The sequence below is a fragment of the Moschus berezovskii genome, chromosome X (genome assembly GCF_049115385.1).
Source record: "Moschus berezovskii isolate FMDL1 chromosome X, NW_MosBer_1.0, whole genome shotgun sequence".
NCBI lineage: Eukaryota > Metazoa > Chordata > Mammalia > Artiodactyla > Moschidae > Moschus > Moschus berezovskii.
The window spans coordinates 67,249,737-67,521,217 of NC_142488.1; the positions used below are offsets into that span (position 1 = coordinate 67,249,737).

Consider the following 271,481-nt stretch of genomic DNA (forward strand, 5'->3'; position numbering starts at 1 on the left):
CAACATATAATGTTGTATAGCGACTATATTTCAATGAAGAAAAAAAATGAGAGTCTCTTGTAGACAGCCTATATTTGGATAGTGGGTTTTGTTGTTGTTAAATTTATTTATTTTTGGCTGCGCTGGGTCTTTGTTGCTGCCCATGGGCTTTCTCTAGTTGTGGTGAGTAAGAACTACTCTCTAGTTGCAGTGCACAGGCTTCTCACTGAAATAGCTTCTCGTTGCAGAGAGAGGGTTTTAAGGAACGTGGACTTCATTACCTGCAGCATATGGGCTCTAGAACACGGACTGAGTAGTTGTGGCACACAGGTTTAGTTGCCCCACAGAACACACACACAATCTTTCCAGACCAGGAATTGAACCCTAACCCTAACCTGAATTACTAGGCAGATTCATAACTACTAGATAGCCAGGGAAGTCCTACATTTAAGTAACTAGTGATAAGGAAAAACTAACTTCTGCTATTTTGCTATTTGTTTTCTATATGTCATGTATACACTTTTCTTCAGTTCCTCCATTACTTCTTAGTTTTGTATTTAATGATTTTTTTTTGGAGTACATCATTTTAAATCCTTTGTCATTTCCTTTATACTTCTACATTATTTTCATAGTGGTTGTCCTGGGAACTACAATATCTCTGAAATTTATACAATCTAGTGTGAATGAACGCCAGCTTAACTTCAACATATGTAAAACTGATCACATCAGTTCAGTTCAGTTCAGTCGCTCAGTCGTGTCCGACTCTCTGCGACCCCATGAATCACAGCACGCCAGGCCTCCCTGTCCATCACCAACTCCCGGAGTACACTCAAACTCATGTCCACAGAGTCGGTGATGCCATCCAGCCATCTCATTCTCCGTCGTCCCCTTCTCCTCCCGCCCCCAACGTTTCCCAGCATCAGAGTCTTTTCCAGTGAGTCAACTCGTCGCATGAGGTGGCCAAAGTATTGCAGTTTCAGCTTCAGCATCAGTCCCTCCAATGAACATCCAGGATTGATCTCCTTTAGAATGGACTGGTTGGATCTCCTTGCAGTACAAGGGACTCTCAAGAGTCTTCTCCAACACCACAGTTCAAAAGCATCGATTCTTCGGCGATCAGCCTTCTTCACAGTCCAACTCTCACAACCATACATGACCACGGGAAAAACCATTGCCTTGACTAGACGGACCTTGGTTGGCAAAGTAATGTCTCTGCTTTTTAATATACTATCAAGGTTGGTCATAACTTTCCTTCCAAGGAGCAAGCGTCTTTTAATTTCATGGCTGCAATCAGCATCTGCAGTGATTTTGGAGCCCAAAAAAACAAAGTCTGACACTGTTTCCACTGTTTTTCCATCTATTTCCCATGAAGTGATGGGACCAGATGCCATGATCTTTGTTTTCTGAATGTTGAGCTTCAAACCAACCTTTTCACTCTCCTCTTTCACTTTCATCAAGAGGCTTTTGAGTTCCTCTTCACTTTCTGCCATAAGGGTAGTGTCATCTGCATATCTGAGGTTATTGATATTTCTCCCAGCAATCTTGATTCCAGCTTGTGCTTCTTCCAGCCCAGCGTTCCTCATGATGTACTCTGCATATAAGTTAAATAAGCAAGGTGACAATATACAACCTTGACGTACACCTTTCCTATTTGGAACCAGTCTGTTGTTCCATGTCCAGTTCTAACTGTTGCTTCCTGACCTGCATACAGGTTTCTCAAGAGGCAGGTCAGGTGGTCTGGGATTCCCATCTCTTTCAGAATGTTCCACAGTTTATTGTGATCCACACAGTCAAAGGCTTTGGCATAGTCAATGAAGCAGAAATAGATGTTTTTCTGAAACTCTCTTGCTTTCTCCATGATCCAGCGGATGTTGGCAATTTGATCTCTGGTGCCTCTGCCTTTTCTAAAACCTGCTTGAACATCTGGGAGTTCACGGTTTACATATTGCTGAAGCCTGGCTTGGAGAATTTTGAGCATGACTTTGCTAGCGTGTGAGATGAGGGCAATTGTCCGGTAGTTTGAGCATTCTTTGGCATTGCCTTTCTTTGGGATTGGAATGAAGACTGACCTCTTCCAGTCCTGTGGCCACTGCTGAGTTTTCCAAATCTGCTGGCATATTGAGTGTAGCACTTTCACAGCATCATCTTTCAAGACTTGTAATAGCTCAACTGGAATTCCATCACCTCCACTAGCTTTGTTAGTAGTGATGCTTTCTAAGGCCCACTTGACTTCACATTCCAAGATGTCTGGCTCTAGGTCAGTGATCACGTTATCGTGACTATCTTGGTTGGGAAGATCTTTTTTGTACAGTTCTTCTGTGTATTCTTGCCACCTCTTCTTAATATCTTCTGCTTCTGTTAGGTCCATACCATTTCTGTCCTTTATCGAGCCCATCTTTGCATGAAATGTTCCCTTGGAATCTCTAATTTTCTTGAAGAGGTCTCTTGTTTTTCCTATTCTGTTGTTTTCCTCTATTTCTTTGCATTGATCACTGAGGAAGTCTTTCTTATCTCTCCTTGCTATTCTTTGGAACTCTGCATTCAGATGCTTATATCTTTCCTTTTCTCCTTTGCTTTTCGCTTCTCTTCTTTTCACAGCTATTTGTAAGGCCTCCTCAGACAGCCATTTTGCTCTTTTGCATTTCTTTTCCATGGGGATGGTCTTGTTCCCTGTCTCCTGTACAATGTCACGAACCTCCATCCAGAGTTCATCAGGCACTCTATCTATCAGATCTAGTCCCTTAAATCTATTTCTCACTTCCACTGTATAATCATAAGGGATTTGATTGAGGTCATATCTGAATGGTCTAGTGGTTTTCCCTACTTTCTTCAATTTAAGTCTGAACTTCGCAATAAGGAGTTCATGATCTGAGCCACAGTCAGCTCCTGGTCTTGTTTTTGCTAACTGTATACAGCTTCTCCATCTTTGGCTACAAAGAATATAATCAATCTGATTTCGGTGTTGACCATCTGGTGATGTCCATGTGTAGAGTCTTCTCTTGTGTTGTTGGAAGAGGGTGTTTGCTATGACCAGTGAATTCTCTTGACAAAACTCTATTAGCCTTTGCCCTGCTTCATTCCGTGCTCCAAGGCCAAATTTGCCAGTTACTCCAGGTGTTTCTTGACTTCCTACTTTTGCATTCCAGTCCCCTAGAATGAAAAGGACATCTTTTTTGGGTGTTAGTTCTAAAAGGTCTTGTAGGTCTTCATAGAACCGATTAACTTCAGCTTCTTCAGCATTACTGGTTGGGGCATAGGCCCGGATTACTGTAATATTGAATGGTTTGCCTTGGAAATGAACAGAAATCATCCTGTCATTTTTAAGATTGCATCCAAGTACTGCATTTCGGACTCTTTTGTTCACCATGATGGCTACTCCATTTCTTCTAAGGGATTCCTGCCCACAGTAGTAGATATAATGGTCATCTGAGTTAAATTCTCCCATTCCAGTCCATTTTAGTTCGCTGATTCCTAGAATGTCGACGTTCACTCTTGCCATCTCCTGTTTGACCACTTCCAATTTGCCTTGATTCATGGACCTAACATTCCAGGTTCCTATGCAATATTGCTCTTTACAGCACCGGACCTTGCTTCTATCACTGGTCACATCCACAACTGGGTATTGGTTTTGCTTTTGCTCCATCCCTTTATTCCTTCTATAGTTATTTCTCCACTGAGCTCCAGTAGCATACTGGGCACCTACCGACCTGGGGAATTCCTCATTCAGTATCCTATCATTTTGCCCTTTGATACTGTTCATGGGGTTCTCAAGGCAAGTATACTGAAGTGGTTTGCCATTCCCTTCTCCAGTGGACCACATTCGGCTGTGGTCCATGTGATCAGATCGGCTAGTTTCCTGTGATTATGATTTCAGTTTGTCTGCCCTCTGGTGCCCCCTAGCAATACCTACCGTCTTATTTGGGTTTCTCTTACCTTGGTCGTGGAAAATCTCTTCACAGCCGCCCCAGCAAAGTGCAGCTGCTGTACCTTACCTTGACAGTTCCATTTTTCCCCTTTTATGTTGTTACCATGAAACTTACATCTCTAAACTTTGTTCATTAACTAATTTGTAATTTTTGTTTTAAGCACATTCTTTTAAATCATATAAGAAAATACTTATTAACCAAGAATGGAAGCTGGTTTTAGAAAAGGCAGAGGAAACAGAGATCAAATTGCCAACATACACTGCAGCATCGAAAAAGCAAGAGAGTTCCAGAAAAAACATCTATTTCTGCTTTATTGACTATGAGAAAGCCTTTGACTGTGTGGATCACAATAAACTGTGGAAAATTCTAAAAGGGATGGGAATACCAGACCACCTGACCTGCCTCTTGAGAAACCTATAGGCAGGTCAGGAAGCAACAGTTAGAACTGGACATGGAACAACAGACTGGTTACAAATAGGAAAAGGAGTACGTCAAGGCTGTATTTTGTCACCCTGCTTATTTAACTTATATGCAGAGTACATCATGAGGAACGCTGGGCTGGAAGAAGCACAAGCTGGAATCAAGATTGCTGGGAGAAATATCAATAACCTCAGATATGCAGATGACAACACCCTTATGGAAGAAAGTGAAGAGGAACTAAAAAGCCTCTTGATGAAACTGAAAGAGGAGAGTAAAAAAGTTGGCTTGAAGCTCAACATTCAGAAAACAAAGATCATGGCATCTGGTCCCATCATTTCATGGGAAATAGATAGACAAACAGTGGAAAAAGTGTCAGACTTTTATTTTTTGTGGGCTCCAAAATCACTGCAGATGGTGATTGCAGCCATGAAATTTAAAAACACTTACTCCTTGGAAGGAAAGTTATGACCAACCTAGATAGCATATTAAAAAGCAGAGATACTTCTTTGCCAACAAAGGTCCGTCTAGTCAAGGCTGTGGAATTTCCAGTGGTCATGTATGGATGTGACAGTTGGACTGTGAAGAAAGCTGAGGGCTGAAGAATTGATGCTTTTGAACTGTGGTGTTGGAGAAGACTCTTGAGAGTCCCTTGGACTGCAAGGAGATCCAACCAGTCCATCCTAAAGGAGATCAGTCCTGGGTTTTCATTGGAAGGACTGATGCTAAAGCTGAAGCTCCAACATTTTGGCCACCTCATGCAAAGAGTTGATTCATTGGAAAAGACTCTGATTCTGGGAGGGATTGGGGGCAGGAGGAGAAGGGGACCACAGAGCGTGAGATGGCTGGATGGCATCACTGACTCGATGGACATGAGTTTGAGTGAATGCCGGGAGTTGGTGATGGACAGGGAGGCCTGGCTTGCTGCGATTCATGGGGTCGCAAAGAGTCGGACACGACTGAGCGACTGAACTGAACTGAAGAATGCAATAATATTGGTTTTTATAATTACCTGTGTATCAGTGTCCTTTATTTCTTCAAACAGCTTTGAGTTACTGTCTAGTATACTTTAATTTCAGCCTGAAGGCTTTAACAAGTCTTGTTGGACAAATCTACTGGAAATCAACTTTCTCAGCTTTTCTTTATCTGCCAGTGTCTTTATTTTTCCTTCATTTAATTATTTATTCAGGGCTGCACCTTGTGGCATGTGGGATCTTAGTTCTCAGAGCAGAGATCAAACCTATGCACTCTGCAGTGGAAGTATTCAGTCATAAACACTTGGACCACCAGGGAAGTTCTTTCTTTCATTTTTAAAAGATTGTGAAGGGGGGACTTCCCTAGGGGTACAGTGACTAAGAATCTACCTTGCAATACAGAGGAGGTAGATGTGATCCCTGGTTGGGGAACTAAGATCCCACATGTTGGGAAGCAATTAAGACTGTGTGCTGTAACTACTGAAGCCCATGCAAGGCAACTAGAAAGTCCTTGTGTTGCAGTGAAAGAGCCACATGATGCAGGGATCTCTCCTACCACCACTGTGATCCGATGCTGCCAAATCAGTCAATCAGTCAATAAATAACTATTTTTAAAAATAGTATTATGCAAAATATAGAATATCTTTTCTTTCAGCACTTTAAATATGTCATCTCACTGCTTTCTGACTTCCTTGGTTTCTGACGAGAAATTGACTGTTATTCTTTGTTTCTTTAAACTTTTTATTTTCTATAGTTATAGCTGATTAACCATGTTCTCATAGTTTTAGGTGAACAGAGAAGGGATTTGGCCTTATATATACAGGTAATCCATTTCCCCACAAACTTCCCTGTCATCCAGGCTGCCACATAACATTGAGCAGAGTCCCATGGGCTATAAAGTAGGTCCTTGTTGGTTCAGTTCAGTTCAGTTCAGTTCAGTCGCTCAGTTGTGTCCAACTCATTGCGACCCCATGAATCGCAACTTGCCAGGCCTCCCTATCCATCACCAACTCCCGGAATTCACTCAAACCCACCTCCATCGAGTCGGTGATGCCATCAGCCATCTCATTGTCTGTCATTGCCTTCTCTTCCTGCCCCCAATCCTTCCCAGCATCAGAGTCTTTTCCAGTGAGTCAACTCGTTGCATAAGGTGGCCAAAGTATTGGAGTTTCAGCTTTAGCATCAATCCTTTCAATAAACACCCAGGACTGATCTCCTTTAGGATGGACTGGTTGGATCTCCTTGCAGTCCAAGGGACTCTCAAGAGTCTTCTCCAACACCACAGTTCAAAAGCATCAATTCTTCAGCGATCAGCTTTCTTCACAGTCCAACTCTCACATCCATACATGACCACAGGAAAAACCATAGCCTTGACTAGACGGACCTTGGTTGGCAAAGTAATGTCTCTGCCTTTTAATATGCTATCTAGGTTGGTCAAAACTTTCCTTCCAAGGAGTAAGCGTCTTTTAATTTCATGGCTGCAATCAGCATCCGCAGTGATTTTGGAGCCCCAAAAAATAAAGTCTGACACTATTTCCCCTGTTTCCCCATCTATTTCCCATGAAGTGATGGGACCAGATGCCATGATCTTTGTTTTCTGAATGTTGAGCTTCAAGCCAACTTTTTCACTCTTCTCTTTCACTTTCATCAAGAGGCTTTTGAGTTCCTCTTCACTTTCTGCCATAAGGGTGGTGTCATCTGCATATCTGAGGTTATTGATATTTCTCCCAGCAATCTTGATTCCAGCTTGTGCTTCTTCCAGCCCAGCGTACCTCATGATGTACTCTGCATAGAAGTTAATAAGCAGGGTGACAATATACAGCCTTGATGTACTCCTTTTCCTATTTGGAACCAGTCTGTTGTTCCATGTCCAGTTCTAACTGTTGCTTCCTGACCTGCATACAGGTTTCTCAGGAGGCATGTCAGGTGGTCTGGGATTCCCATCTCTTTCGGAATTTTCCACAGTTTGTTGTGATCCACACAGTCAAAGGCTTTGGCATAATCAATAAAGCAGAAATAGATGTTTTTCTGGAACTCTCTTGCTTTTTCCATGATCCAGCAGATGTTGGCAATTTGATCTCTGGTTCCCCTGCTTGAAAAAACAGCTTGAACATCCGGAAGCTCACGGTTCACGTATTGCTGAAGCCTGGCTTGGAGAATTTTGAGTATGACTTTAGTAGCGTGTGAGATGAGTGCAATTGTGCGGTAGTTTGAGCATTCTTTGGCATTGCCTTTCTTTGGGATTGGAATGAAGACTGACCTTTTCCAGTCCTGTGGCCACTGCTGAGATTTCCAAATTTGCTGGCATATTGAGTGCAGCACTTTCACAGCATCATCTTTCAGGATTTCAAATAGATCAACTGGAATTCCATCACCTCCACTAGCTTTGTTCCTATTGATGCTTCCTAAGGCCCACTTGACTTCACATTCCAAGATGTCTGGCTCTAGGTGAGTGATCACACCATCATGATTATCTTGGTCGTGAAGATCTTTTTCGTACAGTTCTTCTGTGTATTCTTGCCATCTCTTCTTAATATCTTCTGCTTCTGTTAGGTCCCTACCATTTCTGTCCTTTATCGAGCCCATCTTTGCATGAAATATTCCCTTGGTATCTCTGATTTTCTTGAAGAGATCTCTTGTCTTTCCTATTCTGTTGTTTTCCTCTATTTCTTTGCATTGATCATTGAGGAAGGCTTTCTTATCTCTCCTTGCTCTTCTTTGGAACTCTGCATTCAGATGCTTATATCTTTCCTTTTCTCCTTTGCTTTTCGCTTCTCTTCTATCCATTTTAAATATAGCAGTGTGTACATGTCCATCCCAAACTCCCTAACTATCCCTTCCCCTCATATGTCCCACTGGTTACCATAAGTTCTTTCTCTAAATCTGTGAGTCTCTTTCTGTTTTGTAAGTTCATTTGTATCATTTCTTTCTAGTTCCACATATAAGGGATGTCATATGATATTTCTCCTTCTCTGACTTACTTCAGTCAGTATGACAATCCCTAGGTAGGTCCATCTATGTTGCTCCAAGTGGCATTATATCCTTCTTTCTAATGGCTGAGTAATATTCCATTGGGCTTCTCTGGTGGTCCAGTATAAGGAATCTGCCTGCCAATGCAGGAGACATGGGTTCAATCCCTCGGTCAGGAAGATCCCCTGAAGGAGGAAATGGCAACCCACTCCCTATTCTTGCCTGGGAAATCCCAGGGACAGAGGAGCCTGATGTGCTACAAGAGTCAGACATGACTTAGCAACTAAAACAACAATATTCCATTGTATATATGTACACTTTCTTTAGCATCCCTCTGTCGATGGTCATTTAAGTTGCTTCTGTGTCTTGGCTATTGTAAACAGTGCTGCAGTGAACATTGGGGTGCATATATCCTTTAGGATCATGTTTTTCTCTGGATATACGCCCAGGAGTGGGATTGCAGGGCCATGTGGTAGATCTTAGTTTTTTAAGGAACCTGCATACTGTTCTCCATAGTGGCTGTACCAATTTACAATCCCACCGACAGTATAGAAAAGTTCTCTTCTATCTACGTCCTCTCCAGCATTTATTGTGATTTTTTTGCTGATAGCCATTCTCACTGGTGTGAGGCGATATCTCATTGTAGTTTTGACTTGCATTTCTCTAATAATTAGCGATGCTGAACATCAATTCATGTGAGAAATTGGCTATTAATCTTGAGGATCTAAGTGAAAAATCACTTCTCCCTTGGTACTTTCAAGCTTCTCTTTCTTGGTATGAATCTGTTTATTTTACTTAGTTCGATGAACTTCTTAGATGTGTGAATTCATGTCTTCCATCAAATTTTGGAAGGTTTTGGCCATCATTTCATTTTTTTTGTTCTGCCTTTTCTCTGTCTCCTGCTGGGACTCTCAATTATTTGTATATTGGTGTATTTGATGTTGTCCCTCATGTCTCTTAGGTTCTGTCCATTTTCTTCATTCTTGTTTTTTTATTGTTTCTCTGACAGGATAATTGTAATTGACTCATATTCATGTTCACTATTTATTTCTTCTGTCAGCATAAATGTGTTTTTGAAACCCTCCAGTAAATTTTCATTAATGTATCTTTCAGACCAAGAATTTCTATTTTTTATATCTTTTTTCCTCAAGAGTAATGTGTTCTACTTTTTCCAGCTTTATTGATATAATTGACAGATAATGTTGTATAAGTTTAAGGTGTACAACATGATTATTAGATACACACAGATATGTTATGAAATACAATAAGGTTAACACATCCTTTACCTCACATAATTACCATTTTGCTGTTCTTGTTTTTTTTCTTTTTATAAATTTTTCAAATATTTATTTGGCTTCAACAGGTCTTGGTTGTGGCATGCAAACTCTTAGTTGTGGTATGTGGGATCTAGTTCCCTGATTAGGGATTGAACTCAGGCCCCCTGCATTGAGAGTGTGGTCTTAGCCACTGTACCACCAGGGAAGTCCTGCTATTTCTATTTCTTTGATATTCTGATTCATGAAACATTGTTTACCTTGTTTCATTTTTTGGACATGATTTGCTTTAGCTTTCTGAACTTATTTCAGGTAGCTGATTTAAAATACTTTTTTTTTTTTTTACAGACCCGCACCTCCCCCGTGCTCAGAAGCAGCCCCCGGGTCTCTGCCAACAAGGCCCACGAGGGTTTCCATCTCCTATCTGCAGCTGCACGACACCACCTCCTTCCCTCGGAAGGTCCTTCTCCAAAAGAGCTAAAATACTTTTCTTGTATGTCCATTGATTGTCTGGTTTTCTTGAGGTATAGTTTTTATTAATTTCCTTTTTTTAAACCTGTGAATAGGCCATACTTTCTTATTCCTTCATGTATCTCATAATTTTTTTGTTGTTGAAAATTGGACATTTTGAGTATTATAATGTGATAACTCTTGAAATCAGATTCTTCTTTTCCATTTGTTTCTGCACATTGCAAGTTACAGGTTTTGCTTAGTGAACTTCCTAAACTATTTTTGTAAAGACTGTATTCTTCATCATATGTGGACATTGAAATCTCTTTCACTAGCTTAGCAGTCATCTAATGATATGAGGGTGATTTCCTTAAACACGTGGAGGCAAAACAAAAAAATGTCTTTCAGTCTTTGTAGATTGGCTCTGTTTTGGTACAGTCCTGTAACACAGCGAGTCTGCTTACAACTCTGCCTTAGCTTTCACTTCCTGCTAGAACTGAGCATAAATTAGACGTGAAAGCTTATAGAACTATCAAGTCTATTCTGGGCATGCATCCTATTATGGGGATACAAAGCTTTTGTTTCCCAAAGTTAAGTCTCTCCTCAGCTTTTGCTCCCAGACTTTTGACACATCTATTATGCACCAAAACAGCAATGTTTTGCCCTGAGCAGCAGCGGCTTGTTCATTTGTCTTAAAATATTTTTGAGGAACATGCTGTGTGAACAGCTCCTTTCCTGCCCTGAATGACTTCTGAGTCAGACAAAACTAAGGCAAGCCTCTGTGTCATTTGTTAGGGAATCCACAGACAGGTCAAAACAAACACAATTTCTTGGAAACAAGGTCTGCTGTGCTCTCTTTGGGAGAGACATGCTAAGTCAGGCATGACTTAGTGACTGAACAACAAAATGATACTATACTGATAATAATAATTTGGCATTTTGGTACTTAAACCTCTCCTTTCCTCTTCCTCCTAAACTCAAAGAAGTGACTAAACCCTTCTCTGTATCCATGATACAACACAGATTTCCCCCACTGGGATTAATTTGTTTATATGTTTGTTTCCACCACAAGACTGCAAACAACTTGAGAGTAAAGGATTTTTCTTCTTTATTCAATCAGTGAAAATTTATCACATGTGTACTATGCATATATTTTAGAAAAGGAACATACAAAGATGAGTAAGACAACAACTCTGTTCCCAAGGAACTTACAGTTTATGGGAGGGACAGGGAAATTACAAGATAGGATAACAGAGATGCACCGAAGAAGAAAGGAGCAGTATAAAACTCAAACTGGGAGGTCAGGAAAGCTTCCTGGAAATTGTAATTTTTGAGCTGTGTTTGGAAATAGAGAAAACATTGCATTTATTCAGAGCCACAGCCAGGCATGATATTAATAAATTGAAAGGTTCAGATCAAACGCATCATTTCTGAGTCTGGATATTTTGGTGGAGCCAACATATCCTAATGAGGTTTTTTTTTTTCCCAGCTGAAAGTCATTGTTTAAAGAGCACTCACTGAAATATACTAAGCACTGATTCTTCAGGCAGAGTTTACCTGTATGTCCTTAAAAATGTCACCCAAAGAGCCTAAAGACCGTATTTCAACATTTCCACCATCAGTCACACTCTATTCAGCTGTATACAATTTTCAGGACAATGATCAAATAAAAATTGATGTCAGTAAGGATATGTCAATATGATGTTGGCACCAAGGCATTAGCAATTTTTTCATTTTGAGTTGTAGTAAAATATACATAAAATATACTTTCTTTACCACTTTTAAATGCACAGTTCAGTACTGTTAAGTTCATTCACACTGTTGTATGACCAACCTTCAGAATTCTTTTCATCTTGCATAACTGAAACTCTTAATTATAAACAACTCCCATTCTCCCTTCCCAAAGTCCCTAAAATCTAGATATCAGGAAGCAATCAAGATAGACTCACTATGATTTCCATTTCGCCAGGGAGTAATCTGCATCCTGAAGTGAAATTTAATCCACAGGGAATTTGCAACAAAATAGGAAATCTGTAGGCATTTCCTTGGAATAACCTTCAGTAAATCATTTCACCTCTCTAGGGCAGGTATTCTTTAGCAGTCAAAAGGAAGGTAGTGATTGAATGGTATCTAAGGTCCCCTTGGTTTTGATAATCTATAATAACTAGCATACTATTACATTTCTTCATCTTTCTTCCTCAAAATTTAATAGAACCCACTTAAATCAAGATTTGATATTGCCATAATCGTGTCAAGTGTATTCTTTCTAAAATATTTTAATGTATATTATTAAACAGTTTTCAGGTATAATGGCCTCCACAAGCATTTCACAGCGTCTTCAGAAATCTGACTACAAAACATCCTACATTTCAATTGATTTAATTCAACACCAACCCTGAATATCACAAATGATATACATTCAGATTTAAATGCATCTTTAATATTTTGCATCATGGAACAGCAGTGCTAGAAGTAACACTTGAGGTGATTTAATACAATGCACTCACATCAGAATAAAGAAATAGGTCCAGAGTTTCACTGCCTTGCCTGTGCTCAGAGAGCTAGACCGACACAAAGTAAGGAGTAAAAGTTGTTTAAAAGCCAGATTACTTTACTTCTGATCCAGTGATTCTCCTCCATGTTTGCAAATGTATGCTGCCCAGTCTTATATAACCTAATCATCTGTCTAGGTAACTTTCAAATTAATTAGTATCAAAAGGGAATTCAGTTCAGTCACTCAGTCATGTCCGACTCTGTGACCCCATGATGCAGCATGCCAGGCCTCCCTGTCCACCCAAACCCATGTCCATTGCATCAGTGATGCCATCCAACCATCAGTTCCCTTCTTCTACAGCCCTCAATCTTTCCCAGGATCAGGGTCTTTTCAAATGAGTCAGTTCCCCGCATCAGGTGGCCAAAGTATTGCAGTTTCAGCTTCAACATCAGTCCCTCCAATGAAGACCCAGGACTGATCTCCTTTAGGATGGACTGGTTGGATCTCCTTGCAGTCCAAGGGACTCTCAAGAGTCTTCTCCAACACCATAGTTCAAAGCATCAGTTCTTCGGCACTCAGCTTTCTTTAAAGTACAACTCTCAAATTCATACATGACTACTGGAAAAACCATAGCCTTGAATAGACGGACCTCTGTTGGCAAAGTAATGTCTCTGCATTTTAATATTCTGTCTCAGTTGGTCATAACTTTCCTTCCAAGGAGCAAACGTCTTTTAATTTCATGGCTGCAATCACCATCCGCAGTTATTTTGGAGCCCAGAAAAATAAAGTCAGCCACTGTTTCCCCATCTATTTTCCATGAAGTGATGGGACCAGATGCCATGATCTTAGTTTTCTGAATGTTGAACTTTAAGCCAACATTTTCACTCTTCTCTTTCACTTTCATCAAGAGGCTCTTTAATTCTTCTTTGATTTCTGCCATAAGGGTGGTGTCATCTGCATATCTGAGGTTATTGATATTTCTCCCAGCAATCTTGATTCCAGCTTGTGCTTCTTCCAGCCCAGCGTTTCTCATGATATACTCTGCATATAAGTTAAATAAGCAGGGTGACAATATACAGCCTTGACGTACTCCTTTTCCTATTTGGAACAAGTCTGTTGTTCCATATCCAGTTCTAACTGTTGCTTCCTGACCTGCATACAGGTTTCTCAAGAGGCAGGTCAGGTAGTCTGGTATTCCCACCTCTTTTCAGAATTTTTCACACTTTATTGTGATCCACACAGTCAAAGGCTTTGGCATAATCAATAAAGCAGAAATATATGTTTTTCTGCAACTCTCTTGCTTTCTCCATGATCCAGCGGATGTTGGCAGTTTGATCCCTGGTTCCTCTGCCTTTTCTAAAACCTGCTTGAACATCTGGAAGTTCACAGTTCACATATTGCTGAAGCCTGGCTTGGAGAATTTTGAGCATGTCTTTACTAGCGTGTGAGATGAGTGCAATTGTGCGGTAGTTTGAGCATTCTTTGGCATTGCCTTTCTTTGGGATTGGAATGAAAACTGACCTTTTCTAGTCCTGTAGCCACTGCTGAGTTTTACAAATGTGCTGGCATATTGAGTGAAGCACTTTCACAGCATCATCTTTTAGGATTTCAAATAGCTCAACTGGAATTCCATCAACTCCACTAGCTTTGTTCCTAGTGATGCTTCCTAAGGCCCACCTGACTTCACATTCCAGTATGTCCGTCTCTAGGTGAGTGTGAATGATCACACCTTCGTGATTATCTGGGTTGTGATGATCTTTTTTGTACTGTTCTTCTGTGTATTCTTGCCACCTCTTCTTAATATCTTCTGCTTCTGTTAGGTCCATACCATTTCTGTCCTTTATTGAGCCCATCTTTGCATGAAATGTTCCCTTGGTATCTCTAATTTTCTTGAAGAGATCTCTAGTCTTTCCCATTCTGTTACCTAGTCACAATATTCACTGACTAGGACAAAATGTAATGAACCATTGAAAACAGTCATTCATTTACATATCTTGATTGTTCTGACTAATCTAGAGGTTGACAGCATTAATAAAGTATAATGAATAGAATCCTGGAAGAACGTATTTAAATTGTGAAATGCCTAAGTAAATTGGCCTACCAAATTTACTGCCATTAAGACAATAGTAAATTTAATTATAATTTCAAAATGGAATATCCTAATATTATACTTCTAGTTTAGTGTTTTCAATTCACCCTTTAGAAGTTAACCAAAAACTCAGAATTTAGATTGTAAAAGTTTATTGATATGATCAAAAAGCAAACAGCCAGACATTTGGTTATCTTTGCCACTACAATGTATAATTTTGAATAGTATTTTAAAATGCATAACATAATATTTAATTCAATACTAGAAAAGTAAAAAGAATCTACTTAAGGCACTTCAGATGAAAGCTACTTTCAACATTTCCACAAAAGTAACACTATTCTAAGTATAGTAAATCTGCTCTCTACAGATTTTAGCCAGAACACAACTTCTCTCCTAAAGAAGAAGAATGTGCTCTTAAGAGAGACACAAAAAATAGAAAGAACTGTCATTCTTCAATGCTCATTGCAAATTATCTGGAGCTATAGATTACATGGCAATAATATTCCCCTGGTTAGTCTGTACAAATCAGGGCATATTCATACAAGTCTCATAAGAATCACAGCATAAATTTTTTTGGCCTGAGACAAGTACAAAAACAGCAGATAAGGAATCCAGAATCACACAATTTACAGTGGAGTAATAAACATGGGCTCCACTAGAGAGTAAATATCACCTTACCCATCAAATCTACTTTAAAAAATACAAACCAAAAGCCCCACATAGAACATTTCTTCTTAGGCAACTATATTCATCTCTTTCTTCAAACATCTGTTATGTAAGATTTCTAGACTATGAGGGAGAGTTATTAGATGGTAAATAGTAGCAGGCAGTCACAATATTATCTTAATGTAATACTTCTAAGATTTCTTAAATTTTTTTCACAATCGGAATTTGCATATTTATATAATAGTGTCATTTCTGGATACTCTTTACAGCCATGGAGGAGATTATAGCTATATCTACTGATAACCATCAACTTTCATTCTTCAAAGAAATTTGGTTAGCACATATGGTTATTTTCAATGACAGAAAAAAGATCAAATTCAAACAGAACTTCTTCAAATGATTACTTTGTTTCTCCACATCAAGTGAGAAGACAAAGGTTAAAATAATAGCAAGAAAACAGAACAGTTTACAAGAAAAATTTACTTTCTATTCATAAGCAACAACTTAATGTTTCATGATTTTATTTTCCCAATCTAGGGGAGTCCTTTTCCTAAATACAAGGGTTAATAAAATATGTTGTCACTGTAATACAGAAATTGATTTAACCAGATAAATCCATTTTTTTCTCTTAGGTACAAATGAAATAAGAGATCATCTCTGAGTTGCAGAAACATTTTAGTCCACTCTAAATTTATACTGATTTTAGTACTAAGCTACATTTTTATTAGAGAGGGGCCCATCTTAAATAAATTAGGGAAACAGAGAAACAGAATGAGCCTGAAATCTTTCCAAATACAGGCAGCTAACACCACACTCATGAATAAATCATAATCCTGTATTTAGGAATACTTCTTAATATCTACAGCTACCAAGAAACATAGTCTGCACAGTATTTCAGGAGGGAAGATGGAGGAGGACTGGCTAGTGATCTTTTTCTAAAGTCTAGATGTGTACACTGAAGAATGGTGTTCCATTTTCCGAAGACACATAGCATATATGATTTCTCTGCTCAAAAGGAAAGATGTGTGAAGTATACACATCCATGCAATGATGGAAAAGCTAAGAATGGATTCCTGACGCTGTTATCAGTAACAGGCATATGCAAGAACACCTAGTCACAAGTCCCCACTACCTTTGGATAAGATAAAAAATCACATGGCCAAAAGTTAAGCAACACAGTTTTAAACCTTGTTCTAATTAAAATGTAGTAGTTTTAAATTTTTTATAAAATTACACTAAATTAAATGTTCCAGAAAGTTTACTGGGAAGGGAAGGTTAAGAGAAGAATCATATCCAAATACTTCATGAAAATTGCTTGTTAAGGCACTATACATCTTTGGTTAAATGATTAACTATTTTAATCACGTGGAAAAAAAGAGGTAATCCAAATATATAAACTGCATTCTTCTTTTCACACACATCTTTTTCATTTTTCAATTTCCATTATTCCAGTGTCTACATATTTCTGGAATCCTTTTTAACTCATCAGAAAGCTGAAACAAAAATATATACCAGTCTATTAATATCTGAAAGAAAAGTAGTCTTTACCTCTAATAAATATCTTGATTTTACCATATCAAAGAACATCTGGGTACATGTATAATAAACTTTGAGTACCAATAACATAAAGTAAGAGACACTGAGATGCTGAGGTAGTCTTAGCAGAAAAGGAAGTAGAAATAACCTCAAATTAAAATATCTCCTGAAGAGATACCAATAATTAAATGAATCAACCATGGTGATCAAATAAGTAATAGAAGTACCAGTAAGATTACCCTTGCATCCCAGTTAGTATTCTATAGGAGATAAATTATTTTAAAATACATATAGACAGAAGAATAAAAGTATAGAGCTGGAGGATTATTAGTCAAGGATCAAAGTTCTAGTAGGTTTTAATCTTTAGAATTAAACAAGTTTGCAAGAAATGCAAAGGCAGATTAAGTTTTTCACTGATTAAAATACATTTAGAAATGTTACAATATAATGAACCGGCCAGGGAGTTATTCAAAATTATCTACTAAAAGCTTCTGTTGAAAATACTAAGAATGAATTTGTGTCTCAAAAATATCACTTGATATACTTTACGTTTAGTGTTCATGGTCCGTTATAAAACAGGGCAATGTATTAAAACAAGAATTGTAGTAAATGCACTCAGATTATAAAACTAACTCATTATATTGCCTGTTGTGTACATTTCTTTTGGCTATTAACAGAAAAAAATCAAGAACTTATAACTAGGAGAATAATTTCTTCTCTGAGCTTTAGAGATCGCTATGAATATTTCAAGTCAATTAGACCTTCTTAAACACTCTTTCTTATTCTACAGTCTACATATTGGATTCTATTCAAATATTCTGTTTATACTACCTAAACAGCCTGAAAAGTAGAGTGAGAAGTTTTGGAAAAAACATTAAAAAATAATTTGTCCTCAAAAAGATGTCAAGTATGCAAACAAAGAACTGTACGAGCGTATAAAATGTTCTAATCATTATGTGTTTGATAATTTCTAGGTTAAATTAAGTGATGTCAGGATAGTCCTGAATGATTTTCCTGAGAAATCACATAGTTTTATTCACTATATCATAATTATTATAATTTCTATATGAAACATAACTCAATTAAAGCCTATCTCTACGTCAGAAGCTAGAGTAATCTGGAGGTAAAGTAAAAAAAAATTATAAAGCACATCAATTCTAATCACTGAAAGCATAGGCAATCACTATACAAATGAAAAATAATACCTATATGGATATCCGTGATACTTAGATCTGAAAATAGAGAGCATCCAACTGAAGAATAATACAACAAGTCCAATACCAGCCACACACATTACTGCAGAAAAATAAAAGGAGAGTAAAATGAGCATGTTAAACATAGTAAAGAGTAAGAACATAAATTTTTAGGCTACACTTCTAAGAGTAAAATGCAAGGGCTATATCTACTGGTAAATCTAAACTACAACAAATTTCATTCCCATTCTTATATCTTCAGGAGTCTGCCTTCACTTTTAATTTGCTCTATTACACTATAATGGAACAGACTCTTGGAGGGCACAAACAAAACCTTGTGCACACCAGGAGCCAGAAGAAGGAAGCAGTGTCCCCATAAGAGACTGAATCAGACTTGCCGAGTGTCCAGGAGTCTCCACTGGAGGCACAGTTGACAGTTTGGCCTCAAACAACAGTAAGGAAACACAGCCCCACCCATCAACAGAAAACTTGATTAAAGATTTATTGGCCCCACCCATCAGAACAAGACCCAGTTTCCCCCACAGTCAGTCTCTCCCATCAGGAAGCTTCCGTAAGTCTCTTATCCTTATTCATCAGAGGACAGACACAATGAAAACCACAATCACAGAAAACTAACCAAACTGATCATATGGACCACAGCCTTGTCTAACTCAATGAAACTATGAGCCATGCCGAGTAGGGCCAACCAAGACAGACGGGTCAAGGTGAAGAGTTCTGACAAAATGTGGTCCACTGGAGAATGAAATGACAAACCACTTTAGTATTCTTGCCTTGAGAACCCCATAGACAGTATGAAAAGACAAAAAGATTATGACACTGAAAGATGAACTCCCCAGGTCGGTAGGTGCCCAATATGTTACTGGAGAAGAATGGAGAAATAATGCAAGAAACAATGAAGAGACGGAGCCAAAGCAAACACAACTCCAGTTGTGGATGTGACTGGTGATGGAAGTAAAGTCTGATACTGTAAAGAACAATATTGCATAGAAACCTGGAATGTTAGGTCCATGAATCAAGGCAAATTGGAAGTGGTCAAACAGGCGATGGCAAGAGTGATCATCGACATTTTAGGAGTAAGTGAACTAAAATGGACCGGAACGGGCAAATTTAATTCGAATGACCATTATATCTACTACTGTGGGCAAGAATCCCTTATTAGAAATGGAGTAGCCCTCATAGTCAACAAAAAAGTCCAAAAAGGAGTACTTGGGTGCAATCTCAAAAATGAAAGAATGATCTCTGTTCATTTCCAAGGCAAACCATTCAGTATCACAGTAATCCAAGTCTATGCCCCAACCACTAATGCTGAAGAAGCTGAAGTTGAACAGTTCTATGAGGACCTACAAGATCTTCTAGAACTAATACCAAAAAAGATGTCTTTTTCATCATAGGGGACTGGAATGCAAAAGTAGGAAGTCAAGAGATACCTGGAGTAACAGGAAAGTTTGGCCTTGGAGTACAAAATGAAGCATGGTAAAGGCTAAAAGAGTTCTGCCAAGAGAACGCACTGGTCATAGCAAACACCCTCTTTCAACAACACAAGAGAAGACTCTACACATGGACATCACCAGATTGTCAATACCAAAATCAGATTGACTGTATTATTTGCAGCCAAAGATGAAGAAGCCCTTTACAGACAGCAAAAAGAAGACTGGGAGCTGACTGTGGCTCAGATCATGAAATCCTTATTGCCAAATTCAGACTTAAATTGAAGAAAGTGGGGAAAACCACGAGACCATCCAGGTATGACGTAAGTCAAATCCCTTACGATTTATACAGTGGAAGTAAGAAATAGATTCAAGGGATAAGATCTGATAGAGTATGTGAAGAACTATGGACAGAGGTTCGTGACATTGTATAGGAGGCAGTGATCAAGACCATCCCCAAGAAAAACAAATGTAAAAAGGCAAAATGGTTGTCTGAGGAGGCCTTACAAATAGCTGGGAAAATAAGAGAAGCTAAAGGAAAAGGAGAAAAGGAAATATATACCCATCTGAATGCAGAGTTCCAAATAGCAAAGAGAGATTAAGAAAGCCTTCCTCAGTGATCAGTGCAAAGAAATAGAGGAAAACAACAGAATGGGAAAGACTAGAGATCTCTTGAAGAAAATTAGAGATACCAAGGGAACATTTCATGTAAAGATGGGCACAATAATGGACAGAAACTTTATGGACCTAACAGAAGCAGAAGATAATAAGAGGTGGCAAGAATACACAGAAGAACATCTGGTTCCATCACTTCATGGCAAATAGATGGGGAAACAATGGAAATAGTGACAGGCTTTATTTTCTCAGGCTCCAAAATCACTGCAGATGGTGACTTCAGCCATGAAATTAAAAGACAGTTGCTCCATGGAAGAAAAGCTATGACCAACCTAGACAGCATATTAAAACAGAGACATTACTTTGCCGACAAAGGTCCATCTAGTCAAAGCTATGATTTTCCTACTAGTCATGTATGGATGTGAGAGTTGGACTATAAAGAAAGCTGAGGGCCAAAGAATTGATGTTTTGAACTGTGGTGTTGGAGAACTCTTGAGAGTCCTTTGGACTGCAAGGAGATCCAACTAGTCAATCCTAAAGGAAATCAGTCATGAATGTTCATTGGAAGGACTGAGGCTGAAGCTGAAGCTCCAATACTTTGGGCACGTGATGTGAAGAAATGACTCATTGGAAAAGACCCGGATGCTGGGGAAGATAGATGGCAGGAAGAGAAGGGGATGACAGAAGATGAGATGACTGGATGGCATCACAGACTTGATGGACATGAATTTGAGTAAGTTCTGGGAGATGGTGATGGACAGGGAAGGCTGGTATGCTGCAGTCCAGGGAGTCACAGAGGGTCGGACATGACTGAGCAACTGCACTGAACTTAACACCATAATAGAATAGTTCTATTTACATACCTGTGTAATTTAATTGTGTGAAATGATGAATTCCATTAAAAACCACCACAGAATTTAGTGTTAGAAACACTGTTTTACAACTGACAAGAAAATAACTCACTCTTTTAAAACAATTTGTTTTTTAATCAAAGGATAATTGCTTTAATATAACTCACTTTTTAAACTTCTTTTAAGTCCTTATTGTGTATGGCCTTATTGTATTATTGATACATATTGACTTAAAGACATCTGGTAATGTCATTCTGACAGCCTGAATTGAAAGTACTTTATTTGCGAACACTGCTTGTATGAGGAAATCCTTCAACACAGATTCCTTATTTGAATTATGAGGGGAAAAATAACCCTGATTCCTAGCCTAAATTCATAGCTCTCTCCATTAATTCCACATGCTCTGGTTCAGCATAGCAGTTACCAACCTTAACCCTAGACGATGACCCTACAATGCTCAAGTATGATTCCCATAACATGAGGATTTTTAAATCCCTGGACTAAGACTGGCTAAGAAGCAGAGAGGTAGGTGTGGAAAAGCATGGAAGCTCCAGGCAAACATATTTATTGGACAATACTAAAGACAATTTTTAATTTTGTTATACTTAGAGAATAATTCATTTCCCTTTACAATTCTAATACAATATGATTAGGGGTCAAAATTGTAAATCTTAAACAATTTTTTAATGAGTATTAACACATGCTCTTTGTACAAGTCTTTTTTTTTCGTCCTAATCAAATGCACATATACATGTATATATAGCTTCACCCCAAATATATATTTGTATTCTAATTTTTTCACATATCTAAAAGTGCTTAGGAAAGTTCTTGGATAATAATAATAAGTGCTAAAGAAATATTTATTATTAATATTTGTGATCATTTCATTAGGTTAGAATCTTAGATCAAATTGTGACTAACTTAATATATGTCACCAAAATGTTTTACAACTTAAATTCATCCCAGCATTGCAGTAGTACCCAGATGGCCTTTTCCCAAAAATGAATACTGAAATAGCCATTTTTTCAAAAGTCAGGAATTAAAGTATATATATTGACTGGACGAAAAATTGCTACATTAGCTCTATTTTTCTAATATGTAGAAATTCATTTCAATGCAACAAAAAAAATTATCTTCCAAACTTAAAATCCAATATCATCTTTTTTCTAGAAGGAAAAAGTAGATAGATTTATTAACCTAGGTTAATTTTGATGACATTTAACTCTTTAACCATAAAATAAAAACTCAAACTGGTTTCATGTTAAGTAAATTACATTGTTAGCATTTCTTTGTAACAAATATCAACATGTGAATATTCTAATACATAAAAAGTCCACGCAAACCAATAGGAAAAGGAGTAACATTCTAATACATAAATGGCAAAAGACAAAAAGGTATTTTAGACAAACGAAAACAAAACAGCTAATAAACATCTAAGAAAATATTCAACTACAGTAAAAAACAAAGAAGTACAGAATAATATAACATTTCCCCTTTATCTGATTAGCAAATACACACTTACATACATATTTTTAATAAAGTTCTCTAATGTTGATAAAAAGTTACAGTGAAAACAAGCATTCTGAAATGCCACTGGTAGGAATCTAAACTATTAAACATTCGGGTAAAGAATTTGACATCATCAGCTTAAAACATCAAGATAACTGAAAATACTCATACACAGGACCATACAGTTATACTACTTTAAGGAATTAATATGAAAAGAGGATAAAGTTTAATATAAACCATAATAGTCACTAAATAATTATTCATTATAATGAAAGGAAAAACTAAATGTTTAACAAAATCAGAATGGTTAAGTAAATAGCATAAACAATAAATTAAAAATTATGTGTGGGAAAATATTAGTGAAATATTTTAACTCCAATTAAAAAGGGGGGTATAAGATTCAAAACAGTATACATACAGTTGAAAAGATGTTTTTAGAAATGGAAGAAACTTGTATTACAATGTTAAAATTATTAGCTTTTCAATGGTGGAATAATGGTTAACTCTCCCTCCAAATGTTTCATTCTCTTATTTCCCCCAACACTTTCTAAATTGAGCACATATTAGTTTTATAATAGTAAATTAAAATAATATAACTAAGAGGAGAAGTGATTAAGAGGACATTCCTTTTTTCTGTATAAAGGCAGAACTGCTACATCTTGGCATATGATATGACTTACTCTTTCGCTTTCCAATATCCATGTCAGATGTAGCAGCTTCACATAAAAGCACCATCCCTAAGGTAACCCCACCATCTTAGAAAAATTGTTTAAGGAGAAATTCACAGACAGAAATGACACAAACTTTAATATTCCTAGAATAATATAGAATGAAAAATTTATAAGCCTTCAATTCAATTACAAAAATTATAACTAATTTAAAAAAATTGTATTTGGGTAGAACTGATTTACAATGTTGTGTTAGTTTCAGGTGTGCAGCAAAGTGAATCTGTTATACATATATCCACTCTTTTTAAGATTCTTTTTTCCCATATAGGCCACTACAGGGCATTGAGTAGAGCTCTCTGTGCTATACAGTGAAAGCGAAAGTCCCTCAGTCACGTCTGCCTCTTTGTGACCCCATGGACTGTATAGTCCATGGAATTCTCCAGGCCAGAATACTGGATTGGGTAGCCTTTCCCTTCTTCAGGGGATCTTCCCAACCCAGAGATCAAACCTAGGTTTCCTTTTATTGCAGGCAGATTCTTTACCAGCTGAGCCACCAGGGATGCCCATACAGTGCTACACAGTAGGTCCCTATTATCTATTCTATATATAGTAGTATGTATATGGGAGAAGGCAATGGCAAGCCACTCCAGTACTCTTGCCTAGAAAATCCCATAGATGGAGGAGCCTGGTAGGCTGCAGTCCGTGGGGTCGCTAGGGGTCGGACACGACTGAGCAACTTTACTTTCACTTTTCACTTTCACACACTGGAGAAGGAAATGGCAACCCACTCCAGTGTTCTTGCCTGGAGAATCCCAGGGACGGGGGAGCCTGGTGGGCTTCTGTCTATGGGGTCACACAGAGTCGGACACGACTGAAGTGACTTAGCAGCAGCAGCAGTATGTATATGTCAATCCCAATCTTCCAATTTATCCTCCCCATAACCAAATAATCGTGTGCCTATATAGTATGACAATTATTTACTATGAAGATATAATAAAAAAATTAAGGTTAGAAAATTACTTCATTTGTAAAAATAAAAACTGATATTTTAAACAAATATCCCACTATAACTTATAGATAAAACATGAGTTTTCCTCTAAAATTGTACTTTGAAATATACTTCTGAAACATTCTTCCAACTATTGAGTCAATTTTGTATACATTAAAATAAATTAAGTAGCCATTTTTAATATTTAAACTACTAGCCAAAAAAGAACACATTTGAAATGTACACCATTTACAGAGAACAGCAACTAAAAAAGACGCTTACTCCTTTGAAGGAAAGTTTTGACCAACCTAGATAGCATATTAAAAGGCAGAGACATTACTTTGTCAACCAAGGTCCGTCTAGTCAAGGCTATGGTTTTTCCAGTGGTCATGTATGGATGTGAGAGTTGGACTGTGAAGAAAGATGAGTGCCAAAGAATTGATGCTTTTGAACTGTGGTGCTGGAGAAGACTCTTGAGAGTCCCCTGGACTGCAAGGAGATTCAACCAGTCCATTCTAAAGGAGATCAGTCCTGGGTGTTCATTGGAAGGACTGATGCTAAAGCTGAAACTCCAATACTTTGGCCACCTCATGCGAAGAGTTGACTCATTGGAAAAGACCCTGATGCTGGGAGGGATTGGGGGCAGGAGAAGGGGATGACAGAGGATGAGATTGCTGGATGGCATCACTGACTCGATGGACATGAGTTTGGGTAAACTCCAGAAGCTGGTGATGGACAGGGAGGCCTGGCGTGCCGCGATTCATGGGGTCGCAAAGAGTCGGACACGACTGAGCGACTGAACTGATGCATACCTATATGCAGGTATGCATAAAGATGGGCTTCCCTGGTAGCTCAGCTGGTTAAGAATCTGCCTGCAATGCAGTAGACCCCAGGTTGATTCCTGGGTTGGGAAGATGGCCTGGAGAAGGGATAGGCTATCCACTGCAGTATTCTTGGGCTTCCCTGGCAGCTCAGCTGGTAAAGAATCTGCCTGCAATGTGGGATACCTGGGTTCAATCCCTGGGTTGGGAAGATCCCCTGGAGGAGGGCATGACAAACCCCTCCAGTATTCTTGCCTGGAGAATCCCCATGGACAGAGGAGCCTGGTGGGGATCACAAAGAGTTGGACACAACTGAGCAACTAATACATGCACATGCATGAAGACTGATCATTTCTAAAGGCTCTGGCTATAGATACTCTGATTAACAGTCAAGACTTGTTTTTGGACTGGTTTGCTTCTGTATCATGGTCTAGAGCTTTCCATCTTACACTATACCATCAAGGTCTTTGTGTGCTGTTGTTCTTAGCTATCAGGAGCTGTGATGCACTTCCATATATATTGCTTTATTTCATTTATAGACTCTTTAAACTTTTACTAACACTGTCTGTTATAGCAGGCACTATTAGTTGGAGTTACAAAGTTAGAGGAAATATAGACCATTCCTTGAACAAGTTTACACCCTAGTAGGGGATACAAACAATAAATAATAAATAATTACATAATCATCTTACTCTGAGAGAACTGAATAGAAAATAGAGGAGGTGTTATTACATAACAAACAGGAACTAGGCTATTAAACAAGCTAGTAGATTTTTGGTTCAAGGTGGCAGAGTAGGAAGGAGAATGTAGAGCTCACCTCTCCCCAACACACATGTCAAAAATACATCTATACTGGAATAATTCTCATGGAAAACTAACTGGATACTGGTAGAAGAAATCCTATACAACCAAAACTGCAAGAAAGATCTCCATGTAACCAGCAGAGTGTCAGCTTAGGACGTACCCACCTCAGAGGGATCTGTAAGGAAGAGAAGGTCCACACAGGCAGATCCTCACTCTGAGGAGCGATCACATGGAGCCACAATCGGAGTATCCCAGTCCTTGCTTTCTGGGAAATCCACTGGGACAGACAAAAGGGCGAGAGGAGTCTAGACTCTACTTGCAAGGAGCACACACATGATGGCAGAGTGGACAGAGCCTCACACTGCTGGCTGTCACCTCACCACGACTCCAAACTGAAGGGGTGGAGGAGAACCTGGCTGTGCTCACTCCACACCACAGCCTGGCATGAGACCTGGGCAAAGACTCGATGTAACTATACAGAGACAAATCAGGTTGCCTGGGGTGGTACTACAAGAACAGGCAGCAGCTAAGTGCTGAAATCCCAGGCAGAGAGACTCAGGGACAGGACTCATGTAGGACAGACTGGAGGGCCTGGTGTGTGGTCTGGGTGTACACAGTGGTTCTATCCCAGCTGCACTCAGCCTCCACCCACTCCACACCCCAGCTTAGCCCTTGATCTGAGACAGACAGGTCCTGGGAGAAGACTGCCACAGAGGTAGCCCAGATTTCTTGTGGCAGTGCAGCCATCTCAATTCCTGCAGCCACAATGTCCCAGTCCCCAGCCTATTCCTCAACACAGCCTTGCACTAGATCTGGGACAAATACAACAAAGGGACGCAACCTTGTGCTGCTTCTGAGTGGAACCATAGACACTTCCACAGATAGCATATAAGTCCTCTGTGACTGCACAGGCCTCACCTGCTTCAGCAATCACCTCTTTTGGGGCAGGGCATGCATTCAAGGGCAATAGAGCCTGACTGAACCTGACCTTCAGGGCTTCTACTCCAACAACTGAGGAGCAGACCCTATCCCTGACAGGACAGGGACAACCACAGAGCAGAGAGTCTAGCACAGGCTCCAAATACTCCAATACCAATCACATCCCCTATCAAGGGGACAATGGCCAGCACACCCTGAGGGAAGACATGGCTGGCGTCCATACCAAAACTACCTTGCAGTAGAAACACTGGACATACACAGTGTATACAGGGATGCGCTCACTTAAAAACACCCCTTTAAAATCACAGTAGATAATTTTTTCTCCTAGAGATAGAGAAAGGTAAGTAAAATGAATAGGCTGGGACTTCCCTGGCAGTCCAGTGGTTAAGACTTCAAATGTCTACTGCAGGGGGCACGGGTTTGATCTCTAGCCAGGGAACTAAGATCCTGCATGAAGCAAGTGCGGCAAAAAAAAAAAACAAAAAACAGAAGGCAGAGGAACTACTTCCAGTTAAAGAAAACAGAAATCCCCTAAAAGAAAAAATAATGAAATAGAACTCACCAGTCTACTCGACCCCGAGTTCAAAAAGGTGGTAATAAAAAGAACTGATTTAAGAAAGATGATGGATAGAAATGCAGATCATTATAACAAGGAACTAGATAAAGAGAGGATTCTAAAGGCATCAAGAGGGAAAAAGAGAGTCAGTTACAAAAGAATGCCAATAAGGCTATCAGCTGATTTCTTTGTAGAAACACTGCTAGAAGGGAGTGGGATGATACATTCAAAGTCCTGTGATGGAGAAACCTGAAACCTAGGGTACGATACTCAGCAAGATTATCATTTAGAATAGAAGGAGAGAGAAACAATTTTTCAGATAAGTGAAAACTAAAAGAATTCAGCAATACTAAATCTACCCTAAAAGAAATATTGACATGTCTTCTCTAAATAGAAAAGAAGCAAGAATATATGGGAAAGGGAAAAAAATCACATTAGGAAAGGCAAATATATAGAAGGATTTAAGATCACTTAAATAAACCAGTATATAGATTTAAAAAACAATTTAAAAATTGTAAAAGTGATTATAACTACAATAAACAGTAAAAGGATAAGCATGAAGATGTAAAATAGGACATCAAAATCACAAAATGTGGGGGAGGGGAGTATATGCATATATATGAATACATATATATATATTTATGTATGTATTCATATAAATATATATATATACATAAAAAGGGCTTCCCTGGTGGTTCAGATAGTAAAGACTCTGCCTGCAATGCAGGAGATCCAGGTTCAACCTCTCGATCAAGAAGATCCTCTGGAGAAGGGAATGGCTATCCAATCCAGTATTCCTGCCTGGAGAATCCCATGGACAGAGGAGCCTGGTGTGCTATAGTCTGTGAGGTTGCAAAAAGAGTCACAAACGACTGAGCAACTAAGCATGAGCATGGTACATAATATCTATATAAATCCATGTATGAAACAGAAACAGGCTCATAGGCATAGAAAACAAACTTGATTATGAAAGGGGAAAGGGAGGGAAGGACAAATTAGGGGTACAGGATTAACAAACTAATATATATAAAATAGATAAGCAACAAGGATTTACTATATAACACAGAGAATTATATTCAATATCCTGTAATAACCTATAATGGAATATAACCTAAAAAAACCTGAATCACTATCTGTATACCTGAAACCAACACATTATTGTAAATCAATGATACGTCAATAAAAAATAAAAATAAAAGAGCCAGTAAAATAAAGTATATCATAGATGATAAAGACAACAACTCTATCTTTCCTTAGGTAAGAAATTCCATGGTTCCTCTGATTTATAGTCTACCATGTAGCAATGATTCAATAAACTCGGCTTTATCAGACTGCAGGTTTGTCCCAAGAGTTCTTCAGTTGATTGGGCTAGGGCAAGTGACACAGTAATATAATTCTAAAGATATTATGATTTGCATTAATAAGACAGCAGCCTCAACCAAATGCTACAGAGAAAATACTGGAATGTGAGAAAATAGACAAATTAAAATGTGGCACCAAGAACTTATTATAAAGAGGATACTGAACAGAAGAACAATGTGTGTTTCAGCTACAAATTGAGCTTGGCTGCTTCCATGGATATAATTCTGGGGGAAAAAAAGAAAAAATTTAACCATTAAATAAATGTTAAAATTTGGTAATGTAATCTTAAAATTGGCTATTTTTAAACACTATGAAATTATTAATTCATCTGATGCATGTAAACATTGGATCTGTAGAATTCACCAGTAAAAAGTTTTACTAAAATAAAATCTATCTCTGTGTTGTTTATTATTTATTCATACTTATGTTTATCTGTACTTATTCACTACACTTATACTATGTTTTCAACAAATGAGAAAAATAGTATTTTAGTGTACAAGACCACGAGGTAAAATAATATAAACTCCATGAAAACACTGACTACGTTTTTCTTACCACTGTATCTAATAATACCTAGCACAGTGCCTAGAAACAGTAAATGGTCAAGTACTTGATCAATTATTCTATTTAGTTGAAGACTGACTTTCATTCTTAGCCAGCTTACTCAAAAGAACTCACCAAAAGGGATTAAAAAGAAATTTCCCCCTTTTAAGAGTATGGCATAGTCTTTTTAGCAATTGAAGCTCATTAATACAGAGCGATTGAAAAGTCAAAACTAAATTGAGTTCCTTCATATACTAGCACTGATCTAACAGGATATTAAATCATTAAGGTTAACTTTAGTATATAATGTAAAGAAATCCTGGACTTCCCTTACCACATGTCCCGTGTGGGGATTCTTATGAGCATACGGTGGTCCTCTTATATGGTTCCACATTTGACCAGATGTCATAGCAAGCACAAAACACTAGGAAACAAAAAGTAATGAAATACTCATATAATATGGTATGGTCCCACTTTAATTAGATTAACAAGTATATGAAAAGTATATCCTTTCAAGTAATACATGAAAAAAAATTTTCCATAAATGACAGAAAAGCTTATATTTCATCATAAGGATCATAAGAATCAATATTTGAAAGGAAAGCACTGTTTTAAAATTATAAATAAACTGATACAAGTTTAAAATTGAATACTGAAAAGCCTTTTAGAAGAATGGTTTTAAAAAATGGAGATTTTCATAGGGGTGACAGTCTTTCAGGTTGAATAAAAACTAGGTACAAGGAGTTCCTTCAAGCTCTTGCCATCCTAACGAGAAAATGGAGGAAACAAACAGATTTTAAGGTATAAAATAAAAATATCAATATATAAAATCTTTTCCCACAGGTAAGAAATAAACAAAATGTCACCTAACAAGGTAATATTAGGAGTTTTATCTAAACATTTTTTCTTCCAACATTCACTCACCAGAGCCGCAAAAGCCCATCCAGTTTTATTAAAGAGAAATTCCATATTGCTCCTTCGAAGATACACAAGTCCACCAATAACAGCCAAAAGCAATCCCAACATAAGGGGACCAGCATAATTTGGGGGTCTAATTACTCTAATCTAATGGAAAGGAGAGAAAAACATTTTAAAGTATGAAATGTATTCATTAAGTATATAGATCAAAATAATTTGAAATGAAAACAATCAAAATTAGTGTGGCTACTTTCATCAAAAAAATCACACTTTTTCTTTTCATCCTAATTAAAATAGCCCACAACGTATCCTAAAATGGTATGGATGCAATATTCTTTTTAACTACAACATAACATCTTTTAGGGACTTCCCAGGTGGCACCAGTGGTAAAGAATCCACCTGCCAAGGCAGGAGATGCAGGAGACAAGGGTTTGATCCCTGGGTTGTAAAGATCCCCTGGAGGAGGAAATGGCAACCCACTCCAGTATTCCTGCCTGGAGAATCCCATGGGCAGGGGAGCCTGGTGGGCTACAGTCCATGGTGTTGCAAAGAGTTGGACATGACTGAAGCGACTGAGCACACATATACATCTTTTAGATTAAGTATTTGCCAAGTACTACTAGATACTCCATGGATTTAATGAGGACGAAAGAGTGGTTTCCATGCTGAATTGACTAAGCAATAGAGGATGTTTTAATGTCACTCTTTCATCAGGATGATTCTGTTAAATGCTACTTATAAAGAGACTGACAAACTATCACCATCTCAGTGATATGAGGACGAGACCAATTAGGACCTCCCAGAAGAATAAGTGGATAATGACAACATAACTTTCTACAAAGCAAGGACACTTACATTGACATCAGTTCTGTCAGCAATCCAGCGGGCAATCTGCTCAGCTGAAAATCCACGCACCTGCAACTCATATGTATCACCCCGTTTGGGCTTCCCTTTTGCAGGAAAGTTGATGAAAGTTGGAGCTGAATTCATGTTTAGCTGAATAAAAAGTAGTCCATGAGAATACAAATTACCAAAAAAATCATCTTAACAGCAAATATCTTGAAATTTAGGAATTTTACAAAGACAAATAAGCCCAGGTTTAGGTGGGTTAAGTGATTCATCTAAGGAAAGAGGTAAGTGATCCAAGAGTCAAACCCAAGGCTGCTTGTGACCTTAACTAGTACACTTTACTGAAAAATATAAATTCCTAGCTAATAAACCTACATTTTACTCCTTTAAAATGGAAAATTTCCCATACCACAATTACTTTAATCTGTTCAGAAATTATGCAAAAAAAGAATACATTTATGAGAACTAAAATTGTCTCATGTATCTTAGGTAAGAGGAGAAAGCAATGGCACCCCACTCCAGTACTCTTGCCCAGAAAATCCCATGGACGAAGAAACCTGGTAGGCTGCAGTTCATGGGGTCGCAAAGAGTCGGACACGACTGAATGACTTCACTTTCACTTTTCACTTTCATGCACTGGAGAAGGAAAGGGCAACCCACTCCAGTGTTCTTGCCTGGAGAATCCCAGAGACAGGGGAGCCTGGTGGGCTGCCGTCTATGGGGTCGCACAGAGTCGGACACGACTGAAGCGACTTAGCAGCAGCAGCTTAGGTAAGCTTCAAATAGAGCACCTTCTCAACGTGGAGGAAACAAGATTGGGGTAAGAGAATGCTCTATTGTAGGGAAAACCAATACAAAATGGTAACCAATCGGCAGAAATAGTCAATTCTAAAAGGTTCATAAGTATTTAGTGATAAGCATAACATTTCTCTGTCATGAGACCATGGTATTCTTAAGATAACACTGGAATTGCTAAGGTAAAGAATCTATGACCTACTCATTTGCACTGTATCTTTCCTGATGTGATAATACTTGTAGAAAATAGAAAATGTTAAGTCCAGGGAAAAGATGTTCACCAACAGATGCAAGCATTCAGGTACCCTCAGCAGGTAACCCTTTAACAGAGATTGGCTTCTATAAAATAACTATAACTTAAAGACATCAGCCAATAAAATAACCCACTCCCTTGCTTTGATTCTATACTTAAGAGTAACCCTTCTAAAAGTAGTTTTTTTAGACTTTCCTATAAGGGGAGAGGGTATACTGATTAGGTATATGATTAGTTTGGCCTTCTTGGCAGTAAAAGACGCTGAATTAGTGAATTTAAAAATTAGCTCTTTGGTTACCAATGTCCATGGATTTTTATGGTTTGGCGAGTGTACACAAAGTCTGCAGAGCTAGATAAATTCTGGCTACGCTGTTAAAAATTCAGTTTGAGTCCACAAAACTAAGAACCAGACCTGAATAGTGTTCATGCCACCAAAGTGCTTCCCAAATTTTACACCAAACTCTTCAATAGTTGTCTATTTATACCGTAGTCCCCACTTGTCCACAGTTTCACTTTCTAAAGTTTAAGTTACCTGTGGTCAACTGTAGTCTGAAAATACTAAATGGAGAATTCCAGAAATAAACAATTCAAAAATTTTAAATTGCAGCCGTTCTGAGAAGTGTGATGAAATCTCTCACCATCTTACCCAGGATGTGAATGATCCCTTTGTCCAGCATATCCCACCCATTAGTCACTTAGTAGCTGTCTTGGTTTTCAGATCAACTATTGTGATATCACAATGCTTGCATTCAAGTAACCCTTATTTTACTTAATAATAACCCAAAACACAAGAGTAGTGATGTTGGCAATTCACATATGCCAAAGAGAAGCCATAAAGTACTTCCTTTAAGTGGAAAGGTGAAAGCTCTCAATAAGGACAGGAAAAAATCACTTGCTGAGGTCGCTATCTTTGTGAAATTGTAAAGGAAAAGAAATCCGTGCTAACTTTGCTGTTCCACTGCAAAAATTACGGTAAGTGATAAGTGCTTAATCAAGATAGAAAAGATAAATTTGTATAATAAGATATTATGAGAGAGACCACACTCACATAACTTTCATTACAGTGAATCTGTTAGTCGCTCAGTCATCCAGACTATTTACGACTCCATGGACTGTAGACCATCAGGCTCCTCTGTCCTTGGGATTTCCCAGGCAAGAATACTGGAGTAGGTTGTCATTACCTTCTCCAGGGGATTTTCCCAACCAAGGGATCAAACCTGGGTCTCTTGCATTGCAGGCACCTTCTTTACCATCTGAGCCTATATTGTTTTAATTCTTGTTATTATTATTGCTACTCTTACTGTGCTTAATTTATAAGTTAAACTTTATCATAGGTAGGTATGTACATATGTATGTACAGGAAAAAATATAGTTACATATAGGGTTCAGTAATATTTGCAGTTTCAGAATCTTAGACTATATCCCCTGTGGATAAGCAGGGACTACTATACCAACCTTTGGATTTAAAATATCCATATATACATATGTATCTAAAAGACCTATGTAATATATGAAATCCATTTCCTATATGAAATTAAAAACAAACAATTATAGGGTTATATGGAACAACTCCAGTCCATTCTGCCAGCCACTATTACCATTTATAGACCTTTCTGAATTTATTCACATACATGTGTATATACCAACAGAAAACATAATATTGTTTTGTGTCTGCCTTATTTAACAAAAATGCTATCACATTAACTGAAATATTCCGCATTTCATTTTGCTTTTTTTATTCCACTGTGTTTGAGACATCTATCCATAACAGTATATATATATATATCTCCACCTCATGCGGCGAGTTGACTCACTGGAAAAGACTCTGATGCTGGGAAAGGTTGGGGGCGGGAGGAGAAGGGGACGACCGAGAATGAGATGGCTGGATGGCATCACTGACTCTGTGGACATGAGTTTGAGTGAACTCCGGGAGTTGGTGATGGACAGGGAGGCCTGGCGTGCTGTGATTCATGGGGTCGTGGAGAGTCGGACACGACTGAGCGACTGAACTGAAATGAACTGAACTGAACACACACACTAGGGAAGCCCCATATAATCTGGGTGGCTCAGGTGGTAAAGGATCCACCTGCAATGCGGGAGACCTGGGTTCAATCCCTGGGTTTGGAAGATCCCCTGGAGGAGGGCATGGCAACCCACTCCAATATTCTTGCCTGGAAAATCCCCATGGACAGAGGAGCCTGGAGGGCTACAGTCCATGGGGTCACAAAGAGTTGGACATGACTGTGTGAGTAAGCACAGCACATATATATATATATATATATATATATATATATATCAGTTCAGTCGCTTAGTCGTGTCCGACTCTTTGCGACCCCATGAACCACAGCAGGCCAGGCCTCCCTGTCCATCACCAACTCCCGGAGTTCACTCAAACTCATGTCCATCGAGTCGGTGATGCCATCCAGCCATCTCATTCTCTGTCGTCCCTGTCTCCTCCCACCCCCAATCCCTCCTAGCATCAGACTCTTTTAAATTGAGTCAACTCGTCGCATGAGGTGGCCAAAGTACTGGAGTTTCAGCTTTAGCATCAGTCCTTCCAATGAACACCCAGGACTGATCTCCTTTAGAAGGGACTGGTTGGATCTCCTTGCAGTCCAAGGGACTCTCAAGAGTCTTCTCCAGCACCACAGTTCAAAAGCATCAAATCTTCGGCGCTCAGCTTTCTTCACAGTCCAACTCTCACATCCATACATGACCACGGGAAAAACCATAGCCTTGACTAGACGGACCTTGGTTGGCAAAGTAATGTCTCTGCTTTTTAATATGCTAACTAGGCTGGTCATAACTTTCCTTCCAAGGAGTAAGCGTCTTTTAATTTCATGGTTGCAATCAGCATCCGCAGTGATTTTGAAGCCCAAAAAAATAAAGTCTGACACTGTTTCCACTGTTTTTCCATCTATTTCCCATGAAGTGATGGGACCAGATGCCATGATCTTTGTTTTCTGAATGTTGAGCTTCAAGCCAACCTTTTCACTCTCCTCTTTCACTTTCATCAAGAGGCCTTTGAGTTCCTCTTCACTTTTTGCCATAAGGGTGGTGTCATCTGCATATCTGAGGTTATTGATATTTCTCCCAGCAATCTTGATTCCAGCTTGTGCTTCTTCCAGCCCAGCGTTCCTCATGATGTACTCTGCATATAAGTTAAATAATCAGGGTGACAATATACAGCCTTGACGTACTCCTTTTCCTATTTGGAACCAGTCTGTTGTTCCATGTCCAGTTCTAACTGTTGCTTCCTGACCTGCATACAGGTTTCACAAGAGTCAGGTCAGGTGGTCTGGTATTCCCATCTCTTTCAGAATGTTCCACAGTTTATTGTGATCCAAGCCTATAATTTCCAGATACCTTAAATAGCCAAATTTGAGCCACGTCTTTCCAGGTGCCATTCTTCATAAATCTATTTAGAATCAAGCTTAAAAATCATCACCAGCAAATCACTTTCATAGCCTATATGGCAACTGAACTTTCTTCTATTTAATTTTTCAGCACTGCTTTATTATAAGACATAGGTTGCAAAAATAATAAGCTATTTGTATTGTAAGCTGAAAAGAATGAGAATCATAGAGTAGATTTGCAGCAATCTCTTCTGAGGATAGCAAGAAAAATAGACACTTCAACTGTGCCTTTAGATTCACAGTCAGGTTGATGGAAACAGATAGCCCCAGGTTATTCACCTTAAAACCTAAATAAAGAAACAAGCAATCGGCCAACCAGAGGTATAGAATTGGTACAGAATTTGAAGACTCAAGAGACAGTTTTCTATAACAGGTTAACCTGGGGTATCCTCTAATGCACATTAATGAAGTCTCCTTTATATACAGTTGGGAAGGTCCCCTGGAGGAGGAAATGGCAACCCACTCCAGTATTTTTGCCTAGAGAATCCCATGGACAGAGGAGCCTGGCGGATTCCAGTCCATGGGGTCGCAAAAAGTTGGACACGACTGAGCGACTAATACTAATACACAGTCAAAGGCTTTGGCATAGTCAATAAAGCAGAAATAGATGTTTTTCTGGAACTCTCTTGCTTTCTCCATGATCCAGCGGATGTTGGCAATTTGATCTCTGGTGCCTCTGCCTTTTCTAAAACCTGCTTGAACATCTGGAAGTTCACGATTCACATATTGCTGAAGCCTAGCTTGGAGAATTTTGAGCATGACTTTACTAGCGTGTGAGATGAGTGCAATTGTGCGGTAGTGTGAGCATTCTTTGGCATTCCCTTTCTTTGGGATTGGAATGAAGACTGACCTTTTCCAGTCCTGTGGCCACTGCTGAGTTTTCCAAATTTGCTGGCATATTGAGTGCAGCACTTTCACAGCATCATCTTTCAGGATTTGAAATAGCTCAATTGGAATTCCATCACCTCCACTAGCTTTGTTCGTAGTGATGCTCTCTAAGGCCCACTTGACTTCACATTCCAAGATGTCTGGTTCCAGGTGAGTGATCACGCCATCGTGATTATCTTCGTCATGAAGATCTTTTTTGTACAGTTCTTCTGTGTATTCTTGCCATCGCTTCTTAATATCTTCTGCTTCTGTTAGGTCCATACCATTTCTGTCCTTTATCGAGTCCATCTTTGCATGAAATGTTCCCTTGATATCTCTAATTTTCTTGAAGAGATCTCTTGTTTTTCCTATTCTGCTGTTTTCCTCTATTTCTTTGCACTGATCGCTTAGGAAGGCTTTCTTATCTCTCCTTGCTATTCTTTGGAACTCTGCATTCAGATGCTTATATCTTTCCTTTCCTCCTTTGCTTTTCGCTTCTCTTCTTTTCACAGCTATTTGTAAGGCCTCCTCAGACAGCCATTTTGCTTTTCTGCATTTCTTTTCCATGGGGATGGTCTTTGTCCCTGTCTCCTGTACAATGTCACAAACCTCCATCCAGAGTTCATCAGGCACTCTATCAGATCTAGACCCTTAAATCTATTTCTTACTTCCACTGTATAATCATAAGGGATTTTATTTAGATCATATCTGAATGGTCTAATGGCTTTCTCGCGTCTGCGCTGCCGGAGCCGGCGTCTCATATATATCTATATATATGTTGAGGTTGGTATACATACACATATATATACATATATTTGTATGCTCTCATAGTTTATCAAGTAATTATGCTATTGTTGGCAATTTAGTTTTTTCATTTTTTCCCCAATTAAAAAGGATGTTTTAAGAAATAGTCATGTACATATTTTCCTATATATATGTGAGAATATTTCTCTAGAAATGGAATAATTAGTTCAGAGAGCAGAAACATTTTAAATGAAGATGCATAAAGCCAACACGCCTTCAAAAGTGGCTGTACCAATTTACACTCGTACCCAGCAACACAGGAAGATATGTTTCCTCACATTCTTGCCAAAAGTTGATCTAATGGGTAAATATCGTAATAATGTATATAATATATAGAATTTAACTTATATAATACATATAATTATATAACAACATTTATATAATACATAATTTATATAATAACACCATTATTATAATTTGTATTTCCATGATTACTAGTTAACATCTTTATACCAAATCAGCTCTTTAAAAGTAGCTTGCAGTCTATAGACATAATTAACGGTGAAAAAGCAATGGGAAAAAAATAATATATCTGATAAGGGGCTAATATTGAGACAACATAAAGAACTCCTACAACTAAAAAACACACTTATTAAAAATTGTGCACAGGAAAACAAAAGTTGGGCAAAGGGACTTCCCTGGTGGCACAGTAGATAAGAATTTGCCTTGTAATGCAGGGAACACAGGTTTGATCCCTGATAGGGGAAGTTCCACATGCCACGGAGCAACTAAGCCCACGAGCCAAAACTATTGAGCCAGTGCTCTAGAACCTGGGAGCCACAACTACTGAGCCCATGTGCTACAACTACTAAATCCCGTACGCCTAGAGCTTGTGCTCTGCAATGAGAAGCACCACAATGAGAAATCCACTGCTGCTGCTGCTGCTGCTAAGTCACTTCAGTCGTGTCCGACTCTGTGTGACCCCGCAGACGGAAGCCCACCAGGCTCCCCCATCCCTGGGATTCTCCAGGCAAGAACACTGGAGTGGGTTGCCTTTTCCTTCTCCAATGTGTGAAAGTAAAAAGTGAAAGTGAAGTCGCTCAGTTGTGTCCGACCCTTAGTGACCCCATGGACTGCAGCCTACCAGGCTCCTCCGTCCATGGGATTTTCTAGGCAAGAGTACTGGAGTGGCGTGCCATTGCCTTCTCCGGAGAAATCCACACACCACAACAAAGAGTAGCCCCCATTCACCGCAACTAGATAAAGCCCACACAAAGCAATGAAGACCCATCATAACTAAAAATATAGAAATAATTTTTTTTTAATTGGGCAAAGGATATGGATAGACATTTCTCAAAAAAGATATACAAATTGCCAACAAGCACATGAAAAGATGTTCTACATCTAATCACTAAAGAATTACAAATCAAAACCACAGTGAGACACCATCTCACACTCATTAGGATAACTACTATCAAAAAATAAGAAATAACGCAAAATGGTGCAGCTGCTGTGGAAAACAATATGAATGTTGCTACAAAAACGAAAAATAGACTACCATATGATCTAGGAATTCCACTTGTGGATTTAAATCTAAAAGAACTAAAAGCAGGGTCTTGAAGAGATATTTGCATACCTATGTTGATACCAGCATTATTCACAATAGCCAAAAGGTGGAAGCAACCCAAGTGTCCATCAACAGATGAATGAATAAATAAAATGTGGTATATGCATACAATGCAACATTATTCAGCCTTTCAAAGCAAGGGGAAAAAAATTTTAATATTTATTTATTTATTTAGCTGCTCTTGGTTTTACTTGTGGCATGTGAGACCTACTTCACCAACCAGGGATCAAACTCAGTCTCCCTGCATTGGGGGCGTGGAGTCTTAGCCACTGGGGAAGCCCCTGGGACACACCAGGGAAGTCCCAAAAGCAAGAAAATTTGGATGTATCCAACAACATGGATCAACTTTGAGGACAGTACACTAAGTGAAATAAGGCAGTCACAAAAAGACAAATATGTATGATTCCACTTATATGAGGTACTGACAGTCAAATTCACTGAGATAGAAAGCAGAATGATAGTTGCCAACAACTGGGGGAAGAGGGAATAAAGAGTTATTTGATGTGTAAAGAGTTTCAGTTTCATTGTACAAGGTGAAAAGAGTTCTGGAGATTGGTTATACAGAAATGTGAATGTACTAAACACTACAGAACTATATTCAAGAATGGTTAAGATAGTACATTTCAGCACTAGTGGTAAAGAATCTGCCTGCCAATACCAGAGATATAAGAGATGCAGGTTTAATCTCTGGGTTAGGAAGATTCCCTGGAGGAGAGCATAGCAACCCACTCCAGTATTCTTGCCTGGTGAATCCCGTGGACAGAGGAGCCTGATGGCTATAGTCCATAGGATCGCAAAGAGCCAGACATGACTAAAGCAACTTAGCATGCACACACACATATTTTCTCACAATTAAAATTTGTTTTTAAATCTTATAGGCTTTGACAATCCTTAGATGTTAAAGAGCCAAAATAAGATGTACGGTTTTTGGTAGGTTATCACTTTTTATCCATGCATGGCTTTTGTATGCTGTGGCATATTAACAGTATTCTTTGGAGAAAGATTTGAATTTATTCCACAGATGGACACACTACCATCTTTATACCACTAACTCTAAATATAGCTCTAAAATCGACATTGATATTAAAAGGTATTTGATGTAGAAGAAAACTTTATGTGTATCTTAGTAAAATAAATGAAATTACAATTTTTGATTCCAAAACAATCCTTGCTTGAATAGTAGAGAATAAGAAAGCAATTTCTTAAACTCTAAAAACTGTTTCCTTTGGTCTAAAAAAGCCCAAATGCACTAATCTTTTAGGTTGCAGCATGTTTTATGAATACACTGATTTTGATTTGTGGTGCTGTGTGAGACTAGAATATGACCAGCACAGTAACATACCATAAAATGGAACATTAAGCCATTCATTTGACATTTACTTGAACATCTATTATGCACTTAGCACTAATAGCTACAAGATACTGGCTTTGTCCATAAGTAAGTATATTCTAAGAAGGGCTGTCAAGCAACCCTAGGGCTAAAGGATAAAGTAAACAGCAAACAAAAACAGATCAATAACAGAAGAGAGATGGAAATCCTAAAAAGAACCAAAAAGAAGCACCAGAGATGAAAACCACTGTAACAGAAATGAAGAATGCTTTTGATGGACTCAGTATACAGGACATGGCTGAGGAATCTCTGAGCTAGAGGATCTATCAATAGAATCCTTGAAAACTGAAAGGTAAAGAGAACAAAGACAAAAACAAAACAAAACAGAATATCCAGGGACTGTGGGTATACAAAAGGTGTAACATATACATAATGGGAATACCAGAAGAAAGAGAAAGGAACAGAAGAAACATTAATGACTGAGAAATTTCCCAAAGTAACGTCAGACTCTAAATCACAGATTCAGGAAGCTCTCAGAATAAGAAGTAGATAAATGCCAATAACATTATACCCATGCATATAATTTAACTCAAAGAAATCAAAGATAAAGAAAAACTCTTAAAGAAGTCAGAAGAATAAAATGCTTTACCCATAAAGTAAGAGAGATAAGAATTACATCCAACTTCTTTTCAGAAACCACGCAAACAGGAAGAAAGTGGAGTGAAATATTTAAAGTGTTGAGAGAAAAAAATACCACCAACTTAAAGAATTATGTACCCTGTGAAATTATTCTTCAAAAGTGAAAGAGAGGGACTTGCCTGGTGGGCCAGTGATTAAGAATCCACCTTCCAATGCATGGGATCCAGGTTCAATCCCTAGTCGGGAAACTAAGATCCCACATGCTGTGGGGCAACTAAACCTGTGTGCAGCAACTACTGAACCTGCATACTCTAAAGCCCATGTGCCACAACTAGAGAAGTCCTCGCACACTTCGACTAGAGAAAGCCCACACACCCCAACAAAGAGCCTGTGTGCTGCAATGAAGACATAGCACAGTTAAAAATTTTTAAAATAAACTTCCTCCAAAAAAAAGTGAAGGAGAAATAAAGACTTTCAGAAAAACAAAGCTTGAGGGAAAATCGCTTGCAAGAAATGTTAAAAGAAGTTCTTTAGAGAGAAGGGAAATAAGGTAGGTTGGAAACTTGAATCTACATAAAGAAAGAGAGGGACTGAAGAGGGAATAAGTGAAGGTAAAATAAAAACTTGTTTCTCTTATTCTTAATTAACTAACACATAACAGTTTGTTCAAAATTATAGCAGCAATGTATTCAATTGTATGTGTGTATGTACCTATATACACTTTCCCTTTTCACTTTCATGCATTGGAGAAGGAAATGGCAACCCACTCCAGTGTTCTTGCCTGGAGAATCCCAGGGATGGGGGAGCCCGGTGGGCTCCCATCTCTGGGGTCGCACAGAGTCGGACACGACTAAAGCGACTTAGCAGTAGCAGCAGCATGTACCTATATATAAGTGAAATGAATCACAGAAATGAGCAAACTCCAGGAGACAGTGAAGACAGGGAAGCCTGGTGTGCTGCAGTTCATGGGGTCGCAAAGAGTGAGACATGACTTAGCAACTGAACAACAATCAAAACAGTGTGGTATCCAAAGGAACAGAATAAAAAGCCCAGAAACAACTGATTGTCAACAAAAGAGAAAAAGCAATTACGTGGAGAAAGTATAGTTTTAACAAATGGTGTTAAAATAACTAGATATCCATGAGAAAAAAAAAAAAAAACAGACCAAAAAAACCCACAAAAGCTAGACACAGACCTTATCCTGTTCACAAAAAATAACTCAAAATGCAACTTCCCTGGAAGTCCAGTGGTTAGAACTCTGCGCTTCCAATGCAGGAGACATGGGTTGAATCCCTGGTTGGGGAATAAGATCCCGCTTGCTGCAAGGCATGGTCAAAAATAGAAGAAAGAAAATAACTCAAAATGGATCAAAAGCCTTAGTAAAAGACAAAATATAAAGCTCCTAAGAGATAACCTCAGATATGCAGATGACACCATCCTTATGGCAGAAAGTGAAGAGGAACTAAAGAGCCTCTTGATGAAAGTGAAAGAGGAGAGTGAAAAGGTTGGCTTGAAGCTCAACATTCAGAAAACGAAGATCATGGCATCTGGTCCCATCACTGCATGGGAAATAGATGGGGAAACAGTGGAAACAGTGTCAGATTTTATTTTGGGGGGGCTCCAAAATCACTGCAGATGCTGATTGCAGCCAGGAAATTAAAAGACGTTTACTCCATGGAAGGAAAGTTATGACCAACCTAGATAGTATATTAAAGAGCAGAGACATTACTTTGCCAACAAAGGTCCATCTAGTCAAGGCTATGGTTTTTCCAGTAGTCACGTATGGATGTGAGAGTTGGACTGTGAAGAAAGCTGATCGCCGAAGAATCGATGCTTTTGAACTGTGGTGCTGGAGAAGACTCTTGAGAGTCCCTTGGACTGCAAGGAGATCCAACCAGTCCATTCTAAAGGAGATCAATCCTGGGTGTTCATTAGAAGGACTGATGCTAAAGCTGAAACTCCAATAATTTGGCCACCTCACGCGACGAGTTGACTCACTGGAAAAGACTCTGATGCTGGGAAGGGTTGGGGGCGGGAGGAGACCGGGACGACAGAGAATGAGATGGCTGAATGGCATCACTGACTCGATGGACATGAGTTTGAGTGAACTCTGGGAGTTGGTGATGGACAGGGAGGCCTGGCGTGCTGTGATTCATGGGGTCGCAAAGAGTTGGACACGACTGAACGACTGAACTGAACTGAAGAGATAACATAGTAGAAAATCTAGATGACGTCAGATATAGTGATGATTTTTTAGATAGAACATCAAAGACACAATGTATGATAGAAATAACTGATAAGTTGTACTTCATTAAATTTACAAGTTTTGCTGTGCAAAAGCCAAAAAGTAAGAGAGTGAGATGACAAGACACAGACTTAAAACTCAACAAGGAAATCAAACAATCCAATTTTAAAAATGGGGGACCTCCCTGGTGGTCAAGTGGTAAAGAATCTGCCTGCCAAAGCAGGGGACAGAGGTTCGATGCGTGGTCCAAGAAGATTCCACATGTCATGGAAGAACAAACCCTGTGCACCACAACTACTGAGCCTGCATTCTGGAGCCCTCCAACCACAACTACTGAAGCCTGAGTGCCTCAGATTCCATGCTTTGCAAAAACAGGAGCCACTGCAATGAGAAGCCTGTACACCACAACTAGAGAATAGCCCCCACTCACTGCAACTGGAGAAAGTCCATGTTTAGCAATGAAAACCCAACACAGCCAAAAATAAATAAATAAATAATAGGCCTAAGACCTTAACAGACATTTCAGCAAAGAAGATACACAGATGGCAAATGAGCAGTTGAAAAGATACTCCACACTATGTCATCAAAGAAATGCAGATTACAACAATGAGATACAGATACACAACTGTTGTTGTTTTAGTTGCTAAGTCGTGTCTGACTTTGCGATCCCATGGACTGCAGCCTGTCTGGCTCCTCTGTCCCTGGGATTTCCCAGGCAAGAATACTAGAATGGGTTGCCATTCCCTTCTTCAGGGGATCTTCCTGACCCAAGAATCAAACCCACGTTTCCTGCATTGGCAGGTTAACTCTTTACCACTGAGCTACCTGGGAATTAGAATGGTCAAAATGCAGAACACTGATAACACCAAGTGCTAAGGAGGAAGTGGAGCAACAGGAACTTTCGTTCACAGCTCTTGGGAATGCAAAATGGTACAGCGAATTCTTACAAAACTTAACATACTATGTGTGTGCTGTGCTTAGTTGCTCAGTCATGTCCAACTCTTGCGACCCCACAGATTGTATGTAACCAGATTCTCGAGGCAAGAATAGTGGAGTGGGTTGCTGTTTCCTTCTCCAGGTGATCTTCCCAACCCAGGAATCGAACTCAGGTCTCCTGTATTGCAGGCAGATTCTTTACTGACTGAGCTACAAGGGAAGCCCTTAACATACTACATGATCCAGCAATTGTGCTCTTGGTATTTATGCAAAGGAGTTAAAACTTGTATCTGCATAAAAACCTGCATACAGGTGTTTATAATAGTTTTATTCATAACTGCTAAAACTTGGAAGCAAACAAGATTTCTTCAGCACATGAATGAATAATCAAAATCTGGTATATCCAGACAATGGGATATTATTCAGCTCTTAAAAGAAATGAGCTATCAAGCCATGAAAAGACATGGAGGAACTTTACATTCATATTACAAAGTGAAAGAAGTCAATCTGAAAAGTCTACATACTGTATGATTCCAAGTATATGATATTCTGGAAAAGGCAAAACTGTGGAGACAGCTAAAAGATCAGTGATTACCAAGGGTTAGTGTGGAGGGAGGAATTAGTAGAGTACAGAGAATTTTAGGGCAATGAAAATACTGTTTATGAATACATATTGATGGATACATCTCACTATACATTTGTTCAAATCAGCAGAATGTACAAGACCAAGAGTGAACTACAATATAAACTATGCATATTGGGTGATTATGATGTATTAATGGAGATTCACCAACTGTAACAAACATACCACTCTGGTGGGGGATGTTGATAATGGAGAGGCTATTCATGTGCAGGTGCATAAGACATAACAGGAAACCTTGGTATCTACCTTTCAATTTTGCTGTGAACCATAAGCTCCTCAAAGAACAGTTTTAATTAAAAAAACAACAGGTAAGAGAGGTCATGATTGATAGAGCCAGTAGGTGTGGGATATAGGGCACAGGAAAAAGTTAAGTGTTGAACAAGAAGGAGCTTTTCCACTAAGACAAGCAGCAAGAGGTTAAAGACAGGTACCTAGCTCTTACCAAGAACTACAGTATTACACAATAGTGGGATTCTTGTTCTGAATTAAAAAGTTACTTGATAAATTGTTCACTTAAAAACAAAGTGGTACTATTTTATATTTTACCACAAAATATATATATAAAAGTTTACACGATTTCTACCTAATTTCCATATTCTAATAAGTTAGTATTGACCACCATATTTCATGTTTAGCTTAAGTTCAGCTTTTATTTCACTAACCATTCTAGATCTTACATAAGACAAGTCCTATTTAACTTCTTGCAGCCATTGAAAAAGAGGTATTCCACATTATATATAGTTTACCTATTTCTATTTAACAGAATAACCAAATAGCTTACCATCTGAAATACATCTGAACCTTCATCAAAATCCACCATCGCAAAAAATATCCTGTTGGTAAATGCACTGGAATATCGCCAGGAGTTTGCAAGGATCTGGAATTCTTCATCAGCTTGCCTGGATGCAATTGGATTTGTAAAGATAACATATAAAACATTTTTAAAAGCAATCTAGTGCAAGTCAGGCTCTGTTAATAGGGTTAGGACAAACCTTGGAAAACACTGCCACTGTTTTAGCATAAGAGAAATCTCTTATCAACAGTTGGGGATTTCAACAAGAAGTAGTGATTATCTGACTCTGCTTCAAACTTTCTGCCTGTTTCTTATCAAAAAGCTCCTTCTAAAGTCACTGGAAAAAAATCTAGCTACAACTTTTAATAGGCTAAATTACTTCTGAGAGTTCAAAGACAAAGAATTGAGATTAGTTGAAAGCTCAAGCCATATTTTACTTTTCCCTGATTTCCCATATGCTTTTAGTTCTAAGATCTGACATTTTTTCATCTGTGATTATCTTTTTTTGGTTTATCTTAAATTTGAATTTAATAGTATCATATATTTTCACTTCATAAATATGGTAACATTGCTGCTGCTGCTGCTGCTGCTAAGTCACTTCAGTCGTGTCCGACTCTGTGTGACCCCAGAGACGGAAGCCCATCAGGCTCCCCCATCCCTGGGATTCTCCAGGCAAGAACACTGGAGTGGGTTGCCATTTCCTTCTCCAATGTGTGAAAGTGAAAAGTGAAAGTGAAGTCGCTCAGTCATGTCTGACTCATAGCGACCCCATGGACTGCAGCCTACCAGGCTCCTCCGTCCATGGGATTTTCTAGGCAAGAGTACTGGAGTGGCTTGCCATTGCCTTCTCCGATGGTAACACTAACAACTGACAATGACAGTTACAAGTTAACTGAAATATTAAGGAGTGTAAATAGGAATCATAATATTAGATTAAGTGAAGAGATGAGTAACAGTATAAGAAAAAATATTTTCACTGAATTCTAATAGACAAGAAAATAGTTTTCCCCCTCAAAATGGAATTTACATGATTGCAAAGTAAACTTTAAAGTTTATTCCACAGTTTCCAATTGTTTGTTGTTTTAGTCGCTAAGTCATGTCCGACTCTGCGACTCCATGGACTGTAGCCTGCCAGGCTCCTCTGTCCATGAGATTTCCCAGGCAAGATACCAGAGCACATAGCCATTTCCTTCTCCAGGGTGTGATTATCTTTTAATTCTATCCCTCCACATTTATTTTCATTGCTGTCACCTAAAATTAGATATTTAATATCTGACAGTTGAATATTAAAATTCTTAACTCTACTTTCTCCTCCTCCAATCCTTGAACATTGCAATATACATCAATCTTTCTAAATAACTACTTTCTTAATACTCTTCCTCTTTTCAGAAACCATTGTTGCTTTTTTATTACCTTCAGAACACAATCTCCAAGCTCTTTCACTGGTTATTCAAGGTTCTTTATCATCTATTTCCAAATAATGCATCTAGTTTTTACGCAACCTTCAGTCAGTTCAGTCGCTCAGTCATGTCCAACTCTTTGCGACCCCATGGACTGCAGCACGCTAGGCCTCCCTGACCATCACCAACTCCTGGAGTTTACTCAAACTCACGTCCATTGAGTCAGTGATGCCATACAACCATCTCACCCTCTGTCGTCTCCTTCTCCTCCTGCCCCCAATCCCTCCCAGCATCAGGGTCTTTTCAAATGAGCCAGTTCTTTGCATCAGGTGGCCAAAGTATTGGAGTTTCAGCTTCAGCATCAGTCCTTCCAGTGAATATTCAGGACTGATTTCCTTTAGGATGGACTGGTTGGATCTCCTAGCAGTCCAAGAGACTCTCAAGAGTCTTCTCCAATAGCACAGTTCAAAAGCATCAATTCTTCAGTGTTCAGCTTTCTTTATGGTCCAACTCTCACATCCATACATGACCACTGGAAAAACCATAGCCTTGACTAGAGGGACCTTTGTTGACAAAGTAATGTCTCTGCCTTCTAATATGCTGTCTAAATTGGTATTACTCAATCTCAAACAGGATCTCTTAATTCCAGCACTTTACTCTTATCTCTGTACCTTTCTACACATCATTGCTTCTAAACAGAATATCCTACCGCCATGTAAATCTGATCCATCTTTCTAGCCCTAGTACAAGTCCTACATCTCTATTAGACCAAACCTAACCATTCCTGTTATATGTCCTTCCTGAAATTTTATAGCATTTATTATGTACACAATTCATTTAGTACTTAATCATAAACTGTCTCATACTGACAGCTAAATTTTCACATGTGGAACTCATTTCCGTAGCCAGATGATAAGAGTGAACAGCACTCTGGGACCAAGCACTCTTAACTTCTCATCTTAAGAGCACCAACTACATAGTACTAATTACTGTTGCTTAATAATAATTATTTGAATGAGTTTAGGAAAATGTGAGCTAATTTAAAATTTGGTCTTGTAAAAAGATACTATTAAAAACATTAAGAATTCCATTAATTTGCATTTAATGCATAATTATGAAAGACTTTGTTTTCTGACACTTTCGTATACTCATGATTGCCAGTGAGTAAACTGATTGAATTATAAGTAATTGCAGAGTTTAAGTTTATTCATAGCTAACACTTACTATTCTTTTTCCTTCTTCTACCTACTTTTAATTTATATTCAGCATAATCCCATCCCCGAAAAAGAAGAACAGAACTCTGGGACCAAATACCTGGCCTATCTCCTACCTCTGGGGAGGAAATCTTTAAGAAGAGTTATAAAGGCCTGGAGAAGCATAACACACTATTCTGAAAGAAGGCTGTCTATTCCTTCACATGTGCTCAGGCTATCAGAATTTGGAAAACCTCCCAAAATTTTACTAGTTTTTCACAGGGTAGCTGTATCATTTCATTTAAAGTGATTTCCCATACCACACACGATCTAAAAATATAAGTAAACAAATAACAAAAAGCAAAAGCTATTTTATATTTTAGTATCCACTATTTTTAATTATCTATAATGTTTTTGTTTAAAGAAATATCTTTTTTCCTAAAAGCATTCAGAAATAGTAAAATCAAATCAACTAAGCATTGTTTGATGAAAGTTTAAGTGAGATTAGTCTCCATTTCTAAGGTTTAAAATTACTACGAAATAATCTAGAAAAAAGAAATACATCATGAATCTTTGTTTTCTAAAAAAGTTCTTCTGTAATTCCAAATTTTGGATGTAGTCACCATTATTGCATTAATAAATATCTCTAGCTTTCGGTATACCATTTAAAACACTGGAAACTGTTTCTTCCAAAAACAAAAGATTTGTTTTACCTAACTTCTGGGACTATGGTCATAAAACAAGAGCATACAAGTACTACATCAATGCTACTAACATGCATTTATATAATTTGATATCAATTTATGATTTTTAGATTTTCTGTTATTTCTATGATGGTTACCATGATACTTTATCCTTGCTTTTGGTCCCTCCCCAACTAATATGAACAAAGACTAGGGACTTCCCTGGTGGTCCAGTGCTTGAGAATCTCCCTTCCAATGCAGGGGATGCAGGTTCGATCCTTGGTCAAGGAACTAAGATGCTACATGCTTCAGGGCTACCAAGCCTGCACACCACAAATAGAGAAAAGCTGGTGTGCTGCAATGAAGACCCAGTGCAGCCAAAATAAATAAACAAAACCTTAAAAAAAGACTATAAAAGAGTAGTACTATTATATGTTAGTGAGAAGGGGATGGCAACCCACTCCAGTATTCTTGCCTCGAGAATACCCATGGACAGGGGACCTTGGTGGGCTGCAATTCATGGGGTCACAAAGAGTTGGACATGACTTAGCAACTAAGCACAGCACATTATGTGTTACTACAGACACGCTAAGTAAGGTATACACAGTAATTGTTTATGTACCCACTGAACTAATCTCACTCTTCTGGGATTGAAAAATGGTTAAAATCTTTCGAGTTATTTAATTTTTAAAAGGTAGTAGTTGAAAGTTCATACTTGCACACGACACATTGTCTATGAAGTTGGAGAGCAGTGAACATGACAATAACGGAGTAGTTTCTCGGTGGGGCTTTTACAAGGCGACGGAACTTGTCTCCATTCATTCTTATTACAGGCCTTTTATTGGTCCATTCCATTAGTTGACTAACCTTTTCAGACAACACCATCTAAAAAAAAAGATAAAAAGAGCATGCCATTAATACTCTCAACTTGGAATTTAAAGTTTCTTTTAACTAGGCAACTGAAAACCAAGACTAATAAGCAGAGATACATAAAAAATATAAGAGAACTTAAAATTAAATTTGGTACTTGGGCCTGATGATGACAATTATTCTTAAAATTATATTATTTCATGATGAGATTAAACATTTTAATGTACATGACTTATTATTTCCTAATAAATAAGATAAAATTATAAAAATTTTCTTTGGCCAATGATTCCAAAGAAAGTGGGAAGAGCTACTCTATCTAATTTTAAGGCTTATTATACAGCTTTAGTAAGCAAGTCAGGGTGATACTGATAAAAGGATAGATACATAGATCAATGGAAAATGGAACAGAAATAAGACCTTGAAATAGACCTACACAATTATAGCCAAAGGTGCAAAATCAACTCAGCCTTTTCAATAAATGGTACTGAAACAACTGGATATCTATAGTCAAAAGTAAGAACCTCAAACTGAACTTCACACCTTATACAAAAATTAATTTAAAAATGGATCACAAAGTTAAATGTAAAAATGAAAATTATTAAAAAATTAGGAAAAAAAAAGGAGAAAATATTCAGGATCAATGGGTAGGCAAAGAGCTCTTACACTGACAACAAAAGGATGATTCAAAAAAGAAAGAAAAAAGATAAACTGGACCTCACCAAAATTAAAAACTTTTGCTCTGTGAAAGACCCTGTAAGGGGGATATGAAGACAAGCTACTGAGTGGGAGAAAATATTTTGAAACTACACACCTAAAACAGATTAATAGTTTGAATATATTTTAAAACCATCAAAATTCAGAAAAACAAACAAAATAGGCAAGACATCAAGAGACTTCATCAAAGATAATCTACAGATGACAAATAAACACACAAAAAGATGTTCAACATCAGTCATTACTGAAATGCAAATTAAGGGCACAATGAGCCATCAATACACATCTGTTACTAAAATAAAATATAGTCACAATACCAAATGCTGGCAAGGATGTAGAGAAACTGGGTTTCTCCTACATTGGTGGTAGGAATATACCACGGTACAGTCTTTCAAAAAGAGTTTGGCAGTTTCTTTAAAAAATTAAACAAGTGACCTGTGAAAGTGAAGGCCACTCAGTCGTGTCCAACTCTTTGGGACCCCATAGACTATACAATCCATGGATTTCTCCAGGCCAGAATACTGGAGTGGGTAGCCATTTCGTTTTCCAAGGGATCATCCCAACCCAGGGATCAAACCCAGGTCTCCTGCATTGCAGATGGATTCTTTATCAACTGAGCCACAAGGGAAGCCCAAGAATACTGGAGTGGGTAGCCTATGCCTTCTCCAGAGGATATTCCCAACCCAGGTATCGAACCAGGGTCTCCTGCACTGCAGGCGGATTCTTTATCAACTGAGCTATCAGGGAACTAACCATATAATCCAGCAACTACATTCCCAAACATACACCTCAGAGAAATGAAAATGCACGTCTATACAAAGAAAGAGCTAAATTTTGTTTGTTTATTTTTATAAGCCAGTTATCATGAGGCAGTGGAAAAGAAGCATGGTGAGTCGATGAGAATTTCAGTTTGAAATAAATGAAATCATATTCATTTATCATTCCTCTCACCTCTACCTTTATGTTCAAACTTTGCAAAAGTAGTAACAAGGAAAAAGATAAAAAAGAAGTGCAGAAGACAAGAATCTCAGTGTAGGGTTAATGCTAATTCATGGTTTTGTTCTTCTTTACAAGACAGGGGTATGTTTGTTAATGGTTGGTAAATCGTGGAGTGGTTCACTATTCAGAAGCATCTGACCAATTACATTTCCCATTATTTACAGTGAACTTTGGCCAGGGCACTGACATTCAAACTGTAAAAACAATTCCTTCCCATTAAACTCAATCATCAAGGAACAGATGTTAGGATGTGCCTTTTCACTTTCAAAGTAGATCAAGAATCTAATAGAGAAACAGCACTCTTTGAAAGACAGATGTCACTGTATGCACGCTAAGTCGCTTCAGCATATTAAAAAGCAGAGACAATATTTTGCCGACAGAGGTCCATCTAGTCAAAGCTATGGTTTTTTGAGTTGTCATGTACGGATGTGAGAGTCAGACCATAAAGAAAGCTGAACGCCAAAGAATTGATGCTTTTGAACTGTGGTGTTGGAGAAGACTCTTGAGAGTCCCTTGTGCTGCAAGGAGATCAAACCAGTTCATCCTAAAGGAGATCAGTCCTGGGTATTCATTGGAAGGCCTGATGTTGAAGCTGAAGCTCCAATACTTTGGTCACCTGATGTGAAGAACTGACTCATCAGAAAAGACCCTGATGCTGGGAAAGATTGAAGGCAGGAGGAGAAGGGGACGACAGAGAATGAGATGGTTGGATGGCATCACTGACTTGATGGACATGAGTCTGAGTAAGCTCCGGGAGTTGGTGATGGACAGGGAAGCCTGGTGTGCTGCAGTCCATGGGGTCACAAAGAATCAGACACGACTGTGCAACTGAACTGACTGACCTTTAAAGCATGTCTGAATTCAACCAATACTGAAAAAAATATTTATTTCCTGAGTACACTTTTATGAACAATAAAGATAGCATAGAAGATAGTTTTATAGCTGGGACTTCCCTGAAGGTCCAGTGGTAAAAAATTTGCCTGCCAATGCAGGGGACACAAGTTCGATTTGACCCCTGATCCAGGAAGATTCCATATGCCATGGGGCAAACCCATGCACCACAACTAGTGAAAACTGTGCACCCTAGAGTTCATGCTCCACAAGAGAAGTCACTTCAATGAGAAGCCTGTATACCACAATGAGAGAGTAGTCCCCACTTGTCACAACTAGAAAAGACCCAGTACAATAAAAAATAAATAAATAAATTTTAATGAAAATAGTTTTGTAGCAGATAAAAGATAATTTCAGTAGGAGTCTCAAAATGAATATGTCACATGTGGATAAATGAATATAGTCTTTAACAAGCCCACAGAGAAATATATACACTCTCAAAAGACTGGTATAACAAATAATTAACAAGACTTGTGGAACAATGAATGATACTAAGGAAACAGGCTGTGAGGGAGGGATAAATTAGGAATTTGAGATTAACATACACACAGGATAAAACAGATAACCAACAAGAACCTACTCTGTAGCACAGGAACTATCCTCAATATTTTATAATAACCTATAAGGGAAAATAATCTGAAAAAGAATACTATATATATAAAACTGAATCACTGTGCTGTACACCTAAAACTAACACAACATTGTAAATCGACTATACTTCAATTTTTTTAAAAAAAGGAAACAGGTTGGTAGTAAAGACAGTGGAAGAGAGTGAAACTGAAGGCAGACAGGATAAGGAACAAGTGGTGGAGTCTAGTTCAATAATAGAATTAGTTATGAAAAAGTGTCAAGAACAGGATATTTTATTTAAAATAAAGCTGCATAGATTAAACTCAGTTTTTCAAAACAAATGAATTGTTATTTGATACAGAATTAATGATTCTCTTAGCTGAGAGAACAATATTAGTTCACAGTTTAAAAATACACATTCACTATTCTAAAGCAGTCATCAATTTCTTTATATTTCAAATTAAATTTGACAGTAACCAGCAAATTGAAACATAACTTGGCTATTTTATTAACTTTAACTACAGATTCTATTTGGAGCTATCTTAGAAAAGAAAAAGTAAAGCAACAGCAGATATAGTTTCATATAGTCTATCTCTATTCAGTCATATACATACATGATCATTCCAATAAAACAAATAAATGTGCTCTGAATTAGCGATAAACAGGTGGAGTCTTCTTAAACAAAGTCTCAAATAGGTCTGTGTAAAATTTTGTGATATTCCTCTTTCAGTTTATTAACAGACTGGAGAGACCAGATATCTGGCTATACAATCCCTAAATAACTTACCAAGTAGAAGAGATTAGTTCAAAGGAATTACAAACACTTTAAAACTCTAAAGAACTACACAAGAAAGATCTTAATGACCCAGATAACCACGATGGTGTGGTCACTCACCTGAGATGGACAACCTGGAGTGTGAAGTCAAGTGGGCCTTAGAAAGCATTAGTACAAACAAAGCTAGTGGAGGTGATGGAACTCCAGCTAAGCTGTTTCAAATCCTAAAAAATGATCCTGTGAAAGTGCTGCACTCAATATGTCAGCAAATTTGGGAAACTCAGCAGTGGCCACAGGACTAGAAAAGGTCAGTTTTCATTCTAATCCCAAAGAAGGATAATGCCAAAGGATGTTCCAACTAGCATACATTTGCACTCATTTCACATGCTAGCAAGGTAATACTCAAAATCATTCAAGCTAGGCTTCAACAGCAAGTGAACCGAGAACTTCCAGATGTATAAGCTAGGCTTAAAAAAGAGGAACCAGAGATCAAATTGCCAACATTCGTTGGATCATAGGGAAAGCAAAGGAATTCCAGAAAAACATTTAGTTCTGCTTCACTGACTACACTAAAGCCTTTGACTGTATGGATCATATAATAACAAATTACGGAAAATTCTTCAAGAGATAGGAATACCAGACCACCTTACATGTCTCCTGAGAAACCTGTATGCCGGTCAAGAAGCAACAGTTAGAACCAGACATGGAAAAACTGACTATTTTAAAATTGAAAAAGGAGTTTGTCAAGGCTGTATATTGTCACTCTGCTTATTTAACTTATATGCTACATCATGACAAATGCTGGACTAGATTAATCACAAACTGTAATCAAGACTGCCAGGAGAAATATCAGCAACCTCAGATATGCAGATGATTCCACCCTAATGGCAGAAAACAAAGAGGAACTAAAGAGCCTCTTGATGAGGGTAAAAGAAGAGTGAAAAAGCTGGCTTGAACTCAACATTCAAAAAATTAAGATCATGGCATCTGGTCCCATCACTTCATGGCAAATAGAAGGGGAAAAGTGGAGGCAGTGACATTTTATTTTCTTCCGCTCTCAAATCACTGCAGATGGTGACTGCCACCATGAAATTAAAAGATGCCTGCTCCTTAGAAAGAAGGTTACAAGAAACCTAGATAGTATTAAGAAGCAGAGACATCACTTTGCCAACAAAGGTCCGTCTGGTGAAAGCTATGTTTTTTCCCAGTAGTCGCGTATGGTTGTGAAAGTTGGTCCATAAAGAATGCTGAGTGCCAAAGAATTGATGCTTTTGAACTGTGTTGCTGGAGAAGACTCTGCAGAGTCCCTTGGACTGCAAGGATATCCAACCAGTTAGTCCTAAAAGAAATCAGTCCTGAATATTCATTGGAAAGATGGATGCTGAAGCTGAAGCTCCAATACTTTGGCTACCTGATGCAAAGAACTGGCTCACTGGAAGAGACCCTGATGCTGGGAAAGATTGAAAATAAAAGGAAAAGAGGGCAACAGAGGATAAGATGGTTAGATAGGATCACCAACTCAATGGACATGAATTTGAGCAAACTCCAGGAGATAGTGGAGGACAGAGGAGCCTGGCATGCTGCAGTCCATGGGTTCCCAAAGAGTCAGACATAACTCATCGACTGAACAACAACAACAAAATGGGATTATCACCTCAAAACACTGCTTAATACAGAGGCAATTAATTACTTTCTGAGTTCATTTTTGAAAAATGAACTGAAGGCAGATCACAACAAAATATGAACAGTTTTAAACTTTTACCAAAAAAGTACATAAACATAGTTTGGAGCATGATAATTAAAAGTTATAATCCTTATTCACAATGATCTAACCTTTAAAATTTTAATATGTCTTAACTCCCTGGTGGCTCAGAGGTTAAAGCGTCTGCCTCCAATGGGGGAGACCCGGGTTCGATCCCTGGGTCGGGAAGATCCCCTGGAGAAGGAAAAGGTAACCCACTCCAGTATTCTTGCCTGGAGAATCCCATGGACGGAGAAGCCTGGTAGGCTACAGTCCACGGGGTCGCATAGAGTCGGACACGACTGAGCGACAGAACGGAACGGAAAGGTAAGCCTATCTTGAATTGGTTTCATTGAGAAAATAGAAGCTACTATTTGGAATGCCTTCCATGTATGTGTCAGGCAGCAACTTCTCTCCTTACAGAATGAATATTCAATTCAATGGGAGGCTTCCCTGGTGGCTCAGACAAGTAAAGAATCCCCCTGCAATGCAGGAGACCCAGATTCCATGCCTGGGTTGGGAAGATCCCCTGGAGAAGGGAATGGCTACCCACCACTCCAGTATTCTTGCCTGGAGAATTCCATGGACAGAGGAGCCTGGTGGGGTCCACGGGGTCACAAATCCTTACAACAACACAATGAGGTTAAATGTTCTATTTTTATTTCATTTAAATGTTCAGTAAACAGGATCAGAGAGGTTAAGTAACTTGGACAAAGTGTCACAGTGAGACACAAAGCAAGGATTCAAACAGATCATTCTAAATCAAGCAATAGCAGCATTACTAACATGTTGGACCAGGTAATTCTTTGTTGTGGGGAGCTGTCTGCCACAATGCTTATTAAGCACCATCCCTGACCTCTACTTGTTGGATGTCTGTACCATCACCAGCTGCCACCAACCAAAAATGTCTCCAGACATTGTCAGGTAATCCTTGGGAAGTAAAGTTCTACACTCCCTCACTGAGAAACATTGTTTTAAACTGAAAAGGATTTTAACAGCTCAACTCAAACTTTTATAATTTTATTATGCATTCAAAAATATTTTTATTACTGATCAGAACGCAATGTAAAAGAAAGATTTTGTAATAAAAGTAAGTAAAAACTTCCTGAAGCAAGCCTTTAGCACGATAGTATTATTAACTTCCTAGGCCTGTGTTTCTCAAAGTGTGGCTAATGTAAAGGAGCCTATTAAAAGTGCAGACTTTAGGTTTCATCCTCCAGTAAATCTGATTCAGTAGATCTACATAAGCCCCACTCAAAGGATGCTGATTAGCAGGTTAGCTGATATAAAAGACCTAGCAGCATACCTGAGTAAGACATATTGTCTGTTCAATAACGTGCTGGGTTTCCTGTCTGGATTGGAGAGCCAAAAACACATGTTTTTCCATGAACCCAATAGGAATTGGTCATCTAGGTTGGTCATAACCAACCTAGATAGTATAATAAAAAGCAGAGACATTACTTTGCCACAAAACCAAGGTCCGTCTAGTCAAGGCTATAGTTTTTCCAGTGGTCATGTATGGATGTGAGAGCTGGACTGTGAAGAAAGCTGAGCGCCAAAGAATTGATGCTTTTGAACTGTGGTGTTGGAGAAGACTCTTGAGAGTCCCTTGGACTGCAAGGAGATCCAACCAGTCCATTCTAAAGGAGATCAATCCTGGGTGTTCATTGGAAGGACTGATGCTAAAGCTGAAACTCCAATATTTTGGCCACCTCATGTGACGAGTTGACTCACTGGAAAAGAGTCTGATGCTAGGAAGGATTGGGGGTGGGAGGAGACGGGGACAACAGAGAATGAGATGGCTGGATGGCATCACCGACTCTGTGGACATGAGTTTTAGTGAACTCCGGGAGTTGGTGATGGACAGGGAGGCCTGGCGTGCTGTGATTCATGGGGTCGCGGAGAGTCGGACAGACTGAGCAAATGAACTGAACTGAACTGAATAGGAATTGAGTGTTATAAATCCATTCACCTAGTTCTAAGAAACTGCTTGGTGAGCAGGCCCCTGAATTTTATAGGGTTTATCAGTTACAGATCCTGGCTTCCTCTATGGTAAGATAGCACCACCATCAGTCATTGAGACTGAGGCTTTTATTTGACAACAAGGAATCATCCATATAGTGAATGCTTTAAACATGGAAGGGGAGAAGAACTTATGCTAAATCCTGACTCACCAACTAGTAGCAAATGGCAGAAGAGCTTCGCTACTCCCAGGGGAGACTATAAACATATATAGAGGCCTTGCTACCTGAATGTGAACGGACCTTGATCCTCACATGTCAGGAAGGTGGCACAAGAAGGTGTAAGTGATGTCTAAGACCGTATACCACCTGTCATCAGACTGTGTAATGGATTTAGTTGCAGTCACAATGTCTGGGAGCAACTATTGCAATCAGCTGGTAATAAGCTGCTATAAGACTTCAGTTCCTATTAGTCTTTTTTTAAACTGGCATTAAGGGCTGAGATACTACATCACTTACCATCTTTGATGCCTTTAAGTCTTTAATCAAGGCTGTGATTTCCCATTTTCTTTTTGGGGGAGGGGCGGTTCTTTAGCTTCTGGTGGATTCCAAGAATATGGAGTTTTAACATGAACCCAAAGTGATTCTGTAGGAGTTGAAGTTTCAGTACTGCTGTTCTACATTTTAATTCTTATGAGCAAGTCATCAAGACAGTATGGTACTAGCACAAAGACAGAAATATAGATCAATGGAACAAAATAGAAAGCCCAGAGATAAATCCACGCACCTATGGACACCTTATCTTTGACAAAGGAGGCAAGAATATACAATAGAGAGAAGACAATCTCTTTAAAAAGTGGTGCTGGGAAAACTGGTCAACCACTTGTAAAAGAATAACTAGAACACTTTCTAACCATACACAAAAATAAACTCAAAATGGATTACAGATCTAAATGTAAGACCAGAAACTATAAAACTCCTAGAGGAGAACATAGGCAAAACACTCTCCAACATAAATCACAGCAGGATCCTCCATGACCCACCTCCCAGAATATTGGAAATAGAAGCAAAAATAAACAAATGTGACCTACTGAAAATATTTTGCACAAGAAAGGAAACTATAAGCAAGGTGAAAAGACAGCCTTCAGAATGGGAGAAAATAATAGCAAATGTAGCAACTGACAAAGAATTAATCTCAAATCAGTTGAATCAGTTCTAATGAGGTGGATGAAACTGGAGCCTATTATACAGAGTGAAGTAAGCCAGAAAGAAAAACACCAATACAGTATAGTAACACATATATATGGAATTTAGAAAGATGCAAATGATAACCCTGTATACGAGACAGCAAAAGAGACACAGATGTATAGAACAGTCTTTGGGACTCTTTGGGAGAAGGTGAGGGTAGGATGATTTTGGAGAATGGCATTGAAACACGTATGTTGTCATATGTGAAACGAATCACTAGTTCAGGGTCGATACAAAAAAAAAAAAAAAGAATTAATCTCAAAAATATACAAGCAACTCCTGTAGCTCAATTCCAGAAAAATAAATGACACAATCAAAAAATGGGCCAAAGAACGAAACAGACATTTCTCCAAAGAAGACATACAGATGGCTAACAAACACATGAAAAGATGCTCAACATCACTCATTATCAGAGAAATGCAAATCAAAACCACAACGAGGTACCATCTCACGCTGGTCAGAGTGGCTGCTATCCAAAAGTCTACAAGCAATAAATGCTGGAGAGGGTGTGGAGAAAAGGGAAACCTCTTACACTGTTGGTGGGAATGCAAACTAGTACAGCCACTATGGAGAACAGTGTGGAGATTCCTCAAAAAACTGGAAACAGAACTGCCATACGACCCAGCAATCCCAATCTTGGGCATACACACCAAGGAAACCAGAATTGAAAGAGACACATGTACCCCAATGTTCATCGCAGCACTGTTTGTAATAGCCAGGACATGGAAGCAACCTAGATGTCCATCTGCAGACGAATGGATAAGAAAGCCTTGGTACATATACACAATGGAGTATTACTCAGCCATTAAAAAGAATACATTTGAATCAGTTCTAATGAGGTGGATGAAGCTGGAGCTTATATTACAGGGTGAAGTAAGCCAGAAACAAAAACACCAATACAGTATACTAATGCATACTTATGGAATTTAGAAAGATGGTAATGATAACCCTGTATGCGAGACAGCAAAAGAGACAGAGATGTATAGAACAGTGTTTTGGACTCTGTGGGAGAGGGTGAGGGTGGGATGATTTGGGAGAATGGCATTGAAACATGTATATTATCGTATGTGAAATGAATCATCAGTCCAGGTTCGATGCATGAGACAGGGTGCACAGGGCTGTTGTACTGGGATGACCCAGAGGGATGGGACGGGGAGGGAGGTGGGAGGGAGGTTCAGGATGGGGAACACATGTACACCCGTGGTGGATTCGTGTCAATGTATGGCAAAACCACTACAAAATTGTAATTAGCCTCCAATTAAAATAAATAAATTTAAATTAAAAAATTCTTATGAACAAGGATCCGATGTTATATAATTTACATGCAATTTTATACAGATTAAATAAACATTAAGCAATTTAAGTTATAAACAACAGGATAAAATACACCATTCCTAAAAATAAACCTCCACATGATGTTTCTGAAATGGTTGAAGAATGTGATATATTCAAGATAACTCAAATATAACACATATGATGCCTTAATAATTCCTAGACACTTCTTTTACTACTCCTCTCATCTTTTCTGATTTTATGAAAGAATTTCTCTTTTCCTAATATTTGAGTTAACAACAGACTTGTTCCAAACAGGAAAAGGAGTACGTCAAGGTTGTATATTGTCATCCTGCTTATTTAACTTACATGCAGAGTACATCATAAGGAACGCTGGGCTGGAAGAAGCATAATCTGGAATCAAGATTGCTGGGAGAAATATCAATTACCTCAGATACGCAGAGGACACCACCCTTATGGCAGAAAGTGAAGAGGAACTAAAAAGTCTCTTGATGAAAGTGAAAGAGGAGAGTGAAAAAGTTGGCTTAAAGCTCAACATTCAGAAAACTAAGATCATGGCATCTGGTCCCATCACTGCATGGGAAATAGATGGGGAAACAGTGGAAACAGTGTCAGACTTTATTTTTTTGGGCTCCAAAATCACTGCAGATGGTGATTGCAGCCATAAAATTAAAAGACGCTTATTCCTTGGAAGGAAAGTTATGACCAACCCAGATAGTATATTAAAAAGCAGAGACATTACTTTGCCAACGAAGGTCCGTCTAGTCAAGGCTATGGTTTTTCCAGTGGTCATGTATGGATGTGAGAGTTGGACTGTGAAGAAAGCTGAGCGCCGAAGAATTGATGCTTTTGAACTGTGGTGTTGGAGAAGACTCTTGAGAGTCCCTTGGACTGCAAGGAGATTCAACCAGTCCATTCTAAAGGAGAGCAGTCCTGGGTGTTCATTGGAAGGACTGATGCTAAAGCTGAAACTCCAATACTTTGGCCACCTCATGCGAAGAGTTGACTCGTTGGAAAAGACCCTGATGCTGGGAGGGATTGGTGGCAGGAGGAGAAGGGGATGACAGAGGATGAGATGGCTGGATGGCATCACCGACTTGATGGACATGAGTTTGAGTAAACTCCAGGAGTTGGTGATGGACAGGGAGGCCTGGCGTGCTGTGATTCATGGGGTAGCAAACAGTTGGACACGACTTAGCAACTGAACTGAACTGAACTGAATCATTCTCTAGATATTCCTTTATCTTTCAAAGTCATAATAATCAAAAGTTAAGGGTTAAGGGGATTTCCTGGTGGCTCAGTGGTAAAGAATCCACCCTGTCAGTGCAGGAGGCATGGGTTTAATCTCTGGTCTGGGAAGATCCCACATCCCAGGGAGCACCTAAGCCTGTGCACCACAGTTATTGAGCTTGTGCTCTAGAGTCCAGGAGCTGTAACTACTGAGTCCACTTGCCACAACTACTGAAGCCTGTGCACCCTAGAGCCTGTGCTCTGTAATGAGAAGCCACCACCATGACAAGCCCTCATACCACAACTAGAAAGTAGCCCCCACTGTCCACAACTTTAGAAAAAGTCCAAGCAGCAACGAAGACTCAGTACAGAAAAAAAAAAAATATATATATATATATACACACACATATATATATTTAAAACATAAACAGTTAAAATGTCACCTGTGCTCTTTAGGTCCTTCTAGTTACTATTTACAACTTTAAAGTTATTAGTAAGAAACACAATTTCCAAGGATGATAGTACATGAACGTAAGAGATTTATCAACCGAACTCAGCAACTCAAAGTAGTAATTGATTTGGAATGAACTCTATTTCAAATACTTTTTCCACTAATTGTTTTAAAAAAACATTTGAGAAAATATATCCATCCAGTTTTAAAATTTGCACTGGATATATTTATTAAAAACAAAAGTTTACTATGAAAAAACATTAGATTTATTTCTCCCCTTCTTGGAGTACATTACTTTCAAGTACTCAAATAAAACAAAAAGAAGAGTGATAATATTCACGATCTAAATATAATACCAACAAAATTAAGTAAGCGTAAAGTCTTTCTCTCCTCTTGAAATGTGTAAATTAGAATGGCCACAAAATAATCCCACTAACAGGAAGTCAATTAATATCTCTAATTCTGTTAGTAATAATCAAGTATGATGAAACTTTTAGGAGTATAAGAAATTACAGTAACAACAGTTTAATTTTATTCTACTTCCTTGCATAATATCTCAATTAGCTCTAGCAAAGTAGATTAAGCTTTAACAATTACAAATTCTCCTATCACTGAATATCACTTATCAAAGATAGCATATAAGAATTCACTATCATTTAAATTTTGATCCTGCCATTAAGATTACTTTTAAATTTCAGAATAAAGCTAAGCATCACCGGTCTGAATTCCTCTAAAATGCACCTCCTTTTCCCTCAAAACTTACTTCATTGTATCTGTGTTCTAGAACATCATGGTTTATTCATAAAAATTCTTGATTTTTAGCTTTCCTAATAATCCACTAGTCTACAAATATTAGTCTAAAAAATTCCTGGTTAAGGAATAAATTTCCAATTCTATCCTTAACTTAAGAGTGAGACTGAATAGATCTGGAAACATAATTGGCAGATAAACACTGAAGGAGAAAGACAGTAAACAGAAGAGAGTATTTGTAATCCTTAAATGCTATCTGCGCCATTCTCGGTATACACATTTCCTGGATAGGGCTAAAATATTCCACTATCCCTTCTTCTTGATGTTTTATTTTTGGACAATGTCTCAATTTTCTTGTTTTGCAATGCTATTGAGCCTTTGGTTCTTGGTAATAAGGTATTTTCTAAGTAATTGCTGGGGTTTTGTGCATGTGACACTTTTATGTATCAGTTCTCAAAGCAATGTAAGAGAATATAGAAGTTTTTTCAGTATTGCCTGCCTTGTCAAAATATGCAGATAATTTTATTTTCTGAATAATCTTCATAAAATCTTAACACAAAAAGATCAATTGAAAAATGTTTTATATTGGGATTTCCCTGGTGGTCCAGTGATTAAGAATACACCTTGCAATGCAGGGGACAAGGGTTCGATCCCTGGTTGGGGAACTAAGATCCTACATGCTGTGGAGCAACTGGCCCCATGCACCACAACTACTGAGCCAGCTCCCACAACTAGAGAGTCCATTTGCCTCAATGAAAGATCCCACATAACGCAATGGAGATCCCACAGGCCACAACTAAGACCCAACACAGCCAAATAATTTTTTAAAAAATGTATACTGCAGAGGAACACAATTTTATTTTATTTTCTAACATTCATGTGTCTTCTACATGCCAGATATTATATTAGGCACTTTACAAGCCCCATCTCCTTTAATTTTCACAATATGAAAAGAAATAGGCATTTTCCCATTCTACTGATAAGGAAAATGAGACTCAGAGTAACTGGCTAAAGATCACTTGGATTGCATTAACATACATGCTGTTTAAAATTTTACACAATATTTTGAAAACTGAGAAAACAGAGGGAAAACTATCTGCCATCCTAGCATTATTAAGACCATTTTTTAATGTTTTGGTATGCTTTGTGCATTCACTCTTTTCCAGGGAATTCCCTGGCAGCCCGTAGGTTTGGATTCAATGCTTTCACTCATGGGCCCCAGGTTCGATCTCTGGTCAGGGAATTAAGATCCCACATGACTTGCAGCCAGTACAGGGAGGAGCCTGAATTGAGATGAGTCTGTGAAGAAACAGATTATATAAGTTCTCTTGTACTTTGCAAAATACCTTTTTTTAACCGTTTGGTTTTCAGTTTTTCTCCTTAGCATCTCTGGCAACACTACGAAGGATGAGTTCAAGGATGATCAGTTAGACAGATATGGCAATAAATTTGCAAGAGCACTAACAGTCTTGAACAGTGGGCACGGTGAGAGGGGAGTTAGAATCTGATTCCTTAAAAAATTTTATTGAGATAAAATTCACATAGCATAAAATCTACCATGTTAACAATTTTAAAGTGCACAATTCATTGCTAATCCCTTTTAAAAGTACTTTATCCCCTGCTAGGTTCTTCTGCTTCTAGTTTAGTGAGAGGTTAAATGAATAAATAATTTAATTAGTAGAAATACTGGTTATTAAAAATCTACACTTTTTTACTTAAAAAGGGTAAGTGGTGGTTGTAGAAATTTAGACAATACCAACATACAAGGTAAAAAGTTAAAGTCTTCCGCTAATGAACAATCCCAACTATCCAGAGATAGCCACTCTTCTATATTGTTACAAAGGTTTCTTTCTACGTATACCTAACTTGTAGGGTTTTTTTAAACATAAAAGGTCTCCAGAATATAAAACTATGTATCGCTCTACATCTTGTTTTCCACGTAAAAACTGACTTGGAATCTTCCTCAAAAAGCCCATCAATTTCTAGTTCCAGTATAGGAGCTTGCTCATTTTGTACACTTTGTATACTGTATATTTTTAACTTCACTTTTTGCCAAGCTAATAAGTAACTCGTTTTAATATGCTACTTTTTTTAATGGAATAGGGCAAATATTCATCAACAGAGAAGGCAGGTTCTTTTAAAATTCAGCTCAAGTTGACAAGCATCTGAGCCGATTAAATAGCATTTTTAAAGTGCATGTGAGATGAGGGGTCCAATACCTGGGTTGGGAAGATCCCCTGGAGGAGGGCATGGCAACCCACCCCAGTATTCCTGCCTGGAGAATTCCACGGACAGACGAGCCTGGTGGGCTACAGTCCCTGGGGTCACAAAGAGTCGAGCACGACTAAGGCGACTTAGGAGGCACGCACACACAGGTATTGTGTACAAAAGGAAGCACAAAATATACAGGAAATAGCTTAAGACTAACCAAAGATCTTAGTCTTTGTTCTTCAACGGTTACCCGTGTAAGCTTAGGCCTTAGGTTTCCTCATCTATAAAATTAGAGCGCATAAACAACTGCCAGTAATTTGTAAGGCTCTTAAGAACAAACGGCTCTAAGTCACAAATGTTTCAAAACAATAATGTTAAAAATCCTCACCTTGTATTGCTTAACAGTGAGTAAACATTGCTTAACACTGTATCTCCTCCACTTGTCAAAGCCAGTAAATTGCACAAGGAGGGACCTTAGTTTTGTTCACTTATGTATACTAAGTTCCCAGAACAATGGCTGGTGCGCTTGATATATGGTAAATGGTTGAAAATGGCTTAAGAACTTCACTCCAGTAAATAAAGAAAGCTAAGCGCGGAAGAACTGATGCTTTTGGACTATGGTTTTGGAGAAGACTCTTGAGAGTCCCTTGGACTGCAAGGAGATCCAACCAGTCCTTCCTAAAGGAAATCAGTCCTGAATATTGGAAGGACTGACGCTAAAGCTGAAACGCCAATATTTTGGCCACCTGATGCGAAGAACTGACTCAATGGAAAAGAGCCTGATGCTGGAAAAGATTGAAGGCAGGAGGAGAAGGGGACGACAAAGGATGAGATGGTTGGATGGCATCACCAAATCTATGAACATGAGTCTGAGTAAGCTCCGGGAGTTGGTGATGGACAGGGAAGCCTGGCGTGCTGCAGTCTATGGGGGTCACAAAGAGTTGGACAGGACTGAGCGACTGAACTGAAATTGCTTTCAATCAATTTTTTGGACAATGAAATAAATGTGGCATAGCTCCGCTCTTCTGTTTAATCCTCTCATTCCTGAAGTGAAAATGCTACATAATATATAGTTCTTAAATGTCTAAAAGGAAGTTAGAGCTATTGACAGCAGAGCCAGATATTCTATCCCTTGAACCTAAAGTCGAACTTCCCTCCACCACCTGATGGGGCCCATATTCAAAGAAGTGTCAAAACTCGTAGCTCAGTTTATCCACAGGCCTACAGAAGCCAGGCTGTCACCTACTCTGCCACACTCTTAGACTCGACAATCCCAGAAGACAAAGTGTTACGGTTTCTTCTTTTGCGAACCCCACAATTCTAAAAACGGCAGAACTGAAGCCACCAAAGACACAGAACTGGCGAGGAAAGGGATCGGGAAGACCAAAACAGATTCTCTCAAGCCCCTCTCGTTCAGAAAAGCCCGTGCTGCTGGAAACAGCGTCCTCACCTCCTTCTTTCTCTGGGCAGAGGCTGAGGGAACCCCGAAAACGAGCAGCAGTGCCACCGCCATGACTGCAGAGACATACCAACGCCACCAACGCGCTGCCATGTTCGCCTTCTCTCCCGCCTAGTAGGGAAACTTCCCTAGGGTTGGGTCTGAGGGTTGGTTGGGCGTGAGAACAGGCAAACCAGCCCCCTGTCCCCTTCTCATTGGCCCAGCTCAGCCCTGTCGGTAGTCCCCTCACAAAACGTCACGACGCTGTACTGCCAAACGCCCGCTAAAAGACGGCTCACTTCCAATTGGTCTCCGTTAGCCAATACAAACACGATAATCTGGAGGTTTTGCATTGGTCCGCTGAGGATGATGGACCACCCCTTTCATTAAACGTAAAGGTGGCGGGTGTAGGCTCTTTAAATGCGCCTGCGCAGTTGTGAAGCATTGCGGCTTTTAGGTGTTGGAGATACCCTGAGGTTACTAAACCGGAGAAGGCAATGGCAAGCCACTCCAGTACTATTGCCTAGAAAATCCCATGGATGGAGGAGCCTGGTAGGCTGCAGTCCGTGGGGTCGCTAAGGGTCGGACACGACTGAGCGACTTCACTTTCACTTTTCACTTTCACACATTGGAGAAGGAAATGGCAACCCACTCCAGTGTTCTTGCCTGGAGAAATCCGGGGACGGGGGAGCCTGGTGGGCTTCCGTCTATGGGGTCACACAAAGTCGGACACGACTGAAGTGACTTAGCAGCAGCAGTAGCAGCAGAGGTTACTAAAACAGGATATTTTCTCCTCAGGTTCTTTCAGAAGCCTTTGAAATCGACCGGACTTCACTGGTGGTCCAGTGGTTAAGAATCCGCCTGCCAATGCAGGGGACATGGTTTCATCTTCCCCCGTCTGGGAATATTCCACACGCTGCAAGGGCAACTAAGCCGCAGGCCACAACTACTGAGTCAGCGGGCCCTAGAGTCCGTGCTCCAGAACAAGAGAGGCCACCATAATGAGAAACCGAGCATCGCAATTAGAGAGTAGCCCCTGCTCCCTTCAACCAGAGAAAGCGTCCGACACCCCCGCCCCTTCCACCACCACCACCACACCTCCCCGCCCAGGAAGGAAGACACAAAGACTCAGCCTAGCCAAAAATAAATAAAAAACTAAATTAATTAAAAAAAAAGAAACCCACCTCTTTCGTGTACTATTCTAGATAAATTTTGCCCAGCCATATAATTGATAAGACCTATCATAAGCCCGTCATTTGGCCTCCAAAGTGTTTCAAATCCTAAAAAGGTAAAAAAGCAAGAAAGGAAAAACAATATTGCTGAAGGAGATTTTTTTTAAGACGGTGCCACGTGTGCTGATCAGAGCAGATGTCAAAAGTTATTTTCTAAAGTGCTTATTCACCGCAATCTTTTGGATGTATGAGGTGGGCATCAACAAGGACTTATATTTTGATTATAGACAGCAAATGCTTTTTTTTAACTTGTCATTAGTTTGAGGGGTGGATGCCACACTAAGGTTGTAAGAAAGCACTTAGGTCTTTTTTTTAAGTTTTTGTTTCATAATCGGCTGTCTTAAATATCCAAATCCCTTTTCTAAAAAATAACAAAAATCCTTCAAAGAAGAACTTTCCATTTATTTGTCCCAGTTCTGTTTATCATAGTGAGTTATAAAACTGGGATGTTTTTATTGAAGAAGAATAATATATTCAAGAGGAAAAGCACCAACAAAATCAATCGCTTGTAATTTGGATTTATTTTCGTGCTTTGGAATATCATATGACCATTCTTTTAGGCCGTGGTGGGACACACACACACAGAGGAAAATAATTTCATCAAGCTGGAGAGACAAAGAGATGGGCATGAAAGGGAAAAGAGCTCATTCTGAAGAGATTTGATTTGATATAGAGAGGTGAAAAAAAACGTTAGGAGACACTCATAATATGAAAAATACAAAAAAACACTTGGACATGCCATATCATTCCATTTATGTGACATTCTAGAAAGTGAACAGATCAGTAGCTATCAGGGACTGGAGGTGGGGAGAGGGATTGACTACAAAAGGGCCACACAAGGAGATTTTTTTTATGAGGGTGCAACCTTTCTCTCCTTAATTGTTGGAGTGGTTATACACTGTTTGCATTTGTCAAAACTCAGAATATTACAGTAAAAAAAGTGAAATTTACTGCATGTGAATTTAACAAAAATTAAGGTTTTTAAGTACACAGAGAAATCTCAACTATCATTTTGGCAAAAATTCAATACGTGCTGTCATTGAGTCTATCAGAAACAGGAACCCTCAAACACTGCTGGTAGTTACGCAAAATGGAGGATAACTTAACCATATCCAATACATTTATCCTTCGATTCAGCAATCCCACTTTTGGGGATCTACTCCAATAATAAGATATATGTACACAAAATTATTCATTTCAGCACTACTTGAAATATTCTCAAAACCATTAAATGTTCAAATGTAGGAGAATGACTATAGAACATAAATACCTTGGAATTTTTCACAACTGTAAGGAAAAGAAATGAGGAAGAGCTGTGTAAATGATATGGATTTTCAAGATCTATTGTTAAAGGCAAAAAGTCCAATGCAAAAGTATGTACATATTATGCTACATTTGTAAGAAATAGAAGAGGAAATAAGAAAATATATACATGTTTAACCATTTTCGCAAAAAGAAACACAGAAAGCTTAAATCAGAAACTAATGAAATTGGTTTCCTACAGGAGTTGGAGGAAATGAGTGGAACAGTTAAGGAAGGGAATGACACTTCTCTAAGTATACCAGTTTGTATAGTTTTGACTTTTGGAATAATGTTAATGTTTTTAAAATAAAATATAAGAGCAAATCAAGATGAAAAATGTTCTGGAGACGAATGGTAGTGATAGTTGTACAACAATCTGAATGTACTTAATACCACTGAATTGTATCCTTTAAAAAGATTAAAAGGGTAAATTTTATGTCATGAATATTTTACCACAATTAAAAATTAGTTAAGCATCTAACAATCACATCAGTAAGAATGGGTTAAAAAAACTGAATACAAAATAGAAAAAAGGGAGCACAACTCTATTTCAAAAGAAAAACAACTGCACTAACAAAAATAGAACTAATCTGAATAATTTATGAACACACTATTTTGATTATATACTATTAGTCTAAAGAAAAAAATAACTACAAGCAAATCTTAAACTCTACTAAATAGATTTGTTTTTCGTAGTGATATAACAATTCTGGAAATATATTTTGTATAATGTAATATGTAAAAACATTGAAGTTGAGAGCTAGGATTCTCACTGTGTAAGAAGGGAGATACAAATATGAAATTAGGGAAAGTGAAAAAGAGCTTCTGGGGGTTGGACTGGAATTAGCAGTATTTGCATAAATTTATCATTCATAACGTATATTTCTAGCTCTACTCACTGAAAAGACTAGAAGCAATGACACTCCAATACAGGGACGACAGAGAATGAGATGGTTGGATGGCATCACCGACTCAATGGACACGAGTTTAAGAAAGCTCCGGGAGTTGGTGATGGACAGGGAGGCCTGGCGTGCTGCAGTCCATGGGGTCGCAAGGAGTCGGACACGACTGAGCAACTGAACTGAAAAGTAAGAAAAAAATTAATACCATGAAAGACAAAGAAAGGTGGAGGAACTCTTCAGTTTTATAGGAGAGTAAAGGTGGCAACCACCTGCCATGCAGGAGACATAAGAGACACGGTTTTGATAATATTTTATTATGAAAATGTCCAAACATACAGAAATATTGAAATAATTGTATTCTGACCACACACAACCAAGATTCTACGATCAACCATTTGTTAAATTTGCTTTATCATAGATCTTTCTACGTATTAAGAATTCCTTTTACTGTTTTTGCGTTCCTCATAATTTGAAATCATTTCAGAATTAAACGTATCAGTAGGTAGTAATAGGGAACAAAAAAAGAAATAAAGGAAGTTTGGAGGGAGCAGAAAGTACTGGCTAGTGTGGAGCGAGATACAAGCTCAAGCCTCTGAACGCTGTTTTGAAGTTGATGCTTTTGATGACTGCTGCTGCTGCTGCTAAGTCGCTTCAGTCGTGTCTGACTCTGTGCGACCCCACAGACGGCAGCCACCAGGCTCTGACGTCCCTGGGATTTTCCAGGCAAGAACACTGGAGTGGGTTGCCATTTCCTTCTCCGATGCATGAAAGTGAAAAGTGAAAGTGAAGTCGCTCAGTCCTATCCGTCTCTTAGTGACTCCATCGACTGTAGCCTACCAGGCTCCTCCGTCCATGGGATTTTCCAGGCAAGAGTACTGGAGTGGGGTGCCTTTGCCTTCTCCGGCTTTCGATGACTAGTCTAAGATTAATGTCTCAGTTCTCCTCTGCTGCTGCTGCTGCTGCTAAGTCGCTTCAGTCGTGTCCGACTCTGTGCGACCCCATAGACGGCAGCCGACCAGGCTCCGCCGTCCCTGGGATTCTCCAGGCAAGAACACTGGAGTGGGTTGCCATTTCCTTCTCCACAGTTCTCCTCTAAAGAGCCCTAAACCTGGCTTCAAGGCAAGCGATTTTCTCATTGTTCAGTAAATACCCTGATAAGTCATTTATAAAGCGTGAAACTACATTTCCCAAAAGGCGTGTATCTTTCCATGCTGTAAAAAGGATAAATTCTATAGGTTTTTACAGGTCTCGCGAGAGATTTCGTCAAATCTCTTTTAAAGAGCGCAGTAGAGAGCCATTTTGTTTTTCAGGAGTCTGCAAGGGTACTATACGCCGAGTCGCTAGAGGCCAGCAGCTGTAGTCGCAGCCATTTTGTGTTCACCTCAGGATGTTTCCCTTGGCCAAAAACGCACTAAGTCGTCTGAGAGGTGAGCAAAAATTGTGAACAGATTATTTCCAACCAGCTTTTATCCTTTTGTGCTCGTGGTCTCTCGTGCCCTTTCCTTCCATCTGCAGCCTCACCCTAAGTAATTGGGAAGATGTCCTTAGCATTAGCCTAATTTTGTTTGGTTTCCCAGCTCTCTTTCTGTTACTGGAGTCATAACCCTGCTCTGTTTCATTATTCGGTAGCCTGTGATTTCAAGGGGGACACTTAGTGAACACTTCTTGTTCCTTAAGTAATTTCGTAAATTTTAGCTTTGGGGATACAATGTACCCGCGAAAGAGCTTCTTATCCAGTTCCTGGTTTCATTGCAGTGCTGCTACCTGTTAAATGGTAGCACTTTAGCATTTATGTTCTTTGTGGATTATTAACTGAATAATTGTGGTTGTTTTTATTCTTACTTAAAAGTTAGATAAGTACAGGGAAAATTTTAAACCAGATGTATTGAGAATGCTCTAGATTGGAGAAGTAGAAGTCATTTCCATACTTCATTTGCACTGAAGGTGACCTTGAGTAACTTGAACAGTTTTACAATGAAAAGTGACCTTAAGCAATTACCATTGAGTTCTTTAGCTACCTTTTTATTTTCAGCTTAAAGTCATTAGAAGTATTACTAGATTGTGTACGGAACACTGAAGCACCTTTGACAATAACGAAAAAATAGTTGCCTGACTGGTTTTTCATATTCCAAAAGCCACGTCTATTATCCCTTTCACTTTCTGCGAATAATTTAACGTCTCTGAACTTCATTTTCCTCTTTTGTAAAATAGGGGCTTAGTAAATATTCCTACCTCATGGAGTTGTTGAGGTTTATATAAAATTATCAATAGGTGGTAACTGAACCGTTTTTTGTCACAGAGAAGAGGTCTAAAGAAATCCACTTGTGTGACATGAGTGTTGAAGTCATGAGGTGTTGCAGAACTGTTTAATCTTATTTTCTTTGCCTTTTGAGAAGGTAGGGCCTTGGACCTCAGGGAAAGGGGTTTGGGAGTTGTTACTTTCAATGCAGAATTCACATGCTCACTTTTAACTGCTCTAGAACAGAATGAAATGTTGTAGATTTGCCCATTCAAAATGTAACCAAAAGTGACAAAACCCTGTAAGGCACCTAAGAAAACCATTAAATGGTCAAATAACTCTCGAAAGAACCCATTGTATCACATAGAAGCCATTATATTCGTAAGTGCTAATGAATGGGCAACATTGCTATTCTTTAATACGATTTTCATTACATACTCAAATACCTTTTGAGGCTCTGAAACAATAAGGATCTGCTACTTAGATTGGAAAGGAAGAAAAAAAGCAGCTGGAAATAAGCATTTTCTAGTATTCGTTCTTTTCCAAGTCCCCCAAGTGCCTCCAGAGGAAGTTTGGAAACTCTTTCTACTAAAATAACAGTAATGGCAAAGTTTTAGTGTTTTCATTCTGCTCAGAAACTTATCTCCACCAAAAAAGTGGCTTCATTTTCTGTTACTAATGTATAGGGACTTCCCGGGTGGTGCTAGTGATTAAGAACTCACCTGCCAATGCAGGAGACATAAGAAGCCTGCAGGTTCCATCCTTGGGTCAGGAAGATCCCTGGGAGGAAGGCATGGCAATCCACTCCAGTGTTCTTGCCTGGAGAATCCCATGGACAGAGGAGCCTGGTGGGCCACAGTCCATAGGGTCACAGAGTCAGACACAATTGAAGCGATTTAGCAGCAGCAGCAGCAGCACACATGCACTAATCTATACTACTTATCCTTCAAACGTGATTGGTTTTATAGTACACTGGGTTTTCTGTTTCTGCTTTCTTCAGATTTCCTTTTCCCATATCTACGTAACCAAATCCTACCTGCTATTCAAAGTGCTTAGCTAACATTTTACTTCCTTGTATTATAATGGCTTGTGTCTGTGTATATAATAGCCTTATCTAGACTGGAAGTTACCTGAGAACAGTGCCTATGTATTATACTTTTCAAGTTGTTGAGCACTGCTGAGTAAACTTTTGTGAAAATCAAAATCATAAATGCTCAGATTAATGAAGTAGGAGCCAAGTTCAAGGATTATACAAATACCAATGTATCATGGATGTTACTGACATCACTTGTTCTTTGTTTTACCCACTCAACATTGTATTGGGGAAAATTTCAGACATATTGAAAGTTGGAATAATTGTCTAATGAACACGCACATACCCAGCATGTAAATTCTACAACGAACATTTTGCACTGTTATATCACATATTATCCATTTGTCGATTCATCTTATTTGTGAAGCATTTCAAAGTATGCAACTTGGCTTTTAGCTACAATGTTTTAACATTTTATTATACTGCATAATGCTATAGAGTAACTTCCTTGGCAATAAGTGGTAATATCAATTACAAATGTTCTCTTTTCCTGATAATTGGTAGATATGCTCCTGTATTCTTTTTTTTTTCAAGTTCAAAGCATTCAGGAAGCAGTGACAAGGCAGATCCACCAGAAGCGTGCACCTGATTTCCATGACAAATATGGTAATGCCGTATTAGCTAGTGGAGCCACTTTCTGTGTTGCTGTATGGGTATATGTAAGTACTATTGACTGATAATCTCTGTTTTAGATTTTTCTTATTGCCATTTAGTTTATGTATTCAAAATGTTTTCACACAGTAGTGTACATTTCTAGTTAGGAGGGGCTTTAGAGATTTTCTAACGTAATTACCCACTCATTGCAGGAATTTTTCCTCAGCATTGAGTATTAGTTCATCATCTGTTCTTAACATTTCCAATAACAAGTTACTTATGGATCAAAAGGCAGTCTTTTCCATATTGTGTAGCTGTTGAAAAGATCTTCTATTGAGTTAAAATCTGCCTTCTCCATATTTACCCATCATTCCATTGCAACACAAATTCTGATCATATTTCCATGTATCAGCCGTTAGATAGTAGAAAATTTTTATATTTTCTGGATCTTCTCTTTCATATTAAACATTGTTAGTTCTATCAGTCATTTTGTTATATGGTTTCCGGAGTTTTCACCATCTTGGGTCACCTTTCTTTGCTTAGTCGGTCTTCTGCATTCTACCCTTGTAACTGAGTACGGTGTTTTTGATGGATAAGATATAAAATGACTTGCTTTTAATATTTTAGTTTTTTACATCTAACATTTACCAGTCTTATTTACCTACTGTACTTGCTGATTCAAATAGGAGTCTTAAAGTTATAATAAAGATATAAATTGATTTTAAAAGATATCCCTTGCCTTAATAATTAAAGACACTTTATTAATAGGCCTTTTTCATTCTTGTTTTGATCTTCCTGAAATCAGGTATGTTATTAAAATAAGTGTGTACTTAATTAGAAGAATAAACAGATGTTGAACAAATGTGTTATTGGGGTCAATTTTGGAGGTGAAGTGCTCCTTGATGAAGGGATATTACAAATGTCCTCCTTGGCAGTACTTAGGTAGTTGTGGTTGAGTGAAACAATATTTTGAGGAGGTAGTATAGAAATGTGAAATATCAATATGAATTAATTAAAAAATTTTTTAAATGTACTTGCTCAGTCATGCTAGCTACATCTTAGTTGCTCACTAGCCATATGTGGCTACTGGCTACTGTATTGGACAGTGCAGATACAGAACATTTCTGTCATCTCTGGAAGTTCTATTGAACAGCACTACCCTAGAGAATTAGAATAGCAATTAGGTTTGGCCTACATGGAGGACACTGTGTGTTTTTAACCTGTAGAGCAGAATACCTTTGCCACTTTAGGAAATAATCTCCAAGGGAACATGGACTCTGTTTTCAACATAAGTGATAACTGATGGCATTTTAATTCTTACAGACGGCAACGCAAATTGGAATAGAATGGAACCCATCGCCTGTTGGCAGAGTCACCCCAAAGGAATGGAGAGAACAGTAATCATCCCAGCTGGTTTAATACTGAATTGTTTCAAAATCAACTCATAATTAATGCCAAGTAAAAGTACTATGTACCCATTAAAATATTGCATGTTTGAAGAAATAAAGTATACTTGAAACCTTCATTGTAGGTTTGTTTGTTTCTTTTGTAAATGAAACCAAGCTTGATTGCTTTTATTTATTTAACCTTTGTATTAATATTAAGGTCAAAACACTGTACAATTTTTTTTAATGCCCTATACTGCCCTCTTTGTGCTGACATGAGCCTGAGCTGTAGGCCAGGCTGATGCACCTCTGTGTGCAGGTGAGTGAGGGGCCAGGGCAGTGGGGTTTGTACAACTTCTTGAATAGCTTTTCTGTCTTAGGCAGTTTGAAAGGAAAGTTTGGCTATCACCTGGAAGTCAACTTTATGGTAGGCTGAAATTACAGTTCATGAATAACTTATCACAGATTTACTTTAGGTCATTTACTTTAGGTCATTTTGGTGTCCATATCTTGGTTATATCTACTTTTCAGTCTCGTTTATGTTTATATTTGGAATTGCCATTAAGTCCTTTTAACTCCTGCCAAGATAACATAAGGTGTCACCAGATCCATGAGAAAACTGGTCCTATCAAGTGAACTCCTAAGATGTCTGAAGACTAGCTAGCTCCTTGGCTCCCTTTGTACAATTATCTTAATAACCTTTTCAGCATATTTATTTGAGATGTTTATGATATTATTGAAGGATCTGTGAGATGTGGTTTTACTTTCACTTATCTATTAGTGACCTCTGCTGTTGGCTTTCTGTAACTATACCAACTTCTGGATTTGTGGAGTGTCCTGAATTCATTATAACATTGGATTTTATGTGTAAGATAGTAACTGAATAAAGTGCAATATCTTAAACCATGTGCTGCTTTACTCCTTGTTCAAAGGCTGTGAAGTAAGCCTCTTGTGGTTTGTTATAGTGCTCAAGTAAGCAGAGAATGAAATTTGAGTTGAGTGACCTATCTGTATTGCTTAATTGTTTAGTTGCCAAGTTGCATCCAGCTCTTTCGCAACCCCATGGACTGTACCCCACCAGGCTCTGTCCATGGGATTTCCCAGGCAAGAATACTGAAATGGGTTGTTTCCTTTTCCAGGGGACCTCCTCAACCCAGGGACTGAACCTGCATCTCCTGAGTTGGCAGTAGATTCTTTACCACTGAGCCACCAGGGAAGCCCATTGGCTAAATTAAAAGATTTCTAAAATTCACTTATAATGTAGGTTATCAGGTAAGTGACCTTTAGGAATCTCCAGAATTTCCTGATGTAGATAAGGATTTATATTTAAGCAAACATTTGAAGAATGTTACTCGATATATGAAATACTAAAAGAATTGCTCTTATGGCAACATGTCCTGTTTTCTCATTAAATGTACCAAAACCAGTAATTTTTAAGTCTTAAGTAGGAAAAATTATTTGAATGTCATTTCTTTTTTTTTTTCTAAAAAAGAATTTTATTAAAAAAGCACAAATGCAAAGAAATGAACAGAGGAAAATCCATGCGTCGAACCTGGACTGGTCACTTATGATAATATACATGCTACAATTCCATTCTCTCCAATCATTCCACCTTCACCCTCTCCCACAGAGTCCTAAAGACTGTTCTAAATGCCTATGTCTCTTTTGCAGTCTCTTATACAGGGTTCAGGTTACCATTTTTCTAAATTCCATATATATGCGTTAATATACGGTATTGATGTTCTTCTTTCTGGCTTACTTCACTCTGTATAATTGGCTCCAATTTCATCCACCTCATTAAAACTGATTCAAATGCATTCTTTTTGATGGCTGAGAAATACTCCATTGTGTATATGTACCAAAACTTTCTTATCCATTCATCTGCAGATGGATTGAATGTCATTTCAATAAAAGGTTCCAAGATTAGAAACTACATAGTGCCACTGTTTGATTAAATTTGAACATCTCATATTTAGAATGTTAAAAGTATTCAAATGCATGTAACCAACATGATTAAGCAAAATAAACATGTCTCAGGAAGTTTTAACCTTTGTTCCTCAGTTGGCACAGAATTTCTAATGTAATTTTCAGTACAATTAGTACCACTTCTGTCAGATAAGTGATAATTGTCACTTATTCTAATAGGCAAAAAGAAATAGTATGACTTGTAGCAGCATGTGTTGCCTTATGTGATAAAGTCTGGTGGTGGTAGTCGACATCTTTGAAAATACTTTTTAAAACTTAATCGTTAATCTTGGCCTGATGAGTAGTTATAAAACTACTATGGCCACTACCAGAAATGAAGCTGTAGTTTAAATTGTTTTGTGCTATCATAATATTCTGACCTTGCTTCTTAATGTATTCAAAGATTTATCCTCTCACAGATGCACTCATTCTGTGTGAAGGTTATCCAGTTAGTTCCCCTGTAAAATATGTTTGAAGAATTTAGATAAATTAGGGTGAAGGTCATAAATGCCATTCTTAGACTCAAACTGTTTTAGCACACATTCTATTTTAATTAAGCTTACTTAGATCTAGGTACTGTGGTAGTTGTAGAGACACATGTTGAGTTCTCACCCTCGTGACTTAACATTACTGGTGATATAAATAACCACTTCATAAGCATTTGGGGGACACCTAATACCTACTCAATGCCAGGAAAACTGATGTACTTAAAGACATTCCCTTCTATTTGAAAGCTCAGTTTAATAGAGTAATTTTGAAGGTGTTGGTATGCTCACACATTGATAAGGGATATTAGGATTCATTTAGAGGTATGAAGTGTTTTATTTATTTTTAAATTTTTATTTAATAAATGGTACAAAGCACAATGCCAAAAACATTAACAGTTAAAATGTCACCAAATGAAAAAATATAAAGTGAGGGAAAGGCCCAGTGAATATAGAGGATATTTGAGTTCATAACAATAAACCTTACATAAAAAGTAGAGAGCTAATAGATTGATACTCTGATAAAGCTTTCTGGTTTCTGCCTTTCAGTAAGTTTCTTTGAAAGCTTAACACTGTTAATGTTGAGTTACAAACCAACTTGGAAGCCCACTTAAAAGCCATCTTAATTTTGTGTAATATGAGTCAGGATTTTAAATTTGGGCCTGAATTTGTATCTTAATAGTTAAGGCTATGCACACTGATTGACAACTACAATTGACTACCCAGAGAGGTAGAGTCCTGAAGTGAATTTTTATGTGGATGGGTGTAGAGGGTCAAGGGCTTCCTCGGTGGTCAACAAAAAAGAATCCACCTGCAATGCAGGAGACAACAGGAGATGCAGGTTTGATCCCTGGGTCAGGAACACCCCCTGGAGGAGGAAATGATAACCCACTCCAATATTCTTACTTGGAAAATCCCATGGACGGTGGAGCCTGGTGGGCTGCAGTGCATGGGGTTGCAAAGTGGAATGTGACTGAGCATGCGTGCAGAGGGACAAAAAGTAATCCTTTTTGAAATAGTTAATTGTAGGCCTAAGATTTAAATCTATCGGCAGTTTTTTAAAATATTTATTTTTAACTGAAGGATAATTGATTTCTGCCATACATCAACATGAATCAGTCATAGGTATACATATATCACCTCCCTCTTGAACCTCCCTCCCACCTCCCACACCATCCCATTTCTCTAGGTTGTCACATAGCACCAGTTTGAGCCCCCGGAGGCATAGAGCAAATTCCCACTGGCTGGCTATTTTACATATGGTAGCGAATATGTTTCCATGCTACTCTGTCCATTTGTCCCAACCTCTCCTCCTCCCATCTTGTCGAGAACAGAACATAAGTCTGTTCTCTATGTCTGTGTCTCCATTGCTGCCCTGCAAATAGGTTCATCAGTACCATCTTTCTAGATGCCATATATATGTATTAGTATCTGATATTTGTTTTTCTGACTGACTTCACTCTGTATAATAGGCTCTAGGACCAGAGATCAAATTGCCAACATCTGCTGGATCATCGAAAAAGCAAGAGAGTTCCAGAACAAGTATTTCTGCTTTATTGGCTATGCCAAAGACTTTGACTGTGTGGATCACAATAAACTGGAAAATTCTAAAAGATATGAGAATACCAGACCACCTGACCTGCCTCTTGAGAAACCTATATGCAGGTCAGGAAGCAACAGTTAGAACTGGACATGGAACAACAGACTGGTTCCAAATAGGAAAAGGAGTACATCAAGGCTGTATATTGTCACCCTGCTTATTTATATGCAGAGTACATCATGAGAAACACTGGGCTGGAAGAAGCACAAGCTGCAATCAAGATTGCCAGGAGAAATATCAATAACCTCAGATATGCAGATGACACCACCCTTATGGCAGAAGGTGAAGAGGAACTCAAAAGCCTCTTGATGAAAGTGAAAGAGGAGAGTGAAAAAGTTGGCTTAAAGCTCAACATTCAGAAAACTAAGATCATGGTCCCATCACTTCATGGGAAATAGATGGGGAAACAGTGTCAGACTTTATTTTTTTGGGCTCCAAAATCACTGCATATGGTGATTGCAGACATGAAATTAAAAGACATTTACTCCTTTGAAGGAAAGTTATGATCAAACTAGATGGCATATTAAAAAGCAGAGACATTACTTTGCCAACACAGGTCCGTCTAGTCAAGGCTATGGTTTTTCCAGTGGTCATGTATGGATGTGAGAGTTGGACTGTGAAGAAAGCCGAGCGCCAAAGAATTGGTGCTTTTGAACTGTGGTGTTGGAGAAGACTCTTGAGAGTCCCTTGAACTGCAAGGAGATCCAACCAGTCCATGCTAAAGGAGAGCAGTCCTTGGTGTTCATTGGAAGGACTGATGCTAAAGCTGAAACTGCAATACTTTGGCCACCTCATGTGAAGAGTTGACTCATTGGAAAAGACCCTGATCCTGGGTGGGATTGGTGGCAGGAGGAGAAGGGGACGACAGAGGATGAGATTGCTCGATCGCATCACCGACTCGATGGACATGAGTTTGGATGAACTCTGGGAATTGGTGATGAACAGAGAGGCCTGGCGTGCTGCAGTTCATGGGGTCACAAAGAGTCGGACACAACTGAACTGACTGAACTGAACTGAGGTTCATCCACCTCATTAGAACTGACTGAAGTGTGTTCCTTTTTATGGCTGAGTAATACTCCATTATACGTATATATACCACAGCTTCTTTATCTGTTCATCTGTCTATGGACATCTGGATTACATCCATGTCTTAGCCATTGTAAATAATTCTGTAGTGAACATTGGGCTACATGTGCCTTTTTCAATTGTGGTTTCCTCAGTATATGCTCTATTAAAGTATTGCCTGTCAAGGCTTAATAGGGATTTGAAACGGGATGAAAATTATAAACATGTAAATACAGATACTGTTTGCCACTTTTACAATTTTACAATAATATTTCCATTTTGTGTACTTAGTTCTGCAACACTGTTTAACTTGATACTGTTTATAGTAACTGGGTTAAGTGGTTCAAGATGAAAATATAAATAATCCTGTAATTATTTTCCCCCACCATCTTATGACTGATGTTTAATGAGAGAAAGTATGAAAAGACCACATGTTGCTTCAAAATTAGCAACATAGAGCCTCTCCCTGTTACTTTTAATATTTACAGTTTAAAAAATTCTAGAATTTGGCTGCTTTTTAAAATAACAGATTCTGAAATGCTTTCTGTTCCACTTATTTATTGTACTGTATTGCTACATTTTAGGCGTCTCAATTCTTTCTAAACTCAGGGTGATAGATACTCTAATGTTCTTTGCATCTTTGGAGTTCTGTAGATTTTTAAGACCTTGGACAAATGAATGAATACATGGGGAAGTGGTTGAGGGCTTAGAACAGTGATATGAAGGTAGTGAGATCTCTGTCCCAACTCCAAATAACGCACATATAAAAATTATGAAACTAAAAGCATGAATTAAAAATTTTTGAGCTTTTTGGGGGGATATCTTTCCGTTTATTTGTATTTCAAATTTCTTTCATCAGTATCTTGAAGTTTTCAGTGTACAAGGTCTTTCAACTCCTTACTTAAGTTTACTTAACTGTTTTATATTTTCATGCTATTTTAAATGGGATTTTTAATTCCTTCTTTAGATAGTTTGTTGTTCTTTTCTGATTTTTATTATTAGAGTTTATTTGCCTTCTTTGAACTTCATATAAATGGAATCACAGTACATGTTCTCTTTTGTTGCTGGCTTCCCTCATGCAATACAATATTTTTGATATTCATACATGCTATTGCATGTGTCTTAAAATTTTCCATTTATTGTCTGAATACACCATCATTTATTTATCCATTTTCCTTTTATAGACGTTTGGGCTTTTTCCAGTTGCTGACTATTATAAATAAAGTCACCAAACATTTTTTGTACAACATTTTGTACATTTTTCTGTGGATGTATATTTTTATTAATATTTGATAAATACTTAAGAATGGGATTGCTGAGTGATATGGTAGGGTATGTTTAATTATATGAAAAATTGCCAAATAGTTTTTTTTCAAGTCATTTGTACCATTTTTCACACAGTTGGCTGTGTTTTTTGTTTTTAAATTTTATTTATTTATTTTTTATTTTTGGCTATGCTGGGTCTTCGTTGCTGCTCTGGCTTTTCTGTAGTGGTGCTCAGGTTTTTCATTGTGGTGGTTTTTCTTGATGCGGAGCTCGGGCTCTCAGGTGCACAGGCTTCAGTAGTAGCAACGCTTGGGCTCAGTAGTTGTGGTTCCTAGGCTCTAGAACACAGGCTCAAAGGTTGTGGCACACAGGCTTAGTTTCTCTGCAGCATGTGGATCTTCCCAGACTAGGGATCAAACTTGTGTCCCCTGCATTGGCAGGCATATTCTTTTCCACTGAGCCACCAGGGAAGCCCCCAGTTGGCTGTGTTTTGTTATTTAATTAAATATACATATCAATTTGAGATGAACTGACATCTTAGCAATATTAGCAATATTGAGTCTTCCAGTCAATGAACATCATATCTGTCTCCATTCTCTTTTTTTTTTCCTTCTCTCATAAACATTTTGTTGTTAATCAACAAATGAGATGATTCATTGTTAAAATATAGAAATGAAACTGATTTTTATAAGTTGATTTTGTAACTTGCAACTGTACTGAATTAGGGTGACAAAAATACACAATGGGGAATGGATAGTCTCTTGAACAAATGAGACTAGATAGCCACATACTAAAGAATGAACTTGGGCCTTTATCTTAACAGCATACGGGGCTTCCCATGTGGCACAGTGGTAAAGAATCGCCTGCTGGTGCAGGAGTCGTGGGTTCGATCCCTTGATCAGGAAGATCCTCTGGAGTAGGAAATGGCAACTCACTACAATATTCTTGCCTGGAAAATCCCATAGACAGAGGAGTCTGGTGGCCTACAGTCCACAGGGTCTCAAAGAGTCGAATATGACTAAGCGATTGAGAATGCACAGCACACACAAAAATCAACTCAAAATGAATTAAAGACTTAAATGTAATTAACACTTGTAGAAGAAAATATAGGGGAAAAACTGCATGACATTGGTCTTGACAATAATTTTATGGATATGACACCAAAAGTGTAAGTAACAAAAGCAAAAATGAACAGGTTGGACTATATCAAACTAAAAGGTTTCTGCATATCAAAGGAAACAACAGAGTGAAAAGGCAATCTAAGGATTGGGAGAAAATATTTTCAAGCTATATATCTCATAAGGGGTTATGCTCCAAAATTTATAATGAATTCCCACAACTCCATATTTGGGGGGGGTGGAAGCAATATTTCTCAAAGATACACAAATGGCAAACAAATATATGAAAATATATTCAACATCAGGTAAATGCAAATCAAAACCACAATATCACATCAAACATGTTAGAATGGCTATGAACAGCAACAACAACAAAACCCCAAAAGACAGCATGTGTTTGCAAGGATGTGGAGAAAGTGGAACACTTGTATATTGTTGGTGCAACTGCTAAGGAAAACAGTAGGGAAGTTCTTCCAAAAATTAAAAGTAGAACTACCATATGATCCCCTGATTCCACTTCTGATTACTTTTCCAAAAGAATTGAAGAAATATTAGCACTCCCATGATCACTGCAGCACTATTTGAAACAGCCAGGATGTGGAAAGCACTTAAATGCCCATCAACAGATGAATGACTAAAGAAAATGTACATATATATATACATACACAATGGAATAGTATTCAGACTTAAAAAAGAAGGAAATTCTGCAATATGTGGCAACATAGATGAACTTTTAGAACATTAAGTGAAATAAACCAGTCACAGAAGGACATATACTACTACATGGTTCCACTTGGCTGAGAAACCTGAAATATTCACAAGCAGAGAACAGAATGGTTGTTACCTGGGGCATAGGGTAAGGGAACTGAGGCGTTGCTAATTAATGGGTACAAGGTTTCAGCTATGCAGGACGAATAAATTCCAGACAACTGCTATACAATCTGCCAGGGAATAAAACAGCTTTTCCTTGAATGCTAGCAATCATGTAAGTTCACTGCTGTGTGCTGTGCTCAGTCGCTCGGTCGTGTCCAACTCTTTTGCGACCCCACGGATAGCATCCCTCCAGGCTCCTCTGTCCACAGGAATTCTCGAGGCAAGACTACTGGAGTGGGTTGCTATTCCCTCCTCCAGGATATTTTCCCAACCCAGGGATCAAATCCAGGTCTTCCGCATTGCAGGCGGATTCTTAACCGTCATAACCACCAGGGAAGCCCAAGAATACTGAAGGGATAGTAGCCTATCCCTTCTCCAGGGGATCTTCCCGACCCAGGAATCAAACCATGGTCTCCTGTGTTGCAGGAACGTTCTTTACCAGCGGAGATACCAGGGAAGACCACTAGTAAGTTCACTAGTTTCCTCAAAAGAAAATAGTGTGTTCTGGTTCTGTTTCTGCTCCAATGTTTGGGTTTTCTCCGGCCCGCCCAAGACAAACGGATTCCTCGGGAAAGCGAAACCCAAGGCTCTGCCGCCCAGCCTGACTGACTGCATTGGCAAGGTGAAAAGCAGGGCAGAATTCATTTACAACGTTTCTCAGCTGGGTGCTGAGCTGGAACAGATCCCTCCTTGTTCCCCGCATTTGTTTTGCAAGAAAGCTTTAGCTTCCTGGGCCTTACAAGTTCACATTCATGTGGTATTCTCACTCAGAGTCTAACGTCACTCTTTCAAGCCTCAGCCATAGATTTTTTTAACCTTTTGAGGCACATCTGTTCACCTTTTTATTGGAGAAACACGGAAGTGAAGCAAAGCGAATTCCACTTTGCGCAAAAAACGTGATTTCCCAAGGCCTAACCAGAGCGCGTACAGAGATTATTTCTCAATCGAGGGATAAATTCATAGTTCTGACATTCACATCCGGGATTACACTACACAATCTGACAGGAGCACGTTAATTTCATGCTGTGAGAGGCTGAACTATCCAGAAGAAGATTTATAAGGAGGTCTAAAGTATTTCTTGGCTTCAGATTAGGAAACTACGGATTTCGGTGGCGGGAGAGCGTTGTTTTGTCCTTGGCGAAACGGGAAGAGGCCTCGCAGAACCAAAATGGAAAACTTCCAACCCAGGCTGAGTGTCAGCGCGGGAGCAGCAGGGGGCGGGAGACGCTTGACTCTCCGCTGCGCTTTTCTCCTTTCACGTGACGCGTCCCTCCGCCTCGCTGGCTGCTTCCGGTCGGGGCATCACCCGGAAGTCGAGGGCAGGGAGGGTTGGGTCAAAGCGGCGGCCTGGCGGCGTGGGGTGGAGCGAGAGAAGCACCAGTGGGAGGAGTTGGCGCTGCCGCCGCAACCGCGGTGGGCTCCGCCGCCGTCGCCATCGCCGCCGGGGCTACTGTGACTTTTGCCGGAGTGTGAGATCGGAGTCCACGCGTGTGGATTTGTTGCCGCCACCGGCTGTGTAGCTCCGGAGGTTTAACCATAGGACAGAAAAAAATACAGGTAAGTTCTATATCAGTCCCTTTCTACTGAAGGGGTAGTCTGTACTGTCTGTCTGTACTACTGAGTGGGACAAGAATATCATTTTAATAGGAGGGTGTTGCCAAGCTCTCTCTGCTTCACAAGTCAGGTATTTGCTACAGTCTTGTTTTACCTCCCCTAGCAGAGGATTGGACACGACTGAAGCGACTTAGCAGCAGCAGCCGCAGAGGATAGAGGGGAGATTAGGTCCTGACCCCCTGTCGCTTTCTTGTCCCCTCCTGAGGAAGTGTCCTGGTCGTCCATAGCCCATGTTATCTAATTAATTGATGGTACAAGGTCTGTGCCCTGTATTGGAAGTGACATGGACTGATCATCGTTAATGAAATAATGTAAAGAAATTATATATCTTGCTTCTTGTCTCGTTCTGGGAGTATGCACTAAACTGCGAGAACACTTTTGTTTCCATTTCATTTTGTTCATTCTGCCCCCTTCCTAGTAAAGCTACTCACCATCCTTGTTGTACTCTGTGGCATCTTTGTCTTTGACACTTTTTGTTGTGTATGTTGAGGTTTATCCTAAGCACTGGCAACTCTTCTATCGTTTCGCCTTTTTTTTTTTTTCAGCATCTGATATTTGTTTTAATTACAGTCTCTTCATCTACAGTAGTATTACTTTGTATTGAGAATATGTGCAGAGCATTGAATTAGGTAGTATTGAGGTGTGGTAGGGGTATACACAAGAAACAGGACAAAGTCCCTGGCCTTAAGAGAGTTTACATTCAATTTGAGTTCAAAAAGAGCAAGCAAAAATAACCCCAACATACCACAAGCTTTACTTCTGTGAGAGATCTAAGGCAACATATTCTTTCTTATAAATTCCTAAGTATAACTGCTTTTATCTACATATTTAAAAATGCATGGCAAACTTTCATCTAGACTTTTGACATCCCAGTGAGTGAAAATAATTTTCTCTTGCCAGTTGGGAAAGTAAATTGTGAGGAGAGATTTGTCTGTCATTATACAGGCATTGGCATAAATGAGAAAGATATTTGGGGGGTTTGTCTCAAAAGTCCTTCTGCTGCTGCTGCTGCTGCTGCTGCTGCTGCTAAGTCACTTCAGTCGTGTCCGACTCTGTGTGACCCCATAGACGGCAGCCCACCAGGCTCCCCCGTCCCTGGGATTCTCCAGGCAAGAACACTGGAGTGGGTTGCCATTTCCTTCTCCACAAAAGTCCTTCTACTCATCTTTATTTAAGGGAAGTTCACCTTTTAAAGGTTTTACAGTTTTGCTTTTAAACAAATCTTTCTTAGGATATAAATCACAATGAGGGTGCAGGGTGGGAGAAACAGGTGATAGTTGGCCTATTTCAGTTCAGTCTGTTATCCCAGCAACCATGTGTTTCATTTATAGATCTCAGTCTTCAGGTGGCTTTCATATCACTTGTTTACTTAATTGCTGAGATAGTATGGCAGAAATAGTGTCACAGTACTTTTCAAATGTGTTCATTAATGTGAAAGGGTAAGGTGTTTCTGGTTTCACAAATATGTTCCAGCACTATTAGAAAATTGATTTCATCATCTTTGTGGGCTCAAATGTGTTGATATTGGTAGATTACATCAGTTTTCACAGATACTTCTGTCTTTGAAGGAAATTAATATAAAGTAAGCCAATTAGCTGTGCTTTGTCCTATGTTGCCCATCTATATTTAGAATTATACAGCTATGACTGAAGGATTAAATTTTTTAATCTATTTTTGCTTTATAGTTCTCTAGTGTAGACATTCCGTTTTCTAGACCTATAATCAGGAGATTTTTCCAGACCTGTAATCAGGAGAGCATTTTAACAATTTACTAATTGGAATAAATGGATTATTTCACATCTTACGGAAATTATTTACCTTAGTTAATTTTGTTGCTAAACAGTTAAAGTGTTTTGTTTGATATTGTAATTGCTCCTGATCTGCTTGTGGATTTGATGTCACAGCCAAAACAGATAGGGAGGGAATAATACTGGAATTACTTCTTTACCCTGATCCCACCTGAGTTTGCAGAACACTGTATATTTCTTGGAAATGTGGAGAAAATTGTTTCCCAACTCCTGAATGTTTACTTGAAGCATGCTACCTGCCACTCAAGAGAAAAGGGCATTAAGAGGGCTTCTGTTAAGACCTAAAACACTATCAACAAAGGTAGAAGAATAGAAAAAGAATTTCACAGTGGAGAGCCTGCTAAACAAAATTGTCAGGTGTATTTAGGATAAATTTGTAGCTGATCTCTAGGGTCATTAGGATACTAAGAGTTGATATTGAGCTAACCAAAGCTTAGAGAGCTTAGTTGTTAAAGAGTTCAACATGTAATTTCCTTTGTTGATCCTTTCACTTGATATGGTAGGGAAAAAAGGTGTCTGACTTTTTTGATAATGATAAAATTATTTGGTCTAAGAATTCTAATTGAACTACTAATCATTAATATAATAGTATTAAAATAGAAAGTATATTGTGTTGATTATTGGTAAGTATATTAATAATATTAAAACAGTAATATTAATATTAAATTGTTTATATACAGCTAATTTCATTTTGACCAATAAATTCTTTCTCTTATTTTACTATAACATTTTACTGTTAGTTCTTAATATCAATTTTTAGTCCAGATTTATAGCCATAGTATCTTGGTAATAATTGCTTATCATAACTGTAAGTACCATTTTTTTACATATTAGCAATCAAATTGGTGTCATATGTCATTAAGTATTGTCCATCTAAAGCAAGGTATTTTATCTTGCTCATCTGTTTCTAATTAGGTAATAATAGGATTTATTTTAGTCATAAAAACCTTTGTAACCTTCAGATTGTTTTAAAGCCTTAAATTCATTATATGATGATAGATAAAGGAATAAATTAATATTTGACCTTGAGTGTCATAGTATGATTAAGATTGCCTAATGAGGATGTGAAGAAAAGGAAACCCTCATACACTGTTGGTGGGAATACAAATTTGTACAGCCGCTGTGAGAACAGTATAGCAGTTTCTCAAAAAACTAAAAATAGAACTACTATATGACCTGGCAGTTTTACTCCTGGGTATATACCTGAAAAAACCAAAATGACTGATTTGAAAAGATATGTGTACCACAATGTTTATAATAGCATTGTTTGCAATTGCTGAGATACTGAAGCAGCCTAAGCATCCATCAACAGATAAATGGATAAAGCAACTGCATACACACACACACACACACACACACACATATATATATGGTGGAATATTACCCAACCATAAAAAATGATGAAATCCTGCCATTTGCAACAACATAGATGGACTTGGAGGGTATTATGCTAAGTGAAATAAGTCAGACAGAGAAAGACAAATACTGTATGGTATCACTTATATGTGGAAACTGAAAAATACAGCAAACTAGTGGATATAACAAAAAAGAAACAGACTCATAGATAATAGAGAACAAACTAGTGGTTACCAGTGAGAAGAGGGAAGAAGGGAGGGGCAAGGTACCAGTATGACATTAAGAGTACAAACAATTGCGTATGAGATAAAGAAGCTATAAAGGATATATTGTACAATTCAGGAAATACAGCCAATATTTCATAAAAACCATAAAGAAATATAACCTTTAAAATTTGTGAATCACTATATTATAATACCTGAAACCTACATAATACTGTAAATCAACTATATCTCAGTAAAAAAAAAAAAAAGATTGCCTTAGAGTTTGTCCACTTTGTTTATTATAAAACTAACCTGCGAATTCCTGTTTCTTAACTTCAGAGCAAATGATAAGTCATGGGATTTTGAATCTTACTTTTTCTTTCTGTTGTGCATAAGTGATCCCTTCATGGATCACCACCTTGTGGTGGCGAAGGGGCTTGTGTAACTCATTGAAGCTATGAGTCATGCCCCGCAGGGCCACCTATGATAGATGGGTTATAGCGAAGAGTTCTGATAAAATGGGGTCTACTAGAGAAGGAAATGGCAACCCACTCCAGTATTCTTGCTGCGAGAACCCCATAAACAGTATGAAAAGGCAAAAAGATATGATAACACCAGAAGCTAAGCTCCCGAGGTTGGAAGATGTCCAATATGCTACAGGAAGAGCAGAGGGCAATTACTAATAGCTTCAGAAAGAATGAAGTGGCTGGGCCAAAACGGAAATCACACTCAGTTGTGGATATGTCTTGTGATGAAAGTAAACCTGATGCTATAAAGAAACAATATTGCATAGAAACCTGGAAGATTAGGTCCATGAATCAAGGTCAATTGGACATCTTCAAGCAGGAGATGCCAAGAGTGAACATCGACATCTTAGGAATCCGTGAACTAAAATGAACGAGGATGGGTGAATTTAATTCAGATGACCATTGTATCTACTACTATGTATGGACAACAAACCCTTAGAAGAAATTCAGTACCCTCATAGTCAGTGGAACAGTCTGAAATGCAGTACTTAAATGCAATCTCCAAAACAACAATATGATCTCGGTTTGTTTCCAAGGCAAACCATCATCACAGTAATCCAAGTCTATGTCCCAACCTCTAATGCCAAAGAAGCTGAAGTTGACTGGTTCTGTGAAAACCTACAAGACCGTCTATAACTAACACCCAGAAAAGATCCTTTTCATCACAGGGGACTGGAATGCAAAAGTAGGAAGTCAAGAGGTACCTGGAATAACAGGCAAGTTTGGCCTTGGAGTACAAAGTGAAGCAGGGCAAAGATTAGCAGAGTTTTGTCAAGAGAACACACTGGTCATAGCAAACACTCTTTTCCAGCAACACAAGAGACGATTCTACACACAGACATCACCAAATGGTCAATACTGAAATGAGATTGATTATATTCTTTATAGCTGAAGATGGAGAAATTCTATACAGTCAGCAAAAACAAGACATGGAGCTAACTGTGGGTCAGATCATAAGCTTCTTATTGTAGAGTTCAGGCTTAAATTGAAGAAAGTAGGGAAAACCACTTAACCATTCAGGTATGACCTAAATCAAACCCTTATGCTTATACAGTAGAGGTGACAAATAGATTCAAGGGATTAGATCTGGTAGACAAAATTCCTGAAGAACTATGGATGGAAGTTTGTAACACTATACAGTATCAGTGTTCAAAACCATCCCCAAGAAAAAGAAATGCAAGAAGGCAAAGTGGTTGTCTGAGGAGGCTTTACAAATAGCTGAGGAAAGAAGAGAAGCAAAAACCAAGGGAGATATGGAAAGATATACGCAGTTAAATGCAGAGTTCCAGAGAAAAGCAAGGAGGGATAAGAAACCCTTCTTAAATGAACACTGCAGAGAAATAGAGGAAATTAATAGAATCGGAAAGACTAAAGATCCCCTTTAGAAAATTGGAGATATCAGGGGACATTTCATGCAAGAATGGGCATGATAAAGATCAGAAATGGTTAAGGACCTAACAGAAGCATAAGAGATTAAGAAGAGGTGGCAAGAATACTCAGAAGAACTATACAGAAAAGATCTTGTTGACCAGGTTAACCACGATGGTCTGGTCACTTGCTTAGAGCCAGACATACTGGAGTGTGAATTCAGGTGGACCATAGGAAAAATTACTACAAACAAAGCTGGCAGAGGTGGTAGAATTCTAGCTGAGCTATTTAAAATCCTCAAAGATGATGCTGTTAAAGTGCTGCACTCAGTATGTCAGCAAATTTGGGAAACTCAGCAGTGGCCACAGGACTGGAAAAGGTCAGTTTTCATCCTAGTCCCAAAGACGGGCAATGCCAAAGAATACATCATACAGTTGGGCCCATTTCATATGCTAGCAAGGTTATGCTCAAAATCGTTCAAGCTAGGCTTCAACAGTAGGTGAACTGAGAACTTCCAGGGGTACAAGCTGGATTCAGAAAAGGTAGAGGAACCAGAGATCAAATTCCCAACATTCGTTGAATCATAGGGAAAGTAAGAGAATTCCAGAAAAACATCTAGTTCTGCTTCACTGACAATGCTAAAGCCTTTGACTGTGTGGGTCACAACAAACTGTGGAGAATTCTTAAAGAGAAGGAAATAGCAGACCCCCTTACCTGTCTCCTGAGAAACCTGTGTGCGAGTTGAGAAGCAGCCACTAGAACCAGACATGGAACAACTGACTGGTTCAGAATTGGGAAAGGAGTATGACAAGGGTGTATATTGTTACCCTGCTTATTTAACTTATATGCAGAGTACATCATGCAAAATGCCAGACTGGATGAATCACAAGCTGGAATCAATAGTGCCAGGAAAAATATCAACAAGCTCAGATATGCAGATGATACCACTCTAATAGCAGAAAGTGAAGAGGAACTAAGGAGTCTCTTGATGAGGGTAAAAGAGAAGAGTGAAAAAGCTTGCTTAAGACTCAACGTTAAAAAACCTTAGATTGTGGCACCTGGTCCCATGACATCATGGCAAGTTAAGGGGGATAAGTGGAAGCAGTGACAGATTTTATTTTCTTGGGCTCCAATTTCACTGCAGACAGTGACTGCAGCCATGAAATTAAAAGACATGTTCCTTGGAAGGAAAGCTACAACAAACCTAGACAGTGTATTAAAAAACAGAGGTGTCACTTTGCCGACAAATGTCCCTATAGTCAAAGCTATGGTTTTTCCAGTAGTCATGTAAGGATGTGAGAGTTGGACCATAAAGAAGGCTGAGTGCCAAAGAGCTGATCTTTCAAATTATGGTGCTGGAGAATACTCTTGAGAATCCCTTGGACTGCAAGGAGATCAAACTGGTCAATCCTCAAGGAAATCAACCCTGAATATTCATTGGAAGGACCAAAGTTGAAGCTCCATTACTTTGGCTACCTGATGCAAAGAGCCGACTCACTGGAAAAGACCCTGATGCTAGGAAAGATTGAAGGCAAAGGGGGAAGAGGGTGGCAGAGGATGAGATGATTAGATGGCATTACCGACTCAATGGACATGAATTTGAACAAACTCCAGGAGATAGTGAAGGATAGGGAATCCTGGCCTGCTGCAGTCCATGGGATTGCAGAGAGTCGGACGAGCTCAGAATGAACAACAATAACAAAGTGAAGGAGCCCAGAAGTGTTCTTCTGTTATGGAAAAAAAAAATTATCTTTTACTTTGTCTACTGTTTTCAATTTGGTAAAACTTGACACATTCTTAGGGCCAAATTTTATTCCTAGACCTAGCAAGTGGCTAAAATGAGGTTTAAAGGCAGTCAGTTGGCTTTAGAAACTATGTTCTTATCAAATAAAGGAACTGTAGTTTTAAAAAATGCATAGATATTTGATGTGACTTCTCTGGTGGTCCAGTGGCTACGACTCTGCACTCCCAGTGCAGGGGTCCCAGGTTCAATCCCTGTTTAGGGAACTAGGTCCCATGTGCTGCAACTGTTCGCATGCTATAACTCGTGCACGCCACAACAGAGACCTGGTGCAGCCAAATAAATAAATATTTATTTATTTAAAAAAGTTTTTATGGTCCTAGCATTCTTTTTTTAAATTTATTTTTAACTGGAGGATAATTGCTTTACAATGTTGTTTCTGTTTTTGCCATACATCTACATGAATCAGCCATAGGTATACATATGTCCCCTTCCTCTTGAACCTCCTTCCTACCGCTGTTTTTTAAATTTATTATTATTATTATATTTTTTTTACTGCACTGGATCTTCATTGTGTCACATGGGCTCTTCGTTGCGACATGCGAACTTTCTCAAGTTGGAGTGCCTGAGGGTTTCTCTCCAGTTGCAGCACAAGGGCTTCTTGTTGCAGGCATGGGTTCACTAGTTGTGACACCGGTACTTAGTTGCCCTGTGGCATGTAGGATCTCAGTTCCCCACTGGGGATGAAACCCAAGTTGCCTGCATTGGAAGGCAGATTCTTAACTACTGGACCACCAGGGAAATTTTAAAAAGAATACATAATATTTGAGCAAAATTAGGTCTGTTGTAATTAAGTTCCTTGTTTGTCCTGAAGAGGGAAACACTCATTTATCTTATTTGAAAGTATGAACGAGCAAACTGATTTGATGATTATAAATTATTGTTAGCTCAAAATTTCATTAGTACTTTCAAATGAAATTCCAAAAGTAAAGACTCATAGTTTTGTTTTTGGCTAATTATACATTTTAAAAAGATATTCTAGATAACCTAATACTTAAAATGGTGTTAGTCTTATTTGATTTGTATTCTCAGAGTCTCCCAGGAAAAGGAATGGTTTATGTGTTTTTTTTTTTATCTTTACAGTCAGCACATCTTTGAACTTGGCAAGACTTTGACATTTACTACATGCTTAGAATGTAAACTGTACTAAGAGAACATATAATAAAAGTTAATAAGCAAGCATAAATTGAGACATTGCTAGTTACATTTTTATGGATTATTGGATATTATTCTGTTGATAACTTCAAGGCTTTTAAACTTTTAACCATTGTACTGTAATCTGCTTTTTTGAGGGAGGCAGTATAATATAGAGTTAAGAGTGGGACTTCAGGACCAGACTGCCTTGGTTGGAACTTCAGCTCCTCTGTTTACTGCTTATATGACCTTGGACTGGTCTCTTACCTTTTGTGCCTCAGTTTCTTCAAATTTCTAAAATATCAACAATAATGGTAGGATTGTCAATGAATTAATACATGTAACACCCTAAGAGCAGTGCCTGGCAGGTAGTAAATACACAATGAAGTTTAGTTACTGTCTTTCAGTTCAGTACAGTCGCTCAGTTGTGTCCCGACTCTGTGACCCCATGGACTGCAGCACACCAGGCCTCCCTGTCCATCACCAATTCCTGGAGTTCATCCAAACTTACGTCCATTGAGTCGGTGATGCCATCCAACCATCTCATCCTCTGTCATTCCCTTCTTTTCCCGCCTTCAATCTTTCCCAGCATCAGGGTCTTTTCCAGTGAACCAGTTCTTTGCATCAGGTGGCCAAACATTGGAGTTTCAGCTTCAGCATCAGTCCTTCCAATGAATATTCAGGACTGATTTCTTTTAGGATAGACTGGTTTGATCTCCTTGCAGTGCAAGGGGCTCTTAAGAGTCTTCTCCAACACCACAGTTCAAAAGCATTGATTCTTCGGCACTCAGCTTTCTTTATAGTCCAATGCTCACATCCATACATGACTACTGAAAAAACCATAGCCTTGACTAGATGGACATTTGTTGGCAAAGTAATGTCTCTGCTTTTTTTTTTGAAAGTCCTTTTTGAAGACTTTTTTCCCCTTATATAAGAAAGCACAGAATTCAGACCTGGTTAGGGGCAGTAAACAATACAGGCCAGAATTTTATAATTTGTTATTTCATTTTTAGGGGGTGGTAGGAAATTTTTCCTGAATATAATCCTGATGAAGCCTTCTCTGAGTCATTTTGAGGACAAGTTTAGTGGCCCTTTTGGGTCTTGTATTTGAACTCAAAGCTAGGATATTCTAGTTTTGTCATTGTATTTGGGGCATTACTGAGAAAGAACCTCCTTTCTCAGTAGGTTTTTACTGAGAAAAATGTTTGTAGCTGTACTCAAGAGACTCCCAAGGACATTTCTGTCTTAGAAATTATCTTTTTATTTTTGGTAATTGTTAGTATACTTGTCTGTGTCTCTCCAGAAATGATAAGGTCCTTGATGTTGGAAATGTTTTTATTTGTAACACCCAGATAAGTGTAGGCACATGTTCCTCACTTAGAACATTTGTTAAGAGCATACATGACTGGATTAATGAAATAGCAAGTGCAAACATCAAATATATTGAGTACACATGATCCAAGCAGTAGACTGAATTTATATTTCTTTGCTTTGGTTATTTATTACACACACACTATTATGTTGTATATACTTCAGTATGTGTTGAAAAGGCTTTCCAGGTGGCACAGTGGTAAAGAATCTGCTTGCCAATGCAAGAGACATAAGAGAGGTGGATTTGATCCCTGGGTTGGGAAGATTCCCTGGAGGAGGGGATGGCAACCCACTCCAATATTCTTGCCTACAGAACCGCATGTTCAGCGGAGCCCGGCAGGTTACAGTCCATAGGGTCAGGAAGAGTCCGACACGACTGAAGTGACTTATCAGGCTCCCAGGCATGTATTGAAAAAGTCTCTTCTTTAGAGTTCAAGATAGCTCTTTGTTCAGTCATTTCATTCCTCTGTGCAGTTGCTTCCACCCATAAAACATTCGCAAATATTTTTACAAGGCAAATTGAACAGTGTCTGTAGAGTATTATTTCTGAATATATATATATTCATCAGAAATAATATATATGCTTTATATGTATTATTTACCTGCTGCTGCTCCTAAGTCTCTTCAGTCGTGTCCGACCCTGTGCAATCCCATAGACGGCAGCCCACCAGGCTCCCCCGTCCCTGGGATTCTCCAGAGAAGAACACTGGAGTGGGTTGCCATTTCTTTCTCCATGTCTCTGCTTTTTAATATGCTGTCTAGGTTGGTCATAACTTTTCTTTCAAGGAGCAAGCGTCTTTTAATTTCATGGCTGCAGTCACCACCTGCAGTGATTTTGGAGCCCCCAAAAATAAAGTCTGACACTGTTTCCACTGTTTCTCCATCTATTTGCTGTGAAGTGATGGGATCGGATGCCATGATCTTTGTTTTCTGAATGTTGAGCTTTAAGCAACTTTTTCACTCTCCTCTTTCACCTTCATCAAGAGGCTCTTTAGTTCTTCTTCGCTTTCTGCCATAAGGGTAGTGTCATCTGCATATCTGAGGTTATTGATATTTCTCCCAGCAATCTTGATTCTAGCTTGTGCTTCGTCCAGCCCAGCATTTCTCATGATGTACTCTGCATATAAGTTAAATAAGCAAGGTGACAATATACAGCCTTGACGTATAAATCCTAGAGATAAATCCATGCACCTGTGGACACCTTATCTTTGACAAAGGAGGCAAGAATGTACAATGGAGAAAAGACAATATCTTTATTGTTCTCCATAGTGGCTGTACTAGTTTGCATTCCCACCAACAGTGTAAGAGGGTTCCTTTTTCTCCACACCCTCTCCAGCATTTATTGCTTGTAGACTTTTTGATAGCAGCCATTCTGACCGGCTTGAAATGGTACCTCATTGTGTTTTTGATTTGCATTTCTCTGCTAATGAGTGATGTTGAGCATCTTTTCATGTGATTGTTAGCCATCTGTATGTCTTCTTTGGAGAAATATTTGTTTCGTTCTTTGGCCCATTTTTTGACTGGGTTGCATATTTTTCTGGAATTGAGCTGCAGGAGTTGCTTTTATATTTTTGAGATTAATTCTTTGTCAGTTGCTTCATTTGCTATTATATTCTCCCATTCTGAAGGCTGTCTTTTCACCTTGCTTATAGTTTCCTTCGTTGTGCAAAAGCTTTTAAGTTTAATTAGGTCCCATTTGTTTATTTTTGCTTTTATTTCCGTTACTCTGGGAGGTGGGTCATAGAGGATCCTGCTATGATTGATGTCAGAGAGTGTTTTGCCTATGTTTTCCTCTAGGAGTTTTATGGTTTCTGGTATTACATTTAGATCTTTTTTGAGTTTATTTTTGTGTATGGTGTTAGAAAGTGTTCTAGTTTCATTCTTTTACAAGTGGTTAACCAGTTTGCCCAGCACCATTTGTTAAAGAGATTGTCTTTTCTCCATTTTATATTCTTGCCTCCTTTGTCAAAGATAAGGTGTCCATAAGTGCGTGGATTTATCTCTGGGCTTTCTATTTTGTTCCATTGATCTATGTTTCTGTCTTTGTGCCAGTACAATACTGTCTTGATGATTGTTGCTTTGTAGTATAGCCTGAAGTCAGGCAGGTTGATTCCTCCAGTTCCATTCTTCTTTTTCAAGATTGCTTTGGCTATTCGAGGTTTTTTTGTATTTCCATACAAATTGTGAAATTATTTGTGCTAGTTCTCTGAAAAATACCATTGGTAGCTTGATAGGGATTGCATTGAATCTATAGATTGCTTTGGGTAGTATACTCAGTTTCACTATATTGATTCTTCCGATCCCTGAACATGGTATATTTCTCCATCTATTTGTGTCATCTTTGATTTCTTTCTTCAGTGTTTTATGTTTTCTATATATAGGTCTTTTGTTTCTTTAGGTAGATTTATGCCTAAGTATTTTATTCTTTTCGTTGCAATGGTGAATGGAATTTTTTCCTTAATTTCTCCATTTTCTCATTGTTAGTGTATAGGAGGAATGCAAGGGGTTTCTCTGTGTTAATTTTATATCCTGCAAATTTACTGTATTCATTGGTTAGCTCTAGTAACTTTCTGGTGGAGTCTCTAGGGTTTTCTATGTAGAGGATCATGTATCTGCAAACAGAGTTTTACTTCTTCTTTTCCAATTTGGATTCCTTTTATTTCTTTTTCTTCTTTGATTGCTGTGGCTAAAACTTCCAAAACTATGTTGAATGGTAGTGGTGAGAGTGGACATCCTTGTCTTTTTCCTGACTGTAGGGGACATGCTTTCAATTTTTCACCACTGAGGATAATGTTTGCTGTGGGTTTATCATATATGGCTTTTATTATGGTATATGAGTTTTTGACAATGGTTTTCATGAAAGAGGTGGTATTTTGGTTCATTTGCTCCCTCAGTTGTTTTGAATAGCTATCATGTACAGGGTGCTAGGATATGATAGTGAACTCAACAGATATGATCCCATTTTTGTGGAGTTTACAGATGAGTGAAATGATAGGATTTAAATATGTAGATATGTAGAAGGTGAGGGGACAATCTAAACAAGAGTCATAGAAATGGCAAGCATTGAGATTTTATTTCTGGGAGGAGTATTGAATGTAATAGATGTGGGCTGTCTTTTGTAACTCTCTGAACAGCTATTTAAGTCTATGGGAAGTGGGGTGGAAACAGTCTTGTGGGACTGAGGCCTTAACCTGTGCGATATGTCTCCATCTCCTGGATAGTGTTAGAATTTAGTTAAATTATAGGCCACCTAGCTGGTGTTGCAGAGAATTGCTTTGTGGGGAAAAATCTCCACGTGTCTGGTGTCAGAAGTGTTGAGAGTGTGGTATTTGTTTATTTATGTGGCTGCACCGGGTCTTAGTTGTGGCCTGTAGGATCTTTTAGTTGCAGCATGTGGGATCTAGTTTCCTGACCAGTGATCAAACTCAGGCCCTCTGCATTGGGAGCACGAAGTCTCAGCCACTGGACCACCAGGGAAGTCCCCACATTCAATTTTCTTCTACATTCCTATCAAAAAGAATCTTTTGCATTATTGTCAGTTTTCTGTTGCTTTTTTGTGGATAAGAATGCATTAATGTCAGTATTCTACAACCTGTGGAGTATATTCTAGAAGACTTTATCAATGAAATTGATTGATATGAATGGCTCATTTCAGTGATAAAAAAATAAAGTATCAATGATACCACATTTAGAAGACAACATTTTTTGTGGCTCTGGAAACATTGATTTGATTCATGTTATGAAAATAATACACCACTATTTATAATATTCTACTTATTCCCAAAGGGGTAGCTAATAGTATGGAAACTGGGACCCGTTGTACATTTTTTACTGGTTTGTGTGTTTTGAAAGATCTTTTGTCTACTTGTTTCTTAATCAAAAGCCTGCTTCTGGAGTTTTTGGTAAATGCTACTTAATTCTCAGTGCTTATTTTCTTTGCTGACTTATTTGTGGGAGTTTTTTCATGTGTTAGATGCTGGACTTTTGGGAGACATCAGGCGGATTTATCAAGCCCCAATCTTAGCAGCTACTGGGTTAAGTTTAAAAGCCAGTATAGTTTAGAAGGGCTTCCCTGGTGGCTCAGGTGGTAAAGACTGCCTGCAGGGCAGGAGACCCAGGTTTGTTCTTCCCTGGATTGGGAAGGTCCCCTGGAGAAGGGAATGGCAACCCACTCCAGTGTTCTTGCCTGGTGAATTTCATGGGGTAGCAGAGTCAGACACAACTGACTGACACACACACACACACACACACACACACACACATAGTTTTTTAAAAAAGATGCATAATTCAACTGTTGCTAAAACCCAGAGAAAGTTTGTCACTTGGTTCTACAAAGGTTTGGGAAACCCTCACATTATAGCAGTAGCTGTTGGGAGAGTCTGCGTTGGGGATCAGATCCTTTTTCATGGCTGACACTGAGATACATGAAGAAAGCACATACCCTCCCTTTAATCAGCTAGCATGCAGGAACAATCCTGTAAATTTCAAAATATTTATAAATATTTATAGGTTCAAGCAGTTGGGAGATCCTAAAACTCTTCCTCCTTTTCAGCTGTTATTTTATAACATTCTGATCACTTGGTTATAGGTCAGGAGGAGGCAAAGATGGAATAAATAGGAGACCTAAGGAATTACTGAGAGAGAAAAATGATAGTATAGTTTATTATAAAGTATTGCCTAAAGCTTTTATTTCACATACTTTTGCCAGGGTGTTAAGAGGATCCATATTGAATCAGACACTCCCTGGTGGTCTAGTGATTAGGATTTGGTGCTGTCACTGCCGTGACCTGGGTTCAATTCCCTTTCTGTCCTGCATTCATAGCTATACCTTTTTTAAAAAAAGGTGTTGTCAGAATTAGTTTTTAGCTGGAAGATGTTAATAAGTTAAATCTATGTCTTATGTATATGTGTATATATATATACATGTATATATATGTGTCTGTGTGTGTTTGTGCACATGAACCCTTCATCAGAAGTAGCAAAAAAGGGTAGATAAGGCAAGAGAAGAGGTGCTTTAATAATTTATTTCAAAGACCTAACAGAACATACTAAGCCATAATTTAAAATTTAGGTTTCTTAAAACAATTATTAATCTTTTTATTTTTGACTCTGCTGGGTTTTCATTACTGCATGCATACTTTCTCTAGTTGTGGCAAATGGGCGCTACTGTTTGCTGTTTACAGGCTTCTCATTGCAGTGGCTTCTCTTGTTGCAGAGCATGGGCCTACAGATTTTTAAGAATTAAGAAGGTAAACCCCCTTTAATTATTTTTATTTGTTTATTTAAAATTTTGGCTTCACTGGGTTTTCATTGCTGTAAGTGGACTTTATCCAGTTGCAGTGCTCAGTCTTCTCATTGTGGTGGCTTCTCTTGTTGCAGAGCATGGGCCTTAGAGTGCTCAGGCATCAGTAGTTACAGCACATGGGCTCATCAGTTGTGGCACACAGGTTTAGTTGCCCTGCAGCTTGTGGAATGTTCCCGGAACAGGAATCAAACACGTCGCCTGCATTGGCAGGCAGACTCCCAGCCATTGGACCATCAGGCAAGTTCCTAAACCCACTTTAAATTAGTTAACTAACTGAATGGAAGCATCTACTTTGTGAAAACTGCTTGTTTAAAATGGGGAAAAAGGCTCCTTTGTAATAAAGCACATTTTTTGCTCTATTAGAGCAGCTTTTATTTTATTTTACTTTTTGAACATAAAGCACTCAATTTATTGTTATTTACCATTTAAAAAAATTTTATGTTGGAATAGAGTTGATTAGCAGTGTTGTGTTAATTTCAGGTGTACAGCAAAGGGATTCAGTTATACATATATATGTATCTATTCTTTTTCAAATACTTTTTCCATTTAGGTTATTACAGAGTATTGAGCAGAGTTCCCAGTGCTATATAGTAGGTAGGTAGGTCCTTGTTAGTTATCTTATTTATTTTTTAAATTAACTAATTAAATTTTTTGGCCACACCACATGGCATGTAGGATCTTAGTTCCCTGACCAAGGATTGATCCCACATTTCCTACATTTGAAGTACAATCTTAACTGCTGGCCTACCAATGATGTCTTTGGTTATCCATTTTGAATATAGCAGTGTGTACATGTCAATCCCAAACTCCTAAGCTACTACCTCCCCCCGCCCCCTGCCAGCTTCTACCAATAACCATAAGTGCCTTCTCTAAGTCTGTGAGTCTTGAACTTCTCTGGTGGTATAGTGGTTAAGATTCCACACTTCTAGTGCAGGGGAATGCATTTGATTACTGGTTGGGGAAGTTCTGCATGCCATGCAGTGTGGCCAAAAAAACTCTGTGAGTCTGCTTCTGTTTTGTAAGTAAGCTTGTTTGTATCATGTTTTTTTTTTTTGTAATTTCTTATACAAAAGTTTATTCTTTTTTAAAAATACTTATTTATTTGGCTGCATCAGGTCTTAGTTGTGGCATGTGGGATCTAGTTCCCTGACCAGGGATTGAACCTGGGCTCCCTGCAGTGGGAGCCTGGACTTTTAGCCATTAGACCACAAGGGAAATCCCAAAAGTTTATTCTTAAATGTACAGTGGATTCCAAGACAACACTACATTCTAGCTATAGGTGGCAACAGATGTTATGACAGGGGATTCAGATATTTAAATAGGAATAAAACGAAAGATCATCATCATTGCCTCAGGCACAAGGAACAGCTTACTTGCTGCCAGATTTCTTAATTGTACTTGTGGCCAGGGGACTTTTCCCCACAGCCTTGGCTTTTAGCCTCGAGTTTCTCCTGCTCCTCCTTCTGTTTCTGCTTGAATACCTTATCTTCCTCGTCCATCTCCTTGGCTTGATTCTTGGGCTGATTCAGGGGCTTCTTGCCACCTTTGCTGCTGCCCAATATGGCACCTGCCAGCCCTTCCCCAGACTCTGTCACTGGAAACAAACTTGTTTGTGTCATTTTTTAAAACATTGTGCATGTAACTGATACCATATGCTATTTGTCTTTCTCTGTCCAACTTACTTCACTTAGTGTGATAATCTCCAGGTTTATCCATGTTGTTGCACATGGCATTATTTCGTTGTCATTAATGGCTGAGTAGATGGTGATTGCAGCCATGAAATTAAAGGACGCTTACTCCTTGGAAGGAAAGTTATGACCAACCTAGATGGCATATAAAAAAGCAGAGACATTACTTTGACAAAAAAGGTCCATCTAGTCAAGGCTATGGTTTTTCCAGTGGTCATGTATGGATGTGAGAGTTGGACTGTGAAGAAAGCTGGTCGCCGAAGAATTGATGCTTTTGAACTGTGGTGTTGGAGAAGACTCTTGAGAGTCCCTTGGACTGCAAGGAGATCCAACCAGTCCATCCTAAAGGAGACCAGTCCTGGGTGTTCATTGGTAGGACTGATGCTAAAGCCGAAACTCCAATACTTTGGCCACCTCATGTGAAGAGTTGACTCGTTGGAAAAGACCCTGATGCTGGGAGGGATTGGGGGCAGGAGGAGAAGGGGACAACAGAGGATGAGATGGCTGGATGGCATCACCAACTTGATGGACATGAGTTTGAGTTTGGGGTTGCAAAGAGTCGGACACGACTGAGCGACAGAACTGAACTGAAGACTTTCATATATCTAAAAACAAAAGCTGAATAGAGACTTTTTCTTCATGGATTTGGAAACCGTATAAGGGAACGGTCTGGAGTGAGAGCGCTGGGGTCAGATTGTTCTCTCATCTTCATTCCTTGATTTACTGACTCAAACTTGAATAGGCAACTTTTCCTTCCAGGCCTCAGCTCTGTTAATTGTGAAATAAACATAGTATAGTATCTTCCTTGTAAGTATGAGGACTAAATGAGGCAACCTTTCTATAAAGTGCTGGGCAATGTCCCTTTTGGCTGGCTACCTCTCATCCTGGAAATGGACCTTCATTCATCATCCATGTAAAGTGAAGCTTTGGTTCCATTACTTTGGTTTCACCACTGCCATACAGTGTCCATGAGCTGTAGAACAGACGCTTTCCTGACATACTGTTGCTTGATGGCAGTTTTTTCTTTTTATTATGGTAAAATTATAAAACAAATCTTAACCTTTTTGTTTCTTTTTGGCCACTGGGCATGTGAGACATTAGTTCCCTGACCAGGGATTGAAACTGCACCCCCTGCAGTGGAAGCTTGGAGTCTTAACTGCTGGACCACTGGGGAAGTCCCAATTTAACCATTTTTAAGTGTATAGTTTGTTGACATTAAATATATTCACATTGTTATGCCACCATCACCACCATCCATCTCCAGAGCTTTTTTTATCTTCCCAAACTGAAACTCTGTACCCATTTAAACAAAATTGATGGCAGTTTTTATTTGTTCTCAACTTTATGACTGAGGCTGGTAGTTAGGAGAAATATTACTCATATAAAGAAAGACATAAAGAGATGTGATTAAAAATCTATATTATCCCCAAAGCATAATCCATAAGTGAAAAAATGGATATATGGACTTTATTAAAATAAAAAAAACTGTGAAAGAAAATGAAAACTCAAGTCACAAACTGGGATAAAACTTCCTGCTGAATGGCAGCAAAAAATCCCAAATACTCACAAATCTTAATATCTAGACTACATCTTTTCTAGTAGTTGAAGTGGCAATTTAGGTTTCAATTGTTAAAAAGTTAAAAATCCTCTATTCTACTGATATTCCTTTTATGTATGAATTTCTCAAAGAGATAAAAACAAGATATGTAATGCCTGACAACAATCATGGATCTGATTTTATGAAAACAGTTAAAACTCTGCCATTCCTGGATGAAGCTAGAGCCTATTATACAGAATGATATAAGTCAGAAAGAGAAAGACAAAAATCACATATTAACACATATATATGAAATAGATGGTACTCATGAACCTACTTGGTGGACAGCAATGGAGATGTAGACATAGAGAACAGACTTATGGACGTGGTGCGGGGGGTGGGGGAGAGAATGGAGAGAGTAGCATGGAAACATATACACTACCATATGAAAAACAGATACCCTGTGGGAATTTGCTTCATGACTCAGGGAACTCAAAACAGGACTCTAATAAACTAGAAGGGTGGGATGGGGTGGGAGATAGGAGGGAGGTTCTAGAGGAAGGGGACATATGTATGCCTATGGGTGATTCATGTTTTGATGTATGGCAGAAACCAACACAATATTGTAAAGCAATAATTCTTCAATTAAACATAAATAAATTGAAAACTCTAAAAAAAAACTGGGATAAAATATTTGCAAATCACATTTCTGACAGAAAGTTATATCCAGAATAAAATTTAAAAACTCTTAAGTCAACAGTGGGGGGGGCGAGGGAGGGAGGCTCAAGAGGGAGGGGATATATGTGTACTCATGGTTGATTCACGGTTTTTTTACGGCAGAAACTAACACAGCATTTTAAAGCAATTATTCTCCAATTGAAAATAAATGTTAAAAAAACAAGGTGAAATGAGTTATAAAGAAAACAATAATGAGAAATAATCCAGTGGGCAAAAGATCTGAATAAACACCTCACCTAGAAGATATACAAATAACAAATAAAAGATATGCAAATTAAAATCATTAGAGAAATGCAAATGAAAACCACAGTGTTGTGAAGTGCGCTCGTCGCCCCACGGATCTGTCCCTTGCTTCAACAGTGCTTGGACAGAACAGACCCGGGGATGCCCCTTGCTCCAGCCTCCGACCACCCTCCAACCTTTTTTCCAGTCGCAACCTCCGGAATCAGCCACTCAGCTGTCCACGATCACCGGGACCAGCCACCATTTTTTTACTCCTTATTACCGACCAATCATGAGCTCCCAGATTCTTAGAATTATTCTACCAAAGTGGAGGCTGCCGTCAACCGCCTGGTTAACATGCAACTGCTGGCCTCCTACACCTACCTCTCTCTGGGCTTCTATTCAACCGCGACGATGTGGCCCTGGAGGGTGTGGGTCACTTTTTTCGCAAATTGACCAAGGAGAAGCGTGAGGGTGCGGAGCTTCTCTTGAAATTGCAAAACCAGCGTGGTGGCCGCACCCTCTTCCTGGACGTGCAGAAGCCATCTCAAGATGAGTGGGGTAAAACCCAGGACGCTATGGAAGCCCTCCTTCTCGTAGAGAAGAACCTGAATCAAGCCCTGTTGGATCTGCATGGCCTGGCTTCTGCCCACGGAGACCCCCACATCTGTGACTTCCTGGAGAACCACTTCCTAGATGAGGAAGTGAAACTCATCAAGAAGATGGGTGACCACCTGACCAACCTCCACAGGCTGGCTGGTCCCCAGGCTGGGTTGGGCGAGTATCTCTTCGAAAGGCTCACCCTCAAGTACGACTAGGAGCTTCTGGAGACCAGTGGCCTTTGAAGAACCCACCTAACATCAGGGCTCCCTGAAGCCCTTCTCTGCAGCCACTAGGCAGCTTTTTAACACCCTGGAGCCCTCTCTCAAGCCTTGGACCAAATGGAAACAATAAAGCTTTTTGCAGCACAAAAAAATAAATAAAACCACAGTGCTGATTGTAATAAATAATACCAGTCTGATTCAGGATGTTCATAGTGGGGGAGGTTGCATGTGGGGGTGTAAGGAGTAAATAGGAAATCTGTGTACTTTTTGTTCAGTTTTTCTCTGATCTAAAAATGCTTTGAGAAAGTTTAAAAAAAAAAAAAAAAATCACAATGAGATACCGTATTGCACCTAATAGAATGTCAAAACAAAACCAACAATACCAAAGGTTAGCAAGTCAGAGCAACGGGAACTTTCATACATTGCTAGTGGGAATGAAAAAATGGTATAGCCACTTTGGAAGACAATTTGTTAGTTTCCTATGAAATTAAACATATTTTTATCATGTGACTCAGCAGTCTTATTTCTAGCTATCTGTCCAAGATAACTGAAAACTTATGTTCATACAAAAACCTGACGTGAATATTTATAGCAGCATTATTCAGCATTAGTCACCCCAGATTGGAAAAGACTCAGTTATTTCAACTGGTGGATAAACAGATTGTTATATATCCACACTGTGGAATACTACTCTATGATAAAAAAGGAACTACCTATTGATTCATGCGATAACACAGGTGAATCTTAAAATGCATTTAGCTAAGTGAAAGAAACTAGATTTAAAAGGCTACATAATGTATTATTCCATTTATACAATAATCTGAAAAAGCAAAACTATAGGAAGGGAAAGAGATTAGTGGGTGCCAGGGTTTGGGGATATAGGGAAGTGTTTATAAAGAAGCAGCATGAGAGAAGTTTGGAAGTAATGGAATGGTTCTCTCTCCCTCCCACCCCTCCCACATACCCTTCTTGCCAGTTCTCACCAAATCAATAGACATGCTGTTGGTTAGTGTTAATATTTGTTCTGAAGAAATAAAGGGAACTATTTATTCCCTTAAGATGTATGTCAAGTTGGTAGCATATATACTACAATTCAATTAATGAAAGTAAATGTAACTTTATTAACTCTCAAGTCATGTAGAAAGTCATAGAAATGTCCTTTTCAATTAAAAATGGGAAATCATATATTAACAAAACAAAACCAAAAAACCTTTTCACTTCACTGGTATTTACTGATGATGCCATAAAAAGTTTTACCACTGCTCAGTCATTCAGTAGACCATTTGTGTAAGTTAATGATAAATTTTGTGAGCATGGTACATCTATTTGAGCTTCTTGGACTCTTACAGAAAAGCATTTATCTTGTGCTCTAGGCAGCCCAAAATGGAAGGTGCTAACAAGAGATAAGAACTTTTCTTTCACAAGTATCCTGAAATTTTAAATATTATAGAGAGCAAGATTTTAACATACATTTTCAAAAGGTATATTTAATTTTAGTGCTTCTTTTTCTAATAAAATCTTCTCATAAACATCAGGAATCATATGACCCTTGTGAAACAGCTTGCTAGAGCTAGACATAGCCCAGTATTCTAACAGGATTGGATCAATCAAAATGGAATTTGAACTTCTCTGAGGAATATATATGGGCAGCGGACTGAATTGTCTAATTCCTAGGATTTATGGGTTTGACCAGTGCTTCTCCTATGGCTTAATGGATAAAGAATCTGCCTGCAATGCAGGAGGCAGAGGAGACGCAGATTCATTCCCTGGGTCAGGAAGATCCCCTGGAGGAGGAAATGGCAACCCACTCCAGTATTCTTGCCTAGAAAGTTCCATGGACAGAGGAACCTGGTGGTCTACAGTCCATGAGGTCTCAAAGAGTCGGACACGACTGAGCACATAGCACAGGCAGGCATGGGGTTGACCTCACATGGGTTGTTAGTCACTCTTTCAGTAAACAATATATTAACTGTAGAAAGCTTCATAAAGCACAGCAAAAAATCATAACAGTACTATCAGTATTACTACTCTCCAAGATAACTTTATATAGTCTTCCAAACTTTTTCCTGTGCAAATATACACTTTGGTCTGTCTGTGTCTCCTTTGAAAACAAAGACTTATTATTCAGTATACTATTGACTGTTTCTCTATGTCAGAATATTTAAACTTCATCAGTTCAGTTCAGTTCAGTTCAGTCGCTCAGTCGTGTCCGACTCTCCGCGACCCCATGAATCACAGCACGCCAGGCCTCCCTGTCCATCACCAACTCCCGGAGTACACTCAAACTCATGTCCACAGAGTCGGTGATGCCATCCAGCCATCTCATTCTCCGTCGTCCCCTTCTCCTCCCGCCCCCAACCTTTCCCAGCATCACAGTCTTTTCCAGTGAGTCAACTCGTCTCATGAGGTGGCCAAAGTATTGGTAAACTTCATAGCTGTACAATATTCCACTAAATACATGGATCATCATTTATTTTACTAATCCTCATTTTTTTGAGTCTTTTAACTTGTATCCAGTTTTTTTTTGTGAAGAGTATTCTTATGTTTATACAGTATCTTTGATTGTCTTTCCATTTATTTCCTTACAACTACCACTCTGACATGGCAGTACTGCTTTCAGGAATATACTGTAAGGAAATAAATGGAAAACTTCTTTTTCATAACAAAAATAATGTATATGTTCATAATAATAAAAAATCACAAGGTGCAAAAATTAAAATGCTCTGAATTCCCAGCCCCTCCTCAGAGAAAGTGTTAGCACTTTCTTGTGTATTCTAAAACACTTCAGTGCATTTTCAAGCCTTTGTAATACCTATTTCTGTTTTTTCCTCTCTATACACATAGGATTATACTATACATATACTATTTTGCACTTTGCAGGTTTCATTTAGCATATCTTGTTCATCTTGTGTGAAGAAATATAGACCTACCTCATTTTATAGAATGATTGTATGATGTTTCATCATGTGGATGTGCTGTATTTTATTTAATTAGTTCCTTTTTGGTTAACATTTAAGTTGTTTTCAGTTCTGTTCTATAATAAGCAGTGCTTAAATGAATATCCTTGTATATATATCTTTATGAGCCTATCTTCTAGATTAAATTCCTAGAGCCTACCTTCTAGATAAAATTCCTAGAAGTGAAATTGCTGGATCAAAGGGCATGTGCATTCTAAATTTTGGTAAATAGTGCCAAATTGCCCTCCAGAAAAGTAGTACACATTTATACTGCCACTATCAGCATATAAAAGTGGTGAGTACTTTGAAAGACTTTTGATACATACTGCCAAGTTGTCCTCCAGAAAAATATAATTTCATGCTTTCACTAGCAGTGTAGGAGTGTATCTGTCTAACCATACTGGAGTGGGCAGCCTATCCCTTCTCCAGCGGATCTTCCCCATCCAGGAGTTGAACCAGGGTCTCCTGTATTGCAGGTGGATTCTTTACCAGCTGAGCTATCAGGGAAGTCCTGGTACTTCTAACAGTATCTGCCTAAGTGTGGTTAGACAGTACTATCAGTATTACTATTCTCCAAGATAACTTTATATAGTCTTCCAAACTTTTTCTTGTGCAAACATACACTTTGGTCTGTCTGTGTCTCCTTTGAAAACAAAGACTTATTATTCAGTATACTATTGACTGTCTTTGTATGTCAGAATATTTAAACTTCCTAGCTGTACAGTATTCCACTAAATACATGGAATTGAGCCTGTGCCCTCTGCAGTGGAAGTGTGGAGTCTTAATCGCTGGACTGCCCAGGAAGTCCTGATATAGAATTTAGTTTAGTTTAAGTATATTATATAGAGAATTAACTTTTTTTTTTCAAAGTGAGTAAGTGATTGTCCCAAGGTCATTTGTTAAGTGAACCACTGTTTCTTCACCTACTTGAAATGCTGTCACTATTTTATATATAGTGATATAAAGTTGTATATATATAGACACCCTCCTTATCACTCTTTCAAAATTTGTGTGTCCTCAAATATTGATTCTTTCATTTGAACCTTAGGATTGTTGTGTCAGGTTCTCCCCACCTAAAAATTCCACTGACTGTCTTAAATTTATAAACCAATTTGCATAGAATTAACCTCTTTTAACAATATCTTCCTACACATTTCTTATTAAGTTTATTACTGAGTATTTTTTCTTCAGGGAAATGTAGAGTGCTGTATGAATGGATCTTTTACCATTCTACTTTCTAGTTGATTATTCTGCTACCCACTCCAATATTCTTGGGCTTCCCTTGTGGCTCAGCTGGTAAAGAATCCTCCTGCTATGTGGGAAACCTGGGTTTGATCCCTGGCTTTGGAAGATCCCCTGGAGAAGGGAAAGGCTACCCACTCCAGTATTCTGGCCTAGAGAATTCCATGGACTGTATAGTCCAAGGGGTCGCAAAGAGTCAGACATGACTGAGTGACTTGCACTTTCATTGTCAGTGTATAAGCAATTGATTTTTATATATTTGTCAATCCTACTATACTCACTAATACCTCTCTATAGTAACTAAACCTCAATAAACTCTGTAGTTAAGAGTTGCTGCTGCTGCTGCTAAGTCACTTCAGTCGTGTCCGACTCTGTGCGACCCCAGAGATGGCAGCCCACCAGGCTCCCCCATTCCTGGGATTCTCCAGGCAAGAACACTGGAGTGTGTTGCCATTTCCTTCTCCAATGCATGAAAGTGAAAAGTGAAAGTGAAGTCGCTCAGTCATGTCTGACTCTTAGCGACCCCATGGACTGCAGCCTACCAGGCTCCTCTGTCCATGGGATTTTCCAGGCAAGAGTACTGGAGTGGGGAGCCATTGCCTTCTCCAAGTTAAGAGTTACATTTCAGGAAATCAAGTGTATCATCTAATACACATAAATTTTCTATAAAATGTATACATTTTTATGAACATATCTGCTTATTTTACTTGCTTTTTTTTATTAGATCCAAATAACAACTTTATGATACAGGTTAAGTAGCCATCATTCCCATGTTATTTAGGACTATGTTTGTCAATGAGTTACTGTGTTAGAATCTTCAGAGGTGTCTGTTAAAAAGTGCAGATTGTTTGACATCATTTCTCTCCCAATGAATAAGATCTTTGGGTAGAGAGCTTCAAAATGCAGAATTTAAAAATTCTCCCCTAGATAATTAAGTACCTTGAAGTCTGGGAACCTTTGGAGCAGAGACTGAGACTGTGAGAGTAATTAAATAACTTCCCCAAATTCTCATAGATAATTTATTCTTGACCCCATGTTGCCTGACTCCACCTTTAGTGCTCACCACATGTCTGTCTGCTCTGCATGATTCCTAAAATAATAATAAAGTGTTTATTTGTATCCTTAGAATATAATTCAGGAATAAGTTATTTTCACTTGTTTACAATTGCGTTAAAAGTTCTGTTGACTGGACATGAGAACTAACATCACATACTATATAATTTAAATACAAAATATCTTTATGTTCAGTTCAGTTCAGCCACTCAGCCGTGTCCGACTCTTTGCGACCCCATGAATCACAGCATGCCAGGCTTGCCTGTCCATCACCAACTCCCGGAGTTCACTCAAACTCATGTCCATCGAGTTGGTGATGCCATCCAGCCATCTCATCCTCTGTTGTCCCCTTCTCCTCCTGCCCCGAATCCCTCCCAGCATCAGGGTCTTTTCCAATGAGTCAACTCGTCGCATGAGGTGGCCAAAGTATTGGAGTTTCAGCTTTAGCATTAGTCCTACCAATGAACACCTAGGACTGGTCTCCTTTAGGATGGACTGGTTGGATCTCCTTGCAATACAAGGGTCTCTCAAGAGTCTTCTCCAGCACCACAGTTCAAAAGCATCAATTCTTTAGCGCTCAGTTTTCTTCACAGTCCAACTCTCACATCCATACATGACCACGGGAAAAACCATAGCCTTGACTAGATGGACATTTGTTGGCAAAGTAATGTCTCTGCTTTTTAATATGCCATCTAGGTTGGTCATAACTTTCCTTCCACGGAGTAAGTGTCTTTTAATTTCCTGGCTGCAATCAGCATCCGCAGTGATTTTGGAGCCCCAAAAATAAAGTCAGACACTGTTTCCACTGTTTTCCCATCTATTTCCCATGAAGTGATGGGACCAGATGCCATGATCTTTGTTTTCTGAATGTTGAGCTTCAAGCCAACCTTTTCACTCTCCTTCACTTTCATCAAGAGGCTTTTTAGTTCCTCTTCACTTTCTGCCATAAGGGTGGTGTCATCTGCATATCTGAGGTTATTGATATTTCTCCCAGCAATCTTGATTCCAGCTTGTGCTTCTTCCAGCCCAGCGTTCCTCATGAGGTACTCTGCATATAAGTTAAATAAGCAGGGTGACAATATACAACCTTGACGTACTCCTTTTCATATTTGGAACCAGCTCAATATACTGAAAGCAAAGGAATACAGTAATTTATTCTCATGACTTTTATGGTATCTAATATATATATCTTTATATTGGATACCATAAAAGTCATGAGAATAAATTACTGTATTCCTTTGCTTTTAGTATATTGAGCAAAGAATTTTTTTCTCTGGGAAGAATGTCAACCTATAAGTCTCAGAATAGAAATGATATGACAGGGTGGAGATACAGGTCTTTCATCGTTTTGAGTAGAGAGAATGTTCAGTAAAGTGTTTCATCAATTTTATTGATACCATTTTTAGGCAGGTTGAAATGACTAATGTTTTAATTATCAAGACAGTATAACCTCTAAAATTATTTTGCCCAGGGCAGATATATTGGTGTTATTTGTTGTTGTTGAGCCTAAAAAAAGAAAGATTCTCTCAAAATCAAACCACCATATTAATCTCCTAATGTCAACATTTTCATTTAACATGCAGCCCTCTGTAACTGCTTATTCATAGAGTTTTATAAGTACAGCAAGTCCCCTATATATGAATGAGTTCCATTCTGAGAGTGTGTTCATAAGTCCAATTAAAAAATTAAGTCCGATGAAGTTAGCCTAGGTACCCAACTAATGCACTTGGCTATGTAGTACTATACTATAGGTTTATAGTACTTTTCACAGAAATAATACATAAATACAATAATAAGGAAAACATTTTAAATCTTAGAGTAAGTACCTTGAAAAATAACAATAGTACAGTACAACAGGGCTTTCCAGGTTGAGCCAGTGGTAAAGAACCCGTCTCCCAGTGCAGGAGACATAAGAGACGTGGGTTTGATCCCTGGGTTGGGAAGACCCCCTGGAGGAGGGCATGGCAGTCCACTCCAGTGTTCTTGACTGGAGAATCCCATGGACAGAGGAGCCTGGCGGGCTGCAGTCCTTGGGGTCTCACAGAGTGAGACACGACTGAAGGGACTTAGCACGCATGCACAGTACAACACCTGGCATACAGGTGCTGGCATCTAGTGAACAAGTAAGAAGAGTTACTTCCTGGAGGAAGGAGAGGAGGTGGGAGATGGTAGAGCTGAAAGATTGTCAACAATAGAAGATGGAGTGCAAGCTGCAATTTCACTCATGCCTAATGCAGATGGCACAGTTTCTGGTTCCTTGCTGGATTCAATTCTATCTACCCTCTTGAAAAAGCGATCCAGTAATAGCTGGGTAGTAACTCTTTTTATATTGTCATAGATGACATGGTTGCACTGGATTTGCATTCTGAATGACTGCTGCAACCTTTGGGTCCTGTGCCTCAGAAACTGTGCCTCCTCAAATAAAGAAAATCTTGCCATTTCCCGCATTGTGAATCTGTTTGTTTCTTTAGTTACTTCTTCCTGTTGTCTCTCTTCATCCTTTCTCTCAGCCTCTGGTTTCATCACATCTTCCATTAGTAAGCTTCTCATGTTGCATGACAAGGAGTTCAGTGAAGTCATCCTTTTGCTGCTCTAGCTCATGCTTTTACACAAAAGGACAACCACTTGCAGAGGATGCATGCATGTGACAATGTATGCCATACATGTAAACTAATGTGTTCGGACTTGTGAATGCAGATTCATATCTTTGAAAGTTTGCAACTTGAAGGTTAGTATGTAGGGGACCTAACTAATTTATATGTGTCTCATTTCTAATTTGATAGACTGTTGATATTACTAGGATTGAAGAAAACAATTCATTTTGCTTATGGAAAATTTGCAAATTCCTTTGTCCAAAATCCATCCCTAAAGTCAGATTATTAGGACATGCTGTGTGTTTTCCATGCTTTTCCAAAGATTCTCAACCAGTTTGGTAACTAGTTTGTTTTTCTTTTTCTGAAAGTATGTAAAATTTCCTGATCACAGTTGGGTTTTTATAGTCTTTTAAAACTAATTGTAGTGAGATTTGTTGTTGCTGCTTACACTCTCTGTGACTGAAGAAACCTATTTCTCAGTTTTCCTTTTTTGCTTCTCTTTTTAATTTTAGGTTAAAGCATTATATTCTGTTCATTATTTTCAGGCCCAGCACTAAAAGAATTCCTTTTCCCACACTTCTCTATCAACCATCTTTTACTAATCTTTCCCTCACTTCCTTTATTTTATACAGTCTCCTTTTTCTTTGTCACCCTTAACGTTTTTTTTTGTTTTCAGAAACAGGAACTGTATGTGACCTGCTTCCTCTTGTGTTTGGAAAACACTATCTGCAGATGTCTAAAGCTCTAGAAAAAAATAGATATATCCAGTTCAAGCAAAGAAAGTATGTTTAGCCAATTTTAGCTTTTTCTTTATTATTTTTTCTGAATACTAAAGTAATACATGCTTATTTAATGAAATTATAAGTATATAAAGTAAAAAAAAAAACAAACAGAAAGTCATCGCCACAAAGGGTAATCACTTTTAATGGTTTGTCTCTTTCTAGACCTTTTTCTATTTATGGATATGGTTCCATGTCAGTATATGTAGATTTAGCTTATTCTCTTTAACTGCTATGTAGTCTTCTATAGTATGAATGCATCATAATCTATTTCTTTATTGATGTTTAGGAAATCTCCAAGTTTTAACTATTTTAAGTGTGCTTACCCTATAGCTTTGAACATCTGTGTACATATTTTTGTAGATTATAGTCTTTTAAGTAAAATTGCTTGGCGAAGGGTCATATACATGTGATAATCTTGATAGGCATTGCAAAACTGCCCTCCAAAAATAGCTATAGTGATTTATACATTTTTTTTTCTGATTATGCTGTGCAGCATATGGGATCTTGGTTCCCTGATCAGGGTTGGAACCTGAGCCCCCTGCAGTGGAAGCATGGAGTTTTATTCATTGGACCACTAGGAAAGTCCCATAGTGTTTTATACTTGATTGACAGGATGGTAAAATATTTTTCTCACCCTTGATCATATTGAATAAATACATTGGTCTTTTAAGTTTTTGCCACCATGATGAACAAAATATACGATGTTACTGTTTCAGTTAATATCTAATTTGTATTTCCCAAATTTTATTTTTAGCTAGTTTAAACATCTTTTCATTGAATAACATTAATAAGTTAATAAGTAGTTTAATAACTACCCCATTTAATAATGTTATTCATTTAATAACATCCCCACGGACTACACAGTCCATGGAATTCTCCAGGCCAGAATACTAGAGTGGGTAGCCTTTCCATTCTCCAGGGGATCTTCCCAAGCCAGGGATCGAACCCAGGTCTCCCACATAGCAGGCAGATTCTTTACTAGCTGAGCCAGAAGGGAAGCCCTTAATAATAACATTATATGTTAAATAAAAAGGATTGTGAGCATACACTATAATCACTCAGTAAGAAAAAATGTAGGTGTTAGAAGAAATCATGCAATCTGTATCCTCTAGTTTCTTGCATATGGTGGAGTAATGAATGCATGAATTTTGTATGAATTGGTCATCTTTTCAGGTGTATATATAGAAATTCCAACTGGTAGATTTCAGAATGTGTTGGGCTGATAGCTTGTCTCTTTCCTAGGCTGCCCTCTCACCTGTTATCTCCTTAAATAGGCCACTGCTCAAGTCTGTCAGTGAGGGAGACTTAGCTTTGTGGACAGTTATGTCATTCCTGACAGTGGGCTAATTTTTTTTTTAACTTTATAGATCTTTTTTAACCTGATGACTGATTAGTTCACTTCTATTTAACATCAACCTGCTATGAGACCTCTTTATTTACTTTATGCTTATAGGCCAAAGTCCCTGTAGGCATATGCACTAAATTGACCAGAATTACACAATAAAATCACAGAGCCAAAAGGCAGTAGAAGTGTAATTTGCCAAATAATCTCTGTAGGTTGACACTGAAATGATAAATTGTGAGTCACTGGGATTTGTGGTCTTCATTGAAACTTCAAAAATTGGACAGATCCTTCTCTCTTCAGTGATTATATATATAACTGTATATATGAAGTCAAAGTCAAGTCGCTCAGTTGTGTTCAACTCTTTGCAACTCCATGGATTGTAGCCCACCAGGCTCTTCTGTCCATGGAGTTCTCCAGGCAAGAATACTGGAGTGGGTTGCCATTTCCTTCTCCATATATAACTGTATATATATATATATACAGTATAATATATATAATAACACTGCCTTCACCTGAGAGATTTTATTTGCTGACCTTTGTTAAGACTTCTGTGATTCTATATTGTTATATTTCTAAGGCATATATATATATTTAAAAAGAACAGATACAGATTTTTTTAAAGATTCACTTATTGATTTTTGGCTGTGCTAGGTCTTTGTTGCTGCTTTGTTGCTGTGCTAGGTCTTTGTGGCTGTGGGGGCTTTCCCTAATTGTGGTGAGTGGGCGTCTGGTTGCAGTGGCTTCTCTTTGTGGAGCACAGGCTCCAGTGTGCATGGGCTTTAGTAGTTGTGGCATGTGGGCTCAGTAATGTGGGACATGGGCATATGGGATCTTCTTGGACCAGGGATCGAACCCATGTCCCTGCATTGGCAGGTGGATTCTTAACTACTGTACCACCAAGGAAGCCCAGAACAGATATAGATTTAATTCTGATTTTTCCTGTCCATCAAGAGGTGTGATTTAAAATAAATTTATAGATATAATAAGGTGGACTGAAGTTAGCAGTCTTTTTGCTTAAAGGTGTATTGAGGTATAATACACGTACAGCATTGTATAAGTTTAAGGAGGACAGCATAAGGACTTGACTTACATATATTGCAAAATAATTATCACAATAAGTTTAATAACATCCATCACCTCATATAGATACTAGAAAAAAGAAAAAAATATTTTTTTCCTTTTGATGAGAGCTTTCAGGATTTACTCTCTTAGCAACTTTCAAATATATCATACAGCAGCGTTAACTATAATCATCATTTGTACACTACATCCCTAGTACTTATTTATCTTATAAGTGTAAATTTGTACCTTTTGACCACCTTCATTCAATTTTCTTACCCTTTACTCCCTGCCTCTGGTAACCACAGCTCTGGTCTTTTTGTAAGTTTTTTTTTTTTTTTTAAGATTCCACATACAGTATTTATCTTTCTCTCTCTGACTAATTTCACTTAGTATAATGCAACCAAGTTCTATTCATGTTGTCCCAAATGACAGGATTTCCTTCTTTTTAATGGTGGAATAGTATTCCATGATATGTATGTGTGTGTGTGTATATATATATCTCACATTTTATTTATCCATTTATCTATTGATAGACACTTAGGTTGTTTCTGTAACTTGGCTATTATAAATAATGCTGCAGTGAACATGGAAGTCCAGATCTCTCTTTGACACAGTGATTTCATTTCCTGTGGATATATACCCAGAGTAGAATTGCTAGATCATATGGTAATTCTATTTTTAATTTTTTGAGAAACTTCCTATTATTTTCCAAAGTGGCTTTACCACTTTACATCTTGTCAGCAATGCATAAGGGTTCCCTCTTTTCTATGTCCTTGCCAAGATTTATTATCTCTTGTTTTTTTGATGATGAGTTATACTCTTGTAACCTCAAGATATGTTGATGAATAGTTCCAACCTCTAAGGTCATCCCATATGTTCATATATGTTAAAACTTTTTCCTATTAGATTTTGCATTTCAATCATGAACATATTTGTCAAAAAAGATGAGGTAATCAAACTTATACTTGTATGTATTAATAGGAAAATAGTTCTGATTTATAAATCCCTGAAGACACAGGTTATTTCTTCCCATATCCTCTAATTCCTTTGTAGAGTAAAAATTCAGTAAATGCTGAGTGAATCAGATTTATTATAAAAGCATAAATATTAGTTATTAAAATTTTTCAGCATGTATCAAGAACTTTCAAAGTGCTTGTTTTTCATTTAGAATATCCTCCCACCCCCACGCAAACACAGAAAAATGGTCAAATAATCAGTACACAAGTGAAGAAAAGTGGGTGATTAAGAAATGTATAAAAAGATAACCAACCTCATTAATAATCTAAGAAACATGTAAAGAATGAAATATTTTTACCTGTTATATTGCTAAACATTAAAAAGAATACTAGGGTATACAATTATCTGTTTGAGTCCTTGCTTTCAGTTCTTTTGGATATAGACCAAGAAGCAGAATTTCTGAATCATATGGTAATTCTATGTTTAACTTTTTGAGGAACTGCTGCTAAACTTTTCCACAGTGAGTGCAGTATCTTATTTAATTTAATTTTATTTATTTATTAGAATGGTTTATTACACATTATATACATTATTATATACTTTATATAAATTATACAAGTTTATTATACATTTTATTTTTTGTATTATTTATGTTATTTTTAATTGGAGTATAATTGCTTTGGGCTTCCTGGGTAGCTCAAATGGTAAATAATCTAACTGCAATGCAGGAGACCCAGGTTCAACCCCTGGGCCAGGAAGATCTATTGAAGAAGGGCATGGCAACCCACTCCAATATTCTTGCCTGGAGAATTTCATGAACAGAGGAGCCTGGCGGGCTACAATCCATGTGGTTGCAAAGAGTTGGACATGAGTGAGCAACTTAACACACACACATAATTGCTTTACAATATTGTGTTAGTTTCTGCTGTACAACAATGTGAATCAGCAATATGTATACATATATCCCTCCTCTCTCGAGCCTCTATCCCACCTCAGCCTCATCCCATTCTTCTAGGTCATCACAGAGCACAGAGCTGAGCTCCCTGTGCTATATAGCAGCTAAAGTACACCATTTTACATTCCTACCAGCAATGCACAAACGTCCCAACTTCTCCACATCTTCACCAATGCTTTTTTTTTTTTTTATTATAGTCATCCTCAGTAGGTATGTTGTGGTATCTCCTTGAGGTTTTGATTTACATTTCCCTACCAACCAGTCCATTCTAAAGGAGATCGCTCCTGGGTGTTCATTGGAAGGACTGATGCTAAAGCTGAAACTCCAATACTTTGGCCACCTCATGCGAAGAGTTGACTCATTGGAAAAGACTCTGATGCTGGGAAGGATTGGGGGCGGGAGGAGAAGGGGACGACAGAGAATGAGATGGCTGGATGGCATCACTGACTCAATGGACATGACTTTGAGTGAACTCCAGGAGTTGGTGATGGACAGGGAGGCCTGGCGTGCTGTGATTCATGGGGTCGCAAAGAGTCGGTCACGACTGAGTGACTGAATTGAACTGAACTGAATGGCTGAATTGTTGAAATCTTTTCATTTATTTTTTGCCCTTTATCTTCTTTGGAGAAATGTTTATTCAGGTCCTTTGCCCATTTTTCAACTGATTTTTTGTTGTTGTTGAGTTGTACCATTTGTTTATATATTCTAAATATACAATCTCTTATCAGATAACTATTTTGTAAATATTTTCTTCCATTGTAGGTACTGTCTTTTCACTCTCTTGATAGTGTCCTTTGATGCATGAAAGTTTTTCACTGGCATCTGGTCCCATCACTTCATGGGAAATAGATTGGGAAACAATGGAAACAGTGTCAGACTTTATTTTTGGGGGCTCCAGAATCACTGAAGATGGTGATTGCAGCCATGAAATTAAAAGACACTTATTCCTTGGAAGGAAAGTTATGACCAACCTAGATAGCATATTAAAAAGTAGAGACATTACTTTGCCAACAAAGGTCCGTCTCGTCAAGGCTATGGTTTTTCTAGTAGTCATATGTGGATGTGAGAGTTGGACCGTGAAGAAAGCTGAGCGCCGAAGAATTGATGCTTTTGAACTGTGGTGTTGAAGAAGACTCTTGAGAGTCCCTTGGACTGCAAGGAGATCCAGCCAGTTCATTCTAAAGGAGATCAGTCCTGGGTGTTCATTGGAAGGACTGATGTTGAAGCTGAAACTCCAATACTTTGGCCACCTCATGCGAAGAGTTGACTCATTGGAAAAGACCCTGATGCTGGGAAGGGTTGGGGGCAGGAGGAGAAGGGGACAACAGAGGACGAGATGGCTGGATGGCATCACCAACTCGATGGACATGAGTTTGGGTGAACTCCGGGAGTTGGTGATGGTCAGGGAGGCCTGGCATGCTGTAATTCATGAGGTCGCAAAGAGTTGGACACAACTGAGTGACTGAACTGAACTGAGATTACCCATTTTTCCTTTTGTTAACTTGTGCTTTTGCTGTTATATCCAAGAAATCATTGCCAAATCCAATGTCATGAAACTTTCCTACCATGTTTTCTCTGAAGAGTTTTATAGAGTTCACTCTTAAGTTTAGGTCTTTAACCCACTTTTAGTTAATTTTCCTGTATGATGTAAGTAAAGATTTAACTTCATTCTTATGCATGTAGATATCCAGTTTTCGCATCCCCTTTGTTGAAGACACTGTCCTTTCTCCATTGAGTGGTCTTGGCACCCTTGTTGGAGATTATTTGACCTTATATTAGAGGGTTTGTTTCTGGGCTTCTATTCCTTTGGTCTATATATTCATCTTTATGCCAGTACCAAACTGTTTTGATTACTGTAGCATTGTAATATATTTTGAAACTAGGAACTATGAGACTTCTATTTTCTTTTTCAAGATTGTTTTGGATACTTGGGGTTCCTTGAGATTATTTCTATTCCTGCAAAAAATATTCTTTGAGTTTTGATAGGGATTGCATTGAACCTGTAGATTGTTGTGGATAGTATTGGCATCTTAATTTTATGTCTTCCAATCTATGAACACAGGATGTCTTTCCATTTTTTGGCATCTTCTTTAATTTCTTTTAGCAATGTTTTATAGTTTTCAGTATAATTGTTAATTTTCTTTTCAGATTGTTTGTTGTCAACGTACAAAAGTGCAACTGATTTTTGTCTGTTGACTTTATATCCTGAAACATTTCTGAATTCTTTATTAACTCTAACTTTTTCTTTATGTAGAGTCTTTGGGGATATAAGATCATGTTATCTGCAAACAGAGATCATTTTACTTTTCCTTTTTCAACTTAGATGCCTTCCCACTCCCCGCACCACCCTCCCCACCTAACTACTGTGGATAGGATTTCCAGTACTATATGAATTAGAAGCTGCAAGGTTCAACATCCTTGCCTTATTCCTGACTTAGAGGAAAAGCTTTCTAGTATTTTGCTGTTAAGTGTGATGTTAGTTGTAGGCTTTTCACAGATACCCTTTTTCGGATTAAAGTTCTTTCAGTTTTTCAATTTTCCATTTTCTGAGATTTTTTTAACAAAAGTCTGTTGAACTTTGTCAAATGTCTTTTCTGCATCCACTGAGATAGTTGTGTTTTTTTATCCTTTATTCTAATACCATGGTGTATATCATTGGTTGATTTTTGTGTGTTGAATCAACCTTGCAAATTCTACTTGATCATGGTATATAATCCTTTTTATTTATTTTTAGATTTGGATTACTAGGATTTTTCTGAGGATTTTTCTGTCCGTATTCTTGCAATATTTGTCTGTACTTTTCTTTACTTGTGGTACCTTTATCTTGTTTTTGTATCCGGCTAACATTGGCTCATAGACTTTAGTTAGGAAGTGTTTCCCTCATCTCTTTTTTTTCTGAAAGTGTTTGTGAAGGGTGTGTATGATTCCTTCCTTAAATGTTTGGTAGTGTTTACTAGTGAAGTTATTGGGGCCTGGAGTTTTTCATATAAAGTAAGTTTTGTTTTTACTGTAATTTAGATTCCTTTAATAGGTTAGGAATTTTAAGGCTATTTCTTTCTTCTTGGATGCACTTGTATCTTTTAGTGAAGTGGTCCATTTCATTTAAATGTTATATTCATTGACATAAAGTTGTTTATACTACTCCTTAATATTCTTTTCATGTCTGCAGAATATGTAATGATGTCACCTCTGCTGTTTCTATAATGGTAATTTGTGTCATCATATTTTCCCTTATAAGTCTGGAGAAAGATTTGTCAATTCTACTGATCTTCTCAAAGAACCAGCACTTCTTTATTTATATTCTCTATTGTTTTTCTTCTTTTGTTGATTTTTGTTGTCATCTTTATTATTTTTTTTTCTTGTGCTTACTTTGGGTTTAGCTGCTCTCCTTTTTCTAGACTTTGGAGGTGGTGCCCGTGGTCATTGACTTAAAACCTTTTTTCTTTTCTCATATAAACATTTAGTACCATAAAATTTCCCCTAACTACTACTTTAGTGTCATAGTGCAGATTCTGCTATGTCACATTTTAACGTTATTCAAAATACTTTCTAATTTCCTTTTTGATTTTGTCTTTGACCATAGTTATGTGTAGTTGGCTTCCAAATAAATGTGGATTTTCTAGAGATCTTTCTGTTTTTTACTTTTGCTAGAATTCCATTGCGGCCAGAGAACATACTTTTCTTTGACTTGCATCCTTTTGAATTTAGTGAAACTTACTCTGTAACTCAGGCTTCCCAGGTGGATCTAGTGGTAAAGAACCTGCCTGCCAATGCAGAGACTTAAGAGATGTGGGTTTGATCCCGGGGATGAAAAGATCTCCTGGAGAAGGAAATGGCAGCCCACTCCAGTATTCTTGCCTGCAGATTCCCTTGGACAGGGGATCCTGGTGAGCTCCAGTCCATGGGGCTGCAAAGAATCGAACATGACTGAAGCTACTTAACATGACATGGCATTCTGTAGCTCAAAGTTTGGTCTATCTTGGGTAATGTTCTTTCTGAATTGAAGAAGAAAATGTAATTTGTTGATATTAGGTGGACTATTCTGTGCTTCTCAATCTGGTGAAATTGGTTGGTAGTGTGGATCAAATCTACTCTGTCCTCCTTGGCTTTCTGCCTACTTGTTTTATCAATCATTAAGTGTAAGTAAGTACATGTTAGTTGCTCAGTTGTGTTCAACTCTTTGCGATCCCATGGACTACAGCCTGCCAGGCTCCTCTGTCCATGGGATTCTCCAGGCAAGAATTCTGGAGTGAGTTGCCATTCCCTTCTCTAGGGGATCTTCCTGAACCAGGAATTGAACCCAGGTCTCCTGCATTGTAGGCAAATTCTTTACCATCTGAGCCACCAGGGAAGCACATCGGTCATTAAGAGAGGGTTATTGAGATGTCTGACTATACTTGTAGGTTTTTCTGTTTCTCCTTGAAGTTTTTTTTTTTATTGGAGGCTAATTATTTTACAATATTATATTGGTTGGTTTTGCCATACATTGACATGAATTCGCCCCGGGTGTACATGAGTTCCCCCTCCCAAACCCCCCTCCCACCTCCCTCCTCCCCTCATCCTCCCTCTGGGTCATCCCTGCATACCAGCCCCGAGCATCCTGTAACATGCATCGACCCTGAACTGGCGATTCATTTCACATATGATAATATACATGCTTCAATGCCATTCTCCCAAACCATCCCACCCTCACCCTCTCCCACAGAGTCCCAAAGACTGTTCTATACATCTGTGTCTCTTTTCCTGTCTCGTATACAGGGTTATCATTTGCATCTTTCTAAATTCTACTCCTTGAAGTTCTTTCACTGTTTGTTTCATGAATTTTGAAGCTGTCATTAGTTGCATAAACATTTAGAATTATGTCCTCTTCATTAATTGGCCCCTTTATCATTATGAAATGCCCTTTATCTCTGCTTTATAGTCTTTGCTCTGAAATATACTTATGTATTAATATAACCTCTTAGCTTTCTTTTAAATAGAGTTAGCATGGTATGTCAATTTTGTCTTATTAATTGTGATGATAATTTGTGGTGATAAACTTTTTTAAACTTTGTTTAAAAGATTTATTTCCTATAAGGTTAATTAAGGAGTTGTTGTTGTTTAGTTGCTCAGTCATGTCTGACTCTCTGCGACCCCATGGACTGTATAGCCCGCCAGGCTCCTCTGTCCGTGGTATACTCCAGGCAAGAATACTAGAATGGGTTGCCATTTCCTTCTCCAGGAGATCTTCACGACCCAGGGATTGAACCCATGTCTCCTGCATCACAGGCAAACTCTTTACCACTGAGGCACCAGGGAAGCCCAATTAAGGAGTATTTTGTACTTATTTATTGCTAATTGGTAAGTATTTTGTGGGGTGGTACTTGTGATTATGTAAGTATCCTTTTTTCATAAAACATTTTTTTACTAGTATTAGCATTCATGAATGATTTCTTCCTCAGTCAGTTATTACTGTGACATTTACCAAGTGGTGATTATTCTAACTTCATTATTCTGTCTACACTCATTAGTTGGCATTCTGAGAGGTAGAGCTTTCCTTTCTGAAGTATTTGTGAACATATTGAATTATAATATGTGTCACCACCACTAACACAAAATGTAGGAGGGTTGTGGTACACAGAATAATAGCCCCACAAAGATGTATATGTCTGAATTCCTGAAACCTGTGACTATCTTACACTTTGCAGATGTGTTTGATTTGAGAATCTTGAGATTGAAGCATCCTAGATTATATGGTTGTGTTCAATATGATCAGAAAGGTCCTTGTAAAGTAAACGGGTATCAGGAGAGTCAGATGAAATGTGCACATAGAAGAAGAGGTCAGAGTTGTGCAGTTGGGGGCTGGATTTAAGGAATGTTCAGTTCATTTGCTCAGTCATGTCTGACTCTTTGCGACCTCATGGACTGTAGCACGCCAGGCTTCCCTGTCCATCACCAACTCCCAGAGATTGCTCAAGCTTATGTCCATCAAGTCGGTGATGCCATTCAGCCATCTCATCCTCTGTCATCCACTTTTCATCCTGCGATCAATCTTTCCCAGCATCAGGGTCTTTTCCAGTGAGTCAGTTTTTCGCATCAGGTGGCCAAAGTATTGGAATTCCAGCTTCAGCATCAGTCCTTCCAGTGAATATTCAGGACTGATTTCCTTCAGGATTGAGTGGTTTGAACTCCTTGCAGTCTAAGAGACTCTCAAGAGTCTTCTCCAACACCACAGTTCAAAAGCATCAGTTCTTCAGTGCTCAGCTTTCTTTGTACTCCAACTCTCACATCCATACATAACTACTGCAAAAACCATAGCTTTGACTAGATGGACCTTTGTTGGCAAGGTGATGTCTCTGCTTTTTAATATACTGTCTAGGTTAGTCATAACTTTTCTTCCAAGGAGCAAGCATCTTAATATCATGGCTGCAGTCACCATTTGCAGTGATTTTGGAGCCTAAGAAAATAAAGTCTGTCACTGTTTCCACTGTTTTCTCATCTATTTGCCATGAACTGATGGAACGAGATGCCATGACCTTCAGGGAATGTAGGCAGCTAGAAAAATCAGAGCTGTGGATTCTCCCCATGAGGCTGCAGATGGATACAATCTGCCAATATCTGGATTTTTTTTTTCCTTTCCCTTTTGAGTGCAAGATGAAATCCTTTAGTTCCTATTATTTCCTGTATATTAGAAGTTAGCTCTAAAGGCTTGATTCAGTTCAGTTCAGGTCAGTCCCTCAGTCGGGTCTAACTCTTTGCGACCCCATGAATCACAGCACGCCAGGCTTCCCTATCCATCACCAACACCCAGAGTTCACTCAAACTCATGTCCATCGAGTTGATGATGCCATCCAGCCATCTCATCCTCTGTCGTCCCCTTCTCCTCCTGCATCCAATGCTTCCCAGCATCAGGGTCTTTTCCAGTGAGTCAACTCTTTGCATGAGGTGGCCAAAGTATTGGTGTTTCAGCCTCAGCATCAGTCCTTCCAATGAACACCCAGGACTGGTCTCCTTTAGGATGGACTGGTTGGATCTCCTTGCAGTCCAAGGGACTCTCAAGAGTCTTCTCCAACACCACAGTTCAAAAGCATCAATTCTTTGGCACTCACCTTTCTTCATAGTCCAACTTTCACATCCATACCTGACCACTGGAAAAACGATAGCCTTGACTAGACGGACCTCTGTTGGCAAAGTAGTCTCTCTGCTTTTTAATATGCTCTCTAGATTGGTCATAACTTTCCTTCCAAGGAGTAAGCGTCTTTTAATTTCATGGCTGCAGTCACCATCTGCAGTGATTTTGGAGCCCAAAAAAATGAAGTCTGACACTGTTTCCCCATCTATTTCCCATGAAGTGATGGAATCAGATGCCATGATCTTAGTTTTTTGAATGTTGAGCTTTAATTCAACATTTTCACTTTCCTCTTTCACTTTCATCAAGAGGCTCTTTAGTTCTTCTTCACTTTCTGCCATAAGGGTAGTGTCATCTGCATATCTGAGGTTATTGATATTTCTCCCGGCAATCTTGATTCCAGCTTGTGCTTCTTCCAGCCCAGCGTTTCTCATGATGTACTCTGCATACAAGTTAAACAAGCAGGGTGAATAATACAGTCTTGATGTACTTCTTTTCCTATTTGGAACCAGTCTGTTGTTCCATGTCCAGTTCTAACTGATGCTTCCTGACCTGCATACACGTTTCTCAAGAGGCAGGTCAGGTGGTCTGGGATTCCCATCTATTTAAGAATTTTCCACAGTTTATTGTGATCCACACAGTGAAAGGCTTTGGCATAGTCAATAAAGCAGATATAGATGTTTTTCTGGAACTCTCTTGCTTTTTTGATGATCCAGCAGATGTTGGCAATTTGATCTCTGGTTCCTCTGACTTTTCTAAAACCAGCTTGAACATCTGGAAGTTCACGGTTAACATATTGCTGAAGCCTGGCTTGGAGAATTTTGAGCATTACTTCACTAGCGTGTGAGATGAGTCCAATTGTGTGGTAGTTTGGGCATTCTTTGGCATTGCCTTTCTTTGGGATTGGAATGAAACCTGACCTTTTCCCGTCCTGTGGCCACTGCTGAGTTTTCCAAATTTGCTGGCATATTGAGTGCAGCACTTTCACAGCATCATCCTTCAGGATTTGAAATAGCTTAACTGGAATTCCATCACCTCCACTAGCTTTGTTCGTAGTGATGCTTTCTAAGGCCCACTTGGCTTCACATTCCAGGATGCTGGCTCTAGGTGAGTGATCACACCATCGTGATTATCTGGGTTGTGAAGATCTTTTTTGTACAGTGGTCTGACAGAATGTGGTCTGCTGGAGAAGGGAATGGCAAACCACTTCAGTATTCTTGCGTTGAGAACCCCATGAACAGTATGAAAAGGCAAAATGATAGGATACTGAAAGCAGAACTCCCCAGGTTGGTAGGTGACGAATATGCTACAGGAGATCAGTGGAGAAATAACTCCAGAAAGAATGAAGGGATGGAGCCAAAGCAAAAACAATACCCAGTTGTGGATGTGACTGGTGATAGAAGCAAGGTGTGATGCTGTAAAGGGCAATATTGCATAGAAACCTGGAATGTTAGGTCCATGAATCAAGGCAGATTGGAAGTGGTCAAACAGGAGATGGCAAGAGTGACTTTGAAATTCTAGGAATCAGCGAACTAAGATGGACTGGAATGGGTGAATTTAACTCAGATGACCATTATATCTACTACTGTGAGCAGGAATCCCTTAGAAGAAATGGAGTAGACATCACGGTCAACAAAAGAGTCGGAAATGCAGTACGTGGATGCAATCTCAAAAACGACAGAATGATCTCTCTTCGTTTCCAAGGCAAACCATTCAATATCACGGTGGTCCAAGCCTATGCCCCAACCAGTAACGCTGAAGAATCTAAAGTTTAACGGTTCTATGAAGACCTCCAAGACCTTTTAGAACTATCACCGAAAAACGATGTGCTTTTCATTATAGGGGACAGGAATGCAAAAGTAGGAAGTCAAGAAACACCTGGGGTAACAGGCAAATTTGGCCTTGGAGCACAGAATGAAGCAGGGCAAAGGCTAATAGAGTTTTGCCAAGAGAATTCACTGGTCATAGCAAACACCCTCTTCCAACAACACAAGAGAAGACTCTACACATGGACATCACCAGATGGCCAACACCGAAATGAGATTGATTATATTCTTTGAGCCAAAATGGAGATGCTCTATACAGTCAGCAAAAGCAAAACTGGGAGCTGACTGTGGCTCAGATCATGAACGCCTTATTGCCAAATTCAGACTGAAATTGAAGAAAGTAGGGAAAACCACTAGACCATTCAGGTATGACCTAAATCAAGTCCCTTATGATTATACAGTGGAAGTGAGAAATAGATTTAAGGGACTAGATCTGATAGACAGAGTGCCTGATGAACTATGGACAGAGGTTCGTGACATTGTACAGGAGACAGGGATCAAGACCATCCCCATGGAAAAGAAATGCAAAAAAGCAAAATGGCTGACTGAGGAGGCCTTACAAATAGCTGTAAAAGGAAGAGAAATGAAAAGCAAAGGAGAAAAAGAAAGATATACCCATTTGAATGCAGAGTTCCAAAGAATAGCAAGGAGAGATAAGAAAGCCTTCCTCAGTGATCAATGCAAAGAAATAGAGGAAAACAACAGAATGGGAAAGACTAGAGATCTCTTCAAGAAGATTAGAGATACCAAGGGAACATTTCATGCAAAGATGGGCTCGATAAATGACAGAAATGGTATGGACCTAACAGAAGCAGAAGAATTTAAGAAGAGGTGGGAAGAATACACAGAAATCTTCATTAGGAATATGTTAAAGATTTTTGGAGAGTTGAGATCCCTTGGACAGCAGGGAGATCAAACCAGTCAATCCTGAAGGAAATCGGTCTGAATATTCATTTGAAAGACTAGTGCTGAAGCTCCAATACTTTGGCCACCTGATGCAAAGAGCCAACTCATTGGTAAAGACCCTGTTTCTGGGAAAGATTGAGGGCAGGAGGAGAAGGGGACAACAGAGGATGAGATGGTTGGATGGCATCACTGACTTAATAAACTTGAATTTGAGCAAATTCAGGAGATAGTGAAGGACCAGGAAGCTTAGTATGCTGCAGTCCATGGGGTCACAAAGAGTGGGACATGACTTAGCACCTGAACAACAACAACGAAAAAGATTTTTGGTAAAAATGTCTCATAGGTGGTGCATAATATTCATGATAGTAATATTTTAAAAATTTTATTGTCATATAGTTGCTTTACAATGTTGTGTTAGTGTCAGGTATATCTCAAAGTGAATCAGTTATGTGTGTATATATATTTATATAGGTTGTGTGTGTGTGTGTATGTGTATATATATATATACACATATATGTATACACGCACACTCTTTTTTAGATTCTTTTCCCATATAGGCCTTTACAGAGTATTGAGTAGAGTTCTCTCTGCTATACAGCAGGTCCTTATTAGTTATCTGTTTTATATGTAGTAGTGTGTATATGTCAACCCTAATCTCCAAATTCATCCCTCCCCCTCACTTACGCCCAGTAACCATAGTTTGTTTTGTATATCTGTAACTCTCTGTTTTGTAGATAAGTTCATTTGTTCCTTTTCTTTTTTTAAAAAAGATTCCACCTATCAGTTCAGTTTAGTTCAGTCACTCCGTTGTGTCCAACTCTTTGCGACCCTGTGGACTGAAGCATGCTATTCTTCCCTGCCCATCACAAACTCCCAGAGCTTGCTAAAACTCCTGGAGCTTGCTCAAGAGATTTCACCTATAAGCGATCTCATATGATGTTTCTCTCTGACTGATTTCACTTAGTATGACAATCTCTAGGTCCCTCCCTGTTGCTGTAAATGACATTATCATGATATTTATATTGATCACTAAGTGAAGGTGGACTTTGCTCCCTTCACTCTACTTCACCCAGTGAGACCTATTTTGGATTCAGATCAGATCAGATCAGATCAGTCGCTCAGTCGTGTCCGACTCTCTGCGACCCCATGAATCACAGCACGCCAGGCCTCCCTGTCCATCACCAACTCCCGGAGTACACTCAAACTCATGTCCACAGAGTCGGTGATGCCATCCAGCCATCTCATTCTCCGTCGTCCCCTTCTCCTCCCGCCCCCAACCTTTCCCAGCATCAGAGTCTTTTCCAATGAGTCAACTCGTCGCATGAGGTGGCCAAAGTATTGCAGTTTCAGCTTTAGCATCAGTCCCTCCAATGAACATCCAGGATTGATCTCCTTTAGAATGGACTGGTTGGATCTCCTTGCAGTATAAGGGACTCTCAAGAGTCTTCTCCAACACCACAGTTCAAAAGCATCGATTCTTCGGCGATCAGCCTTCTTCACAGTCCAACTCTCACATCCATACATGACCACGGGAAAAACCATTGCCTTGACTAGACGGGCCTTGGTTGGCAAAGTAATGTCTCTGCTTTTTAATATACTATCAAGGTTGGTCATAACTTTCCTTCCAAGGAGCAAGCGTCTTTTAATTTCATGGCTGCAATCAGCATCTGCAGTGATTTTGGAGCCCCAAAAAATAAAGTCTGACACTGTTTCCACTGTTTTTCCATCTATTTCCCATGAAGTGATGGGACCAGATGCCATGATCTTTGTTTTCTGAATGTTGAGCTTCAAGCCAACCTTTTCACTCTCCTCTTTCACTTTCATCAAGAGGCTTTTGAGTTCCTCTTCACTGACCTCCAAATTTGTAAGATAATACATTTGCATTTATGGCAGTTTTTTTATAGCAGCAATAGGAAACTGATTGAGGGGGGATGTTAGATGGAGTTAACATGTTTTAAAAGTTTTTCACAACTTCTCTGGTGGTATGATGGTTGGGAATCCATCTGCCAATGCAGGGGACATGGGTTTGATCCCTGGTCCAGGGTAATTCCACATGCCATGGGGCCCATGGGCTCCTGGGCCTCTGTGCTACAACTACTGAGCCTGTGCACTCTAGAGCTCATGGACCACAACTACTGAGCCTGGGTGCTGCACCTACTGAAGCCCTCATGTTCTAGAGCCCATGCCCTGCAACAAGAGAAGCCACTGCAATGAGAAGCCTCCGTACCACAAGTAGCACCCCCTCCCTTGCCACAACTAGAGAAAGCCTGCACCCATCAATGAAGACCCAGCACAGCCAAAAATAAAAAATGAATAAAAATTTTTTTAAAAGTTTTTACACTATGTAGGCAGAGAATGAAAGTTTGAATTTAAAGTAGACTGTAGTAAATCAAGGATACATGTTGTAATTTCTTGGGTACTATGAGAGTAATGTTTAACAACTATAACATATTAAGCTATTACATGGGTGTGCTGTGTTGTGCTAAGAAGCCCTATTACATGGGAAAAGCAGATAATGAAAGATACTTGATTAATGCAAAATAAATCAATAAAGAAAAAGACTCAATACTAGAGCCAAATAGAAAACTATCAAGGAGATAGATATAAACCCTAAAATATTAGTAATTTTATTAAATGTAAATTGTTCAAATATTACATTTCAGAGTGTTACTTATGAGAATTCAAAAAACCAACTAAATGCTATTCAGAGACATAACTAACATGCAACTGTATGTGATTCATAAAAAGGTTGAACATAAAAATATGAAAAACATCTTAGGCAAACACTTCCAAAAGATAATTCAACAGATAGGCATAATATTCTTAACTTCTTATGTAACCAATTTTATAGCCTAAAATGTATGAGACAAAAATTGACAGAGTTGTAGTTCTATAATTATAGTTGGAGATTTTAATACACTTCTCTCAATAACTGATATAACAGCCTTTCCACAAGGAAAACTTAAGGTCCAAGTGGCTTCTTCAGTGAATTCTTCCAGTTAATAAAGAGCAAATACCAATCTGTGAAATTAAAAGACGCTTACTCCTTGGAAGAAAAGTTATGACCAATCTCGATAGCATATTAAAAAGCAGAGACATTACTTTGCCAACCAAGGTCCGTCTAGTCAAGGCTATGGTTTTTCCCGTGGTCATGTATGGATGTGAGAGTTGGACTGTGAAGAAAGCTGATCGCCGAAGAATTGATGCTTTTGAACTGTGGTGTTGGAGAAGACTCTTGAGGGTTACTTGGACTGCAAGGAGATCCACCCAGTCCATTCTAAAGGAGATCAATCCTGGGTGTTCATTGGAAGGACTGATGCTGAAGCTGAAACTCCAATACTTTGGCTACCTCATGGGAAGAGTTGACTCATTGGAAAAGACCCTGATGCTGGGAGGCATTGGGTGCAGGAGGAGAAGGGGATGACAGAGAATGAGATGGCTGGATGGCATCACCAACTCGATGGACATGAGTTTGAGTGAACTCTGGGAGTTGGTGATGGACAGGGAGGCCTGGTGTGCTGTGATTCATGGGGTTGCAAAGAGTCGGGCATGACTGAGTGACTGAACTGAACTGAATACCAATCTAACACCAAATTTTCTAGAGAGCTGAAAAATAATTAATATTTAACAACTTTTTTGATGAAATAAGTATAACCTTTATACCAAAAACTGAGAGGAACATTACATGTAAGGAAAATCTCTTTCAATAAATGGTAGTAGATCAAGTCAATATCCTTATGTGGAAAAATGAGCTGGACTCCTTCCTCATATTATATACAAAACATAGTTCCAAGTAGATCACAAGCCTAACTTTCAAAGGTAAAATAATGATCTCGAGGGGCTTCCCAGATGGTGCTAGTGGTAAAGAACCCATTTGTCAGTGCAAGAGATATAAGAGATGTGGGTTTGATCCCTGGGTTGGGAAGATCCCCTGGTGGAGGAAATGGCAACCCACTCTAGTATTCTTGCCTGGAGAATTCCACTGACAGAGGAGCCTGGTGGGCTACTGTCCATAGGGTTGCAGAGTCGGACTTGATCGAAGTGACTTATCATGCACCCATGCATGCCTGCACGTGCAATGATCTAGAACAGCACTGTCCAATATAAATAAAATGTGAGCCACACATGTAATTTAAATTTTTCTAATAGCCACAATAAAAATAAATGCAAATGGGAAATTAATTTTCATAATATATTTTATTTAACTTTATATACAAGTTATTGTCTTTCAATATTCAATCAATATATACTTATTGAGATAGTTTGCATTCTTTTTTTCTACTACATCTTTTAAATCCAGTATATGTATTTTCATTTATAGCTCATCTCATTTTTGATTAGGAAAATTTCAGATGCGCAGTAGACACATTGTATTGGACAGCAAAGATACAGAACACTTCCAACACTGCAGAAAGTTCTATTGGACAGTGCTGCTCTTGCTCCACTTTCTGGAATTTTCTGATTATTTCCTCATGTTGTCACTAGCATCATCCTTTATTCCCTCTTATTTCCTGTACATTGGAAATTAGAGGTAACTACTTAAGCTGAAACTGCAATACTTTGGCCACCTCATGCGACGAGTTGACTCACTGGAAAAGACTCTGATGCTAGGAAAGGTTGGGGGTGGGAGGAGAAGGGGACGACAGAGAATGAGATGGCTGGATGGCACCACCGACTTTGTGGACATGAGTTTGAGTGAACTCCGGGAGTTGGTGATGGATAGGGAGGCCTGGCGTGCTGTGATTCATGGGGTCGCGGAGAGTCGGACACGACTGAGCGACTGAACTGAACTGAACTGAACTGAACTTTAGGTTACCTCTAACTGCCAATGTCAGTTAAGAATTTTTGGTGAGAATAGTTTTAACAGGTGGTACATAGAAGGAATACAATGCCTGGCTGTTTCACTATCAGGCAGTATTGATAACTAGTATTGATTACTAAGTTAAGGTGAACTTGCTCCTTTTCATTTTGCAGTGAGAGGAAAAGTAAAGAGTATCTGGAAAATATCTCAGAATGTTAGTAGTTTCCTACCATATTTGGGCCTCTGGCTAAGAAGAAATCACTTTCCCTCATTCATTTTTCTTGTCTCATGGGAGAATTCAGAGTTTGTTTGTCTGTCCAGCAAGTCAACTGACCATCCACCCAATAACAAAAAAGTGTTGATGGAAAAACTGCTTTGGGTTACTCTTTCTTTGGGTGTCTCTCCTTCCAGTCTGGTTTTCTCCCTCGTTCATATTTGGAATATTTGAAATAGGTGATTTTTATCTAAGTAAGAGGGGAAACAATAGAGGCACATGTTTATGCTGTAGCTGTATCTGCCACTAGTTGGGAGTCCCTATGGAGAAGCAAAAAAGTGATTAATGTTGAATCAGTGTTTGGCTAAGTATATGTGATTTTGGCTCATGCCATTAATCTCTGACTTTTTATTGTATGGTAATAATACTTACTATAATTGGGTTTCCCTGGTGGCTCAGAGGTTAAAGCGTCTGCCTCCAATGTGGGAGACCTGGGTTCGATCCCTGGGTCGGGAGGATCCCCTGGAGAAGGAAACGATAACCCACTCCAGTATTCTTGCCTGGAGAATCCCATGGACGGAGAAGCCTGGTAGGCTACAGTCCACGGGGTCGCATAGAGTCAGACACGACTGAGCGACGGAACAGAACGGAACGGAACGGATATAACTATAACACATATAGCAATAACTAGTACTAGGTTGCTGTTTATATACATTTGCCTAATTTAAAATAGGTATAATTTCCTACTTAAATTTTCCTGAGATTTCATGCAGTTTCATTTGCCTTAAATGTTTTACAAATTATTTTATTCTTCTGTGGGAGACATTTATATCAAAGCATAGGTGGGTTGAGAACAAATATTTGGTTTTTTAAAGTATTTTTTGTTTCATAATTTTACTTACTTGTCTTTGGTTATGCTGAGTCTTCATTGCTGCACAGGATTTTCTCTAATTTTCTCTAATTTCACGGCTACCCTTCATTGCTGTGTGTGGGCTTCTCATTTTGGTGAGAAGGCTCTAGAGCACATGGGCTTCAGTAGTTGCAGCACGTGGGCTCAGTAATTGTGGCTCATGGGTTTAGTTGCTCTGCGGAATGTGGCATCTTCTTGGGTCAGGGATCAAACCCATGTCTCCTGCATTGGCAGGCGGATTCTTTACCACTGAGCCTCTAGGGAAGCCCCGAGAATAAATATTTGAATAAATAACTTCGCTGTGCAGCGTACAGGATCTTGAACCCTTGCCCTCTGTAGTACATGCATGAAATCTTAACCACCAGACTGCCAGGGAAGTCCCTGAATAAGTAACTTTTAATGATAGAATTCAGTCCCTCTGCTATTACTTTCCAAAGTAGATGTAACAAAGAAGTTGTGGAGGGTGATAGAGTAATACGTTCCTAGATTCTAGATACTGTCCACATCCTCTTCACTGGGCAGTCTACTTTGCTTTAGTAATTGTACCTAGTATTGCTTCATTATTGTTTAGCTATTCATTTATAGTGCTGAAAGCACAATATTGTACCCTTTAGTATACTGTTGGGGCTTCCCTGGTGACTCAGAGGTTTAAGCGTCTTCCTGCAATGCGGGAGACCTGGTTTCAATCCCTGGGTTGGGAAGATCCCCTGGAGAAGGAAATGGCAACCCACTCCAATATCCTTGCCTGGAGAATCCCATGGATGGAGGAAATTGGTGGGCTATAGTTCATGGGGTTGCAAAGAGTCGGACACGACTGAGTGACTTCACTTACTCAGTATACTGTTACTAGCTTTAGGAAAAACTTTAGAGAAATGTGCTTAAATCTGAAAGTTAGGTTTCTGAAGAATGATGTAAATGAAATTTACAACGTTTCCTCTTTTTATATACACTACAAAAATAAGCACACATTGATTCAAGAATATTTAATAGTGACCAGTTGTTACATCTTCTTCTGTTCTGGGGGCCATGACACATAAGGAATTTTAGTTCTCTGACCAGGGTTTGAACCCAGCCCACAGCAGTGAAAGCACTGAGTTCTAACCATTTGACTACCAAGGAATTCCCACATCTTCTTATCCTGATCCCTTTGAATTCATCCCAAGTTATTGTACTAATTTATTAAACTAATCACTCATAAAATAGGACTGAAACATAATATTTCACATTTACAGTATATATTGTAGAGACTTCCCTGGTAGTCCAGGTTAAGAATCTGAATTGCAATGCAGAGGACACAGTTTTGATGCCTGGTTGGGGAACTAAGATCCCACATGTCATGGGGCAGCTAAGCCTGTGTGCCACAATTATAGAGCCCATGCACTCTGGAACCCACGCACCACAACTAGAGAGAAGGCTGAGCCCGCATGCTGCAGCTAAGACCTCATGCAGCCAAAAATAAATAGATATTTTAAAAAATAAAGTATATATTGTAACCAGTCCTTGAAATGAAATCAGAATGTTGGAGAAATTGTTAAGAAATAGTATAAGAATGGAGAAGGCAATGGCACCCCACTCCAGTACTCTTGCCTGGAAAATCCCATGGACGGAGGAGCCTGGTGGGCTGCAGTCCATGGGGTTGCGAAGAGTCGGACACGACTGAGTGCCTTCACTTTCACTTTTCACTTTCATACATTGGAGAAGGAAATGGCAACCCACTCCAGTGTTCTTGCCTGGAGAATCCCAGGGACGGGGGAGCCGGGTGGGCTGCTGTCTATGGGATCGCACAGAGTCGGACACGACTGAAGCGACTTAGCAGCAGCAGCAGCAGTATAAGAATACATTGTAAATGAAATAAAATAACAATGAAATAGCTGATAATGAAAGATTATGGCTTTCCATCTACTTCATAATTTAGTGTTAATTTACTAATTCCTTTTTAAAAAGCATTTATTTGTTTATTTGGCTTCACCTGGTCTTAGTTTCACTACTTAGGATCTTCAGTCTTCATTGCAGCATGCAGGATTTTTGGTTGCGACATGTGAACTCTTCGTTGTGGCATGTGGGATCTACTTCTCTGACAAGGGATCAACCCCAGACCTCCTGCATTGGAAGTGTGGAGTACTGGACCATTAGAGAAGTCCCTTATTCACAAATTCTTTTTTTCTTTCACTAATTCTTTATTGAAATTTCTGAGATGTAATGAAATGTGTTACCACTTCTTACACATTATTTTTTTTTAAAAAAAGCGGAAAATAACAACAGGTATTGGCAGGCAAGGATGTAGAGAAATTGAAACTCCTGTGTTGGTAGCAATGAAAAATGGTACAGTCACTGTGGAAAACATTATGTTGATTCCTTAAAAAGTTAACTGTGGAATTACCAAATGATCCAGCAATTTCAAGTTTGAGTATATAGCCAAAATAATTAAAGGAATTGAACAGATATTTGTATAATAGTGGTTATAGCAGCATTATTCACAATAGCACACAAGTAGAAACAACCGAAAAGCCTATTAGAACACAGGTCCCCAACCTCTGGGTCGTGGGCTAGTACCTCCTGTCAGATCAGCAACGGAAGTAGATTAGAAATAAAGTGCACAGTAAATGTAATGCACTAAAATCATCCCCAAACCATTCCCTGCCCCATGGTCTGTGGAAAAATTTTCTTTCATGAAACCTGTCCTTGTTGCCAAAAAGGTTTGAGACTGCTATATTAAAAGACGAGTGGATAAACAAAATATAGTATACACATACAATGCAATATTATTCAGCCTTAAAAAGGAATAACATTCTGACATGTGATACAACATGGATAAACCTTTAACATATGATGCTAAATGAAATACAGCAGATAAAAAAAGATAAATGATTCTACTTATAGGAGGAAACCAGAGTAGTCAGATTAATAGAGTCAGGAAGTAGACTGGGGTAGGTAGAGGGGATGTGGGTAATTAGTGTTTACAGTTTCAGTTTAAAACATGAGCAAGTTCTGCAGATGGATGATGGTGATGGTTGCACAAGAGTGTGAATGTACTTAATGCCACTGAACTGTATACTTAAAAATGGTTAAAATGGCCCTGATTCATACCTGGCTCCAGCCCTCTAATTCTAAAGGAATTCAAAAAAGAAGAACAAATAAAGCCAAAAAGTCAGCAGAAGGAAGCAAATAATAAAGATAAGAGTGGAAATAAATAAAAACTAAAGAAACAGCAGAAAAGACCTGTGAAACCATACTCCATAACTTCAGAGAATATTACAAAGCTACAGTAATCAAAACCAGCATGGTACTAGCACAAAAAGACACACAGATCAATGGAACAGAATAGAGAGCCAAGAAATAAATCCACAGTTATGTTGTGAGTTAATCTATGACAAAGGAGGTAAGAATATACAATGGGGAAAAATAGTGTCTTCAGTAAGTGGTATTGGGAAAGTTTGACAGCTGCATAAAAAGCATGAAACTTGAACATTTCCTCACATCATATTCAAAAATAAGCTCAAAATGGATTAAAGACCTAAATGTAAGATCTGAAAACATTGTTGTTGTTCAGTTGCCCAGACATGTCCAACTGTTTGCAATGCTATGGACTGCAGCATGCCAGGTTTCCCTGTCCTTCACCATCTCCTGGAGTTTGCTCAGACTCATATCTAATGAGTCAGTGATGCCATCCAACCATCTGTTGTCCCCTTCTCCTCTGGCCTTCAATCTTTCCCAGCATCAGGGTTTTTTCCAGTGAGTTGGCTCTTTGCATCAGGTGGCCAAAGCTTCAGCTTCAGCAATCAGTCCTTCCAATGAACATTCAGGGTTGATTTCCTTTAGGATTGACTGGTTTAATCTCCTTGCTGTCCAAGGGACTCTCAAAAATCTTCTCCAGCACCACAGTTCGAAGGCATCAATTCTTCAGTGCTCAGCCTTTTTTATTATCCAGCTTTCGCATCTGTACATGACTACTGGAAAAACCATAGCTTTGACTATACAGCTACCCACTCCAGTATTCTGGCCTAGAGAATTCCATGGATTGTATCATCCATGGGGTTTCAAAGTATCGGACATGACTGAGCAACTTTCACTTTGACTATATGGACCTTTGAAGGCAAAGTAATATCTCTGTTTTAATATGCTGTCTAGTTTGTCATTGCTTTTCCAAGGAGCATGTGTCTTTTAATTTCATGGTTGTAGTCATCGTTCACAGTGACTTTGGAGCCCAAGAAAAGAAGGTCTGTCACTGTTTCCATTGATTCCCCATCTATTTGCCATGAAGTGATGGGACCAGATGCCGTGATCTTCGTTTGTTCAGTGTTGAGTTTTTTTTTTTATTTTTTTATTTTTTTTACAGTTAAAAGTATTTTTATTAAAAAAGCACAAATGCAAAGAAATGAACAGAGGAAAATTTATGCATCGAACCTGGACTGGTCACTTATGATAATATACATGCTACAATTCCATTCTCCCCAATTAAGCCAGCTTTTTCACTCTCCTTTTTCAGCTTCATCAAGAGGTTCTGTAATCCTCTTTGCTTTTTGCCATAAGGGTGTTGTCATCTAAAACCATAGAACTCCTAAAAGAAAACATAGGCAGCATGCTCTTTGACATTGGTCTTATGAATAGTTTTTGCATCTGTCTTCTCAGGCAAGAGAAACAAAAGCAAGCATTTAAAACATGAGAGTTAATCAGACTTAAAAACTTTCACACAGCAAAGGAAACCGTCAACAAAATGAAGAGACAACCTTGAATGGGAGAAGACATTTGCAAACAATATGTCTGATAAGTTAAATCCAAAATATATAAGGAACTCATACAACTCAATATTAAAAAACAGTTTGATTAAAAAATGGGCAGAAGGCCTGTATAGGCGTTTCTTCCCAAAGAACACATACAGATGGCCAACAGATGTATGAAAAGATGCTGAATATCACTAACCATCACAGAAATCAAAACTACAATGAAATATCACCTCATAACTGTCATAATGGCTATCATCAAAAAGACAAGAAATAAATATTGGTGAGGATGTGGAGAAAAGGGGGCCTTCATACACTGCTGGTGGGCATGTAACTTGGTACAACCACTATAGAAAGCAGTATAAAAGTTCCTTAAAATATAGAACTACCATGTGATCCAGCAGTGCCGCTTCAAGGTATTTATCCAAAGAAAATAAAAACACCAATAAAAATAAATATATGTATGTGCACCTCAGTGTTCTTTGCAGCTTTATTTGCAGTTAGCAAAGATATTGAAGCAACCTAAGTGCCATTCCCTGGAGAAGGGAATGGCAATCCACTCCAGTATTCTTGCCTGGTGAATTCCATGGACAGAGAAGCCTGGTGATCCATAGTCCTTGGGGTCGCAAAGAGTTGGACACAGCTGAGCGACTAACACACACAAGTGGCCATCAGCAGATGAATGGATACTGAAGATGTCGTGTATATATAACATACACACACACAATAGAATATTTCTCAGCCATTGAAAAATGAAATTTTGCCATTTGTGACAACATGGATGGACCTGGAGTATATTATGCTTAGTGAAATAACTCAGAAAGACAGATATTGTATATTTTAACTTTATTTGGAATCCAAAAAATAAAACACATGAACAAATAGAACAGAAACAGATAACATAGATACAGGGAACAAACTAGTGTCTACCAGAGGGAGAAGTATGGGAGGAGGGGCAAAACAGCTGAAGGGGACTAAGAGGCACAGACTACTAGCTATAAAGTAAATAAGTTATGAAGATGTATAGCACAGAGAACATAATATTTTGATATTTTTATGGACTATATTCTATGAAAATATCAAATTACTATAATACCTGAAACAAATATATTATAGATCAACTATAATTTAAAATATAGTTAAAATGATCAATTTTATGTATATTTTACCACACACACACACACACTTTTATGAAGTACCTGCCTTTATCAGGAGATAGTAATTTTGCTAAGCCCATAAATACTTCTAGAGGAAAAAGAAATGCCATATAAAACTATGTAAGGAAAATCATCTCTGGCTTCCACTGAGGATTCTGAATGGAAACAAAAAATAGCATAATGTATTGGACATAGTTATTGTAATAGACAATTGTAACATTTCATGTCTTTAGACGGAGAAGGCAATGGCAAGCCACTCCAGTACTCTTGCCTAGAAAATCCCATGGATGGAGGAGCCTGGTAGGCTGCAGTCCGTGGGGTCGCTAAGGGTCGGATGCGACTGAGCGACTTTACTTTCACTTTTCACTTTCACACATTGGAGAAGGAAATGGCAACCCACTCCAGTGTTCTTGCCTGGAGAATCCCAGGGACAGGGGAGCCTGGTGGGCTTCCGTCTATGGGGTCACACAGAGTCGGACACGACTGAAGTGACTTAGCAGCAGCATGTCTTTAGAGGACAAACGGGACATGCATAATGGGAAGAAAATTCTTTAAAGTCTCAATTTCAGTGATGTCCTTGTTAGGGATATACACTCTGAAACCTACCTTGTTATTCAACTATTTATAAAAGTTTTAGTCAAGGCTGAAAATGAAAATTATTAGGTCCCTTTAAAACAAAATGGAATTAGGTATTTTTTCCTCTTTGTTCTGTGGTATATTCTAGAGACTTCCTCACAGAAGTTGGAAATAACGATAGAAACTCCTCAACCATCCAGTGGTTTGTCAGTTGAAGAAAGGAACCGTAATAACTATGTATATGTAGCCTGTTCATTTTGTAAAAACCTGGAACATATATTCATTCATTCCCTAATATTTATATGTAGGCCCAAGGTTTTTGTTTGTATATGGATCCTTTGAAATCCTCCTTTTCTTTCTAGTATAGCCACATCCATATTGTTTCATTCCAGGTTTCCAAATTTCCAGTTTCCAGTTTGCTTTCATGAAAGTAGAGAACAGAATTTTTAGATTTTTGTGATCTCTTCCCTCCATTCTGTTAAAGTTGCTTCATGTACAGCTATTTTGGCAGTTACTGTTCACCTTTATTGAATGTTTCTAAAGCATTCACCTTTGTTTTCATAGAAATAATATCTCTCTTTTATACTCACATTTCGTCAGTTTACATAATATTTAATTAAGTCACATTAAAGAAAGGTCAGTGGGCATGCACAGGCTTGGGAACAAACACAGTTGAAACTAAGCATGTCAACACTGCTGGTGGGACAAGGAGTGCACTTAAGCATGCTGTGGGCATCTGAATATTTTAGTGATAGAATGGAGACTATCAGTTAATCCACTGATGGTTGGTTAAGAGAACTTTTTGCAGAGTGAAAATTTTATTTTTCTTACTTAATGTATTCTGAACATTAATGTATTTTTCCCATCAGTAAATGGAGATCTACATCATTGTTTTTAATGGCCACATGGTATTTATTGTAAATGCATTATGATGAGTTTTTGCTGGCAAGCGACATGAAGCAGCTTGACTCACTTAACCAGACAAGGAATTAATCGGTAGGCTATTAAGACTGTTTATAGAGTCAACAGGAAAGATAATCAACCAGGCTTGGAAAAATGGGCAGAAGCCCAGGGAGGCTAAAAGAGCCGAGGTCATGGTCCCCACAACAGTCTGGTAGTCGTCTGCAGTGGCTCTAGCTTTCTCAGGACTTCTGCCACCACCACTGCTAGCATCTTGACTGTGTTGCTGCAGCTGCTGCAAATTCTTTTAAATTATCACTGTGTATTTGTGTCACTTTTTCAGAATTCAAAACCCTGAGCAGAAGCATCTGCCCAGTGAGATCTAGACATATTTAGCAGCATCTCAGCTTCAAGGATGAAGGGAAAAGGAATATCTCCTCCTCCAAACTTTGGCTTCAGCAGTCAGGGCCCAGTCCTACTGCCTATCACCAAGACTCTCACTCACAGCAGGGGATTTCCTTAACCTAGGGTGTGTGTTTGGATGCTGAGTAGCCAAAAATATGACAACTATCTATAAAAGTGTGAATATACTAGAGTTTGTTTAACCAGTGCCCTACTGTAAAAAAAATGTAGGTTGTTTCCTATCTTGCTGATTTAAGCTACATGGTAATAGACACATTTTACTAATCCAGTAGGTAGAAAACATTGTATCTTAGTTGTTTTAATTTATAACTTTAAATAGTTATATATAATATAACTAACATAAAAGTTATATATAATAGTTTCATATGTTTATTGGAATTTTGGATTTCTTATGTTGTTTTTTCTTTTTTTAATTTTATTTTGAATTAGAGGATAATTACTTTACCAGATTGTGATGGTTTTTGCCATATATCAACATGAATCAGCCATACGTATACGTATGTCCCCTTCCTCTTGAACCCCCCTGCCACCTCCCTCCCTGTCCCACCCCTTTAGGTTGTCACACGGCAACGACTTTGGATGCCCTGCGTCACACAGCAAACTCCCACTGGCTATATGTTTTACATATGGTATTGTATATGTTTCAGTGCTATTCTCTCCAATCATCCCACCCTTTCCTTCCCCCACTGTGTGTAAAAGTCTGTTCTTTATGTCTATGTCTCTTTTGCTGCCCTGCAAGCAGGATCATCAATACTGACTTTCTAGATTCCATATATATGCATGAATATACAATACTTGTCTTTCTCTTTCTGATTTAATTCCCTCTGTATAATAAGCCCTAGGTTCATCCACCTCGTTAGAACTGACTCAAATGCATGCCTTTTTATGTCTGAGTCATATTCCATTGTGTATATATACCAAAGCTTCTTTATCCATTTATCTGTTGATGGACATCTAGATTGCTTCCATGTCCTAGCTATTGTAAATAGTGCTTCAGTGAAAATTGAGGTACGTGTGTCTTTTTCAATTATGGTTTCCTGAGGGTATATGCTCAGTGGTGGGTTTGCTGGGTCATACAGTATTTTTATTCCTAGTTTTTTAAGGAATCTCCATACTGTTTTTTGTCCATAGAGGCTGTGTCAGTTTGCAGTACCACCAACAGTGTAAGAGAGTTCCCTTTTCTCCACACCCTCTCCAGCATTTATTGTTTGTAGACTTTTTGATGATAGCCATTCTGACCTGTGTGAGATGATAGCTCATTGTAGTTTAGATTTGAATTTCTCTAATATTGAGCAGTGTTGAGCATCTTTTCATGTGTTTATTAGCTATCAGTATGTCTTCTTTGGAGAAATGTCTGTTTAGGTCTTCTGCCCACTTTTTTGACTGGGTTGTTTGTTTTTCTGGTATTGAGTTGCATGAGCTGCTTGTATATTTTGGAGATTAATTCTTAGTCAGTTGTTTCGTTTGCTATTATTTTCTCCTATTCTGAGGGTTGTCTTTTCACTTTGCCCATAGTTTCCTTAGTTTTGCAAAAGCTTTTAAGTTTAATTAGGTCCCATTTGTTTATTTTTGTTTTGATTTCCATTACTCTCAGAGGTGGGTCATAGAGGATCTCATATATGGAAGCTGGGGAGATATCCATAGATCTGCAGAGAGTCACCCTTGAGTCTTCAGTGGGGAACAAATCAATGCATCAATTCAGTGGTTTATGTCAGAGACTGTTCTGCCTATGTTTTCCTCTAAGAGTTTTATAGTTTCTGGTCTTACGTTTAGAAATCAAAGACCACACAAATAGATGAACAGATATACCATGTTCTTGAATTGGAAGAATCAATATAGTGAAAATGACTATACTACCGAAAGCAATCTATAGAGTCAGTGCAATCCCTATCAAACTACCAATGGTATTCTTCACAGAACTAGAACAAATAATTTCACAATTTGTGTTGAAACATCAAAGACCCTGAATCGCCAAAGCAGTTGGTAAAGAAGAATGGAACTGGAGGAATCAACTTTCCTAACTTTAGACTATACTACAAAGCCACAGTCATCAAGACAGTATGGTACTGGCACAAAAACAGAAATATAGTCCAATGGAACAAGATAAACAGCATGGAAATAAATCCACTTACCTTTGGGCATCTTATCTTTGACAAAGGAGGCAAAAATATACAGTGGAGAAAAGACAATCTTTTCAAGAAGTGGTACTGGTAAAACTGATTAACTACATATAATGAAATTAGAACACTTCCTAATACCATGCACAAAAATAAATTCAAAATGGATTAAAGACCTCAACATAAGACCAGAAACATATTTGGGCTTTTTCGAAATATAATTTACATGTCATAAAATTCACTATAATTTTATATGTGTAATTCTGGGGTTTTTATTGTATTCGCAGACTTGTGCAACCATTCAGTTCAGTTCAGTCATGTCCAACTCTTTTATTTTTAAAAACTTTTTAAAAATTATTTTTTAATTGAAATATAATTGCTTTATAGAATAGTGTTGGTTTCTGCCAAACATCAACATGAATCAGCACATGGGTTTTTTTTTTTTGCCACATGACATTTTTAAAATTCATGAAAGTTAAATTAAAAAATCTTTTCTATCTGCTTTTGGCTTAGGCTTAGAAAGGCTTTCCCACCCCAAGTTTTGTTGTTGCTGTTGTTGTTAATTATTATCCACTTTTTTATAGCATTAATATTTTTTTACAGTTTAATTCATTTAGAATTAATTTTGGAATAATATGGAGTCTAAACATGTTTACCTCACATGGTTAGCATGTTATAGCAACACCACTTATTTCTCCATTAATTTGAATATTTCCCTTTTTATATACTAAATTCTTACATATACACACATGTCTGTTTCTGGTACTTTCTGTTCTGTTACCAAGAATCTGTCTGTTCTGACATTAGTAATATTGTACACATGAAACTTATATAATGTTATAAACCAATTTAAAAAATAAAACTTCTAAAAACATTTTAATGTGTGGTAGAGTAATTAGCATTATTATCCTTTTTAGTGATGGTTTTTATAAAATAAACGACATACTTGGAAAGTTTAGTCAAACTGAATTGTCATTTTCAACCTCATCAAACCTTTATCATTTATTTTATGGTTTATTTTTTCTTAATCAGTTATAGCAAATATAAAATAAGTGCTTTTTCAACTTACTGTATATAGTGTTTAAGTACTGTCAGTTGTTTTTCTTTTTCATAGGTATTTAATGTTATTTCATCGGTGGTTTGGGGCACAGTTTTGTCTTAGAACTAAAGTTAGAAGATGTATTTTTCCTTGCAAAAAGAGCTATAGCATTACAAGTGGACCATGACTTACCTACAGATTATATCTGACAAGCTTGAAACAGGTGATTGTTTTTATGGGGGAAAAAAGCATTCCAGCTACTAAGTAATCTTAGAATCTAAGTTAGATTACTGCACCAAGACCATATTTAACCCACAATATGATCGAAAAGTAGTTGACGCATTTCGTTGTCAAATTGTTGAAAACTATTTGCCTCTACTTTTTCTGGGATAAAAATGGCCTTGTCTGAGGCAAGAAAAGTTTCACCCAAAAACATTTTCCTGTAGTCTATTATTGACAAGGCAGCAAATGTTCAGTTCCTGATAGAAAGGCAGATAGTAACTTGAGGTCTGTTTCTCAGTTTCTGAGTAACTTGTCCCCTCACCTGTGTTCATTCCTGGGTAACTGTTTTTTCAACCATTTTCCTCAATTCCAAAAATGAGAGCATCTTTGGCTGGTTTTCTTTTATGCCTTTTGCAGAAGTTACCCTATTAAGTTAATTCCTTTGAGGCTATTTTTAGCTGTAGACTCTAGCTTGAATTGGCTGTATGAGCATAGGTAAGTCTGAGTATACTCAATGAAGCCATGAGCCATGTTGTGCAGGGCCACCCAAGATGGACAGGGCGTAGTGGAGAGTTCTGATAAAATGTGATCCACCGGAGGCGGGGATAGGTTTTGACAGTCCCTTGGACTTCAAGGAGATCAAACCAGTCAATACTAAAGGAAATCAACCCTGAATATTCATTGGAAGGACTGATGCTGAAGCTTCATTACTTCAGCCACCTGATGCGAAGAGCCTACTCATTGGAAAAGACCCTGATGCTGGGAAAGATTGACAGCAGGAGGGGAAGGGGGCGATAGAGGATGAGATGGTTGAATGACATCATCGATTCAATGATCATGAGTTTGAGTAAACTCCAGGAGATAGTGAAGGACAGGGAAGCCTGGCGTGCTGTAGTCCATGAGGTTGCAAAGAGTCAGACACAACTTATTGACTGAACAACAATGAAGTCTGAGTATTAGCTTCCTTAAAATAAAAGGAGGCTACTACCTTACTTATATTGCAGGATTGTTGTGAAATTATGTATATGAAAGTTTCGTCAACTATGCAATGCTATAGGACTCTGAAATATCTGTAGTTATCCAAAGGATAACACTTTTTTAAGAGGCAATGATTTTGCACGATACAGGATGCTCGGGACTGGTGCACTAGGATGAACCAGAGGGATGGGATGGGGAGGGAGGTGGGAGAGGGGTTCAAGATGGGGAAAACATGTACACCCGGGGCAGATTCATGTCTATGTATGGCAAAACCAATACAATAATGTAAAGTAATTAGCCTCCAATTAAAATAAATAATTTTTTTTAAAAAAAAGAACAATAAAAAAAATAAAAACATATTCCTGCAAAAGAAAAAAAAAAAGAGGCAATGATTTGTCTAGGAGTCACAAAGATAGCCAGCAGAGCACATTGCCTTTTCCTAATTTGAATGTTTTGATCTTTTTTGACCTTAACTAATATGTCTGAAGTCCTGACTCCTAATCTTTTGTGCATGCATGCTAAGTTACTTTAGTTGTGTCCAATTCTTTGTGACCCTATGGACTGTAGTGTGCCAGGCTCCTCTTTCCATGGGATTCTCCAGGCAGAATACTGGAGTGGGTTGCCGTTTCCTTCTCCAGGGGATCTTCCTGACCCAGGCATTGAAGCCATGTCTCTTACATCTCCTACATTGGCAGGTGGGTTCTTTATCACTAGTGTCAATTTTTGGAATCGTCAATTGAGTAGAATAACTGTGTTTTGAAATATACATTTGTCTTCTCCACCTGTTTCATCTGGAATCTTAGTCTTCTGTTTGTATAATGACAATTGTCTGATGAAAGAGATTAGACACTCGATATTTTGAAAACAAGTTAAGGAGTAAGATGTGTTCGTTTTAAATGTTCATGCAATTTAAACAAGATGTGTCATATAAAATAATAAAGAAGCCAATACTTTCTCCCTTTTGTTTTCAATTTAGAGGTAGCAGATATTAAATAAAAGCAAATAGGAAAGAACTAAATAAAAAATTTGATTTAGAAATATATAATCTGGAGACAGCTAGTTCAATGTTGTTTGCATAGCTAAAAATTATCGGTTTGCTTAACAAAATAGGGTTTTAAAAAAATTTATTTATTTTAATTGGAGGCTAATTACATTATTGTATTGGTTTTGCCATACATTGACATGAATTTCCCCCGGTGTACAGGTGTTCCCCATCTTGAACCCCCCTCCCACTTCCCTCCCTATCCCATCACTCTGGTTCATCCCAGTACACCAGCCCCGAGCATCCTGTATCATGCATTGAACCTGGACTGGCGATTCGTTTCACATGATAATATACATGTTTCGATGCCATTCCTGGTGTAATAGACTGGGTAATTTATGTCTGTTTATATGTTTCAGTTTATTATTAGTCTCACTTATTGAATTATTTCAATTTTGGTAACTTTTCTCTTAATCGCTGCACATTCCCTACATGTTTTCTTCTTTATTTCGGCTGGGTTTTTAAAGAATCTTTCTTCCTCCATCTTTATTGAGTTATAATTGACAAATAGAAACTGTTTATATTTAAGTTGTACAATGCAATGCTTTGATATAAATATACATTGTGATATGATTACTGCAATATCCATCACCTCACATAGTTACTGTTTTTTGTTGTTGTTGAGAATAGTTAAAATCTCTTTTTAGCAAATTTCAAGTAAACAGTACAGTATTATTAACTGTAGTCATCACTCTGTGTATTGGATTTCCAGAGTTTATTCTTCCTGCATCATTTCCCCAACTCCCCAGCTCCTGATAACCACAATTCTAGTCTCTGCTTCTAAGACTCAGACTTTAGATTCCACATATAAGTGAGATCATGCAGTTTTTGTCTTTCCGTGTCTGGCTTATTTCAGTTAGCATAATGTCCTCCCGGTTTATTCATTTATTTTCCTTTTAAAAATTCTTATAATGAAATAACTTAGACCTACAAAGAGTATAGGAAACCCTATGACATATGTGTATATCCTCTCCTTAGCATAAGAAATTAAACATTACATATATAGTTCAAGTTTCTCTTTGTGCTCCAATTGCATCCCTTCCCCCCTCTCCAGACTTCTGAATTTGGAGTTTATTACTCCCGTGCATATTTTAATATTTTAACTAACACTACTATATATGAATGCATACAAAACCAATATTTGGTATTATTTTACATTTTTAGGCTTTTGTATCCTTCTGAAACTTTTTATTTCCTCAACTATGTTTATGAGATTTTTCCATGTTACTACTTATAGCCCTAGTTTTCAGTTTCTCAGTCTCTGTTTTGTTGCCATTTGTTGCTATTTCTTTGTTGTGAGGCCCTTTCTTGTCCTTTATAGGAAGTTTAGCAATATCCCAGTAGCACTGTCCCCTCCATTCCCCACCCCAGTTGTGATAACCAAAAACGTCTCTAGACATTGCCAATGTCCCTTTCATGGCGAAATCTCCTTCTCCCAGTGAGAACCATTATTTTACTTCATTCATATTAACTGCTCTGTCATGCTTCATGATGTATATATCACCACTTATTTTTCCATTTTCCAGTTGATGGACATTTAGATTATTTCTAAAGTTCTTTTTTTTCTGCAGTGAATATTTTTGTTCATGTTTTCTTACACAGTGTGAGATTTTCTGCAGGGTAATAGGCTTAGGAGTGAAAATGTTGAGTTTTAATATATGCATATCTTTAACTCTACCAGATATTGCCAACCATGTTCTGTAATAGTTGTACTAATTTACACTCTCACCAGCTGAATAAGGGAGATCCTGTTGCTCCACATTCTCATTAATACTTTGGTATTGTCAGATTTTGAAATTTTTGTCTACCTGATGGGTGTAAGTGATATTCATTGTAATTTTAATTTGCGTTTTCTTGATTACTGTAGTGATCAAAAATTACCCAGGTGGAGCTGTATCCAAAAAAATTAACTTTACCATATAATTTATTAAGAATCCATAAATCTTTCTCAAATTATGAGGACTCATTATTTTAGATGGGTTTAAAAATAATGTTTGAGCTTCTTTGATCGGCTTTAAGAAGTGGTTTTGAGCCATCAGACTTCATACATGTCGTGCTTGTTTGTACTCAACTTCTACAGTCTCTGTTTCCAAACCAGAGATGATTATCTAGTCATAATACTCTTTTTCCTCTTAGAAAATGTTATCACTGATAGTGATTACCATCTATGTTTAGGGAGTGGTTGAAAATACTTTAATAGCTAGAAGTTATTTCCTTCAATGTTGTTGGATGCTCTTTTTCTCAGCCACCTCATTACTAATAGCTGCATGCCAGATTTGTCTCTTTGATATTGACACTGTATGCAATTATTTATACTCTTAGTTTTCTGAGTTATTCTTCTAAATGCAGTGAGAGCTACAAAAGATGTTCTTGACTTTGTATCTATTTTTGAGACATTTAAAATTCAAAAGATGGGCATAGCATATATTTGTGTTATATATTATGTATAAATATATGTACAATATATGAAAAAATAAAATAGTATGAAGGGGATGGAACTCCTCAGGTTTTGAGTGTAAGGCCCACTTTAAATATAGTTTTGGAGAAAAATGCAGGTGAATTATGAAGGCAGGGGAAATATGTTATTCATAGATGATTTGATATGCTTAAATTAGGATGTAGTGGGAAAAGTTGACTGTATTAATGTAATTTTCATTCATGCTCAGAATTTCTTTGCTCCTTAATACATATTTCTGGGACTTCCCTGGTTTCTCAGACAATTAAGAATCTGCTTGCAATGCAAGAGACTTGGGTTTGATCCCTGGGTCAGGAAGACCCCTTGGAGAGGGAAATGGCTTGACACTCAAGTATTCTTGCCTGGGGAATCCCATGGACAGAGGAGCCTGGCGAGGAAAAGTCCACAGGGTCACAAAGAGTCGGAAAAGACTGAGTGACTAACACACACACATTTCCAGGGTAAATAATCCAGTCACTTTAAAAAGTGCTTTGCTGCTTAACTAGTCTCTATCAGTTCCTCTTTGGCCTGGGACATAGCCCAAAATAAAACTGTATTTCAGTTTTATATTCCTAACTAACCAGGTAAACTAGCCTTCATATGCTGAGTATATTGTATTCCAGAAGTTTGCTACCAGTTCTGTTTTTTGAACTTGACAGTTTCTTATAAGACAATTTAGTCAGTTTTGGTAATGTACCTGGATGAGCCCTGAAAATCTCTATTTTGACCCATAACATATCTGAGCCATATAAGTACTAAGTGTGAATGTTTTGACCTAGAGGCAGGCAGCCATGTGCTACAAGAGGAAGCATATTCTTTTTTAAGGACAAGACTAATGGTAGGCAAAATTTTGATAAAATCTGTTTATTTTAGACATTATTCTACTTACCTTTTCATATATATATTAGTGCTTCCCAGTGACCCTCTCCCTAGTGGTAGCCCTAATGCCTTCATGCGTGCCTTAAGTACCACACCTTGGACTTTTAACCTGGGCCTACGAATTCCCTACATCCCAAGAATTCTTTGTTCACAATTTACCTGCCTTTCCTGTTCCATTTGGGCTTCTGTTCTATTGTAGTAATTGATCTTACCTAGTTTTTAGGAGATGTAATTCCAGCTGTCAGTGTCTTAAACTCTCAAAGAGGAGTTTGTATTTTAGAAAAAGGATACAATGTCTCAGACAGCTGACCTAGGTTCTTCAAAAAGTTACTTAACAGGAAAGAGATATGGGAGAGAGGCTGTTCTAGATTAAATGAGACAAAAGAGATACATCCAAATGCAGAGTGTGAAACTTGTCTGGATCCTGATTTGGAAAAATATAAAAGCTGTAAAGAAAGCTGAGCTCAAAAGAATTGATGCTTTTGAACTGTAGTGTTGGAGAAGACTCTTCAGAGTCCCTTGGACTGCAAGGAGATCCAACCAGTCCATCCTAAAGATCAGTCCTGAGTGTTCATTGGAAAGACTAATGTTGAAGCTGAAATTCCAATACTTTGGCCACCTGATGCGAAGAGCTGACTCATTGGAAAAGACCCTGATGCTGGGAAAGATTGAGGGCAGGAGAAGGGGACGACAGAGGATGAGATGGCTGGATGGCATCACTGACTCAATGGACATGGATTTGGGTGAACTCCGGGAGTTGGTGATGGACAGGGAGGCCTGGCGTGCTGCGGTACATGGGGTCACAAGGAGTTGGACACGACTGAGCTACTGAACTGAACTGAATGGATGTTCTTGGGACATTTGGGACAGTTTAAATAGAAAATTTGTATTAAAGGATGTACAATGATTACTTTTCTTATCTGTGATCATAATATTGTGGTTATGTGGCAGTCCTTAATTCTCTGGAAATGCATGCTGAAGTATTATGATCTCTAAAACTTAGATTAGAAAAATAAAGCAAATACGGCAAAATGTTAGCAGTTGTTGGATTCATGCAGAGGATATACAGATAGATGTTCATTGTACTATTTCAGCTTTTATGCATAGTTGAAATTTTTCATAATAAAGATTTTGAAAACAGGAAAGCTATTCATTAATACAATAATATTTAAATTGTAAATCTCATGCAATGGAGAATTCAGACAGCATGAAGAACTTCTTGAGCTGGAGTAGCTAGTTCTAGCTCCTCTAAATTTCTACTGTTGTTGTTTAGTCGTTAAGTTGTGTCCATCTCTTTTGCGACCTCGTGGACTGTAACTCTCCAGGCTCCTCTGTCCATGGGCTTTCCAGGTAAGAATACTGGAGTGGGTTGCCATTTCCTTCTTCAGGGCATCTTCCCGACCCAGGGATCAAACCCACGTCTCCTCCATTGGCAGGCGGGTTCTTTACCACTGAGCAACCAGGGAAGCCCTCATTTCTACTGCTTCTTCCCTATTCCACTTACCATTCATTCAAAGATTCAGATTTTGTCCTGTTGACAGCAGCTGCTCAAGCTAGAAGAAGGATGATGAAGTTTCTCAGGGTGATGACAGCTTATTTTTACATATAGATTAGAAGTCATAGATTACCAAAATGTGAATATTACTGGCAGTGTGGTTCATTAGAGATTGTTGTTTTTTTACTTTGAATAAAGCTGTTTCAAGTCATTAAAAACAAAAGATAAACTATATTCTTTTATATTGAATGGATATTATAATCTATGTAAAAATTGATAATTTAATACTAATTTATAAGAAGAATTAGTGGACATAACTGAATTGTTAAGTGTTGCATTTGGAGTAACTTCGGCTCTAACTTTAAAAGTAAATAACAAAAATAGTCTATTTCAGATCAAATCACACTATAAATTACAGTTCCATAATTAGTGCTAGTTGAAATTAAGATTGAGAAAGATGCAGCTAGTGTTGAATTTTTCTTTCAGCTTTGTGAAGATTTTTACATTTTAAAAATGGATATGGAAAACAGTATAGATGTTCTAAAAAATTAATAAGCAGAGCTACCATATGATCTACTAACTCCTGGGTATTTATCCAAGGGAAATGAAATCACTATCTCAAAGATAATTGCACCCCCATATTCATTGCAGCATTATTTGCAACAGTCAGCACATGGAAACAACCAATGTCCATCTGTGGAAGAATAGGTGAAGAAAATGTGATATACATATGCATATTATTCAGCCATAAAAATGAAGAAAATCCTGCCACTTGTGATAACATGGATGGGCCTTGAGGGCATTATGCTAAGTGAAATAAGTCAGACAGAGAAAGACAAATACTGTATGAACTCACTTATATGTGGAATCTGAAAAAACCTGAACTCATAGACACAGAGAACAGATTGATGGGTTGATTACCAGAGGTAGGAGGTGGGGAGTGGGCGAAATGGATGAAGGTGGTTAAAAGATGTAAACTACTAGCTATAAGATAAATAAGTCCTGAGGATACAATGTACAGCATGGTGACTATAGTTAGCAATATTCTATTGTATATTTGAAGGTCAGTAAGAGAGTAGACCTTAAAAATTCTCATCACAGGAAAAAATTGTAACTATGTGTGGTGACAGATGTTAACTAAACTTTCGGTGGTACTTTTGCTATATATACACATATCAAATCATTGTATTGTACACTTAAAACTAATATGATGTTATATATCAATTATATTAATAAAATGGAAATTTCATGTGATTCAAACTAATTATCAGTGGAAAAAAAAAGACTCCTGCCTTCATAGAATTTTCATTTTAGTGAGGAGTTTATTACAGTATAACATATTATTCCAAAATTTAGTGGCTTATAAAAACCAACAGTTATTATCTCACAGTTTCTGTGGGTCATGAATTTGGGAGTGGTATAGATGGGTGGTTCTGGCCCAAGATCTCTCATGAGGTTGTATTGTCTATACGTCAGCTGAGGCTGCAGGCATCTGAAGACTTAACTCAGTCTGAAGAATCAGCTTCCAAGACAATTCACTCACCTGTTTATTGGCAGGAGGCCTTATGTCTTTGCTGGTTATTGATTGTAGGCCTCAATTTCTCACCATGTTAGCCTCTCCCTAATGCTGCTTGAGTGTCCTCATGACATAGCAGGTGGCTTCCCCTAGATGGGGTGATTGAAGAGAGAGGACAAGGAGCAAGCCACAATGACTTTTTCCCCCAACTGCAGTGCCTTTTATCTTGGAAATCACACCTTGTCACTTCCACTAGTGATTTGGAAGCAAGTCACTGAATCAAGGCCACACTCGATTTGATCTCTTGAACAAAGGAGTTGTTCAGTTTGATCTCTTGAACGAAGGAGTGACAAATAATTCATGAACACATTTTAAAACAACAACAGGAAGACAGATAATAAGCAATAAATATAGCAAGTAAATTATGGAGCTTATTAGAAGGTTTTAAGTTCTATGAAAATAAGAAAAAAAGAGGGCAGAAATAAGGGGAATCAGAATATGTGTGTGTGTGGAAGGGATGTAGTTTGCAATTTTCAACAAGGTGGTCAGTGTGAGATTCATTAGAAAGATTAGATTTGATTAAAGACTTGAAAGAAATGAAGAAGTTAGCTAAGCAGATATCTAAGAGAAGAAAGCACTAAATCAAGGGAATAGGTGACCTAAAAGTGCTGGGATGGTAGTAAAATGAGGTGAGAGAAAAGAATGCTAACCGTATTATATTAGTAGTGTATTTTCAGTTGGGCAGGTGGGAACATTGAAGGATTCTTTTTTCTTTTTCTTTTAACTTAAAGTTTTTGTTGTTTTTTGTTCTTTAAGTTTTTATTCTGTATTAGAGCATACTTGATTAGCAATGTTGTGTTAGTTTCAGGTGTATAGCTAAGTGAGTTATACATATACGTGTATCTATTTTTTTTTCAAATTCTTTTCCCATTTAGGTTATTACAGACGGTTAAGCAGAGCTCCCTGTGCTATACAATAGGTCCCTGTTGGTTATCTATTTTAAATATAGTAATGTATATGAGACAATCCCAAATTCCTAATCTATCCCTGCTTCCCACCTTCCCCCCCAAAACCATAAGTTCCTTCTCTAAGTCAGTGAGTCTGCTTCTGGCTTTGTAAATAAGTTCATTTGTATTATTTTTTTAGATGCCACATATAAATTTTATCATGTATTTGTCTTTCTCTGTCTGACTTATTTCACTTTGTATGACAATCTCTAGGTCCATCCATGTTGCTGCAAATGGCATGGTTCATTCTTTTTCATGGCTGAGTAATATTCCACTGTATGTACCACATCTTTATCCATTCATCTGTTGGTGAACATTTAGGTTGTTTCCATGTCTTGGCTATTGTAAACAGCACTGCAATGAACACTGGGGTACATGTAAGAGGAAGGGTTATTTCCATGGCTGATATTAATAAGTTTATTGTTTCTAATAGGAATGTAAAGGAGAAATCAAAATGGATCTGAGTATGAGTGTGAATTCTGTCACCATCTCTGTTGAGGGAATGACATGTAGTTCCTGTGTTTGGACCATTGAACAGCAGATTGGAAAACTGAATGGTGTACATCATATTAAAGTAAGTTACTCCTTGGAAATCAGTGCTGTTGACTGGAATTCTGGGAAATTATACTTCTCACACTGAAATAGATGCAGAAACACTAACATGTATGACATAAAGACTGTCATACTTCAAACCTTGAAGCTGAGTAAGTTTTCTTTGACCCATTAACTTATTTTCTTGTTAAAGACAATAATAAATTATACACTTTTAAAATTTAAAAACATCTGAAGATTGAGTCTTGATGTTATGGTTTTATCAGTTTATATTTTATAAGTGTAGGTGCTGACATGAGTTTGAACAAACTCTGGAAGATAGTGAAAGACAGTGAATCCTGGTGTGCAAAGAGTCAGACACGACCTATCTACTGAACAATAACAACAATATTTTTTATTACTGTTGATGTCATATTGAACTAAAATACATGTTCTCAAAGGACGGATTATGGGGTTTTTTTCTCTTTTATATCATGACAGTATGTTTAGTAATAATGTAGTCTTCCCTAAGAACGTGCATTCAAAGTGTAACTAATTTTCTAAACATTTTTACTTTAGTTTTTAATTGCAAAACTAAAATAGACTTTTGTTAGACTATCTTAACACATTCCTGCTATAATTCATCTCAGAATCCTACTTAGTGAAAAAGAGTGATTTATTGTATATTCTAGTTTCTCTGTAGTGAACATGAATTGTTATTATAATTATTATACGTAAAACAGAAAAGCTAAGCTTTGTTTAACACCTTTTAAACACAAAAGCCAAAAGTAGCAAAGTCAACACAGGACTACTGCAAAGGAAACAAAATGATACCTTGCCCCCTATATCCTGTAAAAAATGTCTGAATGTTTCCTGTGCTCGTTTTTTTTGACATAGACATAGCGTGTTAAAGCTGCAAGGAGTCTTAGATATGACTTAAATAGTCTAACCCCCTCATTTTACACATGGACAGACTGAAGCCCAGATAAGGAAGTGATTTGTGCTAAATTACTCAGCTACCTAATACCAAATAAAACTAGGACTCAAGTTCCATGACTCCTGGGCCAGAATGTTTTCTGCTCGTATAGTGTTTACAGATGCATTTTAATTTGCATATGGTTCTCAAACTTGTGATCTCCAATTTATTCTGTCACATAACTTCCAAAAAAAAAAAAAAGCAGCCTGGTATTTTCATCATCAACTTGCTTCCTGCCACCAAATTGCTGTTTTAGCTCTGTGTCACTATAAATTCTTCTCAGAATAATTCTGATATTTTTAGCATGAGATACCTTGAATTATATTTTATTTGTCACTGTCTTTTTAATCTTTCTATTTCCATGTCCATAAAAGTGTCTTTGATGCTAAAGCCTTTGGGGTTAAAAATATGTTTTGATGAAGTCCAACTTTCTCAGTTTCAGCACTGTTGACATTTTGGGCTGGATAATTCTTTGTCTTAGGAGAGTGCTTGAAGGATGTTTAGCAACATCCCTGGCCTCTAACCATGAGATGCCAGTAGCCTCTCCTTCCACTTGTGACAACCAAAAATGTCTCCAGACATTGCCGGTATTCCCTAGGGATGAAATTGCCCTCAGTTGAAGATCACTCCTGTAGTCCCTTCTCAGAGAACCTCTTTATACCCTTTGGCTCTTTATACCCTTTGGCTCTTCAGTTATTTGATGATGGTAAGTTGATTTTCAAACAGGCTCATGTGCCCCTTTCTTTTCATATTAGCTTCTTATGGTTCTTTTTTGCCAGTGACAGGTATAGTGAACAGTGTTTCTCAGACCACAGCATGAGAATCACCTGTAAGGCTTGTAAAACATAGATTGCTTTAAAACATAAAACGCCCAGAGTTTCTGTTTTAGTAGTAGATCTGAATGGGGCCTAAGAACTTAACTAAAGCTGCGGTTCTGGGACCACAGTTAAAGAACCATTGTATTGCATGAGCTATACTTACACTAAAGATTATTTGTCATTTGTTTGAAATTTAAATTTAACTGGGTCTGTCCTATATTTTCATTTACTAAATCTAGTTGATAACCTACTTTGAAATCATTCCCCTTTACTTTTAGACCCCCATAAGCACTGATTTATTGTTCCTATAGTTTTAATTTTTAACAACTGCCATATAAATGGAATCATATAATATATAGCCTTTTGAGCCTGGCTTCTTTCATTTAACATTGTGCATCTGAGATTCATCAATGTTGTTGCATGTATCACTGGCTCTTTCCTTTTTGTTTCTGAGGCGTTATTCTCGTGTGGATGTACCAAAGTTTGTTTACCCAGTCATCTATTGAGAGACATTGGATTGTTTTCACTTTCTTTTGTGATTATGAAAAATGCTCTGAATGTTCACATCCAAGTCTTTGAGTGGACATAAGTTTTAATTTCTCTTAGGCAGATTCATAGGATTGGATTTGTTCTATCATGTGGTAAGTGTATGTTCAACTTTTTGAGACACTGGCAAATGATTTACCATAGTGGCTATACTATTTTATGTTCCCACCAGCAGTGTTTGAGGATTCTACTTTTCTCACATTCTCTACAACACTTTGTATTACCAGTCCTTTTAGTTTTAGACATTCTCGTGGGTATGTAGTGGTATCTCAATTCTCATTCCCTTAATGGCTAATGATATTGAGTATCTTTATTTGTGCTTCTTAGGCATTTGTATACCTTCTTTGCGAAATGTCTGTCAAACCTCTTGTGAAATTTTTAGCTGCATGTTTTGTTATTATTCAATTTTGATTGTTTTCTATATATTCTGAATATATCTTCTCTTAGATATGTGTCTTCCAATTTTTTCCCCCAGTCCGCGGGTTGACTTTTTAATCCTTTAAAAGTGTCTTTCCCAGAGCAGCAGTTTTTACTTTTGTTGAATTCCAATTTATCCACTTTTTTTATGGAGCATGCTTTTGGTGTCATAGCTAAGAAATCTTGACCTTACCCTTTGTAAAATCACAAAGATTTTACACCTGTGCCTTCTAAAAGATTTTACATTTAGATCTATGATCCATTTTAAATTAATCTGTATACATTATGAGGTATGAGTTGAGGTTAATTGTCTTAAATATGGATGTCCAGTTTGCTAAGCAGGTCTATTTATTGAAAAGTTTATTTTTGAATTGCCTTTGCACCTTTGTTGAAGCTCAATTTACCATATACTTATGGATATATTTCTGTATACTCTGTTCTGGTCCACTGATCTGTGTGTCTGTCCTGTAAATATTACACAATCTTGATTATTGTAGCTTTGTAATGAACCTTAAAATCAAGTAGTATAATTTCTCAACTTTGTTATTTTTCAGAGTTGTTTTGGCTATTCTATTTTCTTTCCCTGTACACATAAATTTTAGAATCAGTATACAGGTTTCTACAAAAGTATTGCCTGGGATTTTGACTGTGACTGTGTTGATTCTGTAGATCTATTTGGATAGAATTAACATCTTAATAATATTAAGTATTCAAACATTCGCACATGATAATAATATTAAGTATTCAAACCTTTGCACATGATATAGCTCTCCATTTATTTAGGTATTTCTTATCAGGGATCTGTAGTTTTCATTGCATATATTTTATTAAACTTATATTAAGTATTTTCTGTTTTTAGATGATGTTTAAATGGTACTTTTTTTAAAATTTCAATTTCAGTTGTTCATTACAAACATACAGAAATGAGGTTGATTTTTGTATGTTGACTTTGTATCCTGAACTTTGCTAAACTGTCATTAAATCTGTTAGCTTCTCTGTAGATTCTTTGAGATTTTCCACATAAGCAATTATATCATCAGGGCATAAAAATAGTTTTATTTCTTCCTTTCTAGTCTGTATGTCTTTTGTTCATTTTCTATCTAGAACTTCCATTACAATTTTGAATAGCAGTGATGAAAGTGAACATCTGTGTCTTGTTCCTGATTAAGGGGGAAAACATTGTCCTTCACCTTTAAGTATTGTGTTAGTGTAGGGTTTTGTAGATGCCCTGTATCAGGTTAAGGAAATTCTTTCCTCTTCCTGGCTTTCTGAGAGATTTTATTTGTAATCATGAATAGATGTTGAATTTTTTCAAGTGCTTTTCTGCATCTAGAGGTGATCATATTGTTTTTCTTCTTTAAGGCTGTAATATGGTGAATTACATTGATTTTCAAATGTTCTACTAGCCATGCACTCCCAGGATAAGCCCAACTTGGTCAAAGAATACTTTTCATGAAAAATTTCAAACATACACAGAAGTCCAAGGAATCTCCTTGTACTTGTCACCCATGGAATTTCTTGCTATTTATTTTCATGACAGCATCATTTGATTTTGATAATTTATTTTGCTGATGCTTTTGAAGATTTGATCTGGGCCTTCCTGCCTGTTGTACTTTGTTTAAGGTAGAGGTCCCTGACTGTGCTTAGTTGCTCAGTCATGTGCAATTCTTTGCGACCCCGTGGACTGCAGCAGGCCAGGCTCCTCTGTTCATGGGGATGTTCCACGCAAGAATACTGGAGTGATTTGCCATGCCCTCCTCCAGGGATCTTCCCAACCCAGGGATCGAACCCAGGTCTTCCACACTGTGGAAGGATTCTTTACCGTCTGAGCCACCAGGAAAGCCCTGACTAATGGATTGGAAATTCCTAGTATATCTCCATGCCATTTTCAAGCCTTTTTGCTGCCCCCTGTCTACCTTTTTCTTGTCACTCTTCAGAATTCTCAGCATTGTTTGGAGCATAATTTCAGCGCTCTTTCCCATGCTTCATTCAGTTTGGTTCCCCACTTGTTCTCTCCTCTTTCTCTTCAACTTGTATCCGAGGGCCCAAAGACATTAACAATATCTCCTTACCAAAAGTTTGGGGATTTCTACTATAATGAAGGTAATATATGGATGCTGCTACTGCTGCTGCTGCTAAGTCGCTTCAGTCGTGTCCGACTCTGTGCGACCCCATAGACGGCAGCCGACCAGGCTCCGCCGTCCCTGGGATTCTCCAGGCAAGAACACTGGAGTGGGTTGCCATTTCCTTCTCCAATGTGTGAAAGTGAAAAGTGAAAGTGAAGTCGCTCAGTCTTGTCCGACTAGTAGCGACCCCATGGACTGCAGCCCACCAGGCTCCTCTGTCCATGCGATTTTCTAGGCAAGAGTACTGGAGTGGCTTGCCATTGCCTTCTCCGAATATATGGATACTTTTCCTTAAATATACTGTGAATTGCTGACTGTTCAGCATGTTTATTTTTATTGCCAGGGCTTAATGAGTCAATGTGTAATTTTAACTGAGTTGTATCTTCATTTATATAATATGCTGCTGCTGCTGCTAAGTCACTTCAGTCGTGTCCGACTCTGTGTGACCCCATAGACGGAAGCCCACCAGGCTCCCCTGTCCCTGGGATTCTCCAGGCAAGAACACTGGAGTGGGTTGCCATTTCCTTCTCCAATGTGTGAAAGTGAAAAGTGAAAGTGAAGTCGCTCAGTCGTGTCCGACCCTTAGCGACCCCACGGACTGCAGCCTACCAGGCTCCTCCATCCATGGGATTTTCTAAGCAAGAGTACTGGAGTGGCTTGTTTTAATATATTGTTTAAGCTTTCAGCATCATTAAAACAACTTTATACTGGTGGTGGTTCTATTTACTGGAAGTTTTCTGTAATTTTTCTTTTATTCAGTATTCATTACAATGATGACAGAAAGTTAATGCAACTTTGGAATTTGATCAGCTTACATCAGTCCTAAAAAGGTTTTTCTTTGACTTGTTCAGATCCATATGCAAAAGATAAATTTTAGACATGCTGCCCAGAGTAGATATAAATATTCTAAAGGGAGCTTTATCTAACTGGACATCAGATTTACTACAGGATTTAGAATTAGGAATCTGATGGATTCTAATAATCAGAAGCTCATTACATATTTTAAGTGCTCGAATCATTAAATTGGAACCAGAATGTTTTGTGTATCTACAGATCAAATATTTATGGGAGTTCTGTATTTTAATCTTAATCTAAACATTAAGTTTTTATGCCTTCTTCAGAGATTTCAAATGGATTTTAGCTTTTCAGTGAAGTACGGGATTCAAGCTTTCCTGTCCTTACAGTGTTCTTGTCGGTGATTCAGACGTCTCATAAAATCTTAAGCAAATTAGCTTCAGTTTGCCTTGTTTTTATTACCAAAAAATTAGCTAATTGGCACATAGTGATTCTTCATGAAATTTGATACAAAATTTCACCACATGTTGTGATGCCAGTATGTTGACAGTTATTTTCTATATCTGAAACTCTACGTGTTTTTTTCCATGTCTGAATCTCATATTTATCTTGGCCAGAGAGGACAAAGTAAACTGTATCCATTTTATTATTTGTTAGGGAAGAAAGTAGTGTTTCTCATTTGCTTACTAAACTACACACTCTGGTCAGATGAGATTATGTTGATGGTTGTGGCAGGAAAATCTTTCTTTACATAGTGTAATATGCCTTCTGCTGAGTTTTCTATTCTGTAGATATCCGTGTGAATACTTACATATGAAGTTTTCACTTTCACATGCTCCAAATGTAGGGTTTCCTCTGATTCTCCAGGCAAGGATACTGGAGTGGGTTGCCATGCCCTCCTTCAGGGGATCTTTCTGACCTAAGAATCAAACCAGCATCTCTTACGTCTCCTGCATTGGCAGGCAGGTTCTTTACCACTAATGCCACCTGGGAAGCCCATTTACCATCTACCTTGGCATAACTACAGTCTTAGAGGCTTCCTCATTGCCTCCTCCCCTCCTCCCTGCCCTAACGACATTGCTGCCTTTAATTTATTTTGAGGAGAGAGCCAAGTTGGAAAAGCTGAGAGATGACAGGTAACTTTTATTAACTCTACTACAAATTTCTTCCAAAGTGTTTGTATTCAGAATACTCAAATTTATAAAAACATTTTGCAATTTTTCACTAATTGTAACTGTCCAAAAATAAGACAGATATTTTTGCAATTTGTTAATTAGAAAAGAGGATGGCAAAAATAGCTCTGTAACCTTCGGTCCCAAAACTTTAAAAATGAATAATTTAATTTCAGTGAATAAGTATGACATCTGTACTTGATTTATCCTCAAATGAAGCCAATTAAACATCTCCACTTGAGCTAAAATGGCTGGTGCTAGGGTCCAGAATAGAAGCTAAGTCTCACTAATTAAGTGTGTGCTAATTTCAGTAACGGAGAAGGCAATGGCAAGCCACTCCAGTACTCTTGCCTAGAAAATCCCATGGATGGAGGAGCCTGGTAGGCTGCAGTCCATGGGGTCGCCAGGGGTCGGACAGACTGAGTGACTTCACTTTCTCTTTTCACTTTCACACATTGGAGAAGGAAATGGCAACCCACTCCAGTGTTCTTGCCTGGAGAATCCCAGGGACGGCGGAGCCTGGTGGGCTTCCATCTATGGGGTCACACAGAGTCGGACACGACTGAAGTGACTTAGCAGCAGCAGCAGCAATTTCAGTAAAGCTGTTTTAACCATCTAGAAACTAGTTCACATAGTTTTTCTCCAAATTACTTAGGTTCTTATTGTCTACTGACAACTAATGCATTTTCCAAAACACTCAACTCTCTGACAAACTGTTTTAGATTATTAAATTTTTCCTAGTTATCTGTGTAAAACTAAAGGATGAGATTCTCTTTTGACATTTGCAAGTACATTCCTGTATAAATTTTCCCCTAGAGACTTATTGCACCCCACTCATATATGTAAGGCAGCTATGTTTACTGCATCTTCCCAGAATTCACCACTGCTTAATATGGCCTATTTAAAGTCAGAAAAATGCAATTAAATTGGATTAAACTGTATAAGAAAAGTAGCAGAAGTATAACATGAAAGCACTTAGTGTTATCAACAGTGATTTATATGGATCCTAGTGACAAATCCTTAAGGCTGAGTATGTTCATAATTTGTTTGCTAACAATGAAGGTAGACATGCATTTTCTGCCTTTTCCAGCTCTGCCTCTTCAGTCAGAAGCCCATATGATACAGAGTATACTAGTTATCCTTCTTTTCTCCTTCCTTTAAAAAGTATATTACTAAGTGTTGTTTTCTAGGCCCAGAGACAGATTTATGAAGTTAAGCTTAAGTGTCAGAGCCTACCACTTGCATCTGCCCCTTCTAAGACCTGGAAGGAATCGTAGCAATGTTCCCATGATTATCTGTTTTTGTGAAAGTAAAATATTTTAACCACAATCCTTTAAATCCATTGTCTACTTCCACTTCGACCCACCTCTTTTAAACTTCCCTTTTATGTAGGTAGTACTGGATGTGCCACAGGCATTTTGGGGATCTGATTAATAGGTTGAATTGGGGATATGTTTAGTTTGAGGTTAGTAAAATATTTGGCTGTAAGGGGCTTCCCAGGTGGTGCTAGTGGTAAAGAATCCACCTGCCAATGCAGGAGACATAGGAGGTGCAAGAGACACGGGTTCAATCCCTGGGTCAGGAAGAAGAGAATAAGAGAAGGGAATGGCTACCCACTCCAGTATTCTTGCCTGGAGAATTTCATGGACAGAGGAGCCGGGCAGGCTACAGTCCATGGGGTTGCAAAGAGTCGGACATGACTGAGCATGCATGCGCGTGTGCACGCACATACACACACATGGTTCTTAGTTGCTTCTGTGTATAATGAAATTTGTGCTACAGATTCTGGTAGGATAATGTCCTTACCACCCATGATGCCAACTCACCAGGGTCATGGCATAAAGGAGTAGGGCCTAGTGTAAAAGTGATAAATGAGTGTTATCAATTCAAAGAGTATTTAAAACTAGTTCACTGCACAATTAAACTTTTCTGAAATGCCCTGGGATCTTATTGCTCATATATGAAAGAGACTTGATAGTTTTCCCAAATTTGACAATCATATATAAAATGATTTTACAAAATCACTGTTAAATGAAGCAGCAATCAGAGTACATATATAACCAAACATGTAGAAAGAGAAAATATTACACAGGTGTAGGAGGTATTATTAATAAAAAAAGTTACTTTAATGGATTTTATGGTATTTGGTAAGTTTCAAAACTTTAAAACTTGTAATTTTGTTACTCATTTAGAACATTTACATTTGTACAGATGTTTTTTCATTTATAGTTTTGTGCTATTTTCCTTAATGAAGGTCCCTCAAAATGCTTACATTTCAGAGGCTACAAAAGGTGGATTCAGCTCTTTCTGGGCACTGTATGGAAAATTGTCCTGGTCCGAACATAATTTATAGTCAGAATGCAGCTTAACATGTTAACACATAAATATTGGTCACTTCTCAAAGACTGTTAAGGTTTAAAATTTCTGGATATAGTTTCTGAGATTATAATTAAGACTAATGTGTAGTCAATTCAGAAACCAGATTTGAAGAGAACATTGTTTCAACTAAATCTAGAAGCTGTTTGTTGTATTTGGAATAAAACTCTGATATGAATTAATATAATTATGATGTTAAAGTCAAGGAACTGTTTGTTGTGTTTGGAATAGAACTCTGATATGAATTAGTATAATTGTGATGTTGAGTATGATTGTTTTATTTAAAAAATGTTGCAGTGAAACAGATTAGAGATTTAACAGGATTCAAGGCAAGTGAATAGTCAAGAAGTCTCTAATTTTGAAATAAGTAGAATGAATATGATTATACCTATTTGCAGCTTCAGCATTTAAATATATTTTGGGTATTATGTCTTAAATTGCAAAGTTTATAAATGAGTGTTATACTCTTGTTCTGCCAAGACTGTAGACTTTAAAGAGATTAACTTGAAGCTTTATTTAATCACCCCAGTGGTCTGTTCAGGGGGAAAATAAAATGGTTAGATAATGTGAAGGTCTTTCTCTGAGATTGGCCTTTTTGAAAGTGGAAATGTAAAATTAATTAGATATAAGCACCAAATGGCTCTAAAGGTTAATGTCTTATTAACAGATTACTTTGTCCTTGAAACTTAACTGCATTTTGTGTGCTTTTTCCTTTACTCAGATAAAGGCTGCAGTCCATTTTCCTAACACAGACTATCCTTTAAAAAAATGACCACTTAAGTAATTCCCTGGCAATTCAGTGGTTAGGACTCGTCACTCCCTCCTGAGGGCCCAGGTTTAATCCCTGGCCAGGGAACTAAGATCCCACAAGCTGCACAGTGTGGCCAAAAAAAAACCAATCTAGATGCTAGCAGTTACCAAATTCATCCTGTGGATCAATACATTCCTTGCTCCCCTTAAAATTAACTATTTTTTAAAAATTATTGGAAAAGTAACATATGTCCAGAGTAAAATCCCCTTCCCAAAGAAACCAGTTATCAGTTTCCTATGTACGAATTCTCCTAGAAATAGACTGAATATAAGATGAATAACATTTGTAGATCTATATGCTGACTTGAACAACCTAGGCTTGAACTGCACAGGTCCACTTATACACATTTTTTAAATAAATATGTGTTCTAGTACTACATGATCTGTGGTTGGTTGAATCCAAGGATGTGGAACTGAGGATATGGAGGGCCAAATGTAATGTTATACATGAGGTGGGTGCCCCACCCCCATCTCCTTGTTGTTTAAGGGTTAACTGTATATATATGTGTGTGTATCTCCTTTTTATATAAAGGGAAGCATACTATATACATACTGTTCTAACCTTGCTTTTTTTCACCTAGCAAATACATCTTGTTTCCTGTTAGCATATAGAAATCCGTCTTTATTACTATTTGGAACTTTTTCCCTCTAACATTTGGTATGGCAAATGATGATAGTGCATTGAACATTTCTTTTTTTCAAATGCTGTATTAGAGTAATATAGGCATTTTGCTTTGTATAAATTCTTAGGTAATAAATGGTCATCCATGAAGATGTAGAATCAGTTATTCAAACAGGCTTAGGTTTCTGATTTAGTTGAACCAAGTATCAAAGAAATATCAAGGTTAAAAACTAGCAGTAGAGGAATCATTTAAAGAGGGACTTTTACTATTTCCTGTCTTTGTATATAAATTTTTATAATGAATAATCATTCCTTACATAATTTTTGAAGAAAATGAAATTATATTAGTAATGAAAATTCGGACAAAGCACTCAATTTACAGAAAAACAATACTACAGCTTAAACTAACAAAATCTCCACATCTTTTTCATTTTAAAACATTTGACCTTTGAATTTTTAGAGTGGTTTTGGGCTGTTGTCTTAGTCTCTAAGAATTGTCTTTTGCTAGTTCATACATTGCTTTAAAATTTTTAAGTTGTAACTTTTATTTAGGTTGGTCAAATTGGATAAATATCAATAGAACTTGATGCCTTCCTCTTATACTTTAATTTTCAGTATCCTTTATTGAAACATCAGAGTGTTACTCAGTTAAAATATATATATTATTTTTTCAGCAAGCAGTAAAAGAATTTGTATTGAGACATGTGTAATATAAATGGGATTCCTATTATGTATTTTATATAGTATTTAGTATTTATATAAAGGGAAGCATACTATATACATACTGTTCTAACCTTGCTTTTTATTAGAATCAGACATATTAGAAATTCAAGATTATTGATGAATCTTACTTTTTTGAGTTTAGTCTCTGTAGAAAGACAGGATCCTTTCAAGCTCCCTCAAAACCTCTGAATCCTTCTATATTGAGTTGTTATGAAAATGTTAGAAAATAGGCTTTAAACCATTTGAAGATTTCCCCACTGGCTTAGTAGCATGCTAATCTGAATTTATTATGGTGACGTATCAATTAACTCCTGGGGGGATAAAAGGGAATTTCAGTGTGCTAAAGCAAAGTACCTTTCCCAAAGTGACTTTTAAAAATGGGGAAATGTTAGAATATACTAATTGTCAAATCTTGGTAAAAACCTGAAAAAATACATTCTCTTAGTCATTTTTTATTTAAACTGGTATAGAAGAAGATATGAAATGTAGAGGGGAAAAGTAAACACAGAACTAAAATTTAGTTCACACACTAGAAATATTTCATACTTATCAGATATTTTTATTTATAAGTCACAAATTGCTCAAATCACAGGCATAGAATTTTGGTTTTTCAAGGAGATCAAAGATCATCTAGCCTCATCACTTATAAATGGAAAGAGTATGGACTTTGGAGTTACAGAGACCTACATTTGAATTCTAGCTCTTTCATTTTCTTGCTGAGTTTCTTGGGCAATTTATTCAGTGTCCTAGCCTTCAGATAGGAGATTGGATCACCTTTTATTATCAGATGAGAAGGAATACACATAAAAAAATATACTAATGACAACCCAAGAAGTGGTAATAACACAGTTTTTAGCTTTTATAGAAAGTTAGAACTCAAAAGAACTATCTTTCAAAAAACTTAAGCCCTTAGATTTGTCTTAAGTTTCTTGCTTGAGAATGGATGATGCAGCCTTTTTATATTTATGCAAATTATACAGAAATTACATACAGATAAAGTATACGATGCTTGAATTTTATGTTTTAGACATTTCAGTATACAAATAACTCCTTATGCATTAAAATAATGGATCGTTATAATATCTATGGACAGCACCCTCTACACCACTGTTAATACTGTTGAGGCCACAGAGTATGTTTGGTTTCTTTTCTTTTTCACTCCTACCTTCATCTAAATATAGTGAACATGCTCCATCTTGAGTCCTTCATATGAGCCACATTTATAGATTGTAGACTTCTGGATTATTATTTTCAGGGGAACTATTGATAAAATAGAAACATAGTTCCTCTGGGAAAAAACAAAACAAAACAACATTGATTCCTAATGAAAGGTTCTGAGAAGAAAAACAAGCAGTTGAAACTTCGGAGCACTGTGGGGAATAGGTGAAGGTGGTTTGCATTGGTGGTGATCAAGGAGAGTGGCACAGACCCAGAATCAGACAGATTGCTCCCAGCAATTTCCAGTTCTTTGGAGTCTGTGCTTGCTTTTACTCACCATTGTATCCCTAGCAGCTAGCACATAATAGGTATTCAGTAAATGTTTGTTAAATAAATAAGTACTGTTTTAGCTTCCTGCTCAAGGATTTGGCATCCAGAATAGTATTGTGATAAACACTTTGTGAATTTCCCCTTACACAAAGGTGCTGCCTGTTTTTGTTTCCCTTGAGACTTTGGGCTTGAAAAATCTCCGTGATATCTAACATTCAGAGGAGAAGTCAAGTGCTGTTATCCCAAAGGGGAACATTTTTTTGTGCTAGGTGTGGTTGACCTGGCTTTAAAACACACAAATAGAAGTTACTAAATACGGAAGTGTTTTCTGGTTTGCAGCATGAAAACAACATAGGATAATACAACTTTTTTGTATAGTATTTTATATACATAGTTTCCTTGTTTTTTTGTGTCTTTTATATCTAGAAGACAGGCTATGGCAATAAAAAATATAGCAAATCATTGGGTGATAAAGTGATTTTTGCTTTTAAAAATAAATTTTCAGAATACTTCCTCATTGGGTATGTCGGTAAATTTGAAATTTGACGGGGGAGCGGGGATTAGCTCAAAATGATACCAAATATGTTTAAGCCTAGAGGGAGAAAAAATCCCCTTCCCTTTTTTAAAAGTTTGGCACTTGATCAGAAAAAAGTAGAGTAGTACATAGAGCAGTACTGTCCAATGGAACACTCTGTAATGATGAAAATGTTCTGTCTTTATTCTGTCCCTTGTGGCAGCCACATTGGCCATTGAACACTAGAAATGTGGCTAATGCAATTGAGGAACTGAATTTTTTAATCTTTTCATTTTTGTTTTAAAAATTATACCCCTATATTGACTTCTTTTTGGCGTACAATTCTATGAATTTTTCTTTTTTTTGTTTGCTTGCTTTTTTTAGGTTTGGCTAATTTTAACACATGTATAGATTAATTTGGAGAAGTAAATGGCAACCCACTCCAGTATTCGTGCCTGGACAATCCCATGGACAGAGGAGCCTGGCAGGCTACAATCCATGGGGTCACAAAGAGTCGGATACGACTGAGCGACTAACACACATAGATTAATTTAATTACCCCAAGCCAGGACAGCACAGTTCCATCACCCACATCATTCCAAAATGATTCTTCTCTAAATGCAAATATAACTATGTCATTCCCCTGCTTAACTTTTCCATGACTCTCTATTACCTATAGAATAAAGTACAGATGATTATTGGCATACAAGAGCCCCCATGATAAATCAGTTGCCTAATTATGCAGCCTTTCATTTTTCTTTACTTTTGTGTTTACATTTGTCATGAGTTCCCTGCTTCAAATGTCCTTGCTAATTTCTGTTATTCCTTTAACATTCAGGTATTATCTCCCCTAAGAAGCTTTTTTGACTCACATTCCCAGGGATGAATGGGTGTTCATTTTCTCTGTCCTCTGTTCTAGCATTGCTCCCTGTGACTATGTCATGATCAACTTTGTATCATGAGAATCTTAGTTCCTGGCACATATAATAAGTGTTTGATAAATATTAGTTTTTCAGTGTTTACTTTTATATGACTTACTGCTTCAAAGAACTACTTTCCTGTTTACTCATATGATCCTTATAATAACCCTGGAAGATAATAGAGCACATTTCTTCATTTTTCTGATGGTAGAGCTAGTGAGTATGGTTAACTGGTAAGTGGAGAATTGACACTGGAGCTCAAATCTTCTGACTCTCAACCCAGTTTTGTGTGTGTGTGTATGACTACTTCATAAATCTTTATAACCCACGTGTTACCCAAAGAGATGCAGGGTAAGATGTCCAGGTAGTAGTTAAATAATACTCAGTTGCTGAGCTTTAAGAATACAATCATTATTTTAATAATCAAATCAGGAAAAATGATAAAGATGTTCTTATTTTGCACAAAAGTAATACTGGACTATAGTGACTTAGAGGGTTATAGAAATACTTGCTACAAAACCCTATGAATATTGCCTTCATAAACCAGCATGTTTATACCTTTTCTTGCAACAAGTTTATCTTAATTGAACATTTTAAAACTTTAAACTTCATTTCCAATTTGTTTTATGTAGCTGATCCTCTTTCCTGAAATTATCTTTTGAATTGGTAGAGTGCTGAGTGTTGGAATACTTTGTGAAAGGAGATGAAGAGTAGTTTGTTCTCTGTTATGAAATTCTAGGGTGTGTTTGTCTGTGCACGTTTCAAATGCCTGATCATTACCTGAGTCAAGTACACCTACATAGAGCTTTACCATTCCTGTAGGTACACAAGACATTTTGTGCTGCTTTCTAAAGAGAATAGGAAAGATGAGAACTAATAAAGAAACTCTATTTGATTTAATTATTTGTTTCATTCTTGATGGTAGTGTGATGATTGATAATTTTAGGTTCCATATCATAAAATTTAATCAAAATGACTTCTGCAATTTCCTTCCAAAAGGTTTCACTGGAAGAAAAAAATGCAACTATTATTTATGATCCAAAACTACAAACTCCAAAGACCCTGCAGGAAGCTATTGATGACATGGGCTTTGATGCTATTCTCCACAATCCTAAGCCTATCCCTGTTTTAACTGAAACTGTGTTTCTGACTGTTACTACTTCACTGGTTCCGCCATGGGACCATATCCAAAGCACATTGCTCAAGACCAAGGGTGTGACAGATATTAAAATTTCCCCTCAGCAGAGAACTGCAGTGGTGACAATAATCCCTTCTATAGTGAATGCCAATCAGATAGTAGAGCTGGTTCCTGATCTCAGTTTAGATACTGGAACTCTGGAAAAAAAGTCAGGAACTTGCGAAGATTATAGTATGGCTCAACCAGGTGAAGTCATGCTGAAGATGAAGGTGGAAGGGATGACCTGCCATTCATGTACTAGCACCATTGAAGGAAAAATTGGGAAACTGCAAGGTGTTCAGCGAATTAAAGGTAGTATGACTGATATTGTTTATTTGATTGCTTTGTAAGCCTTGGTTTTCTGTTTTGGTCTTTCAACTTTAGCATTTTCCTTTAGGCATGGGTTTTGAATCCATGGGACTAGAATGTTACTGCTTCATTGAAGTCTGAGAAACAGTGTATTCCCAGGATTAATGTCAAGTAAAGTTAATGATTATAATTAAAAGTTACATGAATCTTGAACTAGCATAAAAGGCAGCCAAGGTGGCATTCATGGAGTTCAGGGTTTTTAACGCAACACACTAGGGTCCTCTTGACCTCTGTTTCTATTCAGGCATGCAGAAACTTGGAGACCACAGATACAGTGATCACATCTTTTGCTTTTTTCTAGTTCACGTCAGTAACATTTTCTGAAAAGAACAGAATTATTTTAAGAAAGGATAATGACAACAGTGAGAGAGAAACAATTATGTGTTATATTAATTTGGTCTACAGAATGTTTTCTGAAGTGGCCCAGGAATAACTGAATTAAATATTTTTCTTTTTATTAACTAGTTTCCTTGGACAATCAAGAAGCTACTGTTGTTTATCAACCTCATCTTATCACAGCAGAGGAAATAAAAAAGCAGATTGAAGTTGTGGGCTTTACAGCATTCATCAAAAAACAGCCCAAGTACCTCAAATTGGGAGCTATTGACATAGAACGTCTAAAGAACACACCAGTCAAATCCTCAGAAGGATCACAGCAAAGGAGTCCATCATACACCAGTAATTCAACAGTCATTTTCACCATAGATGGCATGCATTGTAAATCATGTGTGTCAAATATTGAAAGTGCTTTATCTACACTCCAAGACATAAGCAGTGTAGTAGTTTCTTTAGAGAATAAATCTGCCATAGTAAAGTACAATGCAAGTTTAGTCACTCCAGAAACACTGAGAAAAGCAATAGAGGCCACATCACAAGGGCAATATAGAGTTAGTAGTGCAAGTGAAATTGAGAGTACCTCAAACTCTCCCTCCAGCTCATCTCTTCAGAAGAGTCCTTTGAACGTAGTTAGCCAGCCTCTAACTCAAGAAACTGTGATAAACATTGATGGCATGACTTGTAATTCATGTGTGCAGTCTATTGAAGGTGTCATATCAAAAAAGGCAGGTGTAAAATCCATACAAGTGTCACTTGCCAATGGCAAAGGGACTGTTGAGTATGATCCTTTACTAACCTCTCCAGAAACCTTGAGAGAAGCAATAGAAAACATGGGATTTGATGCTTCCTTGTCAGGTAATTTTCATTTTTTTCTTTGATTCCTCTAATGTTCTTTTATTTACACTTTGCTAATTCTTCTGGCTTTTATCAGTGAAAAATGAGTAATAGGCACTGCAGTTCCACGTTTTGGAAATATGACATATGTTAGCAGCATATATGAAGCATATATAAAGATGTATAATGATGTTTGCATAATTATATAGAAACTAGAAACATTAAATAAAGCATGATACCTCCATATGAGGAAATGCTCTGAAGCCATAAAAATTATGGTGTTGAAGATAATTAATGCCACGGGAAAGTGTTTGAGATATTTTGTTAAATGAAAAAGCAAGTGAAAAAGTCATATGGTCAAAATTTTATATACACATGTATAAGGATTTATACTATGTATATATTATTTATGTACATGAATAAAATTCCTGGTAGAATATGAACAAAATTTTAATCATAGTTATTTGTGAGTGGTAGGATAAAGATGATAATTTATTTTCATTGTGCTTTCCTATGTATTTTAAGTTTTTTGTGACAGGGTTATATGTATATTTGTATGTATTTATTAAATATGGGAGAAGCAAATGTTATTTTAAAAGAAAAAATAGAGCCTCAAATGTAGAAAACAAACTTAACGGTTACCAGGGGATGAGGGGAGGAGGGATAAACTGGGAGATTCGGTTGACATATACACACTAGTATATATAAAACAGATAACTAGAAAGAACCTGCTGTATAACCCAGGGAACTCTACTCAATGCTTTGTAATGGCCTATTTGGGAAAAGAATCTTAAAAAAAAAAAGAGTGGATATATGTATAGGTATAGCTGATTCACTACCCTGTACACTTGAACTAATATAACATTGTGAATCAACTATATTGCAAACAAAAATTTTAAAAAGAAAATGAAAATAGTAGAGATAAATAGTAGAATTTAAGCTGTAGTTTCAAATTTAGGCATTCTAATTAACCTGACCCTGGAACTGGCCCAAAGTCTTCCTGTTTTCTGGCAGCTCTTACCTTGAACTGAAACCAGAGATGTATATCCAATGGAATTTGCCCATGTGAACTTGTTTTGAACTAGAATTGAACCTAGCCTTGAATTAAACTGGAAATTCCCTAAATGAAATTTATTGCTGTGAATATTAATGGAAAAGTTGAATAACTAATTTCTAGACACAATGTCATTGCACTTCCCTGGTGGCTCAGCAGTAAAGAATCCACCTGCAGTGCAAGAGACACGGGTTCAGTCCCAGGGTCAGGAAGATCCTTTGAATGAGGGCATGGCAACCCACTCCAGTATTCTTGCCTGGGGAAATCCCATGGACAGAGGAGCCTGGTCGGGTACAGTTCGTGGTGTTGCAAAAGAGTCAGACATGACTTAGTGACTAAGTAGCAACAATAACAAACATGTTAAAAGCCATGATGAATAGGTAGAAAACCTTGGCAAAGTGATTGTGACCATAAAATAACTTATGAATTGTGACTACAGTAACCCATATTATTGGGGTAAAAGGTTAATATCAATTGACTACATTGTGTGTTTCTGCTATAGATCAATCAGAGTTTAAGATGCCACCAGAATTGTGGCTGCCCATTTTCTGAATGCTAGTGTCAATGCTGGTCCAGGCTTCATAGTCTACCACTCTGAAACCTGTTCCTATTGACTTAGAGGGATCATTGCATTTTGCCTTCATGTCATACCAGTCCTATGTGGACCATAAATGTTAATAAAGGAAATAGTGAGAAATATAGGAGGTTCTTTTTATCATGACCACCAATATTGTTGTTATCGTAAAAAGATATATAATATATGAAGTTGTCTTCACTAACAAATTAAAGCAAACAAAATACTCGATTAAATTCCTTTTCCTTTTTTGTAACTTTTTAATCTTTAATTTCAAACTTACAGAAAAACTGCAAGAATAGTACAAAGAATTCCTGTTTACCAGTTTTACTCAGATTCTGTTGTTAGTACTGGTGCCGCATTTGTTTTATCATTCTTTTTCTCTATTGACCGACATATATTCAAACACACAATACACACACACATGTATCTGTCTTTTTCTGAATCATTTGAGAGTAAGTTGCAGACATGATGTTTATAGTTAAACATAAACATAGTTGTTTTTAAGCCATTTTCTGATTATATATTTATTCATATTACTTTAGACTAAACCTGCCAATTTTGAGGATCAGACTGGAAACCCTTTCTTGAAATTTTTGGATTCTTTTCTGATTGTTGCCTCACATGCAGGGGAGTCAGTCTTCTTTTGAATTCATTTATGCATAAGTAGTGTTGCTACGGAGAAGGCAATGGCAAGCCACTCCAGTACTATTGCCTAGAAAATCCCATGGATGGAGGAGCCTGGTAGGCTGCAGTCCGTGGGGTCGCTAGGGGTCGACATGACTGAGCGACTTTACTTTCACTTTTCCCTTTCACACATTGGAGAAGGAAATGGCAACCCACTCCAGTGTTCTTGCTTGGAGAATCCCAGGGACGGGGGAGCCTGGTGGGCTTCCGTCTATGGGGTCACACAGAGTCGGACACGACTGAAGTGACTCAGCAGCAGCAGCAGCAGCAGTGTTGCTACAGTTTATAGAAAAGCCAATTTAAAGAAACTAGCCATTTAATTCACTGTGGCTTTTTAACACCTGTACTGCCTCTGTGGAAGATGGAGCATTTGCTCTTCTTGCCACATTCACTGGGGTAAAGGTCACAATTTTGTGAATCTTTGTTGAGAAATCATGCCATTGTAACTAAAAGGGGTTACCTCTATGACTTATTTTAATTCAATACTGTACTTCTAGAGTGTGAAATTGCAGATGGTGTTTTGGTTACTTCTGGTACCTGAAATAACTAAATTACTCTGGAATAAGACTTAAAGTAATTTGGTAATATAAACTTTCTTTTCATTGTCCAAGTTCAAAATTTTAAATCTTCAAAATAATTATGATAGGATGAATAAGCTCCTGGCTAGACTAAAATAATGTTTTTTTCCCCAAGCCAAAGCTATTTCCTTTGGGCAAATAAGCCTCCTTTTTGAATTTTTGGTACTATTTGGTAAATTTTATCCTCTTTGTTTTAAATAATACTCTTGTAATCTGAATGAATATCATTTTCTGAATGTATTCACATATAAGATCAGAGATGTCTAATTTTGGAATTAGGAGAATCTCATCCTTTGCTATTCAAAGTGTCCTTTGCTGTACCCAGACTGGCAGTACTGCCATCACTTGGAAGCTTATTGGAATAGAATTTCAGGCCTCACCCTCAATAATCAGAATCTGCATTTTAAAAAAAAAATTATTTATTTTAATTGGAGGCTAATTACTTTACAATATTGTATTTGTTTTGCCATACATTGACATGAATCCGCCCTGGGTGTACATGTGTTCCCCATCTTGAACCCCTCTCCCTCCTCCCTCCCCATATCATCCCTCTTAACAAGATCCCCCAGGTGATTGTATGTCAGAATTTAAGAGACTTTATTATAACTGATTTGAGAAGTCAGGCTTTTGTTATGAAAGTGGTCAGGCTTTTGTTAAAGTTTCTTCAAAAGATGCCTTTTTTCGGTATCCTAAAAACCAACTCTGCTGTACAGGGTTTCCTCTGTGGACTAGCCAAATAGACTTGAATCAGTTTTTTGCCCAAGGGAAAGAAGTAACACATTAGTGGAAATTTCCACATTACTTCTTTTCCTCCTTATCTCTGCAGTAGAGTTGAAAATCTTTAGCTTTTTTTCAGGTACATGGATGTGCTAAAAAGAATACTTTTTCCCTTCTTGGGAGGTGATTAATACTGAAATGGATAAACTAACTCTCCGCTAAGACTGCAGGGGAGCTTCTGGGATGACAGATGCTTTCCATTGTTTCACAGTCCATAAATATTTTACAGAAAAATTCTCTGAATACTTTGTGAAAAATGAAGATTATTACTGACTTACTCCTTGCCTCTTCTTCCATTGTCCACCAAAGACATTTTAATTTAAAAAGCACTATGTATTATTGTTAAGATTCAAACATACAGCAGTGTCTGTAGAGGAAATTTGTTCATCTTTCTGTTATTCTATTCTTGCTATAACCTCATTCCCCAGAAATAGCCTCTACTAGTAGTTTGGTATGTACCCTCCTAGGCTTCCTTAAGCATGTTCTCGTGTATGCACTCTAACAATTTTTAAATGACATTGTACTGCATTGCTGTTTTGTAGATTGCTTTTTGTCCCCTTTACACGAATTGCTTTACTGCCAGTATGTAAATCATTAACATAATGATAGAAATTCATTATAAAACTAAGAGCTTTCTATTAATAAACCACTGTCTACTAGAGTTTGGGGTAGAGATAATAGGCTTGAAGATCTTGATACAAAGTTCTGTTTATTCAGCTAGTTCCAATTTTCCCAAGAATAGGAATGGGCAGTGTTGAACTTGGAAGTCACTTCCTGGAAAGTGTAAAGATAGCATTGCACAGGGCTCTAGATCCATGACAGTTTTAAAGGAATGGATTGACAGTGCCTGGAGAAGGAAATGGCAACCCACTCCAGTATTCTTGCCTGGAGAATCCCAGGGACAGAGGAGCCTGGTGGGCTGCCATCTATGGGGTCGCACAGAGTCAGACACAACTGAAGTGACTTAGCAGCAGTAGCAGCATTGACAGTGCCAGGAGGTGTGGATTGTGATAAGTGACGAGGATGCAGCTGGAGAATACCTCAAATGAAAAGAATCTTTCCCTGTCCACCAGATACAAATGAGCCATTGGTAGTAATAGCTCAGTCCTCATCAGAAATGCCACTTTTGACCTCAACTAATGAATTTCACACCAAAATGATGACACCAATTCATGACAAGGAGGAGCCAAAGACTTCATCTAAGTGTTATATACAGGTCACTGGTATGACTTGTGCTTCCTGTGTAGCAAACATTGAACGGAATTTAAGACGAGAAGAAGGTAAGACACTCTTAAAACTTGCTATTTTATGTACTAATTTGAGAACTCTGTCCTTTTTGTTCTCTTATGTGTTTTGTAACCATGTTTATGATTCTTGCCAAGGCCTCATAAAGACTATCAGTGATTTACAGGACAACCTTGACTTCCTGATAGCCAGTTTTTGATAGTGTTTTTGTTTCCTTAGATATAGTTCCTGTCTCATTTATCTCATGGCTGCATTTTAATATCAGTGAAATTTGTAGTCAAATAGCAGAAGGAAAGGAGAAGGCAATGGCACCCCACTCCAGTACTCTTGCCTGGAAAATCCCACGGATGGAGGAGCCTGGTAGGCTGCAGTCCATGGGGTCGCTAAGAGTTGAGCAGCTTCACTTTCACTTTTCACTTTCATGCATTGGAGAAGGAAATGGCCTCCCACTCCAGTGTTTTTGCCTAGAGAATCCCAGGGATGGGGGAGCCTGGTGGGCTGCTCTCTACGGGGTCACACAGAGTTGGACACAACTGAAGCGACTTAGCAGCAGCAGCATTAGCAGAAGGAAATACGTAAGATTACTATTCTTTATGGACCTTGGCTGCAGTGGATTTTAAGAAACATAAATTTTCTGATAAAGCTATGCTTAAAACTAACAGCTAGAATCCGTAAGTTTCAGTATTACTATACCCAGGGCAAGCACTGGACCAAAGCCAAGTTTTAGAATTGTTCTCTTCCAGCAGTTTGATCAGTGATCTTTGCTTGCAGTGAAAGTGTTCAAAAGTTACTCAATATAGTGTACAAGTTTTCATTTTTGGTTTCAAATTCTTAGAAAATCTGCAGTATGTTTTTTTATCTGGTCACGCTCAGATGTTTTAGCTTTTAATTTTGCACTCACATTAATGGACTTCACAGCATAGTGTAGTAGATTTGTTAACCATAGAAATAGGTGATTATGTTTAATGAGCCTGAAGTCATAGGTTTGGTACTCAGGTAGCCCTAGCCCCAGGTATCTTACTGGTAATCCCAAGGGCTGAATAAATATGATTAGTATAAGCTTATCATCACTATTGGGGAAATAAAGTATATAGAGTAATAAAACAGACATATGGCTAGTAGCCTCACCTTATATGTAAAGATCAGAACATTATTGTAACAAAATGTATTGTTATATACTAGAGCCATCTTAAGTTCAATATTATCTTGTCCACATTTATCATTTCTACATCCTTCATTTCATCTTGCATTATATCTAATTAGAATGCAGTCTGGGCTAAATTGTACTTTGAGTGATTAAGAAGAACAGGAGGAAGGTTGCAAGAAAATGAAAGCAAAAAAGTTTCCAAGGGGCTTGTTTAACTTTAGAACCAACTATTTTAGGAGCAGTTCAGATATAGCCTTTCTCATGAGACAAGCAATGCCTACTACAGATAACAAGTACAGATCTTTTTTTAATCCCTAAAACTGATTGTTTCAACTACTTTCTACTGCTCCTTTACCACCTTTTAACCTAGTTAGAAATATCTTTGGCCTAGCTGGGGTCAACATTCACTGCATTCACAATCTACCTATATTCACTTCTGTTTTTTTAAATTAAGTGGCACTGGTCTTCCCTCAGTTTCATCTGCATTATATTTTTAAAAATGAATAGAAAAAAGTTCTAATTATATTTTGAAGTAAAAATTTTAAAAATTGTCCATAATTTATATAAGTATAAAATGTTTTTGAAACTTGAAAAAACAGATTTTCTATTTCTTTTTGGCTATAGGTTACATTCAACTGAAGTGAAAAGATTTTTTTCCTTTCCCTATAACCTTGTCTTATCACCAATACTTTTCTATGATCCAATCCTCTGAATTATTTGGTCCTCACAAAGCCCAGTGTGTAACTATCTTTTTTCTCCAAAGAAAAGAGTACTTTTTTTTGGTAGCCAATTTCATATGAAAAGCTTAGATTATATTAGATAGTTTATTTTCATATTAAAAACTATTATTAAATTAGTATTTGAATATTTTTTTTCTTTTTATCAAACCCCAGAGCTGACCTATGGACTGTTGATTCCTATTCCCTGTCAGGTAGCCACTAAGTGCCACAGATTCCTAGAAAGAACTGCCATTTCTTTTGCATGTTATTAATTTTCTTCCTGGAAATGACAGCAATAGCTGATCTAGAGAAGTGGAGTGGTTATTAACAAAATGCTGATACAAGAAAACAGCATGACTGCCATAAAATGAACTGCTTTGTTAAGTTGTGTGGCACTTTTTGGAGGGGGTGGAATAAGAGCATTTTAGATTAGTGTGTGTCAGGCAATACAATTTGAGAGAGAAATGACTGTTATTTGATAATATTATGTGTATGTTGGTATATTCTTAGATTCTTTACTACATTTACATTGATTTCCTAAGTAAATGAGTTCTTTTCTCTAGGACTCTGTCTTACAGGTTTCTAAAAATACTTTATATTCATTTCCTAAAAATACTTTATATTTGGATCGCAATTCAAACAGTGTTAAACAGTTCTAAGACAGTTGTGGAAATGTGAATATTGCCTGGATGTTTGATGATATTGAAGAATTATTTTAGGTTTGATAATGGTATTATGATTATTTTTTAAAAGAAAAGAGTCTTTTTTAAAGAGTTATTTATTTATTTATTTTGGCTGTGCTGGGTTTTCATTTTTTGCTGTATGTGGGCTTTCTCTAGTTGTGGTGAGCGGGGCTACTCTCTAGTTGCAGTGCGAGGGCTTCTCATTCTGGTGGCCTCTTTTGTTGTGAAGCATGAGCTCTAGGCACACAGGCTTCAATAGTGCGCTTGCAGGCTCAGTAGTTGTGGTACATGGGCTTAGTTGCCCTGTAGCATGTGGGATCCTCGTGGATCAGGGATTGAACCCATGTCCTCTGCATGGGCAAGTGGATTCTTAACCACTGGACCACCAGGGAAGTCCAAGAAAAAGAGTCTTATCTTTTAGAGATACATATTTAAAATTTTACATATTATATGATATCTGGGATTCGCTTCAGAATAATCAGAGTAGAGGGTAGGGAAGAGTGGGTAGGAATATATATTATTGATATAATTATTATATTATTATATTATATATTTACATATAATTATATATATTATCTATATAATATGTTTATTATATAAAATATTATATTATTATAATAATATCAATATATTATTGATAGTTATTGAAGCTGAGAAATGGGTACATTGAGTTTATTATGTTGTTCCCTCTTGAATGTGTGTGTGTATATTTGAAATTTTCCATAATAAAATGTTTTTAAAAATGAGTCCAAGTTTTCAAATAGTTTAATTTGGGTTCAAGATATATAAAAGTGAAGAAATAAATTTTTCCAGATTCACTTAACCCTTTCATTGTTAAATGAAAAGAAAACTATTATAAAATTATTCTTGAGAACTTCACTGGTGGGCCAGTGGCTAACACTGCGTGCTGTAAATTCAGGTGACCTGGGTTCAATTCCCGGTGAGGGAATTAGATCCCACATGCTGCAAATAAGACCTGGCACAGTCAAATAAATAAATATTTTTTTTAAAGATTACTCCTTTTTTTTGCCATTGAAAAAATGAGAAATGTTATCTGACTTGTTTTTCTTATCAACATTCCTAGGAATATATTCTGTACTTGTGGCTCTGATGGCTGGCAAGGCAGAAGTGAGGTATAACCCTGCTGTCATACAACCCCCAGTGATAGCCGAGTTAATCCGAGAGCTTGGATTTGGAGCCATTGTGATAGAAAATGCTGATGAAGGCGATGGTGTTTTGGAACTTGTTGTAAGTAAGAAGGTTTGTGTGGTTAATAGAATTTCCAGGAAAAACTTGGCGAGAATTCAGAAAAGAGAACCAAAAATAATTAAAATGTTGGGAAAGTAAAACATAAAATGAAAATGAAGGAAACTGGAAAGATATTGACAGTGGTGACCTTCAATTGCAAAATGTAAAAGATAATCATCTCTGTTAAGAACCAATAAACAGGAATTGGGTTTGAATGAAAATTAACTTTAAAAATATAGTATGATTCCTACCTAGTAGCATGTAAAAGAATAAGTTCTAGATGCATTAAAGACTTAAATTTTATAAATTAAGTCATAAAGCTAGGTATAAGGTATATTGGTTTAAAATGACATTTTTGCCAACCCAGAAAATATTTTATTTGTATAACTTAAATAATTAAAAGAAAAAATTTAACCTTGTACCAAAGTAAGTTCCAGCTCAGACAAAAATTTGAATGTAAAAAATGGAACCATGAAATTATTAGAAGACATATTTAGAGGTTTTTTTTCAATATTTTATTATAAAAATTTCAGACATTGGAAAAGTCAAAAGAATTGTGCAGTTGAACACTCTCAAACACACTGCATGTATTCTACAGTTAACATTTTACTCTATTCGTTTTGTCATACATTAGTCCATCAGTCCATTGTGGAAATAATTTTAAAATCACAAAGAAGTTGCAAAAATAGTACAGAGGATTTCCTTGTAGCCTCTACCTAGCTTTCCCCAATGATAACACCTAATTTAACATTTAAAAAATAATATTAGAGTAGGAAGAGTCTTTTTAAGTGTCATACAAAATCCATAAAAGACAAGATTGATAAATTCGGGTACATAAAAATTTCATGTTTGGAGAAAAACACCATAAACAAAGTCAAAAGGCAAGTAATGTTAAGAGTAGGCACTCTTGTCTTTTTCCTGATTTTAGGGGAAATGCTTCAGTTTTTTGCCACTGAAGATAATGTTTGCTATGAGTTTGTTGTATATGACTTTTATTATGTTGAGGTATGTTCCTTCTGTGCCTACTTTCTGGAGAGTTTTTATCATAAATGGCTGCTGAATTTTGTCAAAGACTTTCTCTGCGTCTATTGAAACAATCGTATGGTTTTTATCTTTTAATTTGTTTATATGGTGTATCACATTGATTGATTTTCGTATATTGAAGAATCCTTGCATTCCTGGAATAAAGCACACCTGTTTATGATGTGTGGTCTTTTTAATGTTATTAGATTCTGTTTGCTAGAATTTTGTTGAGGATTTTTGCATCTATGTTCATCAGTGGTATTGGCCTGTAGTTTTCTTTTTTTGTGGCTTGTCTTGTTTTGGTATTAAGGTGATGGTGGCCTCATAGAATGAGTTTGGGAGTTTGCCTTCCTCTGCAGTTTCCTGGAAGAGTTTGAGCAGGATAGGTGTTAGCTCTTCTGTAAAGTTTTGGTGGAATTCACTTGTGAAGCCATCTGGTCCTAGGCTTTTGTTTGTTGGAAGATTTTTCATTACAGTTTCAATTTCTGTGCTTGTGATTGGTCTGTTCAAATTTTCCATTTCTTCCTGGTTCAGTTTTGGAAGGTTATACTTTTCTAAGAATTTGTCCATTTCTTTGAAGTTGTCCATTTTATTGGCATATAGTTGCTGATAATAGGCTCTTATGATCTTTTGTATTTGTGTTGTCTGTTGTAACATCTCCTTTTTCATTTCTAATTTTATTGATTTGAGTCTTCTCCTTTTTTTCTTGATGAATCTTACTAATGGTTTATCTATTTTGTTTATCTTCTCAAAGAACCAGCTTTTAGTTTTATTGATCTTTGCTATAGTCTTCATTTCTTTTTCGTTTATTTCTGCTCTGATCTTTATGTTTTCTTTCCTTCTTACTTTGGCGGGTTTTTGTTCATCTTTTTCTAGTTGCTTTGGGTGTTAGGTTAGGTTGTGTATTTGATGTCTCTCTTGTTTCTTGAGGTACGTTTGTACTACTATGAACTTCCCTCTTAGCACCGCTTGTACTGAATCCCGTAGGTTTGCGGTTGTCATGTTTTCATTGTCGTTTGTTTCTGGGCATATTTTAATTTCCTTTTTGATTTCTTCAGTGGTCTGTTGGTTGTTCAGAAGCGTGTTGTTTAACTTTCATATGTTTGTGTTCTTTATAGTTTTTCCCTGTAGTTGATTTTTAATCTTACAGCATTGTGATCAGAAAAGGTGCTTGAAATGACTTTAGTTTTTAAAAAATTTACCAAGGCTTGATTTGTGGCCCAGGATGTGATCTATCCTGGAGAGTGTTTCATGTGCACCTGAGAAAAGGTGAAATCCATTGTTTGCAGGTGAAATGCCCTGTTGATATCAATTAGGTCTAACTGGTCCAATGTATCATTTAAAACTTGTGTTTCCTTATTAATTTTTGGTCTGCATGACCTGTCCATTGGTGTGAGTAGGGTATTAAAGTCCCCCACTATTATTGTGTTACTGTCAATTTCCCCTTTAACAGTAGTTAAGATTTGCCTTGTGTGTTGAGGTACTCCTGTGTTGGGTGCATATATATTAATAATTGTTATGTCCTCTTGGATTGATCCCTTGATCATTATGTAGTGTCCTTAGGGCTTCCCTGATAGCTTAGTTGGTAAAGAATCTGCCTGCAATGCAGGAGACCCTGGTTCGATTCTTGGGTCAGGAAGATCCGCTGGAGAAGGGATTGGCTACCCACTCCAGTGTTCTTGGGCTTCCCTTGTGGCTCAGCTGGTAAAGAATCTGCCTGCAATGCGAGAGACCTGGGTTTGATCCCTGGGTTGGGAAGATCCCCTGGAGAAGGGAAAGGCTACCCACTCCAGTATTCTGGCCTAGAGAATTCCGTAAACTGTATGGTCCATGGAGTTGCAAAGAGTCAGACACGACTGAGCGACTTTGTCTTGTTCACTTCACTTCTTTGTCTCTTATGATGGTCTTTATTTTAAAGCCTATTTTATCTGATATAACTATTGCTACTCCCACTTTCTTTTGATCTCTGTCTGCATGAAATAGCTTTTTTCAGCCCCTCACTTTCAGTCTGTATGTGTCCCTAGGTTTGAGGTGAGTCTCTGGTAGACTATATATAGGGATCTTGTTTTTGTATACATTCGGCCAGTCTTTGTCTTTTAGTTGGAGCATTTAATCCATTTATGTCAAGGTGATTATTGATAAGTATGAGCCTGTTAATATTTATTTTATTGTTTTGGATGTGATATTGAAATCAGATATTGATTTCTGTGTTTCCTCTCTAGAGAAGGGCCTTTAGCATTTGTTGAAGAGCTGGATTGGTGCTGCTGAATTCTTTTAGCCTTTGATTGTCTATAGAGCTTTTGATTTCTCCTTCAAATCTGAATGAGATTCTTGCTGGATAGAGTAATCTTGATTGTAGGTTTTTTCCTTTTATCACTTTAAGTATATCCTGCCACTCCTTTCTGGCCTGCAGAGTTACTGTTGAAATATTGGCATTTAGCCTTATGGCTTGTTGTTTGTTATTTGTCATTGTTATTGTTTGTTTAGTGATTTCTGAGCTGATTATATAAAGTCAGTGTTCTTTGTTCTGTGTGTCCACTGAAGTCTCTGGTTAGCTCAGTAGTCAGCTAACAATTCCACAGTGATTTCCTTAAATATCTGGAACCAATAAGTATCCCAGTCCTCAAGAATAAAACCACCATATGATGCAGCAATCCCATTCCTAGGCATATACCCTGAGGAAACCAAAATTGAAAAACCACTTGTACCCCAATGTTCATTGCAGCACTGTTTACAATAGCTAGAACATGGAAGCAACCTAGATGTCCATCGACAGATGAATGGATAACGAAGTTATGGCACATATACACAATGGAATATTACTCAGCCATAAAAAGGAATGTATTTGAGTCAGTTCTAATGAGGTGGATGAACCTAGAGCCTATTATACAGAGTGAAATAAGTCAAGAAGATAAATAGCATATACTAATGCATACATATGGAATCTAGAAAGATGGTACCAAAGTATTTATTTGCAGGGCAGCAGTAGAGAAACAGACATAGAGAACAGACTTATGGACATGGGGAGAGGGGAGGAGAGAGGGTGAGATGTATGGAGAGAATAATATGGAAACTTACATTACCGTATGTAAAATAGATAGCCAATGGGAATTTGCTATATGTCTCAGGGGACTCAAACAGGGGCTCTGTATCAACCTAGAGGGGTGGGATGGGGAGGGAGATGGGATGGAGGTTCAAGAGGGAGCAGACATATAGGTATATATGTATACCTATGGCTGATTCATGTTGAGGTTTGACAGAAATCAACAAAATTCTGTAAAGCAATTACCTTCAATTAAAAAATAAATTTTTAGAAAAAAAAATATCCAGGTCTTTGCTAAAGAGCTCTTTGTAAATGTTGAGGCATGCCTTGAACACTCAGCCAAGCAGTTGTCAGTTTTGCCTTAACCTTCAATTCCTGCTTCTACAGAGCCTAAAGTTCAGCCTGAGGTGAGAACTTAGGGCTCTTTCAGTTCTTTTCTGAAGATACACACAGCCCTGGACATGTGCATAGCCCTATGCATGTGCATGGTCTTCTAGATTCCTAGGAATGTGCTGGAACTCTTATGGACATCTTCCTTCCCAGCTTTATCCCTTTTAGGGTCTTTTGTTAATCTATTGTTTTCCCCAGATGTTATCCATTGGCTCAGGCAGCCATAAGGTTAAATAATTTCTTCTAATTGTTTTGACAAATTCTCCTGGGGAGAATTTGTATGCTCAGAGTTCGTTGGAGACAGACAGACAGCTTTGCAAGTAGAATATTTCAGAGAACCATCAGACAGGTCAAATAATGACAGTTCTATGGGAATGAGACTTTGAAGACATGCCAATCCTTTTTTTTTTCTCTATGGTGGCTTCCCTGAGGCTGTTTTTCACCATGATTGTGGCCTGTTGGTCTTCATAGCTACCAATGAGCTGGAGGAGAGGGGATGGGAATACAGCAAATTGTAATGCCACATAGCTTACTATTTTACTAGAATTTATCTGATTGTCTTAAATAAATGCTTCCTGCATTGCTATAAGTTTTTAATTTCCAAATTTCTTTTTTAATCAGTTTTTTTTTAATTGAGGTGTAGTTGAGTTACAATATTATATTAGTTTCAGTTATACAGCATAGTGATTCAGAATTCTTACAGATTATATTCTGTTTATAGTTATTGTAAAATTTTGGCTCTATATCCTGTGCTGTACAATATCTTTGTAGCTTATTTTGTACATGGTAGTTTGTTCTTTTAATCCCTACCCCTATATTGTTCCTCTTCCCTGCTTTCTCCCCATTGATAACCGCTAGTTTGTTCTCTATGAGTCTGTCTGTTCCTGTTCATTATATTCATTTGTTTTATTTTTTAGATTCCACATATACATGATAAGATACAGTAATCATCTTTCTCTGTATGACTTATTTTGCTAAGCATGATATCCTTCAACTCCATTCATGCTTTTGCAAATGGCAAATTTTCATTTTTTTTGTGGTTGAGTAGTATTCCCCTGTGTGTGTATATATATACACATATACATACATACAACATCTTCTTCATCCATTCGTCTATTGATGGAACTTAGGTTGCTTCCATATCTTGGCTATTGTAAATAATGCTGCTATGAACATTGAGATACATGTATCTTTGTGAACTAGTGTTCTTGCTTTCTTTGCATTTGTACCCTAAAGTGGAATTGCTGGATCATATGGTAGTTGTATTTTTAGTTTTTAGGAAGATCCATCCTGTTTTCCATAGTGGCTGCAGCAATTTTCATTCCCACCAACTTTCTAACTTTTCTGAAATACTTGGTGCTGACAACTTTTTCAGATTTTCTCATTGCTTTTAGGGACGGGAGAATTTTCAGAAATCCTTCCTCTACTATTGATGGTTTTCTTTTAGTAGATATTCTTGAATAAATACTTTGTAAGTTGTTGTAAACTCCAATACTTTGGCCACCTCATGCGACGAGTTGACTCACTGGAAAAGACTCTGATGCTGGGAAGGATTGGGGGTGGGAGGAGAAGGGGATGACAGAGAATGAGATGGCTGGATGGCATCACCGACTCGATGGACATGAGTTTGAGTGAACTCCGGGAGTTGGTGATGGACAGGGAGGCCTGGCGTGCTGTGATTCATGGGATCGCAAAGAGTCGGACACGACTGAGCGACTGAACTGAACTGAACTGAAGTTGTTGTATACTCCTTTTGGTTAATTCTCATAATATTTTAGTGGTTGGTTTTTGAAACTTTTGTCCAATGATTAAACTTTTGCAGTTTAATCATTGCCATTTGGGGCAGGGATTTGCTGAACTCCTTGCACGGTCATTCCAGAAGTCCTGCCCTTCCACTGTAGAATTTATGTGTAAATGAAGTATAACTTTACTCAAGACATAGGGCAAAATACATTTTGGGACAAAGGTAGAACACTTTTGTCATTTATTAACCTTCACTAGTGGAGAAGGAAATGGCAAACCATTTCAGTGTTCTTGCCCGGAGAATCCCAGGGACAGTGGAGCCTGGTGGTCTGCCGTCTGTGGGGTCGCACAGAGTCAGACACGACTGAAGCGACTTAGCAGCAGCAGCAACAACAACAACCTTCACTAGAGGTAATACTAAAGAATATATATGAACATACATACATATATATGTACATACATATCTACATTCATACATATGCTTTAGCAGGGTGGTCCACTGGAGAAGGAAATGGCAAACCACTTCAGTATTGTTGCCTTGAGAACCCCATGAACAGTATGAAAAGGCAAAAGGATAGGAAACAGAAAGATGAACTTCCCAGGCCTGTAGGTGCCCAATATGCTACTAGAGAAGAGTGGAGAAATAACTCCAGAAAGAATGAAGAGACAGAGCCAAAACAAAAATAACACCCTATTACGATTGTGACTGGTGATGGAAGTAAATTCTGATGCTGTAAAGAACAATACTGCATAGGAACCTGGAATGTAAGGTCCATGAATCAAGGTAAATTGGAAGTGGTCAAACAGGAGATGGCAAGAGTGATCATCGACATTTTAGGAATCAGCGAACTAAAATGGACTGAAATGGGTTAATAAAACTCAGATTATATCTACTACTGTGGGCAAGAATCCCTTAGAAGAAATGGAGTAGCCCTCATAATCAACACGAGTCCGAAATGCAGTGAAAGAAAAGAAAGTGAAGTCGCTCAGTCATGTCCAACTCTTTGTGACCCCATGGACTGTAACCTACCAGGGTCCTCCGTCCATGGGATTCTGCAGGCAAGAATACTGGAGTGGGTTGCCATTTCCTTCTCCAGGGGATCTTCCTGACCCAGGGATTGAACCCAGGTCTCCCTCATCGCAGGCAGATGCTTTACCCTCTGTGCCACCAGGGAAATGCAGTACTTGGATGCAATCTCAAAAACGATAGAATGAACTCTGTTCATTTCCAAGGCAAACCATTCAATACCACAGTAATCCAAGTCTCTGCCCCAACCACTAATGCTGAAGAAGCTGAAGTTGAACAGTTCTGTGATGACCTACAAGACTTTGTAGAACTGACACCAAAAAAAGATGTCTCCTTTTCATTATAGGGGACTGGAATGCAAAAGTAGGAAGTCAAGAGATACCCTGGAGTATCAGGCAAATTTGGCCTTTGAGTACAAAATGCAGCAGGGCAAAGGCTAATAGAATTTTGCCAAGAAAACACACTGGTAATAGCAAGCACCGTCTTCCGACAACACAAAAGAAGACTCTGCACATGGGCATCACCAGATGTTCAATACCAAAATCAGATTGATTATATTCTTTGCAGCCAAAGATGGAGAAGCTCTATACAGTAACCAAAAACAAGACTGGGAGCAGACTATGGCTCAAATCATGAACACCTTTTTGCCAAATTCAGACTGAAATTGAAGAAAGTAGGGAAAACCACTAGACCATGCAGGTATGACCTAAATCAAATCCCTTATGATAATACAGTGGAAGTGAGAAATAGATTTAAGAGACTAGATTTGATAGAGTGCCTGAAGAACTATGGATGGAGGTTCATGTCATTGTACAGGAGACAGGGAGCAAGACCATTCCCAAGAAAAAGAAATGCAAAAAAGCAAAATGGCTGTCTGAGGAGGCCTTGCAAATAGCTGTGAAAGGAAGGGAAGCAAAAAGCAAAGGAGAAAAGGAAAGATATACCCATTTGAATGCAGAGTTCCAAAGAATAGCAAGGAGAGATAAGAAAGCCTTCCTCAGTGATCAGTGCAAAGAAATAGAGGAAAATAATAGAATGGGAAAGACTAGAGATCTCGTCAAGAAAATTAGAGATACCAAGGGAACATTCCATGCAAAGATGGGCTTTATAAAAGACAGAAATGGTATGGACCTAACAGAAGCAGAAGATATTAAGAAGAGGTGGCAAGAATACACAGAAGAACTATACAAAAAAGATCTTCACGACCCAGATAATCACGATGGTGTGATCACTCACCTAGAGCCAGATATACTGGAATGTGAAGTCAAGTGGGCCTTAGGAAGCATCACTACGAACAAAGCTAGTGGAAGTGATGGAATTCCAGTTGAGCTATTTCAAATCCTGAAAGTGCTGCACTCAATATGCCAGCAAATTTGTAAAACTCAGCAGTGGCCACAGGACTGGAAAAGATCAGTTTTCATTCCAATCCCAGAGAAAGGCAATGCAAAAGAATGTTCAGACTACCTCACAATTGCACTCATCTCACACGCTAGCAAAGTAATGCTCAAAATTCTCCAAGTTAGGCTTCAACAGTATATGAACCCTGAACTTCCAGATGTTCAAGCTGGATTTAGAACAGACATAACAACCAGAGATCAAATTGCCAACATTCGTTGAATCATCAATAAAGCAAGAGAATTAAAGAAAAACATCTGCATCTGCTTCATTGACTACACTAGAGCCTTTGCCTTTTTGGATCACAACAAACTGTGGAAAATTCTTAAAGAGATGGGAGTACCAGACCACCTAACGTGCCTCCTGAGAAATCTGTATGCAGGTCAAGAAGCAACAGTTAGAACTGGACATGGAACAACAGACTGGTTCCAAATAGGAAAAGGAGTACGTCAAGGCTGTATATTGTCACCCTGCTTATTTAACTTATATGCAGAGTACATCATCAGAAATGCTGGGCTGGATGAAGCATAAGCTGGAATCAGGATTGCTGGGGGAAATATCAATAACCTCAGATATGCAGATCACACCACCATTATGGCAGAAAGCGAAGAACTTAAGAGCCTCTTGTTGAAAGTGAAAGAGTAGAGTGAAAAAGTTGGCTTAAAACTCAACATACAGAAAACTAAGATCATGGCATCTGATCCCATCACTTCAGGGCAAATAGATGGGGAAACATTGGAAATAGTGAGAGACTTTATTTTCTTGGGCTCCAAAATCACTGCAGATAGTGACTCCACCCATGAAATTAAAAGACACTTGCTCCTTGGAAGAAAAGCTATGACCAACCTAGACAGCATATAAAAAGTAGAGACATTACTTTGCCGACAAAGGTCCGTCTAGTCAAAACTATGATTTTTCCAATAGTCATGTGTGGATGTGAGAGTTGTTCTATAGAGAAAGCTGAGTGCCAAAGAATTGATGCTTTTGAACTGTGGTGTTGGTGAAGACTTTTGAGAGTCCCTTGGACTGCAGGGAGTTCCAACCAGTCCATCCAAAGGAAATCAGTTATGAATATTCATTGGCAGGAGTGATGCTGAAGCTGAAACTCCAATTCTTTGACTACTTGATGGGAATAACTGACTCATTTGAAAAGACCCTGTTGCTGGGAAAGATTGAAGGCAGGAGGAGAAGGGGATGACAGAGGATGTGATGGTTGGATGGCATCACCGACTTGATGGACATGAGTTTGAATAAGCTCCCAAAGATGGTGATGGACAAGGAAGCCTGGCGTGCTGCAGTCCATGGGGTCTCAAACAGTTGGACATGAGTGAGTCACTGAATTGAGCTGAACTGAGCAGGGTGAGAAAAATTTAGAGGGAAACAAGGCACTGAATACAAGAAACAGTGATAGTTGTCAAATCCTCTATCACTGAGTGTAACAGGAAGAGGGAGACTTTTAATGAGATCCTCTTCTGTTTAACCTGTTGCTAGCTAAGTCATTTCAATCTGACTCTCTGCGATCCCATGAACTGTAGCCCACCAGACTCCTCTGTCCATGGGATTCTCCAGGCAACAATACTGGATGAGGTGCCATTTCCTTTTCCAGGGGATCTTCTCAACCCAGGGATGATATCTGCATCTTTTTAGTCTCCTACATTGGCAACCAGGTTCTTTTACCACTAGTGCCACCTGGGAAGCCTTAACTTTTTGTAGCTGGGACCATATCTTTGTTCAATGTGATATAAAAGCAGTGACCTAATTGTCGTATCTAAAGCATATTAATAGTGCAGATAAGATTTTGTGTGTTAATGCCGTGTTACAGGAGTTCTTTCAGTTTAAAGTAATAACATGTTTAATGGAGGGAAATAAGTGCATTACTTTGTCTTTAACAGGTGAGAGGAATGACATGTGCCTCCTGTGTCCATAAAATAGAGTCTACCCTCACAAAACTCAGAGGGATCTTCTACTGCTCTGTGGCCCTGGCAACCAACAAAGCACATATTAAATATGATCCGGAAATTATTGGTCCCAGAGATATTATTCATACAATTGAAGTAAGTGCCAAGACTTTGAATTTTTATGTTCTTACCTATCCAGTCAGCACTCCCTCAGATCACTTCTGGTTTTTATCAGAAAGAAATGATGAAAAAAATCTGATTCCTTTGTTTATAGGTAATAATTGTCTCAAAATTTAATAAGCATGTGTTACCATTTTATTTTTTAGTTTTTGGACTTTGTCAGGAGGAATTAGCTAAAGGCACATTGATAGTATTAATCAGGATTGGACTTGAAGTAGAACCTCAGGTCATATAAAATGTTTAGAAAATATAAGTAAAGTGTGATTTCTTCTGAGTAAAATTCATATTAATCATTACAAAAGTGAAACATCCTGCTAGATGCTATATTGTTTGTTAGGTCAAAGCAAATGATACCTTAGTTAAAATAAGAAATATAAAAGACCAAACCTTTTTCATTGTGACAAATTCATCCTGTATTCTTCAGTAACTCATAAATGGTAATACATGTGAAGTATAACATGTATTGTTTCAGTGTGGTGTTGTATTGTTGTTCTAATGACCTAAAAAGCATATTAATCATTTAGATAAGATCCTGTTAATGTGGACAGTAGTACCATTAACATATTTGTGAAACTAGCATTATCAAGTATCTTCTATGTGCCAGTTATGCAAATTGCAAAGCTTCAGCTCTTGATTTAATTCTCACAACAGTACTGTTGTCTTCACTTTGTAGGTGAGGAAACTCAGGTTATGAGATGTTAAGTTATTTCCCCAAAGTAACATAAGCTAGTAAGTGTCATGCTAGGGATTTGAGCCTAATCTTCCTGACTCCAGTGTTCATGCTTGCTCTTTTCTTTGTGCTACACTGTCAAGAAATATAAGGCAGCATTTTCCCTAGCAGCTGAAAATATAGTGTATATTATGGTCTATGTTCATATGAATCTTATTTAGGTATAATTTTCTTTCAATATTTTATTGAGGAAAATTTTCATTCTTGTTATTTATTCCTGCTAGAACAAGAGTAAAGACTACATATGCAAAGCCTTGAATAATATGTTTAGCATGGTGCTAACTTTTATGGCCTATCATTCAGTTTTCTGTGCTCTCGGGGATGCATGGATGGATAGATAGATGTCAAAACTAAAAGTAAAAATAAACTGATTAATATACATCAGTACTAGTAGATGCTTGTCCAAGTGTAAGATTTATGATTTTACTGCTGAATTCTGTCATTATTAGATCATCATATAGTCTGTCAGCTTGACCAAGCAACAGATTTCCGCTTTTTTTCAAGAATTACTTATTAGAGGCTTTAGTTTACTTCTTGATAGAGGAACCTCTACTGAGGACAACTACACTTGAATTAAATCATTAGTTTGAGAATAGTAAGATAGGTATTAACTAGAATTGAGGAAACATTTATTTCTTTGATGAAAGGCTAGAAACAAAGATAATTAAGAGAAGGAATAGAGAAGGAAATGCAACCCACTCCAGTATTCTGGCCTGAAGAGTTCCATGGACAGAGGAGCCTGGTGGCTACAGTCTGAGGTGTCAAAACAGTCAGACACGACTGAGCATGCAAGAGAAGGAAGCACATCTTCGTCTTTATATTCTCCATAGTGATTTGCACTTGAATTTTTCTTAATGACAATACCACAGCTTAAAATTTCTGTACATAATGTTTATACATTCAGAGAAATAATTGTTTTCTCATGAATTTCCTTAGAGCTTGGGTTTTGAAGCTTCTTTGGTCAAAAAGGACCGGTCAGCAAGCCACCTAGACCATAAACGAGAAATAAGACAGTAAGTACTTTTGGAGTGTCAATAAAAAACAGATTTTGATTTATGTTTACAAATTTAACATACTGTTAGCATGTCAGTTATTTTTTCAATAGCATCCTTACACTGGGTGGGAATTGGTCACAAGTTATATTTCACTGTGGTACACAGAATCTTTAACCATTAGGTGTTTGCTCAAATGATCTTTCTTTTCTATATTAGATGGCGAAGGGCCTTTCTTGTGAGCCTGTTTTTCTGTATACCTGTAATGGGACTGATGATATATATGATGGTTATGGACCACCATCTTGCAAATCTTCACCATAATCAGAACATGAGCCAAGAAGAAATGATCAGCATTCATTCTTCTATGTTCCTGGAGCGCCAGATCCTGCCAGGATTGTCCATTATGAATTTGCTATCTTTTTTATTGTGTGTTCCTGTACAGGCAAGTGAAATGTTAGCAAGTATATTTGTTAATAATGAAAACTAGTCAAAACTAGTAGGTGAGGCTATTTTCAATTGTATGACAAATCCTGGCCAGGAGTATGATCATTTTATGCTGGATGCTTTACAAAAATAATTTTAAACTGAGGATTAAAGTAGATAATGAATTTCATTTTAATCCCTAAAGGATATTGTTTAATGACAGAGCAAATAATAAGCGTTCAATTAATATTTAGATATGAATTTGGCATTCATATCTGCCACTCTGTACAACTTCATATTTAAAGTTATTATAATAATAAAATATGTTATTTTATTTCTTTATATTTTCATCAAAATTATATTATATATTTTATTTTAGCATATTTATTATTTATTTATTCTATTAAATATCATAACAGTGACATTATTTTTATTATTTCTCCATGGCACTTAAGTTCATTATTCTCGGTACGTTTTCAGCTCTTCTTTTCAGATAAATTTTTTCTGTGGAACACTTCTAATAGATTTATTCCTTTTTCTGATCCTCATAAAAAACAATAATGATTTTTAAAACATTGCCTGGAGAACCCCAGGAGGAGCCTGGTGGGCTGCTGTCTCTGGGGTCGCACACAGTCGGACACGACTAAAGTGACTTAGCAGCAGCCACAGCAGCAGTATGTTTCTCTAACTGATGAAAAATAAGCTTTTCAGTTATGTATTCTAATGAAAACAGTGGACAGATCCAGTAGCTTGTGATGTACCATTCAGGTTGAATTTTGAAAAGAAGAAGGCGAGTTTTATATAAAAAATCATTGTCAAAGAATGTAATTCTTTCCCTGGTTCTTGTTTTTGCTAGCTTCAAAAGAAAAATCCAAGAATCATTTGACTTTCTTTATATTATAGAATATTCATTGAATCATAGAGGATGGCTGCCAAAGGTTTTACAGCAATTTGAATCCCTACACACATGTATCTGCTAAACTACAAACACTTTTGTTTCAGCTTTAAAAAAGTTCTAGGGGGATTTCTCCATGGCCTGGGTTCCATCCCTGATGGGGGAACTAAGGTTCCCACAAGCCACGTGGTGTGGCTAAAAAAACAAATTCTCCTTAGTTGTTTATGGATAGATAAAAGCCGAAGGAAGTTAACATTGATACTTTATCTTAGTTATTGAGGTATAAACGTGAATGTCAGCTTTTTTTAAAAAAAGCACTGATCACTGTTTCTGTATTACAGTTTTTTGGAGGCTGGCACTTCTATATTCAGGCCTACAAAGCACTGAAGCATAAAACTGCAAATATGGATGTATTGATTGTGCTGGCAACAACCATTGCATTTGCTTACTCTTTGGTTATTCTTCTGGTTGCAATGTATGAGAGAGCCAAAGTGAACCCTGTTACTTTCTTTGACACACCTCCTATGCTGTTTGTGTTTATTGCACTAGGCCGGTGGCTGGAACATGTAGCAAAGGTAAAGTAACAAAGGGTGACATTTGTTAAAAATCTTGGGTAGGTAAATGACTATAATATTTTCTAGATCAATTATTGGAAATATACATTGATTTATGTTGTTAACCATGTACTAAAAGAAATATTCTTATTTTAGCAGTATTTTAGGTTAAGTATTCCTCTGGAGGGCTTCCTGGTGGGTCAGTGGTAAAGAATCTGCCTGCCAATGGTTTGATCGCTGGGTCAGGAAGATCCCCTGCAGGAGGGTACAGCAACCTACTCCAGTATTCTTGCCTGGGAAATCCCATGGACAGAAGAGCCTGATGGGCTACAGTCCAAAGGGTTGAAAGAGTTGGACATGACTGAGCAAACTAAACACAAGCACAGCACAAGCACATTATACTTACATCACATTATTAATGGAAAAATTGATGTGACCACAAGATTTAAAATAACAATGGAAAAAAAATCACCCACAGTCCCATCCTATCATGGAAATAACTTTCCAATCCTATACCATATTCATTTATATTTTACAGAGTGGCAAATACGGTATATATACCACTTTGTATCCTTAACATTTTAACGTTTTCCCCCTATTTTTGCAGTCTAGATAATTTTTCAGTATTTCTAAATAATACTCTCTCAAGTCTTTGTGCTATAATTTACTAAACCATTCTGCTTTTGTTCTAAGTTAGATTGTTTCCAGTGTTTAATTTTAGATAATCCTGCGTTAAACATATTCATGTTTAATAGTTATTTCTGTTGAATTAATATCTTAGAATAAATTATAAAAGATATGGTTAAAGGACATAAATTTTTCTATGGCTCATGCTATTAATCTTAACAATTTTTGCCATCAAGAGTATGTAAGTAGTTTTACTACAACTTCATCAGCACAAATTTCTATCTAAATTTTTGCCAAGTTAGTAGGTATTAAATGGTATCATAGAGTTGCTCTGCTTTTCATTTCTTCTGTTAGTGTCAGGAATAAACATTATTCTACACATCAGGTATTATATTTCTTCTTAAGTGAATTGCTTATTTATGTCCTTTGCCTCTGTACCTATTTGGTTCTGATGTTTTCTTATTAATTTACATTATTTTTTATGAATTATACCTAATAATATATTTTATATCTTGTGTACTTTTTATTTTCAAAGTCAGACATCTTCTGATATGAACTAATTAACATTCCTAAGGTGGTCTCTTAGGTAAATGTTAAAGATTATGTCTTTATTTTACATAAGACTTCTTTTTCTTCCTTGGCATTGTTTACATGTGTGTTTTAATTTATAGGGCAAAACATCAGAGGCTCTTGCCAAACTAATTTCACTACAAGCTACAGAAGCAACTATTGTAACTCTTGACTCTGATAATATCCTCTTGAGGTATATACCTTCATTATTCCTCCTCTTTTTTAACTTTTAGGAAAGATATTGAATATGCACAGAAGTAGAGAGAAGGGTGGGGCTTCACTGGTGGCTCAGTGGTAAAGAATCCGCCTGCAATGAAGGAGACATGGGTTCTATCCCTGGGTTGGGAAGGTCCGCTGGAGTAGGAAATGGCAACCCACTCCACTATTCTTGCCTGGAAAATTCCATGGACATAGGAGCATGGTGGGCTATGATCCATGGAATCGCAAAAAGTCCAACATGACTTGGTGATTGAGCACACACCAGAGAGAAGGGTATAATGAACCCACATAATCTTTCTCCAAGATTTAACAATTATTCACATTTTGCCACACTTTACTTCATCTGTATGATCTATCATTCTTTTGTTGTAGTAGAATTTTAAAGTAAATCCCAGTCATATGGTTTTACTGCCAATATTCCTGTTGTATCTTTAAAAAAAGACATATTCTTATATAATCATAATACCATATTTCATCTAAGAAAATGAACAGTAATTCTTTAATATGGTCTAATACACAGTCTTTATTAACATTTCTCCTGTTGTCTCCAAAATGTTTTGAGTTTCTTTGTTTAAAATGGAATTCAAAGTCCATGTGTTATTGCATTTGACTAACATGCATTTTTTTATTTTTAATTGAGTTATAGTTGATGTATGATATTATGTGTTGCAAGTATATAGTATAGTGATTCACAATTTAAAAGCTTATATACCCCATTTGTAGTTAGTATAAAATACTGGCTATATTCCCCATATTGTAGGTTTTTTTGTACCTTGTAGTTTGTACCTCTTATCCCTTACCCGTGTTGCTCTTCATCCTTCCCTCTCCCCACTGATAACCCCTAGTTTGTTCTCTGTATCCATGGCTCTGATTCTTTTTTATTATATTCACTAGTTTGTTGTATTTTTTAGATTCCACATATATAATAAGTGATATCATACAGTATGAGAACTTGTGGTGCAGTGGTAAAGATCACAGGGAGTTGGGCATGACTGAGTGAATAAGCACAGCACAGCCAGTACAAATGTGGGTTTGATCCCTAGGTCAGGAAGATCCCCTGGAGAAAGAAATGGCTACCTACTCCAGTATTCTTGTCCAGAGAATCCCATGCACAGAGGAGCCTGGCAAGCTACAGGCCATAGGGTCACAAAGAATCAAAACACAACTGAACACATACACACACGCACACACATCATACAGTATTTGTCTTTCTCCTGACATGTTTGTTTTAATCTAGAACAACTCCTCTCTCCAGTTCTCCCTCCCTGATTTCTTGATGCCCCTCCTCTCTCCGTACATTTAACTTGTTAAAGAAACATCCATCAGTTGTCCCTGAAAATATCCCACAGTCCATTGTCTCTGTTTCCTTCTGGAATCATTTAACTTGTTCTATAACTCCTATATTACCTGTAAACTGAAAGTTAGAGCTAAAGACTTGATTAGATTTCATTCTTTTGTATTTCTCATTTCTGTCTTTGTGAAATTGTGTAAAGTTTTTTTGTTAAATAAAACCTATTACTTTATTTCTAAAGCTTTCATGTATTTGTTCAATGACTATTCAACAAATATTTTGAGTGCTACTTTGTGCCAGGTACTGAGCTATTCCCCAACAATGAAAAGGACTGACTGACATTGTAGTTCCTAACTTAAGTGTCGGTTCTAACTTCCATTGGTAGCAGTTAATGGGGCCACAAGCATGATGTGAACTATAAAGCTTGCATGGAAAGATCAGAGGGAGAAGCAGATTTTCATAGTGCTTTTTATTTTAACTCATATGTAGTGAAGAACAAGTGGATGTGGAACTAGTACAACGTGGAGACATTATTAAAGTGGTTCCAGGAGGCAAATTTCCAGTGGATGGACGTGTTATTGAAGGACATTCTATGGTAGATGAGTCCCTCATCACAGGTATGTTCTTTCAGAGGATCATGACATGAAGGTGAAGTGAATCCAAAGTATTAATTAAAAATAGGCATGAAAGGTGAAGAGCTTTTCATAGAAACTGTGGATTGAATAAATTATAAGCATAGAGAATATGAGTTCTAAAAAGACCATATTAAATCAATTTCTGCAGATTTACTTTGTGATTTTACTTACGCTACTGAAGGCTCTTTTTCACTGAGAATTGTTAATTACTAGAATGTATCATAACTAGAAAAAGTTGTCATATCCTGCTGTAGAGCCCAATAGACTTTGGCAAATCTTCCTGAGTTCCTGCCCTAAAGACCCATCTAGTCTTAGCTGGGATAGGATTCCAGGTTTTCAACATCAGTGTCAGCTCTAAAGAGAATAGACCTGTAGTAGTTTTAGAGATCTTAGATAACTAAGGCCAATCCAAAGTAGAACCAAACTAACACCTTTCCTACCTCAATCCTTATCATAGTACCAGAAGAGGCTCAGCTTATTAACTGCGTGTGAAAATAATTTAGGATTCTTCATTTCTCAGTAGGGGTGCTATTGCTCATTTGGATGGGACAGTTTTTAGTTCTGTCTGACTATCCGGTACATTATGGTACATTTAGTATCCCTGATCCTGACCCACTAGTTTGGAGTAGCAATACCCTGTGCCCCATCCATAGTTATTACATACAAGAACTCTCTTACATTTATAGATGCTCCTTGGGAACAGGTTGAGAAACAATGATCTAAGACTAGTGTGGAGTTCCAAAAGTACCTACCAAAAGAGGTAGCACATTAGGTTTTTCTAGTTTAAGATATATATCCCTGGGGTTTGGCCCAGAACTGGCATAAGGAAAAAGTCAGGCAGTTTTCACCTAGGTGTTTGTCCAAATTCTGTTGCATGAAGGAAGAATCTCCTTTCTAGATGATTTTTTGATAATCAACAAATAATGGTGTATTTCAAGACAGTATTTACTTATGCTCCCTAAATCTATCTTTTTTCCTTACATAGGAGAGGCAATGCCTGTGGCAAAGAAATCTGGAAGCACAGTGATTGCTGGTTCCATTAACCAGAATGGGTCACTCCTTATCCGTGCAACCCATGTTGGAGCGGACACTACCCTTTCTCAGATTGTAAAACTTGTAGAGGAGGCACAAACATCAAAGGTAACTTAACTACCTAGAAACAGAAAGTATTTTCATTAAAGCCCACTCTGTATAAATCTTGGTCTAGTTTTGATAGATTCCTTTGTTTAATTCCAGTTGTATTAATATGGAGTTTATTAAAATATTTCTGCTCAATACTACATATACTCTGTATTCATTATTAAAACAAGAGACTTTCACATACATATCATTATTATTATTTTTTAATTTTAGGCTCCTATCCAGCAGTTTGCAGACAAACTCAGTGGCTACTTTGTTCCTTTTATTGTTATTGTTTCCATTGCTACCCTTTTGGTTTGGATTATAATTGGATTTCTGAATTTTGAAATTGTGGAAACCTACTTTCCCGTGAGTGACTTATAAACATCTCTTTATCATATATAAAACAGTTTGTGAATCTTTTGCATAAGTAATTAATTTGAAAATAACTTTAATAATTACTGGTATCTTTAACAGACTGGAGTGAGAAGCTGATAATAACATTTGCATTTCTGTAGACATAAAGGATTTCCTTTTGGAAAGATTTTTTTCATTATAACTTGTGATTTTCCAAAAGCAAGTACAGACATACCTTGTTTTAGTGCATTTTGCTTTATTGAGCTTTGTAGATATTGTGTTTTTTACAAATTGAAGGTTTGTGTCAACCCTGGGTCAAACAAGTCTCTTGATGCCATTTTTACGACAGCATTACTTTTAAAATAAGATATATACATATTTATTTGGCCTTTTTTGGGCTTCCCTGGTAGTTCAGTTGGTAAAGAAACTGCCTGCAGTGCAGCAGACCTGAGTTCAATCCCTGGGTCAGGAAGATCCCTTGGAGAAGGAAATGGCAACCCACTCTAGTATTCTTGCCTGGAAAATCCTATAGACACAGGAGCCTGGTGGGCTATAGTTTATGGGGTCTCAAGAGTCGGACACGACTGAAGCGACTTAGCAGCAGCAGCAGCAAGAGTCGGATATGACTTAGTGACTAAACCGACACCAGACATATTTCTTTAGATATAATGATATTTCATACTTAATAGACCACAGTATACTGTACAGTATGGGCTTCCCTGGTGGCTCAGTTGGTAAAGAATCTGCCTGAAATGCAGGAGACCCGGGTTTGATCCCTGGGTAAGGAAGATCCCCTGGAGAAGGGAATGGCAACCCACTACACTATTCTTGACTGGAGAATTCCATGGACAGAAGAGCCTGGTGAGCTACTGTCATGGGGTCACAGAATCAGACACGACTGAGTGGCTAAAACAAACACACACACACAGTGTATAGTATAGTATAAACATAACTTTTACCTTCTTTGGGAATTCAAAATTCTTCTGACTCACTTTATTTTGGTGGTTCGAAACTGAACCCACAGTATCTCTGAGGTATTCCTATAATGAGGTTATTGATATCATTATCAGTAACCTCAGATAGGCAGATGACACCACCCTTATGGCAGAAAGCGAAGAAGAACTAAAGAGCCTTTTGATGAAAGTGAAAGAGGAGAATGGGAAAAGCTGGCTTAAAACTCAACATTCAAAAAGTGAAGATCATGGCATCTGGTCCCATCACTTCATGGCTAATAGATGGGGAAACAGTGGAAACAGTGACAGACTTTTCTTGGGCTCAAAAATCACTGCAGATGGTGATTGCACCCATGAAATTAAAAGACGCTTGCACCTTGGAAGAAAAGCTATGACCAACCTAGACAGCATATTAAAAAGAAGAGACATTACTTTGCCAACAAAGGTCTGTCTAATCAAAGCTGTGGTTTTTCCAGTAGTCATGTATGTATGTGAGAGTTGGACCATAAAGAAAGCTGAGTGTTGAAGAACTGGTGCTTTTGAACTGTGGTGTTGGAGAAGAGTCTTGGGAGTCTCTTGGACTGCTAGGAGATCCAATCAGTACATCCTAAAGGAAATCAGTCCTGAATATTCATTGGAAGGACTGATGCTGAAGCTGAAGCTCCAATACTTTGGCCACCTGATGCGAAGAACTGACTCATTGGAAAAGACCCTGATGCTGGAAAAGATTGAAGGCAGGAGGAGAAGGGGACGACAGAGGATGAGATGGTTGGATGGCATCACCGACTCAATGGACATGAGTTTGAGCAAGCTCCAGGAGATGATGATGGACAGGGAAGCCTGGCATGCTGCAGTCCATAGGGTTGTAAAGAGTCGGACACGACTGAGCTCAATCGATGCCTATACTGACCTTTCACATTTTATACATATCTCAATCCTTGCATGATTTTGCTTTCACAAAGGACTATGGATATATTGAGGAAAACCTTGAAATCTCAGCTCTGTCACAATCAGTGTGATGTAAGATCAATTTAATTTCTCTTTGAGCTTCAGTTTTCTCAAGTGAAATTTTAATAATACTCATCCAACATAACTTTCAGTTGTAAAAGTTAAATGATATATTAGAAACTCTTTGTAATTTATTGAACTCTTTATAAATATAAGGTAATATTAATGTCTGCTTCTCTCAAAGTCTATGATAGTCTCTATGGTATGGTGTCTTAAAGTGGTATAGTAAACCTGGACTGTGCCTCATGTTAGTGATATAGCCTTCAATTCACTTAACTTCTCTTATCTTCAGTTTTGTCATCTGTAACATAGTGATAATAGTACCTAAATTTCAGGATTGGAACTAGTGTATACATTTAAGACATATATGAAAGCATAAGCTTAGATGTCTATGAAAATCCCTTCTACTTCTCTCTCTATAACTCTTAGATGATCACTTAGTTTAAGTATTTGAGAACTTAATAAGAATACAGCACTGTGAAACCATTATTACTAAGGAGATCTTTGTTGTATTTTTTTCTTTAAAAAATGCCATGCTATATATACATTGTTTCATAAGTGTTTGTCCCTTCAGTTAAAGAACAGGTAGAATCGGAACATCTATTCCATGATGTGATCATTAGTATAATATTAAAAAGTTTCTTGAAATGATTCATATTGGTTAAATTGGAGAGGGCAATGGCAACCCACTACAGTATTCTTGCCTGGAGAATCCCATGGACTGTAGCCTGTCAGACTCCTCTGTCCATGGGGTCGCAAGGGTTGGACATGACTTAGTGACGAAACCACCACCCATTGGTTAAATACTCACTAAACAAGAGGATTGCTGGGAAGTATTTTGGAATGTGTCATCTTCAGGAATTTTTCTCATGAGTTCAGAGGGTCTTAGGAGATTTCTCATAATACTATAAATCATTTTTACTCATGGAAGCACATACTCAATGTCAGTAAGAGCTATACTACCAGATAAACTTATTAACATTGCTTTGTCCAAAAGAATTTTATTGAGATGTAATTAAGCAACCTTTGCAAACTGAGTGATTTTTTTCATTGTCTTCAAAGAATAGTGTGAAAGACAGTTTTATGGTCTTAGTATACAAAAGGACAGAATTATTTTTGTTTTGGGTCAGATTTGCTGACAGGTCCCATGTTTGCAGCTATTTCTGAAAGTCCCTAATAAAAACACTTATTCTCAATATGGGGAGTGGAGAAGTTTACTTTTCTTGTTTTTTATATTCACTCCATAGTGTGTAACTCTGGAATCAGCAAAATTGAAATCTTGAATTTTAGAACTGTAACTTGTTTACAGTTATGTCAACAATTATTTATATTCATAAAAGAAAAAATGTGTTTTCTTACTAGTAATTAAAATATATGTTGATAGCTAAGTAGGATTATGTGTTACTCCAGAATTGTGGTTTTATTTAGAGTTAAGCTTTGTTCTTTTTGTTTTATTCAGCTCTAAATCAGTAATCAAAATTCATATGTTTCTTCTCAAGGGCTACAACAGAAGTATCTCCCGAACAGAAACAATAATACGCTTTGCTTTCCAAGCCTCTATCACAGTTCTGTGCATTGCATGCCCCTGTTCACTGGGACTGGCCACTCCAACTGCTGTGATGGTGGGTACAGGAGTAGGTGCTCAAAATGGCATACTAATCAAAGGTGGTGAGCCATTGGAGATGGCTCATAAGGTAAGATAGTCCCTAGAACTAAGAGTTGTCTCGTCCAAACTGGCAATAGCACCCCTACTGAAAAACAAGAGTCTTAAATTATTTCTACATTGCCCATAAGCTGAACTTCTGGCATTTTCCTGAGGGTGGAGGTAGGAAAGGTGTTATTTTGGTTCTGCTCTGAATTGGCAGAGAATATAAGATCTCATCTCCAGACCCACTCTCTTTAGAGTATACCCTTGCGTGGAAAACCTGGAGTCTGCTCCCAACTCATTCTAGACTGGTCTTTAGGGCAGGAAGATATCATAGATAGTTGCTGAGGCAATTTGCCTAGGTCTGTCAGGCTTCTCACCTATTTGTGTGTGACTCCATGTTTGTGCTGTTCAACATTTGATAGTGCTTGCCTTTACTTTCATCTTTGCTGCCACCAGCTGACAGTTTGCAACTATGATTTCAGGAATATATAATCCTGTCCCTGATCTCTCTCATGTTAGAATTTCCATTACAATCTCAATCAAAGCCACTTGACTTCAGCTAAAACCATGTTCTTTCTAGTATATTCTTATTATGAGGATATAAATTATATACACATGCATGTACTAAACACAGAACACAACTTAGAACAGATTTGGGACTTCATCTAGCCAGTGAATACAGGTTACTAATTTTTATAGTAATTTTAAATTTTGATATAATTTCAAACTTAAAATTTGTAGAATAGTATAAAGAAATCTCACATACCCTTTACTGAAGATATCAGGCTCCTTTCCTAAGAACAAGAACAGTCTTTTACATAAACATAGTACAAAGATCAAAATCAAGAAGTTGATAGTGATAAAATACTGTTGTCTAATCTATTGTCTATATTCCAGTTTCTCAGTTGACTCCATAATCCTTTATAGTTATTTTTTCTTTTGTCTGGAATCATACTTTGTATTTAGTTGTCATATCTCGTTTCAAGTAACCAGCATATTTAGCCTTGGAGTACAGAATGAAGCAGGGTAAAGTCTAATAGAGAGTTTTGCCAAGAGAACGCACTGGTCGTAGCAGACACCCTCTTTCAACAACACAAGACAAGACTCTACACATGGGCATCACCAGAGACTCAATACTGAAATCAGATTGATTACATTCTTTGCAGCCAAAGATGGAGAAGCTCTATTCAGTTCAGTTCAGTCGCTCAGGCTCTATACAGTCAGCAAAAACAAGACTGGGAGGTGACTGTGGCTTAGATCATGAACTCCTTATTGCCAAATTCAGACTTAAATTGAAGAATGTAGGGAAACCACTAGACCATTCAGATATGACCTAAATCAAATCCCTTACGGTTATACAGCGGAAGTGACAAATAGATTCAAGGGATTAGATCTGATAGAACTATGGATGGAGGTTCATGGCATTGCATAGGAGGCAGTGATCAAGACCATCCCCAAGAAAAAGACAAAATGGTTGTCTGAGGAAGCCTTACAAATAGCTATGAAAAGAAGAGAAGCAAAAGGCAAAGGAAAAAAAGAAAGATATACTCATTTGAATGCAGAGTTCCAGAGAATAGCACAGAGAGAAATGAAAGCCTTCCTCAGCGATCAGTGCAAAGAAATAGAGGAAAACAATAGAATGGGAAAGACTAGAGATCTCTTCAAGAAGATTAGAGATAACAAGGGACCATTTCATGCAAAGATGGGCTCAATAAAGGACAGAAATGGTATGGATCTAACAGAAGCAGAAGATATTAAAAAGAGGTGGCAAGAATACACAGAAGAACTATACAAAAAAGATCTTCATGGCCCAGATATTCACGATAGTGTGATCACTCACCTAGAGCCAGACATCTTGGAATATGAAGTCAAGTGGGCCTTAGGAAGCATCACTACAAACAAAGCTAGTGGAGGTGATGGAATTCCAGTTGAGCTATTTCAAATCCTAAAAGATGATGCTGTAAAAGTGGTGCACTCAGTATGCCAGCACATTTGGAAAACTCAGCAGTGGCCACAGGACTGGAAAAGGTCAGTTTTCATTCCAATCCCAAAGAAAGGCAATGTCATCGAATGCTCAAACTACTGCACAATTGCACTCATCTCACACGCTAACAAAGTAATGCTCAAAATTCTCCAAGTCAGGCTTCAACAGTATTTGAACTGTGAACTTCCAGATGTCCAAACTGGATTTAGAAAAGGCAGATCAAATTGCCAACATCCACTGCATCATCAAAAAGGCAAGAGAGTTGCCAAACAAAATCTACTTTTGCTTTATTGACTATGCCAAAGCCTTTGACTCTGTGGATCACAACAAACTGTGGAAAATTCTTAAAGAGATGGGAGTACCAGAACACCTGACCTACCTCCTGAGAAATCTATGCAGGTCAAGAAGCAACAGTTAGAACTGGACATGGAACAACAAACTGGTTCCAAATAGGGAAAGGACTACATCAGGGCTGTATATTGTCACCCTGCTTATTTAACTTGTATGCAGAGTACATCATGAGAAATGCCGGGCTAGATGAAGCACAAGCTGGAATCAAAATTGCCAGGGAAATATCAATAACTTCAGATATGCAGATGACACCACACTTTACAGCAGAAACGAAGAAGAACTAAAGAGCCTCTTGATGAAAGTGAAAGAGGAGAGTGAAAAAGTTGGCTTAAAACTCAACAACAGAAATCTAAAATTATTGCATCTGGTCCCATCACTTCATGGTAAATAGACGGGGAAACAGTGACAGACTTTATTTTGGGGGCTCCAAAATCACTGCAGATGGTGACTGCAGCCATGAAATTAAAAGACGCTTGCTTCTTGGAGGAAAAGCTATGACCAACCTAGACAGCATATTAAAAAGCAGAGACATTACTTTGCCAGCATAGGTACGTCTAGTCAAAGCTATGGTTTTTCCAATAATCATGTATAGATGTGAGATTTGGACTATAAAGAAAGCTGAGTACCGAAGAATTGATGGTTTTGAACTGTGGTGTTGGAGAAAACTCTTGAGAGTTCCTTGGACTGCAAGGAGATCCAACCAGTCCATCCTAAAGGAAATCAGTCCTGAATGCTCATTGGAAGGACTGAGGCTGAAGCTGAAACTCCAATAGTTTGGCTGCCTGTTATGAAGAACTGATTCATTTGAAAAGACCCTGATGCTGGGCAAGATTGAAGGTGGGAGAAGAACGGGATGAGAGAGGATGAGATGGTTGAATGGCATCACTGACTCAATGGACATGAGTTTGAGTAAGCTCCAGGAGTAATGATGGACAGGAAGGCCTGGTGTGCTACACTCCATGGGATTGCAATATTTGGACACGACTGATTGACTGAACTGATCTCTTCTCACCTTGGTTCTTCAAGCTATTCATTTCTCAAGGTTCATTGTCTGAGTTTACTGTGAGGAAACTATGTTCTCTAATTCCAGATTATCCTCCTTCCTGCCTAATCTGAGTTTCCCTCGTTGATTTCCTGAGCTGTAGTCTCTGGCTAAGCTTCTCACCTGGACTCAATAAAGTCAAAGCAACCCAGAAGGTTTTAGCTGGTGCACACTTCAAATTAATTACTCAATTGTAATTATTTGCCTACTGCCCAGATTTTTTTCCACTACAGATCTAAAATTCATTAGTATTGAAAATCTTTTTCTTTCCTTAGAGGCACTAGAGGCCTAAGTTACCTATTAATGGTCAACTCTTAACAGATAGGACTTCCCTGGTGGCTCAGATGGTAAAGCGTCTGCCTACAATGCCGGAGACCCAGGTTCAATCCCTGGGTTGGGAAGATCCTCTGGAGGAGGAAATGGCAACCCACTCCAGTACTCTTGCCTGGAAAATCCCATGGACAGAGGAGCGTGGTAGGCTACAGTCCATGGGGTTGCAAAAAGTCGGACACGACTGAGCGACTTCACTTCATTTCACTTAACAGATAGTTATAGCTATTTAACACATGTCCACAGCACATTGGACATTTGCAAGGGAGGGTTATTAGGTGTAACTAACGATATTTCTTCCCTTATTCTCCCTTCTTTATAGTCTCCCAAAGACCATTTAAGTCCAATGAAATCAAAGTCAGCTTATTAAGAAACAAAATAGTAATGTGTTTGTCACAGTAAACCTTTTTTCTCAATTCTGGAATGCTGATACTAAGAATTATCAAGTCATACAGTGCATTCTATTTTGATTTTCTTCCAGGTAAAGGTAGTGGTATTTGATAAAACTGGAACCATTACCCATGGAACTCCAGTAGTGAATCAAGTAAAGGTTCTAGTGGAAAGTAACAGAATATCACGCAATAAGATCCTGGCTATTGTGGGAACTGCTGAAAGTAACAGTGAACACCCTCTGGGAGCAGCCATAACCAAATACTGCAAGCAGGTACAATTTTTTCCTTGTTTATTCATGATTTACATATATAATTGGTATGAAACGAGAGAAACTTGTGTTTTCTCATTTTATTTTATATGTGTTAATTTCTTCATACAGAAAAGTATAAATAAGAAAATGAAAATTAACTGTAACCCTAATGCACAGATAACCCCAGTCAACTAAGAAATAAAATAGAAATAATACATATTTATGGGAGGAAATTTTAGATAGTTCAGCATTACATAATGAAAAAGAAAAGCCTCATTCCCTGCCCCTCTCTGTAATTCCTCTCTCCAAACTTTAACAAGTATTAACAGGCTTTTTGAACAACAGCTTTATTGAGATAAAATCCACATACTCTAAAGTTCACCCTTGTAAAGTGTACAAGATTCATGTCAATGTATGGAAAAACCAATACAATAAAGTAATTAGCCTCCAATTAAAATAAATAATTAATAATAATTTTTAGTATATTTACAAAAGTATGCATCTGTTAACCATTTTTAGTGTATATGCCAACATTTGTTATTTTTAAACTTTACATAGAAAGATGATAAAACAATGACCAGTCTTTGGTATTTTTTACAAAATTTGTGTTAAGTGATGTTTTCCTTATCAGGACATACAGATTTGCTTCATTGTTTTTAATGGCTATATTATATTCCATTGTATGATTGGCTTTTTGGCTCTTACAGCCTGAGGTTAACATCCTTGTCAGCTTTTGCATATTTATCTCTAATGTTTAATGCCTATCAATGTAATTGCTGGATCAAAGGATAGGTGCAGTTAAATTTTGATAAATGTTACCAGTGCTTAAAATGGCATATTTTTATCACCACCCACACAAAATGGTATACCAGTTTATACTTTCACCAGAAGTTGAATGACATTTCCCCACATTCTCACTGACACTTAATTTTTTCCAATTCAGTAAGTAAAAAATATTTATTCGTTGACTGTTTACTTTGCATTGTCTTAATTGTGAATAAGGTTGAGCATCTTTCCACATGCATATTTGTCATTTGCATTTCTTTCTATACCCTGTTTGCTTGTATCTGTTGCCTATTTTGTTCATAAGATTGTTTACCTTTTCTTATTGATTTATATAAGTTCTTTGTAAATTATCTCACATAATTTTTCAGTTAAAATGTGGCAGTTTCACCATTGGTGTTGCCATTTCTTTATTTGTTCTTTCCTTTTTACCTGTTAACTATTACTGACCTGGCTTCTATACACCCAAATTAAACAATGGAGAGGACAAATATATAAAGAGCCAGGAAACAGTGATGGTCACCAGAATCCTTTGGCTTACTAAGGACACAAAATCATACTAGAGAGGCCCTCTGGTAACTAAAGGCTCTGTTCTTTGTTACCCTTTGCCCGGTACTGAATAGAAAATCTAACTTGACAATAGAATTAATTATTTAACTTGTAATTCTCTACTAGATAGGACAGAGAATATTGATAAACCTTCCATATTTTCTTTCCCTAAATTTGGTATAAATCTTACGGAGTGGGATTTTTTAAAAGGATTATGAGGTTCTCCTGTAACTTTGAACATTATACTCAATGCTCTGTTCCTTTGTCCTTATCTAAACCCACTGTCACATAGGCAACGATAAGTGACAATTTTATTCTAAACATTTAGAGTTAACCAGGCCTGTAGATTGTATCAAAACATTTAGAATTAACCAGCAGTAATCTTTGATCTTGCTAATGATGACCTTGGATTGTTAGAACAGCAGAGGAAATCCTTCTGTTTCTATTTGTTAGGAGCTGGACACTGAAACCTTGGGTACCTGCATAGATTTCCAGGTTGTGCCAGGCTGTGGCATTAACTGTAAAGTCACCAATATCGAAGGCTTGCTACACAAGAATAACTGGAAGATAGAGGAAAATAATATTAAAAATGCATCCCTGGTTCAAATAGATGAGAGTAATGAACAGTCATCAACTTCGTCTTCCATGATTATTGATGCTCAGTTCTCAAGTAAGCTAATTTTCTTTGTAGTACCAATTATGGGACAGTTATTAACAGGTATCTAACCTTATATATTGAACTGTTACCTAAGAAACAAAGATTGACATAATGGTTTCATTCTTGTAAATCAGTTTTACCACAGGCCTTCTAATTATTTCACTGAATTGCTGAAGAATGTTTTTCAACTTCACTCGAGTACAGTAGAGCGTGATAAACCCTAGCTCTAGCTGATCTTCCATCTTAGTTCAGCTGTCTTTATTTCTCACCACAGCTGCTCCAGACATTTTGTATCTTTCACAAGCTCTTATGACCTTCTCCCTAGTTCTCTAAGCAAATTGTCTGGCTTATTTTTCACACAGAAATTTAATATTCTCAGACATGTGTTCTTTCAGTTTCTTTTTTTTTTTTTTTGCCCAGAATGTTTCCATTTTCAGAGAAGGAAGTATGCCTCTTCTTACCTAATGAATCCCCTCATCTTTGCTCCAGATCTCACCTTCTCTTGATTCTTCAAGGACCTCACACTCTGTTATATTATATCCCCTTACTTCTTTTTTTTCCCAACTCTTTGTCTTAGCTCCTTCTCCTCAACATAGAAACATTTCTCCCATCAAAATCGCTAGATTTTTGTCCCATCTGTCTGTTTTTTCATTAATATCCAAGCTTCTAAAAGGACTAGTCTAAGCAGGCTGAATTCACTGCACAGTCCCGCTTCTGCCCCATCCATACTAGTGAAACTATTTTATGTCCACCAGTGACCTTGTTTAGTCCCCTCTCCAGTGGTCAGTTTTCAGTCTTCATTGCTGCATGACTTCGCTAAGGCATTTGACTATGTTAACCGTTTCTTCTTTCCTAAAATTTTTTTTCTCCCTTGATTCCATGACTGTTTTCTCTAGCGTCTCCTCTCACCAATCTGGCTATTCTTTTTAATCCTCACCTGATTGCTCTTTTCTCCTGCTCTCAAATGTTGGGTGTCTTCAGAGTTTTGGTCTTTTGTCTTTTGCTGATTTTACATACTCTCTCTGTATAATCTCGTTCATGCTTATTGCTTATTCTACCACATGCAGGGTTTCCACTGCCACTCTAAAATCCGTATCTGCAGCCAACGCCACTTTCCCGAGTTTCTTGTTGGTCTATCCATCTGACCAAAACCAAGATATACCTACCTAACTGTACTTGCACCTCCCCACCCGTCTGTACGTGAGTAATTTTGCTAACATTCAAACCTAATTATATCAATTTCTGATTAATACCTTTTATTGCAATGGTTTATAACCTATTTTTGAGTCACGAACCTTTGGAGGAATGAGATAAAAGCTATGCCCACTACTTAGAAAATTTCTGTTTTGGACATTTGTATATATCCCTAAGCCCCTCCATGGAAATCTGTTAAGGATCCTGGCTTTATAGGCTCTCCATCTCTGACAGGACAAAGTCCAGTCTCTCTGTGTTTTGTTCAAGATCTATTCCCTGTGATATGTCTCCTGCCTCCCTGCACCACCCGTCTTGTGTTTTCCCACTGTCACCCATGTACCCTGTGTTTCGTTCTTATGGAACTACTTAGAGTTTCTCCGTACATCGTGTCATTTCATGCCTGTTAGATTATTTACTATTTTCTCATCTTTGAAGACTCAGCTCACATCTCTCTTTAGTGAAGCCTCCACTGACTGACATACATAGGCAGAGATATTTGCTCTTCCTTTTTAGTCCTAACTATACTTAATCTGGCACACTGCATGATAATTCTTTATTCATCTTCCTGACTGTGCTAAGTTGTGATTTCTTTATTATTTGTCTATGAATTCATAGTATCAAGCACACTGACACATAGTGATTTCGTTCATCTGACAGGTTTTATAAGCACTGTTCAAGATACTAAAGAATCAGCAATGAATAGAATAGACAAAGACCCTATCTCATGGAGTTTACATTCCTGGTGAAAGAACGCTAGACAGTGCACAAATAAATAAGCAAGTACAGTCTGTCTGATGGATAGTGCTCTGAAGAAAATGAAGAAGAGCAAGTGATATTGGGAATGCTAGAAAGTGAAAGTCACACAGTCGTGTCCAACTCTTTGTGACCCCATGGACTGTCCATGGAATTCTCTAGGCCAGAATACTGGAGTAGGTAACCTTTCCCTTCTCCAGGGGATCTTCCCAACCCAGGGATCGAACCCAGGTCTCCTGCATTGCAGACAGATTCTTTACCAGCTAAGCCACAAGGGAAGCCCATTTGGGAATGCTGCTGCTGCTGCTAAGTCACATCAGTCGTGTCCGACTCTGTGTGACCCCATAGACGGAAGCCCACCAGGCTCCCCCGTCCGTGGGATTCTCCAGGCAAGAACACTGGAGTGGGTTGCCATTTCCTTCTCCAATGTGTGAAAGTGAAAAGTGAAAGTGAAGTCGCTCAGTCATGTCCGACCCTTAGCGACCCCACGGACTGCAGCCTACCAGGCTCCTCCATCCATGGGATTTTCTAGGCAAGAGTACTGGAGTGGCTTGCCATTGCCTTCTCCGTGGGAATGCTAGGGAATGCTATTTTATATAGGCTGATCAGGGTAGGCCTCATTGAGAAGGTGCTGTTTGAGCAAAAACTTGAGGCGAGGGAGGGATAAAGTTACATAAATATCTGTGAGAAAAGCATTCCAGGTAGGAGGAATGTTAAGTACAGAAGCCTTAAGTCAGGAGTGTGCTTGACTAGTTTGAGGAACCCTGTGGCTAGAACAGAGTAAATGATTGGGAACATTGTAAGGACTTTGCTTTCTACCCTGAGTTGGAAAGCCATTGGAGAGTTTTGAGCGTAGGAGTGATAGAATCTGACTTAATATTTTAAAAGTATTACTTGGGTTTCTCTGGTAAAAATACACTGTTTCTGTGTGTAGGGACAAGGACAGAAGCAAGGGGATAAGTTAGTGGGCTTAAAGTTAGTTGCCATAATCTAGGTAAAAGATGATGGCTTGGACCAATGTAATAACAGTAGAGGTTGTAAGAAGTGGTCAAATTCTGGATGTATCTTCTTTTTTTTTCTTTGACCATGCCACATGGCTTGCGGGATCTTAGTTCCTCCACCAGGAATCAAACCTGTGCCCCTTGCAATGGAAGTCCTAACAACTGAACTGCCAGGGAATTCCCCAGGATGTATCTTGAAGAGAGAGATGACTGACAGATCTCACATATTGGAATTGGAGGATGAGAGAAACAGGAGTCAAGAATTAGGCCAAAGTTTGCAGCCTAACCAATTTAGAAGGATGGAGTTACCATTTAAACAAGATGGAGATTGCAGGAGAGATAATGTTGAAGAAAAATGATTAGGAGTTCAGTTTTTGACATGTTAAGTTTGAGTGCCTGTTAGCTATTCAAGTGGAGATGTTGTGTAAATATTCTGTCAAGGAGGCAGGAGGCTGTACAAGTTTGTAGACTTGGGAGTCATCCATTTATAGATCTGTGCTGTCCAGTGTGGTAGCCACTAGTTACATGTGACTATTTAAATTAATTAAAATTTAGTTTAAAACTCAGCCCTTCAGCCATACTAGTCACATTTCAGTGCTCAATAACCTCATGTTGTTAGTGGCTACTGTATTAAACAGCAGATGTAGAACATTTCTGTCATCCCAGAAAGTTCTGTTGGACAGTGCTGATATAGATGGTCTTTAAAGTGATGAGACTGCATAAAATCTTCAAAGAGTTGGGAATTCCCTGGTGGTCCAGTGGTTAGGGGGCTTCCACAGTGGCTCAGCAGTAAAGAATCCGCCTGCAATGCAGAGATGTGGGTTTGATCCCTGGGTCAGGAAGATCTCCTAGAGGAGGGCATGGCAACCCACTCCAGTATTGCCTGGAGAATTCCATGGACAGAGGAGCCTGGTGGACTACAGTTCGTGGGGTCTCAAAGAGTCGGACATGACTGAAGCAACTGAATATTCACACATGCCAGTGATTAGGACTAGGCACTTTTACTGCCATGGGCCTGGGTTCAATCCCTGGTCAGAGAACTAAGATTCTGTAAGCCATGAGGTGCGCCCCCCAAAAAAATCAGGAAGTGAGAGTAGACTGGTGGGGAAGAGGTTTAAGCCATGCAACACTACAAATTAAGAGGTCAGGGAGATGAGGAATGATCAATAAAGAAAACAGAAGTGGTAGGAGGTAACTCATAAGAATGTGGTGCTCTAGAAGCCAAATGAAGAAAGTATTTCAAGGAGAGAATGGTCAACTGTGATAAATGCTAATAGGGCAAGTAAGATGAGGACTAAGAATTACCCTTTACATTTATTAAAGGTCACTGGTGTACCATATGAACAATTCTTTGGCATAAGAGAGACAAAAGTTCAGTTGGAACAGGTTCACAGGAGAATGGGAAGCTGATACAGACAACACTTTGTAGGAGTTTTGCTATGAACAGAAGCAAAGAAATGGGGCAGTAGCTTGAGAGATAAATGAGATCTGTTTTGTTTTCTTTTTTAAAAATAGGACTGTGTGCATCTGAAGTAGAAAATATGATGCAGAAGAGAGGAGAGAATTGTTGGAGGGATGTTCTGAAATAGGCAAAGAAGAGGGATCTATTTATGCAAGTGGCGAAGTTGGCCTTAAATAGGAGTAGGGGCTGTTTATAGTAACAGAAAAGAAGCTAGATCAGTATGTACAGAGGCTTGGGTAGTTGGGTATATATGGCAATGAGAGCTTCTGGAAGTTCTTTTCTGATTGCTTTTCTTTCTGAAGTAGGAAGCACGTCATCATCTGGTATGAGAATGGGAGAAGAAAAGGTATAAAATAGTCATCTAGAAAGAATGGAGAATGAATGGACTAGGGAAATACAGTAGAATTGCCAGAAAGCACTAAGGGCCCACTTAAAGTTAGTAAGATATCACTGTAGTTCTGTGTTCTTATCTAACCATTGATGGTTGTACTGATGTACACTAAATATTTCTAACTTTATTCAGTTGCCATGGAAGATCATAAGGAAATGTTGAATGGAAAGCATCACTAAGAAAGTAGTGCTTGAACTAGCTTTTAAGGAATAAGATGCAATTTGGTATTTGGAGAGGAGAAGTGAGGACCTCCAGGTGGAAGCAGCAACATGTGCAAAGTCCCAGAGGCGTAGAAGAGCAGAGTATGTTCCTTGAACATTTGGAAATCACTGTCATAGGCTGTGTTCTACCAAAAAAACCAATGTAGTAACTGCAAGGTTAGAGAGGAGGAATGTCCCTAAAGGGTTGTTATAAATATTAAACAAGTTAACTAAATGTTTTTTCTGTACTTTCTTTCAGATGCTCTTAATGCTCAGCAGTACAAAGTTCTCATTGGCAACCGGGAATGGATGATTAGAAATGGTCTTGCCATTAATAACAGTGTAAATGATTCCATGACTGAACATGAGAGAAGAGGTCGGACTGCTGTACTGGTAGCAGTTGATGGTAAGGTTTTCCTTAAGTACACTGTGACTCAGTGTTGTGATCTCAGTTGTTTCCTGTGTATATTTGAGAGACCTCTGAACTATGAGGGTTATTCAAAAGAAGCCTGAATGAAAAATAAAAATGTCAGCAATACATAATTGTTACTGATTAATTTAAAATTCTCTTGCGTTTGCCTGGCTTTTATTAAATTATTTCTTAGGGTAAGTTTGTAGCTGTGAGATTAATTAGTTAACATTTATAATCTTTGCTAAGTATGAAGGCAATATCTTACTATAGCCTTTTTATGTCCAGGGAAAAGCAGAAAATACCATTTACTATCGTTTTTGAAATAAAATAGCTACTTTCAGTGATTTTTTCCCCCAGTATAAAATGCCAGTTTTGTTTTCATCCACCCCTTCACCTTTGAAAGGAAGAAAATATTGGGTTTCAGTTTAATTTGCTTTTAAATTAGCTGAAGTGTTTGGAGCTCTTGGCAATACTTCTCTAAAGGAAGAAAGTAAGTCTTTTAGTATCCAGTAAAGTTTATTTTCATTTTCCTATTATTACCTTCATTAGTAACCCCTACCTCACTCTGAAATTTTCACAACCAAGAACAGAGGCTTACTGTGGGGTTACTGTGGGGTTTGTGCTATTTTCACAACCAAGAATAGAGGCTTACTGTGGGGTTGTGTGGTCTTGGGGGTATTTTGAGCAACTTAACTTTGCTTAACAAAAATAATTTCTTTCTGAAATTTTAAGTCAGAATATTATTCTGCTTTCACCATATTCCAAATTCTATTTTCTGGTGCTCCTATATTAGATGAGCTGTGTGGTTTGATAGCTATTGCTGATACAGTGAAGCCTGAAGCAGAACTGGCTGTCCATATTCTGAAATCTATGGGCTTAGAAGTAGTTCTGATGACTGGAGACAACAGTAAAACAGCTAGATCTATTGCTTCTCAGGTAATGGGTTTACTTAGTAGTTGGGGTGGGAGTATGTGTTAACTTCTAACTCTTCACATACATTTTCTTTCTTGCCTTCAGGTGCTAAAGAATTCGTACTACCTATTATTTTCATTATCCCTGAGTAGCCATACCTGGTTCCTTAAAAAAGAATTGGCATACTGTCTGCGCAGGAAGGACTTTGCACTTTTTTCTGGAACTGTTATAAGTAAAAAGCTATTTGCTTAATTCATGAGATGCTTAGTGACATTGTACACAGTTTCTGTTGATGCTTCCTTTAAAATGTTGCTCGTAGTCTCTACCAGTGCTGCCAGCCTAAGCTAGGCTCTCATCTTCTCATGCCTAAAGTACAGCAGTAGCTCCACGCATGGCCCTCTCTAGTCCATCCTGGATACCACTAATAGAATGAACCATCTCTTCCATAGCATTTTCCTGCTACTGATTCCCCACATTTACCTTCCCTCTAAAACTTTTCTCATGTTAGTCTTTTCTACTATGGAATGCCTCCTCCCCTCTTCTATTGACTAATACAAGTAATATATAAATACTGTCTTGTATAAAAAGATACAGAAGGATATAAAGTAAAAAGTTTGTCACCCTTTTCCCAAGCTCCCTGTCCAGCCCTCTCCCCTTACACTTTCTCATATACTTATTGTTCATATACAAATGTATAGTTCCGGTATTTTCAACATAAATTGGATCATTTTTGTATAAATTGTTTAGCAGTTTACTTTCTTTCAGATAATAATATGTATGCCTCGTCCATGTCGATGGAGCTTTGTCCATGTCTGAACATATAAAGTTACTTCATTCTTTGTACATCATTGCATTGAATTCCGTGGTGTGAATGTATCATAATTGGCTTAACCATTCCTCTAATAAAAAATAATTTATGTGCTTTTGAAAATTTTGTTGTTACAACTAAGGCAGTAATATACATCCTTGGACATACATCTTTTTATACATGTACAAGTATGTCCAAAATATATCTAGGAGTGGAATTCCTTAACCAGATGACATGCACACTTTGATAGATGCTGGTACATGCCCTCCAAAATGACAGTACACATTTACACACCCACCAACAGTATCTAAGAGAGCTCATTTCCCTGTAGTCTTACTATTCCCAGATATTACTAATATTTTAAAATTTGAACATCTGGTAGGTAGGAAATGAAGGCGCCTCATCATATGAAATGATGAACCATCATTGTTATGTATATAAAATAATAAATATTTTATATAAAATATAACAGTTATATTTTAGGCTTTGTTGTTTTTGTTATTTAGTCGCTCAGTCATGTCTGACTGTTTTTGACCCCATGGACTGTAGCCCACCAGGCTTCTCTGTCTATGAAATTTCCCAGGCAAGACCAGGGATAGAACCTGTATCTCTTGCATTGGCAGACAGATTCTTTACCACTGAACCACCAGGGAAGCCCTGTATTTCAGGTACTCAGTAATATTTCTTGAAATGAGTGGAGTTTGTTTTTCCTCATGTAGGTTGGCATTACTAAAGTGTTTGCTGAAGTTCTACCTTCCCACAAGGTTGCTAAGGTGAAGCAACTTCAAGAGGAGGGGAAACGGGTAGCAATGGTAGGAGACGGAATCAATGACTCCCCAGCTCTGGCGATGGCTAATGTTGGAATTGCTATTGGCACAGGCACAGACGTAGCCATTGAAGCAGCTGATGTGGTTTTGATAAGGGTAAGTCTGGTGGCCTGACCTTTGAGGAGTGTGAGACTGCTCTGCATGGTCAGAGATAATGTTGTATATTAAACACAATGATTCCGTCCTTCTAATTCCTATCCTTCAGGCCTTTGAGAAAGGGAGAATTCAAGATGGGAGTATAAGAAGTCTTAGTAATTACTTTCAGACTTTCTCGATTCAGGGGATCAAATGAGAATGACAAGCTTCTAAATGAAGAATTAAATTTAGGAATATACATAGAATACAATTATCTTCAGCAAGTACTTGCTGAAGTTATTTTAGTGGGATTTAGTCCCTGTACCAGCATACAACCCTAAAAGTGTTTCCAGAACCCTGAGAAAAAAATTCCAAAAAACCTCTTCCAAGACTGACTCAAATTTTTATCAGTATCTGAGATTTGAGTTAATTCACATATTTCTCTAAGATACACATCATCTTCATCATACATGGTATCAAATACAAGCTACTAGTTAAGTTAGAATCTGTTGCTAATATTATAAATATTTCTGTTCTCAGAATGATCTTCTGGATGTAGTGGCAAGTATTGATTTATCAAGGAAGACAGTCAAGAGGATTCGGATAAATTTTGTCTTTGCTCTAATTTATAATCTGATTGGAATTCCGATAGCTGCTGGTATGTGACGGTTAACTTGTATTGCTTTTTTCCTGAAGTCATTAGACGCCTACCATATTGGAAGTTTTAGTCTTCTTACTAGTTTTGAGCCCAGTTTTGTATGTAGCCTGCTGGTATGGTGAGAGATAATATTAAAGTGAAAATGAAAGTCATTCAGTCATGTCTGACTCTTTGTGGCCCCATAGACTATACAGTCCATGGAATTCTCCAGGCCAGAATACTGGAGTGGGTAGCCTTTCCCTTCTCCAGGGGATCTTCCCAACCCAGGGATCGAACCCAGGTCTCCTGCATTGTAGGCGGATTCTTTACCAGCTGAGCCACAAGGGAAGCCCAAGAATACTGGAGTGTGTAGCCTGTTCCTTCTCCAGTGGATCTTCCCAACCCAGGAATTGAACCAGGGTCTCCTGCATTGCAGGCAGATTCTTTACCAACTGAGCTATCAGGGAAAATCAGTAATTTAAATTTTCAACATTTTCATTATGCCTTAAAATGTATAATCTTTCAGACAGGTTTATTTTATTTTACCTTTTTTCCCCTCCAACTTTGTATTTTGAAATTTTCAAACCTACAAAACTAAGGGGAAAAATGACATAATAAAATCTGTATACCCTTTGCCTAAATTCACAGTTAATTTATCTTGCCACATTGCTTCATCTCTTTCTCCATATGTACTTATTTACTTGGTCATTTATTTTTTTTGCTGAAGAGGATAAATTTACCTTTAATCTCACTACCCAAACACAACTACTGTTGGTATTTTAGTTTGTGCATGTCTTCCTGATCTTTTTTACTCTGTATCAGTTTTTATCTTGTTTCATTGTTGCAATTATAACATATAGAGAATGTTCTTAATGTTTTAATAACCAACAGTTTTTTTTTAGGTTGGGGAGCCAGGGGTGTGTGTGGGTGTGAGAGAGAGAGATTTAACAAAAGAATATGAACCCAAAAAAAGCAGGTTAGAATTATTTAATAAGCATCTGATCATCCCTGTTACTTAGGGGCTTGGTTGGTGTTAACATGAGAAAAATAGTTATCAGATTTTCTGGCGGTCCAGTGGTTAAGAATCCTGCCAATTCAAGGGACATGGGTTCAGTCTTCCCTGGTCTGGGAAAATCCCAGGTGCCGTGGAGCAACTAACCCCATGAGCCACAACTACTGGAGCCCGCACTTCTCAGCTACTGAAGTCATCACAGTGAGAAGCCCGTGCACTTCAGTGAAGAGTAGCCCCTGCTTGTTGCAACTAGAGAAAGCCCACATACAGCAATAAAGACCCAGCACAGCCAAAAATAAATAAAAATTAAATAATTTTTTTTTTAAATAAAGAAAAATAGTTATCACTTTCTTCTTCTTCTCTCTGGTTAAAGAGCCAGAGATGAACATGAAGAGCTTGAGAACAATTGCAAAGCTGGTTATCAACAGGGAAACACAGATACAGAGAGGACAAAGTAAAAGAACAATCAAAGTCCAGGGAGATTAATTTATGGAGCAAGTTATTTTTGAAAATTATACAAGTAATATATGGTCACTGTAGAAAAAGTATAAAAATACAGATTAGCACATAAAAAACTACAAGTACAGTAAGTCTATCTCATCCGTGTCATTTGAACAAATTTTAAAATGTCTGTCAAAACCAAGTGTAGATAAGTTTGTAGAATATGAACTCTAATACACTATTGGGGGTTTGTGATCTGGTATAGCCACTTTGGAGAACAACTGAGAAGCATCTACCTAAAGTTGAAGGTGTGCCCATGTTATAATCCAGCTGTTTCACCTCTAGGTATGTACCCTAGGGAAGTTCTCAGACATCCACAGGGAGACATGTACAAGAATGTTCACAGCAACATTGTGTTAGTGAAAAATTGGCAATGACATAAATCCGTACCAACAGGAAGATAAATTGCTGATTAAATATTGAGGAAGGAAATGATTTGTATATATGTATTAGGAACACATTGGTAATGTGTTTAGTACTGTCTGCTCTAATTAATCCAAACTTATTTCCTAGGAGTTTTTATGCCCATTGGTTTGGTTTTGCAGCCCTGGATGGGATCCGCTGCAATGGCTGCTTCATCTGTTTCAGTAGTACTTTCTTCACTCTTCCTTAAACTGTAAGTATGATGGCTTGCTTATGCTTCTCTTTTGTATTCCTTTTATCACCCACAGTCAGTCTTGCTAGGTTTTATTCTTGTATTGATTAATGATAAGCCCAAACTGTTTTTAATAATAAATACTAACTTTATGTAATTATCACCTTGTGTAGTCTATACAGAGCAGCCACAAGCACTGAGGGGTGTAAAATCTAGTGCATTGGCTCTGAGAAGTAGGATTTCTGATCATGTGACCTCACACAACTCCTTTTGAGCTAATTTCCTAGCAGGGACCACCTTTATACATTTCATACTATCCAAATCTCTTTTCATTTTTGAATGTAACAAGCGCCTGGTTCACATTTGATTATTTCAAACTAGTATACTTTTGCATCTTTCCAGTTACAGGAAACCAACTTATGAGAATTATGAACTACGTGCCCGAAACCAAATGGGACAGAAAAGTCCTTCAGAAATAAGTGTTCATGTTGGAATAGATGATACCTCAAGAAATTCTCCTAAACTGGGTTTGCTGGACCGAATTGTTAATTACAGCAGAGCCTCCATAAATTCACTACTGTCTGATAAACGATCACTAAACAGTGTTGGTACCAGTGAACCTGACAAGCACTCACTTCTGGTCGGAGACTGCAGGGAAGATGACGACAGTGCGTTGTAACAGGCCACAGAGAATGCTGCTAGATGATGTTGTCCTGCACTGACACAGTATTCATGATCACCTTAGCTTTTTAAAATATTGCAAGGCTTTATGTTGGTCTCATGCTCTCATGTTAGGGAACCTATTTGAATTGCATTTGTCTGATGGCAAAAATATCTTTTAAGGGCATCAGCTCAGAACCTAGCTTTACTGAAAATGAAATTCCAGTATTTTTTGTTTTCACTAGCAACAGATAAGGTAGAGCAGTGAGGTTTACAAGTCCTACAGCTGAAGACGCTGAATTGCTGCTGAAATCATAAATAATTTTTTATTTGATTAAAATTTCAAGATAATTAAACATTGTAAAATTTGAGTGCATAATCTTGAGATTCTTGAGCACTTCTCCCTGCCTGCCAGATTGGGGAGCAGTGGCTTTCAAAGCACTGTATAAAACATCTAGTTTTTGAAGGAAAACAGTAGAAATTGTTTAAAAATAGACGTGCCTTATTTATTACAGGCTTTCTTCCCCTCTTATTCTCCCTGCATCTTGGTCTTTGCAGTTGCTTTCTTAGATGCCCCAGTGTGTTTACTTTTGTTATGTTCTTTCAAGTGAGCTAAGTGTAGATAGTTTCTCATTGAAAAGTAACTGACAACTTTTCCAGTACCTTCTTTGTTTCTTTATCTTGTAGCTCAGAGACCTTAAGGGCCTGTATAGTTCCCTGCTTCCCATCTTTCCACTGTTAAAAAAAATACATCAGATTCTTCCTTCAGTAACTCCCTAGCTCTGTGTAATCTTTCAGTTCACTCCTGCTGAATTCAGCTGTAAGTTCTTAGTATTGTCTGTCAGCCTCAGTTCAGCAACTTAAGATTTTGTGCCACTTCTACAACTGATTTTTTTTCCCAAAGATTGACACTACCATCTTTAACATATACTGGTCATAAAGTTACCTTGTTGTTATTCTTGCTGTTGTTCAGTCACTCAGTCACATCTAACTCTGTGCCACCCCATGGATTGTAGCATGCCAGGTTTCACTGTCCTTCACCATCTCCCAGAGCTTGCTCAAACTCATGTCTATTAAATCGGTGATATCATCCAACCATCTCATCCTCTGTCGTTCCCTTCTCTTCCTGCCATGAATCTTTCCCAGCGTCAGAGTCTTTTCCAGTGAGTCATTTCTTCGCATCAGATGGCCAAAATTATTGGAGCTTCAACTTCAGCATCCGTCCTTCCAATGAACATTCAGGACTGATTTCCTTTAGGATTGACTGGTTGGATCTCCTTGCAGTCCAAGGGACTCTCAAAAGTCTTCTCCAACACCACAGTTCAAAAGCAACAATTCTTCAGTGCTTAGCCTTCTTTATGTCCAACTCTCACATCCATACATGACTACTGGAAAAACCACAGCTTTAACTATGTGGACCTTTGTTGGCAAAGTAATAACTCTGCTTTTTAATATGCTGTCTAGGTTGGTCATAGCTTTTCTTCCAAGGAACAAGTGTCTTTAATTTAATGACTATGGTCACAGTCTGTGAGTATTTCCATTTATTCCCCATTTGTTTGCCCTGAAGTGATGGGACCAGATGCCATGATATTCATTTTTTGAACATTGAGTTTTAAGCCAGCTTTTTCACTGTCCACTTTGACTTTCATCTAGAGGCTCTTTAGTTCCTCATCACTTTCTGCCATAAATATGGTGTCATCTGCATATCTGAGGTTGTTGATATTTCTCCTGCCAGTCTTGATTCCAGGTTGTGCTTCATCCAGCCTGGCATTTTGCATGATGTACTCTGCATATAAGTTAAACAAACAGGGTGACAATATATAGCCTTGGTGTACTCCTTTCCCAACTTGGAACCAGTCTATTGTTCCTTGTCTGGTTCTAACTGTTGCTTCTTGACCTGTATACAGGTTTCGCAGGAGGCAGGTCAGGTGGTCTAATTTTCCACAGTTTGTTGTGATCACAAAGTCAAAGGCTTTCAGTTCAGTTCAGTTCAGTCACTCAGTCGTGTCCGACTCTTTGCAACCCCATGAATCACAGCACGCCAGGCCTCCCTGTCCATCACCAACTCCTGGAGTTCACTCAAACTCATGTCCATCGAGTCGGTGATGCCATCCAGCCATCTCATTCTCTATCGTCCCCTTCTCCTCCTGTCCCCAATCCCTCCCAGCATCAGAGTCTTTTCCAGTGAGTAAACTCGTCGCATGACGTGATCAAAGTATTGGAGTTTCAGCTTTAGCATCAGTCCTTCCAATGAACACCCAGGATTGATCTCCTTTAGAATGGACTAGTTGCATCTCCTTGCAGTCCAAGGGACTCTCAAGAGTCTTCTCCAACACCACAGTTCAAAAGCATCAATTCTTTGGCGATCATCTTTCTTCACAGTCCAACTCTCACATCCATACATGACCACGGGAAAAACCATAGCCATGACTAGACGGACCTTGGTTGGCAAAGTAATGTCTCTGCTTTTTAATATACTATCAAGGTTCGTCATAACTTTCCTTCCAAGGAGTAAGCATCTTTTAATTTCATGGCTGCAATCAGCATCCATAGTGATTTTGGAGCCCAAAAAATAGTCTGACACTGTTTCCACTGTTTCCCCATCTATTTCCCATGAAGTGATGGGACCAGATGCCATGATCTTCGTTTTCTGAATGTTGAGCTTCAAGCCAACCTTTTCACTCTCCTCTTTCACTTTCATCAAGAGGCTTTTTAGTTCCTCTTCACTTTCTGCCATAAGGGTGGTGTCATCTGCATATCTGAGGTTATTGATATTTCTCCCAGCAATCTTGAGCTTTAGTGTAGTCAGTGAAGCAAAAGTAGATGTTTTTCTAGAATTCTCTTGCTTTTTCTTTGATCCAATGGATGTTGGCAATTTGATCTCTGGTTCCTCTGCCTGTTCTAAATCCAGCTTGAACATCTGGAGGTTCTCAGTCCACATACTGTTGAAGCCTGGTGTGGAGAATTTTGAGCATTACTTTGCTAGCATGTGAAATGAGTGCAGTTGTGCAGTAGATTGAACATTCTTTGGCGTTGCCCTTCTTTGGATTGGAATGAAAACGTGGATTCATTAAATCTGTCCTTTTTGAGAGAATACAAGACATTAGCTGATATTTATAATTTAATAGATTTTAATTGTCTTATTGTTTTAGATAATCTCTCAAAATGACTTTAAAATAATGCCATTACACTAAGCTGCTTTTTCCAAAAACTATAGTAAATTGTAATCCAGAAATGAGAATTTCCTTAGGTTGTGATACCTTTTAGCCAAATCTATATTTGTCTGTAGTTTAAAATATTTGCAGTTGCTAGTTAGTGTGATTGGTAGATTTATAGGCTTCTCGGAGAAGGCAATGGCAAGCCACTCCAGTACTCTTGCCTAGAAAATCCCATGGATGGAGGAGCCTGGTAGGCTGCAGTCCGTGGGGTCGCTAAGGGTCGGGGACACAACTGAGCGACTTCACTTTCACTTTTCACTTTCCACTTTCACACATTGGAGAAGGAAATGGCAACCCACTCCAGTGTTCTTGCCTGGAGAATCCCAGGGAAGGGGGAGCCTGGTGGGCTTCCGTCTATGGGGTCACACAGAGTCGGACACGACTGAAGTGACTTAGCAGCAGCATTGGCATATAAATTTAGAAATTGCCCTGTGAGTACTGGGGAGTTAATACATTGGTCAGAGGTCTGGTACTTGTATGATTATTTAAATTAATTTGTTAACTGCAAGGTGGATTTCAGATGCAGAACATGTAAGTGAAAAAAAAAACTCATAATTTCCTAATATCTATTCCCATTGTCACATTTAAAGCTGCTAACTCAATGCCTAACACATAAGATTTATACTCAGTAAATATTAGTTATTATATCCCCTTGATGTCAGTAATAAATATTAAAAATTGTTTTTACAGAGCAGAGTCAAATCATGTGGGAGTAGGGGATGGGATTCTTCTTCCCCAACTTCCTTTTTCTCTTGTTCTTTCATACAGACTCAAAAAGTTTACAGCATAATTCCACATTGACTTTTAAGATTTGGAAAAGATCTCATTTTTATCTCAGCTGTCTTAAAAAGAGAACTAAAATGTGATGAAGGTGCTTTTAATCTAGAAAAACAAACCAATTTTAATGAAGTACGAATGAATTTGTATGTCTAGGCTCTTTTTAGACCAAGGCCTAGGCCATCTTCCATGCTTTCAATTGGAGTTTGAAAACTTGTTTTTTATTTTAATTCCAGTGGTCCATCATACCATAACTTGTTTCTTCTAGAAGAAATAACTAATACAAAAAAATGTATAACAGAGACTTTTGAAAAAAGAGACACCTTTCCCCTCATTCTCATTCCTGTCTCTCTGAGGCACTTGGACATAGCCTGTTACTACTTTTATTTCATGTGTGTGTTAGAGTTGTCCATATGGCCCCACATGCCAAGAGATGCACATCATAGGACAATGAGAAGAGAGTCTATATAATCTGAGAAAAATCAAGAATATAATTTAGCCTTTTGTACAGGAATAGAAAACATGCCGTTTCGAAAGAATCCTGCTTTAAATATCTGTCACTATCTTTGAATTCTCTTCTACAAGTCTCTTGCAATTCTGAGCTCCCATTAGCTTCATAGAGCATCTGTAGTCACCAAAGAGAAAGGTGATTTATGGAGGGGATAAAAAACACTGCTTTTAGTTAGTAACTAGCTTTAGGTAATTATTTACTAATTAGAACAAACTTTATAAATGTGTGCATATGCATCTTTGTTTACTCGTATCATACACGTATACACATGTTACCATATAGAAGGAAATGGATTTATATTTGAATTTGATATTAGAATATTTGAAGTTTGTTTTTTCTTGTTTCTTCGTCACTCTTCTGTATTCATTCAGCAACCATGCCCTCAGTCTGATGATAACAAGGATGTTTTCATATCCAGTGCTGATTCAGACTCAACTAAGGGGCATCTTTTATCTTAAATATCCAAAGATGCCTTTTAAATTTCAAAGGTTAAAACATAACTATTTAGTTTCATAGTCTAAAGAGGTATGGTTGTCAGTTGTGACAATAGAAGTGTTATTTTTCCTAGTTTAGAATCAACATTTTAGAGTATTAGATTTGATGCCTTGTGAACAAATAATTTTATACTTTGCTTTAACTTTTTAAAAGTTATTCTTCTATTGGGTGTATTCCTTGTTAAGAATACTTAAAATTGCATTGTAGACAAAATATTTCCAAAAATTTAAGTGTCCATATCTTTTATATACACAGCTTAAAAATAAAAAATGTATGTTCTTAGAGAATTTTTTCCATTATTTGTGGATCTTGCTTTAAAATTATTTTCCTTAATATTTATTTTACTCTATTTTGTTATTTTATTTGGGTGAGGCATCTGGTTACTGGTTGTTTTAATAAGAATAAAAATATTTCTGGACTCACTCCTTTTAGATTTTTTGTTTCTTTTCTGTATTTTAAAAATACTGTTTTACCAAATATAAAAAATTTAGATTCATGCCAAATTATTAGCTATTTTTACACTAACTCTGTAGTCTTTCTGAAAGTTTATCTGGTATGGGTAACCAGATAAAGTACAAAAGCACTAATTCTTATTCTTCAGTGAAAAGAGCTTCTGTAATGGCATTGATAATAAATGCCTTTTATAGCCAAAACCAGGTGTCTCAACCTTATGCTTTTAGTTAAAGAAATGTTTAATTAACCATTGTTGAACATTGATTAATACCCAAAACATCAGTGGACGATGTTGTGCAATAATCATCTACTGTATTGAAGATATTCAGTAGTTTGTTTTTCATAAGCATGTAATTGATCATATTTCTGCCAAGGATGTGCCTTCAACTTTACAATTATAGTATTCTAAAACAAAAGAATTTTTTTGTCAGTGTCTGTTTTGTTATATCATCCAACTCCTCTGCCAGAAGTTCCAAACTACCTTGTGGTTTTAGGTGTCTTTTTTTTTTTTAAATCAACAGTGGGGCAGGATTGGAAGCAGTACCACACATTCACTAAGAGTGAGAGGAAAGAAATCTGTTTTCCTTCAGACTTCACTCCTCTTGCTATATCTTTTAGTGAGGATAAGAAACAAAGGGATATAATTGTCCTCCTTTCCTTCATAGCCTGTAATACTTTTTTTATAGATTGTCTACCCTAAATGAGCTAAATGGAGACAAGAGCTTTTCTAGCAATTGGGGAGTCCTATACAATAGTGTGTATGAGAATCCCACCCAAAATATATTCCCATACCTAACACTTATTCAAGTTAAGGAAGGATTTTAAACTTATTTGTGAGGAAAAGCTAAGTTTTATTTCCCTCTCAAATCCTTGGGATTATTCAGGGTATGAAAATAAGATTAGAAATGGAAGTAGAAGAATAAAATCACTGAGGTATCTGCTTGGCTGGCCAGCCCTCTTTCCTATTGGAGCCTTGACTGACCTCTGAGAAAGACATGCAGTGAGGTTTCTAAACCTTCCAGACAAAACCAAAGCAAAACAAAGAAGCCAGAAACCTTCTGTTGGGGGAGGCTTTAAAGGCCCTGCTAAAATTCAAATAGAGATGAGAGAGGTTGGGCTGCTGCTTTCACAAATTTGACTAGAGCCAGTGAGCCCTAGTCCAATTTGTGAATTGCTTAATGCTTCCTTTTCAAAGATGTGACCACTAGTTGTGGAAATGAGTGATGAGTAAGGTGTGAAAGGCAAGGTTCTTGAGAACAAGATTTAAATGAAATTGCTAGTATAAATAGGATCTCATGAAGTTTAAATCTGAAAACTTCCATGCAGGCAGTTCTCTGGAAAAGTTTGAAATAGTCTTTGGCATATTGTATCTATTGTCCCCAGCTTTTCATTGTCAAAGCCCTTCCCCCAGCCCCCAGGCCTGTCTGTAAACTGAAGTGCTGCCATTACTTGAGCATTATTTGCTTCACCCTCACCCAATCAAAAATTCAATTTCTTCACTGCAGTTATTAGCATCACATAATAAAAAACAAATTAATTCATTCTAAAGTACTAATGATTTTTATATCTAGCCAGAAGTATTAGCAATCACTTGAAAATATTATTTTAAATCCAAATAACTTTATAATTATTGAAATGAAAAACAACAGGCCATATAGAAGAGGTCATATTGTAGAACACAGAATCAGCTCTAAGCTCTTCTTCCTTCTTGTAGCTTTTTACCTTTCACTTTTGCATCCACTGTTTCTTTTCTTTAATATTTATTTATTTATTTATAGCTGCACTGGGTCTTTGTTGCTGCATGCAGGCTTTCTCCAGTTGTGGCAAGTGGGACCTACTCTCTAGTTGTAGTGCATGTGCTTCTCATTGTGGTGGCTTTTGTTGCAGAGCATGGGCTCTAGGGCACGTGGGCTCAGTAGTTGCAGCACCAGGCTTAATTGCCCCATGGAATGTGGGATCTTCCAGGATCAGGGACCAAACCCGTGTTCCCCTGCATTAGCAGGTGGATTCTTACCCACTGCACCGCCAGGGAAGTCTCGTCCACCATTTCTTTAAAAGCACCACATCTCCATAGTGATCAAAAGAGCATTGATGTTGGAGTCCACCAGACCTATTTGTAATAGTCTAGTTCTGTCACATACCAGCTGGGTGACTGTATTATTTAATAGTTTCCTATTGCTGCTGTAACAGTTTACAATAAATTTTGTATCTTTAATTTTTATTTTATATGATAGTTGGTTTACAATATTGTGTTAGTTTCAGGTGTACAGTACAGTGATTCAGTTATACATACATCCATTCTTTTTCAAATTATTTCCCACTATAAGTTATTATAAAATATTGAGTAAGTCCTTGTTGATTATCTGTTTTATATGTAGTAATGTATATATGTTAATCCCATATTCCTAATTTATGCCTCCCCTGCCATTTTGTCTTTGGTAGCTGTAAATTTTTTTTCTATGTCTGTGAGTCTATTTCTATTCTGTAAATATGTTCATTTGTATTTTTAATTAATTTATTTATTTTAATTGAAGGCTAGTTACTTTATAATATTGTAGTGGTTTTTCCATACATTGACATGAATCAGCCATGGGTGTACATGTGTCTCCCATCCAGAACCCCCCTCTTACCTCCCTCCCCATCCCATCGCTCAGGGTCATCCCAGTGCACCAGCCCTGAGCACCCTGTCTCATGCATCGAACCTGGACTAGCAATCTATTTCACATATGGTAATATACATGTTTCAATGCTATCTCTCAAATCATCCCACCCTTGACTTCTCCCACAGAGTGCAAAAGACTGTTCTTCACATCTGTGTTTCTTTTGCTGTCTCACATATAGGGTCATCTTTACCGTCTTTCTAAATACCATATATATGTGTTAATATACTGTATCGGTTTTTTTCTTTCTGACTTCCTTCACTCTGTATAATAGGCTCCAGTTCATCCACCTCATTAGAACTGATGCAAATGCATTCTTTTTAGTAGCTGAGTAATATTCCATTGTGTATGTGTACCACAGCTTTTTTTATCCATTCGCATTTGTATTTTTTAAAGCTTTCACATGTAAGTGATATCATATGATATTTGTCTTTGTTTACTTCACTTAATATGATAATCTTTAGTTGCATCCATGTTGCTGCAAATGGTAATTTCATTCTTTTTTTTTCTTTTTATGGCTGAATAGTATTCCATTGTATATATGTACCACATCTCCTAAGTATAAGGGAAATATATTATCTCACACAGCAAGAAGTCCTGAGATGGGCAATTCCAAAGTTCATTACCACTGACATAATCAAAGACAAGATGGCTATAGCAGCTCCTGGAATCACAGCTTCACTTAATAACATCCAAAAACCTTGCGTCCCAGGTTTTTAAAAACTTATTTAAAAAATTTTTAGGACTTCCCTGGTGGTCCAGTGATTAAGAATCTGCCTTCCAATGCAAGGGACGCAGGTTCAATCCCTGATCAGGGAACTAAGATCCCACATGCCATGGGGCAACTAAGCCTGTGAGGCACAACTAGAGAGAGAAGCCTACACCCTACAAGGAAGAGCCCATGGGCCATAGCTAAGACCTGATGCAACCAAATTAATTAATTTTTTTACATTGAACATACAATAAAATTGGCTCTTTCTTTTGGTATACAGTTCTGTAAGCTATAGTACATGTAAACACCACGGTAGTCAGTATAGAGAAGAGTTCTACTACCCACCAAAACTCAACTCATGTTATCCCTTTGCCACATTTTCCCTTCATTCCTAACTTCTGGCAACAACTGATCTACATTTTTGTCCTTATAATTTTGACTTTTCAAGAATGCCATGTAAATGGAACCATACATTGTGTAACACTTTGAGATTGACTTTCACTCAGCATAACTTTGATATCCATTAAATTTAATGTGTATATTAATGACTTTTTTTTTTTTTTGCTATAGTAGTAGTACTACATTGCATGGACTTAGCATTGTTTTCTTATTCCTTTCTCCACTGAAGGATATTTGGGTTGTTCTAGTTTTTGGCAATTGTGAATAAGACACTCATGAACATTTGGGTTTAGGTATTTGCATGAACTTGGGTTTGCGTGAACTTGAGTTTCATTTCTCTAGCAGTGTGGTTCTCAAGTGGGGGCTATTTTGCAATCCCAAGGGATATCTGACAATGTTTGGCGACATTTTGATTGTCTCATCTTGGTGGAAGGGGGTACTACTTGCATCTACTGGAATGCACAAATCAGGGATGCTGCTAAACATCCTCCAAAGGATAGAACAACCTGCTCCCCACCACCCAATCAAGAACTAGCTGGCCTGAGATGTCAATAGTGCCAGGGTTGAGAAATCCTGGTCTAGGTAAATGCTCAGGAGTTTGTTTGCTGGGTCATATAATGAGTGTCTGTTTGTAAGAAATAACCAAACTCCTCTAGACTGGTTGTGCCATCTTACATTCCTGCCAGTATTATAGGAGAGTTCCAGCTGTTCTTACATTCATGGATCACAGCCTTGTGGCAAAGGGGCTTGCATAATTCAATGACGCTATGAGCCATGTCATACAGGGCCATCCAAGACAAATGGGTCATAGTGAAGAGTTCCTACAAAATGTGGTCCACTGGAGAAGGAAATGGCAACCCACTCCAGTATTCTTGCTGTGAGAACCCCATGAATAGTATAAAAACACAAAAATATATGACACCAGAATATGAGCCCCACGGGTAGGAAGGTGTCAAATATGCTACTGGGGAAGAGGGGAGGGCAATTACTAATAGCTCCAGAAAGAATGAAGTGGCTGGGCCAAAGTGGAAACAACACTCTGCTGCGGATATGTCTGTGGTCAAGGTAAAGTCCGATGCTGTAAAGAACAATATTGCATAGGAACCTGCCAAGGATATTGCATAGGAATAGTTAGATCCATATATCAACCCAGCTCACCAGCAGAAAGTATAGGGATTAAGAGAAGCCACATGGTCCTGGGTAAACAGTGATACCATCACAGCTCTGTTCCTTACCGGCTAGGTGACCTTGGGCTACTTATTTTTCTGTGTCTATTTCCTCATCTAAAAACTGGAACAATGATATTTACTTCATAGAGTTACTTGTTACCCGAGTAAATACATGTAAAGTACTAATTACACCTGGCGCATGATAAATTGTTTCTATTTATTATTTATTGGCTTCATTGAGTCTTAGCTGAGGCACGTGGGATCTTTCCTTGTGGCACAGAGGCTTCTCTCTAGTTGTGGTGCACAGGTTTAGTTGCCCCAAGGCATGTGGGATCTTAGGTCCCTGACCAGGGATCAAACCCACGTCCCCTGCATTGGAAGGCATATTCTTAACCACTGGACTACCAGGGAAGTTGCCATTAGCTATTTTTATTTGAAAACAAGAGAGGATACATAGAATAGGTGAGAGTTTTGAAAAAGCCAAAAGGGGGTCCTTTCCTCCCAAAAAAGGCATTGTTAACAAACCTCAGGGATCCTGCTAGGGAATGTCTCCTGACTCAAAAAAAAAGATGTTATCCAGGGGTTACCCCCCTCCCCATTATGATGTTTTTGCAAAACATACTATTCTGCTTTTATCTCTTTTTCTGAGAAACATCTCTACTGAAACCTTGTAGTTTCAGTATTTAAAAGTGAGAAGCACTGGGCTATCAAAGCAAGGTTTCTCTCCCAGTTTCTAGAGTGTAACACACATGGTAGAAAATCTTGGCTCCAGATACTCTAAAGGTGTATGAAGGAAAGAGTACTAAGGTTAAAACTACTAAGACCTGACTAGAAATTTCTCAGTTCTGCCAAGAACTGGTCCTGGAAATGGGTTTTTGTGATGTTTCTTCCTCCCACCCTTTAGTAATTGTTTCAAGTTAGTTCTTGATCATGTTGTAGATTCAGAATTCAGTCTCTTTACAGGCTTCTCTTGGCCATCATTAGGATAAAGTAACAAATTCTGCACTTCAAACCAAAGAAAATATAAGACAACACAGGCAATACTGTCAAACTGGTAGCCAAGTTTGTGGTAGAAAGGAGTCAGAGGGGAAGGAAGCAGGATGAGACAGCCTGACCACAATGCTCAGACACAGCTGGGATCTGGATGAAGATGAAGCACACCCAATCCATATGTGCAGTTCTAGATATTTTGGCTAGAATTTCTCTCAATGCAGGGCTTGAACCAGCAGAGTAACCCCAAGAATTCCCAGGGAGGAAGAAATCTGGAGAAACTTGTGGTGGGCAGAAGGTGAAATCTTCTCACTAAAAATGTTTCATAACACATGTCAAGCAGGATTTGAGACTCCCTTAGTTCCTGGAAAAAACAAAAAAGATGAGCTCCAAAGAGGAAGAAAATGCTTTTAGCTTGGTCACATGTCCTAAGAGTTCAGCAATCATCTTGAGGTTTTGAAGATTCCCAAGAGAAAAGTTTCTCATTTTAGAGAAAATCTGACTATAGAAAGATGAGCAGCAGGAATATGTCCTAAGAGCTTCTCACAGGTATGTTGTTTTCCTTAACCCTTGGTTGCATCCCAGCAATATAGAGGGAATTATGGGAAGAAATGCTTCCCAGAATGGTAGCAAGAGATAGATAGCAGTATTAGAGACTGGAGGATCAAGAAAATTATGTTTTCTTCAAAGTAATTCACTCACAAATTCCACTATAGACAGTGGTATTACATGGAGGTGGCATAGCATTTCTTTTCATATCACTCAACAAGCCTTGTTTCCTACTGCTTAAACCTTTCCACTGGAGAAGGCAATGGCACCCTACTCCAGTACTCTTGCCTGGAAAATCCCATGGATGGAGGACCCTTCGGCAGGCTGCAGTCCATAGGGTCACTAAGAGGTGGACACGACTGAGCAGCTTCACTTTCACTTTTCACTTCCATGCATTGGAGAAGGAAATGGCAACCCACTCCAGTGTTTTTGCCTGGAGAATCCAAGGGATGGGGGAGCCTGGTGGGCTGCTGTCTATGGGGTTGCACAGAGTTGAACATGACTGAAGTGACTTAGCAGCAGCAAACCTTTCCACCTGTACCCGATGACCTAAGAGGCTCTAAGAATTTGGGATCTGAAGAGAGATCTGCACCCCCATGTTCATTGCAATACTATTCACAATTGCAAAGATCTGGAAATAAATGTCCAACAGTGGATGAATGGAAAAAGAAAATGTGGTGTGTATATGCAGGGAATAAAACTCATCCATAAAAAATAGGGAAATCTTGCCACTTGCAGCAATATGGATACACTTTGAGGGCACTATGCTAAGTGAAATAAGTCAGAGGAAGACAAATACTGTATGAGCTTGCTCTTATGTGGAATCTAAAAAACCAAACTCATAGAAACAGAGATCAGATTTGTGGTTGCCAGAGGCAGGAGGTGGGGGTAGGGCAATTGGGTGAAGGTGTTCAAAAGGTACAAGCTTTCAGTTATAAGATAAACAAGTTCTGGGGATCAAATGTACCGCATGATGACTGTAACTGAAAGTACCATTTTGTATATTTGAAAATTGCTAAAAATAGTAGGTCTTAACAGCTCTCTTCACAAGGAAAAAAATTTTTGTAACTATGTGAAGTGATGGATTTTAGCTAAACTTATTGTGATAATCATTTTTCAACATATACAAATATCACATAATTGTATTGTATACCTTACTCTTACACAATTTTATATGTCAATTATATAACAATATAACAATAAAACTGGAATAAAAGAATTTGGGATCCCCAAGTGCATCCTAAATTAGGTGCTGCTGTAACTACTGGACAGAGTATGCTTTCTAACTTTTCACAGTCCTTTAAAAATGCACTTGTTAGTCTAATAAACTCATTAAGATTCCATATGCAAGTTTAGAGTTAATTTTCATTTGACTACCACAGTGATTCTTGACTGGGTTTCACCACACCTCAGAAGTATCAAGAGTAAGCATTTAAAAGAAAAGAATAGAATCCTAGATAGCATTCTGGGCCCATGTCACCCACAGCCTCTTCAGCAGTACTTGGAGAGCAGGTGTCAAGATCTGTTTGCACCACCTATGCTGAGGTGGTAAGAGCACTGGAGTGGAGGTCAAGAGGACTGGATTTGTTATATTTATTTATTGAAGTATAGCTGATTTACAATGTTGTATTAGTTCCTGGTGTACAGCAAAGTGATTCAGTTATACATATACATATTCTTTTCCATTATAGGTTATTACAAGATATTGAATATAGTTCCCTGTGCTATACAGTAGAATCTTGTTGTTTATCTATCCTATATATAGTAGTTTGTATCTACTAATTCCAAACTCCTAATATATCCTTCCCCATCTCCCCTTCAATCACCCTAATTTTGTTTTATATGTCTAAGAGACTGTTTCTATTTTGTAAGAAACTTCATTTGTATCATTTTTTAGATTACACATTTAAATAATATCATGATATTCATCTTTCTTGAATATCTTTCTTACTTCACTCAGTATAATAATCTCTATGTCCATCCATGTTATTACAAATGGCACAGCTTCATTCTTGCTTATGTCTCAGCAATATTCCATTGTCCATATGTACCACATCTTCTTTATCCTTTCCTCTGTTGATGGACATCTAAGTTGTTTCCACATCCTGGCTTTTGTAAAGAGTGCTGCAATGAACTCTGGGGTGCATGTATCTTTTTGAATTATGGTTTTCTCTGGGTATATTCCTGGGAGTGGGATTGGTGGGTCATATGATAGCTCTATTTTTAGTTTTTTCTAAAGAAATGCCATACTGTTTTCCATAGTGGCTGTACCAATTTACATTCCCACCAACAGTGTAGGAGGGTTCCCTTTCTCGGCGCAAAGAGGCCTGGATTTGAATCTCAATCTGATGTAATCACTTACTAGCTGAGTGCAAAGTCATGCTACATGTCTTGGCCTCCTTTTCTCTCCTGTAAAATTTAGCAGCAAAATATGTGACAGAAATGTAAATTGGAAAGTGTTAATTCCAAACTGTCTTTTCTGGATGTCAGGCCCATAGACTCCTCAAAGTAGAGCATGCAGCGTGGATCATCTCCGTTCTCATCTCCCCTATCCTCAGATGAATTTTCAAGTCATAATGCTGTCAAGAAACTTCCAAGAATAGAAATAAAAGCATCCACTCTCTCCAATTTCACAGAGAAAGCATAGAATATTAAATAGTAATAACAAGATATGAACAGTTTAATTTGTGGCAGACTTTCAGCCAATACTGTTAGAATACCTGTTTGCAGATGAATTCAGTTCAGTTCAGTTGCTCAGTCGTGTCCGACTCTTTGTGACCCCATGAACCACAGCACACCAGGCCTCCCTGTCCATCATCAACTCCCGGAGTCTACCCAAACTTATGTCCATTGAGTCGGTGATGCCATCCAACCATCTCATCCTCTGTCATCCCCTTCTCCTCCTGCCCTCAATCTTTCCCAGCATCAGGGTCTTTTCAAATGAGTCAGCTTTTGGCATCAGGTGGCCAAAGTATTGGAGTTTCAGCTTCAACATCAGTCCTTCCAATGGACACCCAGGACTGATCTCCTTTAGGATGGACTGGTTGGATCTCCTTGCAGTCCAAGGGACTCTCAAGAGTCTTCTCCAACACCACAGTTCAAAAGCATCAATTCTTCAGTGCTCAGCTTTCTTTCTAGTCCAACTCTCACATCCGTACATGACTACTGGAAAAACCATAGCCTTGACTAGACGGACCTTTGTTGACAAAGTAATGTCTCTGCTTTTTAATATGCTGTCTAGGTTGGTCATAACTTTCCTTCCAAGGAGTAGATGAAGGACTGTCATACTCAGGTACTATGTGAGTCATGAAACTGTGTTTTCTAAAAACCTTCACTAGGATCTTACCCACATTTTATTTTATTTTTTTTTATTAGAGGCAAATTACTTTACATTAATATATTGGTTGGTTTTGCCATACATTGACACGAATCCGCCCCGGGTGTACATGTGTTCCCCCTCTTGAACCCCCCTCCCACCTCCCTCTTCCCCATATCCTCCTTCCAGGTCATCCCCGTGCACCAGCCCCAAGCATCCTGTATCATGCGTCGAACCTGGACTGGAGATTAATTTCACATATGATAATATACATGCTACAATGCCATTCTCCCAAATCATCCCACCTTCACCCTCTCCCACAGAGTCCCAAAGACTGTTCTATACACCTATGTCTCTTTTGCTGTCTCGTATACAGTGTTAAGGTTACCATCTTTCTAAATTCCATATATATGCGTTAGTATACTGTATTGATGTTTTTCTTTCAGGCTGACTTCACTCTGTATAATAGGCTCCAATTTCATCCACTTCATTAGAACTGACTCAAATGCATTCTTTTTGATGGCTGAAAAATACTCCATTGTGTATATGTACCAAAGCTTTCTTATCCATTCATCTGCAGTTTTACTTCTTTTCCAATTTGTATTCCTTTTATGTCTTTTTCCGCTCTGATTGCTGTAGCCAAAACTTCCAGAAGTATGTTGAATAGTAGTGGTGAGAGTGGGCACCCTTGTCTTGTTCCTGACTTTAGGGGAAATGCTTTCAGTTTTTCACCATTGAGGATAATGTTTGCTGTGGGTTTATCATATGGGTTTTATTATGTTGAGATATGTCCCTTCTATTCCCACTTTCTGGAGGGTTTTTTTTATCATAAATGGATGTTGAATTTTGTCAAAGGCTTTCTCTGCATCTATTGAGATAATCATATGATTTTTATTTTTCAGTTTGTTAATGTGGTGTATTACGTTGATTGATTTGCGGATATTGAAGAATCCTTGCATTCCTGGGATAAAGCCCACTTGGTCATGATGTATGATCTTCTTAATATGTTGTTGGATTCTGATTGCTAGAATTTTGTTAAGGATTTTTGCATCTATGTTCATCAGTGATATTGGCCTGTAGTTTTCTTTTTTTGTGGGATCTTTACCAGGTTTGGGGATTAGGGTGATGGTGGCCTCATAGAATGAGTTTGGAAGTTTCCCTTCCTCAGCAATTTTCTGGAAGAGTTTGAGTAGAATAGTTGTTAGCTCTTCTCTAAATTTTTGGTAGAATTCAGCTGTGAAGCCGTCTGGACCTGGGCTTTTGTTTGCTGGAAGATTTCTAATTACAGCCTCTAATTCCGTGCTTGTGATGGGTCTGTTAAGATTTTCTATTTCTTCCTGGTTCAGTTTTGGAAGGTTGTACTTTTCTAAGAATTTGTCCATTTCTTCCAAGTTATTCATTCTATTGCCATATAATTGCTGATAGTATTCTCTAATAATCCTTTGTATTTCTATGTTGTCGGTTGTGATCTCTCCATTTTCATTTCTAATTTTATTGATTTGGTTCTTCTCCCTTTGTTTCTTGATGAGTCTGGCTAGTGGTTTGTCAATTTTATTTACCTTCTCAAAGAACCAGCTTTTGGCTTTGTTGATTTTTGCTATGGTCTCTTTTGTTTCTTTTGCATTTATTTCTGCCCTAATTTTTAAGATTTCTTTCCTTCTACTAACCCTGGGGTTCTTCATTTCTTCCTTTTCTAGTTTCTTTAGATGTAGAGTTAGGTTATTTAGTTGACTTTTTTCTTGTTTCTTGAGGTGTGCCTGTATTGCTATGGACTTCCCCCTTAATACTGCTTTTACAGTGTCCCAGAGGTTTTGGGTTGTTGTGTTTTCATTTTCATTCATTTCTATGCATATTTTGATTTCTTCTATGATTTGTTCATTATTCAGCAGCGTGTTATTCAGCCTCCATATGTTGGCATTTTTAATAGTTTTTCTCCTGTAATTGAGATCTAATCTTACTGCATTGTGGTCAGAAAAGATGCTTGGAATGATTTCAATTTTTTTGAATTTACCAAGGCTAGATTTATGGCCCAGGATGTGATCTATCCTGGAAAATGTTCCGTGTGCACTTGAGAAAAAGGTGAAATTCATTGCTTTGGGGTGAAATGTCCTATAGAGATCTATTAGGTCTAACTGGTCTATTGTATTGTTTAAAGTTTGTGTTTCCTTGTTAATTTTCTGTTTAGTTGATCTATCCATAGGTGTGAGTGGGGTATTAAAGTCTCCCACTATTATTGTGTTATTATTAATTTCCCCTTTCATACTTGTTAGTAATTGTCTTCCATATTGTGGTGCTCCTATGTTGGGTGCATAAATATTTATAATTGTTATATCTTCATCTTGGATTGATCCTTTGATCATTATGTAGCTTCTTTCTTTGTCTCTTTTCACAGCCTTTGTTTTAAAATCTATTTTATCTGATATGAGTATTGCTACTCCTGCTTTCTTTTGGTCTCTATTTGCGTGGAATGTCTTTTTCCAGCCCTTCACTTTCAGTCTGTATGTGTCCCTCGTTTTGAGGTGGGTCTCTTGTAGACAACATATATGGGGGTCTTGTTTTTATATCCATTCAGCCAGCCTTTGTCTTTTGGTTGGGGCATTCAACTCATTTACGTTTTGTGTGATTATTGATAAGTATGATCCCGTTGCCATTTTCTTTATTGTTTTGGGATCGAGTTTGTATACCCTTTCTGTGTTTCCTGTCTAGAGAAGAATCTTTAGTATTTGTTGGAGAGCTGGTTTGGTGATGCTGAATTCTCTCAGCTTTTGCTTGTCTGTAAAGCTTTTTATTTCTCCTTCATATTTGAATGAGATCCTTGCTGTTACCCACATTTTAGACGGAAAATTCCTTTGGTCCTTTCCCCTTTGTACAAGTTCAAGAATGTCTCTGAAGTGATAGCTTATGGTGAGTGGTGTCAGATTCGTGATCTCTGAAGAAGAGAATTTTGCTTTGGGACCAGAGATGCAGCTTCAGGCACTCAGAGCTTCGTGTGGGAAGTTTTATTACAGTGAAAAGGGATAGAAAAAGCTTCTGACATAGACATCAAAAGGGGGCAGAGTGTCCCACTCACTAGTTTGTGTAGGCCTTTATACACTTTGGGGCTTCCCTAGGGGCTCAGACGGTAAACCTTCTTTCTGCAATGCAGGAGACCCAGGTTTGATCCCTGGGTTGGGAAGATCCCCTGGAGAAGGAAATGGCAGCCCACTCCAGTACTCTTTCCTGGAAAATCCCATGAACAGAGGAGCCTGGTAGGTTACAGTCCATGGGGTCGCAAAGAGTTGGACATGACTGAGCGACTTCAATTTCACTTTATATAACTTTTCGATTCGTTACTAACAATGGAAAGGTCTTAACAGACCCACTCACACAAATTACAACTTAAGATAATAGGATAGTCAGAAGGTTCTTGTTAAGGAGAAACATGTCCTAGATCAAGATATATTGTTGTTATATAACCATTAGCACAGAGCTTAGAAAAAACATATCCTTGAGCAAGATATGCACCCGAGCAGCTGCCGCGTGGCACTGAAGCGACTTCGAGGAGATACCCCACGTCCAAGGACAAAGAAGCCTTGTTTTCACTAGGAGCCAGAGACACCACAGAGACTGAGAACGTGTTTGAGTGTCTCCTGTGGAGATATCGGTCAGTGGTGGACTGCCGCAGGGGCAGGGGCTCTGGGTACAGCAGACTTGGGTATGGCATAAGCCCTCTTGGAGGAGGTCACCATTAACCCCACCATAGAGCCTCAAGAACTTACAAAGTACTGTGACATAGACTGTTGAAGGGCACAAACAAAACCTTGTGTGCACCAGGACCCAGGAGAAAGGAGCAGTAACCCCACAAGAGATTGACCCAGACTTGTCCAGGAGTGTCAAGGAGTATCCAGTGGAGGCGTGGGTTGGCGGTGGCCTGCTGCAGGGTTGGGGGCAGGGAATATAGCAGTACATGCATGGGACATTTTGAAGGAGGTTGCCATTGTCTTCATTACCTCCAGCATAGTTTGGTGAGAAATAGATTTAAAGGACTAGATCTGATAGATAGAGTGCCTGATGAACTATGGAGGAGGTTCGTGATGTTGTACAGGAGACAGGGACCAAGACCATTCCCATGGAAAAGAAATGCAAAAGAGCAAAATGGCTGTCTGAGGAGGCCTTACAAATAGCTGTGAAAAGAAGAGAAGCGAAAAGCAAAGGAGAAAAGGAAAGATATAAGCAGATGAATGCAGGATTCCAAAGAATAGCAAGGAGAGATAAGAAAGCCTTTCTCAGTGATCAATGCAAAGAAATAGAGGAAAACAACAGAATAGGAAAAACAAGAGATCTCAAGAAAATTAGAGATACCAAGGGAACATTTCATGCAAAGATGGGCCCAATAAAGGACAGAAATGGTATGGACCTAACAGAAGCAGAAGATATTAAGAAGAGGTGGCAAGAATACACAGAAGAACTGTACAAAAAAGATCTTCACAACCAAAATAATCACGATGGCATGATCACTCACCTAGAGCCAGACATCTTGGAATGTGAAGTCAAGTGGGCCTTAGAAAGCATCACTAGGAACAAAGCTAGTGGAGGTGATAGAATTCCAGTTGAGCTATTTCAAATCCTGAAAGATGATGTTGTGAAAGTGCTGCACTCAATATGCCAGCAAATTTGGAAAACTCAGCAGTGGCCACAGGACTGGGAAAGGTCAGTCTTCATTCCGATCCCAAAGAAAGGCAATGCCAAAGAATGCTCAAACTACCACATAATTGCACTCATCTCACACGCTAGTAAAGTCATGCTCAAAATTCTCCAAGCCAGGCTTCAGCAGTATGTGAACCGTGAACTTCCAGATGTTCAAGCAGGTTTTAGAAAAGGCAGAGGCACCAGAAATCAAATTGCCAACATCCGCTGGATCATGGAGAAAGCAAGAGAGTTCCAGATAAACATCTATTTCTGCTTCAATGACTATGCCAAAGCCTTTGACTATGTGGATCACAATAAACTGTGGAACATTCTGAAAGAGATGGGAATACCAGACCACCTGACCTGCCTCTTGAGAAACCTGTATGCAGGTCAGGAAGCAACAGTTAGAACTGGACATGGAACTATAGACTGGTTCCAAATAGGAAAAGGAGTACGTCAAGGTTGTATATTGTCATCCTGCTTATTTAACTTATATGCAGAGTACATCATGAGGAACGCTGGGCTGGAAGAAGCACAAGCTGGAATCAAGATTGCTGAGAGAAATATCAATCACCTCAGATATGCAGATGACACTACCCTTATGGCAGAAAGTGAAGAGAAACTAAAAAGCCTCTTGATGAAAGTGAAAGAGGAGAGTGAAAAGTTGGCTTGAAGCTCAACATTCAGAAAACAAAGATCATGGCATCTGGTCCCATCACTTCATGGGAAATAGATGGGGAAACAGTGGAAACAATGTCAGATTTTATTTTTGGGGGGCTCCAAAATCACTGTGGATGCTGATTGCAGCCATGAAATTAAAAGACGCTTACTCCTTGGAAGGAAAGTTATGACCAAACTTGATAATATATTAAAAAGCAGAGACATTACTTTGCCAACAAAGGTCCATCTAGTCAAAGCTATGTTTTTTTCCGTGGTCATGTATGGATGTGAGAGTTGGACTGTGAAGAAAGCTGATCACCAAAGAATTGATGCTTTTGAACTGTGGTGTTGGAGAAGACTCTTGAGAGTCCCTTGGGCTGCAAGGAGATCCAACCAGTTCATTCTAAAGGAGATCAGCCCTGAGTATTCATTGGAAGGACTGATGCTAAAGCTGAAACTCCAATACTTTGGCCACCTCATGCAATGAGGTGACTCACTGGAAAAGACTGATGCTGGGAAAGATTGGGGGCGGGAGGAGAAGGGGACGACAGAGAATGAGATGGCTGGATGGCATCACTGACTCAATGGACGTGGGTCTGAATGAACTCCAGGAGTTGGTGATGGACAGGGAGGCCTGGCGTGCTGTGATTCATGGGGTTGCAAAGAGTCGGACACGACTGAGCGACTGAACTGAACTGAAATAACAGGGAGGGAACACAGCTCCACCCATCAACAGAAAATTTGATTAAAGATTTACTGAGCATGGCCCTGCACATCAGAACAAGACCCAATTTCCCCCTCAGTCAGTCTCTCCCATCAGGAAGTTTCCATAAGCCTCTTATCCTTTTCCATCAGAGGGCAGACAGACTGAAAACCACAATCACAGAAAACTAACCAATCTGATCAGTTAGAAAAACTGACCAATTGGTTAGAACACTAACCAATCTGATGCACCACAGCCTTCTCTAACTCAATAAAACTGTGAGCCATGCCGTGTAGGGCCACCCAGGACAGATGGGTCACGGTGGAGATCTCTGACAAACGTGGTCCATTGGAGAAGGGAATAGCGAACCACTTCAGTACTCTTGCCTTGAGAACCACATGAACAGTATGAAAAGGCAAAAAGAAAAGACACTGAAAGATGAACTCCCCAAGTCGGTAGGTGCCCAACATGCTACGGGAGATCAGTGGAGAACTAAATCCAGAAAGAATGAAGAGACGGAGCCAAAGCAGAAACAACACCCAGTTGTGGATGTCACTGGTGATAGAAGAAAAGTCTGATGCTATAAAGAGCAATATTGCATAGAAACTTGGAATGTTCGGTTCATGAATCAAGGCAATTGAAAGTGGTCAAACAGAAGATGGCAAGAGTGAACGTCAACATTCTAGGAATCAGCAAACTGAAATTGACTGGAATGGGTGAATTTAACTCAGATGACCATTAAATCTACTACTATGGGCAAGAATCCCTTAGAAGAAATGGAGTAGCCATCATAGTCAACAAAAGAGTCCAAAATGCAGTGCTTGGATGCAGTCTCAAAAATGACAGAATGATCACTGTTCATTTCCAAGGCAAACCATTCAATGTCACAGTAATCCAAGTCTACGCTCTGACCAGTAACACTGAAGAAGCTGAAGTTGAACAGTTCTATGAAGACCTACAAGACCTTCTAGAACTGACACCCCCGAAAGATGTCCTTTTCATTATACGGGACTGGAATGTGAAAGTAGGAAGTCAAGAAATACCTGAAGTCCAGGGCGAGGGAGGCATGATTTGGGAGAATGGCATTGAAACATGTATATTATCATATGTGAAACAAAGCACCAGTCCAGGTTCGACGCATGATACAGGATTCTTGGGGCTGGTGCACGGGGATGACCCAGAGGGAAGATAAGGGGAGGACGGAGGTGGGAGAGGGGTTCAGGAAGGGGAACTCATGTACACCCGGGGCGGATTCATGTCAATGTATGGCAAAACCAACCAATATAATATTGTAAAATAATTAGCCTCCAATTAAAAAAAAAAAGAAATACCTGGAGTAACAGGCAAATTTGGCCTTGGAGGACAGAAGGAAGAAGGGCAAAGGCTAATAGAGTTTTGCCAAGAGAACACACTGGTCATAGCAAACAAACTCTTCCAACAACACAAGAGAAGACTCTACATGGACATTACCAGATAGTCAACACCGAAATCAGGTTGATTATATTCTTTGCAGCCAAAGATGGAGAAGCTCTATACAGTTAACAAAAACAAGACTGGGAGCTGACTGTGGCTCAGATCATGAGCTCCTTATTGCCAAATTCAGACTTAAATTGAAGAAAGTAGGGAAAACCACTAGACCATTCAGGTATGACCTAAATCAAATCCCTTATAATTACAGTGAAAGTGAAAAATAGATTCAAGGGATTAGATCTGATAGATGGAGTGTCTGATGAACTATGGACAGAGGTTTGTGACATTGTACAGGAGACAGGGATCAAGACCATCCCCAAGATGAAGAAATACAAGAAAGCAAAATGGCTGTTTGAGGAGGCCTTACAAATAGCTATGAAAAGTAGAGAAGTGAAAAGCAAAGGAGAAAAGGAAAGACATACTCATTTGAATGCAGAGTTCCAAAGAATAGCAAGGAGAGATAAGAAAGTTTTCCTCAGTGATCAATGCAAAGAAATAGAGGAAAACAATAGAATGGGTAAGACTAGAGATCTCTTCAGTGAAGAGGAACTCAAAAGCCTCTTGATGAAAGTGAAAGAGGAGAGTGAAAAGGTTGGCTTGAAGCTCAACATTCAGAAAACAAAGATCATGGCATCTGGTCCCATCACTTCATGGGAAATAGATGGAAAAACAGTGGAAACAGTGTCAGACTTTATTTTTTTGGGCTCCAAAATCACTGCAGATGCTGATTGCAGCCTTGAAATTAAAAGACGCTTACTCCTTGGAAGGAAAGTTATGACCAACCTTGATAATATATTAAAAAGCAGAGACATTACTTTGCCAACAAAGGTCCGTCTAGTCAAGGCTATGGTTTTTCCCGTGGTCATGTATGGATGTGAGAGTTGTACTGTGAAGAAAGCTGATTGCCGAAGAACTGATGCTTTTGAACTGTGGTGTTGGAGAAGACTCTTGAGAGTCCCTTGTACCACAAGGAGATCCAACCAGTCCATTCTAAGGGAGATCAATCCTGGGTGCTCATTGGAAGGACTGATGCTGAAGCTGAAACTGCAATACTTTGGCCACCTCACGCGATGAGTTGACTCACTGGAAAAGACTCTGATGCTAGGAGGGATTGGGGGTGGGAGGAGAAGGGGATGACAGAGAATGAGATGGCTGGATGGCATCACTGACTCGATGGACATGTGTTTGAGTGAACTCCGGGAGTTGGTGATGGACAGGGAGGCCTGGCGTGCTGTGATTCATGGGGTCGCGGAGAGTCGGACACGAGAGAGCGACTGAACTGAACTGAACTGAACTGAACTGAAGGACACAGAGCAGGGGTAAAAACAATGGGGTCATCAGCCTTGGAAAAGAACCTCAAGAATTCTCCTGAGGTATGATACTCCTTGTAAATGTGACAAGATTTGTCTTCTCTTCTCAGACTTATGCTTATCTCCTGCTAGGAAATGTCTTGATTTATCTGCACAGTGATTTACTTCCTCAAGTTGCTCTCTGTTTTAGGTGAGCCCCAGTGAGACTATGATGTCAGAGACTGCTGTTCCCTGCTGGGTCAGCCCTGCCCTTCAGGATCCAGGAGGTGTTAGGGGAAAATTTCACATTACAAAGTAGATGGCTTGAGGTGCGTGAATGTGTTCTTAGCCCAGGAGATCTTGGCAGTGTTGTGAGCTGATTGTTTTCTGTAGTGATACACAGAGTAGGTAGAGATTGACTTGATAACTGAGGGTTTGGGCTGGTTCAATTTTCCTCAGCACTTTTTTGGTACAAGGGTCACCTGAGAAAGAGACCATGAGAACTGCTTGAATCAAGGCCAAAGTCAGATAAAGAGGCCATGCCAGTTGCTCACAAGAGTGTGGTCCCTAGATCAGTAACAACACCATCTGGGAACTTGAGGAAAATTCAGATTCTTGGGCCCCTCTCCAGACCTAATGAATCTAAAACTCTGGGAGTGGGGCCCAACAATCCATGTTTTAAAAAGCCATTCAAGTGATTCTGACTCATGTTCAAACTTGAAAACTATAGGATTAAGGGCTTCTCATCCCTGGCTGCACACCTGAGGCATTTGTTTAAAATACAGAGTTTGGAATGGGGCCCAGAAAATCCCTGTTTTTAATCCCTGCATGATACTGTTGCTCAGGCAGGGTTGAGAACCACAAGTGCATTCTATCCTTAAGAACAAATTTCTCAGGATTGTACAGAGTTTTTGTCACAGGCTTTCCAATCCATCATCTGGACTATAGGTTGTAAGATTAGATAGCATTTCCTGGCTCAGGGCCTGTCTCTGTGATGGAATCAAGGCCTAGACAGAGTGAATCCTGTATTTCTTGGTAAGGAAGCTAGAGTGCCTCTGCCCATTGGTCCCTTCTCTTTTTCCTTAATGGTCTAGAAAAAGCAATTTGCCATATAGGGTTCCTGTGTAGAGGCCTAGAATAAGAGGTTCTGCAGAAAACTGGGGACAGTGGTTGCTAAAAAAATACAGCTACTGTAAAGCCCATGAATATTCTTCATTTCAAACTAGACATCTCTAGTCCCTTCATTTCTTTCATTATCCCCCCATTACTCCCAACTCCCCTAGTCACAAAATCTTATGACCTAAGTTTTCTGACTGTCTGCCAAACAAGAAAGTGCATTTTATACCCAAAACATAAGCAATCCCTTCTTGCTTGCTTGCAACTGCAATGCCAACATGACCAAGACACCAAGAAAGGTGCTAGGTTGTCCTTACTACTCCCTGGGTTCTGAAATAGCATCCTGACATTTCAGATTGACAAAAGAAGGTCCTTGGGGATCTGCTCAAAAGGCAAGCATGATATGCGAGTCACATTATCAGATAGATATATATATATATGCATTACATATAACTGGAGTTGGGAGGTCAGCCTTCTTTTGGGCTATATTTTGGTCCAGGCTTTTTAAATCTTCAAAATATATGGTACTTTGGATTTCAAAATATATGTTATTATATATATATATATACACACTGTCTCTCTATATCTACATTGTCTCTCTCTCTCTCTCTCTCTATAAATATATATATATATATATACACGTACACAAAGTGAAGGGGCAGAAAATTTATTGAAAAAAAATTTTATGTTTTTTACTCTGTGTCAGGTGCTGATACTTGCCATATATTAACTCATTTAATCTTTAATAACTTTATGTGGAAGGTACAATTATTGTCCCAGTTTTACAGATGAAGAAATTGAGTCTCTGAGAAATTAAATATTTGCCCAAGTCCAGAAAGTCAATAGTCAGGAGTTAAACTTTGGCAGTCTGGTTCCAGACTTCATACTCTCAATCACTGTATTGTATTGCCTCTCAAGGCTGCAAGCAAATTTCTAAAACAATAGACTCCGAGTTGGAAAGGTCGTTAAAGGACTTTCAGTCCAACCTTTCAACCAACACAAGAATCCCCGCTATGTACTTCCTGCCCTGCTTGAACATTTTTAATAACTAGAGCTTAGTATCTCAAAGGTCCAGTATGGACCATCTCTGACTGTTGAGTTTATCTTTAAAGTGAACTATCAACTCAGTGCAAATAAGCTGAGCCAAAAGTATGTTTGCTGCTGCTAAGTCACTTCAGTCGTGTCCGACTCTGTGTGACCACGTAGACGGAAGCCCACCAGGCTCCCCCGTCCCTGGGATTCTCCAGGCAAGAACACTGGAGTGGGTTGCCATTTCCTTCTCCAATGTGTCAAAGTGAAAAGTGAAAGTGAAGTCGCTCAGTCGTGTCCGACCTTTAGCGACCCCACGGACTGCAGCCTACCAGGCTCCTCCATCCATGGGATTTTCTAGGCAATAGTACTGGAGTGGCTTGCCATTGCCTTCTCCGAAAGTATGTTTAAACCACTCTATTTTTTATATACAAAGATAAGGAAAATATAGTCCTCGTCCCTTACAGATTCTTAAGACAAACATGCATACAATGGCAGAATTGTATGGTACCTGCTGCTGCTGCTGCTAAGTCACTTCAGTCGTGTCCGACTCTGTGTGACCCCATAGACGGAAGCCCACCAGGCTCCCCCGTCCCTGGGATTCTCCAGGCAAGAACACTGGAGTGGGTTGCCATTTCCTTCTCCAATGTGTGAAAGTGAAGTCGCTCAGTCGTGTCCGACCTTTAGCGACCCCACGGACTGCAGCCTACCAGGCTCCTCCATCCATGGGATTTTCTAGGCAAGAGTACTGGAGTGGCTTGCCATTTCCTTCTCCGTGTATGGTACCTACCATAATATAAATACTATAAAGTTTATACTACATGCTATAATATATGTAATATAGTACAAATAAAATAAATATAAAAATGACCTGCTGGAGTACAGAAGAGGTGAAACCAATTCCAAAGATGGTAGTTAGGGAAGGCATCGTAGAGATGGTAAGAACTAAGGTCTATCTTGAAGTTTGGGTAAGATTTCAGCAAGCCCAGTTGAGGCGGAAGGGCAAGAAAGAAACATCAAATAAGTATGGAAGTGCTTTCTTATGGCCACCCTTCAGATAGCTGATGACATCAGATGATGCTCTGGGTCTGCCTACTTCCTGTTCCCTCAGTTGTTTAGTTTTTCAATTTACTGTTTAAGAACTTGAGTACTGGGTTTGGATCCTAGTTCTGTCACTCATTACCGGGGCCATAGTATGACTTTTATGGGCCCTAGATGCCTTTACCTTGTGGGCCCTTTCCATTAAAGAAAAAAACCTATAAAAATTGGATTTTTTCAACTGTGTTGGTACAAAGACAAATATATTATGTATTAAAACATTTCCTTCAACCTGAAAGCTCATTTTTTATCTGATTTGAAAAAGACAATAAAATATTTTTATGGACTCCTGAATGTATCTACTTGTATAGATACATTGTAGATACAGTGTCTACTTAGCCCTAGACCCTGTATCTACTTGTGCCTAACAGATAATTCCAATACTTTGGCCACCTCATACGAAGAGTTGACTCATTGGAAAAGACCCTGATGCTGGGAGGGATTGGGGACAGGAGGAGAAAGGGACAACAGAGGATGAGATAACTGGATGGCATCACCGACTTGATGGACATGAGTTTGAGTGAACTCCAGGAGTTGGTGATGGACAGGGAGGCTTGGTGTGCTGCGATTCATGGGGGTAGCAAAGAGTTGGACACGACTGAGTGACTGAACTGAACTGAACTGATAATTCAGTCCTGTTCATTACCTTTATGATCTGGGGATACATACTTACACTCTCAAAGACTCAGCTTCCTCATTCACAAAATGGGAATAATGATATAACACCTATATTACAAGGTTGTAATAAGGATTAAGTGAGATCTTGCATGACAAATATTAGGACACAATAAATGGCACTAATAAATATTAGCTATACAAATGTAAGGTAACCATAAAATTTATCATTCAACCTGAATACTTTGGAGAGTGAGAGGGGATAATAATTGAATGGAATGGCAGCAATAGGTATAAACTGAGACATAATGGTCACTATGTATATAGTGACTCTCTCTCTCTCTTTCTCCAAGATTCTCAGGTGGCTCAGTGGTAAAGAATCCGCCTACCAATGCTGGAGACGCAAGAGACTTGGGTTTAGTCCCTGGGTTGGGAAGATCCCCTGGAGAAGGAAATGGCAACCCATTCCAGTATTCTTGCCTGGGCAAGCCCACAGACTGAGAAGCCTGACGGGCTACAGTCCATGCAGTCACAAAGAGTCAGACACGACTGAAGTGACTTAGCACACACACATACATTCTTTTACCAATACCTTAACTATCTTGGCATTCAGCTCCCTCTTAGTCATATTTATTCTATCCTTTCCAACTTGAAAATGTTGATTGCTGTTGTTTTGATTTGGAAGCTATAAATAAAATATAATTGAATAATCTGGGTTTCTCTTTGTTATCTTAGATATGTTATTTTATTATTTTTAAATTTTATTTTTATTTTTTGACTGGGCTGGATCTTCATTGCTGTGAATGGGCTTTCTCTAGTTGTGGTTAGTGGGAGCTACTCTCTAGTTGCAGTGTGCTGGATTATTGTGGTGGCTTCTCTTGTTACAGAGCATGGGCGCTAGGGCGTGCAGGCTTCATTAGTTGCAACTTGTGGGCTCAGTAGTTAATGAGGGCTCAGTAGTTGTGGTGCATGGGCTTTGTTGCCTGGCACCACATGGAATCTCCCTGGACCAGGGGTCGAACCAGTGACCCCTGCTTTGGCAGGTAAATTCTCAACCACTAGACTACCAGGGAAGTCCAGGTGTATTATCTTATATTCAAGGGGACCAGATGTTGCAATCTGCTACAGCTCAATTAGTGCCTATTGTGTTTAATGCCACTTTCACTTTCAAAAGTGTCCTAATTTGGTTGATAAATTATATGTAGTCATCTTTTTTATCTCATGTTCCTTTTTCTTTCTGTTCAGAATATAACTGAAGAATTCCTTAGGTTGTCCTGTTGTCCCCAGTATATCTTATTTTATAGGCATGTTTCTTTTTTACATTTATCCTAGCTAGGTACTGTGTGCTATAGCTTCTCTTCACTTCTAGAAAGTCCAATAGAAAGGAATAAATTTAAACTGCAGAGAATAAGGCTAGAAGATCAGGACTATAAGGAACCACTAAACAAATACTTGTATATGTAAACTGAGAAGGTTGTGGACGCTCCTTCCCTGGACCTTGACAAATTGGCTCAGAATTCATCTGTTGCGTATTATGTATGCAGAGGCCTGTTTGATGGTCTTTGGAAGTCCCTCCCAGTCCTGAAATTCTCTACTTTTTAAAAAAATTATTTATTTATTTGACTGCATCGAGTCTTAGTTGCTTCTCTCTGGAGGTAGCATGCAGGCTTGGTTTCCCACAGCACATGGGCTATTAGTTCCCCTACCAGGGATCAAACCCACATCCCTTGCACTGCAAGGCAGATCCTTAACTACTGGGCCACCAGGGAAGTCCCTCTAACTACTTTTTAAAGCTAGATTAGCAATAAAGGTCAGTGAGCTATGTCTGGAGCTAGGATCTGCAGATGATCCCAGGATGGATTAAGCCATAGGGCAAGAAAATCTCTGTTGGGAAAGGAGCAGATTGGTAGCAGTCTAGACACCTCTTAGTGAAATTTCTGGGTCTGTCTATCTAAAGCTGGTCCCTAACCTCATCCACAGAAGTCAAGGGCAGTGTAGCCTGTATCCTATTCTGCCTGAGTCACCCTTCTACTCCTCATTTTTCCATTTAAGAGCACCTGGCTTATGGGGGGAAGGATGGGGGGAAGGGATAGTTAGGGAGTTTGAAATGGACATGTTTTACACACTGCTATATTTAAAATAGATAACCAACAAAGACCTATTGTATAGCACTGGGAACTCTGCTCAATGTTATGTGGCAGTCTGGATGGGAGGGAAGTTTGAGGGAGAATGGATACATGTATATGTATGGCTGAATCCTTTCACAACTTGAAACTACCACAACATGTTTGTTAATCGGCTATACTGCAATACAAAATAAAAAGTTTTTTAAAAGTACAAAAAAAAAAAAAGAGCAGCCAGCTTAGCTTCTGGCATGGGAGAGGCCAGAGTACCCAAAGCCCCATCTACTCTGAAAGCTCCCTAGTGATTGGAGACTAAGTAAAACACAGTTTTCTGAATCAGCCTCTTGCATAACTTTGTTATTTAAGGTCAAACTTTTCCAGTGTTAGTGAGTTACAGCTTCCCTCCCAACCCCCATGCTACCTCCACTTTCATTTCCAACTCCACCCAGTGTTGGTTCCTGCTGCCCAAGCAAAATAATGCTTCTATGGAGTACACAGTAGACTTCAGTCCCCTCTTGGGTTTTGCTACAATGGCCCAGGAATTCAGACATGGTTCTAGTCCCCACCCCCCAAGCATGGTCAAAAGGATATTTGCAGCCCCCTTAGCAACACTTCATGGGAAATAGATGGAAAAACAGTGGAAACAGTGTCAGACTTTATTTTTTTGGGCTCCAAAATCACTGCAGATGCTGATTGCAGCCATGAAATTAAAAGACGCTTGCTCCTTGGAAGGAAAGTTATGACCAACCTTGATAATATATTAAAAAGCAGAGACATTACTTTGCCAACCAAGGTCCGTCTAGTCAAGGCAATGGTTTTTCCCGTGGTCATGTATGGATGTGAGAGTTGGACTGTGAAGAAAGCTGATCGCCGAAGAATCGATGCTTTTGAACTGTGGTGTTGGAGAAGACTCTTGAGAGTCCCTTATACTGCAAGGAGATCCAACCAGTCCATTCTAAAGGAGATCAATCCTGGATGTTCATTGGAGGCACTGATGCTAAAGCTGAAACTGCAATACTTTGGCCACTTCATGCAACGTTGACTCACTGGAAAAGACTCTGATGCTGGGAAAGGTTGGGGGCGGGAGGAGAAGGGGATGACGGAGAATGAGATGGCTGGATGGCATCACCGACTCTGTGGACATGAGTTTGAGTGTACTCCAGGAGTTGGTGATGGACAGGAAGGCCAGGTGTGCTGTAATTCATGGGGTCGCGGAGAGTCGGACACGACTGGGCGACTGAACTGAACTAGCAACACAGAATATTTCTTCCTATGCCCTCTCCATTGGGCTCCTTGGCCCCTCTGTTCGGTTCTGCTTTTCTCCAGGAGGCACTCCAGTTGATGGGTAACATACAAAGAGACCATGGGCTGACCAGAAGCCTGGTTGCTCAGGATTCTGAGCAACAAGTTTTTGGCCTGAGTTACAATGGATATTAGGCCACTGATTGACTTCTAAATTATAGATGAGGAAACCAAGACTGAAGCAAGTATATAATTTGAGCATAGCTGGTAAGTGACAGAGCTGGAATTTAAAACCAGATTTTCCAGATTTCAAAGCTGAGTCTACTTCTAGTCAGGTCAGCCCAAGAACTTCCCAGGAATGAGATGGGTTGAGACGATAAGGTGCTCCCTGTAAGATTTTTAAGTGGGTTTTAGAGAATGCAAAGGCTTCAGGCTTCTTAGGGTCCAGCAATGTGCAATCAATTAACAATCTGTCTTGCTGAGAGATGCATTGGAAATCAACTTGTATTAGGCTTGTATAAACTGTTAAAATTAGGTCCTCTTATAGTATAATCTTGGCACAGAGTCAAAGCACAAATCCAATTTCAACAACTTTTTTTTCAAATCTTTTCTGTAGATTTTCTTAAAGATACATGGGTTTACATAGCATGTCAAACAGTAAGCCTTGATAAAATTCCACTTCTCTTGTCCATCTCTGCAGCCACAGTTCAAATCTCTTTCTGCCCCTTCCTCTTCACTCTTTCTTTCCCACTCCATGTTGCTCTCTCTACTTCTTCCTTCTCAACACACGTAAAAACTTGTTCTCTTTGCCTTCAGGCTTCTAGGACACAGGTAATGCCCTGGGATATCTAATCTGTCTCTTGCTCTGATGTTTTTCTGCTGCAGGGAGCAGCCCCACTCTTGATTCTGGTGAATACTGAATTCTGGTTTGCTGCTGCTGCTAAGTCACTTCAGTCGTGTCCAACTCTGTGTGACCCCATAGACGGAAGCCCACCAGGCTCTCCCATCCCTGGGATTCTCCAGGCAAGAACACTGGAGTGGGTTGCCATTTCCTTCTCCAATGTGTGAAAGTGAAAAGTGAAAGTTAAGTCACTCAGTCGTGTCTGACCCTTAGCGACCCCACGGACTGCAGCCTACCAGATTCCTCCATCCATGGGATTTTCTAGGCAAGAGAACTGGAGTGGCTTGCCATTGCCTTCTCCGGAATTCTGGTTTCCTTCTTGTTAAACCTGTTCAGTTGCTCAGACATGTCTGACTCTTTGTGATCCCATGGACTGCAGCACATCAGGCTTCCTTATCCTTCACCCTCTCCTGGAGTTTGCTAAAACTCCTGTCCATTGAGTCAGTGATGCCATTCAACTATCTTGTCCTCTGCTGTCCCCTTCTCTTCCTGAATTCAATCTTTCCCAGCATTAGGGTCTTCTCTACTGAACTGGTTCTTTGTATCAGGTAGCCAAAGTATTGGAGCTTCAGTTTCAGCATCAGTCCTTCCAATGAATATAAAGAGTTGATTTCCTTTAGGATTGACTGGTTTGATCTTCCTGTGGTCCAAGGGACTCTCTATAGTCTTCTCCAACATCACAGTTCAAAAGCATCAATTCTTTGACTTTCAGCCTTCTTTATGGTCCAGCTCTCACATCTGTACACAACTACTGGAAAAACCATAGCTTTGACTCTACAAACATTTGTTGGCAAAGTGATGTCTCTGCTTTTTAATACACTGTCTAGGTTTGTCATAGCTTTTCTTCCAAGGTGCATGCATCTTTTAATTTCATGGCTGTAGTCATCATCTGCAGTGATTTTGGAGCCTAAGAAAATAAAGTTTGTCAGTGTTTTCATTTATTCCCTATCTATCTGCCATGAAATGATGAGACCAGATGCCATGATCTTCATTTTTTGAATGTTGAGTTTTAAGCCAGCTTATTCACTCTCCTCTTTCACCTCCATCAAGAGGCTCTTTAGTTCCTCTTCATTTTCTGCCAAAATGGTGGTATCATCTGCATATCTGAAGTTATTGATATTTCTCCTGCCAATCTTGATTCCAGCTTGTGCTTCATTCAGCCCAGCATTTTGCATGATGTACTCTGCATATAAGTTAAATAAGTAGGGTGACAACATACAGCCTTGCCATATTTCTTTCCTAATTTTGAGCCTGTCTGTTGTTCCATGTCTGGTTCTAACTGTTGCTTCTTGACCTACATACAGGTTTTGCAGGAGGCAAGTAAGGTGGTCTGGTATTCCCATCTCTTTAATAATTTCCCACAGTTTGTTGTGATCCACACAGTCAAAGGCTTTAGAGTAGTCAATGAAGCAGAAGTATATGTTTTTCTGGAATTCTCTTGCTTTTTCGAAGATGCAACAGTTGGCAAAGCCTAAGTTCCTGCTTATCAAGAACTGACATTTATTAAGCACATATGATCTTCCAGGCCCTGTGTTAGCCAATTTCATCCATGTTATCATATGTAAACTTTGCTATGTGTGGTGTGGATTTTTAACTCATTTTATAAATGTTCCAGAACTAAGGTTCTCAAGGATTAAGTCCAGTGTTACACAGAGCAAAGGTTGAAATCTGATTCTGAAACCCATATCCTTTCCACTGTATCAAATTACCTCTTATAGGAAAAGTGAGATGAAAAAATAATAATAAGTTACTTTATGCCTAAAAATATTTCAGAATGTTTCTTAATTCTACTCTAATTTTTAAACATATTTTTGCCACTAAATAAAGACAATTTAATGATAGAAAAGTTTGGTGTTCTCTACGCCATAAATCACAAAGTACAAGGTTAGTACATTTTTTTTATTATAAATGCTTGACTAATCTACAGATATGCTATCTTTTTAATAAAAAAAAAAGATTCTTAAGTTTTCCCTTTTGGAAAACATTTTCTAAACCTTTTGGTCAATGGAGATTTTACTGAGAATCTGATTGGATCAGCATTAAATATATGTCATGTGGCAATGATATTGTTAAGAAAGAATTATCCCTTTGTTTCCTTTTATTGTTCTTATCTTAAAGGAAACCCTGTATTCCTGTTTGTGAGATAGCCATCCATCTAGCAAAATAACATCATTTCTAGTAGGACTTTCATAGCCCTTTCTGCCATCTGTGTGACTGGAACTTACATGGACAACCTGATGGAAGATAAAATCAACTTAAAATCAGGAAACTTGGGTTCTTCTCTGGCTTTTCTTTTGACAAGTCACTTCATCTCTCCAAATGTATTCTTTTTTAGGGATTTATACTGAGTCATGATAGAAATGGGCTAGTCTTCCACACAAATGATTTGGCAAGTTAATTCAGTATGTGTGAAATTCTTTCATATCATTTGTCTTTCTTAATCAAAAAAGTTGAGTTTTAAAAGTGAATTAGTATTTATACCTGAGTGTATAGTGACAGAGGGGATGGAGTCAAGATGGTGGAGTAGGAGGATGCAAAGTTTGCATCTTCTTACAAGTAGGGCATCTACTGGATGCTCATGGGGGACTTCCACACCTAAGAGGACAGGAGGAGCCCTCAAGTGACTGGGTAGGACATGGGGGGAGCAAGACGGGAGAAGAAATGGAGGCAGGATGGGATTAGTGCCCCTGAAGGGCAGTTGGGGAATGGAAGGGGTTCCTACCTCTAGAGGGGCCCACTCACTGTGAAAGGATCAATGGGGAAGGGGAGGAGACCCTTGGGAGATAAGGAGAAACTCTGCTAGCATTTCCCCTCACACACCTGGGTCCCTATGAGCTTACTGAAGTTCTGGGCCTGATCCTCCACCCTCCAAGGCCGGAGGAAATCTGGGGCCACCTCTGGCAGTGCTGACCCTAAGCTCTGCCCCAGCCCCCACCCCTCAAGGCCTTGTCCAGCCTCCTATATCCTGAGCATAGGCCCCACCCCCACCTAAACCCCACTTCATCTAAGCTCTGCCCCCCACAGCCAAGGCCCTTTCTGGAATTTTTTGTTCTTTTGCTATTATGGTTTTGTTTTACCTTGTTGTTTCATTTATATTTTAATTTTTCTAATATATCTGTTATTTTTCTAATTTTATTTATTTAATTTTTTTTGTTATTGTTCTGCTCCATTTTTTTTTTTTTTGCCTCACCACAGCACTTGCAGGATCTTGGTTCATGTACCAGGGGTTGGGCCCAAGCTCCTGTGGTGAGAGCACCAAGTCCAAACCACTGGACTAACAGAACCTCAGACTCCAGAGAATATCAATCAGAGTGAGATATCCTGGAGTTCCTCATCTTGGCACCAAGACCCAACTCTACTCCACTGCCTGCAAACTCCGCTGCTGGAAGCTTCAGGCCAAACAACCAGTAAGACAGGAACACACTTTCACCCATCAAAAAAAATGAGATGACAAAAAATATAGAGAAGGAACAATGTAAAAATCCACCAGACCAAATAAATGAAGAGTAAGTAGGCAACCTACCTGAAAAAGAATTCAAAATAATGATAGTAAAAATGATCCAAAATCTTGGAAATTGAATGGAGGCACATATTGAGAAAATACAAGAAATGATTAACAAAGACCTAGAAGAACTAAAGAACAAACAGAGATGAACAGCACAATAACTGAAATGAAAAATACACTAGAAGGAATCAATAGCAGAATAATTAAGGCAGAAGAACAAATAAGTGAACTGGAAGATAGAATGATGGAAATAATTGCTGAGAAGCAGAATAAAGAAGAAAGAATTGAGAACAGTCTCATAGACCTCTGGGACAACATTAAATGCACCAGCATTTGAATTTATAGAGTTCTCATATGAAGAAGAGAAAAAGAAAGGGCCTGAGAAAATATTGTAAAGATTATAGTCAAAAACTTCCCTAACATGGGAAGGGAAATAGTCACTCAAGTGCAGGAAGTGCAGAGAGTCCCATATAGGATAATCTCTAGGAGAAACAAATCAAGAGATGTATTAATCAAACTAAGAAAAATTAACTTCAAAGAAAAAATATTAAAAGCATCAAGAAAAAAGCAACAAATAACATACAAGGGAATCCCCATATGGTTATCTGCTGATTTTTGGCAGAAATTCTGCAGGCCAGAAGGGAGTGGCAGGATATATTTAAAATGATGAAAAGGAAAAACCTACAACCAAGATTGCCTAGTAAGGATCTCACTCATATTTGACAGAGAAATCAAAAGCAGACAGAAAAGCAAAAACTAAGAGAATTCAGCACCACCAAACAAGCTTTATAACAAATGCTAAAGGAAATTCTTTAGGCAGGAAGCACAATAGAAGAAAAAGGCCCACAAAAACAAACCCAAAACAATTAAGAAAATGCTAATAGAAACATACGTATTGATAATTACCTTGACTGTAAATGGATAAAATGCTCCAACCAAAAGACACAGACTGGCTGAATGAATACAAAAACAAGACCCACATAGGTGCTGTCTACAAGAGATCCACTTCAGACCTAGGGACATATACTGACAGAAAGTGAGGGGATGGAAAAAGATACTCCATGCAAATGTAAACCAATAGAAAGTTGGAATAGCAATACACATCAGATAAAATTGACTTTAAAATAAAGACTGTTATAAGGGATAAGGAAGGACACTACATAATGATCAAGTGACAAATCCAAGGAGATACGGCAATTATAAATATTTATGCACTCAACATAGGAGCACCTCAATACACAAGGCAAATGCTAACAGCTGTAACAGGAGAGATCGACAGTAACACAATAATAGTGGGGGGCTTTAACAGCCCACTTACTTCAATGGACAGACTGTCCAGACAGAAAATAAATAAAGTAACTCAAGCTTTAAATGAGACAATAGAGCAGATAGATTTAATTGATATTTATAAGGCATTCCATCCAAAAGTGGCAGAATACACTTTCTGTTCAAGCACACATAGAATATTCTCCAGGATAGATTACATCTTGGGTCACAAATCAAGCCTTGGAAAATTTAAGAAAATTGAAATCATATCAAGCATCTTTTCTGACCACAACAGTATGAGATTAGAAGTCAATTGGAGGAAAAAATACTGTAAAAAACACAAACACATGGAGGCTAAACAGTGTGATACTAAATAACCAAGATATCACTTAATAAATAAAATAAGAAATAAAAAATACATAGAAACAAATGACAATGAAAACATGATGACCCAAAACCTATGGGATGCAGTAAAAGCAGTTCTAAGAGGGAAGTTTATAGCAATTCAATCTCACCTCAACAACCAAGAAAAATCTCAAATAAACAACCTAACCTTATACCTAAAGCAACTAGAGAAAGAAGAACAAAGAAAATCCAAAATCAGTAGAAGGAAAGAGATAATAAAGATTAGAGCAGAAATAAATGAAGTAGAAATGAGGGAAATGATAGCAAAGATCAATAAAAGTAAAAGTTTGTTCTTTGAGAGAATAAACAAAATTGATAAATCTTTAGCCTAACTCCTCAAGAAAAAAGTCAATAAAAGTAGAAATGAAAAAAGATATGTTACAACTGACTTCACAGAAATAAGAGACTACTGTGAGTAACTGTATGCCAGTAAAATGGACAACTGGAAGAAATGGACAAATTCTTGGAAAGATACAACTTTCTAAGACTAAACTAGGAAGAATTAGAAAATACTAATAGACAAATCACAAGTAATGATATTGAAGCTGTAATCAGAAATCTTCCAACAAACAGAAGTCCAGGACCTGATGAAATCTATCAGACATTTAAAGAAAAGTTAACACCTACACTTCTCAAATCTTCCAAAATGTTGCAGAGGGAGGAACACTCCTTAACTCATTCTGTGAGATCCTCATCACCCTGATACCAAGACCAGACAAAGATATCACAAAGAAAGAAAATTACAGACCAATATCACTGATAAACACAAATGCAAAAATTCTCAGCAGAATGCTAGCAAACAGAGTCCAACAGCTCCTCAAAAGGATCATATACCATGATCAAGGGGGATTTATCCCAGGAATGCAAAGATTCTTCAGTATAATGCAAACATTAAAAAATGTGATATACCATACAAAAAATTGAAAGATAAACCATATGATCATTTCAATAGATGTAGAAAAAGCTTTTGAGAAAATTCAACACCCATTTATGATTTAAAAAAAAAACTCTCCAGAAAGTGGGCATAGAAAGAACTACCTCAACATAATAAAGGCCATACATGACAAACCCACAGTTAACTCAATAAAAAACAGTAAAAAAAAAAGAAAGAAAGAAAGAAATGACCTGGGCTTCTGCCATAAATAAATCACATAGACTTGGTGGCAAAAAAAAAAAACAAAGCTGAAAGCATTTCCTCTAGGATCAGGAACAAGACAAAGATGTCCACTCTAACCACTATTATTCAACATAGTTTTGGAAGTCCTAGCCACAGCAATCAGAAAAGAAAAAATTCTGTGTGACAGGCCTAAACTGAAGCTGCAAAAAACAGCACTGTTTGGGTCTTTGCTGCACAGATTCTTTCCTATTCTCTTTATTGCTTGTCTGCTCTCTGCTCTCATCTCCCTGGCATGCTGAACCTAGTTCCACAACTGCTTCTAGAAGCCCTTCATTTTGCTTACCTTTAAGTACTTCTCTTCTTCTATGGTTTTTCAGGTCTCAGCTCCCTGCTCTGACACTGACTTTAAATGCTCCTTTGATTGCAGTAACAGCAGCAGTTTCAGGTAAAAGAAACCTCTTCCACTAGCCCTGTCCCCATGAAATATTTGCCAACAAAGCTTGTCCCTTTCTGTACCTTGTCAGGGCAGGCTATTTGGATGTTTGGATCTTTACCCTTTCCCTTCATTTAAAATTTCCTGTGACAAACAGAGATAGATATTTGGGATCATATTGGTAACCCTTGTCATCTATGAGAGCAGACAACACATTAATCCAGTAATGTCATCTTGTTGCACCCAGTTTCCTTGAGCCCCACCTCACACTTAATGCAAGACATATTTTCTTATACTACTACTTTTTCTTCCTCTTCTGCTCCTTCTCCTCTTTTCCCTTCTCCTTCTTCTTATATTTACTTTTACAAAGAAATCTCTCATCCTTTCAACCATTTCCTTCTTGTTGCCTAACAAAGTTAAAATACTTTAAAGCATTGGCCTCCAGCACTGAACCAATCCTCACCAATCCCCCAATACCAGGGGGCTGACTTAAAACTGAAATTGAAACTATAATTAGATCATTTTTTTTCCATTTTTCTCAGTCATTGACATGAATATAAATTGTAAGTATAAACTTAGGACACCACCTTTTCTGGAATATTCTAGGATTTATATACCAAATTAGCGTTTATCAAAGCAATCAGAGTTGTTACGAGTATCCTTGTGATGTAATCCTTGTTACAAATGTTTGGGGACTGCTTTTTTGGAATTAAGGGGTGACAGGGTTTAGTGGAAAGAGCATGAGGTTCGGAGATGATACAACCTTTACTTTGAATTGCTAATCTGCCATACATTAGCTGTGCAATATTTGTGCAAGCCCACTCTCTGAGCTTCCAGTTCCTCATGCATAAAATGCGGTTAAGACTGTTGATCTTGCTGAATTTTATTGTGGTTTATTCCTTTCAAAATGCTGAACACACAGTAAGTGCTTGATATTTTCATACTTCTGTACTTATTGCCAGTTTATCATGCAAAAAAGTCGTTGTCCCTGTACACTTTCCCTTAGCTGATGGCTTTATTCCCCCCTCGCTCTTTTGTGCCTGGTCAAACTCATCTATGCGTGCATGCGTGCGTGCTAAGTCACTTCAGTCATGTCTGACTCTTTGTGATCCTAAGGACTGTAGCCCGCCAGGCTCCTCTGTCCATGGGGATTCTCCAGGCAAGAATACTGGAGTGGGTTGCCATGCCCTCCTTCAGGCGATCTTCCCGACTCAGGGATTGAACCCAAGTCTCTTAATAAGTTTCCTGCATTGGCAGGTGGGTTCTTTACCACTAATGCCGCCTGAAAAGCCCAAACTCAACTATAATCTTCCTTAAAACATTAGGACTATAAGCACAAATTTTCTGACTTTATATATATTAAAACTTACAGCAAATAAAATAATGGAAAAATCTATAGATGTTATCCTAGTAACAAAAAAATCTATCATCACTATGACTTAACATAGGGAGATTGTGACCAATATTATGAGACCAGCATAAAAAAAGGCATAGGGAATTATGAATTTGAAAAAGATACATAGCTTCCATTACCTACAGAGAATATAATCATTAACAGATTAATAGAATAAACACACTGTTTATGTATTTTTATTTTTGGGTATGCTAGGTCTTCATTGCTGAGCTGGCTGTCTCTAGTTGTGGAAAGCAGAGGCTACCCTCTAGTATATGTGGGCTTCTCATGTGTTGGCTTCTCTTGTTGCGGGGCACTGGTTCTAGGGCACATAGGCTTCAGTATTTGCAGCACATGGACTCAGTAGTTGTGGCTCCCGGGCTCTAGAACACTGCTCAATAGTTGTGGTACACAGAGTTAGTTGTTCCACGGCATGTGGGATCATCCCAGATCTGGGATCGAACCTGAGTTCCCTGCATTGGCAGGCAAATTTTTTGCCACTGAACCATCAGTAAAGCCAATGGTCACATTTTAAAAACTAATATAAGTTCAGAAAGCTTTCTATGCTTATGCTGTGCTGTGCTTAGTTGCTCAGTCATGTCCTACTCTTTGCAACCCCATGGACTGTAGCCCGCCAGGCTCCTCTGTCCGTAGGGATTCTTCAGGCAAGAATACTGGAGTGGGTTGCCATGCCCTCCTCCAGGGAATCTTCCCAACCCAGGGATCAAACCCATGTCTCCCACATTGCAGGCAGATTCTTTACCATCTGAGCCACCAGGGAAGCCCTCTATGTTTATGATCAACAATTTTAAAATTTAAAATAAAAAAACACTAAAAATTAAAAACTTATGGCACTCTTGCTATCCCTAACTAGAAAATTAAATAAGAAAAAGTAAGATATTTCCCAAAATAATAAAATCTAAAAGTGTCTGGGAAATACCCTAACACAGAGTCACAAAATTTTGCAGACAATATTTTAAAACTTTTTAAAAATATAAAGGAAGTTTTGACTAAATGAAAATATTCCATGTCTATATTTGGGATGATTTAACATAGCAATTGCACCAATTCATCTCACATTAACTTGCAAATTCAGGGCAGTCTCAAATCGAATTCCAGCAGAACTTTGGGAAACTTTATTGCATTTACAGTGAAAAAATTTCATGAATAATCACTTTGAAAAGCAACTTAACAAAGAAAAGCAGTAAGAAAGGGTTCACTCTATTAGATATTAAGATACACTTTAAGGCCATAGTAATAAAATAACATGGTGCCTTTCTTATGGAACTGATAAGTAAACAAAGGAACAGAAAAGTGAGCTCAGAAATACATTCACCTATGTAGGGTAATTTGATATATGATAAAGCTACCACTCAAAACATCAGAAACACAACTGATTTTTTTTTTCAATTTTTGTGAGCTACTTTGTTAATTCGAGGGCTTCCCTGGTGGCTCAGGTGGTAAAGAATCTGCCTACAATGCAGGAGACCTAGGTTCTATCCCTGTATCTTATCAAACACACAAAACTGCAATTTAGATGGATTAGATGTAAATAGGAAAGGTAAAGCTAAATATACAGCTCCTATTGTAATCTAAGGAGGCAAAAGTGTTTGTTTTTTTTTTTTAAAAGCAAACACGCAAAGCAAAAATTTGACGGCTTTTACCGTATTATCATTAAAATTTTCTGGTCATTAAGAATATCATAGACAATGTTAATTAAGTGATAAGTGACATATAGATGATACCTAAACTATTACAGCCAACAAGGAATTGGCATCTTGTTGTGATGCTGGGAAAGGTTGGGGGCGGGAGGAGAAGGGGACGACCGAGAATGAGATGGCTGGATGGTATCACCGACTCTGTGGACACGAGTTTGAGTGAACTCAGGGAGTTGGTGATGGATAGGGAGGCCTGGCGTGCTGTGATTCATGGGGTCACGGAGAGTCGAACACGACTGAGCGACTGAACTGAACTGAATTGAACTGAACTGAACTGTTGTTAGTTAATTAGTCATGTCTGACTCTTTGCTACCCCATGGACTGTAGCCCACCAGGCTCCTCTGTCCATGGACTCTCCAGGCAAGAAACCTGGAGTTAGTGGCCATTTCCTTCTCCAGGGGATCTTCCTGACCCAGGGATTGAATCTGCATCTCCTGTGACTCTTGTGTTTCCTGCATTGAAGGCAGATTCTTTACTACTGAGCCACTTGGGAAACCCTAAATATATGGAAAGATTTCAAAATCACAAATATTCAGAAATATGTTAGTAAAAGACAAAATTATATCATTAATACCACCAGAATTGCAAAAATTATAGAAATAAATAATTCCAAGTGTTACTGATGTGAGCCAATGGGCCCTTTTATGCAGTAGTCTTGAGAATCTTAATATTACAGACTTCAGTAAGTGGCGTACTTTACTTATGAAGCTTTTCAAAGTCATATTTTGTGATTCTATTCACTGTAATACCATCATAATTATAAATATACCAATCCAAAAAATTCCAATTTTATTAGGTATATACCCAACTCAACTATACTGTTTCTCTGCTTCCTTTGTGGCTACCAGTGCTCTTGAGACAAGAGTTAGAAAATTCACACAGAGATGGTATACTAATGTTGGCCTAGAGTTAAAGTGAAAAGAAGGAAATGATCTGTGTACCAGGCATCAAGCTGGGCACTTTAAGTTGTCTCGTTGACTCTATACATCGTTATGAGGGAATAGGTATTATTAGTCCATTGTTTGGTTAAGGAAACATGTTCAGAGAGGTTAAATAACTCTTCAGAGGGCACAGATTGCAGTCCAGATCTGTTCTGGTCCTCTTTTCACTACATTACTACAAGTGACTGAGAACAAACAGGTTGAAACTGGGAGATAAGAGCAGGGAAACCCTGGGCAGCACACATCAGTAAATAGACTGACAGATCTATGCTTATTGTGCTTTTATTTTTCCTGCTTACCAGAAATGCCATATGCTGATAATGAATTTGTTTGCCTGAGAGATGTAAATTGTGGTGAAATAAGTGGCTTTAAAGCAGACTCTGCATTCATTCACATTAAGATAGAGGTAACCTGTAAAACTTGTTTTTCCCCCTACCATGATGATTATCTTTTACCTGGACCGAAATCCATAGACCCCAAAGTGCATCTCCAGTTGTGGAATCTCAGGTATCATTGCAAACAGTCAGGGGGTAATTTATTGTGCAGGGTTCAGAGTAGGGCTGGAGTGCATCTTAATTCTCTAAATTAAATCAAGTGTGTAATTGCCTTCTCTGCCTCCATGTGCTAACAACTTTGGTTACAGGAGAAATAACATGGGTTTTTGATCATCTGTACAGAGATTGCTTTGGAATTTGATTTGTTTTGGAATTTAACTTTGGGACAAATTTTTTTTTAGCTTTCCTGAAGCAGTTATGAAGTATTTATTAGAAGAGAGAAATGTAAACTAAATAACTTTCCGTTTTTCTTTGCAGCAAATTGAAATGGAAGGACCATTCCTTCAAAAATGAGTGTCACACATATGAAGGGTTTTTTTCCTAATAGTACCTCTGAGGTCTGGGGCTGACAAGATGGGTTTAGAGAACCTACTGCCTCCTCAACCATTCTGGCTCATTTTAATTGGGTTTTCTTTGCTGTCTTTGGCAGAGACATATGGGTTCAGTAAATGTACACAGTATTAATTGGACATTCACCATGTGTTCTTCATTCGGAAGAAGATTATCAACTTAACAGATGACATTCATGACATCCCTGGATACACTACTCACCTCAACCTGACACAGAACCAAATTTAGGTCCTTCCTCCCTACTGCTTCACTAATTTGTCTGCTCTGGTGGACTTGCGATTGCAATAGAATTTCATTTGGAAGATTGATGAGAGGGCATTTTGGGGACTAGAAAGTCTAACCCTTTTTAATTTAGTAGAAAATAAAATTCAAACTGTGAACTACTCCTCTGAGGGCCTGTCCAACTTGGAAACTTTGCTCCTGAGTCACAATCAGATCACTCATATTCACAAAAATGCTTTTGTCCCTCTTGTCAAATTGAAACATTTAAGTTTATCTCAAAATTTTATTACTGATTTTTCCAATATTCTTGAAGCAGTCCAGCATCTGCCACACCTGGAATACCTTGATCTTACTAACAACAGCACAATGTCCTTGGATCACAGCCCCAGATCATTGGTCTCCCTGACCTAGCTGGGGATGCAGGGGAACAAACTAACAAAATTAAACTTCTCTGCCTTGTCACTGCCTAATCTGACCACTCTGGATGTCTCTCAGAATAGCTATTGAGTCATTCAGAATGTGGATCCGGAAACTCTGCCCCAACTGAGGAGCTTTAATCTGAGTGGAACACTGGTGAAACTAGAGATGCTTCCAGCCAAACACCTACAGAATCTAAGTGAAATGGATCTTAGTAACCAGAAGTTTAGAGGTAGTCACTTAAACCTCAGGACAATGTGTTGCCTCCTCCAGAAGTTGCCTATATTGAAGACTTTGGTTTTTAGGGAAAATGCCATTAATGCAGGGAGCATAAAGTGCCTTGCCAACTGTTCCAAGCTTTATCCTTTGACCTGAGCCAAAGCAATGATCTGGTTCACCTCAATGACAGTGAGTTTGATGCTAGACCCAGCCTCCAAAGGCTGAATCTAAACAAATGTCAACTTTCCTTTGTCAGCAACAGGACCTGGAATGCCCTCAAGAACTTGAGAGCTCTAGACCTGAACCACAACAAGATTAAAAACTTTCCAGATTTTGCATTTTCACCCTTGAGGTACTTACAATCACTCTTTCTCTCTAGAAATCCCGTCACAGAACTCAGTAGTATGGCCTTTTATGGGCTGTATTCATTAAAGGAGCTCAATTTGGTTGGGTGCTAAATAGTAAAAATTGACAAATACTGCTTTGCTCAATTTCCAAATTTAGAGAGTTTAAAACTTGAATACAACAATATTCGGACACTGAAACGCAAAACCTTTCAGTTTCTGAAGAAGCTCCAAATTCTCATTCTCTCCCAGAACTGCCTAAGCATCATAGAGAAGTATGCAGTTTCTGGCCTCAATCACCTCTATAAACTCAACTTGGCATATAATATCTTCTCAAGTTTTCAAGCTGGCCTTTTCTTGGCCCTGGAAAATCTAGAAGTTTTGAATCTCAGTTTTAATAAAATCACTTATGAAACCACTAGGACCTTGCCATTTCCTCCATATATGAACCTCAAGTCTTTGAAACAACTCAACCCAGAAGGACAAATACATGGGATTCAGGTTGTTCCAACCAACTTGTTCCAAGGGCTGAATGACCTGCACGAGCTACTCCTAGGGAAAAATCCCATTGTATTCCTAGACCACCTTCAATTTGACTCCCTGATTAATCTCACAAAGTTGGATATCTCAGGAACAAAATCTGGAGACCAAAGTCTCAGTTTAAATGTTTCTTTATTCCCAAAACTCAAAAGACTAAAAATGCTGCGCCTGGAAAACAACAACTTAGAGTCACTGATTCCTGGCATGTTCTCTGCCTTAGAAAGCCTTCAGTTCTTCTCTTTAAGATTCAACAACCTAAGTCAAAGTCATTAATCAAAGTCATCTGGAGAATCTGAAATCTCTGAAGTACTTCGATATCTATGGGAATAAACTTCAGTGCAGCTGTGACAATGCATGGTTCAAGAATTGGTCAATAAACACAGCAAATGTCCATAGCCCTTACCTCCAGAGCTATACCTGTCAACAGCCAAATATACAAAATTTGTTGATAGATTTTGATGATTCTATGTGTACTTTTGATCTGGGAAAAGTTTGCTTCTTCTGCTCCTTCAGTCTGGTCCTCACAACCATGATCTTCTCTTGGTTCATTGGTAAGATGGCTCCATCTCTATGGTATGGGCTCTACGTATTTCGAGCCTGGTACCTGGCCAAGTGGCATAGGACAGAGAAGGAGTTCATCTACAATGCTTTTGTTTCTTTCACTGCCACTGATGAGCAGAGGGTATATGAAGAGCTTGTTCCAGCCCTAGAAGAAGGTGGCCAGCCCACCTTTAAGCTCTGCCTTCACCACCGAGACTTTGAGCCAGGCACAGATATCTTTGAGAACATCCAGAATGCCATTGACAGCAGACGGAAAACTTTGTGTGTGGTGAGTAACCACTACCTGCACAGTGAATGGTGCTGGCTTGAAGTACAGTTGGCCAGCATCAAGATGTTCTATGAGCATGAAGATGTCATCATCTTGATCTTCCTGGAAGAGATCCCGAACTATAAGTTATCCAGCTACCATGGACTCAGGAAACTTGTGAACAGGCAGACATTTATCACCTGGCCAGACAGTGCCCAGGAGAGACCACTCTTCTGGGCTCTCATTAAAAATGCATTGGGCAACAAATCTGTGGAGAAAGACAACACACAGCTAATTGTGGCCCAGTGACAGGAAGTCTTTGTGACTTCAAATCCAATGTTGCCTAAGGTGTGTACAGGCTATGAGTGTGACTGAACATAACTGCTCTGTAGGGAGAAGGCTGCTTAAGACCGTTATTTGGCTAATGTCCATCAGGCAACTGGAAGAGTGAAGGAAGCTGCTTGAGGAAGCTTCAGGAATGTTGTTAAAGGAAGTAATCCCAGTATTAGAGCATTGGATATCTGGAAAGTATTCTTGTTTTATTAAGGGGAAGCTTGGGAGACAAATCACTAGGATTTCTGGGGACCAGCAGGGCCTTCCGGAGAAGGCAATGGCAAGCCACTCCAGTTCTCTTGCCTAGAAAATCCCATGGATGGAGGAGCCTGGTAGGCTGCAGTCCGTGGGGTCGCTAAGGGTCAGACACGACTGAGCGACTTCACTTTCACTTTTCACTTTCACACATTGGAGAAGGAAATGGCAACCCACTCCAGTGTTCTTGCCTGGAGAATCCCAGGGACGGGGGAGCCTGGTGGGCTTCCGTCTATGGGGTCACACAGAGTCGGACACGACTGAAGTGACTCAGCAGCAGCAGCAGCAGCAGCAGCAGGGCCTTCATATGTGCTTGAGAACATTTTTCAGCTAGTTTATCCAAATCAGTTCCTGTCAAGAAAGATTGAACCTCACTACTCCCAAGAACCTATAAGAACAGAAACACCACACACGCTTCAATAAAAGCAAAAAAATAGGATTCTGTTGTATTCTCTGTTCAAAGGCCAGCTTATGTTTAAGTCAGAGCCCAAGAGTTAGGAGAGCCCTAGTTTGATTCCACTGATTTACTCAAAGGGAAGCAGCCTTGATCTGGCAGTGCAATGAGGGTTTTATCACCTAGCTGTGATAAAATTAGACTTCATAGACGGAAAAGTTTTTGGTAGCCATTCTTAGACAGGGTCGTATTCCCAATGGCTTCATTTTTCAGACACACCAGTGTCCTGTTGCAGGCAATGTTTATAGGGAGCAACACCCAGCATAGGGGCCATGGTTCTGGTAGTAGGCAAAAGTGCTACAAATTCCTGTAGAAGGGAATTTCTTACAGGAAAAGTGCTATAAGTTCTTGGAGCAAGAGGGCCATAGGGATCTAGAGATCAATCTAAACCAAATGAGTAGGCCGTGTTGATGGCCCTCTTCTGATTGTCTCTCCACAGGGACTTGGTCTTTATGACTGGCTTCCTTCTCCAGTCCTCCTTTATCCCCAAGACTCTAGGAAGAGTTTGTTGAGGAAAAAAAGACCCTGGCAGGCAGAATCTTTAGCAGCTGGGGTAGTCAAATGTTTACCTCAGTGGGCCCTTGCCAGATCTCTGTATAGAAATGACTCCCCCGTGTGAAGGGAGGTCAGCAGCATGTTTCGGAAAGGACTTTGGTTAAACTGTTATGGAAAAATCCAAGGGCATTTGCATGGGAAATTGTGAGTCATCAGCTGAATGTTTGTGGGTTAAATATTATATTGTTGCAGGAAATAATTTACAACACCTCACAAGGCGTGCAATAAATATTACATTACTTAATTTTTAAAAAATCAAAAGATATCTGATTTTAAGGCCCTGTTCTGCTAGATTGGTGGAAGTCTACCTTAGAAATTATGGGATCCTCTCTGTCACCCACTAACCCCTCATGTTCTTGCATAAGGCAAAAAAAAAGAAAAAGTTGGTAGAAGACTTTTGTAGAAAAGATGTGCTCAGGAGGGAAAAACAAAACAACTTTTTGCATCCTGGAGAAAACACGAGGGGCATTTTCTCCAGTCTTTGGCCCACATTGATTGCCCCTTGTATGCCCATTGTCCAAGTTGGATCCCTGGAATATGAGGACAATGCTGCCTCTGGGTTGTACTTGACAATGCTTGTTTTTTTTTTGTGTGTGCTGAAATTTGGCATAGCCATTTACTTCCATGGATATGGATTATGTCTTGAATCCTTCTACTTAAGGAAACAGCAAGTAGACTTCTGTTATTTTCCTGGTCTTAAGTAACTTTCACCTCTCTGACTGCTTCAGTCACCATTCTATGCCCTGCTCTCTCCCCATCACACACACACACACACACACACACAGTTGAATGACTCAGTGAAATATGACAGGAAGAGAGGTTGTATTCAGACAACTTCAACAGGTATAGGAGCATGTTCCCTTTGGATGGGGGGGACTATATTTCTCTTATTCTTCCTGATTCTTACACAGCAAGAAAAATCAACAAAAATATCTCTATATATTATCCTGCTGTGAAATTAATAAGTGAAAATGACAGGCAGACTAAGATCATTGGGCAGCATGCCAATCAATGGCAGCATAGGATTCCTTGAAATTATAGTGTGTGACACGAGGGATACAATACCATGAAGAGGGTGATGACTGTAGCCTAGTAGGAAAGTACACATTGGTGCATATGTGTGTAGTCTTTCTTAGAAGGAAAGGTGAATAATTAATACCTTGAACTGGTTTCATTTCTGAAATGATGAGGCAACAGTGCTGGAACAGAGACTAAATTTTATACACATGTTCTAGGAAAGTAGATGAACGGCAGTGTTTACCCATGTACTTAGAATCAGCTACATAAGTTCAGGGCCTAGTGTGAAAATGTGGGATCACTTGTTCAAAAATGTTCAGAATTTCAAGACAGAGATGGCAGAGCATTAAACCAAGTATAGGTACCTTCTGAGTGTGGGGCCCTGTGTGACTGCACATGGCCATGACACCGGCCCTGCTTATGACTATCAACCAGGTGCATAGGATTTGTTTCTTACAACTTAAATCTCCAAATAGGAAAACAGTGGGTATTTTCCCACAGAACATATTATTTAATCCAGTAAATGAATGATTATTTCTTTGAATGAAATTATCTCACCAGTCTTTGAGGTCATCTAAAAAAATAACTGGAATTATCTTCTGTATTAAAAAAAGTACCATCACTACCACAGATTAAATGCTGTTGTCATTTCTTGTTTTAATCTTAGATGGGACTGGGGTAGTAACTCAAGGCATACATGTCATACAAAGTCTTACATTATGTCTTTACATGTATCAAATATTTACTTAGCTGGGATACAGGGAAATTCATTCCCGGTTCCTTCGCGACTCAGGTCATCTGGTGCATGGACCGCATGTGTGAGGAGAGGCCAGCGGAGGATGGGAGCGACGAGGAAGATCCCGACGCCACGGAAGCCCCAGCCCGGATCCGGGACACTCCGGAAGATATCGTCCTGGAGGCTCTGGCTAGTGGGCTGGCGTTCCATCCTGCCCGTGACCTCTTGGCAGCGGGGGACGTGGACGGGTACGTTTTCATGTAAGTGCGGGGCAGAGATGGGGGCGTGAAGAGTGTGGTGGGCCTAGGGCTGCTCAGTCTGGAAGCTCCTCAGGAATGGAGCTGGGATGAGGAAAGAAAGTTACAGGGAGATTAAGTTTACAAGACTCAAATCTTGTCCAGTTCGTTTAATAACGTTCGGCTTTAAGCAGGTTACCACACAAATCTCTTAAAAGAACTGAAAGAGTGGCTGGAATGCCGTGACGGAGCCCGGACAAGCAGGCGAACAAGTAGGCCTTTAGGACACTTACTTCCCACCGAAATATGTATTGATTCTGAAACAGGACCAAGTGGGCCCCCTGCTTTCCCTTCTTGCCCACTTTAGCTGATCTTTTAAAAACACGAATCCGACCCCTTCCCTTCCTTCATTAAAACCCTTCAATAGTTTACGTTTGCTTTTAGGATTTAGATTCCTTAATCTGGTTAAGGGCCTTGACCTTCTGGCCCTTGTTCAGTTTTTTTGCTTTCTGTGCTTATTCATTGTTACCTTTTAAAAAATGCACTTTGAAGGCTCAGCTCCTTTGCACATGTTATCCTTCTGCCTGGAATTTCCCTCTCTTGCACCTATTGTCCCAGAGTTCTCAGCATCTCCTCACTCTTCCAAGGTGATGCAGACTAAATTAGATTACCTGTTAGATGCTGCCTTGGCACCAGATACCTTTTCCTCCTAAACTGCATAATAATGTGTAATCTGTGTAATAATTTGAACGCTCTTTCCTCCGCTAAAATTTTTTTTTTTTTTACTTTTTTGACCTCACCCCACAGTAAAAATACCTTTTATGTTTTGTGTGGTACACTTTGATATTGTCTGGTTTATTTTATCCTGTTGTAATCGTGGGCATACAGAAAATGCTGACTGCAACTCACTAATGGGTCACGACTAGAGTTTGAAATACAGTGTTCTGAAGTGTATAATCTGTAGTCTGTTTAGTTCTCATTATGTCTGCTGCTTCTAGCCAAGGGTGAGTGCTGAATACATGTTTGCTTTTTGAATAAAAAATATAAGCTGGAAGCAGTGAAAAGCCATTGAAGGCCCTAACCAGGAGAGTTGTTCTATCAGATTTACTTAATGGATTTAAATCCCAAACCCCTCATTAGCTACAGTGTCCTTGGGCAGGTTAAATTATTATTATTTTTTTAAATCTTTGGAAATGGGAACAATGGGTAATTCCCTGGTGGTCCAGTGGTTAGGACTTGCTGCTTTCACTGCCAGGGTTCTAGTTTCAATACCTGATTGGGGAACTAAGATCTCAAGCTGAGTAGCGCAGCCAGAAAAAAATCAAAATAACAATA

General features: G+C 38.3%; 3 protein-coding genes and 2 pseudogenes across 7 annotated transcripts; 3 read left to right on the forward strand and 2 right to left on the reverse strand.

Moving 5' to 3' along the window:
- Nucleotides 1-14,708: 14,708 nt before the first annotated feature.
- On the reverse strand, nucleotides 14,709-65,707 carry MAGT1 (magnesium transporter 1). 2 transcript variants are annotated; one of them, XM_055438078.2, is made up of 10 exons: nucleotides 65,558-65,707; nucleotides 49,119-49,288; nucleotides 45,116-45,233; nucleotides 30,846-30,986; nucleotides 29,997-30,137; nucleotides 29,407-29,496; nucleotides 28,690-28,753; nucleotides 23,072-23,146; nucleotides 17,981-18,071; nucleotides 14,709-16,732 (listed from the first exon to the last, which is right to left on the reverse strand). In XM_055438078.2, the coding sequence occupies exons 1-10, from the start codon at nucleotides 65,657-65,659 to the stop codon at nucleotides 16,717-16,719; spliced, it is 1,008 nt and encodes a 335-aa protein (XP_055294053.1). In that variant the 5' UTR covers nucleotides 65,660-65,707; the 3' UTR covers nucleotides 14,709-16,716. The 2 variants fall into 2 exon arrangements, with proteins under 2 accessions (XP_055294053.1, XP_055294054.1); XM_055438079.2 differs by having other exon boundaries at nucleotides 49,271-49,288; nucleotides 65,558-65,703.
- A 4,578-nt stretch (nucleotides 65,708-70,285) lies between these two features.
- On the forward strand, nucleotides 70,286-75,195 carry COX7B (cytochrome c oxidase subunit 7B). The gene is made up of 3 exons (XM_055393380.2): nucleotides 70,286-70,408; nucleotides 72,848-72,972; nucleotides 74,231-75,195. The coding sequence occupies exons 1-3, from the start codon at nucleotides 70,369-70,371 to the stop codon at nucleotides 74,306-74,308; spliced, it is 243 nt and encodes an 80-aa protein (XP_055249355.1). The 5' UTR covers nucleotides 70,286-70,368; the 3' UTR covers nucleotides 74,309-75,195.
- An 8,582-nt stretch (nucleotides 75,196-83,777) lies between these two features.
- ATP7A (ATPase copper transporting alpha) lies at nucleotides 83,778-226,054 on the forward strand. Of its 4 annotated transcripts, XM_088833761.1 has the most exons (24): nucleotides 83,778-84,221; nucleotides 122,329-122,447; nucleotides 153,833-153,973; nucleotides 169,233-169,722; nucleotides 170,245-170,970; nucleotides 175,693-175,899; nucleotides 179,498-179,673; nucleotides 190,175-190,336; nucleotides 192,027-192,103; nucleotides 192,302-192,527; nucleotides 193,745-193,978; nucleotides 195,256-195,347; nucleotides 197,154-197,281; nucleotides 198,285-198,439; nucleotides 198,653-198,787; nucleotides 202,236-202,430; nucleotides 206,573-206,755; nucleotides 208,520-208,736; nucleotides 213,985-214,131; nucleotides 214,931-215,073; nucleotides 216,577-216,780; nucleotides 217,300-217,417; nucleotides 219,423-219,525; nucleotides 219,907-226,054. In XM_088833761.1, the coding sequence occupies exons 3-24, from the start codon at nucleotides 153,854-153,856 to the stop codon at nucleotides 220,181-220,183; spliced, it is 4,515 nt and encodes a 1,504-aa protein (XP_088689887.1). In that variant the 5' UTR covers nucleotides 83,778-84,221; nucleotides 122,329-122,447; nucleotides 153,833-153,853; the 3' UTR covers nucleotides 220,184-226,054. The 4 variants fall into 4 exon arrangements, with proteins under 4 accessions (XP_088689887.1, XP_055249775.1, XP_055249776.1 ...); XM_055393800.2 differs by lacking the exon at nucleotides 122,329-122,447 and having other exon boundaries at nucleotides 83,780-84,221; XM_055393801.2 differs by lacking the exon at nucleotides 122,329-122,447 and having other exon boundaries at nucleotides 83,789-84,221; nucleotides 179,498-179,661.
- On the reverse strand, nucleotides 100,521-100,855 carry LOC148773343 (translation machinery-associated protein 7 pseudogene; annotated as a pseudogene).
- On the forward strand, nucleotides 102,800-108,641 carry LOC129563930 (ferritin light chain pseudogene; annotated as a pseudogene).
- Nucleotides 226,055-271,481: the final 45,427 nt, after the last annotated feature.

Bases quoted from the DNA above. Each gene is read 5' to 3' on its own strand.
- MAGT1 (XM_055438078.2), bottom strand. From the start codon at position 65,659: ATGGCAGCGCGTTGGTGGCGTTGGTATGTCTCTGCAGTCATGGCGGTG. The intron at 49,289-65,557 runs GTGAGGACGCTG...CTTTTTTTTTAG, and splicing joins CTGCCCAGAGAAAGAAGGAG to ATGGTGTTGTCTGAAAAGGT. The intron at 28,754-29,406 runs GTAAGGGAAGTC...TTTTTCCCCCAG, and splicing joins ATCCCCACACGGGACATGTG to AATTATATCCATGGAAGCAG.
- COX7B (XM_055393380.2), top strand. From the start codon at position 70,369: ATGTTTCCCTTGGCCAAAAACGCACTAAGTCGTCTGAGAG. The intron at 70,409-72,847 runs GTGAGCAAAAAT...TTTTTTTTCAAG, and splicing joins CGCACTAAGTCGTCTGAGAG to TTCAAAGCATTCAGGAAGCA. The intron at 72,973-74,230 runs GTAAGTACTATT...TAATTCTTACAG, and splicing joins GTGTTGCTGTATGGGTATAT to ACGGCAACGCAAATTGGAAT.
- ATP7A (XM_088833761.1), top strand. From the start codon at position 153,854: ATGGATCTGAGTATGAGTGTGAATTCTGTCACCATCTCTGTTGAGGGA. The intron at 193,979-195,255 runs GTAAAGTAACAA...TTTAATTTATAG, and splicing joins GGCTGGAACATGTAGCAAAG to GGCAAAACATCAGAGGCTCT. The intron at 208,737-213,984 runs GTAAGCTAATTT...ACTTTCTTTCAG, and splicing joins TATTGATGCTCAGTTCTCAA to ATGCTCTTAATGCTCAGCAG.